The sequence below is a fragment of the Lemur catta genome, chromosome X, assembly GCF_020740605.2.
Source record: "Lemur catta isolate mLemCat1 chromosome X, mLemCat1.pri, whole genome shotgun sequence".
NCBI classification, from domain to species: Eukaryota; Metazoa; Chordata; class Mammalia; order Primates; family Lemuridae; genus Lemur; species Lemur catta.
In genome coordinates, this window is record NC_059155.1 from 17,192,595 (window position 1) to 17,480,952 (window position 288,358).

General features: G+C 35.2%; 2 protein-coding genes across 3 annotated transcripts; one reads left to right on the top strand and one right to left on the bottom strand.

Annotated features, from left to right (window-relative positions):
• Positions 1–27,305: 27,305 nt before the first annotated feature.
• On the top strand, positions 27,306–180,116 carry HTR2C (5-hydroxytryptamine receptor 2C). Of its 2 annotated transcripts, none has more exons than XM_045537744.1 (4): positions 27,306–27,341; positions 32,098–32,411; positions 114,683–114,883; positions 179,290–180,116. In XM_045537744.1, the coding sequence occupies exons 1-4, from the start codon at positions 27,307–27,309 to the stop codon at positions 180,114–180,116; spliced, it is 1,377 nt and encodes a 458-aa protein (XP_045393700.1). In that variant the 5' UTR covers position 27,306. The 2 variants fall into 2 exon arrangements, with proteins under 2 accessions (XP_045393700.1, XP_045393701.1); XM_045537745.1 differs by having other exon boundaries at positions 27,307–27,341; positions 114,683–114,788; positions 179,290–179,557.
• Positions 180,117–238,881: 58,765 nt separating this feature from the next.
• On the bottom strand, positions 238,882–265,476 carry IL13RA2 (interleukin 13 receptor subunit alpha 2). The gene is made up of 9 exons (XM_045537738.1): positions 265,417–265,476; positions 249,822–249,945; positions 247,890–248,041; positions 246,674–246,827; positions 246,026–246,146; positions 245,590–245,774; positions 244,266–244,411; positions 242,421–242,565; positions 238,882–238,987 (listed from the first exon to the last, which is right to left on the bottom strand). Exons 1-9 carry the CDS (start codon positions 265,432–265,434, stop codon positions 238,896–238,898), a joined length of 1,137 nt encoding a protein of 378 aa, XP_045393694.1. The 5' UTR covers positions 265,435–265,476; the 3' UTR covers positions 238,882–238,895.
• Positions 265,477–288,358: the final 22,882 nt, after the last annotated feature.

Here is a 288,358-nt window from a genome sequence, read left to right on the forward strand (position 1 = left end):
GATTTTTTGATAGGGGCCAATCTCACTGGGGTTAGGTGATATCTCATTATGGTTTTGATTTGCATTTCTCTAATGATTAGAGATGTTGAACAATTTTTTATATGTTTGCTGGCCATTATTCTGTCTTCTTAATTCTGTATATATTCTTGATAAAAATCTCAATTATTTAATATTTTCTTCATTCAGAGGCTATTTACTGAATTTTTATTCCATGCCAGGTCCTGCCTTAGGGAACTTAATGTCAAATATCTACATTGATGGTTAGAGACATGGTTTGGATTCAGTTGATCAATTATATTTGCTGTCTTTGCATGTTTAAAATGAATCACTGATAAGTATATGGGTACAAATGAATAGATTGTTTCATAAAATGTGTTTGTCCCAAATGGCTACTGCTTGTTAGAAAAAAAAAAAACTTCTATATATCTTGTTGATACAATCCTGCTAGCTTAGGATTCTTGAAACCTTAGGAAAGAAAATGCCAGAACAGAATTATGCTGAGGGTTTATTTTTCTGCTAAAGGATGATTCTGAATTCCCTAAAAGGGAAATATTTCATTTCTCCTAAATTATTGTCTTTGTTTTCATAGGGAAAGTACTCTTCTCAGGAGAAGTGACTATCAATTTTTCACTTCAGAAGTATTTGTATACTTTAGAAGCATTTAATTTGAATATTAAGCAATCCCAGAAAAAGTATTTCACTCATCTCTAAAATTTCCTAAGTTTTGGGTTATGTATTTTATTTCAAGAAGAATATAATTTTAATAGTCATGAGATAGCATTACGGAACATCATCACTTTTCAGCCAAAGAGAAAGTAGAGCATTTTAGAAATATTTATTTCCACCCACTCATTTCATAATAAGACTTCAAGTAATCCATTGCCTATTATAAGACAATCAGTGAGTTCTATAATCAGCTACATAGAAAATGCCAGTTCTTACGAACATTTCCAAAAGGGATTATCAGGCTTAACTTCTCTTTTAAAAAATTAAGTGGTTTTACCTTATTACATATGATTAAAACATTTGAATATTCAGTGTAAGGTCTTTTCTATGTGCACATCATTAACTAGAGGCATGCAGCTTGGGCATCATGAACTGAGTTAGTATCTCAGTATCTTCTTTAAACTTCCTGCCTCTGCTTTTGTCACCTATTACTGCAAGGGGTGTTTTGCATATGCTAGAAACTTTGGGGAAACTTTTCTTTCAATGTTAAAATAGCTTTTTTCAGTGCTAAATCGTATAGATATTATCAGAATAAATGTTGTGACTAAAGAAGATCATCAGAAGACATGTTGCCTAGAAGATAAATTTGAAAAAGCAATTAGCATATCCAATATTATTAGCCCATTCCCATCTCAAAATACACAGCTTGCTTTTTTTTTTTTTTGGAAAGCCAATGGCTCACAGAAAATTTATTCAACAAGTATTTCTTGAGTGTCTCCTATGTACAAAGCGCTGCACTGGCACTTTGGAGCATAAAGATAATATAATGCAAGGGAGAATGTGAAAAGAACCATGCGAATGGAACCAGGTGATAGGGCTAAAAGGAGTTCAGAGGCAGAAGAGATTATTTCTTGCTGTCAAGGATCACATAAGTAGAAAGCAATCTGTTTTAGGTTTTTACAGATAAATAATGATAGATATTCCATCAGCTAACATTTAAATTAATAAAAAGCATGTACATTTTTCAACATATATGCCAAATAAGGAAAAAAGTATGTTTCAGTTTTTTGTTTGTTAAGTAAGTTGAGGGATGAAGGGAGGACTAGAGAAAGAAAAATGAAAAGGATGGACAGAGGGAAAAGATGTGAAAGGAGGATGAAGGAAGTTTAGGGAGAAGAGAAATATATCCACATCAAGGATTATAAAATAGCTTCAGATGACTAATATAAAAGCTCTATGTAGAATATTTCAGGACTTTCTGTCTTTCAAAAGATGATAATAGAAATTAGATGACAAAGATCTGATATACGTGAAACATACGTAATTGAATAGAGATACCTAAGATACCTCAGTAAAAAATTATGATAAATAAAAAGGGGTTAAATCACCGACCAAGGCATAGCTAGACCAGGGTTTCTCAACCCCAGCACAGCTGACATTTGGGCCAAATAATTCTTTCTTAGGGAGGGCTGTCCTGTGCACTACAAGTTGTTTTGCAGCACTCCTGGCCTTTACCCACTAGATGCCAGTAGCAACACTCTTCCAATTATGACCAACAAAAATGACTTCAGACATTGCCAAATGTCTTCCGTGGGGCAAAAATCATCCCTGGCTGAGAAAAATTGACCTAGAACATAAATATTTCATCTGCAATGAAGGAGAAATTTAGAAAAGAAAGGACAATCGGACCCAAGCGCTATCTACAAAATCAATGTCAGGAAAAATAGTAATTATGACCTAATCTGGACATATGCAACTCTCCCATATCAAAGATGACATCCCTGGATTATTTAAATGTATTAATATCTCTGCTGGACTGGCTTGATCCTCCTTCTTTTTGAAAAAAGTAACTGTGTTGCTATCTGTGAGTAATAAAGAAAAACAGAAGCGAGGAAGGCCAGTAACTTTCCATTCATTCTAGCCCAAAGTTAAGTCTTTTGTTAGTGTCAGCCTGACTTTAATCCGGGTAGAAATGCCAGAAGAAATTGGGATGAACTCATCAAAATATTTAGTTATAATTTGGCAAACTAAGATATTTGAATACTTAAGTTATTCACTGTTATCAATTAGCCATTTATCCTCACCACGAGATACTAAGATGAACGTTTGAAGTTGGCAGTAAAAGGAGAAGGTATTGCAATTAAAAATAGAAACTAGGAGGAAAAAAAGAACCATAATGAGCACACATTGTTCTTTTGTGCAGTTTGCAATGCCTTATGTCTGAAGTTTTTCTACCTATCAAAAAATAAGCAAATAATGGTATGACCACGCAAAACTCTAGAAAAAAGTGTTATTTAGTGTCAAAACATGATTTCAATTAACATATCTTACTACATTTTTTCTGAAAGTTTTAAAGTTTTAACAAGGAATATCTTTGAATCTTTATGCCTCAGATTTTGTAATTGCCCCATTTGTCTTTTCCTTGGCAAGATAATGCTGCTTTTCTAAAGAAAAAAAATTAAAAAATTAATGAAACTGTTTATTTTCCTTCACTCTTGAAAGCTTGAGGAAAAATAAATTTTATTCTATAATTTTTGTCAATGGCTTCCATTTATTGGTAATTTCCACATGATGAAATCCAGGTATTTTAAATAGAATGTCTTTTTCTTTATTATTATGAACATCCAAAATAAATTCCATCTGCTTGGGCTTTATAAAACCATATGTATTTCAAGCTTTGTTCATCTTATTCCACAATAAAATATTTATTGGATGGTTTTAGTGCAAAAATGTCCAACAAAATATACAGACAGATTAGAGAAGCATATTGTTTTTCTCTAAACACCATTTTGCATGATTAACTACATCATCTATTTTGTTGTTTCATAAACCTAGTCTAGCCCTGTCATTTTAAATTTTATTTTCATCCCTTTTTCGCGCCTTTTAGGCCATCTCCAAAATTAATCACTTTAGAAATCACAGTAAACTCAAGGTGATTTATGTGCAATACACAGATTGGGAATAATGTTGTCAGCAAGGTGATTAAATTTTAGAATGCAAAAATTTGCTACTCCTTGAAATAATTCATTTTCTCAACAAATGTAGTTTTCTTTCACTGTCAGTTTTGATCCAATTCAACATGTCTCTCTTGCAATGTTTACCAGTGGTCTAATATTTGCCATCATGAAATAAAATCACAATTGTTTAGATTGTACCAGCTCCTTCAGGACCTTTTTCTTCTTATTAAATGAATTGTCTTCTGTGTAGCTGGAGTATTTACTTGACATTCTGAATAAGCAAAACTCCTTTCAATTATCCAAGTATGTCTTTAGATATCTGTATGCAATGTATATTTTCAAGTTTTTGCATTATCTCAATATTTATGAAATCTTAAAAACTTTGAAAAATGTCCTTAGCCCAGGTGATAGTGTCTCTCCAGTGGGCTTCTGATTGATCCTGGGAAGAATGCTGTGAGGTTTTTATGATGACAGCAGGAGCATATTTGATACTAATAAAATGTTTAATGTCCTAACTCAGGTCCTAGATTAGAGGTGAACTTTGGATTTTCCTCCTGGATATAGTTAAGGAATGCTCCTCCTATTAAATTAGTGTTGACATCTAATACTTTTCCCAAAAAAGGATACCAGAATCTCAGTTGAGCTAGAAAAATGTGTCTGCTTTGAAGAATAATTCAAATATACATATCATATTTGCTCCAACATTAGCATTAACTACTGGGAGATTTTGTCCTATGTAAACTTACAAATAATAAGCTTGAATATTATCAAAGAAGAATATTTCTTAATATAAAAAAATTTTATGTGACCTTTTATGAGACTAATATTCAATAATAATCACATTTATTACTTTTTCCTGGCTTGAAGAGCCTCCTCAGAAATAATGCATTAGAAATGATAACATCTGTGACTTAGGTACATCATTACATATTTTCTGGAGTACCTGGGGTGTTCAGTGACTCCAGGTTTAATTTTAAGCTATTAGAATTTTCTTTGCAGGGGACTAATTTTTGTAGAAACAAATGAAACAAACAATACAAATACCATTGTTGACTGTACTGTGTTTAAGAAATAATTTTATATATCTGAATGCTGACTCCTTAGATTATTTGTAAAACTTAATAAGTGACATTTTTGGAGTTGAGAAACAATCCTAGGTTGTTCTTGACCCCTCTGTTTTGTTTCAACCCAAAGCATAGTCTTCCACAATCGTTCCCTTATATTGAATATTTTGAGAACCATGTCCATGGTAGGAACTCTGCCAGGTGCTTTGTCTTTTTTCTCATTTCACTACTTTCTCAGTTCCATTCTAATTTACTTAGCCATGATGAACATCCTATTTTCTGTTTTGTTATGTTTTGTTTTGAGACAGAGTCTCACTCTGTCACCCTGACTAGAGTATAGTGATGTGATCATAGGTCACCACAACCTTGAACTCCTGGGCTCAAATGATCCTTCTGCCTCAGCCTCCACAGTAGCTGGGACTACAGGTGACACCACGCCTGGCTAATTTTTTCTATTTTTCGTAGTGATGGGGGTCTCACTTTTGCTCGGGCTGGTCTTGAACTTGTGACCTCAACCTATCCTCCTACCTCGGCCTCCCAGAGTGCTAGGATTACAGGCATGAGCCACCACCATGCCTGGCCCCATGATGAATAACATATTTTAAACTCAGTATATCTTCCAGGATGCTATTCAGTGACTTCCTCCCCTCAGGATATTTACCCTAAGTATGCTAACATCCTCTCTTCTGAACACTGTGTTTTCTGATGATACTCTCAAAAATTCTTAATTTGTGCAGAAAATAATTCAGATCAGAGAGTGGATGGCGATATTCACTATGAATTTTTCATACCAGATTGTCAACTCCTTCTTTATAAGGACTATGTTTTATTTAGATGTTGATCCCTAAAAGTCTGCTACCATGTGCCTAGCACATGAATGAGTGTGCTTGTTGGTATGGACATTTTTGTAATTTGGCTCCTCTACAAAATTATATAGATTCTTTTCTACAAAATTAAGAATTGATATTTTTAATGTTGGAAATAGCTTAATGAGATTATTTTTCCTGCTTTTTATCTTTGGACAAAATAGATATTATCCATATTTTATATAATGGACATATCAAGGCACTTGCCAGAGGTCATATAGTTTGTAGTCAGATCACTTTTAGTCAGTCAGTGCTTCATCACATTGAATGCTAACACAGTGTTCTTTTCTAAGTATCCCTTTAAACTTCCTTTAATAATATTATGATCTCTGTAGACTAATCTTTGAAAAATCCTTCTGACAAACATGAGCAGCAGGTATTAGACATTGTTATGTGTGTGCTTTTGAGAATACTAATTTTTATAACTAATAATGTTAGAACAAATTTAAATAATTTCTTTAGTCTACCTAAAGTTGGCATTATAGTACAAGGTCACTATTCTTTACCAAACATCTTTTGGTTAAATTATATATTTGAATATGAATGAAGTTAAAATACTTGCACAGATGTTTCAGATTACTTCAGATATCAACAGGTAATTGAATCTTATCAGGGTGGTTTGTATTAATAAGATCACCAGTAATTTCAGATAAGAACAATGAAGCTCCCAAAACTCATTTGTTATTCATATTTGGAATTCACATTCTATCAGTTTGATAGATTAAAAATAAGTAATCATCACTGCATCTTCATAAAAGGTTACCCATTCATTTAGTGAGAACTTGCAAGATCAGACATTCTCTCTCCCAAATCATAATCATGATTTTGAATAAAAAATTCATGCTTACTATGAGGGAAAAAGATGGGGTGGTTATAAATTTGTCTGATAATATGTTGTTTTGCTAGTATTCAAGAAGATTTTAGTAGTAGTAGTATTAATAGTAATAGTAATATTATTCTGTATTCATTTCCATAGTGTGTTTAAAATGGACATCACTATCTTCTTGGATTAAGCTCTCCCATCTTTGTAATGAAATTTGGCTTAAATGGAAGGTTAAAAAAATAAATGAATGAAGAGAAAATATCAAAAATGCAGACATAATCTCCCAAAGAAATCTAAGGGTATTAAGGCTGAGCGTAGTGGCTCACGTCTTTAATCCTAGTACTTTGGGAGACCGAGGCAGGAGGATTGCTTGAGACCAGGAGTTTGAGATCAGCCTGAGCAAGAGTGAGATGCTATTTCTACAAAAAAACAAAAAAGAAAGAAAAAAAAATTAGCCATGTGTTGTGGCGCGCATCTGTAGTCCCAGCTACTCTGGAGGCTGAGGCAGGAGGATTGCTTGAGCCCAGGAGTTCAAGGTTGCAGTGAGCTATGATGAGGCCACTACACTCTAGCCTGGGCAGCAGAGTGACACCCTGTCTCAGGGAAAAAAAAAGAGAGAGAGAGAGAGAAAGAAAGAAAAAGAAATCTAAGGGTATTACACTAGAATTAATTTCTGAAATATTATTCTGTGTCATCAAATTTCATAACACAATCTGCTTCCTTTGGACTCTTCTTGTATTTTTTGGTGCTCAAACCACAAAACCTATCATAGAAAGGGACCTTATGCATACAACCACTAAGAGTCAGTGAGAAAAATCATTTCTAAATGACTTGCCGGTTCTCCAAATTTCTGTAACCAGCAGTAGATATTCGTGTCCTCCACAACTGCAGTTACCTTTATTAGGTAGAGCCAGAGAAAGATTTTAAAGACTCACTGAAAAAATTATGGTGCCTTCCTATATAACAGAGCACCAGTGAGCCAAAATAAAATTTAAAAGCTAATAAGGCAACATTTTTTTCTTATTAATTTTTTTAACTGGCAAAAATTGTATATATAGTCATCCCCCAGTATCTGTAAGGGATTGGTTCCCGGACCTCCCAAGAATACCAACATCCATGAATGTTCAAGTACCTTATACAAAATGGCATAGTGTTTTCACATAACCTACATACATCCTCCTATATACCTTAAATGATCTCTAGATTACTTATAATATCCACTACAAAGTAAATGCTATGTAAATTGTTGTTCTACTGTATTGTTTAGGGAATAATGGCAAGAAAAAAAGAAGTCTGTAAAAGTTTAGTACAGATGCAATTTTTTTAAAATATTTTTTTGCTCCTCGGTTGGTTGAAATCATCTATGCTGAACCCACGGATATAGAGGGCCAACTGTATTTATGGTGTACAGCATGATGTTTTGAAATATGTATGTATTGTGGAATTGCTAAATCAATCTAATTAACATATACATTACCTCACCTACTTATCATTTAGTTGCGATTAAGACACTTAATGCAATTTTAAAGCATACAATACATTGTTAACTATAGTCACCATGTTATACAATAGATCTTTTGAACTTATTCTAACTGTAATTTTGTATTTGACCAACATCTCCCCAACCCCACCCCACCTCACCACCCCCCACCTCTAGTAACCACCCTTCTACTCTCTGCATTTATGAGTTTGACTTTTTAAGATTCCACATGTAAGTGAGATCATGTGGTATTTGTCTTTCTGTTTCTGGCTTATTTCACTTAGCGTAATGTCTTCCAGGTTCGTTCATGTTGTCAGAAATGACAGGATCTATTAAATGTTGCATAAACTCAGTGCAGAGACAAATATTCCTTTACCATTTACCTGAGACTTTAGGGCCTCGTGTTGAGGGCTTTCTTATAACTATCCCCTAGCACACTAAGACAATGAATACTTATTCCAGGTAGGGCTACATATTAATTTGCTTTTTCCCAAACATATTCCTCAATATCTGTTATGTTTACATTTTCTATGACTACTAATTTTATATCACATTCACAGAAAAGTATTTTACTTTCTTTTGCCTTACATGATCTATTTCAAGCCGCACCAGCAGTGCAATGTCCTCTGTAATTCTAACCAATAATCTAGCAGATACCTCTGGATTTTGATATTGGAGTGTTGCAGAGGGGTAGAAAAGACTTAACCATTTTTTATTTTAATATTTTCATCTAATTTCACAATTTACCATTAAAACTTCAGAGTTAAGGGGAAAGAATTATTGATACCCTGCCTCCATTTAGGCTTATTCTCTACAAGATTACATTTTCTGGCCCTAAAATAAGAATTTGCTGAGTACAATATCATCCAGTAAGGGAAATTTGTCATATAAAGCAATTATCTAACTTGTAGAAATTTTGTATGCTTTTGACAATGAAAAAGAGTATTTGATGAGAATTTTAAGTAGAAATGATCCTTTTGTTTCATTAGAAACCTTAAAATGAACCTTGAAAAGGAAGATATCCCAATTATTATATGATATAAATGAAAGCCTAGTTTTGGGTCTTCTTTTGTTTTGTTTTTGATACTATAGATCCAGATTTCTTAGGTGAGATTAGGTTTGGGAGGTTTAAAATGTTTAGTTGTGTGTGAATAGGGACAAGACAAAACAAATAGAAAAGAAGTTTTTTGACTTTCCTAATGCTGAATATCTGCTTTTATTAAACAATTAGCCTTCTGTTGTATTGCTATGTCTCAAATTCATCTTCAACCTCATCATGTTTATCTTCTTTTACCTTTACATGTTCATTGTAATAAACACAAAGAATTCATTTAAAAATATTGCATTATGTAATTCCTAGCGCCATGATCTTTTCTCCCTGAAACACTTGAAAGAGCTATGAATTTTTTAATAGCAGAATTATAAACATTAATTTAAATCTTTTCCCATTCAGTAGTAAACATTAGCTGGGAACCACCAATCCTGTGCAAATAGTAGCTACAGTGAGCAAATAATTCCTAGGAGGTTTTGTAAGCTTTTCATTTGGTTAATTGAACAATAGAGTTATGTGCTCACCCTGACTCTCCAAACTCAGTAGGAGAGTTAATATGAGGTCATTTATCTTGCACATTACAAATATGAAGTGCTATATAAATGCACCACTATAATAATAATGATGAGTTGCAGTGAAGTTTAATGTCATACTCCCCATTTAATTATATTTTAAGATTGGATTTAGCAAACTTTCTTTTTTTCATTAACAGCAGGAATCATATATTCACACTAGGAAACAAATGAATGTCACTAATGAGACAGTTTTGTTCAAGTAGCATGCGTTCGATATATGAGTTAATTCTTTGAAGTCCTGTAAACAAGCATACTTTACATAGTATTGAACAGGACTGTATATGGGCATTAGTCCTCCTCCCAAACTTCAAGCAAGACCACACCTTAAGCACACCAAAAAATGAAAATACATCTATTCTCTAAAGGCTGCAGTAAAATTTGATTCACTGGCACCTCCTATTAACTATAATGGTCAGGTCATATCCTTGGCAATATATTAATAGTGACTACTAGGCTATATCTGCATTTGTTTTACCTTTTTCCTTCCACCCCTACTTGAAAACAAAGTCTATGTATAATCAACAGCACCTACTAAGATGATGCTTCAAATTTACTGAGAAACCAAAAAGTATGTGTGGAAGAACAAAATGAAGTCTTACATATACTACTTAAATGAAATTAAGTGTAGCATTTACCTATATTATTTGGGAGTACAAAATAAGATTAGAAACTCTGGAAACAATGTTTTTCTTCAGCCAAGAAAGTCTACAAAGACAGTAATAGAAGTTATAAGAGCAAAACAATGAAAGTACACAGATAAGTTTTTATAAAGTAGTTTTATTTCACTGTTTTGTACTCTGTTAAATATTTACAAGACAACAAGAGGAAAATAGTTTGATAATCATTAACTAACCTATACAATGTTGATGATACTTCTTATTCATCTCTCTTTTATTTCCTTAGATTACTAATTCTCTGTAGGCCTAGCATTTGCCCCTTTTCACATAAATCTTATGGTGAAGAAAATAATATCAGTAGTAGCAGCTTATTAATGGATTTCTATGAGATTACAGTGCAGGGAAAGGATTTAAAAACTTAATAATCCTGCTAGTTCTTTGAGCAGTTTAGAGCACAGGAGATATTTAAAGTTTTATAATGTTCTCCTGGGAAGCCATCATCTCTTTGCCTTTCCTCATATTTAAGATTTTAATTGCCTCAGTGTTTCAATAGAAATTACAGCCTATCCAGAAATTTCCTTATTAAGACCTGACAGCCCTGGGTTTTAATTTCTGAGAAGCTTTCCTTCAGTAGGTAAGACTTGTTATCCAAAGTCTCAGAGGAATTTCAATCTGTGCATTATGGGATAAATTTCCCACTGATTTGCTTTCAATCCATCAGTGTTTTACCTGATTCTATATATTAAGCAAGGAGAGTTTTCCAATGTTTCCACTTTCTTTTGTGCCACCAGTCCAACAATGTACCGGCTTGATTGCTTGACTTATCAGTCTACATCAATCCCAATAAAGTGTCTTCTGCTTTTTTGCATAAATTTAATTCCTACTCATGTTTGTTCAAATCCAATAAAGCTTTTCTATTAAGATAGATTGTGGTAATGTGAAGATTCTAATTCTTTCCTAAACTTCTTTATCTTCCAACTATGTCTTTAAAAAATTCTGAGCCAGAGTCTCCCATGTCTATTTAGGAGAATACTAGAAAAAATAAATTAAATAAATTAATAGGTAAACATTTCCTCATACCCATTTTTTTCTGACAGGGAAGAAATACTTTTACCTAATACAAAGGACCAGCCTTCACCTGCCGTATCCTACAGCTCTTTGTTCTTCACCTCTGCTCTCTACTAATCAACTCACTGAGATGCTACTTTTTGCTCAAGCTATCATCCTCACTCCTTCCTTTTCTTGTACCTCTTATGTAAACTGCATTGACTGGCAGTGTTAGTTTTCTACTGCTGTGTAACTAATTGTCAAAAAACCTAGTGGCTTAAAACAATACCAATTTGTTAGCTCATTCTTCTGTAGGTCAAAAGTCCAGGAACATCATCTGGGTTCTCTGCTTAAGGTCTCACAAGGCTGAAGTCATGGCGTCAGCTAGGCTGAGCTCTTATCTGAAGGCTGTGGAAAAAAAGTCTGCTTCCGTGCTAATTAAAGTCATTGGCAGGATTCGGTTCCTAAAGGTTGTAGGACTGAGGTACCCGTTTCCTTGCTGGCTATCAGCCAGGGGCTACGCTGTGCTCCCAGAGGTAGCCCACGTTCCTTCTTATGTGGCCCCCTCCATCTTCAAAGCCAGAAACTGCATGTAGAAATCTTTTCCTGCTTCACTCAGCTCTGACACCCATTTGCTTACAAGTCAGAGAAAATTATCTTCTTTTAAAGGGCCGATAGGATAAGATAAGATACACCTGGATAATCCCTTTTGCCATATAAAGCAACATGTTCAAGGGAGTGATGGATAGCTCGTATTTACATATTCCACTCACATTCAAGAGGGAGGGGATGATACAAGGGTGAAGGTCATTGGGAATCATTGGGGGTAGAATTTTGCCTACCATACCAACCCATTATCATGGAAAGCCTTCCAGTACCTTTCAAACTTTTTTGACTAATATCCACAGCACTGAAATACGTTGTACTGTGCAACCCAGGACACACACACACAGACACACACACACACGGAAATAAGTGTTTCACAAAAAAGTATTTATTCTTTGTGCGATAAGTGATGATATTTTCAAATCTATTCTATTTCATAAAAAGAAAAGATTAATTTAACCTACAATATTTATGGCAAAACCTACTAATATGTTTTATTTTAACCAGATTGGAAAAGACAGTCACTTTCCCTTTTTGGAAACTCATCTGTAATTTTGGGGTTCTGTAAAATTGATCTGTCAAAATTGGCATGAGATAACATTTGCAGTGACTTATCTGTTATTTGTAATACTAATTTCTCCAATTTTCCTTTTTACGTTGATGTTTTTGTTATATGTACTTAGATTTACTTTTATGTGAAGAAAGAGGCTCAGAAATTCAATTTATACTCACATAACTTGTTGCATCTAGGTAGGAGCATTTTATTCTGTATAAAAACCACCACAATGTTCACCAATATAAACGACCATTTATAGTAATTATTATGGAAGTCACCAGATAGCAGTTCTAAAATGTATGTGGCCTGAAACAAAAGGTGACCACAAAAGAGAGCCTATTAAATATTAGAATTCTACCTCAGATGTTCTATGTATTCTTGTGATTGTTCAACAATAAAACAAATATTTAAGGTGGCATAGTTTTATGTTTAATGTTCTCCAGTTTTCTTTTAGAAATACTTAATATAGATTTATTTTTTGCTTTAAGCTATGACTTTTTAATATACTCATCACACAGCTATAGCATTATTAGTAGTGTTGGATCTGTCAGACGTGGGACTGAGACATAATTTCTTTTCTAATAACCCCGTAGCCTGATGAAAAGTTGTCATAGCATGCGTCCTTGAGGTTCCAGTTAATTGTTAACATCTTGAAGACACATTTGTCCAACCAATCTAAGTTAAACTCTCTCATGGCTCCCTGCCCTTTCCCTTCTTAGCACTGATCACAATCTCTAACAATATGGAATTAGTGTGATTATTTATGTAAGGCCTTTATTCTCCATACAAAAAAGGATCATGTCAATTTCACCTATCACCATGTCACCAGCACCTGGCACAGTGCCTGACACACAGAGGGCCCTCAGTTAAAGGTTTATTCAATGAATTAATGATGAGTAAAAGTATGGATTCTTTTCTTTTTTCCTCATCAAGCGTTTTTTATTAGAGACCTTGCTAACATTTAGGTACATGTGAGTTTTTCTCAGGGCATATTGAGGCTAAAGTGAGTCACCTGTGTCATTCAGGTTACTGTTAATTCCATGGAAGAGAACCACACATAGGTATACTTTGATAGTCTACTTCTACAACTTCATAATGAAAATGTTGACTTTGAAAACTCTTTCCATAGCTATAACTTTTATGGAGGAAGAGAAGAAATACCAAGCTGCTGGCCAATGTGTTTTTTCCTGCAACTGTATTTTCTTTGATCCATCTGATTTTATATGACTGCCAGTTCCCTCATTAACATCAAAGGTGGCTGCCACAGATATTGACTATTGCATTTCTTATGATTGAATTATGAATTTCTTGGCAAGGAAGGCATGAGTCTACAGATTGGAAAGAAAATGTAATATGAGCATAATAAATGTATCTCTTCATTTCACTCTAGCAGTTTGTACTGGGAGGTGATTTTTGTACTCATTCATGTTCTTTTTCTTTTCTAATAACATAACTAATGTAATGAAGCATTGAATTATTCCCTGAGGTGGAATTATGCCTAAGTGTAAAATAGGGCTGACATGCTACTCTAAATTATTATGAATAGATGTGAAGGCATGTAATTCTACCTGCCTTTGTCAATAAAAGAGTATTCTATCATGTTCTAAAGTTTGATGGATGTAATGCACCTTCTCTAATTCAGTGGCTCTTCATTTTATTATTGTTTTATTGAATAACAAATGCCCTGCTGAAACAGAAGCCTCAAGGATGTTTTGCTGATGGGCTTTGAATCAATATAAAGCCTTTAAATGGATTGGACATGCTCATTCTTCCCACACCTACTTGTCCTGATTTTTCTTATGCTCATTTCAAGATTTAAGAGCAAAAGAAAATATTATCTATAAAAATATATTTGCATAAATATGGGGGTACAAGTGTACAGTCGCTTCATCCTCTTTTTATAATGGGCTAGAGTGTACACCATCCTAATCCAAAATCTATCACCATAGTCAAGAGAAAAGTAGTGACCAAACAATCACATATAACTGAAATATAATTTTTATTTTTTATTGTTTTTTTTGGTACTGGCCACCAAGTTATCATGTGATAAAATATAATTTTTAAATAAAAATATTAGATAGTAATAACTTGAAATTTAATAGATTAGTTTTTTTTTTCAATTTAATATTGTAAGATTGGTCCAGGCTTTTTTTCTCTAGAGGTTACTAAAAACAACTGAACAAAACAAAAAAATTCAATTACTATTGTATATAGAGAGCAAATTATAATCTGTCAATGACTCCCAGACAGCCATCCTAACTTCAACTCATAAAAAATCTCTAAAAACTATTTATTCTGATAACCTTAATGCAAAACACTCAAGAACTATTTTTGAGTGACTACTGTTTGCTTAGAAAATGGTAAAATGATAGGAACTTCTTAAAGGAATTTCTACTCAAAATATCATTGCAGACATTTAGATTAAAAACATATCATATTTATAAAGATATATTAAAAGTGCATTATTTTAATGAGACTATAAAACCTAAAGACCTGAGCATCTCTTTAAAAGCCTACAGAAAAGGTTCCTCAATTTGAAAGCATGCACTTGTTTAACAAATCATTGTGATTGTTTGGTTCCTACTTTTTTCTTGATTGGTTTGCCAAAAGTTATAGATTTAACTCAGGATGGTGCCACAATCCAGCCTATTATAAAGATGAAACCAACTAGAGAGTATATTTTTGCCAAACCTGCTACTAAAGAGTTATTTCTTCACTATAAGAAATAATTTCTCCTTTTTCAGGCCATTTATTCCCACATTGTAATTCATAACTTGTAAGTGACTTTGTTTCTTTTCCTATCTGTGTAAATTCTCAGGGTAGCTGGGAATCTTCATTTGAATATCATAGAACCCTACTAATTTCAATTCTAGTCCAGTGCAAATGCAGTCAATTCAGATTTTCTGGTTCCAACTTTGCATTTTATTCAAGGTAAAACTATTTAGAGAAATGAATTATATCTATTTCTACCTGGTTTTTCTCCCACTCTTTAATGAAGACAAGGTAAAACATATAAGTAAAATAAATTTTTATTGTGAGTTGTTTCATTAAGAATATATTTTATTAGAATCACATATTAGGAAAGTAAACAATGTTAACTAAAATACTTTGATAAGTAATCATTTCACTCTGAACATGATTTCAAAATAATCGGATAATTCTATTGACTGATATTAGAAAATTCATTTATTCATGAAATTTACATACCCCTTATGTTAGCATCTGCCAGTTCTTTAGCTTTTTACGCAGAAATTTCACATATATCAGCTCTTTGACCACACATCAGAGTAAACAAAGGCACAGAAGGATTATATGAGTTGCTCAAAGATATATAGCTAAGAAGTGAAAGTTGAGCCCAACTTTCCATTTTTGAATCCCAAGCCTCTGTACTCCTTCAAATACAACGTACTTATATCTTCCTTTAATGACAATTAAAATCAACTATTCCATTACTGCATGCATTTTACCCAGGAGTTTAGAGACATAATGTTGGTTTACTGACTCAAAAGTTTTAGTATTGTTCAGCTTCATATATAATGGACAAAAGACTTTCAGTGAATACTTTCTAAGGCCTAAAGGAGAGGACATTATTTGGCAACTCTTACACTATAATTGAATACTTTATTGCTTCAAAGAAGCCTCTGCTTTCAAAACAACTAGTATCATCAAATAGTGTTAGCAATATCAAAGGCAATGTCATCTTGTGAATCACTTGTGTCAGTCCTAGTGAGCCAAGCTAAAGGCTATCTTCCATTGCTATTTAAAACCTAAGTGGAGTTTTCCTTTGCCTACAATTATGTCCATTTTGTGAAATTCATAAGCTATAGTAAAATAATAATCGAGGAATATTGGTTGGTGGGATAATCTTCTACTACTTGTTTTAATGAATAAACTGGTATGTTTTTCTACAGAACAAAATTTCTGCCTTTAAGTTTTTGCTCTTGTCATGGAAGTGCTAATTGTATCTAAAAACCACATTGTTCCACTGCTATTGTTATAAGTAAATTAAATGATCAAGAAAGCAACTGTGAGATTTAACAAAGTTTTTGCATAAACAGCTTATGTTTGAGAATAGTCCTGCCAGCATGTTCCTGCCAGAGTTTGTCCCCACAACAGCACACATAACATAACTATGTGGGGCTTCCAGACATCTAGGAATTAATACAGATTTGAGGACAATTTACTTTCGCTTTCTGCCTTTTGTTCTCTCCTTCCTTCTTTCCTTCTCTTCTTCCTCTCCTTCCTCTGTTCCTTTCTTTTTGCCCACATTTCTGCCTGAGTTCCTTCTTTGAATATTTGAAGAGCCAGGTGTTCAGGAATGCATTCCAAAGTAGCTTTCTACTGCATTTAATTTTGTAGCCCATGACAATTCCTTCATTTTCTTTCACTTAAAGAGAGGCTATGAGAAAATTGTACTAACAGCTGTACATGAACTAGTGAGACTCTAATCACCTGTGACTCTTAGGGAACCTTTGCTCAGAATCAAAAGACTGGAAAGGCAACAGAAGACTGGAGTCTAATCTTGGCACTGACAAAAATTAACATAAGGACATTGAACAAGTCATTTATGTCTTCTAGCTCAGTTTCCTCAATTACCAAAACAGGAAATTGGATGATCTTCAAGTATCCCCTTTCAATCCCTTTCCTGAGAGTATGCTTGTTAGACATAGAGATTGACAAGTACAATGTTCACTTTGGAGAATTTTATAGTTTCCTAGAGGAATAAAAGAACCACCATAAAGGGTAGTGGCCTGGAGTGAAAAAGTGCAGACTTCGAAGTGCAACAAATCTAAAATCAAATCCTGTTCTACCTCTTACTAGCTGTATGTGGCAATTTAGCATCTCAATTTATTTTATAATCTGGTGTTGTACTGTTGTTATAGTAAAGAATAAATGAGAAAAAGCATATAGAGTATTTCTCACAGTGCCTGGCATATGATAATAGATTAATAAATGGAAGCAATTATTATGCATCCCTTTTTCATACTCTTTGTCATGTTGAGCAATTTCTACAGGAATGACTCAATCAAGAAGATTCTTTATTATTCTTCGTATTTATCTTAGGGCAACAGATGGTAACTTAGATAGTAACACTTCCCAAAGTATACCACAATGACAGATTCAGTGGCATGGATTCTATAAAGACCTCTGCTAACAGCTAGAATGCAAGATATCAAGCCAAACGGTATGTGGGAGGCCAATGAATAAGTTTCCACAAATATTGGCATGAGCTAGGTACTTGATTCATGAATGTAACTTCCTAGTTCTTGGCAAGTTAATTGCAATGACCATTTAGAATAATTTCTGGCTCTCTTTGAGTAGCAAATATTTTGTGAAATCTGTAGAATTTTTCATACCCACATACACTATATATAATGTAATGTGACAGGCCTGATTGGCTATGGAGGCACTATATTGCCAACTCTTCTATATTTGGCTTTCATTGTTTTAGTTGTTTCTCTATACAGATGGTTTTAATTTGGACCAGAGTATTTAAGTAATTTAAAGTGAGATTTTAAAACTCAAGGAATCTTTTGTACAATAACAAGTAATGCAATAACAACTAATTTTGTTTCAGAACCCCAATAGCAGCAGATGGTAGAAAAAATTAATATTGAATAGGGAACAGTAGTGAATATATAATGACAAATCTTTTAGACAGTAACCTTAAAAATTGAGGTAATATGCCCAAAGTAGCTTGTATAACTTTCATTCTTTTACGTATAGAAGAGATGATCAAAACCTTGAAAACATTTAGAAATTATACTGATTTATTGTATCATGAATTCTTATTTAAGAAAAAATTGATGATTAATGGAAAGAAAAAGAATGTAGCCTGTACACGGGCAAGGGATCTTTGCTTTATTCACTAGTGTATCCCAAGTTTATTGCCAAGCACATAGTAGGCAGTAAATAAATCCACTGAATAAGTGAAGAATGCCTTGATGAACACATAAACTATTTGCCAATACTGTCTTCCTAAACGCATTTTTAATCACCAAAATGTCCTTTGAGAATTTTAATCCTGCCATTTACTAGGAAAAATAGCTCAACCTCTTTGAACCTCACAATTTCTTTTTCTGTAAAATGTGTTTCTGTTAAAATGGAGTGAAACTAATTTAATAATATCATAGTGCCTGGAAGATAGTATGTGGTCATTAAATATTTGTGGATTTGGTTTCATAGACATAGCACCTACATTTTAAAAAATGAGTCCTATACCTTTAACCTACAAATTGTTATTTAAAAATAAGGAAATAAGGACTCCTCGTGACAGTTTTTAAAATGTAACAATAGAAGTAGCAACACTGCCTATGATTTACTACTTAAAGAACAAATGTTCATGTTGATGCATATGTTTTTGTTAAACAAATGCATAATTGTCAGCATCATATGCAGTTTGGAAAACTAAACCATTATTTAAATACCAATTCTGTGATCTCATGAAATATAGAGTCCCTGAAAAGAGAGAAAAGAATAAAATACTCTTATTAACCTATTTCCCTGCATAATTTAGAAGGTCATAAAATCACCTGTGAGGCTAAGCACACCATACCTCAGTGGTGATTTGCACCAAATATATTTTCCTTATCAATTTCTGGAATAAACAGAAGTTTCCACTGAGAAATGAATACATTTAATCAATGCAGCTTTTCAGTGTATTTAACACTGATATTGAAAAATTATGCCCAGTCATACATGATGGAACCAATTTTGAATTTACAGAGAAACTCATCACAAATTTAAATACTATAATAAGCATATTGTATGTGGAGTTGTCAGAAAACCTTACAGTCAGTTGCCTTCCTCTAAATAATCACATGGTTGTCCTATAAGATATTTAACACCTTTGCCAAATTAGAGATCTGGCCTATATTTAGTGAATCACCATTATTACACCTCCCTGGAGAGCTTATATGAGAGAGCTCAAGTTGTCGTTAGCTGTTGTTAAGTGGATAGGGTGGTATTGATAAAAAGACTTTAATAAATTGTTATTGGAAATGTGGTTTTACCCAAGGACAACTTTTCTCAAAATGTATTATCATAACATCTACTAGGGAGAAAGTCATCAAAGAAGAAAGATGCTTGTATAATTTTATGTTATTGAGAAAGACAATTTTTTTACTAGGGAAAATATATCATTTTCATTACTAGGAGACGATTAAAAGAATGTTCTTTGTTTTGTTTCTTTTTGTTTTTAACAACTGGACTGGTGGCATACTAAGGTGCTAAAAATAAAAACTGGATTGAACATAAAATAATGAAGTCTTCCATCCTTGAGAAAAATTTATATTTTTCATGCTATATGACCTGAAAGCATATCTCATTCACGGTTATAATTTCTTTTGAAAAACTTTCAAACATACACAGTAGTAGAGACAATAGCATTTAATACAATGATCCTCCATAACACCATCACCCAGATTTAATAATTATTAAGATTTTGCAACACTGGATCTATCTAACCCTTTCTTTTTCCCATTCTCTTTGTTGAATTATTTTAAATGATTTCACATCACTTCAGTTGCATTTCTAATATTGTGGGTATATTATTACAAAACTATGATGCAATTACCACACATAACAATTTTAGGAATAGTTCCTTGGTATTATCTAATACCCTAGTTCACATTTAACTTTTCACAATAGTCTCAGAAATACCTTATTTTTTTCTTTTTAAAATTTGGATGAAATTGTAGAGCAACATATTAACATGTTAGCAAAATTGTCCACAGTTGGTCTGTATTATAGAATGAGTCTATGTGATAGGAAACTGTCTCTATGGCACTGGAGTGGGTGTAACAATTGTGACTACTTACATATGGATTGATCCTTCAGTGAGCTGTAAAAACAGGTGTTGCTGTTATGAAGCATCTGTTATTTCACAAATGGGTTATTTTTTCCAAATTTTCAACGATCAATACTCCATAGATTTTTAAATAATTCAAGTTAATTCTCCAACTTGAAAAACATGAATGAAAATATTCAATCACTCAAAGCGTTTTGAATTATAATACAATGATTTCAACTTATGAAATTACAGTATTTTGGTGGATGGTGATAATAAAATTTGTTTATTTGTGGCATCTTTCTTTTCATTCCTCACTCCCAAAACACATAGGTATACACACAAATACACACACATGCGCACACACATGCACTTTGAATTCATGAGCAATAGGATTTGAGGATTTGTGTTGGTTTGAACTTCCTGACAGATTTTTTTTATGTAAATTGAGTTGTGCAGGAGGTACACTGGGAGGATAATTAGCAGAATTCTGTATAAATCTAGTTAGAAAATTTTAAAAAATGAACATATATTTCATTTGTGGTCTTATATTTTACCTTTAATCACACTAAAGAGAGTTATAAAGTAGCCATATCTGTTTATCTAAATGTTGACACTATCTGATATAAAGTTCATAGAACTGGTGGAAGAAACAGAGTATTTTCAAAGTTGTCAAACTGAAGTACTATTTTTCCTTTAAATAAATAAAATGGTAGAAGTGTACACAAAACAGTAAACAGATTCTAGCTGAGAATTAAACCACTAAAGTGGAGGTCAAGCTTTTGATAGCCACAAAACTGGCCATTACTTCTTATACTTCACTTTTCTGTAAAGTATTCTAGGCAAAAGACTTTTTAAAATCAGAAAATCACCAATAAATAATTTTGTTTTAAATTTTTTGTGAGCTCATGTGGTCTCCTAACTCTTTAAGAATGAGACATGTATTTAGGATTCATTTAAGGAAGTAGAAAAAAGAGAGGTACAGAATACACACACATTAATTTGTGGGATATGTCAGCTGTGTTATGAGAAATTCAAGTTAAAAGTCACTTTCTCCTTTCAAATCAAGAGCCTTTCTCAGGTAAACATTATGTTTTACATTTAAGTGGCAATAACAAGTAGAATCTAATTGCAGCCAAACTCAGCTATTTACAAGTATGTAAAGTAGCATAGCATAATGCCAAACATTTGTGAAGTAAACCTGAATCACAGAATTTCAGAGCAAGAAGGGATTGAGGTCCTCTACTGCAACTTCTTAATGTCATGAATGAAAACACTGTGGCCCCAAAAAGTTGAGTGAGTTATACTGAGTCACACATCAACTAAGTGACAGAGTCTTGGACTAGAACCCATGTCTCCTACCACCCAGCCTAATGTCCTTTATGCTATACCACACATATTTAACATCTGGGGTGTTGAATTATGCTAGAATAAATTATAAATTATATAAATTATTAATTGTGCAAATTAATTTTGGATTCATCTCAATTTTCTGTATTCATGACATTTGAATTTCACATTATCAATCTGTTATTTATAGGTATTGTTGAATTTTAGTGAGTTATGTACATTTTATAGTAATAAGTTATAAAATAAAAGCAGAAGTTGCTTTTTTTTCAGATGTGACAGACAAACCAGAATCAGACTCACCCTTCAACTCCAGAGTGGTTTTTTGTTTGTTTCTCTCCCCTTTATATAGGAGATTCTGAAGCTGTGAAATGAAGAGCTGTTGGAGAGATGAGGAGTTAAGAGTTCATTCGGCTGTCCAGATGTATCCAAGTACTCGGTTATTTGGCAATAAATACATCTGGACAACTGATTGAACTTTTCGCTTTTCATGACTCAACTGGAACCCTCTACAACCAGAAGGGGCTGCTATGTAGCCAAAAGTCTGTGATCTATTAACCTAATGAGATGGGAAGTGGTCTTGGCCTATAGGTGAAGAATGGACACGCTTGAGGTTCTGACTCAGGGGGATGGGGGTGGGGGGAGGGGATGGGTGCATACCTACATGATGAGTGCGATGCACACTGTCTGGGGAATGGACACGCTTGAAGCTCAGACTCGAGGGGGTGGGGGGACATGGGCAATATATATAACCTGAACTTTTGTACCCCCATAATAAGCTGAAATTAAAAAAAAAAAAGACTTACAAGGCAAAAAAAAAAGAAAGAAAGAAATAGCACTGTAAATGTAAGTGGGCATGCATTTGAGTGGGTAGCTAAACTGATTTTTAAGTATCTTGGCAAAAGAGGATTTTTTTCTAGCTTGAACGTTTATAACCAAACTAACAGAAAATTTTGAACTGTTCCCATCACTGACACTTGTCATGTGCTTAACTCACCAGTATAAAATAACTATTTTATATTGTGATTAAAAGTAGCTAGCAAATGCTAGCAAATATTATTTGTGTATTATATTCTAAAAATATCTAACCTTAAGCTATGGCTGTGTACATAGGTCCATCTAAATGTGTTTCCCTCAGTCACTCTTTGTCCCGTTATGGAATTTCATTTTATTCATAGCAATTATCACTATCTGAAATTATCCTACCTATTTGTTGAAATGTTTATTATCTGTATCTCCTGCTAGAATGTAAGCTCCATGAGAGCAGTGACCTTATCTGCCTTGCTTGCTACTACATGTCCAGCATCTGGCATAGTGCCTGGCACATAATGAGCAATCAATAAATATTGGAACACACAAAAGTACTGTTGTATAGTTTTCAGTCCTGCAAATCAGTTGGTCTCCAACACAGAGACTTAACATCTGGTTTGCTCCCTTAGCTTTACTCTTTAAAAGCCTTTGCTTTACCCTGCTATATGGATACTTACGCTGAGATAATTCAGGTATAGTTCTGCTACCACCTGTGGAGAAAGCAGCTTCAAATTGCTGGGTGCTCTGCCCACTAAGACAGAGTTTCTCAATGTCTCTTATTTCTATCATGGAGTGATTTGCAGTAGCTCCTAGAACGCCATCAATTTGGAAGCTGTTTGTTTTTTAAGTACTCTTTTAGATAAATGGAATAGGCCTACCTGTGAAAAACATGAATTTATATACTGTAGATTTTGAGTTAACTATCTTGTTAATTCTCACTAAATTTAATAATAATCACTCTCATGAAATATGTCATATGTCGAACACAAGCAGAAGTATTTAATAAATACAAATGAGGAGACAATATTCCATTTTAATTCCAGTACAGGAGGAACAGTTAAATTTGTTTGAACAACCACTTATATTATCTTGAGAGGGAGGGGAAAGAAAAATGGGAGAGAATAAAAGTAATGACACTAGACCTGCATTCAAATTGAATAATCACCTTATTATTAATACAAGATCTGATGAAATGTCTGGGAGAGACCCAGAGTTCTATCTAGTTAATGCTCTGCCCCCTTCACTTTCAAAAGTGTCACAGTTTGGAAAAGAAATTGCAAAATCACCCAATTGTATATACCTGCATCTTCAGAACCGTTAGATTCTCTAAGGCACACTATGGGGAAGTGTGTAGTTCTGTGTCTAGAGTATTGCAGCCTGCAGCAAGCCAAGCTAAAATGCAATAAGCAAGTTGCTAGTATTGCAATATCCTGCAGTATACATGCTTGACTTTGTAAGGAAACAATCTATTGCTGTTAGCTTGAGGCTTTTTGCCTAACATAAAATAACATTTTCTGACACAGTATATTGCTAAACAGTGGAAAGTTATGAAATTGCCTCTCCTGAAGGGTGTTCTATAAGAACATGAATTATCCAACTTCTTGAAGTGAGTTAAATATAGACTTGTCTGATGGCAAGAGACTGGATTACTTGATCACTACTAATTTTTCAGCCCTAAGAGTTCTGTGAATTCGTAATTGTAGAATACATTAAGAACTTAGAGTTGAAGATAGAAGATTTGAATTTATTTAACTTCATAAAATACATTTCCAAATGAACTTTACACATTTGAAGATCTTGTGTTTACTGATGAAAGAGCAGTCTTTAACGTCATTATAATAACTGGAAAACTTTCTATCAAAATCATGAATAATTATCTGATTTGACTATAATTGGCAAAGGTGAATGTTTAGTATGACAAATGTGTGTCTTATTAGAAAATCTCTAGAGTACATTTGAAGTTGAAAGGACAATTCCTACAATATTCATTAGACCTAAAGATAATTTCTGAATTAAAAGAGTTTACCAAAAATTGTTGTAAATCTGTGCTGCATTAATATAATCTTCCCAGGACTAAACTGAACATTTGTGACTAATTCATTTTCGATCTAGCCATCTACTGAAAACTCAGTGAGTATAATAACTAGAGGAATAATTTTTGAATTATGAGTCCATAACTTCTGAACAGTGAAAACTGACAAAAACTAAACCACTATATGTATTATAACTTATTCAGTTCTTAAATTCTTTATTATAAAAAGTCAAGACAGGAATGATCCCAGTAGACAATATATGCCACTATTTTTAACAAACATTTAGGCCTGGCATGGTGGCTCACACCTGTAATCCTAGCAATTCGGGAGGCCAAGGCAAGAGGATTGCTTGAGGTCAGAAGTTCAAGACCAGCCTGAGCAAGAGTGAGATCCCCGACTCCACTAAAAATAGAAAAATCGACTGGGGGTGGTGGTGCATGCCTGTAGTCCCAGCTACTTGGGAGGCTGAGGCAGGAGGATCACTTGAGCCCAGGAGTTCAAGGCTGCAGTGAGCTAAGATGTTGCCACTGCACTCTGGCCTGGGTGACAAAGTGAGACCTTGTCTCAAAAATAAATAACAAATAAATAAATAATATAAATAAATAAAAGAATGAAAATTTTAACAGAAGAGGAAGACATGATTTTGCCTGCAAGGTATTTTAGCTAATAAATTGGAGATCTATATACATAATATATTTTTATGATTATTACTCATTCTACTCAATAAAATTGAACCCTAAAAAAATAAATATTTGTTTAACCTGTCTATTTCCCAGGAAAATATACATGTAAAAAGCATAACAAAATTGATTGATTTTTATAGGAATATAATACTTCAAGTAACAAAAATGGAATTCTACCATGGCTCACAATATGGATAAGAAAATAATTAATGAGATGATTATCATATCAAGTTATGGTATATAATATTTCCATTGTTTTGTCATAATCTATTGGAGCATAGCATATTTTACTCTATCTTTGAACCTTTTAAATTATACTACGATTTGGATACATGGAAAATAAACACTGAAAACCATTACAATACTTTCTTTTAGCATCAAGAAAAGGGAAAGATTTTGATATTTATTGAGGGCTAAGTAGTAGAATAGGACCTTTTGGTAGCCCTTACTATTTTTTCTATCACATACCCAGACCTCCCAGAAAAAAGGGATTTATGTATTGTCTGGCAAGATTTTATGGGACAGAAATGGCCTGACTCATGGTCTGGCTGATGTCACTCTTTTTCTCTTACAGAATATTTTGAGTTCTTAGCTACTGGGAGTCCATATTTTATGTATTACTGTAGTAAGGGGATGATTTTGAGATAGATTTTTTTATGGAGGTAGCACTGATAAAACTGACAAGTGAGGGTTGAGGGATAAAGAGGAGTAAAAATATTAAATTTGTAGCTTAAGTGATTTGTTCTAGTGAAATTTTATTTCTAAGTTTCTAGAAGAAGCTAGAAAACACGAGAGAAGGATGATCAGGATAGATTTTCATTATCATATTCCTTGAAAATATTTACGAACTGGGCAAAATGGATGATCTTTCAATGTTATTCCATGTTCTCAAGCTATTCAACTCTGTCTCTCTGTCTCTCTCACTTTCTGTCACTCTCTTACACTCACATACCCTTAGATTCTTCTCATGGATAGCCCAGTACATGCAATTGATCCTAACCCTTTGTAATAACTTTATAATCCCAGAAAAGAATACTGTTAGATGTTTGGTGTGGCAAGAGAGTATAATCAAAATCCTAAACAGAAAAATATAGAAAAGCCAAGATGGAGAACAAAGAGGTTTGCCCAGTTTGGAATCTCTAAGCAGAAAAACCAAAGAGTCTCTATGCTAGTCACTAGAATTCACACTGACTGTTTCTTCAATGTCAGTCTAAAGATTAATAGTGACATGTACCACTCTGTAAAGATGTGATTTCCACAAGGATAACAGCAGAGGTTCTCAGCGAATTTGCATTCAATCTTCTCTTGGCCAACACTTGAACATACTGAATATAGTGGGTGCTAAATGATGAATAATCCACTATGTAAATGTTTGATTGGGTTTTGTGATGCAGCAAAAAACTCCTTAAATAATAGCCTACAGAAATAAAAGGTATCCATTCTGAAATTCTTTGATAAGTCATTTGGATTTCATGTTTTCTTCCTAGTACCTTAGAAGATGTATTGTCACCTTCTAAGCCACAAAAGAAACTAAAGATTTTTGTTTCAATCATCTAGTGCAACTGACCTTTTGTTTGCAATTTCAGAATTATTCCATGTACACTTACTGTAATATACTATCTGTTGGTTACAAACTAGTTTATACACAGAGTAGTGGTTATATTTAACATAATAAACTTGATCATTTCATTTATTTTGGTATAAACCTTTTGCTGCCCCCTGGAGAAAATTGTTGGTTAATGCAAAAGTATAAATGGAGATTGCTTCATCTTGAAGGGAAAAAAACTCGAAATTTTGTATAAATATGTTCATTTTATAAAAATGTTTAAAACCTGTTTTAGCTTTCCCGTGTTACTATACGATGAAACCTTTTTATTTTAGACATACTACTTATTAGATTGTACACTTTCTCCCAATGGTTTGCAAATTAAGAATACATTCTTAATTTCTTTCTCTAAACATTGATGTGAAGTCATGTATACTCCAACAGAGGGAAATTTGGTAGGTGCTCCATATAAATAAAGCATATATAAGAAATTCTAGAAAAACTGTGATGGTTATGCATTGGTAAATATATGAAAAATCTGCTCTTTTTACTATGTTTTGTCACTTACACAATATAACATGCTTTCTTGTTTGCTAAATTAAATATTGACTGTTTCTTATCATCATATAAGTGCATTTAAGTTTGTTTAATTGGTTGTAATGCGAGTTATTTGGACTTTTAACTAATTTTCTTTTTTTTTTCTCTCCCCAGAAAGGATGAAATGGTGAATCCAATCTGTTAATTTCCTCTTCTCAATTTTAAACTGTGGTTGCTTAAGACTGAAGCAATCATGGTGAACCTGAGGAACGCGGTGCATTCGTTCCTGTAAGGATATTATTATTATTATTTTAATAAAAATACAACTTTGTGTGTCAGCTTGCTCAGAGATGTTAAAAATGCTTCTATATGACCACTCAACTATATTTGCCTCAATCTGCATAAATGACTTGCATCCCAAAAGACTAATATTATGAGTGTTTCCTATTCAAAACTAATAAATGGGGGGAAAAGCAATGATTTGAACTCCAATTAAACACTATAGCTAATGTACTCAAACAAATAATATAGTGATAATATCCTCAATTCAAATAATTCCAATGCTCATGGTTGCTTTCTCCATTTATAAAACTTAGAAAAGTTCTTTCCTTTTCCTTCCTACATAAACTGAAGAGTCAAGAGAATACAATGTCCCTGGTTTAATGAAGAATAGTTGAGGTAGCGAAAGAGAAGGTCAGAAGTGAAAGGGTTAAGGTTGGGAGATGTAGCTCGACAGAAGACAACAATTCCATCCTTGGGAAGTCTTGATATAATGATCCAGTAGTTGAAGTCAATAGAATGCAACATAAAAGGGGCAGGTAAAGAACCAGATTCAAGTACTAAGCGATTGTAAATTTGATCTAATCCAGGTATGTTTTCTTTCTTACATAGTAAAATGTTGGAGTGGTTTTTTCCAACCCTACTCTTTGAGGAAGAGGGCATGGAAAAAGAGATCCAAAGCTGTGTAAACTCTGAGCAGTACAGTTGAGAAGCCCTGAATCTCCTTGCTACTATGTGGTCTCCTCTATGATTCCTGTAAAAGAGCTCACCCAGGGAAAGTTTACAGAGTACAGGAGATATAAAGTACATCAACATAGGACACTCTGCAATGTGCATCACTATAGCCCATCTTGGATGTCATTCTTGTGATGATAGTCTCATGTATGCATGATTCCAAGGGAACCAGAGCAGACATTTAGAAATGGAAAAGGTGGAGGACAGTGATAAAGAAGAGGAAAGAGTCAGGTGTAGGAAAATGAAAGGACAAATGTTCCCATTCCATGAGCCTGTGCCAACTCAGTATATAGCCATTTGCCCATATACCAAAATGTCGGGCTGCCTTAAAGGGCACCAAATTACTCTGCTATGAAATTTAAGAATTCATATACATTTTTTCCCATTCTATTGAGACAAAGGATCATTCCCCTCTTCTAACAATGTCCATTGTCATATATCATGCAAAAACTCATCAGATTTAAAATGTATTCAGACTCTTAAACTAAATTATCATTTTGTTTATCTACTAAGAATGTAAAATGATATTTTCATTAAAAATTTAGAAGCACTGAGTAAATTATTTGCATCATTCAGAGAGACATTATGACTTGTGTACATATTTTATGAGATTCCTGTGGGCTTAATAACAATTAATGTAAGCTTTAAGAGCTAGACATAAATTGCTCCTCTTTTGTAAAAGGACTTTATATATTTCACTGAACACATAGGTATTAAAACTTAGGTTTTAATACAGCCAATTCTTGACTCAAACTGTACAAAAGTAATTCATGTAACTAAAACATTTGTACCTCTGTTAACATTCTAAAATAAAAAAAGAAAAAATGTCAAAACAAAAGAAAATATAGCCAATTCTTGATTACAAATCTGTGGAAAATAGAATTGAATTTTAATAAAAATCATAAAACCTTTCCCATAAGTATTGCTCAATAATTGAAGCCAGGAAACTGAAGTAAATATTCTTTTAAGATCTATCCCAAGACTATTACCTTATTTTGTAATCCATAAAAGATATATTAAGATCCAACAAGACTCCTCAGTGGTTCAATATTTGTCTCATGGATTCTTTCATTTAAAAAAAGAAAAAGATTTCTGACCAGTAGAGATAATTACTCGAAGTGTTGTTTTCTACCTCCAAATTCTAAGGTTTTCAAATTATAAAAATTCATAATTGGAAATAGATTTTTCATGTATATTTCTGTTATGTACAACTTTATCCTGCACTCCTTTACCATTTTTAGAGACATATGAAAGAATTTAGATGTTCTCACAATTTACTTAGAAAATTTGAAGTTGGACTGTATATTCTACTAAGATCTTAAGAATAAATACATTTGTGATTCTGCAGTCAACAATTGAAGAAACAGCTTAGTATTTGAGATAAAATTTTGTGGGACTACTTGAGATGATCATCAGCTAATTTAAACCGGAAACATTTTTTTTTTTTAATGACAGCAGGACAGGGTTTTCATCAGCTAGGCCAGGAAGAACCCTGGAAAAGACTCTGGACTTAAAATTACTTTCTGAGCCTAGTTCTACCTACATAGGTATTGTCTTGAAATAAAATTGGGACTTAAATTTTTGGAAAATTTTGAAATACTTGAATTGAGGTATAGCAACCATAAAATACTTTTGTTTAACTTTGAAGACAGAAAGCAGGTAAGCTCCAGCATTTACTGAGGGCCTATTATGACACAGCTACTATTTTCAGGACTTTACATATATAATATCATTTAATTTTAACAAAAACCATGTAATAGAGATCATCCTTGTACAAATGAGGAAACTGATATTCTGATAGGTTGAGTGACTGATCGAAACATCATTGAAGTCATATAGCCAGTCCATTGGCCCTCTGCCAAATACAACAAATACAGTGACAGAGTAATCAAACCTGGGAAAAAATAATTTGTTTCTATTTATTTTGTCCTTTATTTCAATAATGTCTGCTCATCTCAATCACAAATTAATTATGCTATAGATTTTGGAATTGTGATATTTTTGCTTATTTTTAATGTTACAAGAAAATAATATATTAGGAAGACTTTACTGATTACTTCTGATTATTTGATAAAAATTACTATGTATGTCTTCTCCCTCCAAGTTGCTTAGAATATCAAGTAGCTTTGACTAATTATGAAGTAATTTTAAACTAAATGTCTGAGGTATTAGTTTTATATCCATTATAGCATGGGAAAGTCAGTATATTTTCATGATTTCTTTATTGTCTTTAAAGACATGGAAGCATATTAACAGAGATTAAGAGAAATCAAGAGAAATGATTTTAAAATATGCTAGGAAATTATTTCAATATTTTAACTTAGGTTTAAATGATGCCAATATTTTTTCTGGCTACGTGTTCCAGTTTTAGTTCAGAAACTATGGTGCATGTGTGTATGTAATATTATGAATATGATATGATTATGATAATTTTAATCATCTAGTTTTACCACTGTAAATTCTCTGATAATGGTAATGAGAAATGAGTCAATCAAATCATACATATATTATCCTTGCATAGAGATACTATTTTCAGTTCAAAGAACAAGTGACTGAGATAATGAGATAAAAGCACTTACCTAGAGAACACATAGACACTGGGTGTTATAATGTCAATGTTTTCCAGCCCTCCGATTCCAGAAAGAATTTTCCTTCAACTGTCTTGCATAGAAAACTATATAGCATATATCGTGCTAGTAGAAGCAATTTTCTATTCTAGAAATAATATAAAGATTTAACAACCACTACATATAGGAAAGATATCCTCATGTTGCCATTTAATATTTACTAAATAACTATTATTGCACATAGAATAAACATAAAACAACCATTCACAGATAATATTCCTTGTTTTTAAGCAGAAAATATTGAGCATGCATGTCTGTCTTGTCTATTTTATTAAGGAAAATAAATGTTAGTTTTATCAGACATTATAGGAGCTTACACTTTGAGAGAACACTTATGTATGTAACTTAAATAATTCTTACATTGTCATGCAGGGAAATTAATTTAGGATGTGCAGAAGACAACCACTTCCAACTCTTGCAGTAGCCTGCCAGCTGGCCTGAAATTCCTACTAGTAGAATCTACCTAAGTACCATCATGAGAAATGTACATTTTAAATGACCAAAGAAACTTAGTTCCCAGTGCATGAAAAGTAAGAAACCCATAGGTATTCATCATCAGCAAAAATCATTATCTAACCTAGAACAGGACATAGAAAGCATAAGACAGTAATGGGGAGAGTGGCAGGAAGAGGGAAAGTTTATAGCACAAGACATTAAGAAACTAATGAACCAGTATAAAGTCACTTTGCAAGTGCAAGAAAGTAAGATGAGAACTAAAAAAGTATGTACTGTTGTCAAAATCTACTGTGCCTCTTCCTAACACTTGCCTGAAGTAGGTCTAATGGCAACTTATTCCTTCTTAGCTTTGGATCAAAAGAGGCAACTTCCAATTTTCTTGTCAGGGTACTGGATCCTTTAAGAAAATCTCCCTTCACTCTGTTGTCAGCTGTCTAAGAGGATATCTAGAAGGAAACAATATTTTTAAAATGTAAAGAATAGTCTATTACAGCAAATCAAACAATTCTGTGGTTTCAGATCACAATAAAAGTTAAAAATACAGGCTTTGAAATCAGTGGGAACTGAGTATGGGACGCTGGCCCTGTCATCTATTGGCTGTATTGGCTTGAGAAAGTTACTTAACCTTTCTGAACCTCATTCTGTCTTATCGTCTGCATAATGGATATACCTAAGTACTGCATGAGGTTGTTGTATGAGATCAAATGAGATAATACAAATATATTTCAATAAACTAAGTTCCTAACTCATAATAACCATGCAAGAAAAATTAATATTCTTTGGATAGAAAGAAGAAATGCTAAAGTTTAATTAAGAGAGTAGAAATGATGATGATGATGGTGATAATGATTGCTGAAGGAAAAGCAATTATTTTGTATAAGCAATAAACTGTGTGTAAGCAATATAATATGTACCTGACTGGTTTTTTTCTTCTTCTTAATTTTCAGTGTGCACCTAATTGGCCTATTGGTTTGGCAATGCGATATTTCTATAAGCCCAGTAGCAGCTATAGTAACTGACATTTTCAATACCTCCGATGGTGGACGCTTCAAATTCCCAGACGGGGTACAAAACTGGCCAGCAATTTCAATCGTCGTAATAATAATCATGACAATAGGTGGCAACATTCTCGTAATCATGGCAGTAAGCATGGAAAAGAAACTGCACAATGCCACCAATTACTTCTTAATGTCCCTAGCCATTGCTGATATGCTAGTGGGACTCCTTGTCATGCCACTGTCTCTGCTTGCAATCCTTTATGGTAAGTACAATTTTATTAGCTTTTCAATCTCAGATCATGTCATAAATTTGTGTCAGGTACCATAGTAAACACTCATAGAGTTAATTATTTTGCTTGTAACATTCTGAAAAAGAAAAAACTAAATTGTTTGACAGAAGGAATTAGATATTCGTATCACATTTATTAAATAAATCAGTAGCAGAGCCTTCAAAAAGCAAAACAGACATTTTGTAATATGTTAAAGTCATGCGTAGATGTTCTCTTGCTCAGTGACATTCGTAATGAATGAGGAGTTGCCTTACAATGTAAGAATGGGATAGTTCCAGAAGCATCTCCCAACCCCTGTGTTCTGGCCAGTATGCATACTAGTACCATCTCTAATACAAAGAAAGAAATGGCTCATCTTGTTTAATAAATATATTTTAAGTAATTCTTTTTATTGCTGCCAAACTAAGTGCTTTGCACAAAATAGGCACTCAGTAATAACTATTCTTCTGCTTCATGGAGCCTGCAATTCATGTTTTTACAAGGAGACAGGAGATAACATAATTAATTACTAAGTATATAAGCACAAATTCACGTCATCACTATAAAAATTCAGGCACTGACCAAGTTTCATATATTGATTTTAGAGAGGTTTTTAATTTTTCTTTTGATTTTCTGCCATCTCATTGTTCTGTTTATTTTAACCTAAATTTTGTTCCTAGCTAATATTTATGATGGACAATTGAAATTGCTTATACAATTCTACAAAATATCTTTACCAGGAAGTTGAAGAGCCCAGTTTGAATTTAATTGATCATATGCTTATCTTACAAAGAAGTAAAATAGACTTCCAGTTCCCTGGAGTATATAATGGAATTAGACTAATAGAAATAATATTGAAAGTGTATCTAGTTCTCAAATCCTAAAAGAAAATCAAAGCATCCAGAAAATAATCTCTCATGAAACTTAAAAATTAATTAGTGTGTTTTAAACATACAGTGACAGTAGATTATCTTAATAGGCATTTTATAAAGTGTTCTCAGAAAATATGTTTTTCCAATCCTCATTGAGTTTCAATGATGCATTAACCTCAAAGTATCAGTATTTTAGCTGCTCAGTGGGCATTTTGCCACTTTATAGCTCTAAAATTAAGAAAAGTTTACTGGAATGAAGTGAAATTGTGGTTTAGAAGGTATACTTTGTCCTGTGGTGTCTGTTTCATTTGCCAGTTTCTTCCTTAGAAAAAAAATATATCCGAGTGGCCAAATAATGGCATTGGCATAAATCCAAATCTCCTAACACATCTATTTCCCCTCCAAAAAAAAAACAAAGAACAGGAAAAACAGATAAAACTACACAATACCACCACCAAGTTTGGAGAACACTCAAATTCCAAATTACCTTTAAGTAGAAAAACAAAATCACATTGAGTTATCTATTAGGCTCCCACCACATATTGTTGTGTAGAGGAAGGGCAGTCCAGGAGAAACTGCAAGAAAGAGATAAGAGGAAAACTCTTAGGAAGCCTAAGATTGATCTAAAATCACCACAAGAAAATAAGTCTACACCAAGTATGAAAATACTGAAAAGTTTCTCTAGAAGGTCAACCTTTAGGTAAGGGCTGTAAAAGTGTGCCTAGGACTCAAGAATGCAGCCTAGGAAAAGCAACTATGCGGAGGTAGAAAGGGTAAAAAAGAAGCGAGAGGTGATTTTTGAAAAAAATGCACAATGAAAGTTAAAAGATACAAGAGGGGAAAATTTCTCATCTTACAAGACAAAAAAATTTCAGCATATAAGGACCCATCACCCCAACCCTACAGTCCCCAAAAGTCCCCCAGTAAAGAAATCATACTTTGACACATGGAGAAAAGAGGATGCTCTTGAGCTTGGAATCTTGGAAGTCACCTACAAACCTCCAGCCCCGTTCATAGAAATTCAGAGATGTAACCAATCTTCACCTATAGCCAACTACCATGAAAAGAAATCAGAATATGGGAATCAAAAGAAAGCATTTGATGAAAATTCCAAATTCCGCCAATAAAGAATGAACAAGCAAAAGAAAACTATGACAAAACAATTCAAATGAAATTAAATATCTTCAAACAATCATGCTAAGGTATTAAAAAATAGGTACCTTGAAGTACTAATCTAAAAACTAAGAATAGAAATGGACAAAATTAGGACAACATGAAGCAAAAGTTGATTGAACTCAGGACAAATAAAATAGAAGAAAAAGACAAAGTCATATCAATAAGACCATTAAATTAAAAGTGCTCAAAGAAGAATTAACTCATATAATTAATTCATATAATCACTTAATAAGGAGTATAGAAGAAAAACAGGTAAACAAAGAGAATGAGGATAAGGAAAAAAAAGGTGTCAGAAAGAGGGTTTTTGAAATGGAATATCAACAAAAAAGAACCAATATATGTATGAGAATCCTCAAAAAGGAAAAAATAATAAAATAGAATTAATACTTAAAACTATAATGTTTTTCAAAAATAAAAGAGTCTGAATCTACTTTTGATAAATTCAACCCAGTCCTAGAAAATTGACCTGAAACGATAATATCTGAGACACTAGATTTTAAATATAAAGAAAAAATCCTCAGGGATTCTAGGCAAAGAGAGGCAAAACTTTACAAGAGCAAGAGAGTTAGATTGCCTTACATGTCACAAAAATAACAAAGCGAAGCAACAGTGAAACAATACTTTCAAAAACTTCAACCATTTATAGCACATTCTTTCAAAGGCAAATCTAAAATAACAGAAAACAGATCAATGGTTTCCAGGACCTGAAGGCATTTATTTTGGTATTATGCAACTGTTCTACATCCTGATTGTGATGATGGTTATACAAACATATAAATATTTCTCAAAATTTGAAGAACTATAAATTCTAGTGTACAGTTTTAAAAGGGTAAAAATTATTATATATAAAAGGTACCATAAATTTAAAAATATAAAAATACTCAAAGAAAGTTTGAAACCATAATTTTATATCCAGAGAAGTTGCCCATGAGTGCTATAAAAAATTTGAATTTTTTAAAAACTCAGGGCATTCTGTACTATAAGCTCTTCTTATAAAATAATACTTGTTCATGTAAACTCAGCTGCTAAAGCTCTTCATCATATGAGAAATGTGTTTGGGTGACTCCAATAAAATTTTTCTTATACTAAAAATAAAATAAAATAAAATAAAATAGTGGATGAGATTCATCTAAAAAAGGAATGATTGGAAAAATTTCCTCAAAAAGACTGATGATAAACATTTAATATACTTAATTTTAGAGCTAAGACAAAGTAAAGGTGGTATAAGGGCAGGAGAATACTATATGTTATATGGTAATATATTATGTGTTATATCTCCTAATAAATTATTAAATAGAAAAAAATGCAACTAAAAATTAGGAAAAGAAGAGAAAAGAAAAGGAGAAGAAGAAAGTAGAATAATGGCATTTATTTTTCTATAAACAAAAGGTTGGAGTTAAATGATACCAGAAAAAAAAAACCTGGAAAATCAGAAAGTAATAGAATAAACAAGAAAACATTGGTCTAAGGTCACATGATATAAATACAAAGTTAACCACTACAACAAAAATGCAAACCTTCCTAAATACCAAAAGAAATGTAATTAATAGAAAAGCGACAACCAGTCGACTAGATGAATAAATAGAAGGAAAAAATCATAATTCACGTAACGTGAAATCAAACATATCAATAATGGCAATAAACTTGAATGAACCTAACACACTATTAAAAATAAAAGGTTTTCAATTTGGCTTACATAAAAAGAGCCTATATTCTGTATCCAAAAAGAACCCTTAAAATCCAGTGACTGATCATAGCTAAAAGTAAAGGAATGGGCCAAAGTGCACTAAGCAAATGATAACAAGAAAGCAGAAAATTGTGATTTTGATATCTGACAAAGTAAATTTGAAGTAAAAAGAAACAGTAAGAGTGAAAAAGAAGGATACTTATTAATGATAAAAAACCACAGTTAACAACAAAGAAATAGCAGTTAAGAATATCTCTGCATCCAATAACACAGCAATGACTTTTATAAAACAAAAATTAAAACAGATGGAAAATAATCTTTTTGGATACATTCTAATATTAGGAGACTTTAACACATCATACTCAGTACAAGAAAGATTCAACAAAAATAAATAAGGGTATAGATCTTAGGAGTGCATATTAAATTTTACATCCTTATCATAGAAAGTATACCTTCTTCATAAGTGCACATGAAACACTCACAAAAATTAATCCTGTATTAGGTCACAAAGAAAATATTAGAAAAGTAGAAATATTACAGAAAGTCACTTCTGGTAACAATGCAATAATAGAATGTATTTACAAAAGTTTTAAGACCATCTCATCTTGAAATTATAACAAATTTTTTATTGATACATAATAATTGTACATATTCATGGAGTACATATTACATTTTGATACAAGCGTATAACATATGATGATCAAATCGGGGTAATTGGGACATGATTCACCTGAAACATTTATCATTGCTTTATTTTGGGAACATTTGAAAACTTCTAGCTATTCTGAAACATAATAAATTATTGTTAACTATAGTTGCCCTATTGCACTGTTGAACACTAGAACTTTTTCCTTCTATTTAACAGAATTACCCCTTCACCAACACCTTTTCATTACCCTTTCCCACCACCCTTACCAATCTCTAGTAGCCACCATTCTATTCACTACCTCCTTGAGATCAATTTTTTACAGAAAGACAAATATTGTATTTTCACACTCATATATGGGACCTAAAAATTATAACAAATTTTAAACAACTCTTGGTCAAAAAGACAAATGTAAACAGAAATTATAGAATTTCTTTTAAAATTTGATAGCATAAGCACTGCATCTCAAAATCTATAGGCTATACTTAAAACAGTGATCAGAGGAAAATTCACAGCCTTAATCACATTTATTAGTAAAAAATTAAAGTATACAAATAAATTCCCAGCAAGAAAACTTGGAAAAGAACTACAAAGTAAACCAAAAGAAAGCACAAAGAATTAAAAAATAAAGATACCCTAACTCGGTCTAAGAAGCAAGTTAAAGATGACAGCTATGAAAGATCTAGAGGTCCTGGTAGAATTGTCAGAGGTCTCAGCTCACTGCTGGATTACTCAGTTTCTCCCTTAGCCCAGTCCTGCCTTCCTCAGTTTTTTTATAGGTATTTCTCTGAGACCTTTCCCCAATAAACTTTCTGCATGCCCTTAAAAAAATAAAAAAAAAGATAAAAGCAAGAATTCCATGAGTAGAGAATAAAACAATAGATTTAATAAATCAAAATTGTGGTTTTTTAAAAGAAGATTTCTTTTTGTTTCAAGATATTAAAGGGGTACAAATGTTTTAGGATATATGGATTGCTTTTGTAGTGCTTCAATTCCAGCTATAGGTGTGCCTATCACCCAAGTAGTGTTCATAGTACCCATTAGGTAGGTTTTTTCCCCTCTCCTTCTCTCCCACCCCCCTGATTGATTTCCACTGAGTTTTACTTCCCCCTGTGCACATGTGTACTCATGGTTACTTCCGATTTAATAGTGAGTACTTGTGGTGTTTGTTTTTCCATTCTTGAGATAATTTACCTAGGAGAATGGTCCCCAGGTCCATCCAGATTGTTGCAAAAAGTATTAATTCAGCTTTTTTTTATGTATGAGTAGTGCTCCATGGTACACATATATCACATTTTACTAATCCACTCATGAATTGATGGACACTTGATTTGATTCCACATCTTTGCAATTGTGAATTGTGCTACAATAAGCATTTGAGTGCAGGTGTCTTTTTGATGCAAAGTATTCTTTTCCTTTTGGTAAATATCCAATAGTGGGATTGCTGGATCAAATAGTGGGTCTACTTTTACTCCTTTGAGGTTTCTCCATACTGTTATCCATAGAGGCTGGACTAATTTGCAGTCCCACCAACAGTGTATAAGCATTCCTTTCTCCCTGCATCCATGTCAGCATCTATTATTTTTGGACTTTTTAATAAAAGCCATTCTGACTGGGGTAAGGTGATATCTCATTATGGTTTTAATTTCCATTTCCCTGATGATTAGTGATGTTGAGCATTTTTTCATACGTTTATTGTCTATTTGTCTTCTTTTGAGAAGCTTCTGTTCATGTCTTTTGCCCACTTTTTAATAGAGTATTGTGAAACTATTAGAAAAATAAGAAAGTTCTCTATTAACTGATATGGATTATGAATGGAATCAAAATAACCCAACTCTATTTGAAATTAATAACATAACCACTCTGAAGTGGACAGTTCCAAAAAAACCTAACCCATATAACTTTAAAACACAATATTTGTACTATATACATTGAGTATGGAGATAAAGAAAACTGTAAATAAAGGAACTCTAGATGGTAGGTTTGATTTTATTGGTGGCATACAATAGCAATTCTGAAACTATTATTTGTGTATCCTGGGATTGTGTAAGTGTGTGAATATACTAAAGATAATAGAAGCCAGGTTTCTCACTGTTACATAAGGAGATGGAGGTATGACTACATGGTGAGTGCCAGACGCACTGTCTGGAGAATGGACACGCTTGAAGCTCTGACTCAGGGGGATGGGCGTGACATGGACAATGTATATAACCTGAACTTATGTACCCCCATGATGAGCTGAAATTAAAAAAAAAAAATTGAAAAAGGGGAAGGCAATAATAAATCCTATGGTGTTGGCTTAATATTCATACTATCAGTGTAAATTCATGGCAATGATAGATAATAGAAAGATAAAGAGATAGGTAACAGATAGATTAGTATTTATATCCATATTTAGAATTATTTCCTGGTCTGTCTATTAAGCCATTTTAGAAGCAATGTTATATGAGCAGCAATGAATACAAACAGAAATAGGGACTCCTTAGGGGAATGGTTAATTTCAGGGATGGAGAAGGAATATTACATGAGACTGGAACATCTTTTGAGCTGAAAAGTAAGGAAGTGCTCAAAGAGTGATGTTAACATATGAACATATCAAAAAGACACAGGAACCAGCTTTACAGGGCCCCCACTGACAAAATCTGGGAACATTCAAGCATTAAGCTTAATGATGAGAGTTTTGATATCAACAAAAATAAAGAAAGCCTAATAAAGACTATGTCTTCTGCTATATTCCACCATTAAAGTCTAGAAAAAATTCAAAAACAGCTATCTGAGGACTCAGAAAAATAAACAAAAGAAGGCAGTTTGGGGGGAAATCAAAACTTAGAGAAGTAACCTATAGGAAAGTGAGGTTCCCAGGTTTTTTCTCCCTCTTTTCTCTAGCAGCTTTGTAGCGAGGACAGGACTCAGTCACAAAGCCAGTGGACCAGGGAAAGAGGCCTTTGTCCACCAGAGAGTATCGGAGGGAATCCCATTGAGGCAGACGTGGAAAAAGGTTTCTTTAATTCTGTGTATAAACCTGAACAAGTGCCAGTCTCAACCCTGAGCTTTACATAAATAGGACAGACCCCAAGAAGCATAGAAAAGCTTTAAAAAATTGAACTTATTTAAACAACCATCCAAGTCTCGGGCTGTGCCCTGGGTGGCACTTGTGTGGGACAGACCCAAGGCAGCATAGCCAAGGTTATAAAAACAGGAAAGACATTGAATTCACTGTTCACAGAGGCAAGACTGAACTTTAAGTCTGAACCTAACTAGGTTCACTGCCTACTAAAACAAACAAGTAAACAAAATCAGCATCAAGAAGATTCTAACAAGAATAAATACAATGCCCAAAATATCTAGAATATAATTTAAAATTACTTGACATAAAAATATCCAGAAAATATGAAAAATTCTTAAAGAAAATGAACAGATGCCAAACTCAAATTACCGAGATGTTAGAATTATCAGACAAAGCCTTTAAAGCAGCTGTGGTAATAATACTCCGTGTAGTAATGAATAGAAATTAATGGAAATATGGAGGTTCTCAATGGGTAAAAAGAAACCATAAACAAGAAAACATAAAAAATTGAAAATTTTAGGACAAGAAACTACAATATCTAGTATTTTTAAAAAATTATAGGATGGGCTCACTAAGAGAAAAGAGATGACAGAGGCAAGAGTCAGTGAACTCTTTTTGAAGATGGATCAACAGAAATTGTCCAAACTGAAGAGTAGAAACACTAAAGAAAAAATTAAACATTCCTTTATTTATTTTTTTAAACAAATTTACAGTTTTTATTCAAATTATATCAATTGTCCCACTAATACACTTTTTCTGGTCCAGATTCCAATCCAGGATCCCACGTTACATTTAATTGACATGTCTTCTTGGTCTCCCCCCGCCATGATCCTCAGCCTTTGTTTGTCTTTCCTGGTCTTGACATATGTGAAGAATGTTAAGATTAAATTCAGGTTATACATTGTTGGGAAAATCTCACGTAACTGATGCAGTGCTACTTCCTCTAGGGGTCAGGAGAGTCTCATCAGAATTTAGGGGCTCAACATCCTCAGCTTCATCAGGGTATTCCCACATGCCCTCATTCCAACATATAAGATACAACTTATTTCCCAATCAGAGCCCTCATTTTAATAATTGATACACTGTGAGGCTGGGCCTTCCACTTACATTATAATTCAGCTAATCACAGGACAAGATATTCTGCATTTAATTTTTAGCAATCTTGGCCCTGTGGCTGTAGGAAATAAGGGTTTCTTTCAGGGCATACATAGAAGTTTTGAGGTTATTTATGTGGCACTTGAATAAACATTGCTTTAATAACCTGTGGGATTCTATCAAATTGTAGAATATTTGTGTTATTAAAGTCCCAAAAGGAGAGGAGAAAAAGATTGGTGCAGAAAAATATATTTGAACAAAAAATTGGGCAGTAATTTCCCAAATTTGGTGAAAATTTAGATTCAATTTAAATTCAAGAAGTTCAGCAAACCTCAAATAGGAGAAACTCAAGGAAAACCGTGCCCAGACACATTATGATCAAATTGCTATACACCAATAATAAAATGAAATGAACTACTGATACATAAAATGACACAGACAAACCCTAAAATATACTTAGTTGAGTGAAAACAGTCACACAAAAATACATACAACGTGTATCCATTCATATACAATTTTCGAAAATGCAAGCCAATCAACAGTGGCAGAAAGATGATCAGTGCTTGGTGGTCACAATCTGGAGTGGGGTGGAGCAAATGAAAGAGGTTATTAAATGGCAAGAGGAAAATTTGGGGCACAATGAATATGTTCATTATCTTGATAGTAGTGATGATTTTGCAAACATTTTATATCTATCTCAAATTGCACACTTTAAATGTATGCAGTTTGTGGTTTGTCAATTATACCTCAATAAAGCTGTTAAAAAATTGTCAGATGCAGCTAAAGTAGTGCTTAGAGAAAGATTTATGGCATTAATAATTTATTTTAAAAATAGGAAGGTCTCACGTCAGTAATCTAAGTTTCCACTTTTAGAAACTAGAAAAGAAGAGCAAATTAAACCCAGTTCAAGCAGAGAGGAGGAAATAAGAGAATTCAAAACAGAAATCAGTGAGAATAAAAATAGGAGAACAATAGGCCAGGCGTGGAGGCTCACACCTGTAATCCTAGCACTCTGGGAGGCCGAGGTGGGTGGATCGTTTGAGCTGAGGAGTTCGAGACCAGCCCGAGCAAGAGCGAGACCCTGTCTCTACTAAAAATAGAAAGAAATTAGCTGGAGAACTAAAAATATATAGAAAAAATTAGCTGGGCATGGTGGCACATGCCTGTATTTCCAGCTACTAGGGAGGCTGAGGCAGAAGGATTGCTTGAACCCAGGAGTTTGAGGTTGCTGTGAGCTAGGCTGATGCCATGGCACTGTAGCCTGGGCAACAAAGTGAGACTCCGTCTCAAATAAATAAATAAATAAATAAATAAATAAATGGGAGAACAATAGAGGAAAATCAGTGTAGCCCGAAGCTCACTATTTTATAAGATTAATGAAATTGATAAGCCTCTAGCTAGACTCATCAATTAAAAATGGGGGGATTCAAATTATCAGTATCAGTAATGAAAGAGGAAACATCACTACAGAACTTACAGACGTTAAAAGATAACAATATTATGAAAAACTTTATGCCTATCAATTCAACAACTTATATGAAATGAACCAACATTCTTAAAGATATAAACTCCCAAAGATTACTTATGAAGAAACGGTTACCCTGAATAGTCCTATAAAAAAGCTTCCCAAAAAATCTCCAGACATGAATGGTTTCACTGGCAAATTCTACTATACATTTCAGGAAGAAAAAAATAAGAATTCTACATAATCTCTCCCAGAAAGTGGAAGCATAGGAATACTTTCATATCATGTTATGAGGCCAGGGTTACCCTGATAATAAATCCATAGACATTATAATCAAGAAAATTAGAAATCAATATCTTCATTATCATAGATGCAAAAATTCTTAAGAAAATGTTATCAAATTGAATTCAGCAGTACATAAAAAGGATAATACATTCCAATACAGCTGGTCCAACATTCAAAAATCAATTTATGTGATTCCCCATCGCAACAGACTAAAGAAAATAAAACCCATATGATCATCTCAATTATGGATTGGTAGATACAAAAAAGATATTTGGCAAAAATCAACACCCATTCAAGATAAAAATTATCAGAAAACTAGGAATAGAAGGAAAGTTCCTCAACCTGATAAGGGGGATCTATAAATATTCTTACACTGATATCATACCTTATGATGAAACAGCAAATGATTTCTCCTGAACTTCAGTGATAAGATCAGGATGTCCTCTTTCACCACTTGTATTCAACATTATACTACAGGTCCTAGCCAGTGTAATAAGGCAAGAAAAATTAATGAAATATTTATAGATCAGAAGGAAAGAAACAAAACTGCTTTTATATGAAAATGACATAATTGTCTACATAGAAAATCCCAAGGGATCTACAAAGGAGCTCCTAGAAATAATAAACTAGACTGCTTCTAAAATGGCCCCCAATGATCCCTGCCTCCCGGTATTTATTTTCTTGTGTAATCCCTTCCTCTTTTTTGTGAGAATATAGTAAAAGTGATTGGATGCCACTTCTGAGATTAAGTTGTAAAAGACTGTGACTTTTGTCTTGCTGGCCCTTTTTCTCTTGCTGGCGCTCTCTCTTGTGCATTTGCTCCCTTGCTCTGATGAAGCAAGCTGCCATGTTGTAAGCTGCCCTATAGAGAGGCTCACGTGACAAGGAATTGAGGGAAGCCTCCAACATCTAATGAGGGACTGAAGCCTTCAATCCAAAATCCAATAAATTATATCAACCATGTGAGTGAGCATCAAAGTGAATCTTTCTTCAGTTGAGCTTTGGAGAGGTTACAGCCTGGCTGACATCTTGATTGCAGCTTATGAAACATGCTGAAGGAGAAGATATGGTGTGACCAGATTCCTGATCCACAGAAATTGTGAGATAATAAATATTTATGCATTCACAGATAATTAGAACAATTAATAAGTGAGTTTAGTGAGCTTTGAAGATGCAAAACCCATATTCACAAATAAATTGTGTTTCTATATAGTAGCAGTGAAAGTTAAAGAGTACTATTTCTAATATTATCAAAAAATATGAAAATCAGAAGTGTAAATCTACCAAAATATGTATAGGAGTTGTATGCTGAAAACTTCAAAACACTGATGAAACAAATTAAAGAAGCCCAAACAAATGGAGAGATATGCCCTGATTATGGATTGGAAGAATCAATATTCTTAAGATGTACATTCTCTCCCAAATGATCTGTAGATTCAACATAGTTCCAATCAAATTCTCAGCAGATGTTTTTTGTAAAAATCAACAAGCTGATTGATTCCTAAAATTTATTGGAAAGGCAAAGGAACTACAACAGCCAAAACAGTTTTGAAAAACAACAAAATTGGAGAACTCATAGTACTTTATTTTAGGGTTTATTGTCAAGCTGTAGTAATCAAGAAGAATGCTACTGTTGGAAGGATAAGTGCATATATAAATAGATATGAAGAGATTATCCAGAAGCTAACAAATATGGTCAATTAATTTTTAACAAAGGTTCAAAGGAGAAAAAATAGTCTTTTCAACAAATGTTGCTGGAAATCCATATCCGAAGTAAAGAACCTCAATCCATATTTCACACCTTACAAAAATTAACTCAAAATGAAATACAGAGCTAAACTTAAAATACAAAATTATTAAACTCCTAAAAGAAAACAAGAGAAAATCTTCATGATATTGAGTCAGACCAAGAGTTCTTAGCTAGGTCATCCAATACCATGAGCCATAAAAAGGATGGATAAATTGGACTTTATCAAAATTAAAAACTTTTGCTCTTTGAATGACACCATTGAGCAAATGAAAGGGAAGCCACAGGTTGATAGAGAATATTCAACAGTAACATATCTAGTAAAGAATTTGTATCCAGAATAGATGAAGAACTCTCCAAACTCAAAAACAACAACAAAAAAAACCAGTTAATAAAAAATTAACAAGAGATGTGAACAGATACTTCAACAAAGAGGATATGTAGATATCAAATAAAAATAAAATAAAGTCATAAAAACCTTTGTAGTAATTAATCAAAAGGATAGAAAATCATATATCTTTTATGAAAAAATTAAAAATCATTACTGGCCCTAAATCTATTTTCGTAATAAATTGAACATAACCTCAAATTACCCCTTACCATTACATGATATTTCATTATGTACATTTTCATTCATAGAGCTACTGTTTACAGATTAAAGCTAGCTTAAAAATATGAGTCCACTCAATTCCCATATAGCTAATAGATTTTAAGTTTAGGTGATCACAAAGACTTGACTTTTTAAAACTTACTGGTTTAGGAAGCCAGATAACACCCATTTTCCTTGTGGCAGGTTGACATGTTTTTGTCTGAGTTCATGCATCTATGTGTAAGTACAACTACTTCAAGAAATGGCTGGTGCTTTCAAAGGTAGTGAAATGTGTTATTATTGTACAGCATCAGTGCAATTCCACTAGCAATGAACTCTTAAAAAAAATCATGAACAGTTTTTCCTCTGCTAAATCTTACTTGAAAACACTGAATCTGTAACACCCACCCTGTCATTGTTCAAGTACGTTGTTTTTCTGCCTTTCTTTTCCCATCTTGTTATGCTGTTATTGTATGTGTATTTGAGGTGTCATGTTTAATCTGTTCTGTTTTCCATTACTTTGAAGAAATTAGAATACATATCCAAGATCTGTGTAGATAAATTAGTTACATAAAGATATGTTATCCAACTTGTCAACACTGTCTAGAGGCGAATCTTTTTTTTTTTTTTTTTTTTTTTTGAGCCAGTGTCTTGCTCTGTTGCCCGAGCTAGAGTGCAGTGGCATCATCCTAGCTCACTGAGGCCTCAAACTCCTGGCCTCAAGGGATCCTCCTGCTTTGGCCTTCCAAAATGCTGGGATTACAGGCGTGAGCCACCACGCCCAACCTAGAAGCTAATCTTTAAGGAAATTGCATATAATTAATTGCATAAAGCTTTACAGGAAGCTACAATAATCATAGCTAACATTTGTTATTTCCAATGTGCCAAGCACTGTTTTAAGTGCTTTACATGTATTTAATTATTTAGTTCTCACAAACCATGTGAGTTATATTCTGTTATCATCCCCAATTTACATATGATAGAACAGAGGAAGGTCATTAGGTAACTCACAGAGGGTTACATAGTTATTGTAGAGCAGGGATTTTAAACTGAGGCTGTCTGGCTTTAGAAGCTGTTTTTAAACACTACAATAGATAACAGAGAAGATACAGCATCCTTTGTCAAAGAGACAAACCGAAGTAAATACCTACAAATGAATGTGGCAGACACACAATAAAAACACCAATATGCCCAGTTTTAGTCAGACGGCAAGATCACACACATCAGATAAGGAGGTGATGAGACTGAGGTTGTATGAAAGGATTGGACTAGAGCTGGGTAAAGGTAGTTCAGGACTTCACAGGGATGGTGAGAATGGCTAAAGTTTGAAGAACAAACAGTTTCATTGGAGTTTGGGTATATTCATGTCAAGTACATCCATGTCCTTAACAGCTGTTATCACTTTAAATTCTCACCAAAACCTCATTTTATAGACATTAAAATTGAGGATCATTTATTTGACAATCATTTATTGAGCACCTACCATATACCAGGCACACTTGTAGGTTCTGTGTTCAGTGCACAAAACAGTAACAAATTCCTGCCCTCATGCAGCTTACATATATGTCTCACTTAGGCAATGGCTTGCCCAAGGTCACATCATTAGACTAGTAGAAAGCAGAGTCAGGATCTGAACTAGATCTAGCTGAGTCTAACATCCATTTTCATTTTTCACTATACCATTTTGAGACTCATAGTTTGCATTTGAAAAGTCAAGAGGGGTTTTTTGGGAGAAGGAGAGACAGAAAAGCTAAATTAGAGGAAAAGTAGACATCAGGTTGCTTTCCAGAATGCCAAGAGGGTAAGCCTGCTGGTTTAAAAAACCCTTCAAGATATTGACAGAAATGGAGGTAGTTTTGTGAATTGATTCAGTGCCTCAGATGTTCATTGAATGTTTGAGGCCTTTGGTTGTCATTGAGGTATTTAGTTCACAATACGCTTCAAAATGATTACTCTTACTCCTGTAAATATATACAGTTTTTTTGCAGTTGTATACTTCCACAATGACCTCAGTTCTGTAGTTCGAAAATATCGTTATTACTATAATTGCTTTATTATTGCTATAGTTTTCTTCCCCCCCTTGAAACTCCTGCTCACTGCAAACTGGGAAGATCTGCTATGGTAATAGGTAGGATTCTTACTTGGGCTCTATTTTCACAAAAAAACAGAACTACTTGCAAAGAGACTAAGAACATTAAACTTAAGAGCTGTCAAACTGAGACCTAGAAACGGGTATACAATAACATCTTCGAATCCTAATGCAAGTGAATGTACACCATTAAATTTACTAAAGTTCAGTGACTTTTTAATATAATGATACAGAAACTCTCAGACTTTAGATATTTAGACCATGAATAACAGAATGAAATAAAGCATTGAAATCAGAAATTTTTGGATTTAGTGTCTTAGAACATGTTTATTTTAGTACAACAGAGACATACGAAGCTGAGAAAAATATTCAAATGTATTTGAAAATGTATTATGTAATTTGTGAAAATCTCAGTATCTCTTACATAGTTAGCTGGATTTTTACTTAGAGCATTATTTTTTCTTTCTACTCTTAGAGCACCTTAGGATCCCCTTTTAAGTCACCTAGCAAACGTTCTCTAGGTACCCTTTCACTCTCAAAAGTAAAAGTCATGCCCCTCTGGTCCACCAGAATTTTGAGTCTCATAATCCATAACTGATTGACTAATGCAATATTGCTAAGAACATCATATTTTCCATTGTTGTCCCTGGGGATTTTCAGAGAGTCTATCAAAAGTTATTCACTGGAGTCCAAGTTGTATTAAATGCTCTGGAAACATATATAGTTCATATATAAATATGTGATGAATAGAATGTCCCTGATTTATTTGTATTGATTAACAAATGGCATAAGACAATCATCTCGTATATGAAAAATATCTCCAAAATTTGTGTAACTAGAGCTCATTCTCAAAGTGGAACAATTTCCTTATTTGTATAAAAGTGGTACTACATTCCTACATAAATGAGTTATTAAGTCCTAAGACACTGGTACTTACTGTTCACCTAAATAAGAGATCATGAATTAGTGGCCCTTTTGCTGACTTTTTCCTGTAGGTAAATTTTGTTTTGGCCTAGCCAACAACTTTTAAACTTCGTAATTTTTTTGTTTTGAGACAGAGTCTCACTCTTTTGCCCTGGCTAGAGTGCCATGGCATCAGCCTAGCTCACAGCAACCTCAAACTCCTGGGCTCAAGCAATCCTCCTGCCTCAGCCTCCCAAGTCGTTGGGACTACAGGCATGTGCCACCATGCCAAGCTAATTTTTTCTATATATTTTTAGTTGTCCAGATAATTTCTTTCTATTTTTCAGTAGAGACAGGGTCTCGCTCTTGCTCAGGCTTGTCTTGAACTCCGGACCTTGAGTGATCCTCCCGCCTCGGCCTCCCAGAGTGCTAGGATTACAGGCATGAGCCACTGCGCCCAGCCAAACTTCATAATTTGAATAGCTTTTAATAGTGTGTAAGTTCCAACTGTGCTATGTTTTCTACCACTCTCCATCTTCTTACACCTAGCTGTCTTACTCACTGATATTACCTAGCTGGTCCCTAAAAGTGTTTACGTTTGTGAAAGGCCTCACAGCCATGAGTCCAAAAGGGACAGCCTTGATATTGATACCCTAAATTCACTAGCATGTTATGCCCATATGCTAACAAAGATTCTCCAGCCCTTTAGAAAAGTACACCCATTCCTCCCAAGTACTTCTAGAAGTCCCCAGGGATTCTCACATGTGATCATGAAATAAATCAATTTGCATCATGCACTGCTGCAATTCTTCTGGGCTTTCATGGAGCACATGTGTATCCACCATCACCTGCTATCATTTGCAGTATCTGCTGGGCATCCATCATCTGCTATTGGGCATACATCATCTCCCACTGGGCATCCATCATCCGCCAGTGGGCATCCATCATCATTCGCTGGGCATCTGCTGAGTACCGCCATGTCTGTTGGGCATCCACAGTCTCCCACCAGGCATTGTGGTCTCCGCTGATGCTCTGCCATTTCACCACCAGTGCCTTCCATGAGAATGCTGCTTACCTTTCCAGGGTGCTGTCACCTGGTGCTGCCAAACCTACCAATCCTCAAGATACCACATGGTGCTGCATTTGCTTCAGTCTTCATTGTACTTAGCTATGTTCCTTTCACAAATTAGGAAAGTGCCCCTCCATAACTATAACACAATTTGTTTTCTAAACATTGAAAAAGCAATGCTTGTCCCTGTCCCTTTCACAAAGTCCCTCTGTAAAACAACTCTATTTTATTTTTCCTTTTTACTTATTGTTGTCTTCCCCAGGGCTCACACATTCTATAAAGCTGATCTAGAGTTTATATAATGATGTTTTCATTTCCGTTCCATGGCATTCACACAAAAATTTCCCTCTGAAAGACTAAGCAGGGACCTTGTCAGTCTGGTGTACTTATATATACCTAGTATTTACCGTTATCTCTGACCGTTTTTTTTTTTTAATAAATAAATGAAGGCCTCCTTCCCCTTTGCAAACAAATTCATGAGGTTACTTGGAATTTCCCAGCTTCACACATTTAGACCTAAGAATCATTACTTTGGGGTTGAAATATCTTCTCCCAATATCTCCTTTCCCTCTACCAATCCACTTAATCACCTCACTGCAGCCTCTTTACCCTGACAGGAAAGAAATTCTTTACTAGGTAAGTTTCCATTTCAAGCATAAAAAGGAAGAATGGCATCAGTATATTTACTGAAAATTGCAGTGACATTTATATTGAAGAATACAGTCCGAGGTCCTGATCTTTGTTCTTATATCTAGAGTTTTCTACCTCTAGTCATTCTTTGCTCTTTCTGTCTTCTTTCCTCCTTAGAGATGAAGAACTTTTACATATTAATTACGGGGTTAATTCTCCAATAACCTCACAAAATAAATTAATAATGTAATTTTAGTTAATATTCCAGTTCTGCTTGCAAAGGTTATTTCACTATAGGCAGATAGGTAGCACTGTCAAAACTAAATAGTAACAGCTAATGTCTAATCTCACTGAGCACTTGCTCAGGGCCAGGCATTGTTCCAAGTGCTATACATGTACTACCCCCTTTTAACAGGTAAGAAATCAAACCACCAAAAGTTTAAGTACTATCAATGTTCTATTGTCAATTAATGGAAGTACCCCCTATGTTTTGTCCCTTACAAGGAGATTGCTACTGTCTCAAGTAAGGCTAGGGTTCCCTCTGGGGTGTCCAGTTCTGATGACCTAAAGATTCCCCCAATTTTTCTTCTGCTTCTGTCTGGCTAATCCCAAACACAATTTCTGGTATAGACAGATCTCATTCTTAAATTTGGAAAATCTCATTCATTCATGAAAACTTTCAATGGTTTTTATATCATCTGCTGATATGACAATTCCTAGAAAGCTAAGTCCTCAGCCCTTATCTCAAAGACTCTTTCTCCAGCCATTCAATGATGATGATGAAGAAAATGATAAGAAAAATTATAATAACTAACTTTAATTGAATGCTTACTTTGTCCATTTGCCTCATCCAATTCTCACAAATAACATGTAGATAGAGAGTTTTACATTTTCCCTACTTTACAGATGAGGAAAATTAAGGCACACAATTTTATTTCATTTTAGGGCCACAAAAAGCTAATGTCCATCCTCACTTCGATTACTGATACTAAGGGTCCCCATTTTCCCAGCTAGCCAGACTGGTATTTCTGCCACCAATCCATGGACATGTTGAATATACTGTGTTTCTGAAGATTTAAACCAAATATTGGTTCTTGCTTTATGTCCTGATATGGCTATAGAGACACAGAGTAGCATAACTAAGAAAATCACCTTTTGTATATTCAGGAGTAATTTCTCCGAGCCCTACCAGGATAATATTAATTAACAATTATTTGCATACTTACTAGTGAGGTACATGGACCTAGCTGATACACAGTGTTTTAAAACCACAACTTTATTAAAAAATAATGTTATTTCAGGGCAATTCAGATTCTATTAATACTTACTTAAGACACAGAGTTTGAAGGCACAGGTTTCAATGCCTCTGCTGCCATGTGATTAGAAAATGGAATTAAGGCGAAGTGGTAAGGGTCATGATACATCTTCAAACAGTTGAAGGATTTTCATGCTCATGTGCTCCAAAAGGCAAAAACAAGATAAATAGTAAAATATACAGATGGATGCATATTAGGTAGGGTTCTATAAAATGAAAAGCTCTATCTTTCAAAGAGAGGACCCCTCCCCATCCCCATCATTAGAGGTTGTACAAGAAATTTCTGCCTTAGATAGGAGGTTAAACTAGATATTTTCTAGGTTATCTTCTATGTTTCAAGATTCTGTAATTAAGTTACTTATGTCACTTTGAACAAGTTACTTGGGGTCTGAAATTATCATTATGATGGTAGCATAGTGCCTTTGTGAATGATAGGGAGATGAAAAGAAGACTTAACTATTTCATGCAACAGTGTTACATTTCATATGTACTTTTATGTGCCTATGATCATTACAATCAGTTTGGTTAGTCCCAGCAAGAGACCCAAGATGAAAAACCTACTTATTAATTATATATTGTTTTAATATCTCAGAGGACATTTTATCTCTTGTTGCCATCTAAGTGAACATAAAAGAAAATTTGCTTAGAATGAATGGATTATATACCCATAAATGGACTATATACCCATAATCCTCACTCTTAAACGTTGTGAGAAAATTAAGAATACCCTGCTTAGCTTTTATCTCAAAGGGCAGGAACTCAATCTTGAAAGCTGTCTTTCATATGCTAAATAGAATCTCTTACAACTATGAATCTTAATTGTTTACATTTATCTTTATATACTCCTAACAGAATGCTTAAACTGTGCAGTGTTGGGATCCTTGGACTAATGATTAAAAGTTGGCTGCTTTCTTTTCCCTTTTAGTCAGATTTCTATATTTTTGTGTGGTGCAATTTGTTTTGCATTCTGAATAAAACATATCAAAAATCTAAAATCTTGGCTCTCTAATTATTCTGGATTCGAAATATAGCAAAGGCAAGCTGCTCGCCCAATGTTTACTTAACATTAAGTTCCAAAAATATACTTAATGAATTATATTTTTCCATTATCTGATGCCATTGTTTCTTTTTAAATAAGAGCATCAAGAAGACAATCAAGGTTCAGTGAGATTTTTTTCAATGTGTTTTTTCACTGAGAAATATTTAATAAAATAGGTATTGAAGATAGAATTTTCATTTTCATTCTATTTATTTCTATTTTTATTCTTTAATTACACGTTATGGATATTTGGACGTCTTTATGGGACTATGTACAATTGCAAATTAGCTGAGCCATTGTAGATTCTATATTTCTATTTTCTATTTAAATATAGGATCACAACAAATGTCGATTTTTACCCTATTCAAAATGAAACAGAAAAAGTATTCTGAATTAGTATTTAGAGTACATATGGGAGATCTAGGTCAGGCTATCTTCTGTAGAGCAAGAGCTTTCCTTATTCAAGATCAGGTTCACTCTTGGAAATGAAAAGAACTACATTAGCTAATAAAAACATATTTTCTCCTCAAAATTCTGTAGGAAAAAACTTCAAAAGGGAACTAAAGTAAAAACATTTAATATTCATTGAGGACTTATTCATATTTCTATTTTATTTTAACTCCATCTCACATACTCTCAGCTTAATATCCCCTTCATATGTATAGGGAGAAAGACCATTTCTAGATTTTCAGTTTAGGAACAAGCACAGAGGACAAAGCTGAATCTGTTCTATTAAACTAATTGTTAAAGTTAACTTCCATTTATTTAATATTGAATGAAAAATATATTCAAAATGGAAGGTAGATAAATAATGAAAAGTAAATTCCCTCTATTCTTTGAAGTGTTTCTGGTAATGGGAGAAAGTGAAGTCTCTAATTTCCAACTCTTATAAACTTAAGATTGCAATCCTGTGTATAAATGAATTTCACCAGTGGGTGGCACATATAAACCATAGTAATCAACTTCAGTGTTCTCTAGAAGGGCAATTGGAGTAAAAATTAAAAATGACAAACTATTTCCACTAAACATCATATCAAAGATTAATAGAAAAGTTATATAAAAGCTAAACATTAGTAAGTTAATCATATACATATTTAGGGTGAATTTTGATAGTTTCATAGTCCTTAGCATTAATTCTGGCTAAGAAGTATTGTTATTTAACTAGATCTAATATTGTGATTTTGGGCAAGTTTAGGGTGAATTGTGATAGTTTCATAGTCCTTAGCATTAATTTTGGCTAACAAGTACTGTTTTTTTTAACTAGATCTAATATTGTGATTTTGGGTAAATCACTAAGAACTACGTTCTTTTTTATACATGACTAGCTTTTATTGTGTACCTATTGTGATAAATATTTTAACTTTCATTGTCTTACTTAGCATCTACTTCACAGGTGTTGGTGAATATTAAAGATTGAAAGTGAAAATAGTAAATTTTAACTTTCTATACAAATTTAAGGTATTATTATATTTAGTATTACATTTAATCAAACCTTTTTTAATTTCAAAATATTAAGGGGGTACAAATGTTTTAGGGTACATGAATCGTGTTTGTAATGCTTGAGTCCTGGCTATAGGTCTGCCTGTCACCCGGATAGTGTTCATAGTACCCATTAGATTCGTTTATTCCCTTCCCCTTTTCCCCTTCCTCCCTGGTTGCTTCACACTGAGTTTTACTTTCCTCTGTGCACTTGTGTGCTCATTGTAAACCAAGCCTTTATGTACAAGCAAAAAGATATTATGCATATGAAATTTTTAATTATTTCCACATATATCAAAACAAATATTCTGGAAGTATTTTCTTGGGTTAAATATAATATAATATAACATAACATAAATATATATTTTCTCAGTTTAAATACAATGAAGTAAGGTAAGCTTCTTGTAGTTTAAGTAGAGTAGGAAAACTAAATGGCCACTTCTCCAAACTTATTATATTTCACTTAAAAATATTAGGGTAATTTTTGAAGACCAATGTTTTATAAATCAATTTTTTAACATGTAGGACTATGACAAATTACTCAATTGGCTTTCACTGTGGGTTATTTACCTAAAAGTTTCATTTTAAATGCCATGATATCATTTTATACATAATTAGTAAACTCTATTTAATTACTTATGTAAATGACTGAACAAAAGAGGGCAAATGTAGTGAGGGAATCTAAGACTGTAATTAATTCTGGTGCAAAACATTGTAACAGTGTAATTGAGAGCTGTCCAATTTATACTTTAAAATAAACAAAAAATGCTCACAGGATATTGCACATGATAGGACACTTCTAGCCCTACCTGATGTTCCCTTTCAGTTTTTTTCCAACATGTGTTAGGACCACTTAAAAAGGCAAGTAACTTAACAGTACACACAGGTAATAGTTAATAGGAGAAATAAAGCAGTAAAGAAAGGAAAAAATAGTAGAACAACAAAGTTAATCCTGGACTCACCTTACTTTCTTACCTATTGCTATATTTTTCTTCAATGCCTACTAGAGCAGAGCTGTGGCCTTAGGGGAATTATTTTATGCTCCCAAAACAATGACAATAACAAAAATAAGGCTAATAATAGACATAACTACAATATTTTGGGTTCAAGCGATATGCCAAGCAGTTAAACCTAAAAAATTACATAAGGTGAGTGTTATTATTCACCTTTTACAGATGAGGAAACCTTGGTTTAGGTTGTAAAACTGGAGGAGTATAGATTCAGCCTCAAATCCTATGCTCTTTCCAGTCTGCTTTGCTGTGTCACACAATAACAGTTTCTTAGATTTAATATTTTTACTTATACTGCTCATCAAAACCTCAGAGAAGTTCTGTTTTATAAGTATGATTATTTGTAATTTTAAACTCTGGCAGAAAAACAGTGCATAGGTGGTGATTTAAAAACAATATGCTATTAAGTAAAAATTATACAAGAGGTTTAATCATTTTTTCCTTAAAGAAGAAGCTAACCCTTTACATAAAGAATGACAGATTTGAAAAAAAATCAGAGTCATTGTTTTTCTGTGCAATTTCTTACCACTATGATGACATTTTTCTGGATTTTGAAACACCAGCTACTGCTACTCATAGAAAATTCTTAATCTTTTACATTTGTCAACCAGATGGAGATGATAGAGATATTTTCTAGGGTACCATTTAAATTCTTTGGTTGGATTTTTTGCTCTGTTTTTATTTTATTTTTAAATTTTATTTACTTTTGTTGGACATTTCTTAGTGGTTGCTCTGGGGTTTTCAATATGCATCCTTTTTATTTTCATTCCTTTTAAAAATTAAGATATAAGTCTTATGCTGTAAAATTTGTACTTTAAAGTATATAATGCAGTGATTTTAATATATTCATAAAGTTAGGCAACTGTAAACATTAGCTAATTCCAGTCCATTTTCATAACCCTGAAAAGACATCCTAAACTCACTAGCAGTCACTCCCTATAATATTCTTCTTAGCTTAAAACAATCTTGTTAAGCTAATATTAAATTTCAATAGCATATAGAAAGGCTATTCCAATATACTTCCATTCCTTCCTCCTTCTTTGTATTATTGCCATGAAAATGACATCTTTATATATTATAACACACTAAAATAGTTTTGTGATTTTTTAAATGGAATTGTCTTTTAAATTATTTAGAAGGAGAAAAGAATTTTAATTCACATGGCTTCAAGTTATCATCTAGCCTTTCATTTCAGATGAAGGATTCACTTCAGTAGATATTGTAGGTCAGATATGCTAGTCACAAATTCCATCTGTTTTTGTTTCTCTGGGAAAGCCTTTCTCTTTCATTTTTAAAGGATAGTTTTGCTTGAAATGGAATTCTTGGTTGACTGTCTTTTTTACCAGTGCCTTCTGGCCTTCATGATTTCTGACAAGAAGTCAGTAGGTACACTTATTTTGGTCCCTTTGTACATGTTGAGTCATTTATCTCTTGCTTCTTTCAGAATTTACTCTTTGCCATTGCCTTTTGACTGACTATGAAGTGTCTAGGTGTGTATCTCTGAGTTTATCCTAATTGGTGTTCACTGAGCTTGATGTGTAAATTAGTGTTTTCCATCAAATTTGGGAAATTTTCAGCTATTGTTTCTTCAAAGACCTTTTCTGTCTCCTTCTCTCCTCTCCTTATGGAATCCTATTATGCATACATTTGATGGTACCTCAGACCTCTGAGGCTCAGTTCATTTTTCTTCATTCTTTTTATTCTGTTTTTCAGATGGGATGATCTCTTTTGACTTATCTTCAAGTTCACTGTTTTTTTCACCTGCCTGCTGAAATCTGCTGTTGAGCCCACCTAATGATTTTACCATTTCATTTATTGTACATTTCAACTCTAGAACTTTTATGTGTTTTGTTTTTTAAAATATTAGATTAATCTGTAACTCTTTATTGACTTTCTCTATTTAGTGAAACATTATCATTGTAGTGTCCTTTAATTCTTTAAATACAGTCTTCTTTAGTTCTTTAAACATATTTATATAATTGATTTAAACTCTTTGTCTAATAAGTTGAACATCTGGGCCCCCTCTGGATACTCCTGGATACTTTCTATTGACTGCTTTTATTCCTGCTTATGGGTCTTACTGTCCTGTTGTTGTTGTTGTTGTTGTTGTTGTTGTTGTTGCTGTTGCTGTTTGCATGGTTTGAAATTTCTTGTTGAAACCTGGATGTTTTAAACAATATTTTGTAATGACTTTCAAATCAGATCTCCCCTGATCTCCAGTGTTTGTTGTCATTGCTGGGGTTTTCTCCTCACTGCTGCTTGCTTCAGTGACCTTCCTAGATTAATTCTATAGATTCTGTATTCTTTGCAATGTGTGATTGCTATTTTCTCTGGTAACTTTTTTTCTTTAATTCTTATTACTTTTTATCCTGGCTTCTTAAGAGTTGTCACTGAATCATCATAGTTTGTGGTCAGTTAATGATTGTTGATAATATTCCATCAAGTGCTGGAAGCTAGTTTTTCTTCCACTTTCTTCCAAGGGGATTTTTGTGTGAAGTCACACCTTCAAGTTTCAGAGAGTTTCCAAGTGAATATTAGCTTTTACTTCCTGCTTGATCCAGGAATCAAGAACTGCAAGAAATGAGTTATTAGTGTCCTGTCTGGGATTTCTTGGGCATGTGCACAGACATGCCGTGTGTGTAGCCTTTCAGATCTCCTGGAATATGTTGGAGCATTTTGAAGTCCTTTATATTGGTCTTATTTCCATCACCAATGTATTCCTTTTAAAATTTAGCCAGTCTTTTATTTATTCCAACTAAATTCAAAGCCTTGTGCAACTACCATGTTATTAAATCCAGCTTATTTTTCCTGTTTTCAATACTCTAGGAATAGGGCTTTTTCTGAGGAACTGAACTCAGAGTGAGGTCAAATAGCCCAGTGCCCTGGAAATAAGGTATTTCAAGGAAACTACTGTAAATACTGTCAAAATATTGAGAGTGATCTAAGTTTGGGGCCCTACATGGAGCTCCAAAACACATCAGCCACTACTCTGCTGGCTTCTAGTTTTTCATGGCTACTGTCCTCCATTGCTGCAGTAAGAGGGGAATGGAAGTAGCCCCAAGTTAAAACAGCATAAATCCCACTGTTCTTAGCAAAGTTCAGTAGGTTGTTTTTGAATGAGTATATTTTAAGTCAGTTTTGTGCCTTTGGTTAATTTCCAAAATTTTAAAATGGTTAATTTTTGTAGTTTTGCAAATATTTTCATTGATTTTGAGAGAGAAAGAATTCACAAAGGTTCCCACTCTGCCATTCTGGAAGTCCTGCCCTTGTAAGTACTTTTTTTTTTTTTTATTTCAGCTCATCATGGGGGTACAAAAGCTCAGGTTATATACATTGACCGTGTCCCGCCCATCCCCCTGAGTGAGAGCCTCAAGCGTGTCCATTCTCCAGATGGTGCGCAACGAACGCACTCATCATGTAGGCGTACACCCATCCCCTCCCCCCACCCCCCACCTCAGTCTGATATCCAATTGGTATCCTTCCCCGATGTGCATTTAGGTGATGATCAGGGAAAACAATTTTCTGGTGAGTACATGTGATGCTTGTTTTTCCATTCTTTGGATACTTCACTTAATATAATGGGTTCCAACTCTCTCCAGGAGAACCAAAGAGATGTCATATCACCGTTATTTCTTATAGCTGAGTAATACTCCATGGTATACATATACCACAGTTTACTAATCCATTTGTGGAATAAGTACTTTTTTATACATCTTCAATTATAATGACATTTTAAACATAAACCCATAACACTATCCTACCTAATAATATTAGAAGGGTTACTTAATATCACCTACTACCTAATTTATATTCACTTTTAACAATTGATTCAAATTGGTCTAAACAAGTCACTTCAGTTAAATTAGGTTTCAAATAAAGTACATGTATTGTATTTAGTTTTTATGAAACCATTTGTTGAAGAGCTTGATTCTGACCCCTAGGAGAGGGAACATTTATTAGAGGGAGACACAAAGTAAAGAAAGTGCTTTATTCATGGAGGAGAGACTTGCATATATTTATAGTCTCAATGGAAGTCACTATAGTTTTGGGCTTACAAAATAAACCTATTTGTATTGTCCAACAATGGCTATTAATTCTAGCTTAGCCTTGCACCCAAAAGACAAAGCAAAAGCCGATAATGGGGAAAAAAATGAATTTAGACAGGTACAATGTCAGAGAGGAAAGCTGCAGGGGGTGTAAAAGTTCTTGGGCAAACCATCAGTAATGTAACTTGGGTTTACTTTGGGATGCCAGACGCATGGTGAATTAGTCTTTTTGGTGAACTATTTTACTACTCTATGTTTTTACATTTCCCTTCCGTTGGTTAATATTAGGGGATAACAAAAAGCACTGAAGGCCTAGCTTCTATTTCCAGCTTTGCTAGTAACTCTGTGATCTAGGTTAAGCCACTTGGCTTCTTTGAGCCTCTTTTGATTTGTGAAATAAAAAGATTGGGATAAGATGTCTCTAAAATTGCTTCTGCCTCTATTATATGATTATTCTAAGTCCTTTCTTAGGCAGGTATATGAAATAAATAAAAATTGTCTTCAGTAACTGAGCTTACTCTTTTTGTTTTTCTCACCCTGAAAATCAGGTACCCAAGAACTTCCTTTCCCCCTTTCCCATCATAACCTGTTTTATGGACAGAACCTTAAATCAGAATTAAAAATTGGTGTAACTATATTAATAAGACAAATAGTACCCTCTCTTCCCACTCAAATCTCAAAATGATACAATATTACTATAACAAATTATACTTTGTTTTTGTAGTAAGAGCCAGTTTCATAAGTGAAATGACCTAAAAAATAGCTCTGATAGTTGAAACAAAATAGTGTATTGTGGTTGGGAATAGCCATATACATTTTATGTGTCAGTTTTCCAAAAGTTAAATTCTGGAGTTATCTTGGTAAAACTGGAGCATAGACTTTTAAATCATCTCAAAACAGAGACAATTTTGCAAAGTCATATCGTTTATCAAGAATAAAAGTCATGTTTGCCAGTGTATTTTGGGGATATTCTGGAGATCATATTTGCTAAACTGTATGATGAGTCCATTCTAAAAATTGCAAATGCACATTCATTTATATTACACTTTTAGTCAGCCAAATCAGATAACCACAACCACAGAATCTACTCAGGAACTAGAATTAAACATTTTTCTTCATACGCTGATTAGATAAATCAGATAATTGCCAAAATGCCTTTCACTTTGTGCCCTTAGATTTCATTTCTGATTCCCTTCTGAAACATATACCTAAATGAAATTAAAATCTTTATTTTACCCAGAGGCCTCCCATCCCACCCCACCATGTGTCCAAACTCCACCATCTTTAACAATTTATGGATTTCTTATGAACCCAGAAGCAATTAGTAAGCCAAGAATGGAGATGTTCTAACAATAATCCAAAAAAAAATCAATGTTAGACTAGCATAAGTCATGGGTCAAACCATAATCAATATAAAGACACTATTGACTATCTGCTGTTTGTTAGCACTGAACAAAACTCAGTGGGATGTAGTGATGAGTTTGTACAAATCTCTGCCTATGAAGGAGTTTATAATTATGTGTATACATATGTGTGTGTGTGTGTGTGTGTGTTGGTGGGAGGCAGAAATTTATATAAAAAGATAATGAACAACATGAGGTTACATAATGATGATGAAATGTACTGAATACATAATAGGTGGTTGAGAAGTTCAGAGGAGCAAGTCTCCATGGTGAATTGGTGAGAATAGGGCTCACAATGGTAGCATTTAAATGACTGTAATAAAGTAGATGGGATCTTTTCCCAGCTCCCAAATTTCTCCAGAGAAGGTCCTTTTCATACTTATTAAATATATTCATAGAGACAACCCAACTTTGAAGGGCAATAGAAAAACCCAATTTTTTTTTCAGAATCAAATAGAATATTTTATGTAAAACTTCTGGAACAGTAACTGGACACACAAAAAGCATATAATAAATGTTAGTTACTATTACTATTTTATTGTTAATTTATTCATTCCAAAAAAAATCTATTAAGCACTTATGTATCAGGGACTATACTGCATCATAGTACTTCCCACACTTTAGTTCTCTGAATAGTGCTTTAATTATTTTAGCCATTTCCTCATATAACTTTAAATACTAATGTCTTAAATTTTCCTTTAAATTATCTCACTTTTTTTGTTTTTATTTTTAGAAACCCAATTTTATTATACTTACAAGTTTAGGATTACAACTTTCTACTAACAGTTTATAAAAAATACAAGTGCTTATATCTCTCTAACTTTTAGAGATATATTCTTAATCCAGGGCTATTTAATGCTTGTCGGGGGAAAATAGATGTAGTCTAAAATTTCATGGCAACTACTATGGAGGAGAAAATTGATAGTAAACACATTATGATAAAAACTTACTGACAGGCCAGACATGGTGACTCATGCCTGTAATCTCAGCACTTTGGGAGGGTGAGGCAGGTGGATCGCTTGAGGACAGGAGCTCAAGATAAGCCCAGGCAATATAATGAGACCCCTTCTCTACAAAAAAAATTTAAAAATTAGCTGGGCTCAGTGGTGCACACTTATAGTTCTAGTTACTTAGGAGGCTGAGGTGGGAGGATCACTTGAGCCCAGGCGTTTGAGGCTGCAATGAGCTGTGATCGTGCCACTGCACTCCAGGCTGGGCAACAGAGCAAGACCTCGTCCCTAAAAAAATAAATAAATAAACAACAAGAAAAGCGTGCTGATATACTGATAAACATATTACCTCCATCACTATCTGCTGCATTAAAAAATGGAACCAAAAGATAAGTAAAATGTCCATAAAGATAATAACCAATAGATGTACTAATGCCCTTGCAAGGGCTTCCTCTAGTCCTTATTAATTATAGTTAAAAAGTGCTGTGATTAGGTACTAATAAGGTGACCTATATCTTTACTTTTTCTGAATATTTTCCTGATTGCCCTTCTCTGCATTCATATTTCTTCATCTACTTCTAGTCCAGTTAGTTTTATGTTTATGTTCTAAGGCATGCCTCGCTCTGTTTAAATCATAAGATCTAAGCATAAAACCACCTTTGAAGGCACCTTCTGAGATCACGTGTCAAGATTTCGAGTCACCAAACGTGTTGAATGGGCACTCTTTGTTAGGCACTGTACCTGGCACTAGGAAAACAGCAAGTTTTCCTCACAAGAACATTTTTCACTTTTAGAAATATATTCAAGTAATTTAAATAGGTTATATAGTGTAGAATTTTCTACCTTAGTGTCACTAAGTAAAATATCTCATTTTTAACATCAGCTTTGAATAACTTCTGGAGAATTTTTTAAGTCAACAATGATTCAGTGACTTTGACTAATGGTAGCTAATTGAGACCTGAAATGTCCGGTTCCAAGAAAAATCCTGAGGCATGTAGTGGTTTCGTTACATTCCTTAGGAGACAAGATGAATTCCTGTAGAAATGAGTAACATCTACATTTATGTAACAGAAAATGTTCTGGCAGGAAATACAGTGTTGTGCCACTTGTGGGTGGTCTTGCCAATGTGCAAATTAGTACCTTTCGTTTTCTGAAGAGACTTTTTAATAATGAAAGTAGAATATATTGGAAATGCAGTGTCAGTGCATCTGTCAATACGCGTGAAATACCATTAGCTCTCAGTGGTATTTTTTGAGTTGTTGTAGTGGAGTAGAATGTGGGTTTTAGTATCATATGGACAAAGGTTTAAATCCCTACTTTATCATTTTCTCTCCGTGGGCAAATCACCTCTTATTTCTAGATAAAAATTTTCTCACCATAAGCCAGGGAAATACATAGCTAACTGGCATGGCACTGAGGGTTAGAGTTTATGTTTATAAAGTACCTGGCACTTAGCAAGTGATAGTTCAATTATTATTAATAAAACTATTCTGAGGAATCGATTTTATTAGAATATTTTAGAAGCCCTGAGTCAAAGTGATCAGGCAGATTATATTTAAGTTCACATGCTAGAAACTTCTGAGAATCTGTTCCAGATGAATGGTAGTATAGTAGAATGAGAGTGAGCAATGAAGAAAGGCAAAGAAGATCAGTGTTTTCCAAAAAACAAGCAAAAAGTACGTAGTATCTCATGTCAGCTTACATATGGAAGATCCCTCCAGCCTACTGGATAGTATTTGATTAGTGTTTTTGTATGTATCATATATGTCTTGGTGGAGAAGGAAATGACCATACACAGTTTATTTTCCTATTAACATATATCTTTGTTGTCATTTCCATGTTAAAAAAAAAGTTTATGTCTGTCGTTATGAAAACAGAACTACCTAGATGAAACCTTCTCTCTAAGAGAGAAATGGAAGGTTGTGCTGTTGGTTAAAGCAATCTTCTAACTGGCAGCCTCTCTTTTAGGAATCTGTAAAGGAAGTATTTCAGTCAAAAAAGAGCGATCCTAGATAGAAGGTCTGAGGTGCAAAAAAGAATGAAAAGCCAAGAAAGTGGTAAATATGTGAATAAATTTAATAAAATATTGACTTATAAAACAAAATTAATAGTGTCTTACAGGGGTAAAAATTTTTAAGAAGATAAAGTACAATAAAAACATAATTCAAAGTGTGAATGCATTGAATTTAAATATCCTAAATTCATTGTATTATCCAAGAGAAGAGTAAAGGTACTAATTCACTTTAGACTTTGTTAAAATACTATACTGTAATTTATAAAGGAACCTGGAAAAAACAGAAAAAAAAATGTGTACAACTTTGAAAGGGAAGCAGGTAGAAAAATTGAGATGTTAAAAAATGATCAAAATAAAATGGGTTAGAAAGGAAAGGAAATAAAAAACAAACACATAACTAGAATGCATTAAATAAGATAGTAGCTATAAACCCGACATATCGGTATTTACATTAAATGTAAATTGACTAAAGCTTCAGGTACAGGTTGTCAGACTAGGTTAAAACAAAAGAAAAATGAAATCCAAAGCTATGCTATCTATCAATCATAGATACATCTAAAGCATAAAGATATAGAAATACTGACATTAATAAGATGGAAAAATATACCATATAATTAATAACTGAAAAAAATTATATAGCTACTTAAATAGAAAATAGCTAAGAAAGTAAAAGAGCATTACCAGAGACAATAGGTGTTATACAAGGTTCTATTCACCAGGAATACATAATAGTTTTAAATTTGTATGCACCTAATAACATGGTTAAAAATATGTAAAGTAAAAATTGACAGGAATACAAAAACAAATAAACAATTTCACTAAGTGACAGAACAAGCTGTAAAAAAATTAATTTTATAAAATATTTGAATAACATGACTAACAAAATTGATTGAATTGAATATACAATATACTGTACCCAAATGCAGAATACAAATTTCTTTTGAGCATACATGGAGCATTCACAAAAGTTGACTACTTACTAGGCCATTAAGAAAGTCTCAACAAAGTTAACAAAATTGAATTCATATAGAGCCTGTTCTCTGACATAAAACATATAAGCAAAAAACCAAGTTTAAAATGATAACTAGAAAATTGGTAAGTGTTTGGAAATGAATAATCATTTTGAAATAATCCATGGGACAAAAATCATATTGAAAATTAGAAAAATATTATAAACTGAACTATAATAAAATACTAGATATCAAAACTTGTCCGGTGACTTTAAAGCAGTATTTAAAACAAAATATGTAGTCTTAAATATGTGCACTATAAAGAATAAGCCTAAAAGCTAATGAGCAAAGCATATACCTAAAGAAATTAGGAATAGAAGAGTAAATTAAACCCAAAGAAAGTAGAATGGAGAGAATGATAAAGACATGAACAGAAATTAATGAAATAAAAAATAAAACTGACTCAAATCAATTAAACCAAACAGCAGTACTTTGAAAAAGTAGACTGACAAACCACTGATAAGATTGATTAAAAGAGAGAAAGCGAAGGCATAAACAATGAATATCAGGAATCCAAAAGGGATGTCACTGCAAATGCTACAGAAAATAAAAACATAACAAAAAGACATTATAAATAATTTTATGCCAAAAAATTTAAAAATTACACAAATGGACAAATTCCTAGAAAAATATAACTCGACAAAACTGGCAATGTTAGTTTCCAAGGGCTGCTGTAAAAAAGAACCACAAACTTGGTGGCTTAAAACAACAGAAATTTATTCTCTCACAGCTTGGAGGCCAGAAGTCCAAAATCTAGGTTGGTTCCTTCTGGAAACCCTGAAGGAAAAACCATCCTAGCTTGTGGTAGTTGCTGGCAATCCTTGATGTTTCTTGGCTTTTAGATGTATTTTCAATCTCTGCCTCCATCTTAACATGGCCTTCTTCTTGTGCATCTCCTGCTTGCTTAAATTGCCTTCTTCTTATAAGGACACCAGTCATACTGGATTTAGGGTCCACCTTAATCCAATATACTTAACTTAAGTAATTATATCTCAAAGACATTATTTCCAAACAAGGTCATATTCTGAGGTTCTGGGTGGACAGGAATTTTGAGGGGACACTATTCAACTTAGTACACTGACTTAATGGATCACAGAAAGTATTAATGTTTTTATAATCATTAAAGAAATCAAATTTCTTTCCACTATGACAAATCCAGGGGTAGATGGATGGAGAGTTCCAGGAAACATTAAAGAAACAAAAAATTCCAATCTTATGTAAAACATTATGAAGAAATGAAAGCAATGTGTCATTCCCTATTTTATGAGTATAGAAGAACCTTGATATTTGGTGAGAAAAAATACAAGAATATCTCAATTAACAACATAGATGCAAAAGAATCCTACAAAAACATTAGAAAAGTGAAGGAAGCTATATATCAACACCAAAATACATCATGACTAAGTTAGATTTATCCCAGGAATGCAAAACTGGATTAACATTAGAAAATCAGTTAACGTATTTCACAACTTTAACAGATTAGAAAGGAAAAAGCAAGTGATGATCTCATAGACACAGAAAATCATTTGATAAGATCCAACATCCTCTCATGACTAAATATTTCAGCAAATGAGAAATGAAAGGGAATTTCATTAATCCCATAAAGAACATCTTCTAAACACATACAGCAATTATCATATTAATGGAGAAACAATGAAAGCTTTCACTTTGAGATTGGTAATCAGATAAGGACTTTGGTTATGAACTCTGCTATTCAATATTATACTAATGGTGCTCTTAGCCAAAGGAGTTAGGTAAAAAAAAAAAAAAAAAACGGTAGCTAGATACATGGATATATAGATAGATAGATTAGATAGATAGGTAGGCAGGTAGAGATTTAAAAAGGAGAAACAGTATTAAAATTTACAGATGATACAGTTGGGTATATAAAAACCCAAAACTATCTACAGATAAATTATGACATCTAATAAGAAAATATAGCAAGTTTACCAAACACAAAATAAATTTGCAAAATATATAAATACTTAAAATTAGAAAATTGAATTTTAAAATGATTCCATTTACAGTAACATTACAATTTTAACTTTTTTTTTTTTGAGACAGAGTCTCACTCTGTTGCCCGGGCTAGAGTGCCATGGCGTCAGCCTAGCTCACAGAAACCTCAAACTCCTGGGCTCAAGCAATCCTTCTGCCTCAGCCTCCTGAGTAGCTGCGACTACAGGCATGCACCACCATGCCCGGCTGATTTTTTCTATATATTTTTAGTTGTCCATATAATTTCTTTCTATTTTTTAGTAGAGACGGGATCTCACTCTTGCTCAGGCTGGTCTCAAACTCCTGACCTTGAGTGATCCTCCCGCCTCGGCCTCCCAGAGTACTAGGATTTCAGGTGTGAGCCACCGCGCCCGGCCAACATTACAATTTTGATATGAGCACTTAGAAATAATTTTAACAAAAGTTATGCAAAACATCTATGGAAAAATTTATCAAACTTTCTTGAAGAAGTAAAGAAAACTTAAATAAACAGAGAAATATGCCATGTTTATAGATGGGAAGATTTAATATTTCAAGGATTTCAGTTATCCAAAATTGATTCATAGATGCAGCACAATTCTAATCAAAGTCTCAACTATGACTGTACTAGTTAGTACATGGAAGTACAAAGGAACCACAGATAGTCAAGACACTCTGTAAGTAGAACAGCAAGGTAGGAGGACTTGTTTTGGCAGACATCAACACATATTATAAACCTAGAGTAAATAAGTCAGTGTAATATTGGTGGAGTGATAGCCAAATAGACTAAAGGATCAGAACAAAAAAGAGAACTCCAGATCCAAGCATAAATGGAAATTTGATATATGACATAGGTAGATTTGCAGATTGATATGAAAAGGATGCATTTTTCCATAAGTGGTGCTGGAAAAACTGGATATCAACATGGGGAAAAAAATCAGACCACTCCCTCGTATCATACCCCAAATAAATTAGTGTTGTGTTAAAATTCTAAATATGAAATACAAAATTATTAAGACTTCAGAACATAATATAGGAGGATATTTCATGATCTTGCAGTAGAAGAAGGATTTACTAACCAAGACACAGAAAGTAATAATTATAAAAAGTGATAAATCTGACTACATTAAAATACAGACTTTTGGTTCATCTGATGACACCTCAAAGTGAATTTTTAATGGAAATTATACTTCAACAGAATGTGGGGAAAAAATAAAAACTGTATGACATTTGGCAGAGTCAAAAGATAACTCACAGAAGTGGTGAAGATATTTATATGAGTAACCAACATAAGCCTACTAAGCAGAGTACATAGAAAACACGATCAATCAATAAGGAAATAGCAAACGATGCAATTGAGAAAAGGACAAAAGACTTGAAGAGGTACTTCACAACAGATATCCAAATGGCCAGTAAACATTTGTAAATATGCTCAAACTTCTTATTAATCAGGGAAATTTAAAACCACTATTAAATACCAGTTACTACTCACCAGACTGGCAAAAATTAAAGTATGGCAATACTTGTGTGGGCAAGCATGTGGTGCCATAGGAACTCATATACTTCTGGTGGGAATGGAAATTGATACAATTATAATCAAAAACAATTTAACATTATATAGCAATAGTAGAAAAGTGTGCACCCTATGATCCAGAAATTCCATTCCTGGGTATATAGCCTAGAGAAAGGCTAACTCTTGAGAACCAAGGTACAGATAAAAGAATTATTTGTAGCAGTATTGCTAGTAATCACCCCAAACTGAAAACAACTAAATTGTAAAAGCAATAGTAAAAAGAATACTTAAATTGATGCCTTTAGCAATACACTGAAATATTGTGCAAGTGAAGAAGCTAAAGGGCAAAGAATTGCAACTGTTTACCCAAAAATCACAAAGATTTTAACTGGCAGAGGTAGGGTTTGCCTCCAAGCAATCTAATGCTAAAGCTTCTCATAAGTTTGCTCTGGAGGAGAGGAATAAAACTAGGTTGAACTATATGAAATTGCCCTTTTTGTAGGTCAAAAGAGTTAAATATTAGCAATTCCACATGGTTCAACCTAATAGTTCTCTTAAGTGTTCTGTGAGCCCAGTTGGCCTAAAATCACTCTAGCCAGTGTAACAGCCTACTTCTACCTAGCTTTCTCAGTTTCTAAGTTGTGTTTTATCAGTGGAAAAAAGTTTCTTTTGTTTTTTCCTTCTAAAAGCCATGGTTGGTAAAAGGCTTTGGTTGCTTCTTTATCCTGGCTTCCATTTTGTTATGTGACTATGACACAAAACAGTCTGACTAACCACAGGGAATTGAAATGATGAAAACAATTGCAATTTTTTACATCTGCTAAGAAATATAGTCTTTGGCAGGCATTTGTACTAGGCACCCACTTTGGGGCAACAAAGAGTCTTCCCTAAATCCAAAGACCTAGAAGAATGTTTTTTTGGACCACATTATACCCTGAATGAGAGTGAGCCCTCTGTCCTTGGGCCCAGTCCAGCAGAGGACTCTATACAATGCAAATCCACCAATAAAGTAGAAAGACCCTACCAAAATTTCATGGAAGCCAATTAATAAACATATTGCATCAATTTGCATGCAGAGAAATTTCTGTCAGAATTGTCTTTTAAGATTTTAAGATGCTAGTAGGACATAGAGGAGGATGACAAGCAGGTCATGAAAAATTGAATCCCAGAAAGTCTTTATAATTTCACAGGTCAGAAATACCTATGTGTTGGGTATGGGAAAAATGAATTAAAAGTTTACAATTGTTTGCAATACTTCATCTTAAATACAGGAGATTGAATTAAATTAAATAATCTAGAAAAGGAAAAGTATAAAATGGCCACACAAGTTTGGTCTAAATGGTATATTTTATTTTCTGATGATTGAAAGCTAAGGTTTTCTTTTCATGCAGAAATAAAACACATAAAAGCTAAATTTAGAATCCCCCAAATGTTTCCTGGAATAATGGGGAAATTATATATATATATGTATATGTATATACACACACACACACACATATGGGGGGAGGGTTATAGGTAAGAGTTAGGAGAATGAAAAAATCCTGTTAAAGTATAGGGATCAATCCTGTATCTTTTACCCAATAGTATTAATTACACTCAGAGAAAACTAAATTTTTGTCCTAGTCCCTCCATTCCCTCTCTTCTACTTTCAGACCACCTATAGATTTTTATTAACCATATGCATTCTGGATTATAATGACATTTTTACACTTCGTCAATATAACCTTCCCAATTCAGATGAAATGAAGCATAGATTAGGACAAAGTCAGGGACATTTGGGAAAATATTGTTAATATATCTCAAATTCAAGCTTTCACCTTCCTACTTTAACTTAGGTTTGGGGAGGAAATGACTTCATTAATATCAATCCTCTCAAAGTAAACTGGAAAAACCATTAGAAAAACTACAGTTCTCAAGAAAGCTGAGGTTTCCTCCTTAGTGACACCATCTCAGGAAGACTATTTGCTTCACACTTTTGGCCCAGGGAGAACTTTGTAGGAAAGATTTTGAAACAGTTTAATTATCCTTTTGTGGTCATTAAAACAGAAGACTACTTGAGATTTTAGCTGTGCTGCAGAATGACAAATAATTTAGTGTAGCTGTTATTTTGTTACTGTATGAGAGATTTATGATTCATGTTTATCATACTTTACACTTAACAAGGAACAGAATATCCTCATGCTTCTTATTAACCGCAGGCTTACACCCTATAAAATGTTGAGTCAAATGTTCCAAGTGCTTTAATTTCTCATTGGAAATTAAAGCTTTTGAAAGTGTCATTAATTCTTTCTCAGTAGATTCCTAAAGGGAAGCTAATCTGTTTCAAGCCTTCTTCAGAAAGAAAAACAAATTAATAATTACCAGTAATTAGAAGTGATCTTAAGTGTTATGGCAGAAAAAATGCCAAGGACCTCTAAAAACTTGAAAAGTGGGCTTTGAGCTTAGATTAAGAGGCCATAGAGGTCACAAAAGGAAATAATGCTAGTACATTATTGACCCACAACCAATGTCAATATTGATAAGAAGGGAGAAGGTAAGAAGCTTGTCTCTTATCCAATGGCTAAAACATACTCTCGATTCCTCATCTGTAAAATGATGACAACAGTAGGTGCCTCACTTGATATGAGGACTAAGGCAACTTAGGTAAGGCATATAAGGCAGCTTACATGAGGATAAAGCACCTAGGACGGTGCCTGGCACATAGTAAGCAACATATATGTATTGCCTGCTATTATTGTCAAATAATTTATTTAGTATTCTAAGAATTTTGTTTTATTTCCTATCAAGTTTTTATATTTATCTGCAGGTCCTTAACATGTCTTTTGAACAGTGCTGAGTTTGGTTTGCACATCTAAACGTTTATATTTTGGCTACATTTTGCATAAAATAAATTGTTTTTTTCATTCTGAAATAGAGTATAAGTGATTAGGTAGTGGTGAGAAATATGATTGCATTTTTGTTCTTAAGTCATGTTAGAACTTAAAAATATCTATATAGTACATGTATTTGGATGTCTATCCCCTTTTTCCATATATCTAGGGACAAAGATCCCATCCCATTAGTCTTTTTCAGGATAATCAAAGACTTTGTGGTTTCCAAGAATTTCCACAGTAGGTCTAAATGTGAATATTCACTTCTATGTCCTTCCAAAGCCGTAAGGACATATCCTTCTACCCATTCTGTTGTCTTAATAATAAATTTTAAATGCAATTGCTTTCCTATCATATGGATATGTTTAGCAGCACTGGTCTCCATTGGTATTCAATTAAGTGTTTGAAGAAACTAAAGTTCAAAAATACCATTGCAGTGAAATGTTTTACAAAATCAAAAAGATTTCCAAAACCCAGCCCATGAACCACTTAGGTTAGGCAATATTTGAGTTGACCCATCTCATTACAACAAAAATAATTTTCTATGTTATGGGAATTCATTGTAATGGGATATATGATAAATAGATAGATAGATAGACTTTTAATTCTATTTATAAAAAGTCATTTTGGAAGTTAAGTTGATAAATAAGCACTCGAACCAATATGCATATGTATTAGAGATACAGGGTAGAAAACGAAAATCCCTTTCTTTCTTCCATTTAGAATAGAGCGCTGCTTAAATGCCCACAATATATTGATTAAATTATGACCCTTGTTTTATCTGAATTTAATGAATTACATGAAGATTTAATCACAGAAAAGACTATTTTGTCCATTTATTCTTAATCACAAGTTTTACTGTAGAAATAATGTAATGCAAATATTTTTGATGCTCAAGATTATTCAGTTCATCACTGGAACATTTGGAACTTTTAAAATAAGCAAACTAAATGTTTCATGTCATTTTCTAGCAGTATCAATCAAGAGAAAACACCAAGACTCTTCTAAATTTTGAACACATGTGGCTTTCTGACCATGGTAGTCAATAGCACCATTAGCACATCAACCAAACCCATAAATGGGATTGCATAATACGTAGTAAAAATTCAGTCATATTACAGATGTGATCATAGGATTTGCAGAAAAATTAAGTGGCCACATTTATCATGTCCCAATACATTAATCTGAACATGCTTATGAATATTTACACATGAGCATATACATGAGTGTAGGAATGCATACTTACACAAAACATGCACATGAGCACATCAAAATTGACAGAGCAGTCGACAAAAATTTTCTTAGCCCTTTCTTTAATCCACAGAAGTGTAAGTAGAATTACTTTGGTCAGAGATAATCTATTGCATTGGTACGAGAGAGGGAGGGTATGAGGTAGAAGCAAAAAGTGAATTCTTCCTCTCTCAAAAAACATTGGAAAGCTTCCCTCCCACCCCCAAGTTTATAACTATTTCATGCCCAAATTATTACAAATGGAAAAATTGGATATCTTGAGCCAAATTCTCTTCAGTATTTGCCAATTAGAGATAGGTAATGAACTCATTCATTCATTCATTCAGATACTTTCTGAGTATCTACAATACATGCTGGGTTTGCAATGGTAAAGTAAAAGCATTATCTTTATCTTTAAAGAAAGACAATAGAAACACACAAAACAAACAAATGTGCATAGTAGTAAGGGAACTACTACTTAAAAATTTGAATAAATAATTACAAAGTGGCTAAGGAATTCTGAAGATTTGAGTTTAGCAGTCCATATTTCCCATACCTAAACTTGACCTGTGATCTTTACATTCATTCATTGTAGCCACAATTCTTAGAATGTGACCATCTGCATCAGAATTACCTGGTATTTGAATCAGCGTTTTAACATACTCCTCAGGTAATTAGGATGCACTCTAAATTCAAGACTCACTGTTCTATGTGATCTTTCCTTTAGAAAGAGTTTCTACTGCTAAGCCCCAAGGGTCTACTCATATAATACTTTTCTAAGGGTCATTCTTCTTTGTTATCATCTTGACCAAGATTCCATACTGTAATAGATGTATCTCAGCCAGTCTAGAAGGGAGAGTGAGAATTTGCACAATCCTTTTTTTAAAAAAATATTTTTCAACAGTAAAGCTCTTAGGAAGACACTGATGTGTCACTGATCTAATCTCTATACTTCCAATTATTGAAGCTATATATCACTAGCCTCTTATTGTTCCTTGGACTTAGGACAATTAACTTTTCTTAAAAATTGTTATTATATAAATCAATAGCCTTCAAATCAAATAGTCTTGAAAGAATGATCTTTTCATTACATTTATTCCCTATATTACCCCATTTCCAACCTTCTTTAGTGGAACATTACTATGGATTTTCATAGTTATCTTTTTCTTCCATTGATAGGCGGTACAGGATTGAAAGATCTGTTATCTAGGTCTAGCTAGAGTACTGAATGATGCATAAACACAGGCAAATCAGTAAACAACTCCCTAGACTTCATTGTTTCATTCATTCATTTATCTATCCATTCAGCCATTCATTCAACCAAAATATATTAAATACCTACTTTGTGTCAGATACTCTTCTAATTACTGTGGCTGGAGCAATGAAAATAAACAGACATGAAGCTTAGATATTCATGGGAGAAGATAATAAAATAAATGAGTAAAGTATAGAGTTCAAGTTAGATGGCAATGAAGTAAAATAAAATGGCAAGGGGAATAGGGAGTATAAGAGAGAGAGAGAAGAGAGAGAGAGAGAGAGAATCCATATATGGTGTTTTGTTAACGATGCCTGTACAAGATCACTTGATTGTGATCAATGATTTTAGTATTTGGTTTGTGTTCATGACAATTTAAATCTATGCTTTACTATTTCCTCTCTAAATAAAAAAAACATGAAAATAACAAAAGTTTAAGGAAGATTCATTAATGTATCAAACAAAAAAATTACATAACCAAAATGCCTGCACCTTATTTCTAGATGTGTTCTTTGTTGCTTGTGTTAAGAGGCAAGCAGTAATAAACATCCACCATGTTTGTTTTGTTAATTTGTGGCTATCTCTTTTAAGCAGCAGAATACAATCAGGTAATATTCTAAGGATTCTTTCATTTACTATCTAGTTTAGCCACATTGAAATATAAGAGGCTATTTTGGCCCCACATCAAACAAACCAACTCACCAAAAATCAATAATCTATGTTCCAGACTGGAGGGATCTTTGTCATATGTATTGTGCCAACAGAGAGATCTCATTTCTCAACTAAGAATCCTGGGTGTCAGAATTGGAGGATTGCAATGCCTCAAGGCTAATGATGTTTTTGTTGTTGTTTTCTCTTGGGTTTTTGTCTTAAAATGCAAAATATATTCTAGCTTATAGAGATCAATTTGGATACCTTCATGCCAAGAACTTAAGGTGCTTATTCACAAAGAGAGAATTTTGGTTAATAGTTAAGTAGCTATAAACATCTGAGAGATACAGTGGATGGTAGAAGTCTGTTTGCTAATTATTGCCACTTTTAAAATTCTAATTCACATAAAGCTTGTGTTAGATGTAGGAAAAGCACATGAAAACTCCTTGTATTTGTAGAAGTATGTCTATAAAGTCTGATTCAAATAATTCAGAACAAATAAAACCTAAAAGTAAATTCGCAGAAGCTGAGTGTTCTACATATATATCATCTATACCACATATCTTGCAGTGCAAATTCACTGTTGGACAGTTAAGACTCTTAGATTCAGCATAGGTATCTGAAAGGATTTGCATGTGACCCTTTGGAGACGGATATACCTGGATTAAAATCCTAATTCCTGTTGCTTAAGAGATAATTTATTTTCAGCAGGTTTTAAACTTCTCTGAACCTCACTTTTTAAAAAATCTGTATACTGCAGAGGAAACAAACTGCATTTAGTTATTACCATTGAGCACTACATGCTCAAAATAATAGTGCCATCTCACACATTCCTCAAATATGAATACAATTGTTTTCTTTCTTATGGCTCCTATGATGCCAAAGGACTCTCATCCAGACAATTGATCTTACATTTATCTCTTTACTTTCCTAAGACCTGAATTTCTTTACTCGATACCTTCTGTGCTTCACCTTTCACCATTCAGTGATCACGCACAGGGGCAAAAGCTACCATAGTCTGAGAATGGAATGTCCCCTTACCTCACTGAGAATAAGTTTTCAATTAGCTGTACCTTGTCACACAGATGACTATTCCAACAAAAGGTGACTCTTATTTGGACAGTACATAATAAATTGTGTAGAAGAATGTTGACTTAAGTGGGACATGCCCTTCAGATAGACATGAGATGGCCCTAAAATAATTCATGCTAGTAAGATTCATTTCATTGAACCTGGCTCCAAATATTTTTTGCAAAGCTGCAGCCAGAAAAACGTTGTGCTGAAGTATCCTATCTTGAAGGAAGATCACCTTATTGATGCATAAGCCAAGGTTAGTTGGCTTCCTTTAGCTTACTTTCATTATCATCTTATTACTGGCTATAACTTGTTGCAATTTATGAGACTTTAGTTGAGCAAGATACCTTAAAAAATATCTTGTTTTGTTAGGACAGATACGTTGTCAGTTTAAATTCATATGGTAATATAATTGTCTCCCTACGTCTTGAATTTTGATGCCTCTAGAAATATTCTTTCTGGCAAGTTGTAGCCCTGTTAACTCCAATCCACTCGTATTTGGCCTGAGGGAAATTCTGGTGAAGACTATTTAGTATAGGGTTTTCCAATTACTAAGAGTTCAGTTTCACTGATTTGGAAACACTGTGTCTTGAGTTTCTAACCTAAGCTACGTCATATATAAACTAAACATTCACAGGCACAAAAGTTCCCCTAGAAATTACCTCTTGTCCTTAAATTAATTAAAAAATAAATGAAGTGTTGTGCAATCAGGGTTAAAGAGGGTTAGTGGCTCTGAAAGAGCACATTGTTCCATAAATGTTCTCACTTGGGAAGCTGGCAACAAGTATTTAATCAAGCTAAAGAAAATTTTGACAAGGCAGACAGTGTGTGACTGAAATACCCATAGTCAGACTGGAATGAGGTCTGTTCTCATAAATGGAGCACCTGGCTATAGCCCAGAACAGTATATATGAAAAAGGATAATTCCTGGGATATGAGAACTGAACTATCAGCAATTAGAGAACAGGGGCAGACAATGTCCCACTGGGACACAACAGTAAAATTAATTTTGTACTTGTCACCTATACCAGATGTTATGGTGTGCATGTGCTAAAATAGGAGTCTGAAAATCACACATTTAAAATGCTTAGCTAAATTTTGGTAAGAATATTTGCTTCCTTCATGTGGTTTCAAACAGGTGTAAGTATAAATCTTGCTGTAGATTCGTAATATTAGTATTAACATTACCCTGCTAATATAATTTTATTGAGCCTCTAAGAATGACTTGGACATGTCTATATTCCTCAGATAATTAGGAAGACAAATACTAGTTTACACCCAGGGTCTAAGAACTAGAAGAGACATTAAAATTCAAATTGCTCAGCTCCATCATTTTACACATTTGGAAACTAAGGCTCAGTGAGGTGAATGTACTACTCTAATGACACAGAGCTAAGTAGTATGACAGCCAGAAGTGGAGTCCATATCCAGGCTCTGTCGATTGAACCAGATTGTAGTCCTTTAAAATCAAGAGAGCTCTAGGCCCTTATGGCTTCCCAAGCATACCTGGCCTTGGTTCTGCCGGGAACTTATTAATGTGACAAATTCTCAGTGTTTGGAGTTTTAATATCAGAAAACAACCTAATTCTTGACTTTCCCTAGGATGTGTGTATCTCAGCATGGATCTTCAATGTCTAAAGCATTTAGTTGCATGTAATAATTTTTTAAATGGGGATGTGAACAGAAATATCTAATGGATTTGACTGATGTTTCAGGCCAGTAGTAGGTTGCCTATAGAAAGACAAATTTCATGTTCTTTAGATTCAATTAAGTGAAAGTGCATCACATTTTCTATACAATGTTAAATATGTTATCACTTAAACATGCTAATAAAAACATAATAGGCTATTGGAGGTCATAGCAAAGACAATGCATTATCTTAGCAATGAATAAAAAACTTTTTCATTCTGTACAAATCTACCTTATATCTCTAAATCCTTGACTCCTAAAACATAAGGAAACATCTCTTGTGAATGTTTTAATAAAGTTATTTCCATAAAATTAAACAGCCCATCACATACATATATATACATACATGTATGTGTATATATATGTGTGTGTGTGTGTATATATATATATGTATATATAAATGTGTATATACACACTTAAGTGCCAGGTGCAAGTGACACCAAGCCATAAGACTTGATTACTACCCTTGATGTTTCCAGAAAGAGATAAAAAACAATGCAGAGTAGTTTAGATCAAGTGACAAATATATACAATAAATGTCATATGAGGTAAGAAAATGAGGAATGACTAATGATTAGTAATCAGAGAGGCCCTCATTGAGACATTGTGAAGCTCAAATGACATTTTCTTGAACCTCAAAATTGCCACTAGTGAATTTCCAGGAATAGAAAACTTTTAACTTTATCCTAAATGTGTAAACTTCTCCATTAAGATGATATTCCATAGATAAATGGTTCTGCCACAATTCACTAATAATGAATGCCCCTCTAAATGATAAAAAAACAATAAGGTAAATCACAGCATTATGAACTCTTTAGCATTTGTTGGCATGATTTATATCACCACTGTGAGTTACAAAGGCATGAGCCATAAGTCCAATAGTCACTTGAAATCCTTCCTTTGCGGAAAAAAATTGCTTTAATTACAAAAAAATTTTTGAGGGATATTTGAAAAGTGTTAGTACATATGCTTTCCTACCACAAGGGGCAGAAAAATAAATCCTTGTCAATATCTAAAAATAGACTATAAATAATTTATGAAACTGAAAAGAAATAACAAGTACTATAAACTATAGTTTAGCAGTAGATGCATTCATTCAACAAGTTAGTATGTGGTAGGACACTTACTTTGAATTACAGAATTGGCTAGGGTCTAGAAAATAAAATTAAATAAGTCCAAGTCAATGCTTTCAAGGAGTCATATGTTTATATATTTGTATATTTGTATGTTCTTATATATATATTTGTCTATGATAATATTTGATAAATGCTAAGCTAGACATATACACAAACTTCTAGGAGGAATATATCAGCTCAGAAGTCTCATTTGCTAATTTGTTCATTTATTCATTTAAATAATATTCACTTAGGGTCTACCATGTGTGAGGCACTGTTTTCAATGCTTCCCAAGAGAGGTGACTTTTGAGTAGAGTCTTAAAATATGACTGGGATTTTGAGAGGCAGATTAGAGGGAGTAAGGCTTGATGTTATAGACAGTGGCAATGACATAAGAATGAATGGAAATGTGAGAATGCATGATATAATCAGGGAAATTAGTCCTCGGAGTCAATGTCAGAGGAAACTAGAAAAAGTAGGCAGATGTTAAATTATAATGCACCTTGAATTTCAACTGAATTTTGAGCTTATTGTTTGGATAATAGAAAAAGCATATTTTTCCCGTTAAAATATTTTGAAGTTGTAAGTGAAATAATAGAATTGTTATTTTAGAAAAATAAGTTTTGTAGGATTACTGGATTCAAGTAGAAGAAGATTAGAGGCACTCATCTTTTATGCACATCCACCTTTTATACATTTTCTCAAGCCTTCCCCAATCACTATCCTATCTGGAGGACATTTATACCCTGGAAGTAACTCATTGCATCAGACTAACTAACCTTGGCCACACTTCGGATTGATGCAGAATTTAAACATTAGCAATTATGTCTTTGGTATTTTTATTTTTTTGGCTATCCATATATATTTTTTCTTGGCTGTCCTTATTTTTCTCATATATTATGCCAAAGAGCATTCCAGAGATCAGTAGCTGGTAATAAGCAGAAAGTGCTCTATGTGTTACTGCCACATTTATATAAAAATTGATGCTACTAGCAAAAGCTTTGCAATGTAGTCCTAGCCCTTGTGACAGATACCAATACAGTTTAGAAATCAACTCAGAGTATATTGATCATATAATACATACTGACCCATCCCTTAGGAGCAAATTGCTATAGCAGTTTATTTTGCCCTCTTATCACTGAAGCAACTTACACCTCACAATAAGATATGACTCAATAGTTCCTTCTGCATGTTCGTGTCAGCTGATTATTAGTCACAGAGGGACTCAAGGCAGCCTATGAAGCAGCGGGGAACATAAGGCAGCAGTGAAAGAACTTAGGGAGCCCACTAATAGGTAATGGAGAGCATTCGGCAGTGTTTGTTAGGCAGTGGGGAGAAGCAGACCTACACATTCACATAGCTACCAAGGCCTAATTCAGGATTTTTTCCCTCAGGTGTCATTTCTGGTGTTAATTTTTTTTCTCTCCCTTTTCTATGTTGCCTAGAAAGACAGCATTAACCCATAAGTACTTAAAAACATCTGTCTAGATCATGGCAGATGTTCCACTCAGAAGCATACATGTTCTTCACAAAGTTCATCATCAATGTATCCAAGAAAAAGTAAGCACTGATTTACCTGGAATCTAAGGATAGAAAGTAATGCAAGATCATTTGTTGCTTTAGATAGATGTAGTATCCAAATGTGGTAAAATGAACTCCAATCAGGAGTAGCTTTTCTGTATGACTCTTGACCATTGGGGTGATATATTTGCCTCTCTGCTAGCACAGTGTGCTTTACGTACATTTGTCTAATTTCATGGGGGAGGTTTTACTAAGTTAAACATCGACTCCCTAATGGAATTTGAACATTTGGGGACAGCTATAACCACTTTGACAAATTCTAACCATCAAAGAACTTCCTTGTCAGAAAAGCCTGGTTTGAATATACATATTGGAAATGTATTCAATTGAATGATTTTAATGGATTCAATTTTTTAATCAAATGATTGAATTAAATCATTTAATTTAATTAGAGTGATTTAATTTTAAAATTGATTTGAATACATTTTCTAAACTGCAAAGAAACAATCTGATGAAAGTAGTAGTGTAACGAGGTAGATGAGGTATAAGGGCAATAAAGAATTCCTCCCACTTCAAAAATGTCCATTTATGAAACTTCTTGCATCATGTTTTTTAGAGAGTTCTCTAATAAATAATAATTTATAAACAATAAATTATTTCAAGTTTTGGCACTGTAATTTTGTAATCAGCAACAGGGGTTTTGTGATAGAATTATGGGAGCTATTTAGCACTGGCTATGGTGTATTCATATGTGATTTTAGTCTCATGAAGTTCCAAATACAAGATAATGAACTTTCTTATGCATCTCTTTCACTTCAGCAAATAGGGGTCTATGGAAGCTAGCTGCAAAGTGTGATCTAATGAAACTATTAGACACTGTGATGGGAAATTGTAGATGAGGCCAAGATCTTTGCACCAAGTTTCTGTGCTGTTTCCTGGCACTCATATTAAGAATAGGAACTACTTAAATACAAATAAAGCAGCCATCTTAGAATGTGCCATAGAGTTTCACAACTCAACTGTTTCTCAGAAATATACTTCAATATTTCCAAAAAGCTAAATTAATTGCTAGAAACCCCTCTGTCTACCCAACCAAACCCAAGCTGTTATGTAGTCCATGATGACAATGTGAGCTTCATTGAGTTTTGCTGAGGATAATACCTTTAATTTTACATTTTCTGGTCTTATTTTATGGACACACTATGCTTAGGTTCTTTTTATCCACATATTGGAAAAAATGTTATCATTCCTTTTTTTTAATTCTTCGTTCAAAAAAATCAAAGCACTTAAATATTATCTATTCATCTGTCTTTTCAAATATTTAAAGGAACACCTAAACTGTGCTGGGCTGCATGTTGGGTGCTGGAGATATGGTAAATAAACACGCTCCTTCATCTTAAGGAGCTGTAATGGAGGAAACTGACATGGTAGCTAACCATTTTAACACAAGGTAGCATAATTGCAAAGATCGATCTATGCCAGAGTTTCTTGTGAACATAAAAGGAAAGTAGCTCATGGGGAGGCGGAAGAGTTTCAAGAAAGGTATCATAGAGGTGGTGACACCAAAGCTGATAATATTATGTCTCAAACTAAGATTTGTCTAGTGTCAAAGTCCACATTTATTCCACTATCATATATTATAGTAGAGACTATACAATGCTGAATTAACAAATGTTGCTGAACGATAAGGCTCTCAATCTAATAATAATATGCTTCTATTTCCCCATACAATTATTGAGAGAAGAAGAATGAAAATCATTAAGAAATAGTTCCCTCCAAAATCATGTAATGTTAAAATTGTATATAATTACTTTCTATTTTTGCAAAATTTCAGAATAGTGAAGAGACTTTTTTTTCTGGGGCTGTGAATATAATATGGATTTATTAATTTATTTATTTTTAAAATTATTAATTAATTGATTTCCTCCATCCAGATTTTTTAAATTGACAAATAAAATTGTGTACATTTATGGTATACAATATGATATTTTGAAATATTTATACATTTCAGAATGACTAAATCAAGCTAATTAACATGTATATTACCTCACACACCATTTTTTTTTGAATGTGCTGAAAGATTTACTTCTTTTTTTTATTTCAGCTTATTATGGGGGTGCAAAAGTTTAGGTTATGTATATTGCCCATGCCCTCCCATTCCCCCCAGTCAGAGCTTCAAATGTGTCCATTCCCCAGACAGTGCACATCGCACTCATCATGTAGGTATACACCCATCCCCTCCCTCCACCCCCCACATCTGTCCAACACCCAATTGGTGTTATTCCCAAATGTGCACTTAGGTGATGATCAGGGAAACCAATTTGTTGGTGAGTACATGTGGTGCTTATTTTTCCATTCTTGGGATACTTCACTTAATAGAATGGGTTCCAATTCTCTCCAGGAGAACAAAAGAGATTCTATATAACCATTATTTCTTATAGCTGAGTAATACTCCATGGCATACATATACCACATTTTACTAATACACTCATGTATTGATGGGCATTTGGGTTGTTTCCACATCTTTGCAATTGTGAATTAAACATTCGGGTGCAGATGTCTTTTTTACAGAATGACTTTTGTTCTTTTGGGTAGATGCCCAATAATGGGATTGCTGGATGGAATGGTAGGTCTACTTGAGTCTGTTTAAGGTATCTCCATATTGCTTTCCACAGGGGTTGCACTAGTTTGCAGTCCCACCAGCAGTGTATGAGTGTTCCTGTGTCTCCGCATCCACGCCAACATGTATTGTTTTGGGACTTTTTGATAAAGGCCATTCTCACTGGAGTTAAGTGATATCTCATTGTTGTTTTGATTTGCATTTCCCTGATGATTAGAGATGTTGAGCATTTTTTCATATGTTTGTTAGCCATTCTTATATCTTCTTTTGAAAAATTTCTATTCATGTCCTTTGCCCACTTTTTGATAGCACTGATTTTTTTCTTACTGATTTTCCTGAGTTCTAAATAGATTCTTGTTATCAGTCCTTTATCGGATGTGTAGCATGCGAAAATTTTTTCCCATTCTGTAGGTTGTCTGTTTACTCTCGTGACTGTTTCTTTGGCTGTGCAGAAGCTTTTTAATTTAATTAGGTCCCATTTATTTATTTTTGTTGTTGCTGCGATTGCCTTAGGGGTCTTCTTCATAAATTCTTTGCCTAGGCCAATGTCTATAAGAGTCTTTCCTACATTTTCTTCTAGAATTCTGATAATTTCACACCTAAGGTTTAAGTCTGTTATCCACTGTGATTTGATTTTTGTGAGAGGTGAAAGCTGTGGGTCCTGTTTCAGTCTTCTACATGTGGCTATCCAGTTTTCCCAGCACCATTTATTGAATAAGGATTCTTGTCCCCAGAGTATGTTTTTGTCTGCTTTGTCAAACATTAGATGGCTATATGAGGATGGTTTTATATCTGGATTTTCTGTTCTGTTCCATTGGTCTGTGTCCCTGCACTTGTGCCAATACCAAGCAGTTTTAATAACCATAGCCTTGTAGTATAGTTTGAAGTCTGGTAAATTAATACCTCCCATTTTGTTTGTATTGCCTAAAATTGCTTTTGCTAAGCAGAGTCTTCTCTGGTTCCATACAAAGTGTAAAATTATTTTTTCTAAATCTGTGAAAAATGATGTTAGTAATTTAATAGGGATTGCATTGAATCTGTAGATCATTTTGGTAGTACAGACATTTTAACAATGTTGATTCTTCCGATCCACGAGCATGGTATGGTTTTCCACCTATTTATATGCTCTGCGATTTCCTTCCTGCAACTGGTGTGAATCCTGACTGCTGATCGAAAGTAGACAGCCCAGCAAAGAGACTTTAAAGTGATCAAAAGAAATAAAAGTTTAAAACCCTTCAGCTTTAGTATATGGATTCTGGAGTACGCTGCTGTTATCTACTTTTTAGAAGGAGAAAAGCAAAAGTTTTTTGACTTTTCATGATTGCTTATACCAGAAGACTGTAGAATGTTGATCAATTTTCAGTGATCTTAGGAGGAAAGTAATCTAATCTTTTGCCTCACAGCATCCTGTGCTAGTGGTCCCTTTAATGCCTTCAGCTTGTATTTCCAGGCACTTGTTACAGTGACATAAATTTCAGGCAGAAAGTAATTCAAAAAACCATAAAGTCTTTGGTCTGGAGTCTGCTTCTCTTACATTCTTTCCCTAGGCAATACAACCACTTTCATTTTTTACACTACCATTTGCTGGTGACACCCAAATCTAAAATAAAACAAAAAATCTAAAAAGCACAATCTTTTGCCACACTTTGAACTCTTTGTCTTTAGATTTTATGAAGATTTTTTATGCCAAGAGGAAGGCATGTCTGTTCGTGAAAAAGCATGTCAAAGAAAAGAGAAGCTGGTCAGTGTCCAGGGAACAAAATATAAAGGTTGAGAGTTAGGTCTGTAGCCAAGTAGATCATTTAATCTGGAGGAACAAGGCAGGACAGGAACTGGGATATTACATAGGTACAAATGGATTAATTGAGGCTTTTTCCTGTTGTGTTTACCCTGGCATGTCCCATAGGGTACCATGATTATTCTGTTTCATTCCTGTATTTTTTCTTGCCTTTTTTTCCTTTTGTTTCCTGCCTGCCTAATTCTCGAACTTTGACATATGATCTCTTTCTCAAGCTGTAATCATACAGCTTCATTTCCTGGCTAACGTTTTTTGCTGCCTTGACCAGAACTGAGGCCTTTCTCTTGTGATATAGTGTCACAGTCGATCTATTATCGCAACCCTGCACCTGTCTACCCCTTTCCTTTTGGCAATTTAGGGTAACCAAGAAAGGGGCCATACAGTTTTGGGGTGGCTATCACTCTAAGTAATGCATTCTTTCTACTGAAAAACAATTTAGGCACTTCAAAATTGAAAGTACCTCAATTTCAATTTTGAAGCAAGACTTTCATCAAATCAAAAAACTAAAAAGTTTCTTACACTTCACCTCAAAGTGATTAAATAATAATGATAGTACAGCTAAAACTTATACAGTTTCTGATTTTTAAAACCAATTTATATAAATATTTTATATTACATAATATAGAATATAAGTCAATAAAATGGACCCAAAAAATGGCAGAGTAAGGCCAACTATGTCATTGGTAGAATGGCTAAGTGTGTTGTTGGAAGCCTTAGAGTTCTTGAAACTCAGAGTAACCCTCTGAGCCTTTGAGGGACACTGCTAAAATTGTCTTGCCTTGTCACACTAGCAAAAATATCTCCCTATATTCCTGTCATTCCCTGCAATTCCAATAGTAGAAATTTCACTTTAATTCAAAATTCCTAATTAAAATATAAATACTATTAATAAGAGAAAGAGGTTTAAAAGTAAAGAAAGCACCCAAAGACCAATTTTGACTTTTCATAATTTCCCTGAGACCCCATCCTGTATGTTTTTAGAAAAATAACATGAGAATGTTTATAGAATGCTGTAAAGTCTTTGGATAACAAAAGAGACCTATATAGTACAATGGCAATAATAATACAGTTCAAACATAATAATATGTTTGAACATAATAATATGTTCAAAAACATATAGATGTCACTTATGTGGAACACTCCAATCAGGGAAACCCTTACGTATTTCCTCTGTTACCTTTACATGGCATCGTCTCCTTCAATTATTCCTGGCAATATCTGCCTTAGGGAAAAGACAGGGGTTGTGGTAATATGTTCCCATTTGCAGGCACTCATTACAAAGATTTAATTCACTGAGAAATATATTACCATATGAAATCTGCAGTTTGCTTATCAAGGCTAAATATTTTTGGCCAATGTTTCTCTAAATGCATAGTCTGAATAGAAGATAGGAGGGAGTTATTGCAGGAAGCTTCTTCCTGGGAAACTTTGTTGCTTTCTGGTGAGCTATGACCTGTTCCCAGCATGTGCCCTCATTAGTCATCCATTAACAACCACCTGTTCATTTTCCAAACATTCAGGGTTCCTCCTGGTAAAACAATCATTTCTTCCTGTGTCACCTTTTTCCTATTGCTCTATGCAGGCACAATTTTTGAGATATTTTTGGTCCCATTGTCTTCTGTTCTGACCCCTTACTATTCTGTGAATAGTTATTTACATACCTAAATTGTTCTTCAGTAGTAATAAAGAATTATCTAGAGTGATAGCCATCCCAAAACTGCGTGGTCCTTTCCTTGGTTACCCCAATTTTGTTTCCCCACCCCCCAACATGGGCTATACACTTAAAAGCCCTATAGTAGGAAAAACAGGCTGTATTCTCTGAAAACATTCTTCAGCAGCTCAGACAGAGCAAGAATGTGTCGAAACAGAATGATAAAAAGGTCATCTTGTTAAGCCTAAATAACCTGGTAGTGAATTACAGTAGCTGAAACTAATTTTCAACCTTCCTCTGAGTAATACTAGTTTATAAATTGAATTATTATAGTAAATAGTGGATATTTTGTCAAATAAAAATATCAAATAGTATAACAAATATTTGTATGTGTTTACCAGACAAGTTCTTTAATATTTAAGCTTATGATTAATTAATTTAAAAAGCATAATATAGACTTATGAATAAAGGACTTTACAGTTTCATCTCATTAAAGAATTTACACTTATAAAAATAGTCATGGCACCTCACAGACGAAAATCTACCCTCAAAACTCTCATATACATCCAAAATATGCTTCACAATCTCCTTTATTAATGCATGAAAACACCTGAAACGACACTCTTGATGATTACATAATGTCAGAAACAGACTCAAGAAATAAGGATTTGGAAATTCTTGAAGACGTTTTGGTGGAGGAGGTTCATTCATATTATTAATACCTTCATAAATTTCTTCCAGAGTAGGATAAAATAGGTGAGCAAAAAATGCTATCCCCATCTTGAAGGCTGGTTCAGTAGATTGTGAATCCAAACTCACAAGTTTAAAGATATTAAGCTACAGTTCAAACTTGGGGTTTCTAGGCAGTTAAAGGAAGAGTTCTGTGATATCACATCAGGTGTTTTCAGTAGTGTTGATATTCAATCTTGAGAGAAGATATAAAGCAGGTGAAGATTTTAGCACAGAAGAATCTGGAACTGAGATGAAATCTGTAAAGCCAAATGTAGATATTCTGCTTCTAGAGAGAATGACAAGTTGTGTCTCTGGTCAGCCAAAGATCCCTTTCTTTATCAAGGAAGCAGGAAAAGCTAGGTACCAGGAATCTATGCAGTGAGACCAGCTGTTAAGTAGCCTGGACACAGAGGGCAAGAGTTGGTTGAGAAGAGCTGCTAATATACTATTAGGTCTGTCTCTCATTGGCTGAGAATCTGGGTGGGGCTGATTATGTCAATAATCAGGTAGATTGTGACAACATAGGCCATGTAAGTACTGACATCTATGTTAACTGTGCTATGTAATGCATTACAGAAGTACTAAGGCAGAATGTAACCTCATGAAGTTTACAGTGTACCAGGAGAGAAAAACAAAATTACAGAACAATATACATGTTAGGATAAAGATATATTTAGGGTACTATGAGAAGACATGGGAGGAGTAATTAATTCTGTACGTGGAGTTTTAGAAAGGGCTTCCCAGATGAGGTACGATCTCAGATGGTTCTTTAATTATGCGTAGGTGTTTGCCTGGGTGACCAGGAAGGAGATCTGGAAAAAGTATATTTTACAGATGTCATTCTAGGCAAAAGAGACTAAATATACAAAGGTACAGAAAAATGAAAGGGAAAAAATGGATAGAGATGAAGTTGGAATAGAAAGTGCATAGCAGATCTCAAAGTAAGCTAATTCTTCACAATATAGTATGACCCCTTACTCAAGTTTTATTCTTGATGGAATGAGGATATATCTGTATAAGAATACTTGTAAGTATTCTTATGTCAATGTTGTATTTCCCTAAAAGCTAAGCAACGTAACAGATACAATAAAAATCCTATGAATTTACTTTCACAATGCTCATAGTTACAGTGGCCTTAAAAACCAACATCCTGTGACTGTGGTGAAAAAACAGTAGCCTGGCAGCTACTGAAGGAGACAGAGTGGGATTGCAGCTCCTTCAGAGCCTCATTTCCAGAGAATTGTTATTATTTGGCTTGTCTGGTGGTTCCCTGGAAGAATTAACACTAATCCTTCAAAAATTCTTCCAAAAAATGAAAGAAGGGAAAATACATCCCAACTCTTTTTATGAGGCCAATAAAATCTTGATGCCAAAACCAGACAAAGACATCACAAGAAAACTACAGATCACAATACCCTTTACAAATATAAATGCAAAAATCCTCAAAAAGTACTAATGAACTGAATTCAGTATTATGTAAAAAAGATTGTTGTCCCAGAAATGCAAGGTTGGTTCAATATGTGAAAATAAATCATTATAATATACTATATTAATAAAGGACAAAAACTGATTACTTCAATAGACAAACACATATAAAAAGCATTTGAGAAAATCTAAGACCCTTTAATCATAAAACAACAAACTAGGAATAGAAGAGAAATTCCATAACCTGATCCAGAGCTTTGTGAAAAATGAGGATTGGTGGAAAGTGAAGGACACAGGCATATGAGTTTGCTGTGTTTATTTGATTAGAGACCCTTGATTCCTACTGAAAATAGAAGATCTCACTACCTAATGAAATTAAACTTCAAATGTCCAAGTTCCTCATGAAATTTTCTTAGTGGCTTAGGTAAATTGTCTTTTAAATCCCTTTGTCTTTTGAATAGTAATGTCTTTTAAGAAAGCTAATGACTGTCCTTACTAAAATGCTTATTTTATGCAGCTGAAGCAGAAGCCTTTTTGTGTGTCTGGGTTATTCCCAACCATACCCTAACATGCATAGCATTTGCTCTATAGCAGATAATTTCAAGCACCAGCATTGAACATAAGACTGAATCATCTCCATCAATCAATCCTTCATCTCAACTTGACCCCTCCTAGCTCTCTAAGTCAGGGATCAGCTAATCTCAGCCCATGAGCCAAGCCCTGCTGGCTGCCTGTTTTGATAAATATACAGTTTTATTGGAATACAATGACACCCATTCTTATAATGATTATCTATGGCTACTTTCATCCTGTAAAAATGGAGTAGTTGCAACAGACCATATTTCCCACAAAGACTAAAATATATACTCTTTGGCCCTTTACAGAAAATGTATGCCATTCTGTGGCCTAAAATTCAGTTCTAGAATCCCAACTGTTTTTGCTTGTTTGCTTTGTTTTATTTTTTTGTTTTGTTTTTCCTTTGGCTTTCTTCTCTTTCTCTTAATTGCTGTAATTGAAAAAAATGCTTTTCTACTCCATATGTGCTTTTCTTTTGCCCAATTTATTTATTTAGTTAATTTTTGATTATATATTCCTCACTATACTATAAAACCATGATAACAGTACAATTATTGCCTTCTGAATCATTATCTCCATCTGCCTAGTATATTTTAAAAACTGAATATTTGTAAAATATACAAATTAATGCCACATGGGTAAAATACCTCAAATTTATTTCAGAACAATGAAGACAATGAATCCATAAATTAGTAAAATACTCTAGTTCTCCTAAACCCATTTCAATATTTCTAATCCTACTAGAGCAATTTGAGTAATTTATTGCTCTGAAAAATGACATTTCTGTTATTAAATATAATAGTTACTTTAATACTCGATCCTTGAAACACAGTCCTCTTTATTTTTTAACTAAATTTGAAAAAGTTTTAGGGAAATCTTAAGCAAATAGCAGTAATTTAATTTTAAGCCACAACTTTTTCAGTCATATATGTGTGTGTGTGTGTGTGTGTGTGTGTGATATATAACCAAATGTTATATATACATGCTTTTTAGCTATGTAGTTGTATGTTAATTTCACTTTCTGGTTCTCTTTAGAAGTTTTAGGGGGAGTTTTTGTTTTCTGTTAATTAAAATTTCTCACTCACTTTTAATATATTTTCATTACTCTGCAGAGTGAACTGTTTGAATAGAGAATATATAAAAAGCATAACAAGCTAGTAAAATTTAGGATGTGGGTATGTTTGCAAATTGGGCATATGAAAAGTAGTGAATAAGAATTGTTTTGGGCTGGGTGCGGTGGCTCACACCTGTAATCCTAGGACTCTGGGAGGCCGAGGCGGGTGGATCATTTGAGCTCAGGAGTTCGAGACCAGCCTGAGCAAGAGCGAGACCCCGTCTCTACTAAAAAAATAGAAAGAAATTCATGGACAACTAAAAATATATAGAAAAAAATAGCCAGGTATAGTGGCGCATGCTTGTAGTCCCAGCTACTCGGGAAGCTGAGGCAGGAGGATTGCCTGAGCCCAGGAGTTTGAGGTTGCTGTGAGCTAGGCTGACGCCACGGCACTCTAACCCAGGCACAGAGTGAGACTCTGTCTCAAAAAAAAAAAAAAAAAAAAAAAAAATATATATATATATATATATATATATATATATATATATATATATATATATAAAAGAATTGGTTTGAACTCATGATGTGAAAGAAGGGAGATCCTAAGGGCATTCAAGGTCAAATACTTGGGGTTCACTTGGAGATATATATCCAAGCCTGGGGTGATTCCTGCAAGTAAACAAGAGGATCGCTAACTAGAGGAAGCAGATATGAGTACATGCAGGTTACCAGATCACTAACAGCAATTAATAAGGTGATCTAACCAAGGCTAGAGATGATGTTTCTTTGAATCAATGCTACCTCTTCAAGCAGTGTAAAAGCATGATTGCTACATGATGTTTTAAGGAATCTGCCTAGTACTTGACAGCATGTTATTGACACTAGTATCTGTAGTTGTTAATTTAGAGTTGGATAATTGTTTGGTAAATATTAATATATAAATTTAAGATAGGAGGAAATTGATTTTATGGGTTATGTCCTATATCTTTGGCTTAAAATGTATTGTAGAAAATAATGTATCCCATCAAATTCCATGGTAAATTAATTGGTCACAGCCACAGAAACATTGGTCTAAAAATTTTAAATGATGAATTACTTGGTCAGGAATAAGTCATACATTGGTAATCTTTAACAAAATCTGCATTTTAGTATTTATGAATATGTTATTAGAGATTGAACAGATTACTATAAAAAGCAGTGTTCAACAGATCATTTTACAGTTTGCTGTAGTCTTTATTGAACATTAGAATGATGGAGTGGTCATGTTATTTATCACTCAAGTACCCAGAAGAGCTAGAAAACTTTAATCCTGGTAATAATATCAGAACTGGATAAATTATAAAGATTAGATATGCTTTTTATAAAATATATTTTCTTCTATTGACTTAGAAATTACTTCACATGAATGGCATAGTCAAAGGGGTCTTATTTTTTAATACAGTACTAGATTGATTGTATGCATAATATAATAAAATGAAGCCAAAATCCAAACCAGATAATCTAGAGACATAAAGTTAAAGCCACAATCAATGGCTTCACTTACTTGCATCATTTCTTTCACCCTACTACTGAGAGGGTAGAGTCACATGGTACAAATATAACAGAAGTCGTCATTAATATGTACTTGATTAAGCAAGAATTCATGATTTCCTCTTTGTCCTTATCCCTTTCCCACTGCTCAAGATCCGTAAAATTACTGTCTTCCATCTAACTTCAAGAAAATATTAAAAGAGAAATGGAAATCCTTAGTATGTGTCTATAGGGAAAGGCTTGACATCAGCTTAAAATAAACTAGTTCAATGGGAAATCATATGGAAATCTCCAGGGAAGATGGGCTGTGGAACTATTTCAGGAAAGAAAATACAGGGTGTTTCTTAAAAAGATATTATAGATCATATTGAACCTCTGAGGAATCAGGACCTGGTGGAACTATGGGTTCACTAAAATTTACAGGTAGAAAAGTTCTCAGAGCTAAGAGACTTGAGTACACATAATGCAGAATTTGCTCAGCTCAAAAAACAAGGCCGATAGAATCTGTCCCTAGCTAAGTTTATTTATGTATTTCAGAATGTGGTGGTCACATTGCACAGCTGCAGAGCTTCAGGTCTCAGGATGATGCCTCTAGGGCTGTGTTTTTGGCAACTAACTTGGGATACATCTGGGATAACTTTGGCAAAAAAGTGTGTGCAGCCCATCTAAGTCTTCCAGCAATAGAATTGCCTCTACTGTCATGTAAGAAGCCTCTGCTGATATTTTTTAGAGTTAAGCAGTAAGGGCTGACTAAATTAGAAGTGGAGCTGGAGAGTGTTTGTAACCCATGAAATATCTTGGTACCTGTAAAATCAGGACAATTTTCTCCTTTTATTTAAGTTCGTGGGAAATGATATTTTTGAGATACGGAGTTTAAGTTCAAGTAAGAAGTGGGTTATTGGTTACCAGGCTTCTAGATCATTTAGGCTATTAGTAATCACAGCCAGTTCATTAGGAACAGAAAACCAGGCTGGAAGAGGACTTCACAACATCATTCTCACAGAGAAGCATCAATCAACGCCAAGTCCCTCAGCAGAAGCTGGAACTTCATGGTGCAGCTGTTGACCTTCACATGGGCGGGGAGGTCGAACATCCTGCATAGTGCTGCCAGGAAATCCCTAGTTAATACTAAGAGGGGGCTGGCTGGTTGCATATGTAGGATGTCCCATCTCCCAGCTCACTTCGTCATGACAAATCCCAGAAACACTACCCTGCTTCAATGAAGAGTGATAGAATCTGCGTGTCAAGGAAACACAGATGCTGAGCCGCATTACTTGAAAGTCACTCTAATAAATGTATTTAGTACAGGGTAGAAAACTGGGTGTTATTACCTTGGCTCATGAGAGGCAGTGGGTATGTGAGTGGATTTTTAAGCTCAGGGCCGGTTGGTCTGCATTGAACCACATTAGCCAGCTGAAGGGACTGCAGAGTTGCCAGCAACTCCACTAGCCATACAGGTAATGAATGCCTCCAGAGTTGCTCCTCCTACTCTCAGCGCTACACCAGGGTAGGGGGATTTAGTAGTTTGGCACAGTTATTTAGAGTGGCCAGAGGCAGAGAACCTAGAGGGAGAGAGAATCCAACTCCTACTTCTAGAAAGAAACAAAAGTTATAACCTCAAAAGCAGCCAGAATTTCATGTCTGAGGGTCAAGGTAAAATAGTAAATAAAAAAAAAATAAATCTCAAAGTCAGAAGCAGGATATTTGGGAAGAGGATTCCAGAGAAGAGCCAATAATTCTAAATTGGGTGGAAACACAGTCTAATTTCAGTCAAGAATCAAGTTACAAGGGGGTAGGTGTAACTACAAGGGAGAAACTTAATGGCACAGGCCCTCAAATATTTAGGAGATATAATTGATGTCAGATGCAGTATCCAGTCATATCCAGGGAACTCTGTCAAAGGCAAAGTGATAGGAAACATCAAGAGCAGGGCCTAGCTCTTAAAAACATGGAGACAAGATAAGAATAGTAAAGCAAAATCCAGCCAATCCTATGAGTTCTTCTACTTCTGGATTCTATAGGAAGGATATAATCTCGGAATAAAAAATGTCATTTAAGTGGAATAAATTTAGCTTTATAAATAATTTATTGTTATATTTATTTTTTAATTTTTACCTTAGAATGTTGAAATTTCACTATGGACCTGTATATGAAAATGACTGATCTATAGGAGATGCTGTTGGCAGACATCGGTTCTGTCAACAGCGCTAACTTGAATGATAGCCTGCGATACTATCGAGTTTTTCACAAACTTTGAGTTAGAAACATGTTAATTAAGCAGGCCATCTCCAAAGACTTTGGAGTTCTAAAAAGTGTTTATTTGCTATGCATTCAAATATGGGTTAAGTTTACAGGCAACTACCCTGGCTTTGTCACTCTTCAATGGGTGGCAAGTGGGCCAATCTTAGGCTGTGGAAAAGACTGACTCAGCGTTGGGGATTCAGAGCATTTATATCCCTTTATTTTCCTCAGCAGCACAGACTCTCCACTGGAATTCTGGGCTCAAGGCATGGTTCAAAAAATTTGTGGATTCATATCTAAGGACCCCAAAATTCCATGCAAATGTACGGGCCTACTCTTGTTTATATTCCTTTATAATTATTTGTAGAGTCTATAGAGAGAGCCCCTCTTTGATCATTGATATTGGTCATTTGTGTCCTCAACCTTTATTTTTTGGTGAATCTGCTTAGAGGTTATCAACTTGATTGATATTTACTACAAAAAAATCCTAGAATTTTACTTCATTGAATTTATTATTGTATTTTCTCATTTCCATTGATTTCTGCTTTTATATTTATTATTTTCTTTCTTCTGGCAATTGGATTTAATTTTCTCTTTTTTAAAAAAATTTTCCCTTTTTTGTCTTAAACTGTAATTTGGAAGCTTAGATCATGATTTGATATTTTCTTCTTTTCTAAACTAAACCATTAATGTTAGAAAATTCCTGTTGAGTACTGCTTTACCACCATCACACAAATTTTGATATGCTTTATTTTTATTTTAATTTCAAATTATTTTCTAATTTCTCTTGCTTCTTTCTTTTTAAAATATGGATTATTTAAAAGTACATTCTTTAATTTCCAAATAGTTGCGCATTTTCAACATATCTTTTTGTTATTGGTTTTCAGGTTAATTCTGGTATAGTCAGGGAACACAAATTGCATGATTGCATTTTACTTTCTTAAAGTTTATTTTATGAGCCAGATATGGTCTTTTCTGGTCAATTTTCCATGAAATCTTGAAAAGAATGTGTATTCTCCTGTTGTTCGGTGCTACGTTTTATAAATGTCAATTAGTCGTTGTTCAGTTCTTTTATGTCATTGGTAATTTTCTGTATGCTTGTTCTGTCAATTATTGAAATATTGAAGTCTAATTGTAATTGTACTTTTGATTTCTTCTTTCTGTTCTATTATTTTTTGCTTCATGAATTTTGAAGCCCTTTTATTAGGTGTATAAATGTTTAGGATTGTTATATTCCCTTGATGAATTGACAACTTTATCATTATAAAATGGTGTCTGCTGTCCCTGGTAATATTCTTTTTCTGAAATTTACTTAGTCTGTTATTAATATAGAAATTCTAGCATTCTTTTAATTAGTATTTTCATGGTATATCTTTCTATCCTTTTACTGTACGAGTTGAGCATCCCTAATCCAAAAATCTGAAATCTGAAATACTCCAAAATCCAAAACTTTTTCAGCACCAACATGAGGCCACAAGTGGAAATTCTACACCTGACCTCATATGATTGGTCACAGTAAAAATGCAGTCAAAACTTTGTTTCATGCACAAAATTATTTAAAATATTGCATAAAATTTTCTTTGGGCTAGATGTGTAAGGTATGCATAAAACACAAATGAATTCTATATTTAAACTGGGGTCCTATTCTCAAAATATCTCATTATGTATATGTAAATATTCCAAAATCCCAAAAAATCCAAAATCCGAAATACTTCTAGTCCCAAGCATTTCAGATAAGGGATGCTCAACCTATATACATATCTATATGATTATATATAAATTTATAGAGTTTCTTGTATAAAGCATATAATTGTGTGTTGTTTAGTTTTATTCTCATCTTTAATCCAACATGGCTCTTTTTCTTTAAATTGATATGTTTACACCATTTACATTTAATGTAATTAATGATTTGTTTGGACTTATGTCTACCATTTTTTGTTTTCTATTTACCCCTTCTTTTTTCATTCTTTTATTTCCTATTTCTGAGTTATGTTTTTTTTTTTTGAGTATTCCATTTTTATTGATCTATTGGCTTTTGACTATATTTCTACTTCTTTGTACAGTTTTTTGTTTGGTTGGTTGGGATTTTTTAGTGATTGCACTCTGGATTAAAATATACATGGTTGAGTATCCCTTATCCCAATATTTGGAACCAGAAGGGCTTTGAATTTTGGATTTTTTTAGATTTTGGAATATTTGTATTAAATGTACACATTCAGCATCCCTAATACAAAACTCCAAAATACAGTGAGCATTTCCTTTGAGCATCATGTTAGCATTCAAAAAGTTGCAGATTTTAGAGAATTGGGGGTTTTGGATTTTCAGATTAGAGATAACCTATATACACCTAATTTTTCACAATTTTCTTACAATTGACATTTTATCACTTGAAGTGAAATATAAAAAATTTACAACCATGTATGTTTCTTTACCCTCCCCTTTTTGGTCTTAGTTGTAATGTGATCTACATACATCAAAAACCTTATCAGACAATGTTATAATTTTTGCCTGACAGTTGTATGTATTTTAAAGACTTAAAATAAGAAAAATAGTCTATTATATTTTCCTGGCTATTGACGATTTCTGTTGTTCTTCCTTTATTCCTGAAGTTTTCAGGTTTACTTCTAGTATAATTTCCTTCTGCCTGAAAAACATCCTTTAGCATTTTTACAGCAAGTCTTCTGGCAATAAGTTCCTTAGTTTCCCTTCATCTGAGAATCTCTTTATTTCACATTCAGTTATAAAATATATTTCCACTGGATATAGCATTATGGACTGATAATTCCTTTCTTTCCGCATTTTAACATTGTAGTTACACTGCCTTCTGGCTTCCATGGTTTCTCATGAAAAATCTGAAGTTATTCAAATCCTTGCTCCCCTATATGTAAAAAGGTCATTTTTCTCAGACTGCTTTCAAGATTTCTTTTCTGTATCTTTTGTTTTCACCAATTTTATTATGATATATTTAGGCATAATTTTCTTTTAGTTTAACCATTTGGGCTTTGCAGAACTTCTTAAATCTATAAATTTGCTTTTCACCAAAGGTGGCATGTTTTGGACCATTTCTTCAAGTAGTTTTTCTTTACCAGTTTTAATCTCCATATAGAATTCCAATGACCCAAATGTTAAACATATAGAAATTGCCCCCTAGGTCCCTACTATGTTCGTTCATTTTCAGTTTTTTCACACTCACTCTGATCATATAGTTTATATTTTCTAACTGTAGTTTTCATGACTCTGTCATCTCCATTCTTCAATTGAACCCATCTAATGATTTTTTTCAAATGTTATAAGTTTTCAGCTCTAAACTTTTCACTTGGTTCTTTTTATAAATTCTTCTTATTATTTGAGAACTCCTATCTTTCTGTTCATTTCAATAGAGTGCCCCTTCCTTCACTGACCATGGTTAGAGTAGCTGCTTTGAAGTCCTTGTCTATAAATTTCAACTTTTGAGTCATTTTAGAATTATTACCTTTGATTCTCTTTTTCTGTCAGAATTTTTGAGATATTTCTGAGTCTGAGTTCATTTGAGTAAAATATTTTGTATCCTTGACACTTCGAATATGGTGTTTTGAGATCCTGTTTTTTTTAATTGAGGTAAAATTCGTGTAACATAAAATTAACTGTTAACCATTTAAACATGTACAATTAAGTGGCATTTCATACATTCATAGTGATGTCCAACCATCACCTTTATCTAATACCAACATATATTTATTACCCCCTCAAAAAAATCCCATATCCATTAAGTAGTTATTCTGCATTGCCTTATTCCCTAACCCCTTATAAAACACTAGTCTCTTATCAGTCTCTAAGGATTTACTTATTCTCAATGTTTTATATAAATGAAGCCATATAATATGTGAACTTTTGTATCTGGCTTCTTTCACTTAGCATAATGTTTTTAAAGTTTGTCTACCTTGTACCATGTATTAATACTTCATTCCTTTTTATGGCTGAGTAATGTTCCATTATATGGATATAGTACATTCTGTCTATCCATCTATCAGTTGATGGATAGTTGGGTTTTTTCTACCTTTTGGCTATTATGAAATTTTGGCTACTATAAACATTCATGAACAGATATTTGCTTGAGTACCTATTTCCACATCTTTTGGGTGTATACCTATGAGTAGAATTGCTAGGTCATGTGATTATTCTGTGCTTAACTTTTAAAGGAACTTCCAAACTGTTTTCCACACTGGCCTCACCATTTTACATTATCACCAACAATATATGAAGCTTCCGGTTTCTCTGCATCCTCATCAAGACTTGGTATTTCTCGTTTTGGTTTTGTTTTTGTGTTTATGGCCAACCAAGTGGGAGGGAAGTGGTATCTTATTGTGGTTTTCATTTGCATTTCTCTAATGACTAATGATATTGAGCATTTTTTATGTGTTTGTTAGCCATTGGTATATCTCCTTCTGAGAAATGTCTGTTCAAGTCCTTTATCCATTTTTTATTTGCAAATGTTTCCAAATATTTTCTTCCTTTCTGTTAACTATCCTTACGCTCTCTTGATAGTATCCTTTGAAGCAGAGAAAATTTTAATTTAATGATGTCCAATTTCTCTATATTTTCTTTCCTTTTTTTCCTTATGCTATTGGTGTCATATCTAAGAAACCATTGCCAAACCTAAGGCCACTAAGATTTATCTGTATGTTTTTTTCCTGAGAGTTTTATAGTTTTAGCACTTATATTTAGAGCTCTGAACCATTTTAAGTTAAAGTTTTTGTAAGTTGTGAGGTAAAGGTTCAACTTCATTTTTTGCATGTGGCTATCCAATGTTCCCAGCACCATTTGTTGAAGGAACTGTCCTTTTCCCGTTGGATGGTATTGTCACAAGTATGAAAGTCAACTGACCATAGATAAATAAACTTATATCTGGATTCTCAATTTTATTATATTGATTTATATCTATCCTTATGCCACTACCACATTTTTTTATTATTATAGCTTTGCAGTAAACTTGGAAATCAGGAATTGTTAGTCCTATAACTTTGTTCTTCCTTTTCAAGACTGTTTTGGGTATTCGGGATCCCTTGAAAGTACATATGAATTTTAGGTTCAGCATTTTCACTTCTACTAACAAACACATGGGGGTTTTGATAGGGATTGCATTGAATATGTAGGTCACTGCCATTTTTACAATATTAAACCTTTCAATCCTTGAACATGGTATAGCTTTCCATTTATTTAGGTCATCTTTAATTTCTTTCAGCAGTGTTTTATAATTTTCAGAGTATCAGACTTGTACCTGATTGGTTAGATTTAATCCCAGGTATTTTATATTTTGATTCTTCTATAAAGGGAATTATTTTCTTAATTTTATTTTCAGATTTTTCATTGCTAGTGTATAATAAAACTTATTTTTCTTTGTTGATCTTGGACCCTGAATTTTGCTGAATTCTTTTATTAGCTCTAACAGCTTTTATGTATGTGTATGTGTGGGCGTGTGGATTCATTAGGATTTTCTAGACAGAAGATCCCATCATCTGCAAATAAAGATATTTTTAATTGTTTCTTTCCAATTTGGAAACGTTTTATTTCTTGTCTCACCTGATTACCCTGGCTATAATTTCTAATACAATGTTTAATAAAATTAGCAAAAACTGGAATCCTGTCTTGTTCCTGATCTTAGGGGAAAAGCTATCAGTCTTTCACCATTGAGTATTATGTTAGCTGTTCATTTCTTTATATAGGCCCTTTATCATGTTGAGGCAGTTCCCTTCTATTCCTAGTTTGTTGAGTGTTTTTATCACGAAAGGAGGTTGGATTTTTTTAAAAAAACTTTTTCTTTTTTTTTTTATTTCAGCATATTATGGGGGTACAAAAGTTTAGGTTACGTATATTGCCCTTGCCGCCCCCACCAAATCAGAGCTTCAAGCGTGTCCATCCCCTAGATGGCGTGCATCACACTCATTATGTATGTATACATCCATCCCCTCTCCCCCCCCACATCTGCCTGACACCCGATTAATGTCATTCCTCAATGTGCTCTTAGGTGATGATCAGTGAAACCAATTTGATGGTGAGTACATGTGGTGCTTATTTTTCCGTTCTTGGGATACTTCACTTAGTAGAATGGGTTCCAGCTCTATCCAGGAAAACACAAGAGGTGCTATATCACCATTGTTTCTTATGGCTGAGTAGTACTCCATGGTATACATATACCACATTTTATTAATCCACTCATGTATTGATGGGCACTTAGGTTGTTTGCACATCTTTGCAATTGTGAATTGTGCTGCTATAAACATTCGAGTGCAGATGCAAAGACTTTTTCTTCACCAATTGAGATGATCATTTGTCCTTCATTCTATTAAACTATATTACACTGATTGATATTTGAATATTGAAGCACCAATGCAATCCTAGAATAAATCACATTTAATCATAGAGTATGCATTTAATAAACTGCTGGAAACAGGTTTTTAGTTTTTTTAAAAAAATTTTATTGTAATAAAATAACATAACAAAATTTACCATTTTAACCATTTTTAAATGTAGAGTTCAGTGGCATTAAGTACATTCACAGTGTTATGCAACCATCACCCCCATTAATTTCCAGAACTCTTCATCATCCCAAATTGAAACTTTGTACCCACTAAACAATAACTCTCCATCCCCAGCCACCACCCCCAGACCCTGGTAATCACTATTCTACTTTATGTCTCTATTAGTTTGACTAAGCTATGTACCTTATATAAGTGGAATCGCACAATATCTTCATCTGTCTAGCTTATTTCATATACATAATGTCTTCAAGTTTTGTCCATGTTGTAGCATTTATCAGAATTTCATTACTTTTTAAGGTTCAGCAATATCCCATTGTATGTATACACCACATTTTATTTATTCATCTGTAGGTAGACATGTGGGTTTTTTCCCCATTTTAGCTATTATGGATAATGCTGCAATGAACATGGATGTACAAATACTTATTTGAGCCCCTGCTTTCAATTCTTTTGGGTATATACCCAGAAGAGGAAGGAAGTTGAGAACTGAGCTACCATCTCCTCTAGACCACGAGTGTACTACAGCTGGGAGGGATATGGCAAGGGCAAGTGAAAATGCCACAATATGTCCTACTGTTTTGAATGTGGGTTTTACTAGTTTATACATTCATTTGGTTGGTGCAGAACCTTGACTGTCTTCTAGAGCTCCTATGAAGTTATTTTAGCGAGTCTCTAGTGTTTTGCATTTTTTATTTTTTGTTTTTTAATATTTCCATAAGGCAATAAGGTCTTAGAGCTTCCTCATCTGCTATTTTGCTGATATCACTCTACCTTGGTATCAGTTTCTTAGTACTTTATTTCAGATGTTTTCAACTATATTCTAAGGGATATAGATCCATTAATACATTTTTCTTGTGATGTCTTGGTCTGACTCTGGTACCAGGGTAATTCTGGTTTCAAAGAATGACTTAGGAAGTGTTTCTTCATCATCTATTGTTTGAAAAGGATTGGTTTTAAGTCTTTAAATGTTTGGTAAAGTTAGTCAGTGAAGCTATCTGTTCCCGGACTTTTCTTTGTTTGGAGGTTTTTGATTACTAATTTAATGTCTTTACTTTTTATGGGTCTCTTCACATTTTCTATTTTTTCCTTGTCAAATTCAGTAGGTTGTTTGTTTCTAGGAATGTATACATTTCATCTAGTTATCTGATTTCTTGAGATGCAATAGTTCAAAATTATATTTCCTATAATTCTTTTTATTTCTGTTAGGTTGGTAATAATATCCCCAATATAATTTTTTATTTTAGTGATTTGAGTCTTCCCTCTTTTATTCTTAGTCAGCCTAGCTAAAGGCTTGTTGATATTTTTGATCTTTTCATAGAACCACCTTTTGGTTTCGTTAATTATCTCTATTGTTTCCCATTCTCTATTTTGTCTGCCTTTGCTTTTATCTTTATTATTTCCTCCTTTCTGCTAGGATTGAGTTTAGTTTGCCCCTCTTTTTCTAGTTCCTTAAAAAGTAAAGTTAGGTTATTTATTGGAGATTTCTATTCCTTTTTAATGTAGGAATTTATAGTCCTAGATTTCTCTCTGAGGCCCACTTTGAATACATCCTATAAATTTTAGTATATTAAGTTGTCATTTTCATTCATCTCAAAGTTTTTTTTCTTTGACCCATTGTTTAGGAATGTCTCCTTTAATTTTCCACATTATGTATGGTTTCTAGTTCTGCTTCTGGTATTGATTTCTAGTTTTATTCTATATAGCCATAGAAGATAGGTTGTAAGATTTAAATATTTTGAAATTTATTGAGACTTTTTGCATCATAACACATGGTCTATACCATAGACTGTTACATGTGCACTTAAGGAAAATATGAATTCTAATGTTGGTTAAAGTGTTCTGTATATATCTGTTAGACTAATTGGTTGATCATGTTGTTCAAGTCCTCTATTTCCTTAATTACTCTTATGTCTACTTGTTCTATCCATTATTGAAAGAGGAGTATTAAAGTTCCAAATATTATTGTGGGATGGGCTATTTTCCTCTCATTTCTATCAATTTTGGCTTCATATATTTTGGAGCTCTGCTGTTTGGTGTGTATATGTTTATAATTACTATATCTTCCAGATGAATTGCTATTTTATCAATATATAATGTCCTTCTTTGTCTCTTTTATTAATAACAATATTTTAGTTAAAGTTTCTTTTATCTGAGATTTTTTATAGCCACCTTAGCTCTTGTTTTTTTTTTAATTTTTACTATTTGCATGGAATATCTTTTTATATTCCTTTACTTTCAACCCATTTGTGTCTTTGGATCTAAACTAAGTCTTCTGTAGGTAGTATGTAGGTAAAGTTTTTTTGAAAAAAATCCATTGTGATCATCTCTGCCTTTTAAATGGGTGGTTTAAATTATTTACCTTTAAATTTAAGTATTGGTAAGGTTTAATTTTCTTCTGACATTTGGTTATTTTCTGTATATTGTATTTTTTTGTTACTTAATTCTTCCAATATTGCCTTCTTTTTCGTTTAATTGATTTTTATAGTGTACAATTTTGGTTCCCTTTGCATTACCTTCTCATTATATTTTTAAGTTATTTTCTCAGTGGTTGCCTTGGGGATTATAATTAATAGCTTAAATTTCCAACAACCTAGTTTGAATTAATGCCAAGTTAGTGTCAGTAGTATGCGAAAATCTATTTCTGTATCTGATCCTATGTTGTTACCGTCACAAAATACATCTTTATACATTGTGTTCCATTAACACAGATTTATATTATTGTTTTATGCATTCACTTGCTAAGTCATATATGAAAAAAGAGGAACTACAAAGAAAAATTACAGCGATACTGGATTTTATATTACCTATGTGGTTAAAATTATCTTTGTTTTGTATTTATTTCATATGGTTCTAAGTTAAACATTAGTGCCCTTTCATTTCAATCTTTGCAATCTCTTTAGCACTCCTTATAGGGTAGTTCTACTAGCAATCAACTCCCTCAGATTTTGTTTATCTGGTAATATGTTGATTTCTCTTTCATTTTTGAAAGATAATTTTCATGAACATAGAATTCGTGGTTGACTTATTTTCTCCAGTACTTTAAATATGTCATTCTACTGCTTTGGGGCAGCCATGATTTCTGATGAGAAATTGGCTGTAAATATTACTGAGGATCCCATGTATATGATGGATCACTGTTCTTTTGTTGCCTTCTATATTCCCTCTTTATCTTTCAACAGTTTGATGTTTTCTCTCATCTCAGTGTGGACGTTTTTCAGTATATACTACTTGAAATTTGTAGAATTTGTTGGCTGTGTAGATGCATGCCTTTTCTCAAGTGTGGGAAGATTTTGACCATTATTTCTTGAACTATTTGGTCTTCCCATCTCTGTCCTTCCTATCCTTCTGGAGCTCCCATTGTGCACTGGTATGCTTGATGGTGTCCCACTGGTCTCTGAGGCTCTGCTCCTTTTTCTTTCTACTCCTCCGAGTGAATAATTTTATTTGACTTACTGTTAATTTGCTGACTCTTTCTTCTACCTGCTCAAACCTGTTGTCGAACTTCTGCGAATTTCTCATTTCAGTTACTGTGTTTTCCACTCCAAAATGTTTATTTTGTTCCTTTTTATAATTTCTATCCCTTTATTGATGTGATCATTTTCCTGGTTTCCATTAGTTCTTTCAGCACATTTAAGATCATTTATTTAATGTTTTTGTCTAATAAGTCCAGTGTTTTGCTTCCTCTTTTATGGTTTCTATTAATTCATTTTCTTCCTATAAGTGAGCAATATTTTCTTATTTTTTTTGCATGCTTAATAAAATTTTGTTGAATATGGCAAGTTTGAACACTATGATCTGGTCACTTAGAAAAATCAGACTCTCCTTCCCTCCCTAGAATTTTTTATTGCTGTTTGCTGTGGTTGTAGTTGTTGGTTTGGTTAGTGATATTTCAAAATAATTTCAGCCAAGACTGTAATCTTTGTCATGTGTGTTCTCTGAAGTCTCTGCTCATGTAGCTTAGAACTCAGCTAGTGGTTTGACAGAGATTTTCTTAAACTTCTGGACTCAAAAAAAGAAAGAGAGACAAGAAACAAAAAGAAAGACAAATCTACAGGTGTCTTAGTCTGTTCAGGTTTCTATAACAAAATACCAGAAACTGGGTGGCTTATAAATAACAGAAATTTATTTTTCACAGTCCTAGGGCTGAGAAGTTCAAGATCAAGTCGCCAGTAGATTTGGTGTCTGGTGAGGGCCCATTTTCTGGTTCACAGATGATGACTTCTCACTGTGTCTCCACATGATAGAAGGGGAATGGGGTCTTTCTCAGGTCTTTATTATAAGAAAACTAATCCCATTTACAAGGGCTCCACCATCATGACCCAATCACTGTCCAAAGGCCCAATCTGCTAACACTATCACATTGGTGATTAGGTTTCAATTTATGAATTTTGAGGGGGCACAAACATTCAGACCATAACACCAGAACTTTTCAGATTTGCTCTATATTGAGTTACTCCCTATAGTCAGGATTTTTACAATTCTATTCTAGCCTACACATCTTGCTTTCACTGAATATAAATATTAGCCAGAGGTAAAGCTTAGCGTCTTCTTAGTTTTGTTATGAGCATCTATCCTGCCCTGACATACACGTGGCTTTCAATATGTGGGAAGTTCCCTGAATCACATGGGACCTTTAGAAAGCCCTTACCACCCCAAAATATCAGGCTTTCAATGTGTCCATTGTTTGCCCCAAATATTTTTTGCCCCAGCTGGCAGGGGCTTGTTCATTTGTCTTTCAGTATTTTGGTGAGACATCCTCCATGTAGCTACTCTACCCTGACAGAGTTCTGAGTTAATTGAAACAAAGGGAAGTCCCTTCTCACAGTCCTTCAGGAAAACCACAGTTAGGTCAAAACAGACATGTATAGTTCCTTGGGGGAAATTTCCATGATGTTCCTTCTAGGATGAGATATCCACACTGGGCATGTGGGCTGCCATCTCAAGATTGCCACCACACCAAGGAAGAGAGTGGGGTAAGCATAAATTAAAATGCTACAAAGACCTCCTACAATGTTTTATTTTACTTTCTCCTGGTGAAGCATTTGCTTGGTTGCTATAAACCTTTGACCATCTCCCAGAGTTCCAGTAAAGTTGATTCTGATAGTTTTTTTCTTTTTCTTTTTCTTTTTCTTTTTTCTTTTTTTTTTTTTTTGGTGTTTCTGGGGATAGACAGCCCCCAGAGTTCTCTACTACACCATTTTTTTTCTGACATTACTCCTGTCCCTGGATGCTTTTAATGTTCTTTTTTTTCTATTTCAACTTATTATTTAATGTTCTTTTGATAATATTGATTTCTTAAATAGGAAATCAACCTGGTTAGATTCAGATCTCAATTCCCAACCCTCCTTCTATGAGCTTTGTTTCCAGTGTCAGCTTGGTTTTCAAAGCATTTAGAATGCTACTTAGACCTGCCTCATATGTATCATCCAGGTGCCAGTCTGGGACCTATACAGTGGTCTACATCATAGACTAATTCTCAAACTTTTGCTATACTGCTTTGGGTCGCTTCTACATATGAGTAGCTTATGGATGAGCCCAGGATTTAGGTGACTTATTTCTTTTCTTTTCTTTTTTTTCACTTCTTTTTTTTATTTCAGCATATTATGGGGATACAAAAGTTTAGGTTACATATATTGCCCTTGCCCCCCCCACCCCCAAATCAGAGCTTCAAGCATGTCCATCCCCCAGATGGTGGGCAGCGCACTCATTATGTATGTATACACTCATCCCCTCCCCCACATCTACCTGACACCCGATTAATGTTATTCCTAAATGTGCTCTTAGGTGATGATCAATGACTTATTTCTTAAGCCTCTTCATTTCCTTGATTTTTTCCACACTTTACAGTCCCCAGAGGCCCCATTTCCTAGTACTCTGATGAAAAAATCAGATTTTTAGACTCTTCATGTTGTTGTGTACTTCTTGCAATGGGATCTGCCTCAGGGGCAAAATGGTGAGAGGAATGAAAGAGAAAAAATTACTGAGGATACCCTCCACATTCTTCAGACCTCAAGGGCCTCTTTTTCTAGTTCACCTGGTCAAAGAGAAGGATTTTTTTTTTCCTCAAAATTTTAGTTGCCTGCATGGCTCCTTTTGGTGTTACCACTATAAGTTGTCACCTTAGTGATTGATGCTTGCTTTAGTTCATGCCATGATAGAAAAAAGAGAAGCAAAGAAACACTCTCTCTATCTTACACCAGTTCTCCCTATCCCTTGGAAATAGAGTATTTTTCTTGGAAGTTTCTCTCTTCACACCCCCTGCATTGTTCTAAGAATGTTGGCAGCACTAAAGTCTAAGCTAGGAGATAAGAAGGGTCAGAGGGGAACAGGAAAATCATTTCCATATTGGTCATTTTTGGATTTTGATTTCCTTGCCCAATTATTAATAGTTTATGATTATTTACTTTTCGTATTCCTCAGTTACTTGCTTTTTGTATATATCCACAAGTTTTAGTTTTAATTGGTAGGAGATACAGGGTGAAATGAGTTTACTCCAGCTTTGCTAGAACTAGAGGACTTTTAATTGGTAACTATGTTAAAAAAAAGTCATTTTATCATTGTATGTTGTTTTATCCAACAACTTTTCTAAACTTATTATTAATAAGACTCAAGATTTATCTGTAAAATTTTTTTGCTTTTCTATGTACACAACCGTGTTTTCATTTTTCCTTTTAAGTCCTAAAGATTTTTATTCATTTTACTTGCATACCATACTAAGAAGTAACTCTACTACAATGCACAATGCATGTTGTGATAGTGGACATTCTTGTCAAGGAAAAGCCTGCAACACTTAATTATTAAGTATAACATATGCTATAAATATTTGACAGATATTGTTTAGGAAATTAAGGACTTTAGCATCTAATCCTAGTTTGATGAAATTTATTTTATCATCAATCATGTTGAAAAAAATTTTGTGCATATATTGACTTATTCACATAATTTTCTCCATTATTTATTTAATATGACACATCTTCAAGTTTAGTTTTCACAGTTATGCTGGCATCATGAAGTATGTTGGGAAGTAATCCCTTTATTTACTCAAAGAATCTGTATATGATTGATGTTAGTTTTTTCTTACATATTTGGTATTACAAGTAAATACATTTAGAGCTATGTTTTCCCATCCAAAGAAAATAGTCATTGTATGACATCCCATTTGTTTAGATGTATATTATATCTTTCCATAAGATTTTATGGTTATTTTTTAATATAGGACCTGTGCCTATCTTGTTAAAGTTTTGATAAAATTTTTTAATAAGTTCTGTCACTGTTGCAAATGGTCTATTTTCCCTTTTTCCATTTCTAGCATTTGTTCTTAGACTAGTTTAACCTCTAGATTATTTTATATTTATATTGCATCCAACCAGCCTATAATATTCTTTTAGTAAATCCAGCACTGTTTTTAGAAGAGTCTCAGATTTGCCAGGCCTACAATCATATCACCAATAAATAAGAGATCATTTTATCCTTTGTTTTCCAAAGGTATACAAGTTAATTCATATTGTTAGTGAAAATTAATAAAATAATGATAATGAGTAATGGTGTAAGCTCTCATCTTGTCCAATTCCTGAGTTGAATGTAATTAAAATATATCTACTGCATTATTATTTATATTTGTTGTTAATAGGTTATCTTTATCAAATTCAAGGGAGTACCTTTTATCACAATGTAATTAAAATTTTAATTAGGAATGGCTTCTGTATTTAATCAAATTACTCTTTAATATCTCTTAAAAAATTATAAAATTTCTTCACAAATATTAATATAAGGGATCATACTGGTAGATTTCATGATATTAAATCACCCTTGCATTCTTGGAATAACTCTTGCTTTTCCTGATGTATTAGTCATTTGATACTTTAACTAGACTCTGTTAATATTTTCTTTGGAACTTTGAGTCTATAATAATGAATGTCATTTTCTCTAGTCTCATTTTTTAAAGTGGTTTTTAAGTTTTGGTATTGACACTACATTGTTTTATGAAAGATATTGAGGAACTTTTAAACTTTTTTATAGCTATTCATCTTTTCATGTTAACTTAATGGGATCAGTTGTAATTTCTTATTTTCAAGTTCTAGGTTTGGGATTACTTCACAGTTGTCCAACATTTCTATACTTCTTAAGTATATTATCAGTATACTGGACTATTATTCTTTTCTTCAAGGCAAATATTATCTAAATTACTTCATAAGAATAAAGCCCATTTATATTTTCTTTGCATAAAAGAACTGAAAGACTAGAGTTTCTTATATACAATCTTTGCCATTTTTTTCACTATTGGGGATACCTGTGATTTCTGGAGTTATTAAAAATCATGTCACCTTTGAATGAATGAATTAAAAATCATGTCACCTTTGAATGAATGAATTAACATATAAAATGCCTATATTGTGTATAGTGTGAAACACTATACACAATTTTTACCCTGGAAGTAAGATTTTATCTCACCCAACTATGAATTGACCTCCCCCATGGAAAGTGTTCTAAAGTCTCTTTGCTATACAACTTCCTCCAAACTTTTCATGTGTTTATTGTCTAGTATGTGCCTGGATCATATAAATTCACCCATTGTTCTAAGCACTGTGGATAGAGTAGTGGAAAAATAAAATAATCAATAATTACTGCCCCAATGGAGCTTATATTCTAGTGATTATGGCAACAGAATTCCCCACATAATGGCAGTCAGGAGATACTTGTGCATTTAAAGCACAATTGGAAAGTAATGACACAATCAGCTTGACACAATCAGCTTCCATGTGAATATAATCTGAGGAGTTTACGAGAAAATGATGAACAATAATGGACTTTCACAAACATCTTTCGTTAGAAAAATTTCTGGTGATGTCTTCTCTTTCCCTATTGCACTGGTTAAATTCTAATGATTGGTAATTTGAATTCTGGTATGACCATATAAACTTCTACAACCCCAGCATTTCAGCAGATGAAAGCTATCAACTAAACACACACACACACACACACACACACACACACACACACACACACACACACACACACACCCCTACCTCAAGGTACTGAAGAAGAACCTGAAACAGAGATTCTGGAGGATCATAATACTTGGAAGAAAAGAACAACATTGATTGAGTTTCCAACTTTCCTGACTTACAGCCTAAGAGGAAAACGGTCTCTGCCATGAAAGGTGGTGAAAACCCCAGTTAAAAATCTTTAGTTTTTGTGGCCTAAAGAACATAGGGAAATCTCAAAACTAGGAGATAAAAGAGTGTCTAAGAAAAGTTAAGGATCAAAAAAGGAAAATTCTTCTCTGGAAATCATAACCTCTACCTAAATCTCTAGCTGACTTTTAACCATGCTTGGCTGAGGCATTCCTCAAGCAAGCTAAGAAATGATAAATGAACTAAAGTGACATTTGAGCTATAGCCCAAGAGACAGAGATTGCAGTTTGAATCCAGCCAAGCTGATACCCTGGATAAACAAAAACACCAATACTCTTTGGAACAATACAACAGAATCCAACATCTAAACAATATAATATTCACAATGTTTAGGTTATAATCTAAAATTTTTTACTATAAGAAGAAACAGTAAAAGTTAACTCGTTCACACACATACACACACACCCACACACACGCAACTTTCAGAGACCTATCCTGAGAAAACTCAAATGTTAAAATTCACAGATAAGAATTTTATTGCTGCAAATATATTTATGTCAATGGCATAAAGGAAAATATGCTAATAATGATTGAAAATGGGAAACCTCAGAAGATAAATTAAAAACAGCAAAAATAATCAAGTAGAAATTTCAGAGCTAAAAAATATGTGAAATAAAAAATTTCCCTGGATGGGCTTAATAATATAATGGAGATGACAGAAAAAAATAACTATTACATTTGAAGATACATCTATAGACGTCATGCAAATTCAAGATCGGAGAGAAAAATATATTGAGAAGGCAAAGAATGCACTCTCAGGAATCTGTGGAACAATATTGAATGTTCTAACATACATGTAATTTGAGACACAGAGGGCAAAAGAGGAAGAATTGGGCCAAAAACTATTTGAAAAAAATAAGGACTAAAAATTCCTCAAATTCAGTGAAACCCATAAATTTATAGATTCATGAAGTTCAGCAAATACCAAGCATTATAAATATGAATTCTAATGATTTGTCTAAGAAAATTCTGTTACCCAAACATGCATTAGTAATTTATGTAGATTGAATTAGCACCAGCTATAGTACAGATGAAAAATGAGAATTTTACTGCCTCTAATAGATATCTAAGGACACATTATATTTTGGTGAAGATTGAGGATGCATTCAATCAAACCAGAAGTGATAGGACCTCAAAATTAAAGAATAATCAGTTATACAAGATCTCTTACTAATTATCAATAATGTTTACTTTAAAAGTAAGGTGGTTTGATCACAGCTGCCTTTTTATCGATAATGTCTTTTAGGATTATCAAATACCAGTTGATTAGTCTGTATTATGACATACCATTCAGTCCTTTTTTTTTTTTTTTTTTTCTTTTTTTGAGACAGAGTCTCACTTTGTTGCCCGGGCTAGAGTGAGTGCCGTGGCGTCAGCCTAGCTCACAGCAACCTCAAACTCCTGGGCTTAAGCGATCCTACTGCCTCAGCCTCCTGAGTAGGTGGGACTACAGGCATGCGCCACCATGCCCGGCTAATTTTTTTTTCTATATATATTTTTAGTTGTCCATATAATCTCTTTCTATTTTTAGCAGAGACGGGGTCTCGCTCAGGCTGGTCTCGAACTCCTGACCTCGAGCGATCCACCCACCTCAGCCTCCCAGAGTGCTAGGATTATAGGCGTGAGCCACCGCACCCAGCCTCCCTTTCTTGAAGAAACCAAAAATTTCCAAAAGTAGGATGCTGATTATCCTTCCAAGATATTTCAATAGCCAGCCTCCACTTTCTTTTGCCTTACTTGTCTAAGAAAACAAGGTTCTGCATTAGTTGTTTATTCTGTAAGATAGTCATGCCTAACAGAATCACAGAGGAGCAGAGCCCAGTATCTAAGATAGTTCCCACTAATCACTCCAACAGACTAAAATACAACATATGATGAAACAATTCAGTCAGCAGCAGATTAAAAAGTTGGCTTTTTTGCCTGATTTAATTGCTAGATCCTAGATGCCAATGACATTACAGAAACTTTTGACCTGGAATGATGCTCCAATATGAAAATTTTAGCACTATGGAATACAACTTATATCTCAACTCTTTACTTATTTGGAATGTTCTGTCGATCTTGCCACCATCTCAGAGTCAAACATAATGCCACACTGAGACCATCATCAAAAGGGTGGCAGGATTTCAGCTGGTAGATGGGAGAAGGAACGAGATTTTCTGCCACTTATTAATCTTTATTTCTAGTATCTAACAAAATGGCACAGAGTAAGCAAATGAATAGCATAGGGTAAATTAAGGAAAAAATGGGTAACATAAAAATAATTTATGTAAGAGGGAGCTCTAGTGTTCTATCCCTCCACAAGAGCAATAAAATGATCTGGAAAAATCTGTCAGAATCAACTCCTATATAACTCAGAAATCTAATACAAATTTAAAACAAACAAAGGAATGCTTGATGAAGTAAGAAACTCCTGCTTTGCAGTGTAGGAGCACTGTGGCATTTTAAGTTGCCTGCTACCATACCCCAAACCCCAGATCAGTAGCTAATTTGAGGATGAAAGTCTGCACTCCTAGTATAAGCTGTTAGTGCCAGAGGGAGCAATATAGACCTTTTTCTCAAAGAAATGTGCTGGTTGTTTCAAACTTCTCTTATGGCTCCCTAAAGGACTGGCACAATAACTAGACTTTGTTTTGTCTGACTCAGAACATTTCCAGTGCTTAAGTGATATTCTGGGTGGAGTTTGCCAAAAGAAATAAAAGGCACAAGCGTCGTTTGAACTAGTCTGGGACAAGTAACAACAGAGCAGACAAACAAGAGATGGACTAAATGGCCTGGGAAGAAAGAGGTTGTGAAAAGAGATATGTTGGGACATAAGACTTTATTTTTAAGACACACATGTATGACAGGGAATGGAAAAGGCTGCACATATGCCTAGGGCTGTCAGAATGCCTAGAAAAAGGCTGAGAATACACTATTCTTTCACCTGTCGCTGGCTGGACCTTCAGCTTCTGAGCCTCTGTGCAATCATAAAGTTGAAGCTAAGGAAGAATTATAAACAACCTCACTAAGCATTGAAGGATGGCCCCAAACAGAGCCAATCTACATAGACTAAGAGTATTTATACTTTTTTTCTTTGCCTACAAGTATTTAAGAAACCTCTTTAAAACCCTTAGGTGACCATTAAACTAACAGAATGCTGATTTCAGTGGCCACACAAAGAAAAACAGACTTTATAAAAACAGTTTTGAAAAGATACCAACCAGGAAAACAAAAGCAACCCACAACAAGTAGCAATAACTAACTTTAGGAAGGAAAGAAAATCTGATTTACAGAGTTGCCATATTATAATATTCAAAATGTGCAAGTTTCACCAAAATTAAAAAGCCTGCAAAGAAACTGGAAAGTGTGACCCACTTACAGGAAAAAAAATTAATAGAAACTGATCATGAGTAAGCCCAGATATTGTTTAAATAGAGAAAGCTTTTAAATCAACTGTCTCAAATATGCTCAAAGCACTAAAGGAAACTATGAACAAAGAATTAAAGGAAATCCAAAGAATGATGTCTCAATAAATAGAGAATATCATCGAAGAATAAAATTATAAAAAGGAACCAAATAGATATTTGGGGGCTGAACAGTTTAATAACTGAAATGAAAAAATCACTAGAGGTATTAAACTGAGAAGACAGTAGAAAGAATCAGACAACATAAATACAGGTCAATTGTGATTATCCAGTCTGAGGAGCAGAAAGACAAAAGAATGAAGAAAAATGAACAATGCCTAAAAGACATGTGAAACACTACCAAGTGTGCCAACATATTCACAGTGGGATTCCCAGGAAATGAGAGAAAGAAAGGATCAGAAAAAATGTTTAAAGAAATAATAGCCAAAAACTTCCCAATTTTGTGGAAAGACTTGAAACTGTACATCCAGGAAGCCCAATGAACTCTAAGCAGGAATTACTCCAAGAAATCCAAACCAAGACATATGGTCAAACAAGGAGACAATCTTAAAAGCTTCAAGATACAAGCATCTCATCACATACAAAGGATCTTTAACAAGATTAATATTAAATTTCTCTTCAAAAACCATGGAGGCCAGAGGGCAGTGAGATGACATATTTAAAGTGCTGAAAGTAAAAGGAAACTGTCAAATAAATACTCTATATCTGACAAAACTATCCTTCAAAAATGGAGAAATTAAAACATTCCCTGTTAAACAAAATCTGAGGAAGTTCACCACTACTGGCCCTACTCTTAAAGAAATTCTAAATGGAATCCTTCAGAATGAAACGAAAGGACACCAGACAGTACTCTGAAGGCATACGAAGAAATAAAGAACAAAGGTATCTAAAAAGGCAAATATAAAATCCAGTAGAATTGCATTATTGGTTTGTTACTCTTCTTTTGATTTCCTATTTTGCTTAAAAGGCAAATGCATAAAAAATAAATCTACTTAATGAGCACCAAATGTATAAAGATATAATTTGTGACAATAACCCTATAAAATGGGAGAAAGATGTAAAGAAGCAAAATTTTTGTATAATACTGAAACTAAGTTATAAAAGAAAGATGATAATTATCATCTCATGGCTAACCACTAAGGAAAAAAACTAAAATAATATACAGAAAAAGAAAGAAGAAGGGAATCAAATAGCACCCTACAAAAATCAATTAATCACAAATGAAGACAATAACAGAGAAAATGATGGTATATATCATACAGAAAATGGTGAAAGTACATCCTTTGTTAACTGTAATTACTTTAAATGTAAATGAATTAAGTTTTCTAGTTAAAAAGCAGAGACTAGCAAAATGGATAAAAATACATGATCCAAGTATATGTTGTCAATAAGAGACTCACTTTATTTATTTTTTAATATTTATCATTATTATTATTTCAGCATATTGTGAAGGTACAAAAGTTTAGGTTATGTATAGTGTCCTTGCCCCCCCCCCAGTCAGAGCTTCAAACGTGTCCATCACTAGACAGTGAGAGATTCACTTTTGATCTAAGGACATACGTATATTGAAAGTGAAAAGACAGAATATATTCCCCACAAATAGTAACCAAAAGAAAGAGTGGTGGTAAACTAGAATAAGGACATTATCTATTGAAAAAAGTGTAAAGCCATCAAGAAAACATAACAATTATAAACATATATGCACCTAACAACAGAGCCCAACAAATGCAGGAAGCAAAAACTAAAACCATTGAAGACAGAAAAAGACAGAGCTGGCTGGGTGCGGTGGCTCACGTCTGTAATCCTAGCACTCTGGGAGGCTGAGGTGGGAGGATCGCTGGAGGTCAGGAGTTCGAGACCAGCCTGAGCAAGAGCGAGACCCCATCTCTACTAAAAATAGAAACAAATTATATGGACAACTAAAAATATATATAGAAAAAATTAGCCGGGCATGGTGCTGCATGCCTGTAGTCCCAGCTACTTGGGAGGCTGAGGCAGGAGGATCACTTGAGCCCAGGAGTTTGAGGTTGCTGTGAGCTAGGCTGATGCCATGGCACTCTAGCCTGGGCAGCAGAGTGAGACTCTGTCTCAAAAAAGAAGAAAAAGAAAAAGACAGAGCTATAATAATATTTGAAGGCATCAATATCCCATTTTCAATAATGGATAGAACAACTAGACAGAAGGTCAATAAGAAAAATAGAGGACTTGAACAACACTATAAAGCAATTAATTCTAATAGACATATGGAAGATTCCACCCAATAACAAAAAATGCGTTTTTTCTCAAGTGCACATGGAACATTCTCTGGGATAGAACATATGTTCAACCACTAAACAAACATCAATAAACTAGAAATATCATTCTTCAAAGTATCTTCTCCACAATGGATACAAGATCAACACATGCAAATCAGTTGCAGTTCTATACACAGCAGCTAACAACCCATAAAAGAAATTAAAATAATTGTATTTAGAAGAATATCCAAAAAATCTCTGCTTATCACAGAATCAGCAATAAAAAAGAATGAATTACTGATGCATGCTGCAAAATGGATTAACCTCAAAAACATTATACTAAGTGAAAGAAGCTAGACACAAAGGGATAAAAATTATGTTTCCATTTATATGAAATATCCTAATTAGATGAATCGATAAAGACAGAAAGCAGATTAGAAATTGTCAGGGACTGGGAAAGGGGAGAATGGGGAGTGACTGCTTAATGGGTACATGGTTTCCTTTTGGAGTGATTAAATGTTTCAGAACTAGGGAGAAGTGATGGTTGTACAATATTTTGAATGTACTAAATGCCATAGGATTGTATACTTTAAAGTAATTAATTTTATGTTATGTAAACTTTACTTCAACAAAAAATTATTAACCATGGGGTATCATCATCACCATCATGGCCATGGGAAATAATGCTTCCCAAATTTCACTTTCTTTAAAAGTTTTAGATAAGAGGAAAAAATAGACTAAAATTTTAATTTATAGTCAGTAATATCTGGATTAACGTGTTCTTGTCTTCTCTCTGTTCTCTTTCAGATTATGTCTGGCCACTACCTAGATATTTGTGCCCCGTCTGGATATCTTTAGATGTTTTATTTTCAACAGCGTCCATCATGCACCTCTGCGCTATATCGCTGGATCGGTATGTAGCAATACGTAATCCTATTGAGCATAGCCGTTTCAATTCGCGGACTAAGGCCATCATGAAGATTGCTATTGTTTGGGCAATATCTATAGGTAATTAATACCTTTGGCCATAGAATTGCAGCGGCTATGCTCAATATTTCCGGATTATGTACTGTGAACAACGTACAGACGTCGACTGGTAACATTTGCGTTTAATCGGGATTCTTAATTATTCTTAACCTATATATCTGATATTTAGGTTAACAATAATGAACATGTAAATGTAAAGTTTCCATTTATACTGCTACCTTATTTTATACATTAGTATGCCAGTGAATTCTGCAACACAGATGCAAAATGTTTAAGATATCTAAAATGCTTTGAAGATGACAAAGATATAAATTAAAGTCTAAATTTTAAAAAACATAACATTTATATCTTAGAAAAGATACATCTATCTCAAAATATTAACCTTAAATTTTTATTCTAATTCAGTGGAAAAATTAATAATGCAATCTAAATCTTCATGAAGTAAACATATCTAAATTTATGCTGCTATTAAACCTAAAAATACTATTTCCCCTCTATTTTAATTGGCTCCTTGAATTCTGATTAGACAAAAAGAGAAAAGAAGCCATTTGTTTCTTTAAGGATTTGGAGGAGTTTAAATGGAAATAAATGGTCATGTTATTGTTTATATTTGCAATATTCATAAATGCCTTGGCAATGCTAATAATATTAATGTCAAAAAATTTGACCAATTGGAATTTAGGGATTTTACAGTCATCTTTTTTTCCTCTTCAAATTGGAGCTTAAATTGTGTTCCACTAAATAATTTCTCTTCAAACTTATGTTTTTGTAAGATTCAGGTAAAGTTTACAACAAGATCAAGACCTCTATACAATCTTTACCAATATCTTCTAAATATTTTGACTCTGGGTTTATTGATCAAATAAATTTATTGAGGTCTTAAGATTGTCCTATTAAGGATTGTTTTGTTTCTATATAGCACAGAAACACCTTTGGATAAAATGTCATGAAACTTCTCCCCCTCCCAATAAAATGGATCTATATACACAATTTGACTTACAAATTCAAGGATTCACAGATTTTGCCTTCTGCATACCAAAGAGCTAATTTAAAATGATGCCAGCTCTAATGGTGCTTACAAAGGAAATACATAGGTGAATTAAATTATAATAATAAGGACATCAGCTTCTAGTAATGACAGACTAGGTAATTTGCAATAATTCTTGCACTAAAGACAACTAAAAATATGGATAAAATCCTGAAAGCACTGAGAAGCTAATAAAATACTGAGGGATTACTTGAACAAGATCCAGTAAAAGAGAGAAATCCAAGAAAAATGACCATGACTTTTGATTCACTTTTCTCAGTGATGCATCTCCACACCTGACGATATGACTGACAGGTTAAGAAGATCATTTCAGTTTTATAAGCAAAAGAGGAACAAGTAGCAATACAATCTGGCAGGGGCCAACCAACCTGAATTTAGTTTGAGAATCCAAAGACCTATACATTAGGAATAATGATTGATCAGAATTAAACCACCTTTGACATGGAACTCAGCCCTGGTTCAAGTTATCTACATAACCAAGAAAATTCTTGAGCCATAAAATGGGATTAAGGTGATTTCATATTGTTCATGTTTCTAATTTTTTGACATAAGCAAAAAAAAAAAATCATCCTAGGCTTCAAATTATTTTTTTCAATAATTTTCAAATGCAATTACTGAAATACAATGATAAACAGATATATGAAGAGACAATACAACATGAACCAGATATGGGACAATAAAAGATAATAGAAATAAACCTAGGTGCTTCTGATAGCTGAATTATCAGATATAAACTTTAAACAACTATTTGTAATGTCTACACGGAAATAATAAGCTGAACTTAAACTTTTCAGCAAGAAACTACAAACTATAAAGAGTGACATTAAGATTTGAGAAGCAACTAGAAAATCTGGAGCTTAAGCATAATAAGAAAAACTAAGAACTCAGTGGCAAATTGGACATGGCTAAAGAGAGAATTATTGAAGATTGGTAAGAAGAAATCATAATGTATGGATCATGGAAAATTGGAAGGATAGAAAAGAGAAGAAACTGTATAAAAGGAAAATATACAGTATAAAATGAGAAGAGTTCCACAAGGAGAGAGAAGAATGGCAGAAAAGCAATATTTGAAGAACTAATGGCATTTAGAATTGATGAAAGACATTCTTACATTTACAGAGCTCACCAAGTCTCAAGAAGAATAAAAAGCAATCAACATCTAGACTCATCATAATGACATTGAAGAAATTAAAAAAATTGCAAGAGTAAGATAAATGAATGCTTTCTGAGCACTAACAATGAAAGTCAGAAGATGTTAGAATGATACTGTCAATGCCCAGGGGGAAAAAACTAGATTTGTATACTCAGCAAAATTATACCTCAAGATGAAATGAAGGCATTATCAGACAAACAAAAACTGTGAGAATATGCCAAAGGTGGATGCCTACTTAAGGAAGTACTACTGAAAGGGTGTTCTTAGAGCAAAGAAAAATGGCCACAGGTGGAAGATTGAAGGGAAAAAATAATCCAACTATGTGTTACAAGAGGCATACATAAAGCATAAAGAAAGTAAAAGGATAAATAAAGGTACCCCATCCAAACTAACCAACAAAAATATTGTGTAGCTCTATTAATATTTGGCAGAATTGACATTTTGGCAAAAAAAAAATTCTAGTGAAAGAAGATCACTTCATAATGATGAGATTTAATTCATTTTAAAGACATAATAAATTTATATGTACATAATAATATGGCATCGACATTTATACAGCAAAAAAGGGGGCATCTGCCCAAAGGAAAAGAAGTCAATTTATTAAAAAGACAAGTGCACCTAAAAGTTCATCATAGCACAATTCGGAATTGCAAAGATATGGAATCAACCTAAGTGCCCATCAACTGAGGAGTGGATAAAGAAAATGTGGCATATATGTACCATGGAGTACTACTCAGACATAAAAAGGAATGAAATAACATCTTTTGCAGCAACTTGGATAGAACTGGAGACCATTATCCTAAGTGAAGTATCTCAGGAATGGAAAAATAAATACCACATGTTCTTGCTTCTAAGTAGGCACTGTGAAGCGGTATGATAGACATTGAAAACTAAGAAGGGCAAGGGATACAAATCTACCTATTGGGTACAATTTACACTATTCTGGTGATGGGCACACTGAAATCCCTGACTTCAGCATCATACAATTCATCCATGTAACAAAAAACACTTGTACCCACAAAATCTATTGAAATAAAAAAAAATTTTAAAGATTATCCCTTCCGCATTGAGTTGCTGTGTCACCTGTGTCAAAAATCAACTGGTCACATGCATGTTGGTCTATTTCCAGACTGCCTGTCCTGCTCAGTTAATCTATATGTCTATTTTATACAAGTTTCACACTATCTTGACTAATGTAGCTACAGTAAGTGTTGAAATTATGCAGCATGAATCCTCTCACTTTGTTCTTCTTTTCAAAAACTGTTCTGGCTATTCTGGGTCCTTTGTATTTCTGTATAAGTCATAGAATTCCATAGTAAATTTCTACAAAAAAAATCCCAGTGGAATTTTGGTTGGAATTGCATTAAATACATGAATGAATTTGAGGAGTTTGACATTTTAACAATATTGAATAATCTAATCCCTGAATATGATATAATTAATGTCTCTTAATATTGTTTTCTGGTTTACATTCTTGCATTTAGTGTGCTAATTTTTTCCTTAATTTCTATCTCTAGTTTTTTTTTATTTCAATGTCCAATTATTTATTTTTATTACTCAGAAATATGATTGATTTTCTACTGCAAACTTGCCAACCTCATTTAATATTTCTATCAGCTTTTGGCATATTTCTTTTAATTTTTTACTTAGATGATCATGAAATCTGTAAATAAAGACAGTTTGCTTCTTAATTTCCAATCTGTATAAATTATATGTACATGTTGGCTTATTGCACTAACTGGCCCCTCTAGCAGAGTATTAAACAGAATAGTGAAGGCAGAGAAACTTGCTTCATTCTTTAGGGAAAAAGGCATTCAGTCATTGACAATTAGGTATAATAGGAGCCATAATTTTTGTTTGTTGTTTGTTTGTTTTGGTAGATGGCCTTTCTCAAGTTGAAGAAGTTCCTGTCCATTACTAGTTTGTCAAGTGCTGTTATCAAGAATAGATACTGAATATTTTCCAATGCATTTTTCTGTATCTTTGAGATGATCATATGATTTCTCTTCTTTAATCTCTTGATCTGGACAATTATATCAATTGATTTTTCAATGTTCATGAGTCTTGCATTCCTGGAATAAACACCATTTGATCATGATGCCTAAACATTTTTCTTTTATTGGTGGACTCAATTTGCTCTATAGTTTTCATGTTATACATTTTTAAGCATTGGACTTAAATTAATATTGGCTTCATGGAATGGATTAGGAAATATACTTTCTTCTTTTGTTTTCAGAAGAATTGAGAATTAGAGTTATTTTTTCTTAAATGTATAGTAGAATTCGCCAGTGAGTTTTCAGTGTGACAAAATTTTGAACTGTACTATCAGTTCTTTAATAGATCTACAGCTATTTGGGTTTTCTATAACCTCTAGTGTGAGCTTTGATAGGTTTGTGCCTTTTAAAGAATTTGTCCATTTCATCTAAGTTTTTAAATATATTTTTCCTACTACTATTCAATAGCTGTACAATCTGTGGTCCATTCTCTTACCTTTTTCTGATATTGGTAATTTGTATCTTCTGGTTATTTCCCTGATCAATCTGACTAGATTTATATCAACTCTTTCATTGATTTTCTTGTTGCTTTTCTATATATTTCAATGATTTACATCATTGTCTTTATGATTTGCATTCTTCTGCTTTATTTCAAGTTCAATAGCTGTTCTTTGTCTAGATCCTTAAGGTCAAAGCACAGGTCACTGATTTAAGTACTTTCTTTTTTACTAAATAAGCACGGAATGTGATGAATTTCCCTGTAGGCACCATTTTAGCTGCACTTCATACATCTCGAGATGGCATGATTTCATTTTTATTCATTTATAAATGCTTTATATTTTTCCTTGTGATTTTCTCTTTGAGCCATGAGTTATTCAGAAGTGTACTGTTTAGATTCCAAGTATTTGGGGATGTTTCTTGTATCTTGTAGATTTCAGCCTCATACCACTGTCATCAGAAAACATATTTCATATTATTTTAATTCATAAAAATAATTGATAATTGTTAAAGTCAAGAATATGGTCTACATTGCCAAATGTCCTATGTGCCCTTGAAAAAATTATACTCTGCTATTTTTATATGGATTATTCTTTACATATAAATAGTATATGTTAGCTGATAATGTTGTTTAAATCTTCTTTATTTTTATTGATTTTCTTTCCACTAATTCCATGAATTACTGACTGAGGAGTATTGAAATCTCTGACTATATCCATGGATTTTTCTAGCTCTACTTTCAGTTCTATCAGTTTTTACTCCATGTATCTTTAAGCTATATCATTAAGTGCACAATTAGGAAACATATGAACTTGATACACTGAGATATTATATTAATATATTAATAGCCACTTCAGCTTACTTTGATTTATGTTAGCATAATATAGCTTTTTCCATCCTTTATATTCATATAATTGAGATAGAATTGATATAAATTCACACTTTTAAAGTGTATAATTCAGAATTTTTTAGTATATAATTTTTTTAGTATTTTTTTTTTGTGTGTGTAACTATCACCATTATCCAATTTCTGAACATTCCATTGCCCAGAGAAACTACTTACCTATTAGCAATTACTATGCTTTTACCTTCCTCCTAGCCCTGGGAAAATACTAAACTACTTTCTGTCTCTATGCGTTTATGTATTATGGACATTCCACATAAAGAAAATAATATGCTATATTTTTCTTTAATTTTTTTTTTGTTTTGCTATTGTGGGTCCCCTACAGTTCCATTGAATTTTATAAGAGCTTGTAAATTTCTAAAAAGAGTTAAGGCATCTGGGATTTTGATAAATATTGTGTTGAATCTTTAGATTAATGTAGGGAATATTTTCATCTTGATCATATTAACTACTTCAACCCAGATCCATGAGATATCTTTCCATGTGTTTAAATATTCTTTAATTTCTTTCAAAGTTTATTGTAGTTCTTAGTTTACTGGTCTGGCAAATCTTTTATTACATTTATTCCTAAGTATCTTATTATTTTTGATGCTGTTGTAAAGGAAATTTTCATATTTTATTTTCAGATTGTTTAGTGCTAGTTTATACCAATGCAGTTGATCCTTTTTTATTGATCTTGTATCCTGAAGACATACTGAATCTATTTTCTAGTAAAAGCTCATGTAATCTTCAAATAAAGATAGTTTTACTTATTCCTTTAAAATCTGGATGCCTTTAATTTCCTTTTCTTGCCTAAATGCCTAGTTTAAAATTTTTAGTACAATGTTTAATAGAAGTGATAAAAGCAAACAAACTCATCTTGTTCTGAAATTAGGAGGAAAGCTTTCATGTGTAAAGGATTATATTAGCTTTGGGTGTTTTATGGATAGCTTTTATAAGGTTGAGGAAGTTCCCTCCTATTCCTGGTAATGTTCAGTGTTTTAATCATAAAAAGGTGTTGGATTACACATTTATTATATTGATATGATTTATTATATTGGATGATTTTTCTTATATTAAACCACACTTGCATTTTTTGGATGAATTCCATGTGGTCATGGTGTATAATCTTTTTTTAAGTTTCTGAATTTGGTTAGCCAGTATTTTGTTGATGTTGATTTTTGTGTCTGATAAAATAAATTATTGGTCTGTGGTTTTCCTTGCTTGTGATGTCTTTGTCTGTTTTTGGTATCAGGATAATACTGACCTCATAGAATGAAATGGGGAATGTTCTCTCTTTTCCTATTTTTTGGTAGAGTGTTTGAATTATTGGCTTTAATTCTTTAGATTTAAAAATAAATAAATAAATAAATTGATGTGTAATAGGTGTACACAGTTTTGAGGTACATGTAATAATTTAATACATTTCTGTAATTTGTAAGGATGAAATTAGTGTACTTGAGATATTTATAAACTTAAATATTTGTCTTTTTATGCTAGACTGATTCAAATTCTTCTCTTCTAGCTATTTTGAAATACACAATATATTGTTGTAAACTATAGTCACCCTACTAATCTACCTAACATGAGGTCTTATTTCTTCTATGAAACTGTGTATTTGTACTCATTAAACAATTTCTCTTCATTCCCTTTTCCCTCTGTACTTCCCAGCCTCTGGTATCTGCCAATCTACTCCATATCTTCATGAGATTCACTTTTTAGCTGCCACATATGAGTGAGAATGTGCAATACTTTTCTTCCTGTGCTTGGCTTAATTCACTGAACACAACAACATCCAGTTCCATCCATGTTGCTGTAAATGACAGGATTTCATTCTTTTTATGGCTGAATAATATTCTATTGTGTATACGTACACATTTTCTTTATCCACTCATCCATTGAGGGGCACTTAAGTTGATTCCATATCTTAGCTATTGTGAATAGTGCTGCAATAAACATGGGGGTGCCGATACTTCTTTGATATATTGATTTCTTTCTTCTGGAACAATAACCAAAATAACCAGTGGTATTGTTGGATCACATGATAGTTCTATTTTTACATTTTCAAGGAACTTCATAGTATTCACCATAGTGTCTGTACTAATTTACATTCCCACTAACAGTGTACAAGGGTTCCCCTTTCTCAACATCTTATTCAACATCAGTTATTGCCTGTCATTGTGATAATAGCCATTTTAACTGGGGTGAGATATCTCATTGTAGTTTTAATTTTCATTTTTCTGATGAGTAATGATGTTGAATATTTTTTGATATACCTGTTGGCCATTTGTCTTCTTTTGATAAATGTCTATTTAGATTATTTGCCCACATTTTAGTCAGATTATTTGCTTTTTTGCCACTAAGTTGTGGGAGCTCCTTATATATCTGATGATTAATCCCTTGTCAGATGTTTAGTTTAACAACATTTTTCCCCATTCTGTTAGTTGTCTCTTCATGTTGATGATTGTCTCCTTTGCTGTGCAGAAGCTTTTTAGCTTGATTTAATCCCATTTGTCTATTTTTGCTTTTGTTGACTGAGCTTTATTGATGTCTTAAACAAAAGTATCTTTGCCCATAGCAATGTCCTAGAGTATTTCCCCAAAGTTTTCTTCTTGTAGTTTCATAACTTCAGGTCTTAAACTCTTTAATACATTTTCATTTGATTTTTGTGTATAGTGAGAGATAAGGGTCTAGTTTTATTTCTCTGCATATAGTTACCCAGTTTTCCCAGCAGCATTTATTGAACAGAATGTCCTTTCTTCATCACATCTTCTTGGTGCCTTTGTTGAAGATGTGTTGGCTATAAATGCATGGATTTATATCTGGGTTCTCTCTTCCATTCCACTGGTCTACATGTCTGTTTCTATGCCAGTACCATGCTAATTTGGTTACCATAGCTCTGAAATAAAATTTGAAGCCAGATACTATGGTGCTTCCAGGTTTATTCTTTTTGCTCAGGATGGCTTTAGCTATCTGGGGTCTTTTATTTCTTTTTATTAATTTCAGAATATTATGGGTGTACAAACATTTAAGTTACATATACTGCCTTTGCACCTCCTGAGTAAGAGCAGTGGAGCCCATCCCCCCAACAGTGTGAACCACACCCATTAGGTATGAATACACTCATCCCCTTCTCTTCTCTCCCACCTGCCTGATATCCGATGAATGTTACTTCCATATGTGCACATAAGTGTTGATCAATTAGTACCAATTTGATGGTGAGTACACGTGGTGCTTGTTTTTCCATTCTTGGGATACTTCACTTAGTAGAATGGGCTCCAGCTCCATCAAGGATAATACAAGACGTGCTAGTTCACCATTGTTTTTGTGGCTGAGTAGTACTGCATGGTATGCATATACCACATTTATTGACCCACTCATGTATTGATGGGCACTTGGGTTATTTCCACATCTTTGCAATTGCAAATTGTGCTGCTATAAACATTCTAGTGCAGGTGTCCTTATTACAGAATATCTTTTGTTCCTTTCTGTAGATGCCCAGTAATGGGATTGCTGGATCAAATGGCAGTTCTACTTTTAGTTCTTTGAGGTATTTCCATACTACTTTCCATAGAGGTTGTACTAGTTTGCAGTCCCACCAGCACTGTATGAGTGTTCCTATCTCTCCACATCAACACCAATATTTCTTGTTTTGGAACTTTTTGATAAAAGCCATTCTCACTGGAGATAAGTGATATCTCATTGTGATTTTGATTTGGATTTCCCTGATGATTAGAGATGTTGAGCATTTCTTCATATGTTTGTTGGCCATTAGTGTATCTTCTTTTGAAAAGTTTCTGTTCATGTCCTTTGCCCACTTTTTTGATAGGGTTGTTTGATTTTTTCTTGCTCATCTTCCTGAGTTCTATATAGATTCTAGTTATCAGCCCTTTATCAGATATATAGCATGCAAATAATTTCTCCCATTCTGTAGGTCTATTCACTCTAGTGAGAGTTTCCTTGGCTGTGCAGAAACTTTTTAATTTGATCAGTTCCTATTTATTTATTTTTGTTGCTGCTGTGATTGCTTTGGGGGTCTTCGTCTACGCCAATCTCTATAAGAGATTTTCCAAGATTTTCTTCTAGAATTCACATGGTTTCAGGCCTTGGGTTTAAGTCTGTTATCCATCATGAGTTGAATTTTGTGCTAGGTGAGAGGTGTGGATCCTGTTTCAGTCTTGTACATCTGGCTATCCAATTTTCCCAGCAGCATTTATTGAATAGGGGTTTTTTCCCCAATTTATGTTTTTGTCTGCTTTGTCAAAGATCAGATGGCAATGTGAGATGGTATTAGATCTTGGTTTTTAGTCCTGTTCCACTGGTCTATGTCTCTTCTTGTGCCAGTACCATGCTCTTTTGGTTACTATAGCCTTGTGGTATAGCTTGAAGTCTGGTAAATTGATGCCTCCCAATTTGTTCTTTTTGCTTAAGATTGCTTTGCCTATACAGGTTCTTCTCTGGTTCCATACAAAGTATAGAATTATTTTTTCTAGATCTGTGAAAAATGATGTTGGTATTATATTTTAATAGGGATTGCATTGAATCTGTAGATCACTTTGGGTAGTACAGACATTTTAACAATGTTGATTCTGCCAATCTATGAACATAGTATGCTTTTCCATCTGTTTATGTCCTGTGCTATTTCCTTCCTTAATGTTTAATAGTTTTCCCTGTAGAGGTCTTTCACCTCCTTAGTTAAATATAATATATTCCTAGGTATTTTATTTTCTTTGTTGCTATTGTGAAGAGTATTGAGTCTTTGATTTGGTTCTCAGTTTCACTGTTTTTGGAGTATATGAATGCTACTGATTTGGTTACCTTGATTTTGTAAACTGAGACTTTGCAGAATTTGTTTATCAATTCCAGTAGTCTCTTGGCAGAATCTTTGGGGTTTTCTAGATATAAGATTATATCATCGGTAAAGAGCAATAGCTTGACATCTTCTGCCCCCACTTGTATGTTCTTGATTTCCTTCTCTTGTCTAATTGCTCTGGCTAGGACTTCCAGCACTATGTTGAATAGAAGTGGTGATACAGGGCAACCTTGTGTGGTTCCAGTTCTAAGCAGGAATGGTTTTAATTTTTCCCTGTTCAGTAAGATCTTGGCCATAGGTTTATCATCTATGGTTTTTATCATTTTGAGATAAGTACTGTCTATGCCTATATGGTTAAGCATTCTTATTATAAAAGGGTGCTGAATTTTGTTGAATGCTTTTTCTGCGTCTATTGAGAGGATCATATGGTTTTTGTTTTTATTGTTGTTTATGTGGTGAATTACCTTTATAGATTTGCATATGTTGAACCATCCCTGCATCTCCCAGATGAAGCCCACTTGGTCATGATGGATAATTTTTCTGATGAGCAGCTGAATTTGATTTGCTAGGATTATACTGAGGATTTTCTGTCCATGTTCATAAGGGATATTGGTCTCTAGTTTCCTTTTATTTTGAGTCCTTTCTTTTACTGATTCCTTCCAATCTGGAACAGCTGTTGCTTCTTCTCTTTGGATTTTCTTTTATTTAGATAATGACATGCCCAGTTTAATCTCTAAACCATTAAGTGGTGCTTGTGGGTGAGAATCCACCATACCCTGTATGATGAGTCAGTAAATGCAATAAAAGGTGTGCAAATCTACCTCCCTTGCCGACAGGAACAAGCTGCAATGTTGTTTGTGGGTCCTGTGACCAGTTCTAATTCCTCAGGAGAAGCACTCTAATGCTCCAGGTGGTGGGTGGGGCCCTGGAACTTCCAGGTGTGTCCATATTCTCCACCTCATCAGGGGCCAGTGGGGGAGCTTGGCTGGACAGGGCTGGGTTGGATAAGCCTGCCCTCAAGCTCCACAAATGCTTTTAGCAGGGGTCAAAGGTCTGTCCCCTGCCTCTGGGCAAAGCTGCAATGGGGGGGGGCCTAAAGTGGCCCCACTCAACCAAAAATTTTACATGTGGAGGCAAGGATGTCTGAGACCCACAGTCTGGCAGTCTGGAGCAGGCCTCACTCCTTTCTGCCCTCCCCTATTTTGCATTTTTTTCCAGGCCTCTCATGACAGGCAAGACCTCAAGCCAGCCAAGCTCCCCCATGACTTTAATGCAGGCTGGGACGTTCCCTGCACAGGATCCTGGCCTGAGCTGGGAGTTTGGCCCTCCCATGGTAGGAGGGGGTGCCCTGGAGTATGCCATAGCTAGGATCTACTCTGCATTCTCACACCTGAGCTATCCTTGCAGGAATCCATGCCTCAAGAGACTAATTGACAAATGTCCTCTCTCTGCCCCTGGGCCATGCAATCAAGACCTGGCTATACAGGATCTGGCCTGCGGGTCCATCCTCTGGGCCCAGTGATTAAACCCTGACCATGCCAGGGAAAAGGATGCTGGTCTCAAGTCTCTCTCATGGGGTGCCCAAGCTGATTCAGTGTCCCTCCACCTCAGGTTGTGTCCTGCTCTGCTGGAGTCACCAGGCAAGCAACACCAAGGAGAGCCAGCAGGCAGGGAGCTCACAATCTAAGCACCCCTCAGTCTGCCTTCTCACTGGTCTCTGAGCCTCTCTGGGCTTAATCCCTGCCAATGCCTTTCTCCTTCCAGTTCTGCTCTGAAACCTCTTCCCATGGAGTCTTCTGTTCATTCTGGTAGTCTTCCTTCAGACTCTCTTCTGATCTATGTTTGTCTGTTTGTTTTTTCTCTTTCATCTAAAATTTCTCCTTCTTACAGAGACGCTCTGGCTGTTGGTGTCTTTGGTCCACCATCTTGATTCCTCTATCCTATTTGGGGTCTTTTGTTGTTCCATTTGAATTTTAGGATTTTTTTTCTATTTCTGAGAATAATATTATTAGTATTTTGGTAGGGACTGAATTAAATTTATAAATTGCTTTGGGTAGTATGGTCGTTTTAATCGAATAAATTTTTCCAATTCATGAACTAGGAATATCTTTCCATTTTTTGTATCCATTTCAATATCTTTCATCAATCTTTTAGTTTTCCTTGTATAGATTTTTGTCTTCTTTGGTTAAATTGACTCCTAGGTATTTTATATTTTTTGTAGCTACTACAAATTGAATGGCTTTCTTGATTTATTTTTCAGGTTGGTCATTGTTGTCATGTACAAATGCTACTGATTTTTAGGAATCTTGCATGATAGCACTACACCAGTGGCACTGATGATTTTTGTATGTTTTGTACCCTACAACTTTACTGAATTCATTTATCAGTTCTAACAGTTTCTTTCTCTTGCCTAATTTCTCTGGCCAAGATTTCCAGAACTATATTGAATAAAAGGGATAAAAGTGGGCATTCTTGTCTTATTTCAGATCTTAGAGGAAAGCCATTCATTTTTTTCCATTCAATACCATGTTAGCTATTGGTTTGCCATATATGGTCTTTATTATTTTGAGGTATATATCTTCTACATACAATTTGATGAGGGTTTTTGTCATAAAGTGATATTGAATTTTATCAAATGCTTTTTTCATATCTAGTGATATAATCATATGGTTCTTGTTCTTGCTTCTCTTAATGTGATATATTGTGTATTGATTTGTGTATGTGGAACCATCCTTGCATCCCTGAGATAAATCCCACTTGACCATGGTGAATGATCTTTTTAATGTGTTGATGAATTAAATTTGCTAGTATTTTGTTGAGAATTTTTGCATCTATGTTCTTCAGTGATATTGGCCTGTAGTTTTCTTTTTTCATTGTGTCCTTGTCTGGTTTGGTATTAGGGTAATTCTGGCCTCATAGAATGAGTTAGAGAGAATCCCTTCTTTTTCAGGTTTTTGAATAGTTTGAGGAAAATTGGTGTTAATTCATCTTGGAAAGTTTGGTAGAATTTGGCAGTGAAGCCATTCGATCCCAGTCTATTCATTGTTAGGAGACTTTTGTTACTGATTCAATCTCATTACTCAGTATTGGTCTGTTCAAGTTTTCTGTTTCTTCCTGATTCAATGTCAGTAGATTGCATAAGTCTAGAAATTTATCATTTTCCTCTAGGTTTTCCAGTTCATGGCATTCCACTGTATAGTTGTTCATAATAGTCTCTGATAATGTATTATATTTCTATGGTATCAGTTGTAATGTCTCACTTTTCATTTCCAATTTTGTTTATTTGGGTCATCTCTCTTTTTTCTTAGTCTAGCTAAAGGTTTGTCAATTTGGTTTATCTTTTCATAAAACCAACTTTTAGCCTTATTAATCTTTAGTATTTTTTTTAGTTTCAATTTAATTTAAGTCTGCTCTGATATTTATTATTTTTTTCCTTCTACTAATTTGAGGTTTGGTTTGTTCTTGCTTTTCTATTTCCTTAAAGTACATCATTAGATTCTTTATTTGAAGTCTTTCTGCTTTTTTGATATAGGCATGTATTGCTATAAATTTCCCTCTTAGTACTGCATTTGCTGTATCCCACAGATTTTGATATTTTTCTATTTTCAAATGTTTCAAGAAATTTTTTTATTTCCTTCTTAATTTCTTCCTTGACTCATTGATCACTCAGTAACATTTCATCCAATTTCCATATGTTCATGTATTTTTCAAGGTTCTTCTTGTTATTGATGTCTAGTTTTATTATGGTCAGAAAAGATATTTGATATGAATTCTAATTTTTTGAATATTTTGAGACTTGTTTTGTGGCCTAAGGTATGATCTATTCTGGAGAATGTTTCATGTGGTGATGAAAGGATGTGTCTTCTGGAGCAATGGTTTAAAATGTTCTGTAAATGTCACTTTGACCTATTTGGTTGAGTGTGTAGTTTAACATCTGATGTTTCTTTATTGATTTTCTGTCCGGATGATCTCTCCATTACTGAGTGTGAGGTGTGAAAGTCCCCTAGTATTATTGTATTGCAGTCTATCTCTCCCTTTAAATTTATTGTTGTTTGCTTATATACTTGGGAGCTCTGGTGTTGGGTGCATAGGTATTTATATTTGCTATTTTCTCTTGCTGAATTGACTTCTTTATCATTATGTATTGACTTCCTTTGTCTCAGTCTTTGATTTGTAGTCTATTTTGTCTGATATAAGTACAGCTGCTCATCCTCCTGCTCTTATTTGGTGTCTAGTTGAATGGAATATGTTTTTCCAGCCCTTCACTTGCAGTCTGTGTGTATCTTTTTAAGTGAAGTGGGCTTATCATAGGCAGCATATAATTGGATCTTATTTATTTATCCATACAGGCATTCTGTGCCTTTTACCTGGAGAATTAAGTCCATTTATATTGTGTTATTGTTAATAAGTAAGCACATCTTACTGCAATTTTCTTGTTTTTTTTCTGTTTGTTTTGTAACTCCTCTTTTTCTTTCTTTCTTCTTGACTTAGTTTGTTGTTAAGTGATTTTTCTCAAAGACCATGCATGTTAGTATTTCTTTATTTCAAACTGAAACATATATTGTTAGCATTTATTTTTAATTTTTAATTATTATGGGTGCATAATTGTTATATATCTTTATAGAGTACATGTGATGTTTTGGTACAAGCATACAATGTGAATTAATAAAATCAGGGTAATTAGGATATCCATCACCTCAAGCATTTATCACTTGTGTTAGGAAGTTTCCAATTCTACTGTTTTAGTTATTTCAAAGTATACCCTAACTTATTGTTGATTATAGTCACCATGTTGTGACATCAAATATTATTCATTCCGTCTAATTATCAAACTATATTTTTGCACCTATTAACCGTCCCCACTTTATTCCCACCTCCCCGCTACCCTTGCCAGCATCTGGCAACCATCATTCTACTCTCTGTCTCCATGAGATCAATTGATTTTAATATTTAGTTCTCACATATGAGTGAGAATGTGTGAGGTTTATCTTTCTGTGCTTAGCTTATTTCACTTAACATAATGTTCTCCAGTTCCAACTATGTTGTTGCAAATGGCAGGATTTCATTCTTTCTTATGGCTATATAATATTCTATTGTGTACATATACCACAATTTCTTTATCCATTCATCTGTTGATGAACAAGTAGGTTGATTCAAAATCTTAGCTGTTGTGAATAGTGCTGCAATAAACATGGGAATGTAGATATCCTTTTGATATACTGAATTGCCATCCTTTGTATATATACCTAGCAATGGGATTGCTGGATCATATGGTAGTTCTATTTTCAGTTTTTTGAGGAACCTCCACACTGTTCTCTATAGTGGCTACACTAATTTACATTTCCATCAGCAGTGTGTGAGGGTTTCCTTTCTCTACATCCTCGTATTCATTTGTTATTGCCTGTCTTTTTGATAAAAGCCACTTTAACTGGGGTGAGATGATATCTCATAGCAGTAGTGATTTGCATTTCTTGGATGACTAGTGATGTTGAGATTTTTTCATATACCTATTGGCCATTTATATGTCTTCTTTTGAGAAACGTCTGTTCAGATCATTTGCCCAGGCCCAGTAATGCTGTGACTCTTGTGGACTCCTGGTGATACTGCCTTGTGGACTTGGGTAAGATATGGGAGAATTCCCTGGGTTACCAGGCAGCTGTCACTCTCTTCCCTCACTTTCTGTACTGGACTTCTGGAGTTCGGAGAGGAGCGACATGGGCACTCCCTCAGGGCCACCAGGACCAGGCCCACCTGAAGCTAGCCCAGTCTCACCCAAAGCCCTCGGCGACTGTTCCTTGGCTACCTCTGATGTTTATTCAAAGCCCACAAGCTCTTCAGTCAGTAGGTGAGGAGTTCTGCCAGGACTGGGTCCTTCCCTTCAGGGTAGGATGTTTCCTTCTGGCCTAGGGTGGATCAAGAAATGACTTTCAGGAACTAAGGTCTGGACTCAGGGGCTTTGGGAGTCTGCTTGGCACTTTACTTTACTGTGGTTGAGCTAGTACCCAAGTTGCAAAACAAAATTCTGTTAACTTTTTCCTATCATTTCCCCAAGTGGAAGAAGACTCCCTGGGCTATACTGCCTGTAGTTGGGGTGGTGGTGACGAAGGCACTGGCTTGGCCACCACCACTGATGCTTCAGTGGGTTACATGAACCCCATGTCCACTGACTCTGAGCCAGAACAACCACAGGTATTGCCCAAGGACTACAGCCTTTGTGTCCTGACTACCTTAAGAATTTAAGCCTTTTCTTAGCCAGTGGTAGAGCTAGCTGGAACTTGGGTTTGGGGGTGGTAGATTTCCTTCTGGCTCCCTCTTTGGGCAAAGGCAGAATTCTGCCCTTTGCTGTGTTCCCCTGAGCCAGGGCATCCCTGGGTTTCAATGCAAAGTCCCATAATCACTTTACTCTCCCTCCCATAAGCACACAGATTTTCTCTCCATTCTGAATGCTAGTGCAGCACTGCCAGGGAATGGGGAACAGGGGATGTAGGCAGTGCAAAATTGTCTTTTCTTCCCTCTTCAGTGCATCTCTCCTTGATAGAGTGTTAAAAACAGCTAGTAAGATCACTCACTTGATTTTTAGATTTTCTGAAGGTTCTTTCTTGTGTAGATAGTTGTGGCATTGAGTGATTGAGCAGAGGGATGATCACTGGAGGTTTCTATTTGGCCATCTTGCTTTGCCCCACAAAGCCTAGCATTTCTTATAAGACAGGTCTGGTGGTGGTAAATTCTCTCAGTTTTCATTTTCTGGGAAAGACCTTATCTCTCCTTCATATTAGAAGCATCATTTTGCTGAATATAGCATTCTCATATGGCAATTTTTACCTTTAAGCACTTTGAAAATGTTATTACACCCACTCGTGGCCTGTATGGATTTTGTCGAGAAGTCTGTTGCCAGACAAATTGGAGCTCCTTTATAGGTTATTTACTTCTTTACTCTTGCTGCTTTTAGGAGTCTCTCTTTGGCCTTGACCTTTGAGAGTTTTATTATTATATCCCATGCAGTAATCTTACTTGAGTCAAATCTGTTTGGTGTTCTCTGATTCTCCTGTACCTGAATATTTATATCTTTCTCAAATTTGGGGAAGTTTTCTGTTCTTATTCCTTTGAATAAACTTTCTTCCCCTTGCTCTTGCTCAACTCCCTCTTAAACATCATTAATTGTTAGATTTGGTATTTTGAGGTAATTTTCTTTATCTTGTAGGTGATATTCATTCCTGTTCTTTCTTTTCTCTTCTCTGTGTTTTCAAATAGCCTGCCTTCAAGCTCATATTCTTTCCTCTGCTTGCTCCATTTTGCTGGTGAGAGCCTCTAATGAATTTTTAAGTTCAGCAAATGTATTTCTCAGTTCCAAAATTACTGTTGGATTTTTTTATTAGTTCAATCTCTATGTTAAATTTCTCAGATAAATTTTAGAATTGCCCTTCTGTGTTATCTGGGAGATCACTGAGTTTCCTTCAAACTACTATTCTGAATTCTTTGTCAGAAAACTCATGTTTCACCAACCATCTCATTAGGGTCAGTTACTGGTTTGTTGCTTTGTCCATTTGGGGAGATTGATCATGGTTCTCTGTTTTGCTCTTGTTTCTTGTGAATGTATGTCTATGTCTTTGCATTGAAGGATTAGGTGTTTATCCTAGTCTTCTCTGTCTCACTTGTTTTGGTTTTTATTGGATATATTTGCTTAGAGATTCTTTACCCCTAGGTCATTGCATCCTTTTCAGCTCTGTGTGGTGCCTTATGCCCAGGTTCACCTCAGCTGTAGTAAATGTTTAGAGTGCTGCCCTTCCTAAATGAAAGAGATTACAAAGGGGCTATCCCAGTAGTGTGAGAAGGCAGGCTAGGGGTTCATGCCCAGAGAATCTGTGGGACAAACCTCCTGCATCATGGTACTGTTGAGCAGCCACTCTGATTTGCCATCTCCTCATCTGAGTCAGGGCTTCACTTAGTGGGTTTTTTAATGAAAAATTGAACATCTTTTCTTGATATAGGTATTTTGAGGTTTTGTTTTCTTTATGAGTCAGTCTCGATGGTTTGTATATTTTTAGGAATTTGTCCATTTCATGTTGATTTTTTAGCATGCAATTATTCACAGTATTCCCTTATAATCCACTTTATTTCTGTCATATTCCCCCTCTTTTATTCACATTTTTAGTAATTGGTATCTTCACTTTTTATTCCAGTCAGTCTACCTAAGGATTTATCAATGTTAAAGATCTTTAAAAAAAAAAAACTTTTATTGGCATTGATTTCCTCTATTGTTTTTCTAATGAATTTCATTCATTCTGATTAATTTTTGTTATTTCTTTCCTTTTTGCTTGCTTTGGATTTAGTTTACTTATTTTCTAATTTTTTGAAGAGGAGAATTAGGTTATTGATTCAAGATCTTTATTCATTTTTAGTATAGGAATTATAGCTATAAGTTTTTCTTCTAAGCACTGCTTTCACTATATGCCATAAGTTTTATTCTGCTATGTTTTTATTTTGTTTATCTCACAATATTTTAAATGTTCCTTGTAATTCTTCCCTGATCCATTAGTTATTTAGAATTATATTTCTTAATTCCTACATATTGTGAATTTCCCAAATTTGTTTTTTTTTTGCATTGTAGTTGCAGAACATGCTTTATATAATTTCAGTCCTAAAAATTTACTAATAATTGTTTTGTGACTTAACATATAGTCTAATTGCAAAATGTTTCAAGTGCACTTGAGAAGAGTATGTATTCTTTTGTTATTGGGTAGAATGTCCTATAGATGTCTTTCAGGTCTGTTTGTTTTATAGTATTGCTCAAGTCTTCTAATACCTTTTGATTATATGCCCAGTATTGTGGATTTTATCTTATAAAAGCCCTTGATTGTGTTACCTTTCTCTCATGAGTGCTAAATTTTTTTCTAACTGAATGTTAAATTATCAGCATAACACCTGTATACTGCATCAGACTTTATTTGTGAGAAAGACTATTTTACTTTACTCTTATAATGAGAGAATATTCCTCCCTTCTGGGACATTGAGTTTAGTTTTATTTTGTATCCGGCTTTATTGAGTTATAATTAACAAGTTAAAATTGTATATATTTAAAGTTTACAATGTGACAATTTGCTATATGTATACATTGTGAAATGATTACCACAAACAAGGTAATTAAGACATCCATCACCTCCTATAGTTACCTTTTGTGTGTGTGTGTGTGTGTGTGTGTGTGTGTGGTGAGAATTCTTAAGATCTATTCTCTTAGCAAATTTCAAGTATACAAAATAGTGTTCACTATAGTTGCCATGTTGTTTATTAGATTCTCAGAAATGATTCCTCTTATAACTGAAAGTTTTTACCTTTTAACCGACATCTCCCAATCCTCCCACCACCAGCCCCTGAAAACCACCATTCTACTCTCTGCTTTTCTGAGTTAGGCTTTTTAACTTTCCACGTATAAGTGAGATCATACAGTATTTGTCCTTCTGTGTCTGTCTTCTTTCATTTATCATAATGTCCTCCAGGTTCATCGATGTAGTCAAAAGTGACAGGATTCCTTTCTTCTTAATGGCTGAATATTATTCCTTCGTATGTGTCTGTATTATGTATCATGTCTTCTTCATCTATTCATCCATTGTTCGACACTTAGATTGATTCCATATCTTGGCTATGGCGAATAGTGCTGCACTAAACATGGGAGTGTGGATATCTCTTTGACATACTGATTTCATTTCCTTTGGGGAAATACCCAGTAGTGGGATTGCTGGATTATATTTTAGTTCTATTTTTAATTTTTTGAAGAACCTCTATACTGTTTTCCATAATGACTGTACCTATTCATATTCCCACCAAGTATAAGGTTTCCCTTTTCTCTACATCCTTGCTAATATGTTTTTCTCTTTTGACTTTTTGGAAATAGTCACCCTAATAGGGGCTAGATGACATCTCATTGTTTTTTTTAGTATACATTTCCCTGATGATTAGTGATGTTGAGCACCTTACCTGTCATTTTGGGGGAAAATTATTTATTTAGTCGTATGAATTCCTTATATATTTAAGATATTAATACCTGTCTTAGTTGATTTGGGCTGCTGTAAGAAAACGTCATAAACTGGATAGCTTATTGACAATAGAAAATTGTTTCTCAAAGTTCTACAGGCTGGCCATTCCAAGATCAAAGCACAGGAGATTTGGTGTCTGATGAAGGCCAGCTTCCTCATAGGCTGCACCTTTTTGTAGTGACCTCACATGGTAGAAGATGCAAGGGTCTCTCTGGGGCCTCTTTTATAATGGCATTGTGCTCATTTATGTGAACTCTGTTCTGAAGACCTAATCACCTCCCAAAGACCCCACCTCCTAATACCATCACCTTTGAGCTTAGGATTTCACAGCTGAATTTGCGGAGAGGGGGGTGACACAGACATTCATACTGTAGCAACTGCTTATCAGACATATGGTTTACAAGTATTTTCCCCCTTGCCATAGGTTGCCTTTCAATTTTGATGATTGTTTTCTTTGGTCCTTTCCTGTGCATATACTTCTGTTTGATAAGTCCCAGTTGTTCATTTTTGCTTTTGCTACCCATGCTTTTGGTGTTATGTCCAAAAAATCATTGCCAAAACCAATGTCAAGGAGGTTTTCCCCTACATTTTCTTCTAGGTTTTTTATAGTTTCAGTTGTTACACTTAAGTCTTTAATCCATTTCAAGTTAAGTTTTCTGTATAGTGTAAGATAAGGATACAATTTCATTCTTTTACATGTGAATATCCCAACACCATTTATTGAAGACACTATCCTTTCCCCATTGTGTATTTTTGGTGCCCTTCTCAAAGACTAGTAGATGATTATATATGCATGGGATTTTTTCAGGGTTTTCTATTTTGTTCCATTGGCCTATATGTCTGTTTTTATAACAATACATAATGTTGTCCTTACTATAGCTTTGTAATATAGTTTGAAATCAAGACGTTTGATTCCTCCAGTTTTTTTCTTCTTACTTTCTTACTTAATTTTATCTTTCTTTTACTGAATTACTTTAGATATTTGGAATGTTTTATTCATACAAATTTTAGTATTATTTTTTCTATTTTGTGAATAATGTCATTGGAATTTTAATAGGGATTGCATTGAATTTGTAGATTGCTTTGAAAAATATGAACATTTTAATTCTTCCAATATATGATAGGATATTTTTTCATTTATTTGTGTCTTCAATTTCTTTCATGAATTCCTTATCTCACCTCCATGGTTACATTTATTCCTAAGTATTTTATTCTTTTTTATACTATTATAGATGGGATTGTTTTATTTCTTTTTCAGATAGTTCATTGTTAATGTACAGAAATAAAACTGGTTTTTGTATGTTCGTTTTGCATCCTGAAAGCTTACTGAATTTCTTTATTAGTTATAATAGCTTTTTGGTGAAGACTCTAGGGTTTTTTGCATATAAGATCCTGTCATTTGCAAACAGAAACAATTTTACTTCTTCCTTTCTATTTGGATACCTTTTATTTCTTTTTCTTGCCTAATTGGTTGGGCTAGAAATTCCAGTATTATGTTGATTAGAAGTGATGAGGATGAACACTCTTTTCTTATTCTTGATCTTGGAGGAAAAGTTTCCAGCTTTTTATCACTGAGTATGTTAGAGTTGTGCTTATCATACATAGCCTTTATTATGCTGAGGTACATTTCTTTAATACCTAATTTGTTTTTTTTTTTTTTTTTTTTTTGAGACAGAGTGTCACTTTGTTGCCCGGGCTAGAGTGAGTGCCGTGGCATCAGCCTAGCTCACAGCAACCTCAGACTCCTGGGCTTAAGCGATCCTACTGCCTCAGCCTCCCTAGTAGCTGGGACTACAGGCATGAGCCACCATGCCCGGCTAATTTTTTTGTATATATATTTTTTAGTTGGCCAGATAATTTCTTTCTATTTTTAGTAGAGACGGGGTCTCACTCTTGCTCAGGCTGGTCTCGAACTCCTGACCTCGAGCGATCCACCCGCCTCGGCCTCCCAGAGCTAGGATTACAGGCGTGAGCCACCGCGCCCGGCCTAATACCTAATTTGTTGAGTGTTATTATAAAAAGATGTTGAATTCTGTCAAATATTTTTTCTGGATTGATCATTTTATTTTTATTCTTTATTCCTTCAATGTAGTGTATCCATCACATTTATTGATTTGCATATGTGGAAGCATCTTTGCATCCAAGGGATAAATCCCACTTGGTCATGGTGTATGATCCTTTTAATGTGCTGCTAAATTCAATTTGCTAGTATTTTGTTGAGGATTTCAAAAATCTAACTCTGTTTTATTGTTCTTTTCAATTGTCTTTCTAGTCTCAATTTCATGTATTTCTGCTCTGTTCTTTATTATTTCCTTCCTTTGACTGACTTTGAGCTTAGTTTGTTTTCTCTCCTAGTTCCTTGGTGCAAAGTTAGGCTGTTTATTTGATGTTTTTCTTTTTTTCTTGATGTAGCCATTTATCATTATAAACTTTCCTCTTTAGAGCTGCTTTTACTGCATCCCGTAAGTTTTGGTATGTTGTGTTTCCATTTTTGTTTGTCTCAAGATACTTTTTAATTTTCCTTTTGGTTTCTTCTATGGTCCATTGGTTGGTCAGGATTATGTTGTTAAATTTCCACATATTTGTGGATTTTCCAATTTTCCACCTGTTATTCATTTTTATTTTCATACCATTATGGTCAGAAAACACATTTGATATGATTTCAATCTTCTTAAATGTGTGAACACTTGCTTTGTAGCCTAACATATGATCTATGCTGGAGAATGTTCCATGTGTACTTGAGAAGAATGTGTATTCTGCTGTTGTTGGATGGAAAGTTCTGTATCTGTTTGTTAGGTCCATTTGGTCTATAGTGGTATTCAATTCCACTATCTCCTTGTTGATTTTATGTCTGGTTGATCTATCCATTGTTGAAAGGGGCATTGAAGTCCCCTAATATTATTGTATTGCTGTCTATTTTTCCCTTCAGTTCTGTGAACATTTGCTTTATTTAGTTGTGCTCCAAAGTTTGGTACATATATATTTACAATTGTTATGTTCTCTTGATAAATCAACTTCTTTATCATTATAGAATGATCTTGTCTCTTGTGATAGATTTTTTTTATTTTGAGCTAATTTTAGACTTATAAAAAGTTTTAAAACAGTACAGAGTCCCCTTGCATCCCTCATCCAGCATAACTAAATGTTAGTATATTATATACCCATAGCACAATTAGGAAGACCAGGAAATCAATATCATGAAACGGTATTAATAACAGAATACAAATTTTGTTCAAGTTTCACAAAATTTTCCATTAATGTTCATTTGTTTCCATATCTTATCCAGAATCCCACATTGTATTTAGTAAATTCAGCAGATTTAGCTACATCTAACAAATCTAATAGACGCTCTTTTGATTTTTATTCAATTCCAAATAATTTTGAATTTCCCTTGTGGTGGCTTCTTTGACACATTAGTCACTTAAAAGTGCGGCATTTAATTTTCTATAACATGGGAGTTTCCTAAGTATGTTGCGTTAATGTCTCATTTAAATACTTTTTTTGTCTGCATCACACTCTGTATTTTTTCAATCTTTTTAACTTTATTGATACTTTTAAATATCTAAAGCAAAGATTATTCTTCAAGAATGTTCCAATTGCGCTTCAAAATATGGGGGTTATTTCCAGAATCTTTTGTTATTGATTTATAACATAATTCTACAGTGATAGGAGAACAGATGCTATATGATCTCGATCCCTTTAGAACATGAATGTTTTAGAATTGTGTTACAACCCGCATATGTTCTAGTGTTTCCTGGTTAATATGCCACTTGAATGGAGTTTGTATTCTGCTATTTTGTGGAATGCGGTATAAATGTTAATTATGTTTAATTGGTTCATAGTACTATTAAGGTCTATTTTATGCTTACTACTTTTCTGTCTATTAATTCTACTAGTTTCTTAGAGTTTAATATGGAAAACTCCAAATTTAAATATAATTTATTCATTTATCTTTCAGTTCTATCAGTTTTTGCTTCACATATTTTGGATTTCTGTAATTAGGTGCAAATATATATATATATTTTTTTTTTTTTTTTTGAGATAGAGTGTCACTTTGTTGCCCAGGCTAGAATGAGTGCCATGGCATCAGCCTAACTCACAGCAACCTCAAACTCCTGGGCTTAAGTGATCCTACTGCCTCAGCTTCCCCAGTAGCTGGGACTACAGGCATGCGCCACCATGCCCGGCTAATTTTTTCTCTATATATTTTAGTTGGCCAGATAATTTCTTTCTATTTTTAGTAGGAGCAGGGTCTCGCTGTTGCTCAGGCTGGTCTCAAACTCCTGACCTCGAGTGATCCACCCGCCTCGGCCTCCCAGAGTGCTAGGATTACAGGCGTGAGCCACCGTGCCCGGCCATATTTTTAATTATTATATTATCCTGCTATGTTAACCCATTTATAGTTATGAAATACCCCTCTTCATCTCTAATAATGCTCATATTATTAAGTATATTTTATCTGAAATTAATAGTTAGCTATAATATTCATATATATATTATTTCCATGTAATATATTTTAATTCTTTATTTTCCAACTATAGGTGTCTTTGTAATTAAAATATTATACATGTAAGCAGCATAGAATTGGGTCTCTCCTCTTAAAACTTTTTATCTAATCTGATAATCTGTATCTTTTGATTAGAGTGTTTAATTTACACTTAATGTGATCATTAATATTTGTTTTAGGTCTTCAGTTTTCATATTTGTTTTCTACTCATCTTATATCTTTATTGCTTCCCTGTTCTTCCTTTTCTGCCTAATTTTTCTTATTGTGATATAATTCATATACCATAAAACTCACTATTTTAAAGTGTATAATTCAGTAGTTTTTAGAACATTCATAAATTTGTACAAGCATCACCACTATCTCATTTCAGAACATTTTCATGACACTAAAAAAATGGGGGAGAAGTATGTATTAGGAGCCATTCCCCATTTTTCCATCTCCCAGCCCCTAGCAACCACTGTGTTTCTATGGATTTGTCTATTCTGGACATTTCATATGAATGGAATCATACAATATATAGCCTTTTTGTCTACCTTCTTTCAAATATCATAATGTTTTTAATTTTTCTATATTGTAGCATTTATCAGTATTTAATGTATTTTTTCCTTTTCTTTATTTTGTTTATTAAGATATAATTCACATAAGCATACAGTTTACCTATTTAAAGTATACAATTTAATGGTTTTTAATACATTCATAGATATATGCCACTAAGACCACCAATTCTAAAACATTTTCATCACTGCAAGGAGAAATCTTATATATACAATTTAGCTATCACCACCCCTACTCATCCAGCCCCCCATGCCTGAGCAAGAACCGGTCGATTACCTGTCTCTATAGATTTGCCTAATCTGGAAATAGATGGGATTTCATATAGTTGCAATAATATAATATGTGGTTGGTTTTTTATCACTTAGTATGTTTTCAAAGTTCATCCATATTGTAGCATGTGTCTATAATTCTTTTTATATGGTGAAATAATATTCTGTCATAAGGGTATACCACAATTTACTTTTTCATTCTTCTGCTGATGGACCTTTGGGTTATTTCTAGTGTTTTCTTTTTTTTTTCTTTCTTTCTTTCTTAACGAATAATGCTGCTGTGAACACTCATGACAAAGTTTTTATTTAAATACCTATTTCAATTCTCTTGGGTGTATTACTGAGGAACTCCTGGGTCATGTAGTAACTGCCAAATTGTTATCCAAAACTGCTATACTATTTTAAATTCCTATAAGCCATGGAGGAGGATTCTAATTTTTTCACATCCTTGCCAACATTTGTTGTTGTCTGTATTTATGATGATAATCCATCTTACTATGTGTAAAGTGGTTTCTCATTGTGGTTTTGGTTTGCATTTCCCTAATAGCTAATGAAGTTGAGCATATTTTCATGTACATATTGGCCATTTGTATTTCTTCTTTGGAGAAATGTGTATTCAGAAACTTTGGCCAATTTTAATTGGATTATCTATCTCTTACTCTTGAGTTGTAAGAGTTTTTTAATACTCTGGAAGAAAGACACATAGAAGATGTGATTTGACAGTATTTTGTCCCATTCTTTGAGTTGTCCTTTCACTTTCTTGATGGTATCATTTTCAGTGCATATATATATATATATATATATACACATATACACACACACACATAAACATACAATGGAATACTATTACAAAAAGGTTTTAATTTTGCTGAATTCTTTATCTATTTTACCTTTATTACTTGTGCTTTTAGTGTCATATTTAAGGAAATGTTGCCAAATCTGGAGTCATGAAGACTTATCTCTGTTTTCTTCTTAAAGTTGTACAGTTTTACCTCTCACTTTTGGGTCTTTGATCTATTATGAGTTATTTTTTGTAAATGGTGCAAGGTAAGGGTCCAATTTCATTGTTTTGCATGTTGATATTTATCCTAGCACAGTTTCTTAAAAAGACCATTCTTTCAACCCATTGAATGGTCTTGGCGTTTTGTTGAAAATCAATTACATAGGCACATGGGTTTACTTGTAGACTCTCAATTATATTCCATTCATCTGTATGTCTATACTTAATATCAGTATCAACTGGTCTTGATTACCATTGTCTTTTAGTAAGCTTTGAAATTGAGAACTATGAGTCCTCCTACTTTGTTCCTCTATTTCAAGATGACTTTGGGTACTCTGGGTCCTTTGCAATTCCATATGAATTGTATAATAAGTTTAAAAATTTATACAAAGAAGTCATCTGGCATAATGATAGGGATTGCACTGAGTCTTTAGACTACTTTGGGGAGTACTGCCATCTTAAATATTTTAAATATTCTAATCCATGAACAAGGGTTTTTTTCCATTCATTTAAATCCTTTACTTATTTCAACAATATTTTATAGTATTCCATGTAGAAGTTTTCCATTTATTTTGTTAAAAATTATCCCTAATTATTTTATTCTTTTCAACTGTATTGTAAATGGAATTGGTTTCTTATTAAATAATTTAATTTTAGGCTGGGATTTTTTATTTCATAATATTACAGGGATACAAACATTTTGACTACATGAATTGCTTCTGTATAGTTTGAGTCAAAGTTATAAGTGTGTCCATCACCGAGATAGTGTGCATTGTACCCATTAAGTGTGAATTTACCCATCCCCTGCTCCCCTCACCTACTTGGATTGTTTATTGCAAGTACATAGAAATAGAATTAAATTTTGTATATTAATCTTATATTTAACTTTTCTGAGTTCATTTATTAGTTCTAATACTTTTTAGTGGATTCCTTAATATTATCTATATACAATATCATGTCATTGATAATCAAAGATAGTATTAAATTCTTCCTATCCATTCTGGATGCATTTTATTTCTTTTTCTTGCTTAATTTCCTTTTGTAGAACCTCTAGTACAATGATGAATAAAAGTGGCTACAGTAAATATCCTTGTCTTGTTCCTAATCTTCAGAGAAAAGCATTGATTTTTTTCACCATTAAGTATGATGTTAGCTGTGTGTTTTTTATAGATGCCCTGTATCAGGTTCATGAGCTCCCTTCTATTTCCAGTTTTTTGAGCATTTTTATCAAGAAAGGGCAGTAGATTTTTTTAAAAAATTTTTTCTCTCTCTATTAAGATGATTACATGTTATAGTGTATTACATTAATTGGCTTTGAGCTGTTAAACCATGCTTACATATCTTGGACCAATCCCACATGATAATGGTGCATACTTTTTTATATGTTTCTGAATTCAATATGCTAGTATTTTGATATTTTTTAGTCTGTATTTCTAAGAAATATCAGTCTATGGTTTTCTTATGTTGTCTTCATCATGTTTTGTTATCAGGGCAATTCTGGCCTTATAAAATTAGTTGGGAAATGTTCCTTCTTCTACTATTTTTGGAGGAGTTTGTGAAAAATTGGTATTAATTCTTTTTAAAACTTTTGTAGAACTCAGTGATAAAGTCATCTGGTCATGACTTTTTATTGTGCATACTTTTTAAATACTAATTCAATCCCTTTACTTGGTATAGGTCTAGTCACATTGTCTATTTTTTAATCATTTTTGTAGTTTATTTTTCGAGAAATTTGGCCATTTCATTTGGGTTATCTCATTTATTGGCATATTAATATATTACTTGATAGTGTTCCTTTATAATTCTTATTTCTTCAAGGTCAGCAGTAATATCCCCTCTTTAATTTCTGATCCTAATAATTTAAGTCTCTCTCATCTATAATCTTGGTCAATCTAGATAAAAGTTTACCAATTTTGATGAACTTTTCAAGAATCAACTTTATTTTTATTAATTTCCAGCATTACTTTACTATTCTCTATTTCATTAATTTCTGCCCTAATGTTTACAATTTTCTTCCTTCAGCTTGGTTTATGTTTAATTTGCTCTTCTTTTTCCAGTGTCTTAGATGGAAAGTTAGGTTATTGATTTGAGATATTTGTTCATTCTCAATATATATATTTCAAATAATAAACCTCTAAGCACTGTGTAGCTGCATCCAGTAAGTTTTGGTATGTTGTGTATTCATTTTTATTCATATAAAATTATTTTTCTCCTTTCTTTTTAAATTTACAAATAAAAATTGTGTATATTTATCATTTACAACATATTTTTAAAATATGTATATGCTGTGGAATTGCTAAATCAAGCTAATTAAAATATTCATCACCTCACATACTTACCTTTTTTGTGGTGTGAACACTTAAAATCTGTTCTCTCAGGAAATTTCAAGTGTATGTTACATTGCTGTGAGCTATAGTCAAAATACATCTCTTGAATTTATTCCCCTTTTGTAACTAAACTTTTGTACCCTTTGGCCAACATCTCTCCAATCCTCCATAGCCTCTGGTAACCACCATTCTACTCTCTGCCTCTATGAGTTAGACTTTTTTAGAGTTCACTTATATGTGAGATCATGCAATATTTATCTTTCTGTGGTTGGTTTATTTTACTTAGCATAATGTCTTCCAGGTTCATCCATGTTATCACAAATGACAGGATTTCCTTCTTTTTTAGGGCTGAATAGTATTTCATTGTGTGTATACACCACATTTTCTTTTCTTTTTTTTTTGGGGGGGGGGACAGAGTCTCACTCTGTTGCCCAGGCTAGAGTGCCGTGGCATCAGCCTAACTCTCAGCAACCTCAAACTCCTGGGCTTAAGCAATCCTCCTGCCTCAGGCTTCCAAGTAGCTGGGACTACAGGCATGCGCCACCATGCCTGGCTAATTTTTTCTATATATTTTTAGCTGTCCAGATCATTTCTTTCTATTTTTAGTAGAGACGGGGTCTCGCTCTTGCTCAGGCTGGTCTTGACCTCCTGAGCTCAAACGATCCTCCTGCCTCGGCCTCCCAGAGTGCTAGGATTATAGGCATGAGCCACCACGCCCAGCTTATACCACATTTTCTTTATCCATTGATCTACTGATGGACACTTAGGTTGATTTCTTGATTACTATCAATAGCTCTGCAATGAATATGGGAGTGCAGCTATCTCTCTGACATACTCATTTCATTTCTTTTGGCTAGACATCTAGTAGTGGGATTGCTAGGTCATATATTAGCTCTAACTTTTTGAGGAACTTTCGCACTGTTTTCCATAATGATCTTATGGAATGACAGAAAATATCTGTAAATCATACATCTAATGAGGGATTAATATCCAAAATATAAAAGGAACTCAAACAACTCAATAGTAAGAAAACAAATAATCTGATTTTCAAATGGGCAAAAGACCTAAAAAGACATTTCTCAAAAGAAGACATACAAATGGTCAGCAAGTATATGAAAAAATGCTCAACATCACTAACTATAAGGGAAATGCAAATTAAAACTACAATGAGATATCACCTGACACCTCTTAGAATGGCTAATACCAAAAAGACAAAAGATAGTAAGTGTTGCTGAGGATGTAGAAAAAAGGGAACATTTGTACACTGTCGGTGGGAATTTAAATTAGTATAGCCATTATGGGAAACAGTACGGGGTTTATCTAAAAATATTTTCTAATTTCCCCTTTGATTTCTTCTTTATTCCCATTTATCATTTAGAGTATATTGCTTAATTTCCACATACCTGTGAGTTTCTGAAATCTCATTCTATTACTGATTTCTAATTTCATTTTATTGTGGTCAGAGAACATACTTCACATTGTTTTCTATTCTTTAAAATTCATTGAGGTTGGTTTTATGGCATAGCATCTAATCTATCCTGGAGAATGTGCGAGGTGCATTTGAGAAGAATTTATATTCTGCAGTTGTCAGGTAAATTGATTTACAGATGTCTTTTAGGTCTAATTGGCTTAGAGTCTTGTTGAGGTTATCTATTTCCTTATTGATTCTCTGGCTAGTTGTTCTGTTGAATACTAAAAGTGAGGCACTGGGTTTCCAATTATTATTATTGAATTGTCTAATTCTCCCTTCATTTCTTTCAGAGTTTGTTTCGTGCATTTTGGTGCTCTGATGTTAGGTGCACGTATTTATACAATTGTTATATCTTCCTGATGGATTGACCCTTTTACCGTTACCTTTCTTTGCACTGTCTCTATATTTAGTAAACATTTTTGTTTTGAAGTGTTTAGTATATTTTCTCTAGCTCTCTTTTGGTTGCTCTTTGCATGATTTACCATTTTCCATCTTTTAATTTTAATCTGTTTGTATAGATTTGAGTATAAATTGTGCCTCCCGTGAACAGCATTAATTAAATCAAGTTTTTCATCCATTCTGTCTCTGCCTTCTGATTGAATTTTCAATCTAATCACATTTACTGTTATTAATGATATAGTTTGATCTAGTTCTGCCATGTTACATTTTGTTTCTGTGGGTCTTGTGTCTTTTTTCCTCTGTATTCCTCTTTCACTGCTCTCTTTTACATTAAGTGGATATTTTCTAATGTAGCCTTTTTAATTCTTTAAATTATGTATTTTTTTAAAGTTATTTCCTTAGTGGCAGCTCTCAGGCTTACCATATACATCTTATCATAATCAGCTTCAGATATGTACTAACAATATCAGTAAGACATGCAAATATTACTCTCATGGAGCTCTATCACTTTTCATTCTTTTTGAAATATTATTTTTACACATATCACATCAATAAATTTTGCAAACACAATATATCACTATAGTTATTAATTTATGTAATATTATGTCTTTTAAAGAACTTGGGAGAGGAAAGAACAAGTTTATACTTAAATCCTTTGTTATATTAGTCTTCTTATTATTTCAGATTCTCTTCATTTTATCTTGTGGATTCAACTTGTCATCTAGAATCATTTCTTTAGCCCATTACAGCTTTGCCCAACCTACCTCCTTTGTGTTGTCATTGGCAAAAGTCATTACATTTTTATATGGCATATGATCAACCATACATTGTCAACCAAAATAACAAACTGAGAGAGACTCTCTAAAAGAAATGATGTTTATTTGGGAATCAAGCATTACAATGGGAATATGCATGCCTTAGTAAAAAATTTGCATATTCATGGAGGTCAACGAAGAAATGATGAGGATTACATAAGTGTTTTGAGATAATTATCTTTGGTTACAAAGATCAATAACAAGGGTAATGCCAGTCCATGGTTGGACAGGCAGTTGCTGGGCCAATGTTCTTCCAGTATTATTTTGTGTGTAAGGTTGTGATGACCTCTGTACAAGGTTTTGGGTTTTGCAGTCTTTTGTGATAGTTTTTGTTATCAGATATGCAAGCAAGAGAACCCTCTTCTTATCCTTTGACAGTTCTATTTGTCAAGTTTTATTTAATATTAGTGACTCTGTTTTGTTTCTGACAACTTTCATAATTGTATTTTATATAATTGCTTTATAAATCAGTTAAGAAAGGAAAAATCTATGCATTTATATTCCCTTGTATAATTTAAAAACACCTTGATACATGTTCTTTGTATTTATAGATTGGTATTACTCTATGGGATAACTTGCTTTCCACCCAAAGAACTTTTAGTATTTCTTATAAGGTAGGTCTGCTGGCAAAAAATCTCTCAGGAGAAGTGTTTATGCTACTTTCATTTCTGAAAGATAGATTTTCTGGATAGAAGATCCTTGGTTGACAGGTTTTTTCTTTAGATATTTTGCATATGTTTTTAAGGTCAATAAATCTTTCCCCTTTACTGTTTCTGATTAAAAGTCAGTTATTTATTTTATTGTGGTTCTACTGTAAGTGATAAACTCCTTTTTCTTGCTGCTTCCCAAATTTTCTCCATGTCTTTGACTTTCAGTATTTTGACTACTGTGTTTCTGGATCTCTTTGCATTTCTCCAACTTGGAATTAATTGAATTTCCTGGATGTATGGATTATTAACTTTCAGTAAATTGGGGGAGTTTTAGGCATTTTTTTTCTTTAAATATTTGTTCGGCTTTTTCTCTCTCTCTTCTTCTAGTACATTTTCATTATTTGTGTACTGAATAGTATCTCACAATTCTGAGACTCAGTTCCTTTTTCTTCATTCTTTTTCCTTTTGGTTCTTTGGCTTGAATACTCTTTTATTAATATATCTTCCAGTTCACTAATTCTTTCTTTTACTAGTTCAAATCTACTATGGAGTGCCTCTAATGATTTTTTTAAATTTGTAATTGTACTTGTCAACTCCAGAATTTCCATTTGCTTCTCTTTTTTTAATCATTTCTATCTCTTTATTTATATTCTTATTCAATGCTACATTGCCATTACGTCTTCCTGTCTTTCTTAAGCATAGTTTTCCTTTAGGTCTGTAAAAATACTTATAATAGCTACTTTCAAACCTTTGTCTTAAATCTGACTTCTGGTTGCTCTTACAAGCATTATTATTTTTTTTTTAGTGTTCTTTTATTCCAACGTAGGGGCCATGCTTTCTTACTGGTTTGCAGGTTTTGCTAATTTTTGTTGGAAGTTAGACATTTTAGAAAATATATTTTAGCAACTCTCAGTCCCTGCCCCTTCTATGAGGCTTGCTATTGTTATTTTCTTTTTAATTTATTTAATGATTGATTGCATAATTTTAAGGATGTCTATTCCATCCCCCCCACACACACACAATGTTAATCATCTATCTGATGCTACTTCTCAGGAAGGCACAGGCTTTTATATGCCCAAAGTCACCCTGGATGACAGTGTCTCTGATGGTCTTTTTCCATAGCGAGACCCAGCTATTAAACTCCACTAACAGCTGGCTGATCACTGAATTATTTTCAACAATTCCCTGGGGCCCGTATTACACTATAGACTAATCCTATCAAATTTGGACTCCTTTGCAGGAGTAGTTCTGAGGTTAGTATTTGCAATTTGTTCTGACTAGGCAGACTCCTCCCAACTGTGTTGTTCCAAATTCCTCTAATTATCTCCCCAGGCCACATTTCTTGGCCATTGCCTGTGGAGCTGAGAATGAAACATGGTATACTTCTCTCTGAGAAACACCCCTACTTTAGGAGCTAAGAATGGGCAGTAGACGCAATTCTTGTCTTTCCTCTCTTAGTGTGAAACAACCACTTTATGGTCCACAATAAGGGAAATCAAGGCCCTATTGTTCTCAGCAGCAACATGCCCAAAATAGAGCTTCCATTGCCTGAGTGGGGACCAAGCAGAAAGGTAGAGTCTCAGCCTCTCAGCTGCACTCACCCAGATATTATCTTCAGCACCAGGTAGCTGGTGGGAGGGTGAATGCTGATGCCATGCCCCTCCTAGGAGGATAGACCCCTGACTATGAACTGGGAGGAAAAGGAACCCTGTACATTGGCTGAGAAGTCTTAGTGGGGTTTCTCTCTCACCAAGTTGGGAGGGGTAGAAACAGAAGGGGTTCTGTTTAACAAATCACAAACACTGTTCTTACTAAACTCTATTAGATTTCCCTGAAAATGTTTCTTCATATTCTGCATGTCCCTAGGACCATTTTCAGAAACTTAAATTGTTTTTCTTTTATAATTTTCACCAATTTTTGTGGAAAGTAAGTCAGTGGAGCTTCTCATGCTGTCATTCCAAAAATGGACTTCAGTTTATCCTTTCTTATGTATGAATAATATTCGTTTTCTGTGTAGATATGACAAACTTACCTTTAGTTGATTTAATGTTTTTTAAATCACTTATTTGAAGTATTTGTCCACTAAGCCCAATATCAAGGCTTCCTCAGGGATAGTTTCTATTGATAATTTTCTTCCTACATAAGAGCCATATATACTTTGTAAAAAAATACTTTCTATGATTCTTAGATATATTTATTTATTTTATTTTATTTCAAAATATTAAGAGAGTATAAATGTTTTGGTAACATGGATAGCTTTTATAATGCTTTACTCAGGACTACAAGTGTGCTTATCACACTAATAGTGTCTATTGTACCTGTTATGTAGGTTTGTACCCTTCCCCTCTTCCTTCCTCCCCTTTCCTGATTTCAAACAATTTTTACTTCTTTCTGTGCCCATGTATGCTCATCAATTAGTTACAAATTATTAAAGAATACATGTGGTGTTTGTTTTTCCATTCTTGAGATATTTCACTTAGGATATTGGTCTTCAGTTCCATCCAAATCACTGCAAAAGACATTAATTCACTTCTTTTTATGGCTGAGTAGTACTCCATGGTATATAGTATATATACCACATTTTGATAACCTACTCAAAAAATGATAGGCACTTGGATTAATACCACATCTTTGCAATTGTGAGTTATGCTGCAATAAACATTCAAATGCAGGTGTGTTTTTGATAGAATTAATTATTTTCCTTTGGGTAAATGCCTAGTATGGGATTGCTGGATCAAATGGAAGATCTACTGTTAGTTCTTTGAGAAATTTTTATATTATTTTCTGTAGAGGTTGTACTACTTTGCAGCCCCACCAAAAGTGTATACATTCCTTTCTCTCTGCATCCATGCCAGCATCTATTGTTTTTGGACTTTTTAATAAAAGCCATTGTAACAGGGGTAAGGTGACATCTCACTGTGGTTTTAATTTGCATTTCCCTGATAATTAGTGACGTTGAGCATTTTTTCATGTTTATTGGCCATTTGTCTATCTTCTTTTCAAAAGCTACTATTCATATTTTTTGCCCACTTTTTAATGGGGTTGTTTTTTGCTTGCTGATTTGATTGAGTTACTTGTAGATTATAGTTAATAACTCTCTATTTGATTTATAGCTTGCTAATATTCTCTCCCATTCTGTAGGTTGTCCATTTGCACTGTCAATTATTTCCTTGGCTGTGCAGATGCTTTTAAATTTATTCAAGTCCCATATATTTATTTTTGTTGCTGCTGTGATTGCCATTGGGGTCTTCCTCATAAATTCTTTGCCTAGGCTGATATCTAGAAGAGTTTTTCCAACATTTTCCTCTAAAATTCTTATGGTTTTATGCCTTACATGGAAGTCTATTATCTATCTTGAATTAATTTTTTGTGAATGGTGAGAGATATGGATCCTGTTTCATTCTTCCACATGTGGCTATCCAATTTTCCCAGCACTGTTTATTGAATAGGGCTTCTTTTCCACAGTATATATTGTTGTCTGCTTTGTCAAAAATCAGTTGGCTCTATGTGAATGCTTTTATATGTGGTTTTTCTGTTCTGTTTCACTGGTTTATATCTTTAGTTTTGTACCAATACCATGCTATTTTGGTGCCGATAGCCTTGTAGTATAGTTTCAAGTCTGGTAATGTGATACATCCAGATTTGTTTTCTTTGCTTAAGATTGCTTTGGCTAATCGGGTTCTTTTCTGGTTCTAAATAAGGCATAGAATTATTTTTTCTAGATCTGTAAAATATGACATTGGTATTTTCATGGTGATTGCACTGAATCTGTAAATCACTTTGGGCAGTATGAACATTTTAACAATGTTGATTCCATCAATCCATGAACATGATATGTTTTTCCATTTGATTGTGCCATCTGTGATTTCTTTCCTCAGTGTTTCATAGTTCTCCTTGTAGAGATTTTTCGCCTCCTTGGTTAAGTATATTCCTAGGTATTTCATATTCTTTGTAGCTATCGTAAATGGTATTGAGTCTTTGATTTGACTCTCAGCTTGACTGTTATTGGTATACAGAAATGCTACTGATTTATGTACATTGATTTTATACTCTGATACTTTGCTGAATTTAGTTTTTAATTCTATGAGTCTCTTGGTGGAATCTTTGGGATTTTCTAAATACATGATCATGTCATCAGCAAAAAGCAATAGTTTGATCTCCTCTTTCCTGATTTGGGTATGCTTTATTTCTTTCTCTTGTCTGATTGCTGTGGCTATGACTTCCAAAACTATGTTGCATCGAAGTGGTGACATTGGACACTCTTGTCTTCTTCCAGGTATTAGGGGGAATGTTTTTAACTTTTCCCAATTCAATATGGTTTGTAGGTTTGTCATATACAGCTTTTATAATTTTGAGATATGTTCCTTTTATCTCTAGTTAATTGAGGGTTTTTACCATGAAAGGGTGCTGAATTTTGTCTAATACTTTTTCAGCATCTTTTGAGATGATTACATAGCCTTTGTTTTTTGCTTATGTTTATGTTGTGAATCATATCTATTGATGTACATATGTTAAATCATCCCTGGGATAAAGCCCACTTGGGCATGGTGGATTATTATTTTGATGATTATTTTTTATGTGCTTTTGGATTCAGTTTGCTAGTATTTTATTATTTTTTATCTATATCATAAGGGATATTGGTCTGTAGTTTTCTTTTTGTGTGTATCCTTTCCTTGCTTTGGTAACAAGGTGATACTGGCTTTCTACAATGAGTTGGAGAGGATTCCCTCCTTCTTGATGTTATAGAATAATTTCTGCAGTATGGGTACCGCCAGCTTTTCTTTATGGGTGTGATACAATTCCGCTGTGAATCTCTCTGGTCCAGGACTTTTTTTGTTAGAAGATATTTTTATTACTGTTTTATGATATCATTGCTCATTATTTGTCTTTTCAGGAGTTCTATTTCTTCCTGATTCAGGCTTGGGAGGTTTCATGTTTCCAGGAATTTGTCCATTTCCCTAACCTTTTCTAGTTTATGTGCATAGATGTTTTCATAGTATTCACAGATAATATTTTACACTTCTGTGGTATGAATCATAATATTCCCTTTTCTTTATTTCTGATTGAGCTTATTTGTGTCCTTTCTCTTCTATTCCTTGTTAATCTAGCAAGTGGTCTATTGATTTTGTTTGTCTTTTCCAAGAATCAACTTTTTGCTTCATTGATACTTTGCATTGTTTTTTGGTTTTCCATTTGGTTTCCAGCTCGAGAGCCTGCTGACTTCCAGAGATATGAGGGAAGGAGAAACAAAACCCCCACCTTCCTTTTTCATCAGGCTCCAAGCCTCTGGGGGTTGATTTCTGCTGATATCTTGCTCTTTCTTGTTCTGCTCTGCAACTTCATCCCATGAAATATCTGGTAGATTCTGGCACTTTTCCCTCAGAATCTATGTTTGTTTGTTTGTTTTCATATAAACTTTTCCTTCTTTCTGAGGTAATCTGGCAGCTGATGTCTCTAGTCAGGCATCTTCCTCTCCCCCTACATTTTCTTGGTTTTGTTTTTTTTTTTTTAATTCTCATGTATTTTTGTTGCAACTTGGAAATTTTTTTTTCACAAGTTAAGTATTTTTATTATATCCATTTTACAAATGAGGAAACTGAGTTATAGAGAATTTATATAATTTGCCAAAAATTACAGAATTAAGAAGCATTAAAGCCATGACTCAGACCCATGCAGTCTGTACCCAAATCACATGCCCTTAAATATTATACTGTCTTATTTTACTTCTCTATGCTCATTGCTTCTATTTTATATGCTCAATAAATCTTTCATGTTTAAATGAATTAAGATACTTCTGTATGTCTTCCTCTTCCATATTCCACTGAAAATTCTCTGTGTAAGTTTTACATTATACTTTAATTCAATTTAGCAAGTATGGAATACTTATCATGTGCAAATCACTGTTCTCCATGCTGTGGGAATATAAAAGATGCCTAGAACATGGTCTCTGCATTTAAACAAAAGTGTGCAGAATGTCCAATCTCTCCTTTAGGTCAAATGGATGCATTGGAGGACTGACTTGAGAGAGGGAGGGAGCTAGAGGATATGAACTTTAGTCTTGGCTCCACCCCACACTGGCCTTGTCACCATGTGCCAGCCATTTGGCCCCTTGAAGATTCACTTGCTTGAAATGTAAAATATGCCTATAACTCTACTTTCATTTCAGTTTTTTTTTTTTGAAAATCTAGTGATGTGACATGTATAAACGTGTCATCATCAAAATACACTTTATAAATGGCAGCCTTATGGTTGTTTACAACATTCCTACTATAAGGACTCTTATTTTCAGTGTAAAAAAAAAGTGTAATTTTTAAAATAGATGATATTTTTTGATAGTGAGGTGAGGGGTTATGTGTCCTCTTATTTTTTGTTCTTTGTTTTCTTGCAGGATCCTATCTTTTCCACTCCTCCTTTTATCACTTACCACCAAGAAAATAAGAGAAACTCTTTTTTTTTAATTTTTTTCAAGAAGCAATGGTATTATGAGACATCTTTCCACCTTAAGTTCTGCCTCTTTTAAGTACTTATGATGGATCTTTTCTGTAATTTTCACATTTAGGATAGACTTTCTCTTTTGGACCTAAGCTCATCTTTCAGCCCTCCTGTCCTTTCTTTTCCCTGTTATGCAGTTTTCACGGACTCCCTTGCCCCCCCTTTGTATAGGGAAAGACCTGCGGTGGGCTACTGTAAGCTATCTCTGTTGGAATTTGTTATTTATGATTAAAATCTGTAGGGGGTGACATCAGCAACATGACAGAATAGGAGTCTCCTGACTCCCCCTTCCACCCACAGATGCACCAAATAAACATCTATTCATGGATCAATTTCTTTGAGACGAAGTCAGAAACCAGTTTAGAGACTTCAATTCACTGGGCAACTAAGAAAACATTCACATCAAATGAGTAGGAAAAGCTGAGGCATCTCTGGCCTGGACCCTGTCCCAGGCACTTGCCTTGCAATTGGGAAAGGGATCCCCAACACCCAGATTCTCCCTGTGGAGAGGAAGGTTTGTATCCCACATATAGCACACTAATTCTAATGTTCCTCACAGTTTGGCTCTTAGTTCACCAACTCTGGGCACAGAGGTGAGGAGGCATATGCCACAGTAAAAAGGCAGTTTTATTCATGTGTACAAGTACTTTCTGGGGCCTCATTCCTGGGAGCAGTGTAGAGAAGGGACTTTAGAAAAAACTTCAACTCCTTGTTTCTTCCCAGAGGGGTTCATGACACACTCCTTCAGTGGCTATTTGGGGGCCTGGCTTCTAACTAACTTGCACTGGGGAGTTAAAGAGGCAGACAACCACTAGCCCTCTGGCAGCTTGAGAAGCTGATTGGCACTTCCAAAGCCTTTTCCACTGGCTAACCCCAGCAACAACTACAGGTCTATTAATCCCTCCCATGAGAAGTCTGTCTGCACAATAAGTGCCCCAAATTTATAACTTCCATCCCAGGGACTGCATCCTAAACTTCCTACATCTGTGAGTGGAGGAAACAGACATATGTAAGTATCTCTAGACCACAGGGAAAAAGCAGTAGTTGTATATGGGAGTGTAAGCACTACCAAGGGTCTTATCCCCTGGGAGCAGTGCAGACAAGGGGTTGAAAACACATTTCTCTTGTTCATAAACCACTTGAGAGCAACATGTGGTTTATGATGCTTTTTCAGAAGCGATTTGACCGCTGCCTTCTAACTAATTTGCCTCAGGGAGTGAAAGGAGCAACACAAATGTAGCCCACTGGCAACCTAAGAAGCAGACTGGCACTTCGTACGCTTTCTCCCTCAGCTCACCCCAGCAATAACTCCAGGTCTATTAATCCTCCTGGAAGGAGTTTTTCCACACATCAAGTGCCTCAGCTTTTATAACTTACAACCACAGAAACTGCATCCTAAACCTCCTAGCTCCAGTAGCACAGGAAACTAGGCATATTTGAATTACACTATACCACAGAAAAAAAACAGTGGTTTTATACAGGCACACAAGCACTTCCAAGGGCTTCATCCCCCAAAAGCAGTGCAGAGAAAAGTCTCTGCAAACATAACTCCCTGTTTCTTCCTGGGACGGGTTTATACTATGCATCGAGTGGCTTGCTACTTGGTGACCTGGATTTTCATGAACTTGCACCAGGAACATAATGGGGCATACAAACTATACTCTAATTTGCATAACCACTATTAATCTTCAAGGTGTTTTTCTTTTTGAATTTTATTTAGTATTTTTCAGATTACTAAAGCATTCCATGATTGCTGTAATAAACAGAAAAATCACTATCCCAATTCCACCTCATCTCCATTGACTTTTTCCAGATATAACATCATATCATCAGCAAAGAGTGAGAGTTTGATGTCTTCTTTCCCTATTTGGACTCCCTTGATTCTGCTCTCTTGCCTGATAGCTCTCGCAAGGACTTCCAATACTATGTTGAAAAGTAATGGGGACAGTGGGCAGCCTTGTCTGGTTCCAGTTCTAAGTGGGAATGATTTCAATTTTTCCCCATTCAGTAGGATGTTGGCTGTGGGTTTGTCATATATGGCTTGTATCATTTTTAGGTAGGTCCCATCTATGCGTATTTTGTTAAGCGTTCTTATCATAAAAGGGTGTTGAATTTTGTCAAATGCTTTTTCTGCATCTGTTGAGAGGATCATATGGTCTTTATTTTTGCTTCTATTTATGTGGTGAATTACATTTATAGATTTGCATATGTTAAACCATCCCTGCATCTCTGGGATGAAGCCCACTTGGTCATGGTCGATTATTTTTTTGATAAGCACTTGGATACGATTTGCTAAGGTTTCATTGAGAATTTTTGCATCTATATTCATGAGAGAAATTGGTCTGTAGTTTTCTTTTTTTGTTGCATCCTTTCCTGGTTTTGGTATCAATGTTATGTTGGATTGGTAAAACGTATTGGGGAGAATTCCATTCTTCTCAATATTGGAGAATAGTTTATGTAGGATGGGCACCAATTCTTCTTTGTAGGTGTGGTAAAATTCGGGTGTGAACCCATCTGGACCAGGGCTTTTCTTTTTGGGAAGGTTTTTTATCACTGTTTCGCTTTCAGTTCTTGATGTTGGTCTATTCAGGAATTCTATTTCTTCCTGGTTGAGCCTGGGGAGGCTATGTGTTTCTAAAAATTGTCCATTTCCTCCACATTTTCCAGTTTGTGTGCATAAAGATTTTTGTAGAATTCATAGATGATATCGTGTATCTCTGTGGCATCGGTTGTGATTTCTTCTTTCAAGTTCCTCATGGAGGTTATTAGGGATTTTTCTTTTCTTCTCTTGGTTAGTCTAGCCAGAGGTGTGTCTATTTTGTTTATCTTTTCAAAGAATCAACTTTTTGTATTATTAATTTCCCTTATGGTATTTTTGTTGTCTTTTTCATTTAATTCTGATTTGATCTCAATAATTTCTCGCCTTCTGCTGGGTTTGGGGTTGGTCTGTTCTTCTTTCTCCAGCTTTTTGAGTCTATTCATTAGGTTGTCTATTTGTAAGTTTTCTGTCTTTTTGATATAGGCATTTATGGAAATAAATTTTCCTCTCAGAACTGCTTTAGCTGTGTCCCGCAGATTTTGTTAAGTTGTGTCTCCTTTGTCGTTTAATTCAAAGAATCTTTTGATTTCATCTTGATTTCTTCCTTTATAAAATAATCGTTCAGGAGAAGGTTGTTTAGCTTCCATGACTTTGAGTAGGAATGAGAGTTTCTGTTAGGGTTCATTATTACTTTTATTCCGCTGTGATCTGAGAAGATGCATGGTATAATTTCTATTTTTTTAAATTTTTTAAGACATGCTTTATGTCCTAGGATATGGTCAATCTTAGAGAATGTCCCATGACCTGATGAGAAGAATGTATATTCAGTGGATTTGGGGTAGAATGTCCTATAGATGTCAGTCAGGCTCATTTGTTCTAGCATTCTATTTAAGTCCATTATTTCTTTGTTTATTTTCTGTTTGGAGGATCTGTCCTGTACTGTCAGTGGGGTGTTAAAGTCTCCAGCTATTACAGTATTGTTATCTATCATTTGGTTGAGATCAAGTAGGGTTTGCTTTATGAGTCTGGGTGTACCTAAGTTGGGTGCATATATATTAAGTATAGTCATGTCTTCTTGTTGAATTGTGCCTTTCACCAGTATATAGTAACCATCTTTGTCTTTTATTACTTTTTTTGGTTTAAAAACTAAGTTATTGGAAATTAAAACTGCTGCACCAGCTTTCTTTTGGCTACCGTTTGCTTGAAATATCGATTTCCATCCTTTTATTTTCAGTCTAAATGCATCTGCAGGTTAGGTGAGTTTCCTGAAGACAGTAGATACTTGGTTTGTGTTTTTTTATCCATTGGGCCAGGCTATGTCTCTTGAATGGGGAATTCAAGCCATTCACATTTATTGAGAGAACTGATAAGTGGGACAGAATTCTGTTCATTTTGTTGGGTAGAACTTCATTGCTATGTTTTCTCTCTTGAGCCATTGTGGTAGCTGGAATTTGATCTTTAACTCTTGAGTAGTTTTACATTCGTGGGTCTTTCTTGTGCTGGTCCGTGTGTAACTCTCTTTTGAGTACTTCTTGGAGGGCTGGTCTTGTCTTGGTGAATTCCCTCAGTCCTTGTTGATCTAAGAATGTCTTAATGTCTCCTTCATATAGAAAACTTAGCTTAGCTGGGTACAAGATTCTAGGCTGGGCATTATTCTGTTTCAGAAGAGTGAGAATGGGGCCCCAACCTCTTCTTGCTTGTAAAGTTTCAGTTGAGAAATCTGGCGTAATTCTAATGGGCTTTCCTTTGTATGTTACTTGTTTCTTTCTCCTTACAGCTTGAAGAAGGGTCTCTTTAGTGGATATTTTGGTCAGTCTGATGACTATGTGGCGTGGTGTTTTCCTATTTGCTATGAATCTCCCAGGGGTTCTTTGAGTTTCTTGAACCTGTATATCTAGAGTTTTAGCAAAGCCTGGGAAATTTTCCTCAATTATATCTTCAAATAGCTTATCCAACCCTTGCTTATTATCTTCTTCACCCTCAGGAATGCCAGTAACTCTCACGTTAGGCTTCTTCACATAATCCCACATTTCTTGTAGACTCTGATCTTTTCTCTTATTTCTTTGCTCTATCTCTGTGACTGACTTATTTAATTGGAAAGAGTTATCTTCAATCTCTGAGATTCTTTCTTCTGTTTGATCTACCCTGCTCTTGAGACTTTCCACTGTGTTTTGTAGCTCCCGGAATAAATTCTTCATTTCTAGGAGTTCAGTTTGGTTTTTCTTCAATATTTCGATTTCTTTAGTGAATTTTTCTTCCAAATCCTGGATTTTTTTTGTGGTTTCTTTGTGTTGGTTATCCATTTTTTCTTGTATATTATTCAGCTTGTTTATAATCCATAATTGAAATACTTCCTGTGACCTGTTGGTATTTTGAATCTGGTTTGTGTCAATTGGTAGAGAGCTGGTATTTCTCTTTGGGGGCGAGATTTCCGTTTGATTCTTTATACTCCACATGTTTTTTCGCAGAGCCCTTCCCATCTGGATCAATTGTTAGATCTTTTCTTACAGCTTTAGTCTGGCTAGCAGCACGCCTTGTACTCTGTTCTTGTGCTGTGAAGCAATCTAGGTATGTTGCTTCCTTTGTCAAGAGGGGGAGACTGTTGTGTATTGTCTAGAGTTTTTTCTACCTCAGTTGGGAGGCTGCTTCTGATGGGTGCAGCCCCAGAGGATTGCTTTGACCTAAGACCGGTTTGGTGAGTTAAGTCACTGTGTTGTGGACTTTCAGTTAGCAGGCAGGATTCACACTAGTTGCAGGCAGAAAGTCTCTCTCTCTCTTTTTCTTTGGTTCTTCCTCTAGAGGGGTGGTTTCTGTGTCTTTCCGCAGGAAAGACACTGGCTAGGGGGAGAGGGAGGTGCCCTCGCTCGCTTAGCACCTCAGCTGCTGCAGCTCCCACGGGCAAAGGTATGCCCTGGCCCAATGTCCCCAAGGTCCAGGCTCCACACTCCTGCGACTGGGGAAGCACTCAGTGTTCACACAAGGGCGGGGCTCCTAGAGAGGGTCCACGGACCAGGGGAGGGAGCCGCCCAGGGAGCCGCCCAGCCCCCTATGGCTCCGCAGTGGCTAAGCTGTGGACCCCAAGATGGCAACTGGCCGCTCGCAGATGGCCGGCGCTGGGGACGAATGTTCAGGGTCCAGCAGGCACCAGAGCCGGGGGCCTGGCGAGCACAGAAGCCCACAGTAGCTTCCCGGCTAGAGGGCCACGGAAAAAAATCTGTAATTCAGCGACCCTTTGCTGTTTTTCGCCTTAGCACAGCTCCGCCCCTTTCCCTCTAAGTGCCGTCCTAGTGGAGATCCCCTAGAGTCTAAGCTGTTTCCCGTTGATGTCACCTGTCCACAGAGCCCCGCGTCTCCCGCGGTGATTCTGCACCGGCTTCAGGCAGATCCCTAATTGAGTGGGTGTGGGGCTCAGTGGGGAGACAGGCCGCTTTCCTGTGGGGCTGAACCTGCCTCACTCGTTGGTGAGGCGGGTACAGCCATCCCGCACTCCCCTCTCTATTGTCCGTCCCGCACTCTCCAGATTTTCGCGATCCTATTTCCTGTTCACCTCAGTCTTTTCTTGCTCTCTGTGTCCCACACTGATTCTCCGTGGATTCACACCGTTGTTCTTGCAGGGGAGCGATCCTTTAGAGTTGTGGCAGGCCGAGATCAATGCCTTGATCTCCGGGAGCACAAATCCAGGAGCCCTTTGGAAATTTTAAGTATTATAATGTGGTAGATCTGAAAATTAGATTCTCCACTATTCTGCCAGGATTTGTTTTTTCCACTATTTATTGTGGTGATTATTATTTAATGAGTTTCCTGAAGTTCTTCAAAGTATATATTTTTTGTCAGTGAAGTCTCAGCCCTGTTAGCTTAGAGACAAGTTGATGATTGAATGGAGATTACCCTAATTGCCCAGAACCAATAATCTCCCATTCTTTGACAAGGATGTGCTGTTAGGGCACATCTTCAATATTCAGCCTGTCAGTTTACAATTCTGCCATGACTTTCACTTCTTGCTTGCACAGAGACTCAAGGTCAGCCAGAAGTGAGAGCTTAGGGCCTTCTCAGGATTTTCCTAACTAATTGCACAGTCTTGAGAATGGATACAACCCTAACGCATACAGGTGTCCTTTAAGATAGTGAGGAATATGTTGGGGCTCATCAAAGCCCTTACGGAAATCTTCTCAGTTTTTCCTTTTAAAGTTTTTTCATAACCTATTGTTTTACCCAATTGTTAATCATTGCCTCAGGCAGCTGGGATATTAAAACATTTGCCAGTAAATGTTCTCTAGAAATGTCCCTTGGGAAGAGGCGTTTTGCAATGGTTGAACTCCAAGGCAGACCAAATGAAGACAAGCCGTTTCTGTTGAAATTTCCAGGAAACAATCAGATAAGTCAAATAATAACAATTCTTTTAGTGTTAGCCTTTGGAAGATCTTCTAGTCCATTTTGCTACCTCCTGTATCAGGAGTGTCCACTGTTACTTTTGAAGGCTGTCACTGATCTGGAGAGCAGGGGATAAGAAATGATCAATTCTAACTGATATTGAGACATGTTTCCTGAATCTTTCCTGTATGGCTGCAAGTTTTTAGTTAGTTTCTATAGTTCTGACAATGTTGATTCTATTTTTTACAGTTTTTCTATGTGGAGGGGCAAATTTTTCAAGGTCCTTACTCTACCATTTTCAAAGATGTCCCTCCCTATCTTTTTTTGTTTAAATAAATTTTTCAGTATGCAATTTCAATTCTACTATTGGAGTTTTAGGTATATTTGCATTATTTTTTTAAATTGCTGAGCTGGAAATATTAATACAATATGCCTCTATAACATCCCAATATACTAAATATTAATCCTGATTTTCTTCTTAGAACAAGAAATATAGGAACCTTGCAACAGTATAATTGCATTTACCCATTCCATCATTTGTGTGTTATTGTCAAATAGATTACATGTGTATACCTTATAAGGCTACTTACAGAACATTATAATTTTTTCATTAAGTAGCAATATGTTTTTGTAAAATTATAGTAAACTAAAAAGATTATACTTTATATTATATTTAACTACATACTCACTTACCTTTTCTTGTCCCCCTTATTGTTTCCTGCTTATATGAGTTCCCATCTCATGTCATTTCCTGTCAGCCTGAAGGATTTACTTTAGCATTTTTGATAGTGCACATCTACAATCAATAATTCTCTATTTTTGCTATCTGACAAAATTTTCATTTCACCTTCAGTTTTGAAAGATAGTTTCACTGGATATAGAATTATGGGTTGTCTATCATTTTCTTTCTGCACTTTGAATTTTGATATTTGAGTGTCTTCTATCCTTTATATTTTCTGATGATAAGTCAGCTGATAATTATGTCAATGTTTCTTTGTATAAAATTTTTTTTCCTATTGCTGCTTTCAAAATTTTCTTACTGTCTGTTAAATTCAACATACTATTATGTTTTTAAATGTGGCTTTCTTTAATTTACCATTTTTGGAGTTCATTCAGCTTCACGGAAATGTGGGTTAAGTGTTTTCACCAATATCTGAAGTTGTTGGCCATTCTTTTGTGAGCCCAAGCAAATGACTGAGGCAAAAATATCAATCAATGGAGGTTTATGAAGCCAAGATTTTGAGGACATGCCCAGGAAAAACATGAACTGCAGACAGTGGTTGTTTTTTCCCCAAAGGGGAAGTTGGAATCTTCAGCATTTTAAAGGTATACAGAGAGAAGGAAAAAGGCAGGGAGGTGTGGAGGGCTTGATGAGGTAGTGGTTACATTTTTATGAGGCCCAAGAAACCTACCTTTTACATAACATAAGGAAGCAAAAGAGGCATAAATTATGTAGATGCCTCTAGGTAGGTGGAATAATGTCTGCTTCTGTCTTATCTCCAGTTCTGTTACCTATCAGATAAATTTGTAATTCATTATTAGTGTGGAACCAGATAGGCTTTAAGTTTTAGGTGCTAGATGTAGGTACAATTTGCATGTCCTTGTTTATGGGAAGTTAGCAAAGAATTTCCTTAATGAATGATCTGTGAAGGCAGTTCTTGCAGGTGTCTGAGGCTTTTACCTTCTCTTTTGCATAAAGAGTTGTGGGGGTGGCCCTGAGATTTTGATTCTCTTTTTACAATGTCTTCAAACACTTTTTCTGCCCCTTTCTTTCATCTCTGGGACACCAATTATAAATATGTTGGCCACTTAATATTATCTCATAAGTCTGAGGCTTAATTCATTTTTGTTTATCCTTTCATTACCTACTCACTGATTCTTCTGGCCTTTGATATCTGCAATTGTGCCCTCCAGTGATTTTTTTGTTGTTGTTTTGGTTATTGAATTTTACAAACATTCTAATTTCTACTTGATCTTTTTATAGTTGCTATTTGTCTGTTGGCATTGTTATCTTTCCAGTTATTAAAATTATATTTTCCTCTAAGTCACTGAACATATTTAAAATACCTGCTTTCAGATTTGGGTCTTTAAATACAACGTTGGTATCCAATCATAGTCTATTTATATTAACTTCCCTTTTTACTGCTTATGGTTCCCACTTTCTGTTTCTTTGTATAACTAATAACTTTTGATTGAAAACTGTGTATACATTGTGATACTCTGGAGTTATTTTCTTGTTAAGATTGTTGTTATTCTCTTCTTGTAGGCATTTAACTTTCTTGACTCAAACTATAAAACCTGTGTGTCTCACATTGTGCAGCAGCTGATGCCTCTGTTCAGTTTTCTTGGCTTCCAGCTGCTTCTTTCTTAGCGTGTTCGTCCAGTCTTTCCTCTGTGCCTGTGGAGTCTAAAGATCAGCCAAAAATTGGGGCAAAGTTTATAATAGGATTTAGTATAGGTTGGAGAATACATCTGCTCAAAGAAATAGCAAACCTGCATATCTCAATAGGAGCAGAATTATACTCAGCTTGAACAACAGAAAGCAGATGCCTTACTGGTGGGAAATGTCAAAAGATAGAATTCAAGGCAGGCAGAGCAAATTGGAAATCAATAGAGGAACTCAGGATGCAAGGGAACCACAGAGCGGTTAAGTGTCAAACCTGAGTATAAACTCATGTTGTATCTCTTGACCATCGGGGAAGATCTTTCAATATATCATCATTTAGTGTGATAATAGCTGTTGTTTTTTTGTGTAAACATCTTTTATCAACTGAGGAAGTATCTTTTGTTACAAGTTTTCAGATAATTTTTATCAAGAATGTGTATTGAATTTTGTCAAATGATTTTTTTTATTCTACTGAGATGATACTATACTTTTTCTCTCATTTATTCTGTTAATGTGGATAATTTCTTTGACTGGTATGCAATCTTGAAACATTCTTGCATTCCTGGGAGCAATCTAGAAATAAAACCCCATCTGATCATAATATACTTTTCATATATTGATAGACTTCATCTGCTAATATATTATTGAAGACTTTTGCATCTACATACATGAATGATATTGATCTATACATTGCTTATTTTGTAAAGTCCTTATCAGTTTTTCATATCAGAGTTATGCCAGACTCATAAAATTAATTCATTATCTGAAACTGTTCATGTAAAATTGATAATATTTCTCTCTTAAATGTTTGACAGAATTCACTAATGAAGCCATTTTATCTGGATGTTTTTAAAAAGAAGTTTAAAATTATGAATTTAATTACTTTAATAGATGAAGAGCAATTTCAATTTTCTATTCCTTTCCATTTTGCTTCACTTTAATTCATAGGCAATGCAATGTGGAAAAAATAAATAAGTAAAGGTAATACAGATTGGAAAGAAAACAAAACATTTTTCACTTGAAGATAACATAATTGTCTATGTGGAAATGCTTAAGGAATTTACAAAAAGAAAACTTTGCTAATATTAAGAGTAATTTAGCAAGGTTGCAGGATAACAGATCACATAACATATAAAAATAAGTTCTAGTTCTATATACTCACAACAAATAATTTAAAAACTTAATAATATACATCCATAATATCATCAAAAATATAATATCCTTAGAAAAGATGTGAGAACCCAATACACTATAAACATTGCTTAGAGAAATTAAAGTAGACTAAATAAATGGAGAGATGTTACATGTTCTTGAATTAGAAGACTAACAATTAAAATGTCATCTATATCCAAATTAATCTATAGAGTCACATCAATCCTAAAATAATCACACCAGTTTGCTTACAGAAACTGACAAGCTGATGCTAAAATTATATGGAAGTGCAAAGGACCTAGGACAGTCAAAATAATTTTGAAAGACAAAAATAAAATAGGAGCACTTATTTGATTTCAAGACTTAAAATATAGCAAAAGTAATCAAGAGAGTGGTTACTGGCAAAAGAATAAAGAAATGAACCAATACAATTTCTAAAAAATAGTCCAGAAATGTACTTACACATAAACAATCAAGTTTCAAAAAATGTTTCAAGATAATTAAATAAGAAGAATAGTTTTTTCAATAAATGTTCTGGGACTTATGTACAAATTGATATGAAAAATATTAACCTTGACCCCTACCTCACAGTATATACAAAATTACCTTAAAATAGATCATAGATCTAACTATAAAGTCTAAAACTTAAATTATTATAGACGAAACATAGAAGAATATCTTCACAACCTTGGCATAGGCCAATATTCTCTAAATAAGAAACAAAACATATTAACAATGAAATAAAAAGTTCACAAATTGAACTTCATCAAAATTAAAAACTTCTCTTTGAATGACACTATTAAGCAAGTAAGACAAGCCACAGACTCAGAGAAAATATTGGCAAGATGTATCTGACAAGGGTTATGCAAAATATATAAGTAACTTTTATAATTAAATAATAATACAATTCAATTGAAAATGGAAAAAATCTTGAACACTTATAAAAGAATATAACCAAATGGCAGTAAGTACATAAAACAATATTCAGTGGCATAGATCATAAGGATAATGCAAATTGAAAACCACAATGAGAAGTGGATTCACACTCACTAGAATGGCTAAAATTGAAAAGACTAACACTACTAAAAGATATCAAGAATTAGTAGCAACTGACACTCTCATTGTGGATGTGAGTGCAAAATGGTAATTTGGCAGTTTCTTAAAAAGTTAAACATGTATCTACCCAATCATCCAGCAATTCCACTGCTTATATTTACCCAAGTGATATGAAAATATATGTGCACACACAAAAAAAATGCTTACAAATTTCAGAGCTATTTTATTCATAATAACCCCAAACTGGAAATATCTCAACTGTCCATCGACAAGGGAAAGGATAAACAAAAATTCTTGCAATAGCATAATATTTACAGGAAAAAGAAAAACTAGTGATACAACCAAAAATATGGGTGAATTGACAGCAACTATGATGAGCAAAAGCAGCCAGATGTGTATATGTAGATCCTATGTGATTCCATTTATGTGATGTCCTAGAATAGACAAAACTCAACTGTAGAAATAGGTATCTAGGCCGGGTGCGGTGGCTCATGCCTGTAATCCTAGCACTCTGGGAGGCTGAGGCGGGCGGATCGTTGGAGCTCAGGAGTTCGAGACCAGCCTGAGCAAGAGCAAGACCCCATCTCTACTAAAAATAGAAAGAAATTATATGGACAGCTAAAAATATATATAGAAAAAATTAGCCGGGCATGGTGCTGCATGCCTGTAGTCCCAGCTACCCGGGAGGCTGAGGCAGGAGGATCGCTTGAGCCCAGGAGTCTGAGGTTGCTGTGAGCTAGGCTGATGCCACAGCACTCATTCTAGCCTGGGCAACAGAGTGAGACTCTGTCTCAAAAAAAAAAAAGAAAGAAAAAAAAAAAGAAATAGGTATCTAAATAGTCATTCCCTGGGGCAGGGAAATTTGACTAGAAGAGGACACCAGAAAACTTTCTGCAGGATTGAAAATGTTCTATATTTTGATTGGGGTGGTGATTTCACAGACATATACATTTGTAAAACCTTGTGCAAATGTATACTTGAAATCTGTGCATTTTTATGTGCCTGTAAATTATATTTCAATAAGGTAGATTTATTTTCAAAATGAACAGAGCATTGTCAACCTGTGGGACACTAGCAAGTGATCTAATATGCATTGATCTCAGAAAGAGAGGAGAGACAAATTGGAGAGATAAAATGTTTTAAGCACATAAAAAGTGTACAGTCCCTCTTACTGTATTTTTTAAAGCTAAGTAATAACTCAAAGAAAAAATATAACAATTTGTTGTGGGGTTATACTATATTTAGAAATAAATCATATGAAAACAATCACATATATGCTGGGGATGTAAATGAGCTTATACTGTTGTGTGATTCTTACATTATACATGAAGTACTCATCATACAGCTGATCATAATTGATCATAGTATTTCCTTTATAAAATATCAGTAACTTATGGAGTGATATGCTCTCTTTTATTCTTGATATTGGTAATTTGTGTTCTCTCTCTCCCTCCTTTTTCTTGATGCATCTTGCTAGAGATATATCAATTTTATTAAACTTTGAAAAGAACCAACTTTTCATTTGTGAATTTTCTCTTATTGTCTATTTTCTTTCATCAATTTTTGCTCTATTCTTTATTTCCTTCCTTGTATATAGGATGTAATTTCCTCTTCTTTTTCTCAAGCTTCTTACTGCAAAAACTGAGATCACTGATTTTTAACGCTTTCCTCTTTACTAATATTGACATTTGTAGTTAAAATTACTTCTAAACACTGCTTTTGCCATACCCACAAATTTTATTTTCTGTGTTTCAACATATTTATCCAAAATATTTCTCTAATTTTCCTTGTTATTTGTTTTGGGCCCATGAGCTATTTAGATGGTTGTAATTTGATTTTCCAATTATTTAGATGAGGGGTGTTGGGGAGTGCTCAATGTCTTATTTGTCATTAATTCCTAATTTAATTTTGTTGCTGTCAGAGAACATACTGTATAAGATTTCAGTTTGCAGATATTATTGAGAGATAGTTTATTCTCCAGCATATGATTTATCTTGGTAAGCATTCCATGTCGCATTTGAAAGCATGTGTACTCAGAAACATTCAGTGTAGTGTTCTGTAAATGTCAATTACATCAAGTTAGTTGATAGTGTTGTTTATATTTTCTATATCTTTACTTTTCTTTTGTAATGGTTACTGAGAAAAGAATGTTAAAATTGTCAATAATGATTATGGATTTGTTGATTACTCCCTTTAGTTCTGTAAAATTTTGCTCTAAGTATTTGGAAGCTGTGTTATTAGGGGAAAACACATTTAAGATTGTTATGCCTTACTGTTGAAATTGTTTTTTATTATTTTCAATGGCCCCTTCATTGCTGGTAATATTTCTTGTCTTGGAGTATACTTTGTCTGACATTAATGTAGCCATGCTACCTTTCTTATATTGATTGCCTGATAATCATTTTCCATAATTTCTGATTTTCTACCTATATGTGTCTTCATATTTACAGTTCATTCCCTTTGGGCAGCTGATAGTCTTTCTTTTTTATCCTAATCTGAAAATTTCTGCCTTCTAACTGGACTATTTGGCCCAATTACATTTTATGTAATTATTGATATGACTGGGTTTAGGTCTGACATATTGCTCGTTTTCTATTTGCTTCATTTGATTCTTGTTCCTCTGGTTCTCTTTTTCTATCTTCTCTTCTGTTCATCAAATATATTTAGCACTACATTTCAGTTCCTTTATTGACTTTTTAGCTATATGCCTTTTTAATTATGTTTAGTTGATCTAGGGATTGCCATTGCCTTATCACATAAATATCCCTAATATCGATGTACCACTTTCCCACTTCAGACTTTAGAAATGTAAGAAACTTAAAACCATATATTTTATTTACTAAGCCTATTATTTTTGCTATTGTTGTCATATATGCTATTTCTACATATGTTATATACACAACTTCAACATTAAATAATTTGTGCTTCAAAACTTCATTTACCTTTTAAGAAATTAGGGTAAAAGAAAAAGTAGTCTGTTATAGTTTACTTACATGTTTACCATTTCACATGTTCTTCTTTCCTCTAGCAGATCCAAATTTCTAGCTGGTATCATTTCCATTAGACTAAAGAACTTCCTTTGGCATATCCTTTAGTGAAGGTCTATTGACAGCAAATTCTCTCAGCTTTAGCTAATCTGAAAAAGTCTTAATTTTACCTTCATTTCTGAAGGATATGTTCACTGAATCTAAACTTCTAGGTTGGCAGGTGTGGGTTTGTTTTGTTTTTACTTTGTTCTCTTTAAATATTGTTTTATTATCATCTGTCCTCGTGGTATCTGATATGAAGTCCTTAGATAATTCTACATTAATCCTTTCTGTGAAACCTGTCACCTTTCTCTGGCTTTTTAAGTGTATATTTTTTATAAGAAGTTTGATTCCAATATTCTATGTTTTGTTTCCTTTGAATTTATTCTGCTAAGGTTTTGTTGAGCTGCATAAATCTATAGATGATTACTTTTCACCAAATTTGAGGAATTTTCATTATTATTTCTTCAAACATTTTCTTGTCTCATTCTTTCTCCCCTCTTTCTAGAACTCTAATTACATGCATGCTAGAATACTCTACAGGTCACTGAAACTCTATTCATTTTTTAAGTCTTTTTCTTTTGTTCTTCAGATTAAGTAATTTTATGAATCTATCTTTAAATTCATGGTTCCTTTCTTTTACCATCTTCAATCATCTGTTAAATTTATCCTGCTTATTTTTCATTCAAATATTTTACCTTGCTTTTTCAATTTGTCCATTTAATTCTTTTTTATAATTTATATTTCTTTGCTGAGAGTCAACAACTCTTCACTCATTAGAACCACATATTCTAACATTAGATAATATAGGGGTCTGTTTTTGTTGACTGCTTTTTTGTGAATAAGATATCAATTCCCTGTTTCTTACCATATCTAGTTTTTTTTTTATTTTATGCAAGACATTGCAAAGAATCTGGATTGTATTATTTTCTTTTAAAGAGTGTTGAGCTTTAGGTTGACATGCTATTGATTTACTAACTGTTCTCCTTGATCACACTGAAGTTTGGTTTGGGGTTTTATTATCGTACATCTTTTAAGGTCATGCTCACTACTAAGCATGATCTTTCTTTTGTTTCAACTAAATCCTCAAGATGTTAAGGAGGTACTAATGAGTTCTCTTCATTCTAACTGGGCCAAACTCCAACTTCTAGAACTTTGTAACCTCTAGCATCTTTGTTCTGTTCTTGTCCCCATAGATGCCACTCTCTGCTAGGCTTTAATGGAGTCTCACTTGTACATGGGCAACCTAGTCAGCAACCAGGTTCTTGAAGGGAACACTCACAAATACCTCTCAGTCTCCTTGTCTGTGCAGCTCCCTCTTCTCCTATACCTTGCCCAGGAAGTTACAGGTCCTTTGGCACCCCCAAATCCTGTTGTCTGCCTGCTTTGTTCATCAGGATGGCCAATCCTTGCTTGGGCTCCACTTCCCTGTGTCACAGTCAAGGAATTGTGTCTAGGTAGAAAGAGGAAGATGAATATAGGACTTGTATTTCCTTTATAGTAAAAATCACAATTCTGTTCCAATTATTGCCAAATGTCTGAAAAGAGTTGTCTCATATATTCTGTACAGTTTTATAGTTGGTTTTTGTATGATGGGAAGTCTGGTACCAGCAACTCTGTCATGGCTGGAAATGTGGGTCTAATTTTTTAAAAATAATTTTTATCATTTTTCTTAAGTTTGGATGATATGTATTGACCTTCAAGTTCACTTGTCATTGCTTCTACAGTTAATCCCATCTAATTTTTTAAAATAATGTATTTTTTCAGTTTCAGTATTTCCTTTTTTCTTAAGTTTCCATATCTATCCTGAAATGCCCATCTCTAAAACCACTATATCTATCTTTTCTCATAAGTTGTTCAACACATTTGTGATAAAAATCTTTGTCTATTAATTTTAACATCTGAGTTATATGTTAGTCTGTTTCTATTGACCTGTTTTCCTCTTTACCATGGGTCACATTTTTCTTTTTATTTGTGTATCTTGTAATTTTCTGAACATGCTCTCATGGAAACCTTGTTTTTTTTTTTATGGTTTTTTGGGTATTTTTAAGGTAGGCTCCAGGTTTGCTTTTAATCCTAGGGCAAATTCTTTAGTCCTAAGAAATGTGCCTTTCTCGTAAGACATATTCTTTCTGAGTATCAGTGAAAAGCCCAGGGTATATACTAAGCCCTTCTAACTTGGTGTGATGCGAAATCCCCTCTCTGTTTCCCCTGTGATAGAAAACAGTTAACATCTCTACTAAATACTTTTACCCTTTCAAATATTGCTTGCTCCATGGGTTCCTCAGAGGCTTACACATAGAGAATTCAGGTGCCAAGGAAGAATTTGAGGGAACTTTGTATATAACTTTTAGGGGCCCCTGCCCCGCCCTGTGACTCCTCCTTTCTCTGATTGCACCCTTCAAATCCCAGCTCTTCTGGCAGTCCTTAATTCTGTAGTATGACTCCTCAGTTCAGTTAGACCTCAATTCTCTCATGTACTTGAGATCTAACTACATACATGTTGGAGAATTCCCTCAGGGGAAGGGACGTATGAATATGGAACTCAACTAAAATGATTCACAACTTTCAATGGCTGAGTCCCTTGAAAGTTTCTACCTGCTTTTTGCTCACCTTGAAGTACCTTCAAATAGTTTTGTTGTTGTTGTTGTTGTTTTCAATTTTGTTCAGAGTTTATGATTATTATTAGCATGAATGCCATTCTTCTATAAGCTCCTTTGCCATTATTAAAAAATGATAGTCTTTTCTTATAAGCTTTTATAATTGCTTATGTCAGGAAGTTAAGTCTGATTCTGATACAAGCTACTGAACCATGACTATCACTGAGAGTTTGTTTATGAATTTTGATGGTGAAAAAACATTTACATCTTTATTTTACCTAACCAATAACTGAAATTTGAGATTTACTTCAACTACAAATGTAGGCAATAAACCAGAATAGTAATTTGCAGTATCTACATCATTATCACCAATAGGAATCACAGATATTTATAAATCACATTCAGATGTGGCAGATATCATGACATATGATAGATGCTAATCACTATTTCAAAATTTTAGTGGCTATTAGACCTACTACTGTATCTGGTTATTAGTGTGCTAATTAAGAAGCACATATATTATTGTTTCTAAAATTTATTTTTAATATTTTGATCACAATGTCAAAATAATAATTTGCTTCCTTTGCGATCCCCTGCATGTCATTTTATGCATTCAAAGAGATTATTTTAAGAAGTCCATAGGTACAAAAAGGTTTAGAACCTTGCCTTAGATTCTTTTCTGATCCCTCTTCTCTTTTCATGAAAGTTCTCCCTAGAAGATCATGACCTTGTAATTTCTCCTTATAAAATTCTATCTCCAATTCACCTGTGTCTCCTGAATTTCAAACTATAGTCACATAGATTTCCATATTGATACCCCACAAGCACCTCTAACTTAACCCACCCAAACCAAGTCCATTACCTTCCTTGCCACAATCGTCTTTCACCTATGTCCTGATGCTTAATGATAATCCCATCTACCTAACAGCACAAATCAGAAATTTTCAATTACTTATTAACTCTTTCCCCTTCCTCACAGGCCACATCTTATCAATCACAATGTACTATCAATGGAACTTCCTAAATATCTCAAAAGTCTGTCCATCCCCTTTAATCTGCTCTACTCTTCCCTTAATTTAGACTCTCTTCTTTCTTTTGCATAATAATCTCTTTCTTACCTATTATAATCAGTGCCACCTCTTACCTGAGTCTTTACTTTCTGCCTGGAGCCCAGGAGTCCATCTTTTCTCAGCTTCGCAGGGTCTTGCTCCATTGCCCACTATATTTTTCTCCTATGTCTTCAAACTCTCTCTCCTGAATAGTTTTCCAGTAGCATATAAGAGTGTTTAATCATTTGACTTTATTGTTAAGAAAAGCTCATTATTCTCATGCATCTATCCGCATTCACTTGCCTTATTTCTCAGGGCTTCACAAAATAAACACTCAGTTAAATTTCCTTGTGCCAAGAGTTAACAATTCTGCTAATTTTGCCACCTAACATTTAATTCTTATCTCTGTCCCTCTGTCACCTTTCTGTATAGAACTTAATAATTTCTGCCACCCATTCATACTATTAATATCAATTCTTCTAAAAGAAAAGAATAGCCATTCTTCTGTACTGGTGTAATTCTTCCAACTGTTTCTGACTTTGCCTCCTCAGGGACATTTATTTATCATTTGTAACCTTTTTTTCTGTATTTTTAAGTTCTTCTACTCCAGTGGTCTCCAACCTTTTTGGCACAAGGGACTGATTTCATGGAAGACAATTTTTCCCCTGGGGGTGGGGGGACGGAGCTCTGAGGTTCAGTCCCTAACAGGCCCAGGAGTTGGAGACTGCCATTCTACTCTAATGGTTTCCACCTTCAATGAGAAACATTCTTATTGTACCTTAAATATAAACTTTCTTCAATCTTCATTAGCTTGTGGATAGAAATGTGGTCATTTCTTAGTGCTACCTCAAATTTCACATCCTCATGCCCTCAGCCATACTGTAGTAGAATATCAGGACCTCTCCCATCCAGTTCTCCACCAATTCCTACTCAGTGTATTTTACAACCCCTGGGCATTCCTCTTGCCAGCTCATGGATTGTCTTCTCATGCTTTCCTGCTTACAGTCTTCCCCTTTTACATCAAAATTCCCTCAGAGTTATTTAAGGACTCCCCCTTGGCACTATCATTGCAGTAGCTGTCCTTTATTCACACGTGTCTATGTTCCTACTTTTCCCAAAGCTAAAAACCCTAGGGGTTCAAAGGTGAGTCTGAATTCCTTGAAATTCTCACTGTACCAACATCATACTGATTTATTTTTCAAAGCATTAAAAATGCTTCTCTTCCAAGTCTCAGTCACACTTTATCACCTAAGAACTGAGGCAACTCTGCTTGTCTGTTTTGTCTTCTATGTTCTTCTCTGAAAATAGTTTCTTTATCTTCTGCTGTCAACTCTTGTGTTCAAGGGACTCACCTATGACTCCATGAGACAAGGGACCACTCATGTCAGCCTTATGTTGTGTGGTCTTCCTAGGTGACCTTGAAAAAAATTCCTCTCCATGCAAAACAACTTATGGAAAGAGATACCTCTGAGATACCCTTACATGGTAACAATAATTTCCTTGTGTTTTCATTTTGATATTGGTCAAGCTGTTCTAGGAAATTTATTCTATAATCTCTTCTGTATCACCATTCATCTCTTGGCAGTCTGTTTCCTGTCTTCATCACTCCGCTATAATTGTTCTCTCTATATTCACCATTGCTCTCCTCATTTTCAAAGACTGAGGAAATGCTTCTAGATCCCTCTGTGGCATTTGAAACTGTTGAGGATGCTTTGTTCAGAACACTCCCTCCCTTTGGCTGTTATGACATAAACTTTCACTGACCCAAAATGATTGTCATGCTGCTGATACCCATTTTGCGAATTTTGCTGCTGGTAGCTTTAATCTTACCAGAAGACATCAAAGGAAGTTTTTCAGACTAGGTTCACACACATACTGATAATGACAACTATTTAATGACTGCTATCTGGCCAAAAACAATTAGAAGACACTGTCAGTTGTAAGAAGTGTCACAATTTCAAAGATATTAAAAGCTGAAAGTGATGTGAATCTTACAATCATTGGCATATGGTATTATTGCCTTATGGTTTGAAGAGAACTGATCTGTGTTGCTTTAATTCAAGGCTTTAAGGAATAATATAAATGTCTTTAAACATCCTCTGAACTTACTTACCTTCTTTGCAGTAGAAGAACTTCACCAACTTTTGTGAGGCTGAAATGAGATAATACATGTAAAGTGTGTAATGCAGATGAAGTCCTAGAGTCAGTAAGCACCCAGAATAAGCACTCAACGAATGACAGCAGCAGTAGCAGTAGTAGTTGTAGTAACACATATTTTCCATGAAATAATAGTAGAAGTAATACATGATATTTTCAATAAAACTTGAACTTAAGTTACTGAATTCAATGTTTCTATAATGCAAAGTAAGACTATAAATGTTCACTGAAGGTACTTTTCCTCTCAGAGTTTAAGTAACCGTAATAAATAATAGCCACTTTTCAGGGTTTTACAAGAACGAAATGAGCAAATGCATGCAAAATATTTGACTGTCTAGTAGTTGAAGTAGTGCCTGAGATTTTCAGCAGAATATGAATTATAGCCTGTCTTTGTTGTTTCTAAAATTCTAAGGAAACTGATATAAATTTATTGAAGTTAATTTCAGAAAGATTAAGTGATTTCATCTAATAATTTCTTGTATGTTTTTTTGTCTGAATTGAATAAAATAACATATGAAAGTATACAACAATTAGAAAATAATTGGCTCAGCATGTGAAAAATAAGAAAAACTCAGTAAAAAGTAGTTATTATTATTGCAGTTGTTGTTATTAGTACCTGATATTTTCAATCGTGGTTCATTTCTACTTTTCTTCTTTGGCCAAATCAAGGATTTCAAAAATTTCAAAGATTGCCACATTATATTTGTTGAACATACTTAATTTTTCTGAAGTTAACTTAAATAACATATGCCTTTCAGAATTTTTATGAAAACAAATGGGATGATGCATTTAAGATGTTTTGTTGCTGATATCACTGTTGTTTTTATTTACCTGACATTATAATATTGCATGAATTACTCTTGTTTGAATTAAAAATGCTAAGAAAGACTTTACACACTTGCTGAACTTAACTCTCCAGAGCTTAAATAACTTCGCCCATTAACATAGAACAGCAGTTCTCAAACTCTTTTGTGTCAGGACTTCTTTATACTCTTCAAAATAACTGAGGACTACAAGGAGATTTTGTTTATGTGGGTTATATCTATTATGACATTAAAAATTAAAACTGAAAAATGATTAAAATATTTATTAATCATTCAATTTTAAATAACAATAAGTCGTTCATTTAATGTTAACATTAAAATATATTTTTATGAAAACTAACTATAATTTTAAAAAATCAGAGAGAAAATAGGCATTGATTTACAATTTTGAACATCTCTTTAATGTCTTGTTTGCTAGAAAGATAACTGGATTCTCATCTATGTATCCGCATTCAACCTGTTGTGATATGTTGTTATGGTTGAAGTTTATGAAGAAAATGTAGTTTTAAAGACAGTTAGAAAAGGGAAACCTAGCAAGCTCTTTAAAAGAATCTCAGAGGATCCCAGGGTCCTTGTACCATGCTTTGAGAACTGCTGACACTTAACGTTTTAATTTTGTAAAGTATTGAATAAGATAGTCTGTGTATGATATATCATTATTAATTCTGCTTCTGTTGTTATTATTTATGATTTCCTGATATTGTCCAAAGAACTTGAACTTCTTCTTGTTTTGTTGACCGCATTCATGGCTTCTAAAACCAAAGAAAACAAATGATGGCACAGATTTGGTAAAGTGGTTAAGCTACTTCACCAAATAACTGTCTATAAGACAGGTATTGTCTTATAGAGTTTTTAACCAAATTGAGATAATACATTTTACATGTGTAGCATCATTAATATGCATGGCTCAGTGCCTGGCCCATAGGACAGCCTCAATAAATGGCAGCTATTAGAATCACCCTTTGCTCAATGTACATTAAATTATACAAATAGACGCTAGGAACAAAACTGGCTTTGCATATCCAATAACAGCTTCAGTTCATCTCCAATGACTCTGCTACCCTCTCTTGTCCCTTGATAAGGCTGAGTTTTAGGCCCAAGAGTCCCTTAGGAAACTGAATAAATCTTTTAACAGAAGCAAGGTAATACTGCTATAGAGCAGAGTTCTGAGTAATGCCAACTTCCACTGATCTTTTGGACAGTGTATAAGGCCTTCCCCAGAGACTTCAGGTGTCTCTAGGAATACCTAGAAGATTGTACAGCATTTCCTGTGGGAACTTGAATCTCCACATCTAGGTAAATCTACCCCAGTCAGGCTGTGTCTAGAGCAAAGGCAAAAATCCCCAGACCAAGTCTCTAGCCTTAGGCTCTAGTTCCCACAGTGCTGGTGGTTGGGGGGCAGGAGATTGGAGTGGGTGCATCTTTCCCCCACCCTCTGTTGCTCTTGCTGTAGGAACCTGAGGAGGTATAAGAGTTTTCTACCAACATTTTGTCAGAAAATGGCCTTCTTCCCTACAATTATATCAAAGTAGTGAGTGAGTATTTCTACTCAGGGGTCCAAATCATTTTTGCTCCAGAAGGAACCTTTACTCAAAGTTAGCAGTGGCCACTAAGTCTCAGAGATTTTTTTTATCTGAGATCTAATAGTAATGTTATTGCCTGTTTCAGAAAAGGACTTCTATGTCTTCCTTTTCTTTTTTTAAATTTAAAAAAAGATTATTAAACTTTTTATAGTGGAGACTTTCAAAGATTACAGAAGCAGAATTACAAAATAAAGACCCAGGCACTCATCATCTAACTCCAACATTTATCAGTGTATGGACTATCTTGTTTCATGCACACTCCCATCCAATTCTCACTCCCATATTATTTTGAAATAACTCCAGACATCATAATACTTCATCCATTAATATTTCAGTATGCATATCTAAAAATATAAGAGCTATCTTTCTACATAACGACAATATCATCTCATCTAAAAATTAACGAGCAATAATTGTTTAATATCATAAAAAGATCAGCCATTCATTGTTCAAATTTCCACCTGTGTCGTGAATATTTTTTTTAAATTTGTTTGTTTGCATCAAGATCCTAAGAAGGTCCACATATTATAATCACTTGGCAGATCTTTTAAGTCTCTCTTAATGCATAGGTTATCCCTCTAACTTTTTCTCTAGTAAATTCTTTTTAATACACCCTTCTCTCTTTTTGTAATCCCATATTAACTTTCTTAACTGCAGAAAACTTCCTGCAGCCTAAACCTTCACCAAAGCATTTCATTAAGAGTAAGGCAATACTGACTTCTTTCGGGCAAGCTCGATCTATACTCTTTCTACTGATTATCTTATATTTGTGACTTTTCAAATAAAGGTTCTAACAATACAAGCTGGCAGCTCTCTTAACTGCCTTTTTGTAACTCTTAAGAAATATAACCTAGGTGGTTCCCTTGTACTCTATACTCCCAAATACCTGTTGAAATTCCCCCAAGTGTTTTACTAAATTTGGTGAAAAATTACCTTCTGTCTTCCCCATTAGGATGCAAAGGTCTCTTCACTAGGATACAGCAATCAATTACTTAAGGACACTTTCTGTTTGTAGTGTGTCCTAGTTTTCACAGCCTTTCCTACTTTCGTGAATGGCGTGACTAGGTTCAGAGTTGTAGGTAGGCATGGACCAATACCCAAAGGAGTCTTGTCATATCTCTTGCTGCTTCTCACCCTGTCACTTGGTTTCCTACTGTAGAAAAAGGACGATCATTTTAGAAATGCAGTGTCTGAGGAAGAAGGCTTACAGATCACTTTCCAAAAACTTTCCTGCTCGTATCTTCCCAGAGATTAAATACCAATCAACATCCTCAGCAACCAGCCTGAGCAAGAGCAAGACCCCGTCTCTACTAAAACAACAGAAAGAAATTATCTGGCCAACTAAAAATCTACATAGAAAAAATTAGCCGGACATGGTGGCACATGCCTGTAGTCCCAGCTACTCGGGAGGCTGAGGCAGGAGGATCGCTTAAGCCAAGGAGTCTGAGGTTGCTGTGAGCTAGGCTGACGCCACGGCACTCATTCTAGCCTGGGCAACAAAGCGAGACTCTGTATCAAAAAAAAAGGAAAAAAAAAAAAAAACATCCTCAGCAAGCCCTAGCAAAGAGACATTGACCATTTCTTCCCTTTTGATCATCCAGCCAAACTCTCTATACCTGACTAGGGATATTAAAGCAACTTGTAGGGACTTTCAGTTTTAGGTTTTTCACAGTTCCCTGTGTATTCCCTAAAGTCAGCAATGATCTCTAAGAGCACACTTCTGGCTCCTCTCACAGTTCTTGATGTAGATACCCACCAGCCATGCATTCCTGATAATCTCTGATAGAATCCCACAAGTGCAATCTCAATTTCCCAGGCTTTAACTTCCTGTAGACACAAGAGAGGATAAATTAACATTAAGATTTGAATTTCCCTCACAAGTTATCTCTACTTATTGATGCAGGACCTCTTCAAGATCTGCTGTAGTTGTTTCTGAAAGTTTCCAGGTTTCCTACTTATGCTTGGGCACATGATCACCTTCTGTTCTCACCTCCTTGTTGATATTTTCTGCCTGTGAACCTATTTATTGAAGGAAGTGCTTCCCCAGAGGACTACCTCTCAGTGTTCTTAAAAACAAAAAGGCTCAGAATTCTACACAGAAATGGGAAGACTGCATCTCTCCCAACTCTATATTTCACTCTATCTCTTGACTTTGAAAGGCTGTTTCTTATACCCAGAGATGCAAAAACAAACAACAACAACAAAAACCTTGCTAAAAAGAGAATCCTTTCAATTTCTGCTTGTAGACTATTTCTGTATAGTGGTCAGACTCAGCCCAGCCAACCCTGATAGGCTGTTATTACTATTTAGGTGCTATACATATCATTTTTTATTGAATTTGGAAAATGATATGCCGATAAAAATGAATCATTTGCTTTATTAATGTCACTGAGTATAGACGTGAATTTATTCATTAGTTCAACAAATATTTATTAAGTGCCTGCTATGAACCAGGACAGTTCTCAACTGGAAATACAACAAAACAGACACAATGCACTCTTAGATACAATCATATCTCTAATAGTTTATCTCAATAATGGTAATTCCGTGCCTTCTACAGAAATTTAGGGAGAAGGCATTGTTAACTTGAAAAGGCCATCGTTTTCTGGTATCATACTGCTAGTCTTTCATGTGACTATCAATTATGCTGTGAATAGCTTTCAACAAACATCAGGTATAAACTGCCTTTGGACAAATGCAAATGAATAAATGCCACTGCATAAGTCAGATCAATCCTTCCATTTGCTGTAACATCCTACCTTCTTTTTTATTCCTTTAGGTGTGTCAGTTCCTATCCCTGTGATTGGACTGAGGGACGAAGACAAGGTGTTCGTGAACAACACGACGTGCGTGCTCAACGACCCAAATTTCGTTCTTATTGGGTCCTTCGTAGCTTTCTTCATACCGCTGACGATTATGGTGATCACGTATTGCCTGACGATCTACGTTCTTCGCAGACAAGCTTTGATGTTACTGCAAGGCCACACCGAGGAACTGCCTGGACTGAGCCTGGATTTCCTGAAGTGCTGCAAGAGGAACACCGCTGACGAAGAGAACTCTGCCAACCCTAACCAAGATCAGAACGCAGGTCGCCGAAGAAAGAAGGAGAGACGTCCGAGGGGCACCATGCAGGCTATCAACAATGAGAAGAAAGCCTCGAAAGTCCTTGGCATTGTTTTCTTTGTGTTTCTGGTCATGTGGTGCCCGTTTTTCATTACCAATATTCTGTCAGTTCTTTGTGGGAAGGCCTGTAACCAAAAGCTCATGGAAAAGCTTCTGAATGTGTTTGTTTGGATAGGCTATGTTTGTTCAGGAATTAATCCTCTGGTGTACACGCTCTTCAACAAAACTTACCGAAGGGCTTTCTCCAACTACTTGCGCTGCAATTATAAGCCTGAGAGGAAGCCGCCTGTCAGACAGATTCCAAGAGTTGCCGCCACTGCTTTGTCTGGGAGGGAGCTTAATGTTAACATTTATCGGCATACCAATGAACAGGTGGTTAAGAAAGCTAGCGACAACGAGCCTGGTATGGAGATGCAAGTTGAGAATTTGGAGCTCCCAGTAAATCCCTCTAATGTGGTTAGCGAAAGGATTAGTAGTGTGTGAGAAAGAGCAGCACAGTCTTTTCCTACAGTAAAGCTACACGTGTAGGAAAATGTTCTTCTTTAATCTTTCCCTCAGTCATAACTAATGTAAATATTGCTGTCTGAAAAAAGTGTTTTTATATATAGCTTTGCAACCCTGTACTTTACAATCATGCGTACAATAGTGAGATTTGGGGTTCTATATTTACTGTTTATAATAGATGGAGACTAACTTATTTTGATTCTTTGATGAATAAAATGTTTATTTTTGTCCGCCCTCCCTTCCTTCCTTCCTTCCTTCCTTCCTTCCTTCCTTCTTCCTTCTTTCCTCTCTTCCTTCCTTTCTCTCTTTCTCTCGTGCGCGTGGAAATGTTGATGTTCATCTCAGGTGGCATTTGCAGGAGACCAGAATGATGCACATGACAGTGGTTATGTTTCAACCACACCAAAATTAACAAATTCAGTGGAGTCTTTTGCCGGGTTAACAGTAAATATAAACTTTAAATTATTGCTCTGCTTATCTGCACACATAAATGCAGTAACATAGGCTTTGCCTTCTGATACTTCCATCTGTGCGTTGAAGGCAGAACTTAGCCTTGTTGTTATATACAGGGGCAAAATTTGACATTGTCAGAATGTCATGTTGGTATTTTACTGCAATGTCTGCCCCCAAACATAGTGATATTTCAACATAGCAGCTGGTTAACCAGGACTACAGAAGTGGAAGGATGATAAAAGATATAAACACCAAATAGCTTTTCACTTCTTAAAGACAATGTTCAAATTCTGATTATTATTACAAGCAAATTGGAATTAGTGTTTTCATTCTGGTCCTTAGTAAATACCTAATTCCACGATTAAACTGGGAAATGAGATCCCGGAGTTATTTCCCAATCCAGGATTCAACATCAATTGGGTTTTGATCTCATGATCCTGGAAATTCGTGTGTTACACACAAAGTGAAATTAGCATTTTGAGCCTTATTAAAATATTTTATTAATTATGGTACCTCTATCTATAGGACCCAATTTAGCAGTCCATTTTTGAGTAAAACTTGTATTGGAAGCATAAGATGATAAAAACCTTGGAAGTTTTACTTGATTAAGGACTACAGAATTAGGCCCTTAGAATGTGAAAAAAGTAATTTAAAAAACGCTTCTTCTGAACTCTGGGAACAACAGAAATACAGAGTTTCCATTTGGATTTTAAACAAAATTTATCTCATTCTCAGATCCTTCCAAACTCTCTAGTGCAGGAAAAGGCTGCAGCTAATTTGTGAAAGTGGCAAGCTCTTCATTGTACTGCAATTATGTACCAGAAATTTAAATCTTTCTTAAAATATAGTGCTGTGTTACAATAAGTGTTGGCCATCATTTCATTCGTGGGCCTGCTGCTCTCTAAGAAATCAATATCATTTTAATAGTTTGTAAACCATAAAAAGGTTTTCAAGCATTTGCTAAAGTCAGACCATTCAGTCTATGCTGTGTGCAGAGTATACAAGCGTTTCCAGTAACTATTTCCATGTGTGCCCATTTCACACAACTGTGGATAAATTTCTGAAGAATTCGTGATACTATTTCTTATACCTGACAGTTACTGACACACCTTAGAGTTTGCTAGTCAGTATCTTAATTGGTGAACGCAGAATCTGAATTTCTAAAACCGCTGGTCTGTGTTCTCAACACACAGCATAGATAAATCCAATAGTCTGCCACAGGGGCAGTGGGAGAGTTATTGTATTTGAGGAAACTCATACAGTCTCTATTTGATTTGCAACACTGCCAAATATCAGTCAATTGCTTGAGCATGCCCAAATATAACATGAAAGTAAAGTCTACCTGCCTATTAGGTCTGTTGAACTGCATGTTAAAACACTTATATGAAATTGAATGAGATATCTAATTCTCACCGAAACGAAAATGGTCGAAGAAACACAGCATGCATTTAGCATGAGTTCTGTGCATACAGATGGTGCCCTGCATGTATGCCATGTATGTTGCATGAATCCATCGATTTGTATTACTGTAGGGCAGAGTAGCTGATATAAAAAGAACTGAAGAAAATCCTCCAGCAGTCCTTAAAAGACCATGCATTCAGATCTGAAGTAGTGTGAGTATTAGAGAAAACTGGAAACATCTGATTTCTTTTCTGAACTACCAGGGCAAGCTCATAGCACATGTTTTACAAAGAAATTAAATATAAACCATGGATTTCCAAAAGCACTAGCAATAAGTTGAATGATAATAGCTTATAGCACATTTGTTAATAATTCTTACATCATCAAGTAGTAGTACTTAATAGTACCTATCAGAGTAATTATCCTCAAATTGTGTGCTATTCGTAAGTTCTGTGCAGTTTGGTATGAAACAAGTATACTCATTTGGATATAAATCTTACCATTCAACATGAAATCTACAAACTTTTATAAATGTTTTAAAGAAGTCCATGTGATAAATGTAAATGTGGTGAATTTACTGTCACACAAATCATTTTGATGTACTATTATATATGTATATCTGTTTAAGACACGTGCAACAGACTGCCTTATATTATTTCCTGTAATTCTTCTCCTTTGTCAAATGGTACTTTTTGTGAATGGTTGCAAAGTGTTGTCTTATTCCTGATTCCTGTATGTTATCCGCTCCAGGTTTTGTGATACTTCCTATTAATTTATTAAATTTATTAAATGTTGGCTAATATGTCACGTGTCTTTTCCCCCCCCCCGAATCGTTCGAGGGGAAAATATATCACGTTGCTTTGTTTTCTTTGCAAATTAAATTTACTCTTGTAAAATAAGCTGACAAAGACAAACACAAGCAGAAAAGATCACTTTTTATTGCTAATTATGCATATACTCAAGAACTCCAACATCAGAAGGAAAACAATTAAGAGGTGTGAACAACAAAAATAATATTAACAATAGCATCACTGATTCCTCATGAGCAAAATAACCATACTCTCAAATTACCCTGCCTTCCTTACCTGAGCAGGGGCTAGAGTGGCTCACATGTTCTCCTTGCTATAGATACCATTACTGTCTTATTCCCACCCGAGTTTAAACTCCCTGAGGACAGAAAGGACCATGTCTATCTTGATGGTTTAATCCCCAACATTTAGCAGCCACTCTAAATTCAACAGGTATGCATTGAGCATTAATATTTGCAGGCATTGTGTTATCCATTCCTGTTGCCTAAGCAGGCCTTAAACTCCCCACTCTTCAGCCAGACAGTGTGGCATGGTCACCTTAATTTATCTACTATCTCAAGTGACTTAGGATATCTCTGAAATTATCAGTGTCACCATACTAAGCAACTTCTTTTCCTCCATACCTGGAGCCCAAGGTGACAAAATACATTGGCCTTTTCTTTCAACATATGTGCTTTCCTGATGCTAGGAGTGCCTAGGCAATACTGGCATGACTTCCGTTCTCTAAGAAGAAAGCAGTAATACCTCATTGCTTTGAACTCTAAGTAGATTGGTTCCCAGGAGCAGGTCAAGAGATAAAGGTTGAGCTACTACCTGAAACAATGGGGTCACTGCTGTCCGTGGCCAGAAATATCTTGTGCTACTGAAGTTAGGGGCTACTCATGCCCAACACTGATGCAATGGAGTGTCAACCCAAGTAAATGACTGAGGCAAAAATCTTAATCAAAGGAGGTTCATTAAGCCAAGATTTTGAGGACGCCACAGACAAGCTGTGGCTGTTTTTCTAAAGTGGAGGTTGGAAACTTCAGCATTTTAAAGGCATTCAGAGAGAAGGAAAAAGGGAGAGGGGAGGGGGGCTGATGAAGTAGTGGTTACATTCTTGTGAGGCTCAAGAAATCTACATTTTATGTAAAATAATGGAGTAAAGGAAGCATCAATTATGTAGATGTCTCTGGGTAGGTGGAAGAACATCTGATTCTGTCTTGTCTCTAGTTCTGTTAACTGTAAGATAAACTTGTAATTCACTATTAGTGTGGAATCAGATAGGCTTTATTTTAGGTACTAGACATAGGTACAATTTGCATGTCCTTGCTTATGGGAAGTTAGCAAGAACATTTCCTTAATGAATGATCTATGGGGCTAGCTCTTCACAGGGGCCTGAGGCTGTGATTTTCTTTTTACCAAAAAGAGGCTGAAATTTCTTGATGGCCCGGCACTGGAGTCACTACTACCAGTGGGAGGGAAGGCAGGCAGGAGAACCCTGAGGTGCCTCAATCTGTAGCACTGGAAGGTCTTCATGGTCTGAGGAGAGAAACAAAGTCACAATAGGTTTTTTGTATCCACACGATTTCCCAGCTTCTACTTAGGCTAGTGCAATTTCCAAGGCTGAGGCCCATTTCTCTTTGTATAATCTCCCTAAATATATGTTAACATATCACTTCTAGAGTTGATTATATTAGAAAAAAGTATTTTATACACCAACAAGAATAAGTGACATCATAGTGGTTCTCAAATATTATGTGACCCATAGCATACTTAAAACATAAATAGCTCTAAGACATAGATTGGGTTCCCTGGGATGTAAATTCTGAGATGGAGAGTAGTGTGCAGGATGTTTATTGGGAAATGATCTTGGGATCCATATGCATGGGGGGAAGGAAAGAAAGTTAGGATTGGGCATAGGTAGAAGTTGGGTTATGATGCAGTTACAATGACTTACTGCCCCCGCACCTTTAGAAGGGAAACCATACCACTTCCCCTCATTTTCTTTGAAAATTGAATCCTGTGAAATAAGTCGACAAAGACAAATACATCAGAAAATATCACGCTTCCTGACTAATTATGCATGTACTCAAAGATTACAATACCAGAGGTAAGATGATTAAAAGGTATCAACAACAAAACAATATCACACTTAGCTGACTCTCATGGAGAGCCTTGAATCTAGGGTAGCACCTCAGTGTTATAAGTTGAGGTGAGGGGCCAGGCCCCTGCACCTCCACTGCCCCTAAGAGAGATGTGTGACCTTATGCCAGGCAGTGCTCTCTTCAACAGAGGCAACTCCCAAAGAGGACTTAGCTGAGGGCCATGAGCCCACAACCGTCCCAGCACCTGGGGAATACACCCTTCTGCCCTGAAGGTAAGATCTTGGCAGGGAAGTGCAGCATCAATAACAAACAGTATATGTATTGGGTAGAAGAGATTCACCACTACCATGATTTGTTTTTACAGTACTTCACTTCTGATACCAAATGTGTGGGGTTTCCACACCAAGCAATTCTCCACTTCTCTGCAGACACCAACTGGGTGTCCTACAATTTATTTCAATGCTGACACTAACTACCCAGAGTTAGGACAGATCCTGCAGGTCAAGGGCTCCGTCCCAGAAGACTGCTCCCCACTTCAGATGCCAGTTGTGAATATTGAGTGCCCAGGGTACCCACACTTCTGCCCAACTTGCTTACAAATCAGGGGTTCCCACAACCTCTTCCTCAGGTTTGATAATTTGCTATAATGGCTCATAGAACTCAGGGAAAAACATTACTTACGTTTACCAGTTTACCATAAATGACACCAATGAATGCTCAGATGAAGAGGTACATAGGATAACAAGATCCAGAACGATCCCTAGTGTAGGAGCTTCTGTCTCCATGGAGTAAGAGTGCATCAACCTCCCAACAAGTGGATGCATTCACCAACCGGGAAGCTCTCCAAACCCACTAGTTTAGCGATTTGTATGGAAGCTTCATCATGTAGGCATGATGGATTATTAACTCAATTTCCAGCTTTTCTCCCCTCCATAGAGGGCAGGGGTTGGAGCTGAAAGTCCCAAGCTTCTAATCATGGCCTGGTCTTTCTGGTGACCGGCCCCCATCCTGAAGCTATCCAGGAGCCCACCAAGAGTCGCTTCATTAGAACAAAAGAGGCTACCACCCAGGAAATCCCAAGGGACTTGGGAGCTCTGAGTAAGATGTCCCTGTCATACCCATCACTCAGGAAATTACAAGGTTTTTAGGAGCTCTATGTCAGGAAGTGGGGGCAGAGACCAATACATACCTCTTATTACATCACAGCCACCTCATTCACCACCTATGTAACATGGAACAGCCTGGCTAGCTGCCACTTCAGCCAAAATCAAGGTAAATGGAAGTGAAAGAAAATATATTTTTTGTCTGTGGTTTTTCTTCTTATTAAATGTGCTCTCAATCCAGCAGTTTACTAGGATTCGTCAGTTTCTGAATCCATCTGAATAGCATAAGCTAAGCTACAGTAAAAGAACAATCTCAGACTCAGTGGCTTAACAAAAGATGCTCATCTCTTGATCACATTCTGTGTCCAATTTGGATTGCCAGGAAACCTCTTCTCATCATAGTTATTCCAATGTGCTTCCATATAGCAGAGAGAAGGAAACTTAGTAGAACTTAATGAATCCATTTTTTTTCACTAAAGCTAACCCTACCTTTAATTTTCAATTCAATCCTAATTCTATTCAAATTCTCATGCCTTACCTATAATATTATTTCTGTTCTTAACTTTATCTTTAAAACGATCACTATATGTAATACTACCTCTGCTCTTAACTTTACAATTCTAATCCCAACAATTTTCTCTAAATTCTAACAGTGCCTCTAACTGTGATCTTGCCCTTCTGCAAACTCTAACATTAACTCCTAACTCTATCCCTTAATCATTAGCTCCAGCGCTTCCCTTGCTTTTAACCCTCCCTTGGTGTTACTGAAAGCTCGGCCACTTGTACATGAGGCCAAATCAGAAGAATGGAGACAAGCGGTTTGAGGAGCAAGGAAAGAGAGTTTACTTTGTAAAGGAGGAAATATGGTAGACCTTCTCATCTCAAAATACAAATTTCCTGAACATAGGCAGAAATATAGAGCTTTTAAAGGGAGGGTTCTCAGCTTCAGGCAATCACAGTGGTTAACTATTCTAATCATCCCATCTCTGCCAAAGACAAAGCCGTGAACTCTGCCAGCCATCCACCTGGGAGGCCAGTGCCACCTGGGAGTTTTAACAAAAGACTTAACCTGCCTCAGGGATGCAGGCCAGGCTGCAGTTCCCAAAGAGTAGGGGAAGTTTTAAGGAGCCAGAAAATCTCTTTGCCATTTTTTTTTCCTTCAGGCCATTCCCTCTGTTACATTGGGGCCAACTCTAAGCTTACTTCTAACCTAGGTCCAAGCTGTAGCACTAATTATTTCCACTTTATTCTGGAAATTTTTCTTTTTGTGAAGATCCTAAGAAACTACACTGGAAGACACAGAGGGAAACCCTATGATCCCTTTTTATTACTCTGTCTTAAAACCTTACACCAAAACCAGATTCTCCTGGCCTGCCCCATGGTTCTATGTCCCAGAACACAGTATCATTTTTATTATTAATTTTATAATTATCATTTATTGAACACTGATGATGTGCCAGACATAAACATACTTTGTCTCGGGTAAATAGGTTGCTACATTTAAAATCTCCACTTGCCTTTCTGTTGTGGAAATCAAGGATCAGAGAAGTAAAGGGTCTTCAACTGAAGCTGTTACAGCAAGTGTTACAGCGAGTGGCCCCAAGGACAAACCGAGCGGCACACGGAGAGTCAGAGAATCAAGGTTTATTCACCAGCGGGCTCAGAGGGGGTCTCGCCACCAAATTCTGAGCCCCATCTACCCAATTTTTCCCATTTTTATTAAGTTGGGGTGATCCAAGGGGAGGGGTCTCAGGTGTCTAATGCCCGCCAGGCAATAGGTTAGGTTAGTTTCTGCACCAGGTAATAGGTTTAGTGTTATGCTGATGTGCCAGGTGTTAGGTTAGTATTATGCTAATGCGGGTCTTCCGTGAGGGGTGGGGGTCTCCGGTGGCTGCTGTGCTAAGTAATAGATGGGGGTTTTCCTTATCAAAGCCACACTGCCAGAAAGACCAGAGGTAGAACTGTCTAGTTTCTAAGCCTGTGTCTGTTTGCCAATCTGGCATGTGACTTCTTTGGGTCCCATATAAAAAACTGGCAGAAAACATAGCTCATCTCAAAGTGCATCTTTCCAAGTACTACTACTTCAAAATGGGGTAAGGAAGTAGATGAGAGTGGAAGAGGGGTGTGAACTTTATGAACTTCATTCACTGCTACCACTAAAATTAATAAGCCACCACATATATTCCACTGTGAATCCCTATCATGAGAGGGCCCTTCCCTGAAGAGGTTGGGTAGAGGAATAGGACTGAACAAATAGCTACTAACATGAGATTCATAGTAACAAGGCAGCTATAAAGACCCACAAAAGCACTTTCCAAAGTGACTTGTTTATGTTTATGATAAAAGGGGTGCTTGCAACACAATAAAGTAATCATGATGATAAATATCAGGTTACCAATGATGCTCTAACATCAAAGAAAATACAATACTATTTCAATGGATTTATTCTAAGATTAGTTTAATTTTCCTAGCTAAAAAGGCTAAGACCTTATTTAAATGCTTAATCCATAAATTAACTATATGTTTATATGTTTTTTATGCAAAAACCAAGCTTAAGACTCCAGAGCTGCAGTATTCTTTTGTGTAAGAAAATCTAATAGAGGTAGTCAACACAGAGGCTCAAAGGAACAAAAAAGCAAGGGAGACATTCAATTTCAAAACCTACTAGGAGATTGGATTACAGAACTGGCAGTAACTTACGTGAAAGCTGCTCCTGAACTCTAAAATATTTTGAAGTCTCCACTATACGGTTTTGAGGAGAAGTTTATAGGCCTGTGAGTCAAGGAGATGGGTCCTGTTGGGGCTCAGAACACAGTACCCCAAAGTATGGTGCTTTGGCATGCTGAGTACTTTGCAAGGGTCTTCTTGCTGTGTCATGTCATGGCAGAAGGTAGAAGGGCAGGAGAGCACATGCGTGCACGCGAGAGAGATAGAAAGGGGACTGTACTCATCCGTTTATCAGGAACCCACTCCCGTGATAACTAACCCATTCCCATGATAACAGCATTAATCTCATTCATGAGATTGGGGCCCTCATGACATAATCACCTCTTAAAGGTCAGACCTCTCAACAATGTTGCATTGGAGAATAAGTTTCCAACATATGAACTTTGGGGGACACATTCAAACCATAGCTGTAGGCCATAAAAGCCTCATTCACGAAGGGTTCTGTCCCATACCCATGGGGAGGGAATGCTACACAAAGAAGACAAGAAGAATCTGACTACACAGGCCTTGCTAAGTTCCCCCCATTTTATTACCATTAGAACATACCCTTTTATCCAGTCACATTTCTACATCATAAAACCTAAGCATAAAAATACAGTTTTTCCTGGGTCTATGGGTCTTCACTTCTGAAGGCTACCATGTCATGTAAAATTTTGATTAAATACATTTATTATACCTTTCTCTTATGAATCTGTTTTTTGATACAGGATATTGACCGTGGACCTTGAAATGGGTGATAAAAAGGTATTACACCTTATAGCTCCTACAGTTCTCAGTAAACCCTTAAAGTGTGGGGCTACTCCATTTTCAATTGTCTCCAGACTCCACCATTAAGCATGAATTTTAGGGGACACATTCAAACCATAGCACATGTCCTGTGATTGAGATCAATAGAAAACTACATTAGCATTTCCCTGATGATTAGAGATGTTGAGCACTTTTTCATACGTTTGTTAGCCATTCTTATAAATTCTTTTGAAAAATTTCTATTCATGTCCATTGCCCACTTTTTGATAGGGTTGTTTGATTTTTTCTTACTGATTTTCCTGAGTTCTAAATAGATTCTTGTTATCAGTCCTTTATCTGATGTGTAGTATGTGAAAATTTTTTGCCATTCTGTATGTTGTCTGTTTATTCTTGTGACTGTTTCCTTGGCTGTGCAGAAGCTTTTTAATTTAATCAGATCCCATTCATTTATTTTTGTTGTTGCTGTGATTGCCTTAGGGGTCTTCTTCATAAATTCTTTGCCTAGGCCAATGTCTGTAAGAGTCTTTCCTACATTTTCTTCTAGAATTCTAATAGTTTCACACCTAAGGTTTAAGTCTGTTATCCACCGTGATTTGATTTTTATGAGAGGTGAAAGCTGTGGGTCCTGTTTCAGTCTTCTACATGTGGCTATCCAGTTTTCCCAGCACCATTTATTGAATAAGGATTCTTGTCCCCAGAGTATGTTTTTGTCTGCTTTGTCAAACATTAGATGGCTATATGAGGATGGTTTTGTATTTGGATTTTCTGTTCTGTTCCACTGGTCTGTGTCCCTGCCCTTGTGCCAATACCAGGCAGTTTTAAGAACCACAGCCTTGTAGTATAGTTTGAAGTCTGGCAAATTAATACTTCCCATTTTGTTTTTATTGGTTAAAATTGCTTTTGCTACACGGGGTCTTCTCTGGTTCCATACAAAGCATAAAATTATTTTTTCTATATCTGTGAAAAATGATGTTGGTAATTTAATAGGGATTGCATTGAATCTGTAGATCACCTTGGGTAGTATAGACATTTTAACAATGTTGATTCTTCCGATCCACCAGCATGGTATGGTTTTCCACCTATTTACATGTTCTGCAATTTCCTTCCTCAGTGTTTCGTAGTTCTCCCTATAGAGGTCCTTTACCTATTTAGAGATATCACTTAACTCCAGTGAGAATGGCCTTTATCAAAAAGTCCCAAAACAACACGTGTTGGTGTGGATGCGGAGAGACAGGAACACTCATACACTACTGGTGGGAATGCAAACTAGTGCAACCCCTATGGAAAGCATTATGGAGATACCTTAAACAGATTCAAGTAGACCTACCATTCAATCCAGCAATCCCATTATTGGGCATATACCCAGAAGAACAAAAGTCATTCTATAACAAAGACACCTGTACCTGAATGTTTATAGCAGCACAATTCACAATCGCAAAGATGTGGAAACAACCCAAGTGCCCATCAATCCACGAATGGATTAGCAAACTGTGGTATATGTATACCATGGAGTATTTCTCAGCTATAAGAAATAACGATGATACGACATCTCTTTGGTTCTCCTGGAGAGAGTTGGAACCCATTATATTAAGTGAAGTATCCCAAGAATGGAAAAACAAGCATCACATGTACTCACCAGAAAATTGGTTTCCCTGATCATTACCTAAATGCACATGGGGGAAGGATACCAACTGGATATCAGACTGAGAAGGGGGAGGGATATGGATGCATGCCTGCATGATGAGTGCGCTGCGCACCATCTGGGGAATGGTCATGCTTGAAGGTGCTGACTCGGGGAGGTGGGGGGGAAGGGGATGGAGGTATGACTGCATGGTGTATGCCAGGCGCACTGTCTCGAAAGTGGACGCGCCTGGGGCTCTGACTCAGGGGGATGGGTAGGACACGGACAATGTATGTAACCTGAGGTTTTGTACCCCCATGAAGAGCTGAAATAAAAAAAAACAAAAAACAAAAAAAAAAAACAAAATCAATTTCACTTATTTTCACCAATAATAAATATTTAATAAAAGTAATTATTTTAAAAGATGCCATTAGCAATCATATTATACCAAATATATGAAGTACCTATAAATAAATTTAACAAAAGATATGCATATCTGGTATGGAGAAAATGATAAAATTTCATTGAAAAATATATGACAAAAATAAATGGAGAGAGAAAAAAATATTGTAAAGATGTCAGCTCTACCCAAATTGATCTATAGAGTCTTGCAGTTCCAGTAAAAATCTCAAAGCATTCTTTACATTCCATGACAACATGATTCTAAAATTAATATTAAAGATCAAAATATGAAAAACAGAGCACACCTAAAAAAGAAGTTTTGAGAATTTGCCCTATAAAATGTTATTATAAAGCAGCAGTAATTAAGACAGATGCAGGTGTTTTAGACCTGATGCTTATAAAATTTGTGGGGGGCAGGGAAACTTTAGAAGAATAATAAATTATTTAAAATATAAAATTAGAAATAGAAGCAAATATTTATGTAAAATAAGAAAAATTACAAGAAATTACAAAATTTAAAAAGCTGACATATACCACAAACATTATAGAACCGATAACAATAATATAATGTTTTAATAATAACTACCTGGCACAACTCTATAATACTCTTTTCCTACTTTTGGGGGGAGCTGCAAACTCTTTGCTTAATCCTTTTTATGACAGCAATTTTGTAATATTCTATAGAGAAAACAGAAAGATATCTCAGTCTTAGCATGGTTTATGAAATTTTTTTATTCATTGATAGTCTAGAAAAATTTCTTTTCAGTTTCATAGTCATATGTAGCTATGTCATGTATGTTTTACCATTGTCAAATTTGGAAAACCTTTGTAAAGTCTTTTATATAAACTGTAATATTCTAGGGCATGTCAGGTTTTCTTGTACAATGACTACTCTTAATATTATTTGAATTGACAATACCAATTATCCAGAACAATTCAAAAGCATTTCAAAATTGTTGCTGTGTTGCACTGAGCTTCATAATTATGTAATGAACTTACTCCTATGCTACATACATTGGTAATTGATGACAAGGAATAGGGATTTTTATCAATGGAATATTTGATCCTTTAGGCTATTTTGCTAGCTTATTGGCAATTTGTTTGTTGTTTCATGTTTGACTGACAGACTTTATCAGGACAAGATGCATCAGATATAAGACATGATCCAATACATTAGGATGAATAAAATATGCAACTTGGCACAGATTTTTTTTTTAATAATTAAAAAAAAATTTTTTTGAGACAGTCTCACTCTGTTGCCCTGCATAGAATGCAGTGATGTCATCACAGCTCACCACAACCTCAAACTCCTGGGCTCAAGCAATCCTCCTGCCTCAACCTCCCAAGTAGCTGCGACTACAGGCATGCACCACCATGCCTGGCTAAGGCACAGATTTTTAAAATTACTATTACATGTTTGTGCCCTACAAGTACAGGAGTTCTGATAACTTTATTTTATTGATTCTAATAAAAAAAGAATATATGGTGCATTTCTAATTTTATACACTGGATTATCTAGTATATTCCTGACAAGAGAAAATGTTGATTTAACTAGGTATTGATGACAACTTAATTTTCCACTTACAATCACATACAAATATAAATGGAACCATATTCCACAGACAAGATTCTGATATTATACATTTCAAACATGATTTCTCTTACCCCACCCAAATAGTTCTATTGTCAATGCCCCATAAACATAGAGCACCTTCTTATTGCTCCACATCTTCCTTTTATGATACCAGATGAGTCAATACAGTAGGCAGTAAAAGTGTTTTTGTGGATGATAGGAGTATTCCTGGAATATTATACAACACTATACAATTCATACATAAAAAGCATTTGACAAATTTGACACTTATTCATGATTAAAACTTTCAGCGAGTTAGAAGTAGAAGAAAATTACTTTAGACTAATAAACTTAATAAAAAGCATCTACAAAAAGCTTTCAGCTAACACAATACCTCTAAAATCAGTAACAAAGCAAAGATGTCCACTCTCATTACTCTTATTTAATATTATAATGAAAGTTCTAGGCCCACATTAAGACAGTAAAAAGAAATAAAGGACACATAGGTAACAGAAGAAAGAAAACTGCCCCTATTTGGAGATGACATGACAACATAGAAAGTCCCAAGAAATCTACCAAAACCCAATTCCTAGAACTAGTAAGTACACTCATCAAGGTTACAGGATGCAAGATCAACCAAAAAATCAATCACATTTTAAATATTAGCAAGGAACATGTAAGAACCAAACTTAAATACACAATATCATATAAAGTGACTACAAAGAAAATGAAATACCTAGGTATAAATTAACAAAACATGGACATTATCTGTATGCTTAATTTACAAAATGCTGATAAAAGAAATTAAAGAAGATAAAATAAATATAAAGAGATATACTGTGCTCATAGATTAAAAGATTCAACACAGTAAAGATATTAATTTCCCCAAATTGATATACAGGTTTAATACAATTCCTATTAAAATCCCAGCAAGGATTTTTTGTAGACATCAATAACTTTATTCTCACTTTTGTATGGAAAGGCACAATCAGGCCCTAGAATAGCTAAAACAATCTTGACACAGGCCCTAGAATAGCAAAAATCGTCTTGACAAAGAATAAAATAAGAAGAATTACTCAACCCGATATTAAGGCCTACTATTAATATATAGCTACAGTGATCCATAAAGTGTGGTAATGGTGGAGACATAAACATGGATCAATAGAACAAAATAGAGAAACCAGAAATGACCCACACAAATATGCCCAATTGATTTTTGACAATTCTATGGAGGAAGGATAATTTTTTCAACAAATGGAGCTTGAGTTATTGGACATTAACAGGGAAAAATATGAACATTAACCTAAACTTCACACCTTAATCAAAAATATAAAATCTAAAACTATAACACTTCTTTAAAAAATAGGAGAAAACCTTCATATCAGGCAAAGAAGTCTTAGGCCTGATAACAAAAGCAAAGTTAAAAAGAAAGAGAAAATTTGATAAGCTAGATCTCATCAAAATCAAAATTTTTCCTGTTCAAAAGATCCTGCAATGTTAATAGGATGAAATACAAATTACAGATAGAGAGAAAATATATGCTAATTATAAATCTGCAAAGGACTTATGTCTAGTATAAAAAATTTTCAAAACTCAATAGTAGGAAAAACCAAAGAATCAAAGTAGAAAATGGGCAAAATACATGAGGAAACATTTCACTGAAGTGAATAGGCAGTAGAAAATAAGCACATGAAAACATGTTCAACTTCATTAGCCATTAGAGAAATATCAATAAAACCACAATGTGAGGCCGGGCACGGTGGCTCACACCTGTAATCCTAGCACTCTAGGAGGCAGAGGCGGGCGGATGGTTTGAGCTCAGGAGTTTGAGACCAGCCTGAGCAAGAGCGAGACCCCCATCTGTACTAAAAAAAATAGAAAGAAATTAGCTGGACAACTAAAAATATATAGAAAAAATTAGCCGGGCATGGTGGTGCATGCCTATAGTCTCAGCTACTCGGGAGGCTGAGGCAGGAGGATTGCTTGAGCCCCAGGAGTCTGAGGTTGCTGTGAGCTATGATGATACCACTACACTCTAGCCGGGGTGACAGAGTGATACTCTGTCTCAAAAAAAAAAAAAATCCACAATGCGATATCACTACACACTTATCAGAATGGCTAAAATATAATATAATGATAACACTAAATGTTGGTGAAGATGTGGAAAACTGTTCACTCATACATTGTCAGTAGGAATGCAAAATGGCACAGCAACTCTGGAAAACACTTCTGGCAGCTTCTCTTAAAACTAAACATGCAAATACCATATGACCCAGCAACTGTTTATGTTCACACAAAAACATACAATGGATTGTGATGGTTTATTTTATGTGTCAACTTGGTTAGGCTACAGTGCCCAGTTGTCAAGCACTAGTCTAGGTATTGTTGTAAATATGTTTTGTAGATGTGATTATAATTTACAGTCAGTTGACTTTAAGCTTGCCCTTGATAATATGGTATGGGCCTTATCTAATCAGTTGACTACCTTAAGAGCAAAAACTGAAGTTTTCTGGAGAAGAAGGAATTCTGCCTCAAGACTATAATCAAGAAATAATGCCTGACTTTTCAGCCAGCCAGCCTGCCCCACAAATTTGAAACTCTGGACTATAATTTCAATTCTTGCCTGTTAAATACTAATTTTTAAAAAGCTGGTGTAGCTATATCAATATGACACAAAATTGATTTGACATTCAAATCAAAATGAAATTTAATACAACAGCAATTTATATAATAGAAGTACAGAAATCAATAGCCTTAAGCAATATACAAATATTGACGAGTTAAAAGATATAATGGAGGAAAATCACTACTTATAATAGCCAAAAAAAGTACTTATTCATAAAATTAACAAGAAATTCCTAAAACGTATATGAAGAAAGCTATAAAACACTTCTGAAGAACATAAAAGAAAATTAAACAGATGAAATCACATATCTTATTCTTGGACAGGGGTACTCAACATCATAATACACCAAGTCTTTCTAACTTAATTTGTAAATTAAATGTAATCCCAACAAAAATACAATCTCTTTTTTTTCCTGGAGCTAGAAAAGTTGATCATGAATTTTATCTGAAAGAATAAATGCAGAAAATTATTCAGAACCACACATTAAGAAAAAGAACAATGTATCAATATGAGGGCCTTTTTAAAAGTGTCTAATTATCATAGGAAATAAAAAAGAACAGTGGAACTTAATAGACAATCCAGAAACAGACTCAATTGCACATGAAAATTTGATAAAGACAGCATTAAAATCAGAGGGGAAAGATGGATTTTTAAATAAGTGGTATTAGGATAACTTAATTTTCCTGAAGAAAGCAAAATTGTTTCTATTGCTCACAGCATACATGCAAATACTAAAAGATAACATAGCAGAATTTTGCTATCACCTAAAAGTAGTGAAAACTTTCCAAATTCTGACTCATAATCCAAAAACAATACAATAAACAATAATTTTGATTAAGAATAAAAATATTTTACATGAAAAGAAGTACCATACACAAAATAAGAAAGAATAATGAAACACTGAAAAGAATGTTTTCAATGTATATCACAAAGAAAGATTAACATCTCTAATATATAAAGAGCATCTAAAAACTGAGGAAAAAACTAACAATTGTGTAGAAAAATGGCAAAAGATATATGGAGAGACAGTTCACAGAAAAAGAAATACAAATGGCTCTTCACCATATGAAAAGTGTCTCAAACTTGTTCATATTAAGAGAAATGCAAATGACATTTTAACTTTTTATTATGGAAATTTTCAAATATATGCTAAAATAGAAAAAAAATAGTATATTGAACCCTCATGTATCCATCACTCAGCTTCAAAAATTATCACGAGGAATGCTATAGTGAGCCATCCAGATCAAACGCCTCCCCAATTTCAGGACTGAAGTAGCCATTTCTCCAGCAGTTGAGAGTGTTGATAGCTGAAAACTGTCAATTGAGTCCATCTCCAGGAATTGTCCTCTGTAGCAGCCCGATTACAGAACGGAGGATGAACACAGAAAGAAACACACAGACACACAAAGACGGTACAAGACTGCAGCCCCGAAAAGCACCAGTCACTTTATTTTTATACTCCTTTTGTCCAGCAGCTACTTTCTGGTAAGTGACTATCTTTAGTGTCCTGAGGTGACATGTTCCATTTCTTATGGAAATTGCTCAAGGAAGGTAGACATTTGCATGTTAACCTTTGGACCTCATTACCCCCTGCAGGACAATGAGACATGCCTTGGCTTGCATGCAGGACCTAAGGCCCTTGGCTATTTTCCTTAGGGAACAGTTTGTCTGTTCAATAGGCCATTCACCTTTAGCTCCAGGGAGCATTCAGCAGTCAATAGGCCGCATCCGGACCTATTGACTTCTATTGACTTCTGGCGTCAAGGAGTGTTCTGGACCTATTGACCTTTGGACCCAAGAAGCAGGTCCAGCTTCGCTGACTCTGGGCTCAAGCCAATTCTTGCCCAGGGATGGTCCCTACAGTCCTCAGCTTAAGAAAACTGCCTTGTTCAATATCACACCCCCTTTCTGCATCCAATGGTGGTCAATGAGGGGATTATAAACTCCTGACCCCCTGCCTCAATCAGAACACCACTTGAAGGTAAGTCTAACTCCAGAGTTCCCTCTGGGAGCTGCTGAGGCCTTTGTCACATAAACATCATAGTTGAACCTCTCCCTATGCCCAACCATACTTCCATCAATTCTGAGTCTGTTTCCTGGAGAATTAACCTGCAACAAATAAGAATCAAAATACACTGAGAAGCCATTTCTCCTCTGTTAGATTGGCAAAAATAAAAAAATTTGACAACATACTCTATTGGTAGGCTCTAGAGGAAAGGCATCCTTACACGTTGCTAGTGGGAGAGCAAAATGGTACAATTCATCTGGAGAGAAATTGGCAATATTTAGTAAAATTCCACATACATTTACCATTTAACACAGAGAGTACGAGTTCTAGCAAACTATCCCAAAGATGAACTGGCAAAAATGTGACATGATATATACACAAGGATATTTTTTGTAGTGCCATATGTAATAGCAAAAGTCTATAAAGCACCCAAGTATCCATCAATAACAGACCTCTTTCTTTTTATTTAAACTAATACTATTTTTAATTGAAAAATCATAACTATATACATTTATGGGCTACAATGTAATGTTTTGAGATACATATATATACACACACACAAAAAAGTGAAATGATTAAATCAAGCTAATTAACATATAACCTCAGTTTGAATAATAGTCACATAATGAAGTATTAGACAGCTAAACAAAGGACCACAGAAGAGTGCTATATTTCAATGGAGTGATCTCAGGGACGCATAGCTAAGTGAAAAAACCAAAGTGCCAAATAGAGTATATGTTACTTTTTATCTGAGAAAGAGAAATGCAGTGTATATATGTACTTGCTTCTGTTAAAATATTGCTGACAGAAATTAAAGAAAACCTAAATAGATGGAAAGATATACTATGTTTATGGGTCAGAAAGACCTAATATTATAAAGGAGTTAATTCTCTCTAAATTGATCTATAAAATTGAATACAATCACAAATGAAATGCCAAAAGGCTTTTCTCTGGAATGTCATAAGCTGATTCTAAAACTCATATGGTAATGAAAAGGACCTAGAATTGCCAAAACAACTTTCAAAAAGAATAAAATTGAAAGACTAACACTACCTGTTTTCTAGAGTTTATTATAAAGATAGACAAATAGATCAATGGAATGGAATAGGAAGTCCAGAAATATATACACATATATATGGACACCTTATTTTTTTTATTTGAAAATGTTACAGAGGCACAAACATTTTTGTTACATAAATTGCTTTTGTATCATTTGAGTCAAAGCTATAAGTGTGCCCATCCCCCAGATAGTGTGCATTGTACCCAGTAGGTATAAATTTACCCATCTCCTACTCCCCTCTCCCACCTGCTTGATTTCTGATGAATGTTATCTCCATATGTGCACATAAGTGTTGATCAATTCATTCCAATTTAATGGTGAGTACATGTGGTGTTTGTTTTTCCATTCTTGTGATACTTCACTTAGAAGAATGTGGACAACTGATTTTGACAAAGTTTCAAAGACAACTCAGTGAAGAAATAATAGTCTTTTCAAAACAATTTGCTGGAACTATTGCATATTCACATGGAAAAAATTGACCTCAATTCATAATTCAGACCATATACAAAATTAACTCATTGACCAAAATGTAAAACTTTAAGCTATAAATTTTCAGAACATAACATCAGAGAAACCCTTTGCAACCTTGGCTTAGAAAAAGATTTCCTAGATACAACATCAAAAACATGATCCATAAAAATACAAATTGACAAATTAGACTCCGTCAAAATAAAAACCTTAGGCACTTTGCAAGATATTCTTTAGAGAAGGAAAAGACCAGCTATAGACTAGGAAAATATATTTGCAAATTACAAATCTGATAAAGGACTTGTTCCCAGAATACATAATTACTCAGGAATTTGTGTATGGAAAAACTGTTCTAGTGTTTCTGATTATCAGCCAAACTTGGGAAATAATGTTCCAGAGCATCTCACACAGTCTGTAAAGGTTGTGTTGGTTTATTTCAAAGACATTACCAGCGTCAAAAGAAAGGTAACTTTCCACATATACAAAAATTTCTTAAAACCACATCTAAGGAGACATGATGACTAAATGGTAATATGTATATAGTAGTCTGGTATTTTGGATGGGATCCTGGACCAAAAAAGGACATTGGGTAAAACAAGGAAATCTAAATTAAGTATGGACTTTCTCTAATAATAATGTGTCAATATTAGTTAATTGTAACAAATATATAATACTGAATTAAGATGTTATTAATAATAATAGGGGAAACTATATGGGTATATGGGAATACTGTACCATATTTGCAAATTTTCTGTAAATCTAAAACTATTCTAAAATAAAAAGTTTGAAATCCGAAGAAACAGAATGTAGATTAGCAGTTGCCATGGGATGGGGGAGGGTGAACTGAAACTGAGTACTAATATGTACAGGGCTTCTTTGACAATGTTCAGGAATTAGACCATGGTAATGGTAGCACAATATTGTGAATATTCTAATCACCACCAGATTATACACTTTAAAATGGTGAATTTGATATTATTTGAATTATATTTAGACAAAAAAGGTTAAAGTATAAAAGATCTCCTTAAATATAAAAATGCTAAGAGAAAATAAGATTTAATATAATTAAAAGTTTCATTTTAAAAACACATTTATGTGTATAGTACCATACAGATTACAAAGTACCTAAACCTATATCATCCATTTTAAATTCCCAAAAACTTGTAAGATATTTGGGATTGTTATGCAAATGAGAAAACTAAAGATTAGAGAAATTAAAGGACCTGCCTAATCACATAGCTAGTAAATTCCAACGTGGAAACTATTGTCTACCAGAATTTCTCAAATTACCACCTGGTTTCTCCTATTATTAACTTCTTAAATTAGTATGGTACATTTATTAGAATTAATGAATCAATATTGACACATCCTTATTAACTAAAGCCCATATTTTATTCAGATTTTCTTCATTTTTACCTAATATCCTTTTTCTGTTCCAAGATCTTCATCTAGGATAGTACATTACATGTAGTTATCATGCTTATTATGGCCTCGGTTTAACTTGATTACCTCTCCAAAGCTGCAATTTCCAAATAAGATCACACTTGCAGGTTCTGGTTGGACATAAATTCTGAAGAGATACTATTCACCCCAGTACAAAGTCTATTTTGGCTGATATTTATGTAGCCATTCTAGCTCTCTCTTGGTTACCATTTAAATACTCTATCTTTTTCCACTCTATTATTTTTTCAACATATTTGTGCTTATGAACCATAAATATATCTTTTATGGACACATACAGTTGGATTGTGTCTTTTTATTCATTCTATCAAAACTCTAATTGGGGCTTTTAATCCATTTTCACTTAATGTAATTATTAATAAGGTAGGATATAAATGTGCCATTTTTGCCAACTGTCTTTGTGTTTATCCTCTTTGGAGTTTGTTGAGACTTGTGGGTGGGTAGACAAATGTATTTCATCAAATTTGGAGAGTTTTCAACCATTATTTCTACAAGTATTCTTTCTTCTTTTTCTCTCTCATTATCCTCTGGACTCCCATTATGTATGTGTTGATATAGTTGATTGTGTCACACAGGTCTCTAAGACTGTAGTCATTTTTTGTTATTTTTTTCTGTTCCTCAGACTCAGTATTGATCTACTATTTGTGATTTTCATTGTTGTGGTTCCTTTCTACATTAGTATGGAAGTCTTTCTGTTGAGAGGGGCCATAAGCCAAGATAGCCACTCTCTAGGAGAGACCTGAATGGGGAAAAGTTAGGTTCAGATGTGTCAGTCAGATAAGGCATAATAAGAAGGTAAAACTAAAATGCATGAAACAAAGGAAATTTTTGTTGTTGTTGTTCTGAGACAGAGTCTCACTTTGTTGCCCGGGCTAGAGTGAGTGCCGTGGCATCAGCCTAGCTCACAGCAACCTCAAACTCCTGGGCTCAAGCGATCCTACTGCCTCAGCCTCCCGAGTAGCTGGGACTACAGGCATGCGCCACCATGCCCGGCTAATTTTTTATATATATTTTTAGTTGTCCAGATAATTTATTTCTATTTTTAGTAGAGACAGGGTCTCGCTCAGGCTGGTCTTGAACTCCTGACCTCGAGCGATCCACCCGCCTCGGCCTCCCAGAGGGCTAGGATTACAGGCGTGAGCCACCGCGCCCGGCCAACAAAGGAAATTTTTTACCTACAGATCCCAGACAGTTTGGGGTGCTGACAGCCAACACTGAGGGGGACTGACAGGAAGTATAGAGGTGGCAGGGAGTTCAACCAGCAGGTAGGGAGCAAGAGAGAGAAAGAAGACCTATGGGTCTAGTCTTTCTTAAAGTTCATGGGCATAATCCCTTAGGCTTTCCCAGAGGGGTTGTGGATTGGCTAGTTTAAAGAAAACATGCGCAAAGGCAAAAATTGATGTACATGACTCTAGTGTCCATCATTAGGTTTTAGTGTGGTCAGCAGCTGTGTGGTGTGTTGAGTTTTGTGTCAGCAAGATGAAAAACAAGTGTGCTATACCACAATCACTTAGGGAGGGGAAGTTTTAACTAGAGCAAAGGTGATAGGGTATGACTGGGTTTCAAATTACTCATGTCAGGCCTAAAAATGGATGTGCAGGCAGCAACTACATTAAACAAATTTATGACACCTATCTTTAAGGTCACTGATACTTTCTTCTGTCTCTTCAAATCTGCTGTTGAGCCCCTCTAGTGAAGTTTTTCATTTCGGCTATCATAGTTTTCAACTCCAGAATTACTTTTTTGTATATTTTCTCTTTATGTATATTCTCTATTTGGTGAAACATTATTCTCACACTTTCCTGTAGTCCTTTAGACATGGTTTCTGTTAGGTCTTTGAACATATATAAAAGTAATTGATTTAAAGTATTTGTTTAGTAGGTCCAATGTTTGTGTTTCCTCTGAGACCATTTATATTTAATACTTTTTATCTTATGTTTGGATCATATTTTCTTGTGTGGGTCTTGTAATTTTTTGTTGAAAACTGAACATTTTAAATAATATAAATTGTCAAGTCTGGAAATTAGATTCTCAATATTTGTTGTTGCTGTTTGTTGTTGTTATTTTGTTTACTTTTCTGAACTAATTCTGTAAAGTCTGTATTCTTGGTCATCTGTGGCCATTACAGGCTCTGCATAACTAGCTTAGTGGTCAGCTAATGATTAGACACAGTTTCTCTTAAATTCCTGGAAACAATAAAAAAAGATAAAAAATAATCATAAAAAGTAATTAATTCAAAAGAAATTGAAAAATGAAGATATGAGACACATAGAAAGCAAATAACCGTATGGCAGATTTAAACCAACATAAGAACAATTCCATTAAGTTTAAATCAACTGGATTTAAAAAAAAAAAACAAGACCCAACTACATGTTATCTACAAGAAATTCACTTTAAATATAAAGGCACAGGCTACAAGATGGAAAAATGCATATTATGAAAAAGGATATTCATAATAAAGCTGCAGAGGCTATATTAATGTAAGACAAAGGAAACATTAAAACATAGAATATTACCAGAGATAAACAGAGACGTTTCCCAGTGATAAAGGAGTCAATTCATCAGGAAGACAGAATATCAGTAAATGTGTATGCAACTAACAGTAGAGTTTCAAAATATAAGAAGCAAACACTGACAGAATTAGGAAGAAAAACAAACTAATTCATAATTACAGTTGGAGATTGCAATATTTTTTTCTCTAAATTGATATAATAAAGTAGATCAAAAATCAATAGGTATATAGAAGAATTAAACAACACTAGTGACCAAATTGACTTAACTGACATTTATAGAACATTCAGACAACCATAGCAGAATACACATTCTTTTTAACTGCTCATGAAACTTTTGGTGAGATAAACTACATGTTCAGTTATAAAATGTGTCCTAATAAATTTTTAAGATCGCAATACAACAGAGTAAGTTCTCTGACCACTATCAAACTAAATTGGAAATCAATAACAAAAGGATATTTGAAAAAGAAATCCCTCAAATATTTAGAATTTAAACAGCACACTTTGATTCTGAAGTTTCAAACTCATTTTTAAATAAATATATTCAAATGATAGAATCATTTAAATAATATAAGGAAAGCAAAACCTTTTATTCATTTAACATGGAATATCTGAGTTCACCATTTGGGAGAAATATGTTGATAAGCTGTTGGGGGTGAATCCCCAAGGGTCATGCTGAAGTACAAAAATTGGTCTTTCAAAGGACCTTCCAGGGTAAGCAGGTCCAGATAAATGTGAGGCTCTTTTTATTTGAGTGCTCTGATGAGCTCCTGCAAAGATGTTCAGGGCAAAGTATTTGAAAGTGATACAGATGTATAAAATCCAAGAAAGGCAAGAGCCAGAAGCTTCCTACAATATAAGGAATGAAAGAATACAGAATCCCATAGGTAGCTTGGCCAGGAAGGATCTTTGGAAAATGAAATGTCTAATACGAGTTTTTAGTAGATTGCTATATGCCTTCCTCATGCTCTCACAAAACCTGAAGACTTCTAACACAAATCATGGTATGCTTGGTATGCTTGAACTTGCAAAAATCAGAGCTGGTATTAAGCTATACATCCCATTAGACATGTCCCTGAGACAGGGTTAGTACCCATGCACTACAGGATGGTTGAAAACCAGGATACGATACTTATATTTGTGAAGCTACTAGAGAATATTCCACTTCACATACCATCTTGATAACTTAGCCAACTTATCTCACTTCCTGATAGAACTTGTCAGGCCTGGACTACATAAGGTGAAGTCCATGTTTGTCCAAATATGGTTGAGAGAATATTTTTAAATTATCCACAGTCCACTGATCAAAGGTAATAGGGTAGAGCCTTTCTTTCTTGATAAACAGAATCTTCTCAGGTCTCTGTCACTCTTCCACACCTGGGCTCTAATGCATCATGTTTCTCCATCTTTTTATGAAAACATCAATGAAGACAGAAAGTCTTACAATGTCTCATGAAAACAGTTCCTTCAGCTTTTGTCTCAACATTTCTCACACTGGATGTTTAATCCATGGGCTGGCCAGGGAGAGGACAGATTACCATGACATCTCATTCTATCATCACTGTCTTTATCTGCCCCTTCAAGTCGCTGTGCCCAATCCAAAAGTCTTCTCATCTACTCTATTGAAAAACAAAATCTCTCATATAAATAAGTGGATCATATCAAAGACATAAGGGGATAGAAAATCCTCCCTCTCAACAAAGGCTTGCTTTCAAGAGGAAAACAGCTCCTTCGGCTTCAGTCCCCAAAATCTCTCACTTTTAGGACTCAATCTAATGACTCTCAAATACTATAAACATACTGATTATGTCTTTGAATTTTGCTGTAAACATCCTGAAGCTCACCAGATACATGTATGACTCTTCTAGAATAAGAGGGAGGTCAGTGCAAGGCAAAGAAAAAAATTGTTTTGTTTTTTTAAGAGACAGGGTCTCACTCTGTCACCCAGGCTGGAGTGCAGTGGCGCAATCATAGCTCACTGCAGCCTCAAACTCCTGGCCTCAGCGATCCTCCAGCCTTGGCCTCCCAAAGTGCTGGGATTATAGGTGTGAGCCACTGTGCCCAGCCAAATCATATTAATATGTATCAAAAAGTGTTCTGTCGGTCATAGTAGTATATGACTTCCTAAAATGATGACTTTGAAGCAAATATCATTTGCTAGATTTTTGTATATATTTTTGCATGATTACTTACATAATTATACTCAGTGCTTTATTTTTTCATGTAGTAATGCATTATTATTCAGAGAAATCATGTTAGTATATTTTTAAATTAAAATGTCATAAACCTGACAACTTCTCTTATCTTTTTGCCATCAGAGCAGCACTGCCACCACCCATCTCAAATCAATCCTTCACACTTATCAGAGTGAATGTTTCTATAACACTAATCACATAATCCTAGAGCTGAAACTCCCTGAATGGCTTCCTTCTCCATTTATCCACATTCATGACTTCAACCATGCCTTATATGCCTTCAGCCCAAATCTTTCCACTGTACTTCAGACCCATAGCCAACTATCTGCTGGATATAGTTAGCTGGAAGTCCCCCAGGATCCTCATATACATGTTCAAATCTAACCGCTGATTGTGCACCCACCATACTAAACTATTTTAAGTTCTCAAAATACATGCATACTTTTTTTTGTCAACTCTGGAAGTTCCAATCCTACAACCATCTACTCTCACCCCATGTCCTTTCCCTACTGCCCCTCCCAGCAACCTGTGGGCTCATTAATAACATTCCTTGACATATGTTGAGTGCTTTGTGTTCAAAGCTTTAAATGGATTATCTCACTTTCATTTTCAAAACAACCCTATGAGATGGATATTACCATAATCATCATTGTACATATGAGGAAACTAAGACTGAGGAAGGTTAAGTATTTTTGTGCATGTCATATAGCAGGTAAAGCTAGGGATGGGTATCTAAACAAGCAGCCAGACTCCACAGCCAGAGCACTGAACCCCAATACTATACTTTCTCCCCTTTACATAATACATATCACATGTCACATTTCCTATAATTATGATTTCACTCATACGTCTTCTCAGCTAAACTTTGAACAATTTGAGAGAAAGGATGATGTCCATTTTGTTCACCACCTTATCCCCTGTACAATGAACAATTCCTAATACACAGTAAGTGTTCAATCAGTGTGCGTTGAGTGTATGACTGTGGGGTTGAATCAAAGAATGGTTTCTATAATGTGTTTTCTGGTCAGTCCTGTTCAATCTAGCCCTTAAATGGCTTAAATCTCAAAAAAACAAAAACAAAACAAAAAACCTTTATGCTACTAGCTTGGTTACATTTTTTTCCATTTTCTTAAGGTCTTCAATTTCTTATGTTATCAAATTATAACAATGATTTCTTATGCATTTTATAATATTGTGGTGATGATGAAGTATTATCAGCCAGAGAATAAAATGATTACTAATAGATAGCTAAAGATTGATTCGATTATAAGAATCTCCAATAAAAAATATTAAGTTAAATACTAATAAAAAATAAGCTTTAGAACTATTATACTTTATTTAGAGATAATGGGTTGAAAATCATACGTTGCTGACACCCAGTGGAAATCTGATATACAGCAAGCTTGGTTTATGTAGTGATTTTCATTTCCAAGTATAGTGAGTGGTTTTACCATCTTTATTTACATTTACTTTCATTTTATATTGACATTTATAATTTTATATTTTATATATATAATACTTATCTTAGAATGTTTTCTGGAAAGTCCAGAAATTTCAAAAAACATTTGTTTATTAACAAATCAAGAAGCAACAACTCCAATATTTTTAATGCAATTTTAAACATAACTGAGGTCATAACAGTAGTGTTTAGAGGAAGTATCCAAATACACTGCCTAGGTCTTTTTTCTAGCACATGAAAAGTTATATTTATGTAATATTAAAACTATGACAGAGACAAAAAAGTGGAAGTAGTTTTCAAGTGCGTAACATCTAATAATATTTTGTATTTTTCTAGGGCTTTATGTTTTTTTTCTTGAGACAGGCTCTCACTCTATCACCCAGACTAGAGTGCAGTGGCATCATCATAGCTCACTACAACCTCAAACTCTGGGTTGAAGTGATCCTCCTGCTTCAGCCTCCAGAGCAGCTGGGACTGCAGGCACACACCACCATGCCCAGCTAATTTTTCTTCTTATTTTTTGTCTCACTCTTGCTCAGTCTGGTCTGGAACTCTTGGCTTCAGGCAATCCTCCCGCCTTGGCCTCTGAGCCACCATGCCTGGCCATCTACTGCTTTAATTTTTACAAAGCATTTTAAATGCCTTATGTGATATTTCAGTATATCCTAGTAAGTTCTCTTCTTTTTTTATGATACAATACAGGAAGTTCTCCCCTTTTTTTTTGACAGAATTAAGATAAAAGCATTAAACAACAGAGTCAATAGTTCCCCCAATAGTGCTAAAAGGACAGTAAGTCATTTTGCTCCTTGCGAAGTTCATTAAAACTCCTAAAATGACAACAGGAGATCACTGACAACATCTTCATGAATCTTGCCTCTCATTAAGGATTCGAGCAAAGACTTTTTACTGTGTTTAATATCAAGGTGGCAGCTGATTTGGGAATTGTCAACTGAAAACCAAAACCACATTCACAAGACAGCTGAAAGAAATGTGTATTTGCACTGGCAGGTAGCCAAAAGAAATGAGAACTTCTGCTTTGATGTTTCAGCTTTAGTTAATCTCAAAGTGATCATTGACTTTAGCATAGTGGTTCTTAAAGTATTTTTTTTTCAAGTATGGGAATTTTTTAAATCATACCTCAAGCCATATGCCATTCCTTAAAGTCAGCTATTTTAATACCCAAAATGTAGGAATGAAATAATCTGTGTCTTAAAAGGGCAATACTTCACAAAAAATGACAGTTGGGAATCATACCATTTTCTTTTTCCCACTTTTCAAAGACAGGTAAGAACCTGATGAAGCATCAGTAACTGGAAACCTCTTCTCTACAACACATTTCAAATCTTGCCCTCTGTCACTATTTGGGAAATGTGGCTTCTATCTGAGAGGTTGTTTTATTCACCAAAGTGTATATATTGGGGTCAGAATTCTACAGAAATGTGATATTAATATATGTACATAGAAAATTCTTCATTAGTTACAAGTAGATACACAAATAAATAGCACATCTTATTTGCAAGAACTGTTTAAGTGCATTATATCCATTGTCTCATTCAATTCTCACAATTCCATGAAAGAGGGACTAATATTACCCCCTATATTATGTTTGAGAAAACTGAGGTACAAGGAGGTTAAATAACTTGTGTAAGGTTACACAACTGATGAAGAGCCTAGAAAATATTTGAACACAAGAAGTATGGATCCAGGGCCTGTACTGGATACCCAAAATACTATAACCTTGAATCTGAATAGTTCATTTGTCTTGCTTTAATAGATAAAAGACCACCAAAAGATAAAGTTAAACAGCTTGGAATAGATAGTGCTAGACCAAGTTGGTTACACTAGGATTTTGACACCATCAAAGAGCATAAACTTCTACCCCCCTAGTGGCCTTGTACATGGTTACAGGAGAGTCAGGAATAGAATAGTTGCTTACCTTGTTTCTCCAGATGTATTCCAGGGAAGAATGCATGTGATACAAATTAAGTCTTTATGGTAGCAGAGCAAAAAGTTATCTCCCATTTCAAACCAACCAATACTCCTCCTTTACTTGGATCAATAAATGAGCACCTGCTTGTGCAAACATTGGGCTACTGATTTTGGACAATATAAAAAAGTAAAAAATATCTGGTCTCTGCTGTCAGCACATATAGATGTAGAGAAAAATATACTATGGTTTCCAAGCCTGGCTCCTTATTGGAATCCCTTGGAAAGCTTTTAAAAATTTAATATTCCTTGGCCGGGCACGGTGGCTTACGCCTGTAATCCTAGCACTCTGGGAGGCCGAGGCGGGTGGACTGTTTGAGCTCAGGAGTTCGAGACCAGCCTGAGCAAGAGCGAGACCCCGTCTCTACTAAAAATAGAAAGAAATTATATGGACAGCTAAAAATATATATATATAAATTAACTGGGCATAGTGGAGCATGCCTGTAGTCTCAGCTACTCGGGAGGCTGAGGCAGGAGGATTTCTTGAGCCCAGGAGTTTGAGGTTGCTGTGAGCTAGGTTGATGCCACCGCACTCACTCTAGCCCGGGCAACAAAGCAAGACTCTGTCTCAAAAAAAAAAAAAAAATTTAATATTCCTAAACCCCATCCCAGATTTGCTCCACCAGAAAATCTGAGAGTAAAGCCCAGGCATATGTATATTTAACAATTTCCCTAAGTGATTTTTTTTGTGCATGTATCCAGGTTTGAAACTTCTGGTGCAGAGTACTGGCACCCTTTGTAGTGACTGGACCATGATTTTCTGTCAATTACAACTCTTCTTTTTCCTAAATACCATATAGGGTCCCAAAACTTCTATTTCAAAAGTGTTCCCTACTACTGCAGATAAAAGTTGAGAATGTAAAACCAGGATAGAGCCAGATCACGTAAATCCTTGAACACTGTTCTAGGGAATATGAATATTATTTTCTAAATTAGTGATTCCCAAATCTGATTGCAGCTTGGTTGTATAAAAGATGGGGCTTTATAAAAATAATTTATAAAATGTACTAAATCAGTTTCTCCAGGAACAGAGCCTGGACATCTGTATATTTTAAAAATATTGGCAGAGATTCTGAAGCAGCCATCCACAGGGTAGAATTTGAGACTCAGTGCATGTAAGACCTGGTCTATGTGCTCCACCAGGTTGCATACTTGGTCAGAATTCAACCTTAACGGCTCTGTCCTGGTTTATAGTAAAACAATGATCATAATTTCATGATAGCAGCTGTCATGTATTGAATACTATGAGCAAGGCACTGAACAAAGTGATTTACGTTCACTACCTCATATAATATTTGCAACAAATCGGTGAACTAGATAATACATTTAGCATCATTTCATTGATGAGGAAAAATAAGTTGCAGATAGGTTAAGTGATTTTACAAAGTTAATACAATTATTAAGGGGCAGAGCTAGGATTTGAATCTAATATATCCCAAACTTAGTTTCCCTGCAAATCAATCCTTTTATTTCATGTAATGTCTATTAACTAGCATAAATACCTATTAACTAGAGTTCTGCGGGGAAAAATTGGGAAATACTGGAGTTTTGCCTTTTTAGGAAAGAGATACCTAACGAAAATGGAAGTTAAACATGCTTACAGTGAAGGAAAGTATGAGACTAAAAGGCCAATCTCCCCAGAAGGTAGTAACAGATGGGCTCTATCTATAAGGTAGCAAAGACTGAAGAGAATAAATGCAGAGATGATGAGGTAAAATGAACATTGATCATCAGCTTGGCAGATGATTGTGGTTACTACTGAGAGTTTACAGAAGGAGATTGCCTAAAACATCTGCTGTAGGTCATGAAGGGTGAATAGAATCATCCCATAGTAGACAAGTTCAGTTGAATTTAGACATCTATTAAATCTTTAGAGGAGAATTTACCTTCCTGTCTGTCTTACTCTGTTTTGTGATGCTATAACAGAACACCTGAGACTGGGTAATTTATAATGAACAGAAAATTATTGACTCAGTTCTGAAGACTGAGAATTCCAATACCAAGGTGCCAGGCATCTAGCAAGGGCCTTTTTAATGCATCATCATACAACAGAAGGTGAGAGAACAAGAGGGAGTCAAACATACCCTTTTATAATGGCACTAATCCCACCCATAAGGGTGGAGCCCTCATGGCCTAATCACCTGTTAAAGGTCCCACCTCTTAATAGTGTTACCATGGCAATTAAATTTCAACGTGAGTTTTGGAGGGGATCAACATTCAAACCATAGAACCTCCTGTAGAATGTTACTTTCTCCTACAGAGGGAACATATTGGAAAACTGAAGTTGATACATTATGGTATAGTAGACAAGAGCATGAATTCTTGTACCAGAGTGCTTGAATTCACATTTACATAACAATTATGTGACCCTGAGAAAATTATTTGATCTGTGTGTGCCTCAGTTTTCTCATCTGTAAAATGCAAACAATAACAATTACCAACCTCTTAGGGTTGTTACGACAGCTAAATGAAACAATACAAGTAAAGTTGTTAGAATAGTCCCTGGCAAACAGTAAGCACTACGTGTAAAAGTTATTATTACCAACTCATCTTTATCTCTTTAACATCCGTGCTCACATTGTTTCTGCTTGGGAAGAAAGCCTCTGGGCTTACAATAAGGCCTAACAAATTAGTAACTAGTACCACGAAGTTACCATATAAAAGTGAACTGGCCGGGCGGGGGGCTCACACTATAATCCCAACACTTTGGGAGGCCAAGGAAGGAGGATCCCTTGAGCCCAGGAGTTCAAGACTAGCCTGGACAACATAGAAAGACCTCTAAAAATTTTTTTTTAATTAGCCAGGCATGGTGTCATACTCTTGTAGTCTTAGATACTGAGGAGGCTGAGGCAGAAGGATCACTTGAGCCCAGGAGTTCGAAGTTACAGTGAGCTATGATTGCACCACGGCACTCCAGCCTGGGCAACAGAGCAAGACCCTGTCTCTAAAAGAAAAAAAAAATTGAACCAATTAACCAGGCACGGTGATGCACTTACTGGGGAGGCTCAAGCTGGATCCCAGGAGTTCAAGGCTACCCGGGGCAATATAGTGCAACTGACCCTGCCTCAATTTAAAAAAAAAAAGAACCAATTAAGTCTATTAGTGAAATGATTCTAACATTCTTTCTAGTGAAGCCTTCATGAATTTGTACACTATAATATTGATAGATGGGCTTCAGGTCTCAGGTGTTATTCTGTTTCCATCCAGTCCTAATTTGTACAAAGGTCATTTGACATATAATGTCCAGTTCTAATTTGTATGACCTTATTTGTACAAATTTGTTATCTCCTTATAGAGCTGTTTTTAATTAAAGAGGAGCAAACCATTTAACATATTATTTCTACTTATTTTATGACTTCCAATTTTCACATTGGAATCAATTTGCTAATGATGTGGATAAGCATAAGCAGCATACACAGATATATGGTATACTATCTGCGTATAACAAACATCATGAAGCTTCCAAAGTTAAGAAAGAGTAATGGCATGAGGTTATTATTGCTCAATAATGCTACAGAGTGAAATTTAGGAGGAGTGATGTTAAGATCTCTTGCTTCCATGTGGAACATCCATTTGAATTTCTTTCTTTGGGGTTTTCTCTCTAAAGAGTCTTTCTTGAAACCCCAAGAAACTGGTACAATATGATGGGCTTGGGGTTCCCTCCCCACTAAAAGAAGCCTACTCTTGAGAAACCTAAGAGAGAGGTCGGAGAAAAAGGAATGTAGAGTGGATACCTTAAACAGCTCTGTATTAGACTTTCAGGGGAAGCTCTGATGTTTGATAGGAGCAAATTCCTTAGGATGACCTTTTGATGCCCTAGGGATCAAGACTTTGGAGCCTAAAATAAAACTCTACTTCTTATTAACCCCTACACACTTCTTGTGTGACCATGGGCAGGTCACTTAAACTCTCTAAGATCTGAGCTTCTTATATTTAAGATTTTAAAGATAAAAGTACCTATCTCATAGAGGTGCTATGAGTATTAAATGGTATCATTTAAGTGCTTTACACACATTGGGGAATATTAATTGCTAACTATAGGGTAGCTATATTTATCCTTATAAGAGTGGTAAGATCTCAGGGGCCAAATTTAGAGTTTGGTGCATGGGGGAAAGAAAACAGGTGAGAAGGACAAAGGTCAACAGAGGGAGGATAGGTCTGGAATCAAAGGAGGGCTGTTTTTCAAAGTAGACACTTTAAAAATGCACACTCTAATTTCAACAATGACTGTTTTGCTCAAGACATTATTGGGACCACTCTTTTAGGATTTGCTTCTGAGGTTGTTAACCAAAGACATGCTAACAGGAATTCTGCCTGGGGACTACAGTTAAATCTTGCTATTAACCAGCCTGAACACTCATAATCCAGCCCTGGCTACAGGTTCTTCCTGGAAGTTTTCCCAATTCTGAGGACAATGGCTTCCCACCTGGAAATTATTAAAAATGTATATGACTCTAAGCATAACTGCCCCTCCTCTTTTTCAAATTTCTTTGCCAAATTTTAAGTCATTACTAGATAACTTCTCTTTCAAAGAACGCCACTTATTCATTTTGACCTAATTTTAAGGATAAACAATTTGGTGCATGAAAGAAAAAGAATACATGATGTGATCTGCCTTGGGGCCAGGATATCCTGCATATCCCTAAGGATAGTTGTTATTTTACTAATGCAGAAGATGCAATTTACTGTCGGATGCTTTTTTGACTGAGAGAAGAAAACCCCAAACAAAGACACTAAAGAAGGAATGCATGGAACATATATAGAGAATGACAATTAGTCTGGTTTGAGTGAAGCAATAAGTCTCTGTTGAAGTTTGATTGGACATAAATATGGATATTGCGTTGGGGTCTTATTGTAGAGGGCTTTGAATGCCAGGCTGAGGGATTGTACTTTGTTCAGTAAACAGTAGGGACCCATTGATCATTTTGAGTAGGCAAATAACATTCTACGATGGGTCTGCAAGAAACTTAACCTCAGATCTTTTCATCAGGTATATTATAATGGAAATAGACTGAATATAAAAGGACCAGTTAGAAAACTGCTAAAATAGTACAGGAGATGAAAGATGATATTGGGTCTTGGTAATGGAAAGATTGAAAAGAGTAGGGGAAATAATATGAAAAAAATGCTAGAGGTCTTGTAACTTATCAAATGTTGGGCTCAAGAGGGAGGAAAAAGTCAGAGATGAGAGATGTGAGCCTGAGTGGCTGGATGTATGATGATGCCATTAACAGAAACTGGAAATCAGAGGACAAAACTAATATGTGGCAGAAAAGAATACTTGTTTTGAAATTCCTTGTTTTGATGTATGTGTAGATATACAACGGAGGGCTGGAAATGCAGCATTGGTTCTTGGAAGAGGGAGTGAGAATTGGAGAGCTACATCTCTTAGACAACTATACAGAGGTGACCTTTGAAACTATAAAAGTTAAGGGGAAAAGAAGATAAGAAAGACAAAAGGAGAACTTTGAGGAATACCCACATTTAAAATGGTGGAGAAGAAAGGGAAACCAGTGAAAGAAACACATTATAATTGCTCAAAATAGTATTATGATGATAGTTTTATAACTATACTTCCTATCTCTACTCTGGGCTTCATGGCCATCTTCCATATTAACCAGTAGAGTGATATTTTCAGTATTAGAATCTGACTATGTTATTTCTCAATTTGAAGTAGTTCAGAGGACTTTAGCATCAGGCAGTTCTGTATTCTAAATTCCCATTGGGGTTGTAGAGAAAACACTGCATAGATATACCATTGGAATTTCAAAAGGAGGGAAGAGAGAAAATGGGGGGAAAAACAATACTGGTAGTGATAGTGGCCAATAATTTTCCAAACCTGAAGAGAGATATTAAGTTACAGATTCAAGAAGACCTACAAAATTCAGGCAGAATAAATAATAACATATCACTACTAGGCACATCATAGTAAAACTTCTAAAAACCAATGGTGGAGAAAAAGTGTCTTAAAAATAGCTATATTAAAAAAATACTTATTTTCTTACAAAGCAACAAAAATAAGCATGACAGATAACTTCTTAAATTAAAAACAGAAACCAGAAAACAGTGACATAACTTCAAATTACTAAAAGAGAAAATGACCAGGCTATGGTTCTATACATAACAAAAATATCCATTAAAAAGAAAGACATTTTTAGACCAAAAAATTCATGGAACCTTATTCTTATCCAAAGTGGAGCAAAATGGGAACGGGAACTTACAGTTAAGCCATTAGAGACCCTCTGGTTTTACCAGAAGTCAAGGCAAATCATAATATTGAGCCTTAATTTTAGGCCTTACACCACAGCTGGATGTAATATCAATATTTACAAATGCATTTCTCTATACCAGCAACAAACAAAAGAAGAAATTTTAAAATATATATATCATCTTCAATGGCATCAAAAGTTAATAAATACCTACCAATAAATCTAATGAACAATATGCAAGAATTCCACACAGAAAACTAAAACATTTGGGCAAGAAATTAAAGAAACCTAAATAAATAGAGTGTTATGCTATCTTAATGAATTGGAAGACTCAATATTATAATGACATTCCTCCCCAAAGTAATCTATATGTTCAGTACAATTCTAATATAAATCTTAGCAAGTTTTTTGTGGAAATTGGCAAAGCAGTGCTAAAGTACATATGGAAATTCAAAAAGCTAAGAATATCTAGACAATTTTGTGAAAGAAATAGAATAAAACTGGAGGACCTTCATTGTCAGCTATCAAAACTGATAAAGCTATAGTAATTAAGACAGTGTGGTACTGCACAAGGATAGCAACGTAGACCAATGGAACACAATAGAGTTCTAAATAGATCCACACTTACTCCAACACTTAAATTATGACAGTGGTGGCACTGAAGAAAAGTGAGGAAAGGGCTTTTTTTTGGTCAATAACTGGTGCTGGAACAATTGAATATGAGAAACAGAAAAAACCTTGTCTTTACCAGAAATACAAGTCAATTCCAGGTAGGCTGTAGGTCTAAATATAAATAGTAAAACAATAAAGCTTATAGAGGAAATAACATTGAATATATCTTCAGGACCGTGGGGTAAGAAAAGATTTCTTAAATAAGACATGTAAAAGACTATCCAAAAAGAGAATGATTGATAAACCACATTAAAATTAAGGTCATCTATTCATTGATGTCACAACAAAGAGACTAAAAAAGGCAAGCCGCAGTGTGAAAAGATGTTTGCAACACATAACCAGTGGAAAAAGTATTATCCATAAGGTATAGAAAAATCAAAAAATCAATAACAAATGACAGATAACCCAATATAAAATTAGGCAGGAGACTTCAGCAAGTATTTTGCAAAATATGGCCAATAAACATATAAAAAGTCCTCAACCTCATTACTAATAATGGAATTGCAAAATAAGGATACAATGAGATACAATTACAAAAACATCACAATAGAAAAAATTAAAAACACTGATAATGCCAAGTTCGAGTGACTATGTGGAATAACTAGAACTCTCATGTATTGCTGATGGGAACGTTGAATGTTAAAACAGTTTAAAAAAGAGGCTGGCTGTTTTTATAAAGTTAAACAAACATATATTTACTATGTGGCCCAAAAATCTTAGATACTTGTCTAAGAGAAATGAAAATGTACCTGCACACAAATAATTGCATATGAATGTTTGTTGAAGCTTTATCCATAATAGCCGAATGCAAGAAACAACCCTAGCATCCATTAATCATTAATGAATAAACAAATTGTTGTGCATCCAAACAATGGGAGAATACTTAAAAATAAAAAGGAATAAACTACTTCTACATGCAACAATAGGAATGAATCCCTAAACCATTAAGCAAAGTGAAAGTAACTAGACTCAAAAGACTACATGATGAATGATTCCATTAAAATGACAGTATGGAAAGGGTATAACCATAGCGACAGGACAGCAAGCAGTGGATGAAAAAGGCTAGCAGTGGGGCAAAGAGTATGAGTACAAAGGGTCACAAGGAAACGTTTGGGGATAATGAAAATATTCTATATCTTAATTGTGATGGTATTTACATGGGTGAAAGTATTTTCGAGCCTCATCTTAAATGTGTACTATAAATGAGTGCATTTTACTGTATGCAAATTAAACTTCAATAAAGTTGATTTTAAAATCAAAACAGTGCTAAAGAAGATAAAAATAACTAATAAAATTCTGATACTAAATGCTATTTAGTTAATCAGCAATGAAACATTCAGTGTGATTATATCTTGAAAGAAAAAAAGTAATTATGCCTGTTCATCAAAGACACAATTAAGAAGCTACAAAAGCAAGAGCACAATGTGGGAGAAAATAGTTACAAAACATAACCAGCAGGGTGACATAATGACAAATTCTCCCCTCTGTAAAAGTAATGAGAAAACTGGCAAAAATGGTCATAATCAGCATTTTCAGAACTCTGCAAATTAACCAAAGGCTTACATCAATCCAGGGAAGATTTATTCAAGAAAAACAGTCAAATCTTGATAAGAACAGTGAGCTCTGAGAGAATTTTAATTTGCATAATTCCTATTTCCCTCTCTCCAGCTCTGTGATATCCTTAAAAATTAACAGCTAGCTATCATGGTGAAAACCAGCAGCCTGGGAACCACGGGAGGGGCAGAACAGGATTGGAGGTCCTTCAAAGACTCATTCCCAGAAAAGTGTCACTGTCTCACATGCCTGGCAGTTCTCTAGGACACCCCAATTGCTGACTGTCTTCACTGGACCTGACTCAGAGCTTGCCCAATACTAAAAGTGTTTTCCCAGGGGAAGTTTGAGGAAGTTGTTAGAGGTAGTTATTTGAATTTGAGGCTGCCAGAGGAGGTTAATAAGAGTTAGGGCAAATGTGAGACAAACCAAAAACCTAACAAGGAAAAGCTGAAGAATGAGATATCCATAAGGGATTTGAAAAGCTCTGACATATTCCTGGGAATTCAGAAGACCACAAGCATGCGCAGGGTTATGTACATACCCAGAGATGTGAATCTGCTCGGGAATGACCTGAAAAAGTCCTAACCTGTCATGTCTGGCTGACCTGAAAACTCTGCACAAGCAAGTATAGGCTCAAGCAATATTACCTAGCAATTACATGGATGAACATTGGAGGAATGCCCCAATGTGCACACAAAGCCCCTCAGCAAAGATTGGGAAATAATTGGTTCCAGGTATTTAAGGAAATCTCTGTTGATTCATCAGCTTATAAAGTAGCTAAGTAAGCAGAGACTTCAGTGACTATACACACCAAAGAATATAGACTTTATAGATTTAGTTCAGCGAAGTAACTAAGAAACAATCAGCAACGACAGTAAAAATAACAAAAACAAACACTGAGGAGGGGCAAAAATATGATTTCCAGAGTTGTCATATTATATTAATTAAAATATCCAATTTTGAACAAAAAAATTTGAAACATGCAAAAAACAAGAAAATATATCCCATACACAGGAAAAAAATCATTGAAACTATTCTTGAGGAAGCCAGACATTGGATACATTAGACAAAAATGATAAATCAGCTATTTTAAATATGATGAAAAAATTAAAGGAAATTGTGTTTTAAAAACTAAAGGAAAATATGAGAATGATTTTTCACCAAATAGAAACTATCAATAATGAGATAGATGTTATCAAAAGATCAAATAGAAATTGAGTTGGAAAGTATAATAACTGAAATGAAAAATATATTAAATTAGCTTAACAGCAGATTTGAGCTAGCAAAGAAAAAAATCAGCAAACTTAGAGAACAAAGTTGGAGGATTTCACTTTCTTATTTCAAAACTTGCTACAAACTTATACAAATTAAAACAATATGACACTAGTATAGAAATAGACATATAGATTCATGGAACAGAATTGAGAGTGCAGAAGCAAACCTTAAATTCAAGGTTAACTGATTTTCAACAAATGGGGAAAGAATAGTCTTGTCAACAAATGATGCTGGGACAAATGCATATCAACATGCAAAAGAATGAAGTTGAACCATTATACACAAAAATTAACTCAAAGTCAATCATAGATCTAAATATCAGAGCTACAACTATAAAAATCTTAGAAGAAAACATTGGAGTGAATCTTCATGCCCTTGATATGACACTAAAATCACAAATGATAGTGATTGATAATTTGTCTTCATCAATATTGAAAACATTTGTGCTTCAATGAACACCATCAAGAAAGTGAAAAGACAAACCACAAAATGGGAGAAAAATTTTGCGAATAATATATCTTGTAAGTTTTTTTTTTCTAGTAAGTTTTTGTTTGAACACCTATTTTCAATTTTCTTGGGTATATACCTTGGGATATATGCTAGAATACATAAAGAACACTTACAACTCCATAGTACAATGATGAATAACTCAATTTAAAAATGGGCAAAGGATTCAAATAGGCATTTCCCTAAAGAAAATATACAAATGAGCAGCAGACACTTGAAGAGATGTTCAATATCATTAGGCATTAGGGAAATGCAAATAAAAAACACAATTAGATAACACTCTACACCCACTAGTATGGCTACACTCAAAGAGGAAGATAATAATAACTGTTAGTAATGATGTTGTGAAATTAAAACCCTCATTTATTACTGGTGAGAATGTAAAATGGTGCGGGCACTTTGGAAAAGAATTAGGCAGTTCTACAGAAAGCTAAACATAGAGTAATCATATGACCTAGCAATTCTACTCCTAGATATATAACCAAGAAAATTGAAAACAGGCATTCAAACAAAAACGTGTTTGTGGATGTTCATACAACCTAGATGAACTCTGGAAGCATTATGCTAAGAAAAAAAGCCAGACACAAAAGGCCACATAACTTCATTTATATGAAATGTCCATAATAGGCGCAGGACATTGATTGATGATTGCCTGGGGCTGAACAAGGGGATGAAAGGAGAATGTGGAGTGATTGCCCATGGGTAAAAGGTTATTTCTGGAGTGATGAAAATGTTCTAAAATGAGCTTATATGATGGTTGCACACTGTGTAAATACACTAAAAAAACACTGAATTGTACACTTTAAACAGATGATCTTTATCCTATGTAAATTATATCTAAGTATAATTTAAAAGTTTAAAAACATTTAAAATTTGCTTTAAAATAATTAAAGATTTGTGTATCTATATTAACAATAGAGACTATGTATAATAGTTTATGCTATTAAAAGATAATCGCATGAGCAACTTAATGCCAATAACCTTCACATTCTACACTGAATGGTTAATTACCTACAAAAATATAACCTACTAAAACTGACTAAATATGATATAGAAAGTCTAAATAATTCTATAATTATTAAAGATTTGAAGCAGTAGTTTAAATTCTTTCTACGAAGTAAATACTAGTCTTAGATGATTTATGGATGTGTAGTTTCACACTTTCAAAGAACAGATTATTCAAATATTATTCAAAATCATCCAGAGAGCAGAATAGAAGGGAAAATATTATTCCTTTACTGCTGATTTTATTTTATTTATTTATTTATTTATTTTGAGACAGAGTCTCGCTCTGTTACCCGGGCTAGAGTGCCATGGTGTCAGCCTAGCTTACAGCAACCTCAAACTCCCGGGCTTAAGCAATGCTTGTGCCTCAGCCTCCCAAGTATCTGGGGCTACAGGCATGCACCACCATGCCCAGATAATTATTTCTATATATTTTTAGTTGTCCAGATAATTTTTTTCTATGTTTAGTAGAGACGGGGTCTCGCTCTTGCTCAGGCTGGTCTCGAACTCCTGACCTCGAGCAATCCTCCCACTTCGGCCTCCCAGAGTGCTAGGATTACAGGCATGAGCCACCGTGCCCAGCCTTACTGCTGATTTTAAAATAAGAACCAATTGAATAAGAGAATGTATAGACAAATCTCACCAATGATCACAGATGCAAAGATACTAAAAAAAAAAAGCAAGGAGAAACCAGCAATATATAAAAATAATAAAACATTATTAAATTTAGGTTTAACCCAGAAAAACAAGGATGATTTTACTATTAGCAAACCCATAAATGTAATTCACCCTTTTAATAGATTAAAAGAGAAAATATATATAACAATCTCAATAGATACAAATTTTTTGATAAAATTCAAAATTTTAAAATCAAAAACCTTATCAAATGAAGAATAATACGGAATTTTGGGAACCTGATAAAGAAGATCTACTGCCAAAATCATAATAAATGTCTTTTTTAATGGTTAAAAGTTTGAAGTGCTTCCTTTAAAATCAGGAGGAAGACAATGATGTCCATTATTGCAGCTTCCATTCAACAACGTGTTGCACTAAATTAGCCAAAGCAGTAAAGCAAGAGAAAGAAATAAAAAGTATGATGTTAAGAAAGGAAAAATAATACTTCTGGAACTCACTATGGTATACAGTTAGCTGTCTGAAAAAAAAAGCCTCTGCTTTTTTCTACAGTGCAGGATTTTTCCAGTCCCCTTACAATTGGGTGGGTTCATGTGACTAATTCTCACTAATTTCCATTAATATGTGTAATATGTGTCACTTCTTGGTCAAGGTAGTTAAGAAGTACATATGCTTCCTGCACACTCTTGTAGCTGAAGCAAAAGACTTCAAAAGCCTAGGAGGTGATAAAGCTTCAAGTGGAAAAGTGCCTATGTCTTTGGGTCACCAAATGGAAGGCTGTATTCTACACATGCATATTGGACTTTATGTTAATGACAAACTACTATTGTGTTAAAACACTGAGATTTATGGGTGTATCTGTCAGAAGAGCAATTCTTACCTTAGCTAACTAAACTTTTGTACCCCCATAATAAGCTGAAATAAAAAAAAATTTAAAAAAATGCATTCGTAGAAGACACCATTATCTATAGAGAAAATGCAAAGAATATACAAATTAATAGAAATAATAACCATTTAGCAAAGTGGATGAATGTAAAATAGCATACAAAATCATTTGATATACCAGCAACAAACAGAAAACATAAATTTTTAAAAAATCATTTCAATAGCAATAAAATATTAAGGTGTATTGGAATAAAGCCAATAAAGTTCTACATAAATACCTTTATAGAGAGAAGTATAAAACTTTATTGAAAGATAATCAAGAAGATTCAAATGAATGGATAATATATGTTTGTGGATAGAAGTCTTGAAATTATAAATATAACAATTCTATCAAAATTCATATATAGATTTAATGACATTCTAACAAAAATTTCAGCAGAGTTTTTCAAGGAACTTGACAAGCTGATTCTAAAATTTATATGCAGCACCAAAGGGCCACAAATAGCTAAAACACTTCTGAAAAAGAACAAAGAAGACGAGGAGGGGGATGGAGAGGAAAAGGGGATATGGTATAAAAATTTGCCCTACCAGATGTCAAGATGAAATGCAATGAAAATGAAAGCACATGCTTTTACTACAGAAATAGACCAATTGATTAATGGAACATAATAGGAAGCCCAGATACATACTCATTCATATATGGAAACAATATATGGCAGAGCTCATTGTACATCAGTGGGAAAAGAAGAGATGGTTGAATAAGAACTGATTTAGAAAAAATGAAGTTGGATCCTTGTCTTACACCATTCCCAACATTTACTTTAAGATGGATTAAAGACTTAAATGTGAAAGGCAAAATTTCAAAACTTCTAGAAGGAAGTATAAAAAGCATACTTTATATGACCTTAGGATGGGGAATGATTTCTTAAACAAAACATCAAAAGGACTAACCAGGAAAGCATTTTCATAATACCTATTCCTTATTTCCAAAATTTTATTATATCTAATTTTACATAAGATCATAACTGCTTACTTGATTGTTTACTCCACTGAATTATCAACTACTTGAGAACATGGACTATATGCCATTAGTTTTATCTTCTGCCTTACTCTGGCATGTGTTGAGTCTCAATGACACAAGAGAGGACAGTTTAAGGAAGGAGTGGCTGGATTTTACTTTATTTTTGATTTGGCACTCTAGAGCTTTTCCTTCCTTGACAGCAGCCCAAGTTTTTTCTTCCTGTTAGAAATGTGAAGTGACATTCACACATCTATAACACCGTCCTCCTCATATAAGCCATGTTTTTCATTTATCCAATGCTGAACATCTTCCCCATTTGAAAATGCTTAGTCCCATACATATCCTAGTCCTTCATGACCCAAATTCCTGCATTTTTGAAGGGAACAATTAAATGAAAAATAAAGCTTTAGGCCGGGCGCGGTGGCTCACGCCTGTAATCCTAGCTCTGGGAGGCCGAGGCGGGTGGATCGCTCGAGGTCAGGAGTTCGAGACCAGCCTGAGCAAGAGTGAGACCCCGTCTCTACTAAAAATAGAAAGAAATTATCTGGCCAACTAAAAATATATATACAAAAAATTAGCCGGGCATGGTGGCTCATGCCTGTAGTCCCAGCTACTCGGGAGGCTGAGGCAGTAGGATCGCTTAAGCCCAGGAGTCTGAGGTTGCTGTGAGCCAGGCTGATGCCACGGCACTCACTCTAGCCCGGGCAACAGAGCGAGACTCTGTGTCAAAAAAAAAAAAAAAAAAGAAAAAAGAAAAATAAAGCTTTATTAATAACCAAAGAAAAAATCCATAAGACACCTTTCCCAGTATTATTAGTTCATTTCTATTAGGTTATTAAATACGAAATGTCTTATTTCAAATCAAAAGTGTAGTTTATTATATCTCAAGAAAGAAGCAGTACAATTAATCAAAGTAAGCACCTAAACTAATCAACAGTTTTGCCATCTTAACAGTAGCTTGTTTATGCCAGCAGCGACGAAGCCTGGAGAGCAAGTGGCGATGAAATTGCAAAAGGCATTTTCCCAGGTTGTTGGGAATTGAACATTTTTTCTTGCAAGAAGTGTTCCAAAGCCTGGAAGAAGTGGGAGTCGGTTGGTACAAGGTATGGTAAATATGGTGGATGATGAGAGTTTCCAAGTCCAGGTGCTGTAGTTTGAGCAGCGTTGTTTGTGTGACATGTGGTCTGGTGTTGTCTTGCAAGAGGATTGGCCTGTCTCTATTGACCAATCTCAGCTTCTTAATCACAAGCATCCTCATCATTTCATCTAACTGGTTGCAGTAGACATCGGCTGTAATCAATTGACCAGGTTTCAGGAAGCTGTAGTGGATAATACCAGCGCAGGACCACCAACAGACAACATTAGCTTTTTTTTGATCAATATTCTGTTTTGGACTGCGTTTTGGCACTTCATCTTTATCCAACCATTGCGCCCAATGCTTGTGATTGTCAAAAAGAATCCATTTTTTGTCACATATAACAATATGGTGTAGAAATGGTTTGCCTTCATGTCGTGACAGCAAAGAAAGGCAAGTTTCGAGATGATTTCTCTTGTGACACTTGTTTAATTCATGGAAAAGCCATCTATCCAGCTTTTTTACCTTACCCATTTGTTTCAAATGGTCCAATATTGTTGGAATAGTAACATCAAACCTTGCTGCTATTTTATGCGTAGGCTTGGATGGATTCACTTCTACTACAGCTTTCAGCTCATCATTATCCACCTTGGTCTCAGGTCACACAAGTGGCTCATTTTCAAGATTAAAATCACCAGAACAGAACTTCTCAAACCATCAGTGTACTGTGCATTCATTAGCCACATCCTTCTCAAACACTTTGTTGATATTTCAAGCTGTCTGTGCAGCATTTGTTCCCTGAGGGTTTTCATATTTAAAAATAACATGAACTTTTGACTTATCCATAGTTTCACCAATAATTGCTCTAAAAGAATTTGAAAGATAATCACAAGTTAAAACTTGCATTTGAAAGAATGAGGATGTACCTTCACAAGGTATTTTTGAAACCATCCTTACAAATTAATAAAGGGGTGCAAGGAGACAACTGTAGTAAGGGCCTAGTTAACAATAAGGCACTGGCCCAGGTAAAAACAATGATAATAATTAGCCACTGCCACCTTGTCTTCTACTCTGGAGTCACATATCTGGTGGTCCTAAAGATTCTTAGCTGTCTCCATAGATAACATCACCTTTTTGAAACCTAGGGGTAGTTTCTGAGATATCTTTCAGACCAGTGGCCCATAACAAAGAACTGACTCAACCGATCTTGTGACCCCCACCCAAGAACCTGGGCCTGCATTCCAATGAATTGGCTGACCCACCCAGGCTGTAGCCCATACCAAGGAACTGATGGTTCCACCCCGACCCCAGCCAATTAGCAAACCTAATTGCCTAATCCAAAGTATCCTTAAAAACCCTGTCTCCCTAATTTCTCGGGGAGGTGGATTTGAGAAATTTCTCCCATCTACCCACTTAGTGATATGCGGAATAAACTCTTTCACTGCTGTAATCCCTGCTGCCTCAGGGTATTGGTTTCCTCTTGGGCAGTGGGCAAATGAACATGGTTGGGTGGCAACACATTTTCTCCAGAAAGGTTTTCAGTGTGACCCCCTAGATTACATAACTAATGACAAACACAGAATGCCCCAAAGCCTCTTGTATATAGAAAAGCAACTAGTCAAAGCTAGTCCACCATCCTCTAAATAATGCATTCCAAAAATGTTGAGTCATTTGAAAAGACACAACAAATTGAGTCACTACAATTGTATACCCACAGATTTATAGGGTGTGTCAGTAATGGAATTAACAATAGATCAGAGATGAATGCTTAAGGCTGCTTTGGAAGAGAGTCTAAACAAGACATAGGAGACATAGGAGCAGAGTGTCAATTGATTTCATTAAAAGAATCAAAATATGTCAGAATTAGAAAGACCCTCTAGAGATTATTTAGTCCTGTTGTGTTACACAGAATACTAGTCCTGTAAAAGATTCAGAATCAGAAGGATTTCATGGTTAATATATGTGAAAAACATTTCACACTAAATTTCCCTCTAGAGGACTCTAGATGACATTAGCATGTTACAGGATCTTGATGATTGAAAGCGTTGCTTAATTTAGCACCTCTCAGATATATCTAGCCACAATCACCCTTTTCAGTAACACCTAACAAAATATTAGTGCATCTCCAATATACTCGAAGAAATGATAGCCTAGTTGAATTTTCTCATTTTAAAGATGAGGGGAAAAAGACTCAGAAAATTTTGTGAAATGTCATAATCAACCAAACTTCTTAGTGGCAGAGCCAGGACTGAAACTCAGGTATTACATCAGCTTATAAGTCTGGAGCTTCCATCCATTCCTGTTATGGCTTGGCTGGCTGACTATTATGTATTCTCTTGGGGACCACTCATGCTTTGTCTTGGCTGGCTAACTACCATTTGTTCTTTCTTTCCTTCAGAAAGCTTCATGTAAGGCTAAGTTATGTTTTCTTCATATATGTTTCAGAATGGCTGAGAGGGGTGGGGAAAGAGAGAGAGAGAGCCAAGGGAGTGGGGTGGTGGAAAAGCATACGCACTCAGAGATAAGCAATATAGTGAAGAACTAATTGGGGGCAGATAATGAAGGGCTTTGTACCCCATGCAATGGAATCGATCTTTATCAAGACAGCAATAGTAACACGTGGGAAGGTTTAAGCAGGGGAGTTATATAATCAGATTTGCATTATAGAAAAATTGTCCAGGAGGAAAATCCACAAAATTTTTCTAGTGCTTAATTTCTATTGTCTTAACCAGTGTGGCCTTTGTTCTGAGTGCTGAATGATTGATCTCCAGGGCCTAAGGAGTGATTCGGACAATCTAAATCAATCAGGGATTAAGGTAAAAGCAACAGTACACCAAAATGGCACAGCTGAGTTATAAGCAGTAACATAAATTGCCCCAGTCAGTAAGTATTTCAGTTTGAATAGTGCACAAGGAAATGCATACTTGTTATCTCTGCAAGGCAATAAATTCAATGGGAACACTATTTTTAAGCTGTGTTTAAGTTTATAGTATTCTAATTAAATGAAAACTGTGAATTTTCTTTCATAATTTATTTTAACTCATCAGTCTTGGAATCAATTGTCCCCCAAGAAATTGTCTCAATGAGTCTTACCCCAAGACTTACATTGAAGAAGCTTATTACCACAACTTTTTTGAAGATCCTGCAAAAACTTCAATGCAGTGACCCTCATGACCAATCTACCTAAACAGCACTCATTTTACAAGGAATTATTTCAATGAAGGCAGCCAACTACACTAGGGCCCTGTCACACTTAATCATCATGGGACCTACATAACTCTGTGAACTAAAACAAAATCTTAAGGCTCCCCCCCCACTGGCTGACTGAATGGACCCCCTCCTGGCCCAGGGAATATCCTAAAACTAAATTGCCTGCCACAAGGAAGGAGGTCAGACATGCCTCATCATGCCCCCCTCCCTTCTTGGAAACATCCTTTGTAAATCATTAACAGGCCTAAGGCTATGCAAGACAAACCTGCAGGTCCTCAGTTTGTATAACAAATATATGTCTGGTGGCTTGTCTCTGATTATCTTATCTTAAAATATTCCAAGCCTTTAGACAAAGCTTCATGTCCTTAACCAATTACAAGTCAAAGAATCTTTAAAACCACCTATAACCTGTAAGCACCTCCCCTTCGAGATGGCCCACCTTTTCAGGCCAAACCAATGTATGCCTTCCATGTACTGGTTTATGATTTTACCTGTAACCCCTGTCTCACTGAAATGTCTAAAACCAAACTGTAACCCAGCCACAGCGAGTCCACTTGCTCAAGGCTTCTTGGGTGTGGCTCCAGGTCATGGTCCTCAAATTTGACTCAGAATAAACCTCTTAAAATATATTTTACAGAGTTTGGTTTCTTTTCCACCGACAACTCCACCGCCATATGACCATTCTTTGGTACCTTAAATTCTTTGTCATCTTCAGGTTTCTATAGAAGCATAAATAATAATGATACTAGAAACAAATAATAATACTGTAAGGTTTTTGGATAGGCTGGTGCCAGAGAAAGAAAGACGAGCAGAGTTGAAAGGAATAAGCAACGAGGCTTTATTGGGGTGCTCCTGGGCGAGGTTCAGGGGCCCCCGAGAGAGAGACCTGGGAAGTCCCATCGCCCAGAAGTTTGAGTGGGCTTATATATGTTTTTAGGGTTGGGGAATGGGGGTTTCTTTGGCGGGAAGATTTTGGCGCGAAGAGTGAGGAATTTCTTTGTTGCAGTTTTAGGGCCGGTATTGAGAAATAGGAGGGGCCGGTGGTATGTGTGGACTCCAGGAACCAAGACTCTTATCAGGGTAACCATCCAGGTGTGGTCGTCCTTTAACTTAGCTGGGCCTTGCAGGCATCGTCCTTGGCAGGTCTGGTGGGCTTCTTCTTTTTCCATTAGGGAGGGGAGGGGTGCCTGCCACCAGCCTTACCAATACAAACAAAAATAATACAAATAATGCAGTACCTTCTATATGTTAGACACTACATGCATTATCTCATGCATTTACAAAATTCTTCATAAAAGCCCATGAAATACTGTTAATATCCCAATTTGACAGGTGTGGAAACTAGCCTTTGGAGAGATTAAGTAAATTGCCCATGGTCACACAGTTGTTATATAGCTCTTACTATGTGGTTGGAACTGTGCCCATCAATTTATAAGCAGTATGTCATTTAACCTTCAAACCATTAATAACCTATCCATATTTTACAGATAAAGAAACTGAAGCTCAAACAATTTGTTTAAATTGTCAATGGTTATGCAAGTAAAAAGATGCAGAGGCAGGATTCAGATCTAGATTTGCCTGACGGTAAATCTTTGTGTTTCACCACCAGCAGTTTCCAGCTATTCCCTATAGAACTCCATGGCTCTGAGTATGTGGATCGAGGGTCATTATGGTAGACGCAGGGGTTAGCAGGGGTTTCAGAAGGGAAACTAAGAGAGTATGCCTTTGTTTCCTACTCCTCTTATACTTTAACTGGTACAACTTCCCTTTCATCTGTCTTATATTTTAGTGTGTGAGATTTCAAACAAAAAACAGGATTTCACTATTTTTTAAAAATTATAAACCTATTGCTTCGTGTTTTTATCCACAAACACCTTAACAGAGATTAGTGGACAGTTATGTATGAGCCAAAGGAATGGGACTCCAGAATGACACTGAAATCAGTGCAGCTGTGAAGACCCGGTACAGAATCCAGCAGGGAAATAGAGGAAATGGGGATTTTATATGAACCACAGGGATCTATTTTATTTCTGCTTCTCTTCCTGTGATAATTCCAGTCTCTGATTCAATGAGTGTAGAAAGAAGAAAGAAGCATCATAAAGCTCACAGCTGCAATGTCAAGCTTCCTGCTTCTCAGTCAGCTTCAGACTCCAAGCCATGAAACCCTCTCCCAGGCTAATCTTATGGGTTATAAATTCACATTTCTTGTGTTCTGCCCAGAAGCAGGGGGATGAGCCTCACAAAAACTAAATGCCCTTATACTCTGCCTCAAGATGTTTACAGTCATGGAAATCAAATAGACCCAAAGACAATGTTTCCTAAATGTAGTCCATGGAGCCCATAAGTCACTCCTTGAAAAAAAAGTTCCCTGGACAAGTGTTGGAAATGCTGCATAAGATATATGACTCAAGAATAGCATGATCTATAATTAATCATCCAAACTGGATCACCTCTGAGTGATATAGGGGATGTTATGAATAATTACAAAGGGACAATAGACACACAACGTAAATGTCCTGGGCAAATTGGGACCTATGGTTGGTCTACTGTTTAACCCACAACTTTCCAAATTTATTCAGCCACCAAAAATTTTTCCCCTGGGAGGGGTAGGGAAGCTACAGCCTCAAGGACACTTGTGGCCCTCCAGATCCCCAAGTGCATCCCTTGACCAAATCCAAACTTATTAAAAGGATTTGTTCTGTAAAATTTGGATTCAGTCAAAAGGCCACACTCAAGGATCCAGAAGGCCACATGTGGCCCCAAGGCTCAAGTTCCCCACCCCTTTTGGGCAATGAAATGTTTTACAAGTTGTCTCTTCAAAACCCCCACCCTTTTTAGGAATTAAAACCTTCATTCCTTCCACAAGGCCAATAACCAAAGGGGCAGAAATATGTTCTTTGCTGTCTGTTTTCTAGTATCTTAAACCACAGTAGATGGCTCAACAGAGTTGTCCGAGGGTCACATCACAAAACCACCAGTTACAGTTAAACAGCAATAGCCTGAAGCCACAACATGTACCAGTCACATAACTTCAAGCCCAACTGCCAAAAACCCAACTTCTAAAAAGCCCTGTTTTTCTGCTTCAAGACAGGATGGCAGTCTTTTGAGACACTAGTCTAGAAGTTTATATACCATCAATTTAGAGAGGAGGGGGAGATGAGGAATATAGCTAATTCTGTTGAGGGGCAATAAATGATTACTAGGGAGGATAAATAGATACTTGGGAGAATGAATGGATGGGGGAAACAGATTGACTTGTGAATCATTCTCTTTGGAAATTAAATTAACCTGAGAGACAGGTATTATTTTTAAAATGGATTGGGCCAGGTCTGGTTGCATTCTTGCTATTTCTTCCTATAGTGGATATTGAGGTGACAGGGAGGCGAAGAAAAGACAATTGTTTTGCTAGGTGGCTCTGGATTTGGGGCAGATAAAGAAACTTCAAAGATTTTGGGAGAGCCGATGGTGGGGGTGGGGGAAGGTCAGAAAGATCTTGAGGCTTTTTCAGTCAATTTAGTATATCAAAATGCCATGTGTTGGGGTAAAAATATTTCTAATTTCCTTTAATAGTTCACGCATATTGGCCAGAAAGCTGTGAATAGACCAAACGCACCCACAATTGACCTCCATTCCAACTGTCGGGGAGAGAGAGGTAGGTAAAGGTCACATTCTTTCTGTATGTTTATCTCCTGGCTCAGGGCCTGGGGAAGGAGCAGAAAGGGAAGGGGGTAGAGGAATGGATCACCTGACCTCAAAATCACTGTTACTTTGTCTTGGATTGTTTCTTTTTTTTTTTCAATCGTGAAAGTCCTCCAGCTTTAGCAAGTTTTCAGAAAAACAGCATGAATCTTAACTGAGTATTGAAGGAAATTAGAAATATTTTACCCCAAAATATATTTCTTTGACATATTTAGAGATGGCTGTGATAGAGTCTCGGCTGCAAAGCTGTCTTTGGGGGGGGGGGGGAATTTTCATCTCTAGAGAATCTCCATTAATGTATCCAGTCTAGGAAAGATTAACTGAGAATCTGACACCTTTAAAGGTGTGAAAAGAAGTATTCTCTCTGAAGGCTGTTCCCTGTAAGGTTTCATTTACATAACAAGACCGCCTTTGCTAGCTAGCCAAGATGCTTCCTTTCTTCCTGCCCAAACCTGTTTTGCTGCTTCCAAGCCCCCATTTTTTAAAAACCACTGTACCTTATGGAAGAGTTGAATCTTCATTCTGAAGACTACCATGTATACATGTTAAATTAAATAAATTTGTATCTTTTTCTCCAATTATTCCATCTCATCTCAGTGATTTTTCAGTGAACCTTAGGGGGGCATGAACCTTGCTCCTGTTACAGCAAGTGTTACAGCGGGTGGCCCCATGGACAAACTGCACGGAGAGTTGGAGAATCAAAGTTTATTCGCTGGTGGGCTCAGAGGGGTCTCGCCACCAAATTCTGAGCCCGGTCTACCCGATTTTTCCCACTTTTATTAAGTTGAGGTGGTCCGAGAGGTGGGTTACACCGCCAGGTAATAGGTTAGTTGATGTGCCAGGTGTTAGGTTAGTATTATGCTGATGCGGGTCTTCCGTGAGGGGTGGGGGTCTCAGGTGGCTGCTGTGCCAAGTAATAGATGGGGGTTTTCCTTATCACTTCCAACAGTATAATGACTTTCAAAACTATATTTCCAGGAATTTTTGCCAGTAAGTCTAGTAGATAGCTGAATTCTCTGGTTTGTGAGGAAGCCAAGCATGAAGCTCTGTATCCTTCCATTCTTCCAGTGGTACTCTGAAGGCACAGGAACACTGAGAAGATAGGAGAGAAGGAAAAACCTCTCCTGCCCAGCCTCAAATAGGCAAATCTGAACCCATTGGCCTGACAGCCCAGCCAACTATGAGGGTGCCCTGAGCTCAGAGAACAACATATGAAGTCTGGGCATTAAAAAAATAACAATTCTTTATCACTTCCCTCATGTAAATGCAATTACAAAAGGCCAGTTGCCAACAAGTTTTTGTTGGTGAATGTGATTTGCCAAATGCCAGAACTGATAAAGAAAACTTGCAACAAAAAAAGAAAACTACAGACCAATTTCTCTTATGAATATAGATAAAGACCATATGATCCTCTCAATAGATGCAGAAAAAGCATTTGACAAAATTCAACACCCTTTTATGATAAGAACGCTTAACAAAATAGGCATAGACGGGACCTACCTAAAAACAATACAAGCCATATATGACAAACCCACAGCCAACACCATACTAAATGGGGAAAAATTGAAAGCATTCCCACTCAGAACTGGAACCAGACGAGGTTGGCCACTGTCCCCATTACTTTTCAGCATAGTATTGGAAGTCCTTGTGAGAGCTATCAGACAAGAAAGCAGAATCAAGGGAGTCCAAATAGGGACAGAAGAGATCAAACTCTCACTCTTCGCTGATGATATGATGTTATATCTGGAAAACCCCAAGGATTCAACCAAGAGACTCCTGGAATTGATTAATGAATTCAGTAAAGTCTCAGGTTACAAAATCAATACACACAAATCAGAGGCATTCATATATGCCAATAACAGTCAATTGTAGAACCAAATTAAAGACTCAATACCCTTCAAAATAGCAACAAAGAAAATAAAATATCTAGGAATATATTTAACTAAAGAGGTAAAGGACCTCTATAGGGAGAACTATGACACACTGAGGAAGGAAATTACAGAACATGTAAATAGGTGGAAAACCATACCATGCTCGTGGATCGGAAGAATCAACATTATTAAAATGTCTATACTACCCAAAGTGATCTACAGATTCAATGCAATCCCTATTAAATTACTAACATCATTTTTCACAGATTTAGAAAAAATAATTATACACCTTGTATGGAATCAGAGAAGACCTCGTATACCAAAAGCAATTTTAAGCAATAAAAACAAAATGGGAAGTATTAATTTACCAGACTTCAAACTATACTACAAGGCTGTGGTTCTTAAAACTGCCTGGTATTGGCACAAGTGCAGGGACTCAGACCAGTGGAACAGAACAGAAAATCCAGATATAAAACCATCCTCATATAGCCATCTAATCTTTGACAAAGCAGACAAAAACATACTCTGGGAACAAGAATCCTTATTCAATAAATGGTGCTGGGAAAACTGGATAGCCACATGTAGAAGACTGAAACAGGACCCACAGCTTTCACCTCTCACAAAAATCAAATCACGGTGGATAACAGACTTAAACCTTAGGTGTGAAATTATCAGAATTCTAGAAGAAAATGTAGGAAAGACTCTTATAGACATTGGCCTAGGCAAAGAATTTATGAAGAAGACCCCTAAGGCAATCACAGCAACAACAAAAATAAATGAATGGGACCTGATTAAATTAAAAAGCTTCTGCACAGCCAAACAAACAGTCACAAGAATAAACAGACAACCTACAGAATGGCAAAAAATTTTCGCATACTACACATCAGATAAAGGACTGATAACAAGAATCTATTTAGAACTCAGGAAAATCATCAAGAAAAAAAATCAAACAACCCTATCAAAAAGTGGGCAGATGACATGAATAGAAATTTTTCAAAAGAAGATATAAGAATGGCTAACAAACATATGAAAAAATGCTCAACATCTCTAATCATCAGGGAAATGCAAATCAAAACCACAATGAGATATCACCTAACTCCAGTGAGAATGGCCTTTATCAAAAAGTCCCAAAACAACACATGTTGGCGTGGATGCGGAGAGACAGGAACACTCATACACTGCTGGTGGGACTGCAAACTAGTGCAACCCCTGTGGAAAGCATTATGGGGATACCTTAAACAGATTCAAGTAGACCTACCATTCGATCCAGCAATCCCATTATTGAGCATCTACCCAAAGGAACAAAAGTCATTCTATGACAAAGACACCTGTACCCGAATGTTTATAGCAGCACAATTCACAATTGCAAAGGTGTGGAAACAACTCAAATGCCCATCAATTCATGAATGGATTAGTAAATTGTGGTATATGTATACCATGGAGTATTACTCAGCTATAAGAAATAACGGTGATACGACATCTCTTTGGTTCTCCTGGAGAGAGTTGGAACCCATTATATTAAGTAAAGTATCCCAAGAATGGAAAAACAAGCATCACATGTACTCACCAGAAAATTGGTTTCCCTGATCATCACCTAAATGCACATTGGGGAATGATACCAACTGGATATCAGACTGAGGTAGGGGGTGGGGCAGGGGATGGGTGTATGCCTACATGATGAGTGCATTGCACACCGTCTGGGGAATGGTCATGCTTGAAGGTGCTGACTCGGGGAGGTCGGAGGTGGGGAGAGGAGATGGAGGTATAACTACATGGTGAGTGCCAGGCGCACTGTCTGGGGAATGGACATGCTTGAAGCTCTGACTCAGGGCGACGGGTGGGACATGGGCAATATATATAACCTGAACTTTTGTACCCGCATAATAAGCTGAAATAAAATAAAATAAAATAAAATAAATAAAAAAACACCACAAGAATTTTTTTTGATAGTCCTTTAATGATGGAGAATAGCACAGGCTAATTTTCTGACCAGTGGAGGGAATAAATGGAAAAGCACTTCATTCATGCCATTACATCTTCCCTTATAAACCAAAGGTTTTAACTCTTTTTGGCCACTATGGAAACATTCACTGAGCCCGTATTCATTTCCTGTACAGTAGTATAGTGGATACAGCTCTAAAGTGGAGGACTGTCTTCTATTCCCCTCTACTACTGACTTATTAGGTAATTCTCCCAAGTCACATAACTTTGCTGTGTCCCAACTTCCTCCTCAACTGCTATGCTATATATAAGTTTCTAAAAAGAGCTTAAATCCTACAGCTCACTCTTCTAACTACCTCACTTATTTAACTCTGAGGATGAGTGCTGGTGGAGATGATCAAAGCCTAGAATATTCGTGGACCTTCTACAAAATATTTGAGCTCTTTGTGTGAACAGGAAATGAGGTTCAAATTTTTCCCTTCTTAGAGTATAATCTTTTTTAGATTTGACTCTGCTAATGCATCCTTTTTTGGCATGTTCTCCATATAATCAGTGAGTAATAAGGGCCAAGAGCATCCACCTGTTTGGAAGGAGACATAATTTGCCTAACCATCTATCTATTAATAAAAATATACAAAAAAATACATGAAACTCAAACTAAACCTCACACCTTATGTAAGGCTTAAATGTAAACTATAAAATTTTTAGAAAGTAAAATAGGGAGAAACTCTTTAGCACCAAGAGCTTGATGAAGAGTTCTTAGACATAATATGGCAAATAATCTATAAAAGGAAAAATTGATAAATTGTGTCTCATCAAAATTAAAATCTTTTGCTCTGTGAAAGACCCTGTGAAGAAGAGGGAAAGAACCTTACAGACTGGGAGAAAATATTTGCAAATCACATATTAGAAAAAGGCATGATATCTAGAATAAAGAATTATCAACAGGTTGGGCGCGGTGGCTCACGCCTGTAATCCTAGCACTCCGGGAGGCCGAGGCGGGCGGATCACTGGAGCTCAGGAGTTTGAGACCAGCCTGAGCAAGAGCGAGACCCCGTCTCTACTAAAAATAGAAAGAAATTATCTGGACAACTAAAAATATATATAGAAAAAATTAGCCGGGCATGGTGGCGCATGCCTGTAGTCCCAGCTACTTGTGAGACTGAAGCAGGAGGATCGCTTAAGCCCAGGAGTTTGAGGTTGCTATGAGCTAGGCTGATGCCACGGCACTCACTCTAGCCAGGGCAACACAGCAAGACTCTGTCTCAAAAAAAAAAAAAAGAATTATCAACACTCAACCATAAGAAAACAATAAAATTAGAAAATGGGCAAGACATAAAGAGACATTTAACCAAAAAAGATATAAAGATGGAAAATAAGCACATGAAAAGATGTTCAACATCACCAGCCAATAGGGAGATGAGGATTGAAACCACAGTAAGATATCACAACATACCTCTTAGAATAGCAAAACTAAAAAATGGTGATAACACCGAATGCTGGGGAGAATACAAAGAACCTGGATAAGTCATACATTGCTGGTGAAAATGAAAATGGGGCAGGCCCTCTGGAAGATAGTTTGGCAATTTGTTGTAAAACTAAATATGCAATTATCATATGATCCAGCAACTGCACTCTTGGACAGTAATCCCAAAGAAATGAAAATTTTATTTTAAAAAACCTGTATATGAATATTCATAGCAGCTTTAGTCATAATAGCCAAAAACTAGAATCAGCCCAGATGCCCTTCAGTAGGAACATGGATAAATAAGTGTGGTACATCTATACTATGGAATTCCCAGCAATAAAATGGAATAAACTATTGACACATACAACTTGGATGGATCTCAAGGGAATTATGCTGATAAAAAAAAGCCATTCTCAAAAAATTACATGTTGCATGAATCCACTTTTTCACAAATTGATTCACAAAATGATTTGGGGTTATCACTTTTTTAGTTTTGCTATTCTAAGAGGTATGTTGTGATATCTTATTGTGGTTCTCAAAATGACAAAATTATAAACATGGAGACTACACACTAGTGGTTCGCCAGGGGATAAGGCTTGGTGGGGAGGAAAAGGGAGTAGGTGTATACCTATAGTCCCAGCTACTTGGGAGGCTGAGGTGGGAGGATTGCTTGAGCCCAGGAGTTTGAGTCTAGCCTAGGCAACATAGGCAAGACTCTCATCTCTAAAAAAATAACCATTTCATAAAATTTGGGTTCACATTACTGTAAGGCTAATAAACTTACACAGCTAGTAAGTCAGGAATTCCAAGGGTCGTAGGGAATTGGAATACTAGGTCTCCAAGACCCACTCAGCCTCCAAGGATGAGGTTGCCTGCCATTTCCCTGCCTCATCTGGATCTCTCCCCCTTCCACATCCCTCCTTTCTCCCCAACACCCCTCAACTCACATAACCGACTTCAGCAAGCCCTGGTTTGACAATAATTGCCTATCATATTGCTTCTTAATTCATATTATCACAGGAGTCTTAATGTTTAACAAGGACTACTTAGGGAAACGGTGGTGCATCCTATCATTGATTACAAGTGATATTAAAGAATGGTATTATGGTTTACACCTCAGTTTTAGCTCTTTTCCCTCTTTTAGAGATGATCAGTGGCAATGATCAGTTACAGCTATAGTTACCCTATGAACTTACCTCTCTATTATAGTATTTTAGCATTTTACATTCTAAAATACTGCTATAAATCAGAGCTTTTCAAATTGAATGTGCAAAAGAATCACCTGGGGATGTTGTTAAAATGTAGATTGCTGAGTAGGTCTGTGTTGGAGCATTTCTAAGCAGCTCCCAGATGATGTCCACTCTACTCTGAATAGTATCAAGTAGAAATTAGTCCAAAGTAAAATTGGCTCTTGATTATAATCTACAATCGTAATTGTAGTCCATTATTCCACAAGTTTAAAAGCAACTGTCTATACCTAGGTTGCCACATTCTCTGAAGGTTGTGTATACTTTTAAAAAGCTTCTTACTAATTTCAGAGGCTTGTGCGTTTTGGTCCTTGAACCAACAACAACAAAAAAATCACACCATCAGAAAGTAGAAAATATTGCCTGCCAACTGGTATAGGAAGCTCCCAAGCTTTTAGTGTGTAGTTTGTGACATATGAATTTTTCAAATATGATCCCTAGTTATTTGATTATTTTCAGCCTTTCCACACTCTTTTTTTTCTTTCATGAAATGTGAAACACTCATTTAGGACTACGAATGTATTTAAAACTTCTTGTTTCCTATTAATCTTTTCCACAGGCACTTATAAAGGCAAATAATATTATCCATGCTCAATATTTTCATCCTGAGGGAAATTTAAAACAAACAACAAATAAAACTACAATCTCGTCTTCCAAAATTTGGCAGTATCTCTATGGTTTAGTGCAAGTTGCAAAATCACATTGTTTTATTAGTACATCATTGAATAAAATCTGACCCAACCCCTGACTTGTCTACACACAACAGTCTCACCATGAATTTATGACAAAAAATTCCGTTCTTAAACCCAGCAAATTTGTTACTAGCTGAGGATTCAAGTACTCTAAATCCTATTTAAATACAACAATGCCTTAAAACAAGATGCATTCAACATTTGAAGAAAAAAATAAGTTTGATAAGGCTCATGTTTAACATTTGTCCATATGACTGGAAATTGGTAAGTCAATAGAGTGTCCCTTGAGGAGAAAAATCCTCCCTTCTTGCATTAAAAACCTGAAATTTAGAAAGAGCTCTGTTATTGACAAATCATCATTAATAACAAACTATTTCACTAAGGATTAATAACTCAGAAATAAGTAAAAAAGCATTCAGCAAAGTGAAGCATTTCACACACATTTGCATTTCTCTCTATTTTGAAAAGATATGGTATGAAGATAATTTTCTCCAAATCATAACTCCTCCTTAAAGGCCACCAACCCACAGTGATCCCCCATCTTCTGAAATTCTATAACATTTTCTGTACAACTCAAATAGCAATCATCTAAAAGCATCTCACAAGTTGTATTTTTTTTTTATAGATTGTCTCTCTTCCAACTAGGGTGTGAGCTCTGAGGGCAGGCACTATGTTTTATAATTTGTATGTGATCTTGTGCCTGTGGTACACTGGTAATATGTTTCAGTCTATGACCATTTTAAGTCACCCTTTCCTTTCTCCCAATCCTGCTTTTCTCCTGTAACTCTTTCCTTACACTGTTCTCTAATCTAGAGGTAAATGGTATTTTAAGTTCTAAAGTATTATTATTCTATTTTGACAAAAGGAAATCCATTCCAAAATGTAGTCTTACAGGGTTAATTTTTTAAATCATTGTATTTTCGGAAGACATCATTGTAATCCATACAGAATTAATTATATACCCACAGTGAGCAGGCAAAATTATAAAATAAAGACCCATTGGTTCTAAGTGTAGGATATTTTTTGTTATCTACTGTCTCAGACTAAAAATCATAATGTTATGCAACTTACCATTTTCTGTGCAATTTCTTTCTCTTATAAAATCAGATAACTCATCAAGAAAATTAATACTGAGGCAAAACCAAGTAGTAGCATGAAAAACATCAAAATTGTCTTCCATCTATCATCTAGGATTAAAAATCACAAAAAGAACTGTTAGAGGTTTGTAACTATTCTTGAAACTGAATTATTTTATAAACTCCTATTAAATGGTGAAGAACTGAGCTAAACTTGGCAACTACTGCCACATTTGCCAATGCATAGATACCACAGTTTTGTTTGAATATACCATTCCTTCCATTTCTGCACTTTTTATATAGAACAACGACTTTACTGAACTGTGACATCTCTTAATTTCAATTAGGAAAACAACTCCTCAAACACAATTCTTATTTCCTAATATGATTTTGTTTAAAATTTGACCTTGTGAATTTTTATTAAAGAAATGACAAAAATATTAGGTTATTAAATATGAAATGTCTGATTTCAAATCAAAAGTGTAGTTTATTATATCTCAAACAAGAAGCAGTACAATTAATCAAAGTAAACACCTAAACTAATCAACAGTTTTGCCATCTTAACAGTAGCTTGTTTATGCCAGCAGCAATGAAGCCTGGAGAGCAAGTGGCGATGAAATCGCAAAAGGCATTTTCCCAGGTTGTTGGGAATTGAACATTTTTTCTTGCAAGAAGTGTTCCAAAGCCTGGAAGAAGTGGGAGTCGGTTGGTACAAGGTCTGGTGAATATGGTGGATGATGAGAGTTTCCAAGTCCAGCTGCTGTAGTTTGAGCAGCGTTGTTTGTGTGACATGTGGTCTGGTGTTGTCTTGCAAGAGGATTGGCCTGTCTCTATTGACCAATCTCAGCTGCTTAATCACAAGCATCTTCATCATTTCATCCAATTGGTTGCAGTAGACATCCGCTGTAATCGATTGACCAGGTTTCATGAAGCTGTAGTGGATAATACCAGCATTGGACCAGCAAACACACACCATTAGCTTTTTTTGATGAATATTCAGTTTTGGACTGTGTTTCGGCACTTCATCTTTATCCAACCATTGCTTGCAATTGTTAAAAAGAGTCCATTTTTCATCACACATAACAATACGGTGTAGAGGCAGTCCGCCTTTACGTCGTGACAGCAAAGAAAGGCAAGCTTCGAGATCATTTCTTTTCTGACTCTCTTTAATTCATGCCGTACTCATCTATCCAGCTTTTTTACCTTGCCCATTTGTTTCAAATGGTCCAATATTGTTGGAATAGCAACGTCAAACCTTGTTGCTAATTCATGCATAGGTTGAGATGGATTTGCTGCCACTACAGCTTTCAGCTCCAGGCCTTTCACTTCTCACAAAAAGCAACTCACGGTGGATAACACACTTAAACCTAAGGCGGGAAACTATAAGAATTCTAGAGGAAAACATTGGAAATACTCTTCTAGACATTGGCCTAGGCAAAGAATTTATGAAGAAGACCCTAAAGGCAAACACAGCAACAACAAAAATAAATAAATGGGACCTGATCAAATTAAAAAGCTTCTGCACAGCCAAAGAAACTATCATGAGAGCAAACAGACAACCTACAGAATGGGACAAAATATTCACATGCTACACATCCGATAAAGGGCTAATAACTGGAATCTATTTAGAACTGAGGAAAATCAGCAAGAAAAAAATCAAACAACCCTATCAAAAAGTGGGCAAAGGATATGAACGGAGTTAGTCTTTTAAGGTCACCTTTTCAAAGTTGTCTTACATTTTAAAGGCTGAAGGGAGGGATGAGGTTTTTCTTTTTTGTTTTATTTTGTTATTTTAGGGATGAAATTTTTATTATTCTTCATCATAGCAAGAATTAGCAATCGCTAGACAAACTTAAAAAGTAGACAAAGTTTGTCCTTCCCATACTAGTATCTCCCACTTGTTTTGGAGTAATATAGAGCATCTTGAATCTTAGCAGCCCCAAACCTACAAACCTCACCCTACCCTACCTTTTTCTTTGTCCTATTCCCGTAAGATCTTATTTTCTACTAGAAAATTATGAGTCAAATTCATATGCTCAGATAAGATTTGTAAGGAAACAATCTAGAGAAATGACCATTAATGTAAGTTTTCTGGCATGCAAAATTAACAATGGGAAGGCAGGAAGCTTTTTTGATGAGGTTCCACTTGCCTTCACTATCGTATACTTAGATTCCTTCCTGAAGAGTATATATTTTTATTTCCAAATGTATTATTGTCCTATTTTTCTATAACTTGAAACATCTAATAAGAAGTGTCCTAAAGAAGTAAGATCACATGTAACTCAAGAAATTCTTTATTCCTAATTGCAAAGTCATTAAGATTCTACTAAAAGATACCCATCAGGACAAAGTAAATCTCAGTCATCACTATCACTGAGAAGCTTGTATGAAAACACATAAAAGGACATATATTTTGAGGATGCAGCTAAAAACTTGCCATATTTACTTTATACAATGCATTGACTAATCACAAGATATAATTCAGGATGTAACTTTACATAGATTCTCTAAATTTCTTATAACAGTGACAAAAATGAAAAATGTAAAACCAGTAAGTGTTTTTTCTAATCCCATATATCTTTTGTCCCCTGCCTATATTTTCTCCACAGCCTTTAGTGATTATATATTTGGTTTCATTTATTGGCTATCTCTACCCAACTTGGGAATAAAATATAAGTTCTATGAGAGTAGAGATTTCTTTATTGCTATATCTCTAATGCCTAAAAAGAGTCTGACACATATTAGTTGCTTAATAAATATGTGATGAATGAAAAGGAACAATGATGCCACTATATTCATAGGAAGATAATAGAGATTCCACTATAGTGCAAAACATGAAAGGAGATAAATGACTGATAGAAATGCCAGCATCGGTCCGTATCTATATCTGTGTATGTATTTATAGCTGCATCTATATCTATACACCTGAAAGACCAATGCTGAGTTTATTTCCTTCAATTTTGAACAATTATTAGTAATTTCCTTTCTTAAATCTAGTGTATTGTGAAGCACAGTTATATTTTCTTTCACTCTCTAGGTTTTTTAGTTTATATTGCTATGTAATTCAAATGTCTTTTATCATAAGTCACTTTAAATCAGTGTTAGAAATGAATAGAATATGCCTTTTACTAATCATGACATCTTAATTAGAAAAATATTCTCTAGGCTTAGTACTAGACACTCAGAAGCAAGTGTATGTTCATCTATCCTTGTTTTAAGATTTCTGTCACCTTGAAAACTGAAAGCATAAGAAAATATTAAGATAGACTCCTGCCCTCCTCCCAAAAAGAACTAGCATATTCTCTTTACTGAGAGCCAGAAAGACAAGAATGTTGATAATAGTATAACAAGATTCCTACTTCTAACTGAATATTACACTTTCAATAAATCTATGTTCAATTGAAGTGCTTGCTAACTTATCTTCTCTGTTTATAGACTGTACACAAGAGCCTTTTGTTTCCATAATTACAGAATACACTGAAATAAAATTAATTTTGCTAGCAAATAACTCCAGTTATTTAGTTACTGTCCTTTCAGCTTATACCTTTCCAGCAATTCTCCTCAGTCCATTCACTCCAAATTCCATCATCTGCACAATAAATATTCAATTTGCTTCTTACTATAAAGCATAATTGTCGGCTGTCATTTGTTGTTCTCGTGATATTCGCTTGATTTTCAACTGTGGTAGTCTGAAAGCAAAGAAAAAATAAGATGCAATTATTTGATCTAAATTCTGCTGGACAGATTCTATACTTGTCACTTTCAATGTGGGTTTTTTTGCATAAAATATGTACATCAAAAGACTAGAAAGACATAATTCTAGCAGTGATTATCTTTCTGTATGGTGGGTTTTTTTAAAGGCATTTTTCTATAGTGATAATGGTTCACTTATAGTCAAGGGCAGCATGTGTGAGAGGGCAAAATTCCTAGGTAGCCTTGCTGTTTATAATGCCCAGTATTTGAACTAGTGTCAATTTTCCCAGATTCCATAAACTGGAACATGCTACATACACTGAGTTACCAAAAGGCAGAGCCATCGTGTGAATGTTGTTTCTATAGAAAGTATAGAGTTCATATACATAAAGCTTTTTTCCCCTTATTCTTATTTTGGTAAACCTCCATAAGACCTGTGTATCAGTGCTCAGGGCTTGACACAAAACTACGGCTTCAGATATGAGAATAACACAAGGCTGGGTGATCGATCTCAGAGAAAAAAAAAATCACTGAAGCAATTACTTCAATTTTGCATTTCAAAGAGCTGAAGAATTTTTCTCATTCAAAATAACAGCATTTGTTGTAACTTATCTTGGGAACCAGCATAATGTAGTATAGACTTCAGTAGATTGGGAATCAGATGTGGATTCTAGTTCTAGCTGTGTGAGTTGTTTGTAAGTCAACTCATCTCCCTGGGACATATGAGTCAATTCAACAACCAGTTTTCTCATCTGTGTATTAAATGAATTAATTATTAAATAGAACCAGTGGCTCACCTGCTTGTCTCCATCATTCTCTAAATTGGAAATCAATGAATAAAATTGATGTATAACAATATACATATATATATATATTTAGACAAAGTCTTGCTCTGTTGCCCAGGCTAGAGAGCCGTGGCATCAGCCTAGCTCACAGCAACCTCAAACTCCTGGGCATAAGCAATCCTACTGCCTCAGCCTCCCGAGTAGCTGGGACTACAGCCTTGTGCCACCATACCCAGCTCATTCTTTCTATATATTTTCAGTTATCCAGCTAATTTCTTTCTATTTTTATTTAGTAGTGACCGGGTCTCGCTCTGACTCAGGCTGGTCTCAAACTCCTGATCTTAAGTCATACTCCTGCCTTGGCCTCCCAGAGTGCTAGGATTACAGGTGTGAACTACTACGCCCAGCCTGATGTATAACAATATGAGGTTAAAGGCATCAGCACGTTGCTGCTTGGGGGTAATTAATCTTACAACCATTGTCTACTTCTTCCTCAGTTAGCTCCTCTTCCCTGGTACAAGCAATTCTCTTGTGGCCCTGGCATACTCTAATACTGATCTCAAGAAGTGGTCTTTGTGTTTGGGTTTTTTCTTTTGTTTTGTTTTTACCTGGGACCTCTTGACAATCTATTTTAGACGCTCAGCAACTATAATTTGACACAAAATCGGAAACAAGTGACTAGATTATCTCTAAGGTCTTATGTAGCTTTAAAATTGGTATAATTGATTATGCCTTCAGACTGCAAACATCTTTCTTTTGTCCACTAGATTATATGGCTTTCCGCAAATTAAACTGAGATACATGTCATGTTCCTTTCCTCATGTGGATGTAACTTATTTGGGTTCTCATGTTCGCTATTTTATTTAAAAGGCTATGTTTATGATTTTCCCAAATTAATGCAATATTCTTACCACCCAGGTAATATCATCTTCTGTGAACTCAATTTCATAAATGAAACACTTTGGTGGAATGGGTCCTCTAGGCAAGCTCCATTTCATGTTAATTTCATTTGGACTTGTCATAGTAACACTAAGGTGCTCTGGTGGCAAAGGTTTAACTGAAAAGCAAAAGGAAGTCATTTTAGCATGGAGGTTGTTGAAGTTTAGAGTAGCCCTTATCCAAAGCTGGAGACACCTAGTAACAGAAGCCTCCAGGGATAAACCAGGTGGCTCAATACTATTCCTTATGATGTGAATTAAGATCAAAACTGCTTGCCAACCAAAATGAGTTTATTGAGAAACTCAGTTATTTTGGAAACTCATTTTTTAATAAGCCATGCACTGACAAACATTTAAACCCAAGAGAAAAGTTAGAAGACCCCAAATCATTACAATCATTTTCCATTTTGTAGCATTAGAAACAACAATCAGAACCAGTCCTAATACTACTTTTACTAATAGCTAACCCTTATTTAGTGCTTATGATATGTCAGGCACTAGACCAAAGATGTTGCATCATAATCTCATTCATGTCTCAAAATAAACTTATGAGGTGGTCCTCTATTGTCCTCATTTTACTAATAAGGAAATTGAAACGAAGATGTTAAGTAACTTGCCCGAAGTCACACAATTAGAAAGTGGTAGATCCAACACTCAAACTCAGGTCTGGCTGACTCCAGAACCTGTCACTCTCATAACTGTTAGAACTGAGAACACAGACTCAGAAAATATCCAACAATTTGCCTATGGAGGCCTGGGAGTAAGTAATTCCATAATTACTCCATGACTAACACTAGATAAAAGTACTATATAGCAGATGGATTCTCTGAAGCTGGGAAATAATTGTGAGTTCTCTATGAAATTGTGAGTTCTAAATGAATGTGAGTTCAAATAAATTGTGAGTTATTAATTTTATTTTATAAAAATAATTCTGGATGATACTGCCTTTATATATTTCATTTTATCCTTCATTCAATTTTTTATCTATTTTTTATTAGAACATGTTTCTTTATTGGTTCATATTACATGGTTTACATATGCAGCTATAAAAGGCAAATGTAAGCATGCTTTCTTCAAGATGCATCATACACTGTTTTCTTTCAGTGAATGGAAGTGTATGACAGAGAACCACCTTTGTAACTTTTATAATTAATAAGAGCTTCCTCATAGACTCTCCCATCCCTCATTTCCTTAGGCGTCTCTCTCATTCTCTCTCTCTCTCCTCCCCTCTCTCAAGTGGTTGTAAATGGCCCAAACTAGAAACAATGAATTTGAAAATTTTGTTGGTTTACATCACCTATATTCTGAAGTTGAAAACTGAAATAGCTGGCTCTGATAGGCTTGGATTCTGATGATCCATTAACACAGATATAGAAATCTGTGTAGTCTGCTGACTTCAAATAGGGAAACCTGCATCCAATATTTTTTCCTTTAACCTTGATGTAATCGAGGCACTGTAATGCATGATCCAAGCCCTCATACCTATAAAAAGAAGTGTTGTGAGAAACAATGATTGCATTTGTTCTATCACCCATAGAATACCTTTCAGTATCAACAGCCTAAAACCACTTACTCCCATCGAAAACCACAAATAATTGTAAACAATGATCATCATAAATATAACTCTGACAAGTATAATGAATTAAATGTAGTACAAATATAGTTACTCATACTGTGGATTAATTTTGGTAGATATTTTCTTAATATGGAATTCTAATTATAAAAATACTTACCAATAAAACAAGTTGTAATTGTCATCCAAACGTACACCCATGCCAGCTTTCCAAGAGCAGAGTAAATATTCCCAGTTGTAGTATATACAATCCATATCCTGAATTTTAGTTTCTGGATTTCCTAAGGAATAAATCAACTGTGAATACTTGAAGGGCATACTGATGAATCATTTGTAAAATCACTATGCAATTTTATTTAATTTCCCATGGCCTCTCCACTTCATTTAGCAATCAACATAACCAGGAATATTTCAAAAGGAAGTTACTGGAAATCACTTCATTATAAGTGGGACATGCAAAATCAAAAAACTTCTGAGGACTCATTTACTGATATTAGGGTAAGCATGTGCAAAAGTATTAAGTTGATTATTTTAGGATACCCTGAGCAGTTGAGCAAATACAAGTGTTTACTAATATGACCCCAAAACTGGGAACTACATTAATATAATAAAATGTAGATTTTGCCAAATGTATTTGCTGATTTAAAGAATTCAGAAAGGCCAGTCACTGACTACTAAGGATTTGATTTTGTGCCATGCTGTCACAGGGTCTATTGTACATACAATCTGGTGCATAAGAGTAAAAGGACTTATTCCCAAATGGATTGTTCTGATAGTATTAAATATGAAAAGAGAGCTTCATTTTAACCTTGTGGTGGTATCCGATAAGTAGCTTCTGACCATGAACTTTGAACTTTTGATCCATTTGCACATTTCCCTGGGAAAAGTGTGTGTATTTTTGCTTCAATGCCCTCGTTAAGATCAAACCCATCTTTGTAATGTAGATTCTTAGTAATGATGGTCTGTTTGATAAAAAGATGAAACAAAGTTAAACTTAGAAATAGCCGTGGTATAGTGAGCCACATTAGGAAGACTAAGAAGTCATTAATACACTAGTGAGTTCCCAATATCTAAGACACACCTAATGGTTATCCGAAACAACGTCACAGATATATTTTGAGCAGAGCTCACCTCTGTATGTCATATCTTTTGATGAGATCATTTTAATCTTAACATCTGATTCAAACCAAAAATACAAACAGAAACTTCTGGAGAGGAAAAAACGCCATATGGCAAGAACTTGAGCTATAACTACTGGGAATCAAATATAGAATTTTCCCATATCATACGCACATTACATGGCAAATTACTTGTCACATTTCAAATATAATACAAAATTTTCAGGAAACACATAAAGTAAAATCCTGGAGGTAAAGAAAGCTGGACAAACTGTGTGCTCCTGGAGGATGAAAATCATACATTATTTGTTCTTATATTCCTGATACCTGGCAGATTGCTTGTCACAGAAAGGTGCTCAATAAATATTTGTTTTAAATTGTCCCTTGAAACTACCTAGCTGAATTAAGGAGGTAACAGAATGTCTTCTACAACAGAAGTCTTTGAATGAACATGCTCACTGAGTATGTGAGTAGTTAATAATTCAATAAACTTTCATTGAGCACTTACTACAATATATGCAAAGAACCAAAACCCTACAATCTTCTTTGGGGAGGGTACAAAGATAAATAAGGCTTGACTCCTACAGAGAAAAAGCTCACAGTCCAGTAGCATATTTAAGACTCATATCTAAGTACATGAGTAACTGTAAAATATGGTAAAATGCATAAGTGCTCTTCAAGTCCATATTCCATGAAACCAAGTGTTTCTTTTTTCCTGTACTTCCAGTGATAGTCTTAACACTGGATGATGTAGCAGGATGCACAGCAGATAGAAGCAGACATGGCAGCTTGTTATATCTTAATTAGAACTATGGAGATATGGGAATTGAAATGGACACTGAAGTCAGGAATCACAAGAAAATGCCTAATGATCACTCTGATATCACAAGTGCATGCTTTACTTACCTTCCATATTTCACTACCAATGTTTCGGTATTTCAGTTCATATTCTATTGTGCATTCCTTAAAATCATCCAGAGACAATGGTGGTTGCCATTGAAAATAGAGACAACCTAAATATCCAGGATCCACTATCTGAAAATCCTGGGGAGGATTAGCTGAAATAAAGTCAATAAAACATTTTTATTTTTTCCTGTATTTCATGACAATTGTTACTAAATCTAGATACTTCCAAATGTCCACCAATTGATGAGTGGATAAACAAAATGTGCTATATCCATAAAATGGAATATTATTCAGCCATAAAAAGAAATGAAGTGCTGATACATGCTACAAAAGGGAAGAACCTTGAGAACACTATGCTAAGTGAAAGAAGCCAGACACAAAAGACTACATATTGACATGGTTCCATTTACATGAAATATCCAGAATAGGCAAATCCATAGAGACAGAAAGTAGATTAGTGATTGGCAGGTGCCGGAGGGCGGGGCAATGTAGTATGACTGCTTAATGAGTGTGGGATTTCTTTCAGGGGTGATGAAAATATTCTGGATTTTGATAGTGGTGGTTGTTGCACAAATTTGTGAATACACTAAAATCCACTGAATAGTACATTTTTAAAGAGTGAGTTTTATGTATATTATATCTCAATAAAGTGGTTTAAAATCTAGATTACTGCTATATAATTGTTCCTTCATTAAGAAATCACATATGCAAAATGTGACTTTGCCTCACCAGGTACTAATTTTCATAGAAACAAGAAATTCAATATGGTGTTATCCCTGTGGTCACATATACCAGAATTTGGTCTAGGAAGGGAACACTTTATTACATAAATCTCTCTAATAGCAAGAACCAATCAATATTAATTCAATGTTTACTATATGCATATAACATTGTGGCAGACATAAAAAAAGGATAGAAAATATGAAATATGGCTACTATGGCTGAGTGGCTTAAGAATTTGGAGAACAGGCAGACATTGTTAATTCATTCTGCTCATTTGAATCCTTTAGTTAACTGAAGTTAGAGCTATCCCTAGAGTATGGCAAACCAGGGCCACTCTTTGGAAGGACTCAAGAAAAGTGGCAGGCAGCTGAATGACATCAGGAATCAGCCTATATTATTTGAAAGGAGGGAAGTAGGAGGCAATGGCTCCATCTGGTGATTTAAAAATCAGCAAAAACAAATTTTATATATACATACACACACACATTCAATAATTCTACAAACTTTCCTACCAGTAAATCTACTTTTGCTGTAGTACCACCCTCATGTTGCCTTTTGCTAATAATATCCTCTCATTTATGCTACATTGTTCATTTATAATATTTCATAATATTTATTATGGTGAGAAAAAGAATCCACAGAAAAGAAATTGTGGCACAAATTATGATTCAACCTGGGCCCCCCATGTACCTATAAAAAAAGTCTCTATTGAAGATGAAATGACAATCCTATTGTTTCAACCTTTAAGGTTAGAATCCTTGTCAAATACATTGTTCTAATTACCTTCTTCAATAAAAAGTTCATTGGACATTATTTAATATTTCTACAATTATTTTGAAATTTTACTTTGAATTTCTGTACATTTTTTATATTCATATAATTTTCATAAAAGTTAAGGATGGTAATTAAGGAAATGTTCCAGTTAATTGAATACCAGGCAATAAGGTTTCAGATATTTAACCTATTTTTTTAGAAAAGACTATATGAACAAATATGGAAAGTGTCTTTTAATTTGGCTTTTATCCTGCAAAATGTTTGTCATCATCACTTACCTTATACATGAAGCTGACTAATAAGAATGTATCTTTTGTACATGAGCTTACTGAAATATTTCCAGTAATAATCCATCTACTAGTTACGCACTTCCATAAGGTAGGTTAAAAAGACAATTTCCCCAATTTTAAAACTACTCCATTAAAATCCATTTACCGTTTATCTCAGTGTCAGACAAAGCGTAGCCAAATGCTGTGTACATGAGAAAGATACATAGGCATCTGATATCCAAACAAATGAAAGCCATTTCTCCAATATTTAATATCTGGATATCTCCTATCTGAGAAGGAAAAATATAACATTTTAACTTCATCTTATGTCAAATAATCAAACTAAATGAAATTTTAAACACTTTTAGGAGTTCTCTGTGTGTTTTCTATCAAGAATTGGGAAAACTGTGGCCCCTTGGACCACGGAAATAGAATTCATCAAGTTAGGAACCAATATAATTAGAAAGAAAGGATTCTAGTCTCATCCTTCTTACAAAAGTAAAACCAAAGCAAAACAGAACCCTTTAACTTCCCCAAAACCCCCACCACACACACACTTTTTTAATGCTATGACCAGGTTGCGGTGAAGACTGAGTTAGACCCACCAGAGTGTTCTTATTGGCACACAGGGAGAGTTATGACATCATTAGTCTCCATAGCAATCCTTTCTCCCGGCAACAAAGAAAATACAACAAATACTCTTTTCTGAGAAAAAAAGTATTTGAAAGTTATTTGACTACTGAGAAAACTCAGAACCTACACCAAAGCCTCAGATAACTCAGAATTTTGTTCCATTTCTTGATAAATATTATTATCTACTCTCATTTCCATTCCACTTTTTCCTGTGTTTCCTGTATCAGTAAATGGAATCATCATCTTCTCAGTTGCCCAAACCAGTAACCTGAGTCTTTCTTAACTCCTCCCTCTCCCATCCAATCTCTCCATTAACACCACCACTTCCTAAATTGAGGATCTTATCATCAGAGATCTCCTTATCCAGTCTTTCCTGCCTCTGATCCATTTTCCACACCACATATAGCAAGAGTGACCGTTCTAAAAGACAAATATGAACTCTTCACCTCTTTCTTAAGACTATAACATTTTACTCCTACAGAATACAATTTAATCATTTTTAATTCTTGAAGAATATTTGTTTTATGATCAAAATTGAAAGGATTCATGCCTCCACGTACTTATTCAATCAAAAAACACTTCACTTTTAAAGAAAAACCACTATTCCCAGTTCCACACACTTCTCTTCAAATCTATATTCTGGAACCAACAATTTCCCAGAAAGTTAAGGATTAAAGGTCACTTATCCCAACATTCAGGGCTGCCTTTCTTTTCTTCTGATTAATTCATCAGGACAGATCCTCTCTCCCCACCCTACCTTCGTCCTACCTGGTCCACCTGCTATGTTTTAATGTTGGTAAGTTTCAGTTATTACATAATAGAATCTTGAAATAGAATTTTTAGAGCCAGCATGTATATGGGAGGCAATTCTAGTCGAATTTTCCTTTATATATTGGGAAGTAAAACTCAGACTTGCCCAAGATTACACAGCAAGTTAGTAACAGAGCTGGAAGTAGAACAGAGATCTCATAATTCCCAGTCCTGCACATTTCCCCCCTACTATGCTGGGTTCACCACGCATGAGCCAGGATTATGAAAGCTTTTCCTTTGGGACCCAAGTGTTTAAGTCTTTCTTCAAGTAGCTAACCAGGCTGAATCAACACCGGGCTATTTTGTAAATTCTATGCCTCATTTTTATGACTTTTCATAAGAGAATGCCATTTCTCTTACTAAGATCCAACAAATCTCCCTTTCTCCTCAATTCCTCCTCCTTTATTCACCAGCCATGGCTGCCCACTAATACATCTGTAAGTGCTAGGTAGGTTTAGTTACCAGAAGATTACAGATCTTCCATAGAGCTACTCTCATAGATTAAGATGAATACACTGGTTACTGTTGGGCTCCAGTCAATAGATCTGACCAAGAGAAATCCTTCCAATTTACCTATAAGGACTAAGGCTTCCCTTAAAATGCTCTCAGATAGACTGTAACCAAATTCTCTCTTCCTTATCAATGTGTCCGTTAAAATTTCATAGCCCTGTGTTATGTACAACATAAATGCTAAGTAAAGAGTTAAAAATCATTTGCTTCTATTCCATTTATAGGCTACTGAAATCTGACTCAGGCTATCAAATAGTATTTTGTGAATCAGCCCAACACATCTAAGCAAAGGTAGGAAATGGGAAGCTAGCTTCTAGAATCACTTATGGGTAAACCCACAAAGGGAGTTCCTGAATCATACCTAGAGTCCATCCTAGACTGTCTTACCCAAGTGAACATGAAGATAATTCTTTCCTCAGCTTCTGGGTTACAGGATTGTCACTAGTGCAATAAGGGGCTTTATATAGTATATGGTTACCAGGAACACTTGAGTTTTTCAAGAGGAGGAGGGGGACCTGAAGACAAAGGGAAGATTGGAGAAGGAAATGCAGACATACAAGATTTGAAAACATTTCTGATATACTCTGAAGAATGGGAATTGTTTTTTTAAAAAAAAGAGTGTGCTCTCTTTGACTCTAACGGATGCTAATTGCTTCTGTAAATATGGCTTGCTGGCTTAGTGGAGCCCCCACGGTGGTAACAGGCCCGGGGAGATAACCGCAAGTTACTTCCTGATAAAGGGCTGGAGAGTCCCGGGGCCTCCAACCAATTAACCAGATAAGAAGGGCAAGGCATAATCAGAAGCCTGTCCCGCAACTTAAAAAAACCAACCAATCAAAAGCCAGTCCCGCGGCTTGGAAACCAACCAATCAGGAGCCAAGACAATCAGCCACTTTGGAAAGAGCAAATGAATTAAGGGAGGGAGGGGGGATCCATCGCCCTGTGCATGTACTCTGCTAAAAAAAAAAGTATAAAAGACATTCGCCCCCGCTGCGCGGGGTCCCTGCCCATGGAAAGAGATCACTGCGTTGGTGCTCTGGGCTTGGACCCTAGCTCGAGCTAGTCAATAAAACTCCTTTGCCTTTTTGGAGCCTCAGTGACTCTGTCTTTCTGTTCCCGGGGCCGAGGGGAACCGGTTCTAACAACTCCACACCCCCAGACCACGGTTAACAACCACTTATCTGGTCCCAGCTCCATATTTTTAAAAATGAGGAAATAACAGCCAATGAGGAAGATAAGTCATCCAAGCTAACACAACTTATTGGTGACAAAGCTAGGACTGAAAAACAGGTCTCTTGAACTCTTTCCACTAACTAACAAATTTTCTTGTCATGAGGAGTCTTTCCTGCACCTCCTTCCCCTCAACTTTCCTCAACTTATTGTCACCACCCAAACCATCAAACCCACTACAAAGTTTTATCATCATAACATTTCTGGCAGAGTAATAATTCAATAAACATTAAGTGAGCATCTTTTTTTGTCAGATAATATTCCAGCTAAATCTTGCATAAGATAAAAGATGCAAGTGACAACAGTCATAGTATCTATCATAATGATAATACCTTCTACCATTTATTCAGCATCCACAGCAACCCAGGCACTTCCCTGTGCTAAGCACTTTACATGCATTATCTCATATAATCCTCACAGTCAACTTTGGATGTATATACTATATTTAGTCTCACTTTATTTTTAAAATTTAATTTAGTTTAATTTTTAATCAACACATAATAAGTGTACATATTTATGGGCTACTGTGCGATATTTTGATACATGGATACATTATATAAAGATCAAATCAGAGTAACTAGCATATCTATCATCTCAAACATTTTTCAGTTCTTTGTGGTAAAAATATTCAAATTTTTCTCTTCCAGCTTTATTGAAATATACATTAGCTACAGTCACCCTACTGTGCAAGAGAACACCAAAACTTATTCCTCGATCTAACTGTAACTTTGTACCCATTGATCAACCTCTCACCATCCCCCCTCCCTTCAACCCTCCCCAGTCTTTGGTAACCTCTATTCTACTCTCTACTTCTATGAGATCAACTTTTTAAAGACTAAAAGCTGAGACATAGAGAAATTAAACAATTACCTTCAAGTCACAAAGGCCATAAGTGGTGAAGCTTGTATTTGAATCTAGACAATCTAGTAACTAGAACCTTCCATGGCAAGCCCTATAGGAGACATTTTCCATGCCTAATGTCAATGTGGGGGGCAGCTTCCTGTTTCTACCCACTCAGTTTCACACACTATTGCTGAGACAGTTTCCCACTCAGAATCTTCTTGGGAATGCCAAACATAAAGCAATTTCCTTTTTCAGCTTCACTTCTTCACCTCTTTAAAGTCATGCAACACAATACCCTCATTCCAAGAGTTGGCTGCAATCCTTGCATTATTGGAGAAATTCCAGGTACTTACCGATAATATGGTTTCTCAAGAAATGGATTAACATAGGCAATTATCACAGGCCCTATTTTTTCTCTCCTCTCCACTTTAGAAACATTAGTTAGAATCTCCAATACTTTCCTTCCTGTCTGATAATCAAGCACACCAAAAAAAAAAAAAATTAAATAGGTGTTCCTGAAACAGCCAGAGGGCCAGGACATAAATTTTATAAGTCATCAGACAGGTGAGGTTATGGGTGGGGCCAAAAGCCATCTAAAGTAAATTTAGAGTTACAGCAAGGTGTGGCAAAAACTGACAGGACTAATTATTCTTTAGCTAAAGTAATAGATATATAGCTGAGGAGTTTGTTATCATAAAAGGCTCAATGGTATAAATATCAATCTTGGTTTCACTTCTGCCTCAACCACTGTGTTTAGAGGCAAATTATATCTCAATTTGCATTGAGAAAAATGGAGGTAATGATGCAAGCCCAGCAGGGGTGCCTTAAAGATTAAATGAGATAATGTATGTGAAAGTACTATATGAATAGTAAATTGCTTTATATGGTTGAGAGGGGTTTGCTTCTGAAGACCTTGTCACTAAGCAACACTTGAAAATAACTTGCCTTAATCCACATATTTGCCCCTACTAATTAAACAAAATAGAACTGTCCACACTTAATAAGTGGGCACTTACTATTAATCTCTAATTTCTATCACCTTTGTTGATCCATTATGCTGCCTTTACTCATCTTTGTCTTAATAACAATAATTTCTTTCACTTGTTTAGCTTTTTATAGATTATAAAGAATTTGTTGCCTGGGTGTGGTGGCTCATGCCTGTAATCCTAGCACTCTGGGAGGCCAAGGCAGGAGGATCGCTTGAGGTCAGAAGTTCGAGACCAGCCTCAGCAAGAGCAAGACCCCATTTCTACTAAAAAACAATAGAAAGAAATTAGCCAGACAACTAAAAATAGAAAAAAATAGCCAGGCATGGTGGTGTAGGCCTGTAGTCCCAGCTACTTGGGAGGCTGAGGCAGGAGGATCGCTTGAGCCCAGGAGTTTGAGGTTGCTGTGAGCTAGGCTGATACCACCATAGCACTCTAGCCTGGGCAACAGAGTGAGACTCTGTCTCAAAAAAAAAAAAAAAAAGAATTTGTTGAATTTTTAAAATACTATAAGTGTATAAGGTTGATATTGCTTATTTACAAACAGTAAAACTGGTACTTAGAGAAGCGATGTGACTAGCACAAGATCCCCCAGCTGATGCAATCCATACCAAAAGGAAACAAAAAAGAAGCAAGAGAGAAAACATTGCAAGGCTAATAATGAATAATATGTTTTTTAGAAACATTCCTTCTCTATGTTGGCAAAAAAAAAAAAAAGATTCTTCAAAAATATCTGAAATGAGCTGGGCGTGGTGGCTCACACCTGTAATCCTAGCGCTCTGGGAGGCCGAGGCGGGTGGATCGTTTGAGCTCAGGAGTTCAAGACCAGCCTGAGCAAGAGCGAGACCCCATCTCTACTAAGAAAACAGAAAGAAATTAGCTGAACAACTAAAAATATATAGAAAAAAATTAGCTGAGCATGGTGGTGCATGCCTGTAGTCCCAGCTACTCGGGAGGCTGAGGCAGGAGGATCGCTTAAGCCCAGGAGTTTGAGGTTGCTGTGAGCTAGGCTGATGCCACCATAGCACTCTAGCCTGGGCAACAGAGTGAGACTCTGTCTCAAAAAAAAAAATCTGAAATGACCGTAGGTTTTTGGTTTTATTTGATTGTAAATGCAGTGACTAATTTGCTAAGACAAATAATTATTTATTAGAAAATGATGAATGGAATTTTGCAATATAGCTAAAGTGGCTTCTGAAGAAAACACATAAAAAAACTATAGACATGTAATTTCTGCTGCCTTTAGTTTAAAAAAAAAAGTTATAAAATTTGATACTTTGCATTCACATTGTCTAAGGTATGTTAAAAATATCAGCCAAAACACGCAGAACAAGTCTTGGGAGAAAGAAAACGGGAAAATAGAAAAGTAGAACCTGAGAAGAGAAAATAGAAAAGTAGACTTAAATGTTGTTTACCAGTGAAATGATAAACTGATACGGTCTTACATGAGAAGGAATTGACTAGGAGACCTGGCCTAGAAGACCTGGTAACCTTGGTAAAGAACGATAGGGATTGTAGTTTATTTAGTCCTTACTAGGCATCAAACTCTGTGCCAAATGCTTGACATGGATTAGTGCATTTAAGTCTTACAAACATTGGTGGCTACTATTATTGATATCCCAATATTACCAAAGATGCATCTGAAGCTTAGAAAGGTTAAGTAAGTTTCTCAAGGTCACACAACTTAAACAATAAAAGATGCTTAAATCTGATTCTAAAGACCATGCTCCTTTTAATGTATAATGCTGTCTTTCAAGCAATCTCATTCTGTGAAGCTTAATTTCCCTTCATACAAGTTATCCCTAGGATATCATGCTCAGTTTCAATGGTTAATCTACCATGGATCCATCTGTGATTTCAGGACATGACTCAAGAGCATCAGCTTCCTGGATAACTAATTTTTTCAAGAAGACTATCCAGCATGTATAAATGTCTATTCATGGCTTCTGGAGTATGATCATGACTCAGTATTGTAATCAGAACCTCTGCAACCTGCCAGGTCTTGGGGCCTGACAACATGCTGAGATTAATATATGGCCTGATAACAGTGCAATCAGCCTATGACCTGGTGGTGAGTCAAATCTAATTTAGATAATAACTAGCAAATAACATGCCCTGCAGTGGAGTAGCCTATAAAGAAAGCTGAAGATGATTTTGTGTATTCTCAAATACAAATGGGCTTTGAATCAGATAATTACATCCTGCTCACCACTAGTCATGGCCCAATAATAGTACAATCAGCCTATGATCTGATGATGAATCAAATCTAATTTAGATAATAACTAACAAATAACATGTCCTGCAGTGGAGTAGCTTATAAAGAATGCCGAAGATGACTTCGTGTATTTTCAAACACAAATGGGCTTTGAATCAGACAGATGCGTCATGTTCACCACTAGTCAAGTGCTGTAAGTCATTTCCTACAAAAATACACAGAAAACTTAGGCACATGCTGAATGATGAAAATCATTGTACACAAATGAAATACAGGTAGGATTTCTTTTTAACAAATATCACTTTAACATACAGCTATATATAACGTGATTACATTTGCATCCCTGCTAAGATTACATACTAACATTGTTTACTAATATTTATAAAGTATGTTTAATAAATCTATAAATCTTGTAAAAGCATAATCACCCTATCCCATAATTCTTTCTTAGATGGTTTCCTGTATTACATCTTAAGTTCATCCAGCTAATCATGTGACCAAAAGCTCAGTACTTGTCCCCAAGGCAGCATGAGAAGAATGAGGACAAGTGATTTGAGAAGAAGAATAGAGAGATTTATTAATTTGTCAGCAAATGAGGAAAATGGCAGACTCCTGTCTTAAAGGATCAGTTCCTAACCATAAACAGAAATACAGAGTGACAAGAGCTCCTCCCATAGATACAGAAGTGTAAAAATTGACAATGGGGAATAGGTAAAAAAAAGGGAATGGCCTGAAAAAGTGGGTAAAAATGTTTTGTGTCTCTTTAAAACCTTCTCACCCTTTTTGAGAACTGAAACTTACATCCCTGCCTCAGGCCAGTGGTCCAGAGGAGCAGGGGAATGTCCTTTGTGCTACAGGAGATGGCTCAGCGGAACTGCTGGGTTGAGGTCTGGGCAGAGGTCACAGGATTGTCTTTGCAGGAGATGGGATGAAACAGCAATTGCCTGAAGCTGGAAATCTCCCTTTAAAAGCTCTGTATTTATGCTTATGATTAAGAATCAGTACTATAAGACAGGAGTCTGCCATTTCCTCATTTCCTGACAAATTAATAAATCTCTCTTTCCTTCTCCTCAAATCACTTGTCTTCATTCTTCTGATGTGGCCTCAAGGACAAGTGCCAAGCTTTCAGTAACAATAAGTTTCCTGAAGCACTATCAAAGCTAGAGAACTTAGTTTTGAGCTACCATAGCAACATCCGGGTTTACAGTGTTAATTCATGAAGCACTTTACACATTTCAGAATTTGTCCCTAATCTGAGCAGATCAGTTTTATTAATATATAATCCCATCAAACAAACCACCAACATGCTTTTAAAAAATAACCCATTAGGAAAAGCTTTTTATAACCCTTAAAAAAATCCTCCTAGGTTATCAATTAGGAAATATTTCTTAAAACAGGTCAAATTGTTATCATTAAATATATCTTACATTCAATTCAAATGAAGTCCCATCTGAAAAGCAATGCACTGTCTTAAAAGACACCATTACTCTGGAACTAACAAAGCAATCTCCATTCAACACTCTTTTCCATACTCCCAGATGCTCCCAAATACATGTTTGCAAACAGACAGTGTGTACCTAAAACATTAACATCATGAAACTGTAACAGAGGGAACCACCTATAAAAGCCTATAAAATGTTTTACAAGTTGTCTCTTTAAGTTCCTCCCATTCTTTTTTGGGAATTAAAACCTACACCCTTGCCCAAGGCCAGCAATCAGAGGAGCAGGGGAGTGCTTTTGCTCTTTGTACCACAGGAGATGGCTTGAGATTGTCTTTGCTGGAGATGGGGTCAATCAGAACCATCACCTATAGTTAAATAGCAATTGTCTGAAGCTGGAAACCCCTCTTTAAAAGCTCTGCTTTTCTGCTTATAGAGAGGATTGTATAGTACCTTAAGACCCAAATCTGCCATATTCCTCATTTACCAGCAAATTAATAAACCTCCCTTTCCTTCTCCTCAAACCACTTGTCCTCATTCTTCTGATGCAGTCTCGGGGACAAGTGCCAAACTTTTGGTAACAAAACCACTTCAAAAGTAAGTAACAGGGTATACCCTACACTCTCAGTACTCAGCAAAAATAGAATGCAAAATATACAATAGCAAGTTTTATATTCCTTCAAGGTTATTTTACCAGTTTGCTCCTTCATGTACGTAAGGCATAGACTGTAAACAAATAGAAATATAGTATCATATTACATATAATGCAATCAGTTACAGAAAAGAATATTGACAAAAACAATTAAATATTTCTATCATGCATTCATTATTCAGAAATTATTTTGGGGAGCTTACTACATGCCAGGCTCTGTTATAGGTCCTGGGGATACAGCATTGAACAAGACAAAGTATCTACCCTCACTTCTGGTGTGGGAGACAGACAATAAACCTATCAGATAATTATAAGTTGTATAAAGACAAATAAAGCAGGATAACATGAAAGAGAACGATGGGGGTTCATTTTAGATAGGGTGATCAGGGAATGTCTCTCTAGGAAAGTGACATTAAGGACCTCAATGAAGTGAGGGAATGAACCAAGTTAAGATAGAGGGAAAGAATCAGCATGGCAGAACAAGTTCAGAGTAACCTAAGGCTCCTATTGATCTCGTGCAGTAAAGCTGCATACACTTCATGTAGCCCTGGCTGGATTAGCAATCCCCAGACAGTCATATGAGAGCAAAATAAATCACTTTATTGTTTAAGCGGAACCTGTAGCCTAAAAGTAATTAGAAGAATACTTAAAATATGGATCAAAATCCTTTAATAGTTCATATCCTTTTAACCCCAAATTTCTAAGTAATCAAAGAAATATGCACTTATATAGTCAGACCCCTCGTTCTCTATATAACCTTCTATGCTCCCTGCCCTAGATTGGATTGTGAGTCTCCTCTGTACTCTCCACTGAAATATTAGGAAATAAAATTCTGCAATATTTTAAAAGGCACTCACGGTAACTGCTCCCCTCATTGAACAAATTTCAATGACCCCAAAATAATCCTCTTCATTAACTAACTACTTGATTTTTTGAGTTTTTTCCCAGAATTGGTGGATTTTCTGCAAGGCAAAGGAGTTGAGATTATGACAGCCCCTGGGCAGAGTTCCTGATGCCAACATTCACCAACCCCTACACCCTGCCCCCAGTGCATGTAGCCCCTTGTGACATACACCACAACCTGTCCCAAGGCACATGGCCCCTCCTTTAAAAGTCAATGATCTCCCTTAGTTGGAGAGATAGATTTGAGGAAGCTTCTCTCATTTTCCCAAAAAGACATCTGTCATACTAAAAACTCCTTTCTTCCTTGTCAATTCTCGTTGTCTCAATAATTAGATCTTTGTGCGATGAGCAACTGGACCTAGACTGAAACCCCCTTGCAGTTTCAACAACATCACCATTTAGTGAAGAGGACAGTCTTCCAAACAGAAAAATATATGGCAACAGTATTTTGAGATAATCATGTGTGTTTTGCTGTAAGTGTTTTCTCTATTCCCTCCTCTTTAAAAAAGCAAGCCAGACCATTTTATTCTTCCTTACCCAAGGGGATTCTTCCTTCCCTGTTGCCAAGACCAAAACAAGAACTTGTACACATACATTTACCTTACTGTCTTTTGTTTTCCCAAAACTCAAGCTCATGGGAAAGATTATGCTTAGGAATGCCAATGAGGGTCTCAAAAGAACAGATGTAATTCCTTCTGGGTATTAAGAGGAGACAAAGGGACATATACTTTAGACAAAAAAAAAATTAGGACTCTGGTAGAGGTTAATGGTGGTAGGGAAAACAGGGAACAGCCTAACAGTTGATGGCAGCAGCTCAAAAAGGGAGCAAAATCTCAGAAAAGTTTCAGTGAGTGTGCTGGGCCCGAGACACAGGGGATCCAATCTCAGCAACGATCCAGTCCCTCAAACACAGCATAGGAGCAGCAGCAACAAACATTAAAGGACTATTCCAGGTTGAGACAAAATGGTATATCAGAGAGTATATCAGGGAGTTGACAGAAGAATAATTATCAATGACCAAAAGGTCTCCCCAGTACAGGTGGTCCCCAACTTACGATGGTTCAACTTACAATTTTTGGACTTTATGATGGTGCGAAACTGTCAGAATTTCAAAGTACTTTGAATTTTGATCTTTTCCTGGGCTAGCAATATGTAGTACATGGGATATTCAACAATTTGTTATAAAATAAGCTTTGTGTTAGATGATTTTGCCTAACTGTAGGCTAATGTAAGAGTTCTGAGCACATTCAAGGTAGGCTAGGCTACACTGTAATGTTCAGTAGGTTAGGTGTATTAAATGCATTTTCAACTTGTAATATTTTCAACTTACAGTGGTTTTTGGGGGACATAACTCCATCATAATTTGGGGAGTATTTGTATTTTGGTGTTGCTAAGGCCTCAAAATATTTGCATAATCCAGCAGGAAGTTTAAGCAAGTATTGACTAAAATTGCGTATCTTATTTTCCTGGAGGAATGTTGAATACAGCATAGCTTAAAGAACATTTTAAAATGTGAAATTTCTTGCATACCCATCTTTGGACTAGATTCATACTCACGTCAATTATAATAAAATGTGGTAAGTTCCAGGAAAGAGGCAAGCACACTTAGAAACGCAGAGGACAGATACTCCATCTGGTCACAGGAGTAATAGTCAAGTGAGAGTCCTTAAAGGAAGTACTACCTAAGCTTTCTCATAGATAAGGAGAACAAACAAGTAGTTTGTTTTGGCTAGCTGTACAGTCATGCCTTCTGATCCATGTTAGAAGACTTTGGGCCTAATCCTGAGGGTTATAAGTTGGTAATGAAGGCTATTTCAACCTGGGGGTTATGCCTAATAGACAACTCGGTTTAACACATACAAACTTTAGGATATGGCTTCTGCCACCTTTAGGAGAACAGATCTGAAAAGGGATGGCAAGAGGGAGACAGAATCAAGAAGTTAGGAGACTTTTACAATAGTTCAGGATAGAGATGATGATGACCCACAGTATGATAATAATAATGCCCTAAAAAATATGGAACACATAACGTATATTAGTAAGAAGGTAAAATAGACGTGCCTTAGTGACCAGTTGAAAACAGAGAAGAGAACTGGAGAGATCATAGAGATATTGGGGCAGTTGAATTTGCAGGTAGCATTTCCAACTGAGTAGCTCACAAATGAGACTGAACAGTGACCAGAAAAGTAGGAAGAAGGACAGGAGAAAGTGGTATCATAGAAACTAATGAAGCAGAAGATTTCAAAGAGAAAGTACTGGAAAGCAATATGCCTCACATGCTAAAAAAATTTGGTTGGGGGACACATGGGAGATAGTGGGACAAGAATTGAAATGTGTCTGCTGCATTTGAAATAAGAAGTAGTTGGTGACCTTGGTAAGGGTAGCTATTAATATAAGCGCAGAACACTTTTTATTGAAGCTTCCTTGTATAGGTTGTACAAGACTTGGTTATACAGGGGAAGGGTATAAAAAAAAGTGTCTCTGCCGGGCACGGTGGCTCACGCCTGTAATCCTAGCACTCTGGGAGGCCGAGGCGGGTGGATCGCTCGAGGTCAGGAGTTCGAGACCAGCCTGAGCAAGAGCAAGACCCCGTCTCTATTAAAAATAGAAATAAAAATTATCTGGACAACTAAAAATATATATAGAAAAAATTAGCCGGGCATAGTGGCGCATGTCTGTAGTCCCAGCTACTCGGGAGGCTGAGGCAGGAGGATCGCTTGAGCCCAGGAGTCTGAGGTTGCTGTGAGCTAGGCTGATGCCACGGCACTCACTCTAGCACGGGCAACAAAGTGAGACTCTGTCTCAAAAAAAAAAAAAAGTGTCTCTTATTCATTTATTTGTTCATTTTTTGCTGAGAAAAGAACTCAAAAAGAGGACGATGTTAAAAATACTGAAGAGAAAAGGGTAATTACAAAAAGGGATCCCTGAGAAAGCAAGAGGACGGCATGGGATCTAAATCACATGTGGAGAGATTGAACTTGGACTGATGGATGGCTAGTTTTTCCTCTGAGGACAAAAGCATGGGTGAAGATGCAAATCTATGCGTGTGTAAAATATAGGAAGGTGGGTGGATGAGGTTAAGGCAGAACTGATAGTTTTTATTTTCTATGTGAAATAGGAGACAAGCCCACCTCCTGAGAATAATGCCTAGTAGCTGAGAAGGAGGTTTAAAAAGAGAAGAAAATTTACAATAGCCACCAAAGAGGATGTAAGATAGCCAAGGGAAATCCAGAAGAATCTGAGTAAGGACATGTAGAAGGATGACCTGCTTAGCACTGTTTCATTCTTCCGATCCCAGCTCAGATGTCACCTGCTCAAAGAAGCTGAAGTAGGGCCCCTGTTACATGGTTTCAGAGCATTACCTACCTTTCCTTTAGACTTATCATGGTTTTGTGAGATTATCTGATTAATTTCTGCTCCATTACAGTCTTATAATCAGGTAGATAAGGTCAGGGATCATATTTATTTCGCTTAATATTGTGTCATTTAACCCTTAAAGTTTTCCATCTCTAAAACATGAAGAACATTAATCCCTCTCTACATGACCAGGATATGGATGTAGTTAGGTTAGCACCAAACTAGAACTTAAAATATAAGAAAGCTTGGACTTCCGATTGTTCATTGCTGCATCCCCAGTGCCTAGCACAGTGCATGACACATACTAGAAGCTCAATAAATATTTATTTATTTGAATGAATCAAAAAAATATGGTAGAACACCATGTCTTCCATTCCAGTGCTCTTCCCACTCTACCATAACTACCCATAGTATATGTTCAATACATTATGGTAATTATACTAAGGGCCTATATGTATGTATTATTATCTGTTTTACTCAAGGGGAAAGAGAAGCTCTGAGAGATTAAGTATCATGTGCAAGTTAAACAGCTAGTAAGTGGTAAAATCAGAATTCAATCCCAGGTCTGCCTCACTCCAAAATCTAAGCTCTTTCTCCTATTCTACACTGTCTGTTAAGGTATCAGGCAATAAAAGATTTCATACATGAACCTTCCTGAGGATATGTGCATTTGAAAATTCCCTATCAACCCCCTCATTAGCAAAGGAAAACAGAACAAACAAATAAGCAAACAAACAACTGTTAAACATCCAAAGTAAAGGCTTTAGTGGTAAAATCTCAGGTAAAGCAACTGTGATAGTCTGACGAAGATAGTATTCCCCCTACACTGACTTCTCCAAGTTGTAGCAAAATACAGGTGATATATTTCTCTGATTTTTAAAAAGTATCCTGAAAGCAGCTTTTCATTTACAGATAAAATCTTAGCATTGAAAAAATAAAAATAATCCAATAGGTATTCTGCCACTCCTTTGTTTTATCATACTGTTTAAATAATTATTTCCAACATTTTGGCCTTTATTGCCTTTCATAACATTAGCAGTCAGGACATCTGGTCATTTCAGAGATGAAGAAACTAAGATAGGAAAGAATGGGACGTCCATCCCAAGGTCACATAGCTATACAAGAGTGATTTAGAACTGGAAACCAGATCTCTCATTCCTCAGTTTAGTACTCTCTCCACTTAAAATAATCATAACAGTTATAACAGATCTATACAATTTACTCGAGCCTTGAATTCTCTAAAACATTCCATAATTTAATAAAATTTCAACCAAAAATAGCTGGTAAAGCCAAGCACAGTGGCATAGGCTTGTAGTCCCGTGTACTCAGGATGCTGAAGCAGGAGGATCGCTTGAGCCCAAGAGTTTGAGTCCAGCCTGGGCAACATAGCGAGACCCTATCTCTAAAAATTAAAAATCAAAATAAATAGCTGGTAAGTCCTTGGTAGTCATGTTCTGGTTTTATGTACCTTCTTCCATATGAAAAGAAGAAAACTAATCTGGAAGCATGCAAAGTGAGAGCAGTTTGTAAAAGTGCTAACTGTTAACTGTGTATTCTTTCAGAGAAAAACAAGCATTAGAGGTATAATATGCTAGCACATTTCAGAAGAAAAGCAGTGAACATGGGAATTTTAATTTGAATACCTCTACTATATATATAACCATAATATATGAACAAATGAAACAGACATCGAGAAGAAATGCATGTCCAATAAATTAAATCAAAACATTGTCTAGAGTTAAATGAAATCATTCATTTTAGAGGAACACTGTTGTTATCTCTGAGCTTAAGAGTGAAAAGTTGCTGCAAAGTAGGTTCTCATTTACAGAGAAATATCATATAGAAAATAATCTCAGAGAACATCTTAACTCTAAAATGCAACCCTCCTTACCATCTCCAAAGGACCAGGTTTAAAAGAGGTATAATTTTTCCAGAAAATAAAGGCTAATAAGAAAACAACAATAAAAATTAAAGCAATAATGCTATCCATACTGATGATCTAACACCCATTAGCTTCATACCAAAAAAAATGCAGTATTTCCCTGAATTACTTTTATAGCAAATCAAACAAACTATTTTTGCCATAAAAAAGGTTCATCAGCCCATTAAGAAAAGGTGGAGAAAGTGAAACAATTATTCAGAACAAGTTGCCTCTCGTTCTCAAATTAAAGTTCCAGACTTACTCTATGCGAATTATGCATCCAGTTGGAATCAAATTCTTCTATAATACCACTGAAGTCTGACTCAATGAACAGCTTCTTAGCGTACTGGATTTTAAATGACCTTAGAACTGAAGCCTTTCTTTTATGTAGGAGGAGCTCTGCTTTGTCCACAAAAAGTACCAACTGTCAGGAGAAAATGTGCATTCAAAGCAGGTCAGCATTCAAGGTCACATTTGACAAAAGATTCAGAGGAAATTAGATTCATCTGAGTAACTTTCTTTCCCTTTTAATTATTTCCTCATACGGCATCTTAGTATTCCAACGTTATTTTACTATGTGACTCACCACATTGAGAATTAAAAGATAATCCAAAGATAAATGTGTGATTGTCAGGTCTATGTTGTTTCCTCGGAGTGTATTACTCAAAGGCATCACTGTTTTGAGATTCAAATACCTTTAATTATTCAAAACAGTCATAAAATAGATAAGGAATCTGGAAACCTGGATTCTACCCTAGGCTCTCCCTCCCACAGTCGGCTCTGTGACCTCGGGCAATTTCCTTAAACTCTATGGGCCTCAGTTTCAAAAAATGTATTGAATGAGATCTCAGAAGTCATCTAGTCCAGCGGTCCCCAGACTTTTTGGCACCAGGGACCAGTTTCATAGAAGACAATTTTTCCCTGGGGTTCGGGGGAGATGGAGATGGAGAGCAGCTGTAAATACAGATGAAGCTTCGCTAGCCCACCTGCCACTCACCTCCTGCTGTGGGGCCCAGTTCCTAACAGGCCAGGGACTGGTACCAGTCCGTGGCCCCAGGGGCGGGGGGTGGGTGGGCATTTGGGGACCGCAGATCTAGTCTAATCTTCTATTTCCAAACAAAATCGCCTCTGCACTTTCCCTAAGAAATGGTCAGTTTCTCATATTTAAAATGAGCTAATAGAACCAGACGATGTCTAAATTTCCTCTGATTTCTATAATACAATCCTTGGTGTTATAATTAAAATTCAATAAGTGATATGTATACACCTCTTTTCCCGTTGAAAATTTATCAAATCGTTCTTTTTTTTTTTTTTTTTTTTTTTGAGACAGAGTCTCACTGTGTTGCCTGGGCTAGAGTGAGTGCCTTGGCGTCAGCCTAGCTCACAGCAACCTCAAACTCCTGGGCTCAAGCAATCCTACTGCCTCAGCCTCCCGAGTAGCTGGGACTACAGGCATGCACCACCATGCCTCGCTACTTTTTTATATATATATTTTAAGTTGGCCAGATAATTTCTTTCTATTTTTAGTAGAGACGGGGTCTCGCTCTTGCTCAGGCTGGTCTTGAACTCCTGAGCTCAAACAATCCACCCGCCTCAGCCTCCCAGAGTGCTATGATTACAGGCGTGAGCCACCGCGCCCGGCCTATCAAATCGTTCTTTACACAACCAAGAGAGATTTTATTTCAGCCCAGATAAAATTAAGTAAAGAAACTCAGGCCACCACTAAAGTTTTCTTTATTTTTTTATTTTTATTTTTTTTGAGATAGCGTCTCACTCTGTTGCCCGGGCTAGAGTGCCGTGGCATCAGCCTAGCTCACAGCAACCTCCAACTCCTGGGCTCAAGCGATCCTCCTGCCTCAGCCTCCCGAGTAGCTGGGACTACAGGCATTGTGCCACCATGCCCGGCTAAGTTTTTCTATATATTTTTAGTTGTCCAGCTAATTTCTTTCCATTTTTTTAGTAAAGACAGAGGTCTTGCTCTTGCTCAGGCTGGTCTCAAACTCCTGAGCTCCAACGATCCTCCTGCCTGGGCCTCCCAGAGGGCTAGGATTACAGACGTGAGCCACTGCGGCCGTCCTCCAAAGAATTTTTGTCTGCCCCTGATTTAATTTCCATGTCTAGGAACCATAAGAAGCCAGAATACTTTTTATGCTTTTCTAGAGTAGATGAGATGTTGTCAGTGATTTATTGCCAAATCAGAATGGATTGAGGTTAGATCCAACCTCTCAATACCACCTAATAATATTCCAATGGATAAAAATTATCTTCCTTCCTTAGGATCACAGGTTCAGACTTGATAATTTCCCTCAGATTCTAAAGAAATATATTACATTAAACATGTGAATAAACAAATAAAAGGCAAGAGGTCTAAATGAAGAAGGGACTATGTATACAATCTTCTTTCTATTACTAACTTTATGTTTTACCCCAAGATGTCTTTTCTATTTTATTCATTTCCCTAGTTAATGTTTCTCTCTAAATTGAAGTTAGGAAAGTGAGAAGAAACTGAGAATTGTTTAGGGAGTTTGGCATTTGCTTTTCACACATCAGCTGGTTTGGCTCTCTTGTAATCATTTTTGTCAGAAATTATTTGTCAGGCCTACATGAGGCATTTTATAATCAGAAGTTGTTGACACATGATAACAAAAAGAAGACCTAGATTCAAAATCTTCTTTCCTTTTGCTGAGATTGCAGTTCCAATTAACTCATTTGTCTTCTATTTTTTTTAAATCTCCAAAAAGTTTTATTCAAGCTTCCTATTTCCCTCAAATCTTCTGACACTTGCAAATATTTCATTATAATTTATCTTTCAATGTCACTGACCCAGCTTTACGATATTCTTATTATATACTATGATATTGGAGAGGCATACTTCAAAGAAATAGAAGCACAATAATATCTTTGAAGGATAGAGTGCCTTTATTTGTAGATATGCAAACCATAAGTTAAATTTAGTTAATAAAATACAGTTATAAATGATAATGCACCATGCCTCAGTTGTTAAGGTCCATTAGATATTCCTTTCCACTTTGATTTGATAGCTTAATCAGTGAAAACATAAGCTTTGCTTCTTGATGTGAAGAGAAATATAATAAAAAGACAATTCATTTGAATCTACTAAAAGTCCTATTTGAATGCTTTCTAATGGCATCAATACAAATAAATATATTCTTAGCTTGGGAAGTTGCCAATAATACTTGTATACTTGTACCTCTGCTCTAGATACAAGGCACATTCCAAATCCTAAGAAAAGAAGATTCGGGAATAAACCTGAGCAGTGCAGAGAAAAGAGGCTGGTAAGACTATTTGGGGCAGGCCCTCCCAAGATGGAAGGTGGTCTACACCAAAATCAAGAGAAGGTGTAAACCCAAATTTGATGCAGATTAGAGTCAGTGTCTCCCAAAGGGCATGGAGTGAGGAGGTATATCAGGGCCTCAGAGTGGGGAAATTTTTCAGGATAGTTGGGATCAAGCCATTATTTTTAGAGAACTGGGCAAGACAATAGAAATGATTCAGCAAGCAGTCAGCAGTCCCTGGAAAGGGGCCAGCAGAAACTAGGCAAAAAGATTTAGGCCTGGGCCCCAATCTCAACAGAGACAGAGGAAGAATTGAGCTTCCAGATTACAGCCAATAGCAGATGGTGGAGAAAGAGGTAAGAGCTAAAGCCTGATGCTTCCAAAGGTGCCCAGGGGCCCAAATCAATTCCAAAGTTATAGCACATACAGAGCTATTTCCAGACTACTACTCAATAACAGAGAATGGTTCTCATTGGGCCAGGGCTGTGTCAGAGCTGAGACTTCCTAGGCTGACAGGAGTGCAGCTAAGATGGGGCTGAGGTAGACAAGGGCTTTCCATGGCCTCAGTAGCAAGAACACATATGCTACTTTATTTTCTCCACTACTCCCCTCAGATAGCCAAGTGGATACTATTTTAGTTTGACAAATGGCTATACGTCAAGATTTAATGGGTTAAGTTACTTTCCAGAAGTCAAAAATTCTGGAGAAATAAAATCTAGGTCACCTAGATTTGAGGCCTAGTCTTATGGAGTGAATTCCTGCAGAGTCACTCCACTATTTGGATTTTTTTCTGACATCACAGTAGCTAAAATGATTGGCTGGCAGGGATCGTGATATCATTTTTCATTCTGTAAAGCTTTATAACTCCCAAGCATCCTGTTGATCATCAAAACAGGAAACAAGTATTCCTGAACTGCTGTTGAAATGACACATCAGCAAAGTCAGTATTGAATGTCTCAAAGTAGTTAATGTCCTTTGTATGGTTAAAGGGCATTAAACAGGCAAAAACAAAAGTAAGCAACATTTGACTATTTTGTGTATATGCATATAGAACATGTACACACATGGTTTTTAACAAAATTCTCTGAATTTATAACATTTTTTAAACATTTATGCAAATATCAAACTTCTGAGTTTCTAAGGGCATATTTTTAAATCAAAACACCTTCAGAAAACTGACTTGAAAGGTTATGTGGTGAAGTTGGCACATCGTACGGAACACCAGTGTGCTATAAAGAACACATTCTGTGAAACAGAGGGCATCGAGACTGCCTGCTTTCTCCCACATGCAGTTTTTATTTTGCTGAAACTAATTTATGAACTCTGAATTCCCCTCCAACCTACCACAGATTCAACAGCAGGAAACCAGAACTGAGATTATCAGGAAACCTACGTGAGCCGGAAAATACAGTTTGCAACATCAGGGTCCATTCCCCAGATACTTGTTGGGAGTAAGAATTAGCATCAAACAGGCCTGAGTACAGACCACAGAGGTCAGCAGTGCTCTGTTTTGCGTCTACTCACACTCATGCAATAGTTACAGAGCAATGATGTGCCAAGCACTGTGCCAGATAGCAGGGTACAAAGGTGAATTAGATACTATTTCATGTAGTTCACATTCTACTTAGAGGGATAGAAGCTAGAAACTACTAAATATTTACAGTACCATGTAAGAACAACAGTACAGTGTGATAGAGGGAATCATTGGCAGCAAAGGGAGCTCAGAGGACAGAACAACTAATTGTACCTACATTGTGAAAAGGATGAGCATCCTCAAGCAGAGATGGTTTGGGGGCCACCCTTGCTCTTGATAATATCAAGCTGTAGGATAATAAAAAATATATCTGGTTTTTGTCCCTGATTCCCATCACAGAGTCCCTAAAACCTGTGGAATTTTCTGAGTAATAGGAATGTCTTCTGTTATTCATAATGAGTCCCTTTCAACCACACCAGGCTTTACACTAATGAGGTGACTTTTACAGGATGGGGGCTGGGAGCCAGAGAGGGTTGGAACTTTTAGCCCCTTTCCTGACATCCAGGGATGCGAGAGTGGTTGGAGATTGAGTCAATCACCAATGGCCAGTGATTCTGTCAATCGTGCCTATATAATGAAACCTCCATAAAAAAAATCCCTAAACAAAAGGGTTCAGAGAGCTTCTGGATTGGCAAACACACTTGGTGTTGGGAGGGTGGCATGCCTAGAGAGTGCATGGAAGCTCCGTGACTCCCCACCTCATACCTAACCCTATGAAGCTCTTCCATTTGGCTGTTACTGACTTGTATTCTTTATAATAAACTGATAATAGTAAGTAAAGTGTTTTTTTGAGTTCTGTGAGTCATTCTAGTGAATTATTAAATCTGATGGGGAGTCATGGAAACCTGAGAATCACAGTTGGTTGGTCAGAAGTAGTGGAACTTGTTACTGGCTTCTGAAGTGGGGGCAATCTTGTGGAACTGAGCTCTTAACCTGCAGGGTCTGCACTAATTATAGATAGTTAGTGTCATAATTGAAATGGATTGTTGGGCACTCAGTTGGTGTCAGAGAAATGGAGATTTAGAGAATTGGCTGCTGTCCGAAAACATCCCAGACAAGTCAACCTCCTTTATAACAGTTTCTTTTTCACTCATATAGCCCATTTTTTTGTAAAGGCCTAAGCCTTTTAGGAAGCTAATCAAGATAAAGTTGTCAGATAAACTATGGCAGAGACTACTTGTTTCCCAGTATCCATTCTATTTTTCCTTTTAGTAATAGAAACTCATGAGTTTTAGCTGGGTGTACAGCCTCCCAGCTAGAGACTACATTTTCCAGATTCCTTGCAGCTTGGTATGAAAACATGATTGAAATTTAGACAATGATATGCAAGAAGTGATGCATACAACCTTTGGGTCATGTTTTGACAAGAAAATCATTGTCCTCTTCTTTCCCTCCTCCCACCCAACCAGCAGGATATAGCCCAGATGTGACAGTGGAAGCCATATTTGACCACATAGACGAGGTCAACATAGTAGGAGATGGCAAAGCAACAAGTCAGAAGGACCCTGGGCCTTGGGTGACCTTCTGCAGCAGTGCTGCTGCCTGCCCACCTTTTGGTCTTTTGCTTGAGCCATCATATTTTGAGATCTCTTGATTATGGCACCTTACCCTGAACCCTAAGTAATACAAAAACAAACCTTCGTTAAAGTGCTAATTGATATTACTTAAAGTGTTATTCCACCCAAGTATGTTTGCACATGGAATCCAAAAATCAAAGAATACACAAAATCCAAAGGGAAAATATGCTGATGGTGTTTCAAACTCAGTGACATGCCAGAGATTTTTGTGTTTTGTTCTGTTTTGTTTTTACTCCCCCTTAAGTCTTAGCATAGCAACAATTACCTACTCTGTCACTCGTTTAAGTTCAGCCCTGACTAATCTTTCACATGTCTGTTTCTCACCTTAGTATGTGATTTCCTTAGGGGCAAGAACTGTGCCTTACTTGTCTCTATAAATCCAGTTCCTAGAATATAGTAGATGTTCAATAAATGTTGAATGCTACCATATTTCCTCCCTTGCTTTTTCAAATTCTTCCACCTATAACTTTAATTCCAATACTGCAAATAACTAACTTATAAGGACAATAATGACAGTATAGGCTGATATCATTGGTTTAAACTGCACGTCAGGCAGTATGTTCAATGATTACTCATGTTCTTTAGTCCTCACAAGAACTCCATGATGCAGAAACTACTATTGACATTCCCATTTTACAGAAGAAGAAACTGAGGCTTGGAAAAGTTAAATAACTTTCTCAAGATTTCACATTTAGGAAATAACAAAGTTCACATAATGAACTTGTTAATGGACTAACAAATGGGTACTTGAATTTAGGATTGCTTGACATCAAAAGATACTTTCTTAGCTACAGTGTAGCCTGCCACATTATCTTCCAGAAACACATCTCCTGACAATGTGTAGAATCCTGGGTTTAAGAATTAGTTACAGATAATTAAGCCAACCTAAATTACATGTTGTGAGTTGCCAAATCAATACAAATTATATCACGCTTATTAAAAACCTTTGCTAGTTTCCTGATTACTGAATAGTTTCACCTTGAAAATCTGTGCACAGGGAAAATTTTTAATGTAGTTTGAACCTTGGCACAGCTACCTAAAAGCTGCAGAAAACTGCTCTGGAGTGATCATAGAGGGACTGTTATTTTGTAAAAATGTGTCAGAGAATAATGGACAAAAACATTATAGACATAAAATAGACTGCACAAGATCAGTTTGGATGTAGTAAATTATTAAACAATTATTCAAGAATTATATTTCTAAATTTGCTATTGTGAGATTATTCCAACATACATAGCAGTAGAATTAGTACAGTGAAATCACACATATCCATTATCTAGATTCAGCAATTGTTGAGATCACAAAATATTTAGTAATCAATCATATCATGAGAACTGATATTCCTACTCTCAAAAGTTAGGAAGTATCATATTCATAGAATCTTAAACTGATATGACTAAAAAAAAATATAAAAACTCTAGTATAACTCCCTTCTTTACAGACAAGGAAACCAAGGCCCTGAAAGGAGAGATATAATCAAAATCATTTAGTTAGCTAATGACAGAGCCTATATAAGAATTAGTTTCCACTAGATCACATTGCCATTTAATATTAAATACTCTTTAATTTATTTGAATCATTTAAAAATAATTAATGGAATATGGTACGACTCCTTTCTCCATAAATGCATTCAAACAGTTCTTTTCTACTTCATTTTTTTCCCAAGAATAGAAATTACAAAACAACTCTTTTTTATTTATACCCTTTAGTGTCTAAAATGTATTATAAAATAAACAGTTCTTCAATCAAAGGAGAGAAACAATCATATAGAACTTTACCATAATATCATGGTCCTTCCTGGTTTGTCCTTGATAATGCTGAGACAGGGACAAACACATAATGAACTTGTTAATGAACTATTAACAGGAAACCAGAGTGTACACATGTGTGTCCTTGGATTGAGCCTTAATAAAATTAGAAAGTTAAGTCCCGGCTGGAGACTGGGCAACTGGCAGAAAATTCCTAACAGCCAGGACACATCATAATTTCAAGAAAAATAAAGATCAAAAATATTAATTGGTTCAAGTTGTCATTTTATTAGTGGCACTGGATTTTAAAATGCTTAAATGAGTTACTAAACAGAATTTCAAAACCATCTCTCATCTATGAATCTTCCATCTAATTTTGAAGAAAACAACAGATTTTATGGATCATATTCACTGCATATTAGCATTGACTTTAAAGTGGCTGTATTGCCAGAAAAGAGACCAGCTGGATCTTTTACAAGAATATTGGGGGATCTTGTAAACTATTTTAGATTGGCAGTATATCTTTGAAGAAATGTTTTAGTTCCTTCCTCAGACTAAGACCTACTATCTCCCTAGGTTACTTCCATTTAGTTTTTCATTCATTCATTCAGTCAGTCATTTGTTCAATGAACAGTTATTGAGTTCTGTGCTAGGTAAATGGGATATAGCAATGAACAAACAGATAAATTCCCGTACTCGTTGAGCTTACATTCCAGTAATAGTGACAGATCATAAATAAATAAATAAGCAAAAAGATGTTAGGTAATGATAATACCATTTTTAAAAATCCAGGTAAGGAGCTAGATAGTGACTAGTGGAATGAGGGAAAGAAGTTATGTTATTATAGAAAGGATGATCAGGGATGGCCTCTGATGAAGGATGCATGAAGATAACTGAGTAGAAAGTGTTTCAGGCAGATGGACTAGCAAGTGCAATGGTCCTGAAGAAAGAGACTGTAACTAGTGGGTTGTGACAAAGAGGACTGTGTTGTTAGGGCAGAGTACACAAGGAGGAAAGGAGAAGGAGGAAAGTTCAGAGAGGCAGAGGGGACAGTTTGTGTGGTGCCTTGTAGGCCACTTTAAAGACTTTGGCTTTCACTTTTCATGAGATGGGGAGCCATTGGAAGGTTTTGATCAGAGAGATGAATGGATATTAGCCATGTTTTAAAGATCACTCTGGTTGCTGAACAGACAATAAACTGGATGGCTGCACAATGGAAGCAGAGAGTGACTTAAGATGCTCCTGTAATTGTCTAGTCAAGAGACGATGGTGGCTTGCACTATGATAGTAAAAAGTGCCATATTCTGAATATATTTTTAACTGAGGGCTGGTGTGATTTTCTAAAGGATTAGATGTGGGTTATATGAGAGAAAGGTTAATAAAAAAATGATACTAAGGATTCCAGTCTAAGCAACAAAGTAAATGGTGATGCCATTTATTGAAATGAGGCACAGTAGGGAAGGAGCAGGCTTAGTAAGAGATTAAGGAATTCTGTTTTGAACATGAAAAGTTTGAACTGCTTGTTAAACTTCCAAGCAGAGATACAGGGTAGATAGTGGATACACAGTCTTGGGACAATTCAGAACTAGAGATAAAAATTTGAGAGTTAATAATATATAAATGGTACTTGAAGCCCTAGGATTGAATGAGATTGCTTTAGTGATCATGTTCGAAATGTGTAGCAGGCTTAGGAATAGGTATTTCTATAACCAGAAAATGAGGAACTCTAGAAAATTACCACACCATTAAAGAAAGATTAACATCCATTGATGGGATCAATTATGAAATATCACTAGATAAACTAAATGGAGTTCATTGGCTCTACTCTTTTTGTCCTTTATTCTCAATTACAAAAGTACATTATCTTGCATGGTAGCCTGTCAGAACAAATTCTGTACTCTCTCTTTTAACCTATTCTAAGTTTTAAATAGTCAAAGTTTCAGCAATGTTAACACTACCTTAGCAATCACTAAGCTTCTAAAAGCCACATAGTCTTTCATTCACTTTGTAAGACTCATTCTTAGAAAAGCTCTTATATTTTTCTAGAATTTTTCCTTGCCTGGCTAGCGACATTATCATATTTAAATATGAAACTTTCCGATTTTTAGATATCTCATCCCCTTTACTTTCAGTTCAAGTTTGAAGATGAGTTTAAAAATTTTGTGCTAATGTGACTACTAGAAAACGCTAACTGAAGATTACCCTGAAGAAGCCAAGAGCAGCAGTGTGACCCTGTAGTTTCAGCTACTCTAAAGGCTGAGGTGGGAGGATCTCTTGACCCCAGTTCAAGGCCAGCCTGGGCAACATAGTGAGACTCCATCTCTAAAAACAAATAATAATGTTAAAAATAAAAATTAAATTAAAAGATTTCCCTTAAGAGAAAATCGTTTAAAGTTTTATAATCTCAAGACTCAAAAGACAACTTCTTAAAAAAAAATCCTCTTCTTTCCTGTGTCATCAAATTCCTGCACACGTTTCCTGTTAGCACTAGTTTAAGTCGATCTTTTTGGTAGCTTCCCCATAAATCCTTGTGCGCTACATTTAAATGTTGAGGGCAAAGCCATACACCATTTTCCTTGGTTCTGAGCTGCTCTCTAATACACATACGTGGCCCATATTTAGAAGAAGACATGGAGTAGCTATGACAGAAATACAGATTTACAACTAAGTTAATCAAACCAGTTTCATACCATAGTATAGTGGCTAAGAACATTAAATCTGGAGACAGGCTGCCTGGGTTTGAATGTCAGCTCCATCATCCACTGGCTGTGTGACCCTAGAGAATGCACTAAAGTTCTCTATGCCTCAGTTTCCTTATCCTTTAAACAGGGATAGTAATAGGGCTTACCTCACAGGGTTGTAGTGAGAATCAAATGAATTAATATATGTAAAGCACCTACTATGTGCCTGGAATGTAGTAAGTCTATTTGTGAATTCGATAATGAAAGATTTTGATTGGAAGAGTGGGCAGCCAGTTGAATGAAATAAAGCTCTACCTGTCCACTAACTTGCTGGGATTTACCCCTTTCCATCTACTGTGGTTACAAATCTCAACATTGGCATCACTCCTTTGTGTGTGGCTCCCATAGCAGAAATTATTTTCTCTAAAAAAAATCCATTGACATTCACATAAAGTGCTCCAGAGGGCTACTGGGAAGAAGCAGGTATGTGTTAATCTTTCACCTTTGCACATTTGCATAACGTGACTAATAATTACCTTGAGCGTTTTACAAGGCACAGAGATTAGGACTGGTAATTTTTAATGATGTGCAATGAATGAATGTATGGATACACAGATGTATGCATAAAGGAAATAATAATTCTCAAAAGAGAGAGGTAAACATAATGATGAAACATAAAATGGGAGGGAGATGGGAAAACAAGAATTTGCTAAGCCACCAAAGACCTCATTGGCACACTTGGCAACTCTGCTTAAGTCTCTTAAATTTTTTTAAGTAAAGGAACCACTTTCAGTAAGTGCTTAACAGAAATTCCTCAAATTTTACTGTTGATACATAATAAATTCCTCCTTTGGAGAAAATAAGGCAGGGAGTGTCTCAGGATAAAACATCCACAGATAATTGTAAGTTCCAAAACATTGGATAACAATGACCAAATCCCTTCCCTGGTTTATCAATCTTATATGACTGAGTGAGTTGCAGAATCTCAGGAACCTAGAAGATAGAAGAAAAAAAATTTAAGGAAGCCAGTGTAGAAAAGCAAACATTATTTCTACTTCTTCCTAAAGGTTTGAAAACCTACATTAAGGAAACAGGGCAATGGTGAATATCCTACAAATCTTTCCAGTAAAATTGGTGACACATGTAAACCTGATTTGTGATATCATATTTACAGACTTAAATATCTTTTGCACCCTTTAATAAGTATTAAAATGTTATTCTTTTCCTGAATGACCTCAGTGGTGAGGTGGCCAAAGGTAAGTATTCAGAAACCTTTACAAAGTCCTCACTCATGCCCACAAGTGAGTTAGGTGTTGTAAAAAGCATAGATTGATGTATAATGTCTACTTCTAAGAAGTAGAAGGAAAATAGAAAAAATAAAGGACTGGGCCAGGCTAGAGTGGAATCAAGGGCTAAGTTGCTGAGAGGGTGGATATTAAGGGCCTTCAGAAGAGGCAAAGAAGGAAGAATACATGCTACTCTCCTGAACTCCAGACCAGTATATCAGATTGCTTACTAGAAACGTTCCCTCAGACGTATGACAGGCAAGTCAAACTCAACATGTCCAAACCTGAGCTAATTAACTTCCTCCCCCACTCACTACTGGTCCTACTTCTATTTCAGTGAATGGCATTTCTATCTAGTTGTTCAAGAAAGATAAAATAATCCTCATCCTCTGTCTTCCCCACACCCGCCAAAATCAATCCAATACCAAGTCTTGTCAATATTAATTCCTAAATATCTCTTAAATCTGTCTGCTGCTCTATAGTCCCACCACCATTGCCCTAGTTGAAGATCTCCTTACCTTCTCCATGATAACTCTTAACTAGGCTTCCTTCCATCACGTTTACCCCATTCCAATCCAATCCAATTTCCACTTAGCAGCCACAAGATCAAAATGCAAATTGGACTGGGTTAGTCTTCCACTTACGACACATTAAACTGCTCTTCACTTTGTACAAGACAGGGTTTGTGGCTTACAAGACACCTTGTGATTTAGCCTCTGCTCATCTTCTTTACTTGGATCCTTTCATGCATAAGATCATACCAAATACTTTGCCTTTCACCAAATATTCCATGAATTTTTTATGCATCATTGCCTTTGGACAGAAAGCTCCCTCAAAATGTAGGCGGGCAAGCATGTTGGCAAGAAGTCTAGTTAGAAAATATTTTCAGTAATACAAGGAGAAGACACTGAGATTTTCCTATTTATGTTAAAAACTCCACTCAGACTTCATCCTCATTCTAAAACCCATAGCCTGGATTTCCATAGACTCATATGAAAAAATGCTTCCCTCCATTTGGTAGACTGCATCATAACTGTCTGTTAACCTCATTACCTCCTATAAATAGTAGTTAATGATGAGTAAATTTGGGTTATCCAGTTTTTCCTTCATTTAATGTATCAGTGACATTAGCCTTTCACATCACCATGAGGCTTTTAAACTGCCACACTGTTTGACAATTCTCATTTGTGATGTTATCCAAATACTAGATGACACAGACAGGCTCTCTAATTCCAAGCTACACGGGTGCTACGTACTACGGACATTTTAGAAAAGAACTCAATAGTTGTGAACATTGTTTTAAATAAGATTTGGTGGGGTTTTATTGTGGCCAATCAATATATGTCACATTTAATTTCTCAACCATCATCGATGATATTTAATATGAGGCAAATTCTCATGATACCAACCACTTGTTTGCATTTCCATGCATGGTAAATCAGTATCCCTTCTCCTTCTCCCTTCATTCTAGAAGAGTTCCAACAGAAAAATGTCACTCTAAAGTCATAAGAAATATCTTCTGTGTGAGTCTCCCTCTGCCATGGTACCCTGCTTCTCTCCCTCTTCTTTCAGGAAATTACTCTTCTGAATCATTTCTCACTTTTAAATATGGCTGTCATACTTCTACGGACCAACAGATTCTTAGCCCTAACATACTCATGCTACTTCACCAGACAAATAACCCCCCAAAGAGAGCAAGATGTAATGGTGTATGTTATAAATAGCTCTAGACTATAGTCACGGGACCTGAGTTTTGGTCCTAATGGTGTTACCTTAGGTACGCCTTGCCTCTTCTCAGGACTTTGGTTTCTTCAATAGATCATCTTCAAAGTCATATTCATCTCTAATTATAGATGGTTTCTGACTTATGATAGTTCGACTTATGATTTTTCAACTTAACCGAGGTGTGTTATACTTCCCTCACAGGGCGTCTCTTTTATCCTGTGACTGGTCTTTTGTTTCTCTAGGTAAATGCTTCACTTCAGGATTCTGTTGAGATCTGCCTGGATTTGAGTTTCTCTTCACATGTTTTTGCACTCTCTAACCTTAATGTTTAGAATTTTGACGGGGTCTACAGAATCTGGTCCTTTTCTAAGATTTTTATCTCCTGGAATAATATTAGGCAACATTGCTCAGATTATCAAAAATATAGCTTCATTGCAACAGTGAAAAAATACAAGCAAAATAATTAAAAAGTCCTGGCTCCAGCTCACAAAAGAAAATAAGGGCAATGTAGTTTTAGCTGTGCAGATGCCAAGAAATTATTCAAGTGCTATTTCTCAGGAACCAAATGTTTAGACTGCTGAAAGGAAGCCAGAAAGCTGGAGTGGTGCTGTGGTTCTTGGCTTCCCAATTCTTATGTCACCACAGAAATATTTTGGCTGAGAATTATTAAATAGATACTTGTCCTCATTTCTAGACCATTTCAGCTTATAAAGTTATATTCTTTGGAGAGTTACATAGTACAGCCCAAGGTGGATTTTTATGGCTTAATTTTCATATGTTATATATTTTAAATTTGAACTTTTGGAATTTATGAAGGTCTTGCCAATATAAAAGCTGTCTTTTTATATATTACTCAATAACACAAGAACTAATGCCTCTCTAAGACTTCTGTCTTCCATTGCTGAATCAGACTTTCACCAAGAGAAGGGAATGGTGTTTTCTGGATTTAATGATGACATGGTTTACAATTGGGACCAATCCTAAACAACAGGCAGAATAGGTATCACCTTTGTAGTGAGATTAGAGGGGCCCTAAAGATCATTATGATTCAGAACCTGAATTGCTCCTTTGAGTTCTCAAATGTCCCTTCAATAAGACCTACGTTGTGGCCATCCTATTCAGAATTGTAACCTGTGCCAACTCCTTCACCTCCAACAACACACCTACTATTTCTTTCTTTGTGAATTTAATTTCTTAATTGACAAATAAAAGTTATATATATTTATTATGTATATCATGCTCTTTTGAAATATGTATACATTGTGGAATAGCTAAATAGAGCTAATTAACATATATCACCTCATATACATATCAATTTTGTAGTGAGAAAACTTAAAATCTACTTTCTTAGCAATTTTCAAGAATAAAATACAGAAGTACCTCATTTTATTGCTCTTCCCTTTATTGCACTTTGTGGATACTGTGGTTTTTACAAATTGATGGTTTATGACAACCCTGCATCAAAGCCAGTCTATCAATGCCATTTTTCCAACAGTATGTACTCACTTCATGTCTCTGTGTCATGTTTTGGTAAGTCTTGCAATATTTCAAACTTTTTCATTATTATTATATCTGTTATGGTGATCACTGTTATCAGTGATCTTAATGTTGTGTGTGTTCTGACTATTCCACCAACTGGTCATTTCCCTGTCTCTCTTCCTCCCCTCAGGCCTCTCTATTCCCTAAAACACAATAATATTGAAATTAGGCCAATTAATAATTGTACAATGGCTTGTAAGTGCTCAAGTAAAAGGAACAGTATGTCTCCCACTTTAAATCAAAATCTAGAAATAATTAAGCTTAATTGCCAAAAGCCAAGATAGGCCAAAAGCTAGGTCTCTTGTGACAAACAGTTAGGCAGGTTGTGAATGCAAAGGAAAAGTTCTTAAAGGAAATTTAAAATGTTACTCCAGTGAACACACAAATGATAAGAAAATATAACAGCCTTATTGCTGATATGGAGAAAGTTTTAGTGGTCTGCATAGAAGCTCAAGCCACCAGCAACATGCCCAAAGCCTATAGCAAAAGCAAGTATCTAACTCTCTTCAATTCAATGAAGTCTGCGAGAGTGAAAGAGATGAGGAAGCTGCAGAGGAAAAGTTGGAAGCCGGTAGAGGTTGGTTCATGAGGTTTAAGTAAAGAAGTTGTCTCCATAACATAAAAACTCAAGGCAAAGCAGCAAGTGCTGATGTAGAGAACCTGTAATTATCCAGATGATCTAGCTAAGATAATTAATGAAGGTGGCTACACAAAACAACAGGTTTTCAATGTAAGCAAAAGAGTCATCCATTGGAAGAAGATGCCCTAATCTAGAACTTTCATAGCTAGAGAAGTCAATGTCTGGCTTCAAAGCTTGAAAGGACAGGCTAACTCTCTTGTTAGGGGCTAATGCAGCTGCTGACTCTTAAGTGGAATATAATGAGCTAATGTTCATTGACCATTCCAAAAATCCTAGGGCTCTTAAGAATGATGCTAAATTTACTCTGCCTGTGATCTATAAATGGAACAACAAAGTCTGGATGACAGTACATCTGTATACAGAGTGGTTTACTGAATATTTTAAGCCCACAGTTGAAAACTGCTACTGAGATAAAAAGATTCCTTTCAAAAGATCACCCCCCATTGACAATGTGCCTGATCATCCAAGAGCTCTGATGAAGATGTTACAAGAAGATTAATGTTGTTTTCATGCCTGCTAACACAACTTCCATTCTATAGCCCATTGATCAAGGAGTAATGTCAACTTTCAAGTCTTATTATTTAAGAAATACATTTTGTAAGGCTATGGCAGCCGAAGATAGTATTTCCTTGGATGGATCTGGGCAAAGTAAATTGAAAGCCTTCTGAAAAGGATTCACCATTCTAGATGCCATTAAGAACATTCACAGTTCATGGGAGGAGATCAAAATATCAACATTACAGACATTTTATGTTCTCCTGGATAGAGTTGGAACCCATTCTACTAAGTGAAGTATCCCAAGAATGGAAAAATAAGCACCACATGTACTCACCAGCAAATTGGTTTCCCTGATCATCACCTAAGTGCACATTTGGGAATAACAACAATCGGGTGTCGGACAGATGTGGGGGGGGGAGGCGATGGGTGTATACCTACATAATGAGTGCGATGCGCACTGTATGGGGAATGTACATGCTTGAAGCTCTGACTCGGGGGTGGGGGGGCATGGGCAATATACATAACCTAAACTTTTGTACCCCCATAATAAGCTGAAATAAAAAAAATTAAAAAATAAACATAAATAAATAAATAAAACAGCTTGATAGAAAAACAAAGAAATTCAAGAAAAAGAAAACACTTGATTTATTTTTGCTGGGAGTAGTGTCACAAACTCTTGGCTTCTAAGGAATAAGAAACATTTTATCTAATTGAACCTTGCAATTCCTTAAAACTTAAGAGTTAATCTGTGCATTGATTAGTCTTATTTGGCTTAGAAAATAAATAGCTCAAGTGACTTCATAAAGCATACCAAAGAGTAATACACAAATTCTTTGAGAACAGATCTTTCTTAGACCTTTAATCCAAGTTTACTCAAATATTGCAAAGACAGACTGCCAATGTGTAGCCCAGGGAATGATTGATTGATTTCTGGTTATCTTTAAGTTAAACTGTTTTTCTCTGTCATGCCCACCTGAACTTGTTTGTTGTTCATATCACTCTAGTTTACTCTCTGTGATTCAAGTAGGACTATAAAAGAAAATGAGAGAGGGGGAGGAGCTTCATTAAAAAAAGAGGAAAAAAAATCAAATGAAAGTACAATACGAAATTGTACCTTTTAGGCAACTCAAATTCAATATGTGTAGGACTTATCTTCCCTATTCCAAATCTGCTTCTCCTACTAACTTCCTTATATTGGTAATGACATCACCATCATATGATTCAACCCAGAAAGCCTAGAATATTCTTAACTTTTTCTACAATGCCCACATGTAGCCACTCATCAAGTTCTGTTGATTTCACCTCTAAAGAAATCTCTCATATCAGTCCCCTCCTTTCCTACTTCACTGCCACTGACCTGGTCTGTGTCCTCATTATTTCTCACAAAAACCTCTTAATTAGTCTCTCAGATTTCCTCTTTGCCAGTCTTCCCTCTTAAGCTATCTGCCACACTGCCATCCACACATCTCTCTAAAACTCCAATCTGAATACTCCTTTGTTTACAATCCTCATTAGCATTCATTACTTACAGAATTATGGTTAAATTCCTTACCATAGAGTTCAAAGTTCTCCATAACCTAATTTAGTCTACCTTTCCAATCTCATCTCCAGTAATTCACTCCCATGCATCTCACATGCTAGTACCCAGCATTTATTTTTCTCCCAGCTGAACCATGTAGTTTCAGGTCTGATGTTTTTCCCCTAAAGCTTTCGATCTCTATCTGGGATGCCTTCGCCACCTTCAAACACTATTAACTCATACTTAAAGATCCAACTCTCAAATATCACCTTTGCTTCTCAGCTTTCCCTTCATTTCCACTGCAAACCCCATCCCCACCCTCGGCACACAGAAATAATTGTTCTCTCATGTATGTTCTTATAAGCACTTTTCATATAGCTCCTATCAATTCATATCCTATGTGGATTATATGTGTAACTAATCATGCCTTATTGCCTGTTTCTCATATCTCTGCTGAGTATGTATCACCATGATCTATATTAAGCATCCCTGTTAACCCCCATGCTATAGCTGATTGGTCCAAAGGGGAAACTGCTTCACAATGGACAGACAGAGCGGTCCCCATATTAACCAAGTGGTCATGGTTGACATCACCAATAATGTAATAGCTTAACATAATGTGCCTTGTGATGCGATGCTGTGGGAAGTATACATACTGCTCATGTGATCTTCTTGCTAGATTTGTTTCACCTGAAGCTAATCACAAGGAAGCATTCAAATAGATCCAGAATGTGGGACATTCTATGGAACATCTGCCCTGGGCTCTTCAAAAGACTCAATGAAATGAAAATGAGGGAGGTGATATACACCTCGTATCTACTCTGTGAATCTTTAGGACTTTTAGCTACAGCCCTTGAATTCAAGCCAGATAATAACCCCTTCCCTTGAATCCAGCATGTCTCAAATCCTCTTCGAAGTGTAATTGATCTATACACCTGTTCGCTGCCATCCACTAGACGAATGCCAGGATTCTTCAAGTAGCTAAATCCGCATATCCCTGTCATCCTTGATGACCTCCCAAGATGTAAGTTCATTTAGCTGTCTTTTCTTCCACTAACTAGTTTCTTTTCCCTTGACTGGATCTACCACTGATCTCTTAATCCCTTACCTCTCCATTGTGCCTTTTAAAACATCCATTACATTTTAACAAGCTCTGCTACCATTTGAGCTCCTTCACTGCTGGTTAAGTTCCTTCTGACCTTAATTTAAATAGATTTATCTCTGGATAACACATCTCTTGCCATACCATCAAGTGGAGGCTGCTGTTTCTCCCACATTTAATTTAGCTCTGGATCAAGTGATGGGGTCGGTATCCTCTTAATTTCCTATTACTACTTCTAGAACTTTACACATCCTACTGGCATGTGAAATGCCATCAGCTCTAACCACATCTTCTTTGGTTGTAGAGTCTACCAATTCCTGCTAATGTTCCTCCATTCAATGAAGATTAAATGCACAATTGGTTCAGTCTTCTTTTTCACTCCAAGTCCTGACATCCTAGGGTATTTCAAATCTATGTTAATGACTCATTCATCACTCTGGACTTTCAGTACCTTAATGTCTTTGTCTCCCATGACTTCTACCCTATTTTAGCAATCTACTTTCAAGACAATACTCTGGATCTTGTAATCACTCAGGACTAATTACCTCTGAAATACTTTCAGCCACTATATCGTTTGATATTTTTAGGATTCTCAGTCTACCAATTCCAAAACATCAGTTCTTCAACCACCAGCTCACAGGCCCATTTACTTCATTCATATGAACCTTCCTTAGCCTTTGCTTTTCTTCCCTACCAAACTTAAATTCCATGGTCAATCACTTCGACCCTCTGTTGCCAGTATCCTTAACTCCCATATTTTGTGGCCCAACCCTTGCTTGATGCAGTGTTCTATATAAAAGTGTATTTAATCAGACATGATAATCGTGCTATTAAAATCTTCCTTATCCTTACTGTTTTTTTGTCTGCTTGGTGAATCAAACACTGAGAAAGATACGCCAAAATACTTACAATAGTAGAGTTATTAAATTTTCATTCTGTTTCTATAAATTTTGCTTTATGTATTTTAAGGCTAATGCAAATTTGGACTTATTATCAATAACTTCATGATGAGTTGAGATTTTTATTATACAATAACTTTTTCTAAGAATGCATCATACTTATTATCTATTTTGCCCCATAATAGTATAATGCATAACCTCTCTATTGTTAAAATTTACCTGCTAACTTCACCAGGATTTTACATTTGACTTTTCAATTTATCTTATTTTAAAGAGATATTTTTATCTCTTATATCTTTAATTTAGTCTGGCTGTAACAGAAGTAAGGGTCTGAAAAAGGGCAAAATGTTTTACAAGTTGTGTCTTTAAAACCCCTCACCCTTTTTGAGGAATTAAAACCTGCATTCCTGCCCGTGGCCAGTAATTAGAGGGACAGAGGAGTATTGTTTGTTTTCTAGTATCTTAAACCACAGGAGATGGCTCAACAGAATTATCCCCATGAAGGTCAGGAGATCATTCTCACCAGAGATGCTATAGTTAAATAGCAATAGCCTGAAGCTGGAAACCCTCTTTAAAGACCCTGCATTTCTGCTTAAATGGGGGACAATGGTTCTTTAAGATGGGGGTCTACCATTCTCCTCAATTGCCAGCAAATTAATACAATTTTCTTTCTGTTAGGTCCAGAGCCAAGAGAGACACATGAAGCCTCATGTGTAGCAAAATGCTGTTTATTTTGAGCATCTGGGTGCAGATGGGTGGAGGCAAAAAAAGCGTCCAACTCTGAGGGAGGAGAAAGCCTTGAGTTTTACAGAGGGTTTTTCCAGGGGGAGTAACACTTGCAGAGTTGGGGGTAGCTTCGTCCTTTTCAGGGGGGATAGGAATGCCAGCATGGCTGCAGCTGTCTGTGGTCCAAGTTAGATTTATAACCTTGGACTCTTCAGACTCCTGTGGCTTTTGTTTCACAGGCTTTATGATAATTTTTGTGTTCCCACCTGGAACAAACCTAACACTTTGCTTTTCCTCAAACCATTTGTCCTCATTCTTTGGTTGGCTTACTGAACTTTCAGTAACATGATAATCTTTAACTGGAAATTTAGCTCCATTTACTTTTATTGCCTAAAGTTTTCATGTTTTTTGTCTTTTGTCCATATTTTGTTTGTCACCCAGGCTGGAGTGCAGTGGTGTGATCACAGTTCACTGTAGCCTCCAACTCCTAGGTTCAAGTGATCCTCCTGCTTTAGCCTCCTGAATAACTGGGACTACAGGCACCCATGTCTGGCTAACATTTTTTTCTTTTTTTGTAGAGACAAGGTCTCACTATGTTGCCCAGGCTGGTCTCCAACTCCTGGGCTCAAGTGATCCTCCTGCCTTGGCCTCCCAAAGTGATAGGATTACAGGTGTGAGCTACTAGGCCCAATCCATCATCATCTTTTTAAATAAGTTTTATTGAGATATAATTCACATATCATAGAATTTACTCTTTTAAAGTATAAAATTCAATGGTTTTTAGTATAGATACAGAGTTGTACAACCTTCAACACTATCAATTTTAAAATATTTTCATCACCACAAGAAAACCCCATATGCCTTAGCAAGCACACCTCATGCCCTGCCCCCACTCTGTCAACCCTAGGCAACCACTAATCTATGGTCTGTCTCTATAGATTTACCTATTCTGGACATTTCATATAAATTGAATCATATAATGTTGGTCTTTTGTGACTGGCTTCTTAGCATGTTTTCAAGGTTGATCCATGCTCTGGCACATACCAGTTCACCATTCCTTTTCATTGCCTAATAATATTCCATTGTATGGATACATCATATTTTGCTTATTCATTCACCAATTAATGGATATCTGGGTTGTTTCTACTTTTTTGGCTATTACAAATAATGCTGGTATAAACATCCATGTACAAAATTTTGTGAGAATATATGTTTTTATTTCTCTTAGGTAGACACCTAGGAGTAGAATTCCTGGGTCATATAGTAATTCTATGTTTAATATTTGAAGAATAGTTGGTTTATTTTCCAAAAGATCTCCACCATTTTACATTCCCACCAGCAATGTATAAAGGCTCCATTTTCTCCATACCTGTGCCAATTCTTGTTTTTGTCTGTCTTTTTGATTAAAACCATCCTAGTGGATGTGAAGTGTTATCTTATTGTGGTTTTGCATTTACTAAGGTAAATGTAAATATATTTTCTATATGTGTCATGTCTTTTTAGTTCCTCTATTCTACCATTACCACCATCTTTCCTCTTAAATAGATGTTTTCTAGTATATCATTTTAATTCCCTTGTTTCTTTTATTCTATTTTGTTTTTAGTTATTTTCTTAGTGGTTGTCTTGGTAGTTACAATTAACATCTTATCTTAAAAAATCTAGTTCAGATTAATGCCAACTTAATTTCAATAGTATACAAAAACTTTGCTCCAATATAGCTCTGTTCCCTCCCTCATCCTTTGATCTAACATTGTCATACACATTACATCGTTATACATTATAAACCCATCAACACAGTTTTCTAATTATTATTTTATGCTGATATCTTCCAAATCAGATAGAAGAAAAGAATTACAAACAAAATGCATTTACATTGACTTTCATATTTACCTCTATAGTTACCTTTAATGGTGTTCTTTATTTCTTCATGTAGATTCAAGTTACTGCCTAGTGTCCCTTCATTTCAAGTTAAAGGATTACCTTACAGGATGTGTCTGCTAGTGATGAGTTCTCTCATTTTTTTCCTCCTTCATTTTGAAGAATAATTTTGCTAGTTACAGAATTCTTTCATTTATTCATTTATTTTAAATTGACAAATAATAATTGTACATATTCATGGGGTACATAGCAATGTTTTGATACATATAATGTATAATGATCAGAGTAATTATCATATCCATCATCTCAAATATTTATCATTTCTTTGTGTTGGGAACATTCCTAGTTACAGAATTCTCATTTTAGTCTTTTTCTTTCAGCACTAGTATACTTAGCTCAAGCTAGTATATATGTGTGAGTAGAAGGGGGGCATTAGAAAAAGATCCCCTGAAAAACCTTGCCCCTGAAAGGTGAATTGCAATTTGCCAAGGTCAGGGAGCAGGAAGGAGAGGTTCAAAGAGTCATTTCGTTTAGTTATCTGGGAATATTAATTAAA

Bases quoted from the DNA above. Each gene is read 5' to 3' on its own strand.
- HTR2C (XM_045537744.1), top strand. From the start codon at position 27,307: ATGGTGAACCTGAGGAACGCGGTGCATTCGTTCCT. The intron at 32,412-114,682 runs GTAAGTACAATT...GTTCTCTTTCAG, and splicing joins TCTGCTTGCAATCCTTTATG to ATTATGTCTGGCCACTACCT. The intron at 114,884-179,289 runs GTAATTAATACC...TTATTCCTTTAG, and splicing joins TGTTTGGGCAATATCTATAG to GTGTGTCAGTTCCTATCCCT.
- IL13RA2 (XM_045537738.1), bottom strand. The intron at 246,828-247,889 runs GTAAGTAAAGCA...TTTATCAAACAG, and splicing joins TTGGTAGTGAAATATGGAAG to ACCATCATTACTAAGAATCT. The intron at 245,775-246,025 runs GTAAGTATTTTT...TTCTTTTTATAG, and splicing joins AATTACAACTTGTTTTATTG to GTATGAGGGCTTGGATCATG.